Genomic DNA, 288,358 nt, shown 5'->3' with positions numbered 1-288,358 from the left:
ACCTGGAGCGGTCCAGTGCCGGATCCAGCACCGTGTTAAAGTCTCCCCCCATTATCAGGCCCCCCACTTCCAAGTCTGGGATCCGACCCAACATACGCCGCATAAAACCCGCATCATCCCAGTTCGGAGCATACACATTGACCAGTACCACCCTCTCTCCCTGCAACTTACCACTTACCATTATGTACCTACCGCCATTATCTGCCACAATGCTCGACGCCTCGAATAACACCTTCTTTCCCACCAAGATCACCACCCCTCGATTATTGGCATCTAGCCGCGAGTGAAACACCTGACCTACCCACCCTTTCCTCAGTCTTACCTGGTCTGCCACCTTCAGGTGTGTCTCCTGGAGCATAACCACATCCGCCTTGAGCCCCTTCAGGTGCGCGAACACGCGGGCCCGCTTAATCGGCCCATTCAGTCCCCTTACATTCCAGGTTATCAGCCGGATTAGGGGGCTACCCGCCCCCCTCCCCCACCGACTAGCCATGACCCCTCCTCGGCCAGCCACGCGCCCACACCCCACACCCGACCCGTTCCCCACAGCGGCATACCCCCGTCTCGACCCACCCCACTCGCTCCAGCTCCTCCTTGATCTTAGCAGCAGCAACTCGATCCCCCCCCACCCACCCCCCCACCCCCCAACCCCCCCGGCTAGGACCCATCCTAGCTGGTTTACTCCCCCCATTGCACTTCCGCAAGTCAGCTGACTCCTGCTGACCCCGGCCACTCCCGCCTCCCCTTCGACTCCTCCCATTGTGTGGCACACCCTCCTCTCCCGCTTCCCATTCACAGGCTCTCCCCCTCCGTTCTAAGCGCGGGAAACAATCCTTGCTTCCCCGCCCCGGTCCCGCCACCCCCAGTCTTCGGCGCGGGAAAGAAATCCCGCGCTCTCCACCTACCAGGCCCCGCCACCAACCAAAACAGTGCCCAACCCGCCCCATCCACCCTCCCCAACCCGAAAGAGAAAAACACAGGGAAAAAGAAACCCAAAACAATGCAAAGGCCCCCCCCCCGAACCAAAAATAGGCATAACATATCCACCGCAGTCCCCAATCGCCCATCCCGACCCTCAGTCTGTGTCCAGCTTCTCGGCCTGAACAGAGGCCCACGCCTCCTCAGGAGACTCAAAATAATGGTGCCGGTCCTTGTAGGTAACCCACAGTCGCGCCAGCTGCAACATGCCGAACTTCACCCCCTTCCTGTGCAGCACCGCCTTCGCTCGATTGTACCCGGCCCTCCTCTTCGCCACCTCCGCACTCCAGTCCTAATATATCCGAACCTCCGCGTTCTCCCACCTGCTGCTCCTCTCCTTCTTGGCCCACCTGAGCACACACTCCCGATCGAAGAACCGATGGAACCGCACCAGCACCGCCCGCGGAGGCTCGTTAGCCTTGGGCCTCCTCGCCAACACTCTATGGGCCCCTTCCAGCTCCAGGGGCCCCTGGAAGGACCCCGCTCCCATCAGCGAGTTTAACATGGTGACCACATAGGCCCCCACGTCCGGCCCCTCCAGCCCCTCCGGGAGGCCCAGAATCCGCAGATTCTTCCGCCTCGACCGATTCTCCATCTCCTCGAACCGCTCCTGCCATTTCTTGTGGAGCGCCTCGTGCGCCTCCACCTTTACCACCAGGACTAAGATCTCGTCCTCATTGACAGAGATCTTTTGTTGAGCCTCTCGGATCGCCACCCCCTGGGCCGTCTGTGTCTCCAGCAGCTTATCAATAGAAGCCTTCATCGGCTCCAGCAGGTCCTTTTTAATCTCTCTGAGGCAGCGCTGGATACCCTCCTGTTGCTCCTCCGCCCACTGCCTCCACGCTGCCTGGTCTCCGCCCGCCGCCATTTTGTCCTTCTTCCCTCCCTTCTTCTGGTCCACCACCACCGTTTTTGTCACCCCACTCCTAGTTAAAGCCATATACTGATGGGGAACTATTATTAACTCCTTCCCACACTGGGAAACGTCGAAAAAGTGTCCTTGGGGGCCCTGAAAAGAGCCCAAAAGTCTCGAGAGGGAATCCTTTTGGCAGTGCTCGCTTCACCAATCTGCCCCAAAATGTCTGTGGAAACTCCTGAAAAAGGTCTAAGTGTCCATTCCAGACAGGAGCTGCCGAATGCGTGACCTACTCCTCCATAGCCGCCACCGGAAGCCTCGTCCCCGCTTCTTCAGTGGCCTTGGTGAGATCTTTTCACAGTTGTTCCCTCTGCTGTTAGAATTCACTTTTGATAAAGGTCCTCAGGTCAGTTTGCAGCTTTAAGCTTGCCCTTCCCCCGCCTGCATGCTGGAAGGGGCCCTGTTTATCCTGTTTGCAGCCAAATCTTTTACTGTTTCTGCCGGGCCTGGCAGCCAAAAGACATAACATTCCTGGGGGACACTGTCAGGGGAATGCTGCAGTCTTCTTCCCACACGGGGAAATGTCAAACAAATGCCGTGGGGGCCCTGTAAAAGAGCCCAAAAGTCCGTTCCAAGCGGGAGCTACCGAATATGCGACCTAGCTCTGCATAGCCACACCCGGAAGTCCAAGAGAATGGGGTCATGATGAGCAGGGGAAGGATAACAAACACTAGATGATATTCCCAAGTTTGATGCATAAGTAAAAGGCTAAATAATGAATCAACGAATGATAGTGCAAGACACATGCTTCAGAAAGGAAGGGGAGAAAGAGAGAGATAGTACTGAGATGGATGCAGAGAGGCGAGAGGATTTCTTGCAGACAGATTCCTGAAGGGAGCAAAGTAATTAACTCAGACGCAATTCTGAGAGAAGAAGAAAGCATTTGATTTTCCCGATGTGAAAGAAGGACAGAGGTTCGGCTGTGACTTTATTCCAGGATTGGGACTTTTCCTGTCCCAATGCCACTTTTAATGTGAATCCTAATCAGAGACCAGGATGTGCATCCAATTTTAGCAATGGCAAGACAAGGGAGTATGCAAGAGAGCAGTGAGGCAGCAGAGATGGAAAGGCAAAACCAGCTGCTATTGTTATAGCTGGTTTGGAGGGATATAGAAGAATTGGGAGACCAGGGACGGAGCAGGTTGGTTGGTGCCATATAGGCGTGGGCCCCTGGATTTAGCCATGCCGCCTTTGAGATCCTTTTTGAGGTCATGTCATCACAGGCGTGCCCTTTTATTCTGGAATGTGGCAGGAGAAGGCCAGTCAAACAGAGTGAGGAGGCCTGGCTGGAGGCAGGTGAAGTGAGTGGCTGCAGAGTGACGAGGAGGGTCTGCATACACTGCCGCTTCAATAACCTTCTGCAGACAGCAAGGTGGGTGCAGCACTACACTCAGGTGACAGGCCTCCAGTCTCAAGCATATCCACAAGAGAAAGAGCCTGAGATCATATAGTCCTCCTTAACAATGAAAGCATGTGTGTGTGCAGGGGCATTAGGGTTAGGGGCATTACAGAGCTATGGAGGAAACCCCCATCACCAACAAACATGCAGGTGGCAACACTGCAGGTGGTAACATCAGATATTAGTGCAGATGGAAGCAAGGAAGGAGGGCACAATGGCCCTAACTCTCACTTTCTTGATATTAGAGGAGCAAAGAGCACACGGCACGAGCTCGGTCTGGCAGTGCTTTGCCACATCTCGTCTGATACCCATGGAGTGGCTAGGCTGGCTGCGCATGAGGGAGAGGGTGATGGCAAGGTGGGAGTTCCTTGAAGCCAGGATGACAAGGTCTGAGCATCTCCAAGGGATCTCCAGGTGATTGGCTAGGCTGGCTGCGCATGAGGGAGAGGGTGATGGCAAGGTGGGAGTTCCTTGAAGCCAGGATGACAGGTCTGAGCATCTCCAAGGGATCTCCAGGTGATCGGGATGGAACGCCCTCCTCCCCAGTTGCCTCCATGCCAAAATATTGGTTCAAATGGACTGCTTCAGTGCTGCAGAAGCAGCTGCTGACAGAGGTGGTTTCACTTAACCACCCTAAGCCAGCTATATAGGCAGATGTGGAGGGGATGCCAAGGCAGGCAAGGGGGGGGGGGGGGGACAGCGTCCTGGAAGAGGTTGAGGTTGCACAGTCACATCAGTCGAGCGCACCCACCATCAGCACAGATTGTCCCACCATGGTGGGAGTTTTACACAAGGCAGGTATTCCTGAACCAACAGCAGGAGATGTGAGTGTCCACATGTTAGAGTTACCACATAATGCGCAGAATCTTCTGAGCAAAATGGAGGAGTCAATGCATCACTTGAGTTCTGTTTTGAGCATATGAGATGTTGCATTGAAAGAGCAGCAAACCTCCAGCATCACTCGGAGTATATCCAGGAACAGCGTGCTAATATGCATAGCATGCATGTCACATTCTCTCGATTGAGTGATCAATGACACTAATGTCAGAGGAGCTGAAGGGAAAATGGGAAGAGGAGCTGGGGGAAGAGATTGAGGAGGGGCTGTGGGCAGATGCCCTAAGCAGGGTAAATTCCTCGTCCTCATGTGCCAGGCTTAGCCTGATTCAATTTAAGGTTCTACACAGGGCGCATATGATGGGAGCAAGACTGAGCAGGTTTTTTAGGGTGGAGGATAGGTGTGGGAGGTGCTCGGGAAGCTCGGCGAACCACACCCACATGTTCTGGTCGTGTCCGGCACTGCATGAGTTCTGGGAGGGTGTGGCAAGAGTGGTCTCAAAGGTGGTGGGGGTCCGGGTCAAACCAAGCTGGGGGTTAGCTCTATTTGGGGTTGCAGAAGAACCGGGAGTGCAGGAGACGAAAGAGGCCGACGTTCTGGCCTTTACGTCCCTAGTAGCCCGGCGAAGGATTCTACTCATGTGGAAAGAAGCAAAGCCTCCGGGCTTGGAGGTCTGGATAAACGACATGGCAGGGTTCATAAGACTGGAGCGAATAAAATATGCGTTAAGAGGATCGGCTCAGGGGATCACCAGGCCGTGGCAACCGTTCCTTGACTATCTCACGGAACAATAATGGAAAAACAGAAAGGACAGCAGCAGCAACTCAGGGGGCGGGGGTTGTATTATCCTGTGTTTTTGTTTTTTGCTAGTTGTTGATATTTGCTTTTTGTTTATCTCTTTTTTCATTTGTTGTTAGTTTAATATATTATTTAAATAACGTTTAATGCATATTTCTTTATTATGTTGTAAAAATGGAAAATCTCTGTTTGAAAAATGTCAATAAAATATATATTTTTTTAAATGACACTAATGTCACAAAGATGCATGGAGTGGATGCTTGGTGCACTCCAGCTGGTGATGGCCCCAAAATGCTCAAGAGCATCAATGGACAGAGGGTCTCAGAGATGATGTTAAGGAGTTGGGGGGGGGGGGGGTTGGGTCCTGTAATCAGAATCCGTGGAGGTGCTCCCACTGGCTGCTTCCACCTCACCCCCACCCACATGGGGAGCACCCTGTAGGAGTGGTCGCAGGTGACAGCCTCGATATCAGTAATGTCACAATGTGGAGATGCAGGGGTTGGACTGGGGTGGGCACAAACGGCAGGTTAGCCTTTATTGTGAGGTGATTGGAGGACGAGAATAAAGAAGTCTTGATACAGTTGTACAGTGTTTTGGTGAGATCTAATAGAAACTTACAAGATAATGAATGGCTCAGATAGGGTGGACGTAGGGGAGTTGTTTCCATTAGCAGGGTAGACTAGGGCCCGGGGACACAGCCTTACAATAAAAGGGAGTCAGTTTAGAACAGAGATGAGGAGACATTTCTTCAGCCAGAGAGTGGTGGGTCTGTGGAATTCATTGCCACAGGGCGGTGGAGGCCGGGACGTTGAGTGTCTTTAAGACAGAAGTTGATAAATTCTTGATTTCTCGAGGAATTAAGGGCTATGGAGAGAGAGCGGGTAAATGGAGTTGAAATCAGCCATGATTGAATGGTGGAGTGGACTCGATGGGCCGAATGGCCTTACTTCCGCTCCTATGTCTTATGGTCTTATGGTCTTATGGACACATCTGGAATATTGCGAGCAATGTTGATGAAGGGATATCGATTGCATTGGAAGCGGTACAGAGAAGGTTCACTAAATTGGTTCCTGCGATGAGGGGGTTGTCCTATAATGAGAGGGGGAGTAAATTGGGATTATATTCTCTGGAGTTTGGAAGAATGATTGGTGATCACATTGAAACCTACAAAACCCTGGTGGATCTTGATGGGGCAGATGTGGTGAGATAGTTTCAGCTGGCTGAGGAGTCTAAAACACGGGGCAAATTCTCAGAATAAAGGGCCAATCATTTAGGACTGAGATGAGGAGAAATTAGTTCACTCAAGGAGTTGTGAACCTTTGGAGTGCTCTACCCCCAGACAGTTGTGGAGACTCCATCGTTAATTAGATTTAAGGCTGGGAGAGGCAGATTTTTGGTCTTTCAAGGAATTAAGGGATATGGGGAGTTGAGGCCCAAGATTAGCCATGATCATATTGAATGGCCTACTCCTGCTTGTGCCAAAGACCAAACCCAACATTTTTTGCACAACTTACCGCTTCCCATGTCCGCTTTCAAAATTACAGCAGGTCAGAGTTGCGCTGGGAATGTATCGCCCCCACTGAGCCGCGTACTTTTCCAGACCCACTGACCTCCACTTACTCCTACACTGCCCTACAAAATATGTCCCTTATTTTGGCTCGTATCAGGAAAGAAAGCCACTTTTTGGGTGTGGAAAAGTGAAGCTAAATATATAGGATCACATCAAGGGTTGTTCCCAACAAGTGTTTGCCTGTAAGTTATTCCACTTCACAACTGCCAACAAGTTGCAGTCTGCAGGCTTCAAGTCTATGGACTTGTTTATTTCTTTGTGTACACCGAAAGATCTCTTCTCTGTGTGTCATGAAACACATCCAACAATTAATTTTCTCAAAAACTAATTACATTTCCTGGCTCTGGGTACAATCTTTCCAACGTGCTGAAGGCTGCAGCCACAAGGTAGAGAAAATGTTCCTGTTTCAAGTCTCAACTTATTCAAAAATCAACAAAAGAAGTGGTGCAGTTACTGCAAGGTTGTGCTGAAGGGGTTAGTTCGCCTTCAGATTGAACTGCGATGGTTATGTGAATAAAGGACAGTTATCGTGTTTAATTTTAATTTTTTTAAAATCATTGAGATGCTGCTGATTTTGAAAATGGTATGTGCAACATGTTTGAAGTGGGGTGAAATCTCGCTTACGACCATTTTACAAAAATTCACTCGAATGGAGTTTGGCTTAGACGAGTTCAGGCGATCCCCCGACTGAATGCCATGTCAGCATCGGGTAGCTGAATTCATGCTTTAAATGTGATGAGGCACTGGAGAAATGTCAACATACGAGTCAACACCTTTAAGCAACTGGGGGATATTAGGGTGGGGAATATTAGGGTGGGGAGGGGGGGGGGGGAGGTGCAGAGTAGAGGCAGTTGTGGAAAACAAGGAAAAGACTGTCTTGAGGAACAAATGTTCCTTTCAACAAGCAAGATTTAAACGTCTAACAGTAAGGAAATCTATGAAAGGTAAACATTACATCTTTTTTTTAAAAAAGCTCATGGGCAGAATTATGGCATTTTGAGAACTGGCTAAAATCATGCATGGCTAGTCCCACATTATTTGCTCCATTATGTCAGCGATGGCTTTGCAATGCTGTGGTTTAGTTAATGGATTAATACTCCAGAGAATGTAAATTCCAATCCCACATACCATTTGAAAATGTGAATTTAGCTTTGGAAAAAATTACCATGAATGGTGTGGTTTGGGAGAAGGAGATGTGGCACATCTACCCAGTCTAGATTATGTTTGACTCTTGGCTGTCCTCTGAAATGTCCGAACCATTCAATTGTGTCATAATCTTCTCAAGGCAACTCGTGAGATAAAAATTCAAAAATTATTTCATGGCATGTGGGCATCGCTGGCAAGGCTGGCATTTGTTGCCCATCCCTAATTGCCCTTGAATGGAGTGGCAGTATAGAGTCAACCACATCGCAGTGGATCTTGTACGCCAGACCAGTTAAGGGTAGCAGACTTTATTCCCTAAAGGATATTAGTGAACCAGATGGTTTTTTACAACGATCGACAATGGTTTCATGGTCATCATTAGACTTGAAATTCCAGATTAATATTGAATTCAAATTTCACCATCTGCCATGGTGGGAATCGAACCCGGGTCCCCTTGGGTCTCTGGATTACTAATCCAGCAACAATATAACAATACCACTACACCCTTATATTGCTGCTTGTGGTTTATATAAATATTTAAATAGAATATAGGAGGGTTGATCAGTAAGTTTGCAGGTGATTCGAAAATTGTTGGGGTGGTAAATAGTGAGGAGGATAGCATTCGATTACAGGAGGATACAGACGGGCTGGTTGGATGGGCTGTTGAGTGGAAAATGGAATTCAATTGGGATAAGTGTGAGGTGATACACTTGGGCAGGTCAAACAAGGCAAGGGAATACATGATAAACAGCAGGAACTTGGGAAGCACTGAGATCAGAGGGACCTTGGTGTGCATGTACACTTTGCCCTTAAGGTAACAGAGCAGGTGGATACAGTGGTTAAGAAGGCCTATACTGTACTTGCCTTTATTAGCCAAGGCATCAAGTTTAAGGGAAGGGAGGTTATGCTTGAATTGTATAAAACATTGGTTAGGCCACAGCTAGAGTACTGTGTGCAGTTCTGGAATCCACATTACAGGAGGGATGTGAAAGCACTGGAATGGGTGCAGAGGAGATTTACCAGGATGCTCTCTGGGCTGGAGGGTTTCAGTTATGAAGAGAGATTGGATAGACTGGGGTTGCTTTCCTTGGAGCAGAGGAGACTGAGGGGGGACATGATTGAGATGTACAAAATTATGAGGGGCATAGATAGAGCAGACAGGAAGAAATTTCCCCCCTTGGAAGGATCAATAACCAGGGGGCATAGATTTAAAGTAAGGGGCAGGAGGTTTAGAAGAATGTGAGGGGAAACGTTTTTAGCCAAAGGGTGGTGGGAGTTTGGAACTTGCTACCAGAAAGGGCGATGGAGACAGAGACTCTCATAATAAGTATTTAGATGTGCATTTAAACAAGGCTTACAAGGCAATGGGCCAAGTGCTGGAAAATGGGATTAGGACAGTTAGGTGGTTATTTATGATCGGTGCAGACGCGATGGGTCGAAGGGTCTTTTCTGTGCTGTGTGACTCTATGACTCCATGACCACTGCCTTACCTGCAACACCCACATCAAGATTTATTTTCCCCACAAGAAAATGTGTACGCAGCATTCTCTGACGGCATGTTGCTGTGGAAGTAGATAGGGATGGTTCCCTTGCCGAGCCTCCCTCCCTTCTCCCTGTGAGCGAGTCGCCAATCTCGACTCACTACCTTCCCGGAGCAAGATCAGAAACATGCTCAGTTTGGCGCCCAAATGATGAAAGAGTGCCTCCTGCAGGTGCTCTGGTGTGTCTTAGAAACATTAATACATTCAGGAATAGAATGCTCATATAACATTGCAGCTTTTCCGTTCCTGCACACTGTGTTCGCGTGGAAGCCCCAGTATAATTGCTCTGCGACTCTAACCTGTGTAGGTGAGATATTGTGGCATATCAATATCGAAGTAATCATTATTGTAAAACCTACTCGTAAAAAAGAAACCTCTTAACAGCCCCTTTAAAGCACAAAAGCGTATCCGTTCCCCATCTATCGCAGCTCATTCTGATCCATGTAAAACAGGGAATATTTCTTAAGGGCATTTATTGTTAAGCGTGCAGAATTTCAATCAATATAAACAACACTAACTTAGACAACAGATCGATGGTCATATCTTCCCCCTTTGCAATTGCTACCTAATTAATGATCGCTTAGAAAGGTCAGTGTATTATTTATTGGCTGTGTAACCCACACAGGTATGTGCTGGTCTGGTTGTCCCATTGCTATAATCGGACCGCATTGCTTCGCAAGGCTTTATTTAGGCTGTTTATTAATTCCGTTTGTTGAGATTCTATAGTGTCTCGATTGTCATAATGGTGCCCCAAGAGGTCTGGCCCTTGATCAGATTGTGTGCCCCATCACACCCTGGCAAGGGTTGTCCAAGCTCACCCTGAATTCTTATCTCGGCACTGGTAACACAGACCTCGGGTCGGCGAACCAGATTGCCGAACAGATTGCTTTTTGTCAGTGTTAATGGTAAAAATGTTGTCAGACATGCCCGTCTGCTGTTAGCTCCCGCATACAAATGAATTCCTCAACGTTCCGGCTTCATGACACTAATGCAATATTCACTGCCAATCACAGGCACACACTGACAATAAACTCCTATTAACCCATTCAGCTACCTCTTCCAGTCGTGTACTTCACATTCACATCCTCACATTGTCACCGATGTCTGGTTGAGACCAGGATGCCAGGGCGGAATGAGGTCCAATGTGTACAGCACACACATGCTGTATGTTTACACCGATACTAACACAGTCCGAGTTCCCCAAAGCAGCGCCAACTGTCCCATTTCGCAGCATTTGCTGTCAAAAAATCCCCCCCCCCCCTCCCTTCTACCCCTCTCCAGAGCTCCGCAGAAATGTTCAAATCGTTTGCAAAGCAGGCAGCGAAAAGAGGGCAGTTTGGAACAACTCGCATTGAATGAAGTGCTGATGCAGAGAGGCGGCTGCAGTTACACTGCCTCTGGGCTGACACTGACCTGGTGCCAGGCGAGTCTCTGCCCACACTCACTCTGAAATCCCTGGGAACCCCGCAGAGGTTCTTTGGACATTTGGTCAGCATTGGAAGAAGGTGGAGGACACGATACTTTACCCCCCCCCCCACACACACACAGTCACAACTTCAGGAGTCCAAATTCGATATAAGCAATCATTCCTTCTCTTCATTGCAATCCAGCAACAAGACCAGGAAGCGTTAAACCTGCAAGAGCCATCTCCCACTTCGCTACAGCAATGGAATGGGCTAAATAGCTCCCCCCGCCCCTCCCCAGGGTGCACACGCGACCAGGTGTGGATGAGCACTGCAGTGTGTAAGTTTATTTGCAATCTCAATGTTTGATCATCTCTCTGTGAAAACTGTCGCACTAAGAAATGAATTGTTCGAACTTCCGACAGTTCGCCTCTACCTCCCTAAAACATTCAATGCATGGTGTTTCTGACACTCCTGCAGCAACTCTCCTGGAACTAGCAGTCTCAATGAGATGTTTATGGGGGGGGGGGGGGAACACACACACACACCGTCATCAACAACCAAACCAAACCGCCTGGAGAAAGTCTTGGAATTTACTTGCCTCCCTCAGCCCTCAAACCACTGAAACTGGCCTCCTTCACAGACCCAGCAACCTCTTCCAAATCTATACCCCATTAATCCTGGTCCCGGGGCTGTTCGATGGAGACTGGCAGATTGCAATGTTAAATACCGGCCGCAGCTAAAGGAATTATTGACGGTTAGAGTGCCAGAAATTCCACTCACATACAAACCCCTCACTGACCAAAGCCAGTGGTCCCACTATTATTGATGAATTTACGCTTACAGTTAACATTAATCACGGTAGCATTGTGTGCTATTGATAAATATTAGTGTTTCAGTCGACAAAAGTCCCTTAAACATACAGAGTGCCACTTTGATATTCACTCTGATACACATTTGCTCTCTTTGTGTCTCACGCACATTCTCTGTCTCACGCACTTTCTCACACACACTCTCTCAGTCACATATTCACATACTTTCTCACAGTCACACACTTACAGTCACGCACACACACCCTCGTTCACACACACACACTCTCTCACACACACTCACACTCATTCTCTCACAAACACATTCTCTCTCACAAACACATTCTCTCACTCACCCGCACTCTGACACTCTGACACTCTCACTCTATCTCACACACTCTCTCACACTCTCGCTCACACTCGCTCACACTCTCACTTCCTCTCAAACTTTCTCTCACACTCTCTCACACACTCACACTTTCTCTCACACTCTCACACACTCACACAGTCCCACGCTCTCTCTCACCCTCTCTCGCACATTCTCACACTCTCACAATTTCTCTCACTCTCACACTTTCTACCACACTCTCACACTCTCTATCACACTCTCACACTTTCTGTCACACTCTCTCATACTCTCACACTTTCACACTCTCTCACACACTTTCTCTCACTCTCTCGCACACTCTCACACTCTCTATCACACTCTCACACTTTCTGTCACACTCTCTCATACTCTCTCACACTTTCACACTCTCTCACACACTTTCTCTCACTCTCTCACGCTCTCACACTCTCTCACACTTTCACACACTTTCTCTCACACTCTCACACTTTCACACTTTCTCTCACACTCTCTCGCACGCACACAATGATCTTACCTTAAAAAGTCTCAGTATATTAGCCACCATGATGGAGACAGAACTGGCCGAGGCTCCTATAACTCCCACGATTTTGTCGGGCTTACTGATGATGGGCGGCTCTCCACTCGCACACCTCACGTCCGTGGTATCTTTCTCGATCAGAGCTTGCACGAAAGTGAGCGACTGTTCCAGGGCGTAAGTGTCCCTGGAGCAGGTGTCGAGGATGCGGACGCCCAGGGTGATGTTGGCCAGGAGCTCGGGGTCGCGGTTGAGTTGGTCCACGGCGTGCAGCATCGCCTCCATCCGGTGGATGCCCTTCTCCTTCTTGATCTCGCCGCAGGGGGCCCCGGACTGGCCCCGGGAGTGCACCGGGAAGAGCCCCCCGAGGATGATGTCGCCCTCCAGCCGGATGGAATGGGCATGTTCCTGGGCTGCGCTGCTCTGCGGGACGGCGAGGAGCCAGTAGCACTGGGCAGCGACCAGGAGCAGCAGGCAGTGGCGGAGGGAGGCGATCCTCATCTTCCCGGGCCCCTGGGCTCGGCTGGCTCGGTGCTGCGGGCTCGGGCTAGCGGGCTAGCGGCGGCAGCGGGGGCACATCCTGCCCAGGTGGATGGCACGGGGGCTGAAACATTGGCTGGCAGCTCCTGGAGCCAGCGTCTGGCCACGCTGCTCACAGCTCCCTCTCCATGCCGGGTACAGCCTGCCCCATGCGGGGTCCACAGCGATCCAGGGCCCGGGTGGGGGGCACAGCCTTCACCCCCTCTCCCCGCCTCTCTCTGCCTGAGCTCTCTGGGCGATTCTCTCCGGTCCTCGGCAGCAGCTCCCTTTGCCAAGATGAAGTACTCGCTCCACACTCGCCACCTCTCTCTCTGACGGCGCCCTGTTGAGGTGCAACGAGGAGATACAAATAAATAAATGAATGAGGGAGGGAGGCAAAAAAGAGAGCGAGAGAGAAACAGAGAGAGAGAGAGAGAGAGAAACAGAGAGAGAGAAACAGAGAGAGAGAGAGAGAGAAAAAAAAATCATCCCAAGTCCAACTGTCACGCAGTTAACTGTTTGTGTTGCTGCCCACTCTCTGGTCTCATTTGGTATCTCTCCACCTCAGCAGCTTGTTACCCAGGAGGGGAGCCTTGCTCAGCCCTGACCCTCAGGAGGGATGTCTTGCACAGCCCTGACCCTCTGTTACCCAGGAGGGGAGTCTTGCACAGCCCTGACCCTCTGTTACCCAGGAGGGGTGTCTTCAACAGCCCTGACCCTCTGTTACCCAGGAGGGGTGTCTTGCACAGCCCTGGCCCTCAGGAGGGATGTTTTGCTCAGCCCTGACCCTCTGGTACCCAGGAGGGGTGTCTTGAACAGCCCTGACCCTCTGTTACCCAGGAGGGGTGTCTTGCACAGCCCTGACCCTCAGGAGGGATGTTTTGCTCAGCCCTGACCCTCTGTTACCCAGGAGGGGAGCCTTGCTCAGCCCTGACCCTCTGTTACCCAGGAGGGGTGTCTTGCACAGCCCTGACCCTCTGTTACCCAGGAGGGGTGTCTTGCACAGCCCTGACCCTCTGTTACCCAGGAGGGGAGCCATGCTCAGCCCTGACCCTCTATTACCCAGGAGGGGAGCCTTGCACAGCCCTGACCCTCTATTATCCAGGAGGGGAGCCTTGCACAGCCCTGACACTCAGGAGGGGAGCCTTGCACAGCCCTGACCCTCAGGAGGGGAGCCTTGCACAGCCCTGACCCTCAGGAGGTGAGCCTTGCACAGCCCTGACCTTCTGTTACCCAGGGGGTGAGCCTTGCTCAGCCCTGACCCTCTGTTACCCAGGAGGGGAGCCCTGCTCAGTCCTGACCCTCTGTTACCCAGGAGTGGAGCCTTGCACAGCCCTGACACTCAGGAGGGGAGCCTTGCACAGCCCTGACACTCAGGAGGGGAGCCTTGCACAGCCCTGACACTCAGGAGGGGAGCCTTGCACAGCCCTGACCCTCAGGAGGGATGTCTTGCTCAGCCCTGACCCTCTGTTACCCAGGAGGGGGGCCTTGCACAGCCCTGACCCTCTGTTACCCAGGAGGGGTGTCTTGCACAGCCCTGACCCTCTGTTACCCAGGAGGGGAGCCTTGCACAGCCCTGACCCTCTGTTACCCAGGAGGGGTGTCTTGCACAGCCCTGACCCTCTGTTACCCAGGAGGGGTGTCTTGCTCAGCCCTGACCCTCTGTTACCCAGGAGGGGAGCCCTGCTCAGTCCCGACCCTCTGTTACCCAGGAGGGGAGCCTTGCACAGCCCTGACACTCAGGAGGGGAGCCTTGCACAGCTCTGACACTCAGGAGGGGAGCCTTGCACAGCCCTGACCCTCAGGAGGGGAGCCTTGCACAGCCCTGACCCTCAGGAGGTGAGCCTTGCACAGCCCTGACCTTCTGTTACCCAGGGGGTGAGCCTTGCTCAGCCCTGACCCTCTGTTACCCAGGAGGGGAGCCCTGCTCAGTCCTGACCCTCTGTTACCCAGGAGGGGAGCCTTGCACAGCCCTGACACTCAGGAGGGGAGCCTTGCACAGCCCTGACACTCAGGAGGGGAGCCTTGCACAGCCCTGACCCTCAGGAGGGATGTCTTGCTCAGCCCTGACCCTCTGTTACCCAGGAGGGGAGCCTTGCACAGCCCTGACCCTCTGTTACCCAGGAGGGGAGCCTTGAACAGCCCTGACCCTCAGGAGAGGAGCCTTGCACAGCCCTGACCCTCTGTTAGCCAGGAGGGGTGTCTTGCTCAGCCCTGACCCTCTGTTACCCAGGAGGGGAGCCTTGCACAGCCCTGACCCTCTGTTACCCAAGAGAGGTGTCTTGCTCAGCCCTGACCCTCTGTTACCCAGGAGGGGAGCCTTGCACAGCCCTGACCCTCTGTTACCCAGGAGGGGAGCCTTGCACAGCCCTGACCCTCTGTTGCCCAGGAGGGCTGCCTTGCAGAGCCCTGACCCTCTGTTACCCTGGAGGGGAGCTTTGCATAGCCCTGAAACTCTGTTACCCAGGAGGGGTGCCTTACACAGCCCTGACCCTCTGCTATCCTGGAGGGGAGCCTTGCACAGCCCTGACCCTCTGTTACCCAGGAGGGGTGCCTTGCACAGCCCTGACCCTCTGTTACCCAAGAGAGGTGACATGCTCAGCCCTGACCCTCTGTTACCCAGGAGGGGTGTCTTGCACAGCCCTGACCCTCTGTTACCCAGGAGGGGAGCCTTGCACAGCCCTGACCCTCTGTTGGCCAGGAGGGGAGCTTTGCACAGCCCTGACCCTCTGTTACCCAGGAGGGGTGCCTTGCTCAGCCCTGACCCTCTGTTACCCAGGAGGGGAGCCTTGCACAGCCCTGACCCTCTGTAACCCAGGAGGGGAGCCTTGCACAGCCCTGACCCTCAGGAGAGGAGCCTTGCACAGCCCTGACCCTCTGTTACCCAGGAGAGGAGCCTTGCACTGCCCTGACCCTCTGTTACCCAGGAGGTGAGCCTTGCACAGCCCTGACCCTCTGTTACCCAGGAGGGGAGCCATGCTCAGCCCTGACCCTCTATTACCCAGGAGGGGAGCCTTGCACAGCTCTGACACTCAGGAGGGGAGCCTTGCACAGCCCTGACCCTCAGGAGGGGAGCCTTGCACAGCCCTGACCCTCAGGAGGGGAGCCTTGCACAGCCCTGACCTTCTGTTACCCAGGAGGTGAGCCTTGCACAGCCCTGACCTTCTGTTACCCAGGAGGTGAGCCTTGCCCAGCCCTGACCATCTGTTACCCAGGAGGTGAGCCTTGCTCAGTCCTGACCCTCTGTTACCCAGGAGGGGAGCCTTGCACAGCCCTGACACTCAGGAGTGGAGCCTTGCACAGCCCTGACACTCAGGAGGGGAGCCTTGCACAGCCCTGACACTCAGGAGGGGAGCCTTGCACAGCCCTGACCCTCAGGAGGGATGTCTTGCTCAGCCCTGACCCTCTGTTACCCAGGAGGGGAGCTTTGCACAGCCCTGACCCTCTGTTACCCAGGAGGGGTGTCTTGCTCAGCCCTGACCCTCTGTTACCCAGGAGGGGAGCTTTGCACAGCCCTGACCCTCTGTTACCCAGGAGGGGAGCCTTGCTCAGCCCTGACCCTCTGTTACCCAGGAGGGGTGCCTTGCTCAGCCCTGACCCTCTGTTACCCAGGAAGGGAGCTTTGCACAGCCCTGACCCTCTGTTACCCAGGAGGGGAGCTTTGCACAGCCCTGACCCTCTGTTACCCAGGAGGGGAGCCTTGCACAGCCCTGACCCTCAGGAGAGGAGCCTTGCACAGCCCTGACCCTCTGTTACCCAAGAGTGGTGTCTTGCTCAGCCCTGCCCCTCTGTTACCCAGGAGGGCTGCCTTGCAGAGCCCTGACCCTCTGTTACCCTGGAGGGGAGCTTTGCATAGCCCTGAAACTCTGTTACCCAGGAGGGGTGCCTTACACAGCCCTGACCCTCTGTTACCCTGGAGGGGAGCCTTGCACAGCCCTGACCCTCTGTTACCCAAGAGAGGTGACTTGCTCAGCCCTGACCCTCTGTTACCCAGGAGGGGTGTCTTGCACAGCCCTGACCCTCTGTTACCCAGGAGGGGAGCTTTGCAGAGCCGTGAAACTCTGTTACCCAGGAGGGGTGTCTTGCACAGCCCTGACCCTCTGTTACCCAGGAGGTGAGCCTTGCTCAGCCCTGACCCTCTGTTACCCAGGAGGGGAGCCTTGCACAGCTCTGACACTCTGTTACCCAGGAGGGGTGTCTTGCACAGACCTGACCCTCTGTTACCCAGGAGGGGAGCCTTTCTCAGCCCTGACCCTCTGTTACCCAGGAGGTGAGCCTTGCTCATCCCTGACCCTCTGTTACCCAGGAGGGGTGTCTTGCACAGCCCTGACCCTCTGTTACCCAGGAGGGGTGTCTTGCACAGCCCTGACCCTCTGTTACCCAGGAGGGGAGCCATGCTCAGCCCTGACCCTCTATTACCCAGGAGGGGAGCCTTGCACAGCCCTGATACTCAGGAGTGGAGCCTTGCACAGCCCTGACCCTCAGGAGGGGAGCCTTGCACAGCGCTGACCCTCAGGAGGTGAGCCTTGCACAGCCCTGACCCTCTGTTACCCAGGAGGGGAGCCTTGCACTGCCCTGACCCTCTGTTACCCAGGAGGGGTGTCTTGCACAGACCTGACCCTCTGTTACCCAGGAGGGGAGCCTTGCACAGACCTGACCCTCTGTTACCCAGGAGGTGAGCCTTGCTCAGCCCTGACCCTCTGTTACCCAGGAGGGGAGCCTTGCACAGCCCTGACCCTCTGTTACCCAGGAGGGGCGTCTTGCACAGCCCTGACCCTCTGTTACCCAGGAGGGGAGCCTTGCATAGCCCTGACCCTCTGTGACCCAGGAGGGGTGTCTTGTAAAGCCTTGACCCTCAGCAGCTTGTTACCCAAGAAGGGTGCCTTGTCCAGCCCTGACCCTCAGCAGCTTGTTACCCAAGAAGGGTGCCTTGTCCAGCCCTGACCCTCAGCAGCTTGTTACCCAAGAAGGGTGCCTTGTCCAGCCCTGTTCCTCAGCAGTATGTTACCCAGGAGGGGAGCCTTGCTCAGCCCTGACCCTCTGCAACAAAGCAGAGCATTCCCCCCAGATCGCTCCTAGCTGCGATACCCATGGGGATATTTGCACAGAGCTCACGTTCTCTTTGCCCACTTTTCACGCCCATGCACTTTCCAACTTTCCGCTCCAGCACTGACACCTCAATACTGCTGCCACATTCAAAAAGAGAGACAGAGAGTGAGACCGGGAGAGACAGATAGAGAGAGAGACAGGCAGAGAGAGAGAGAGAGACAGGGAGATACAGATAGAGAGAGAGAGAGAAAGGGAGACGGAGAGAGACAGACAGAGAGAGAGACAGGGAGAGACAGACAGAAAGAGAGGGAGAGACAGACAGAAAGAGAGAGACAGGGAGAGACAGACACAGAGAGAGACAGACAGAGAGAGACAGGGAGAGACAGACAGAAAGAGAGGGAGAGACAGACAGAAAGAGAGAGACAGGGAGATACAGACAGAGGGAGAGACAGACACAGAGAGAGAGAGACAAGGAGAGACAGACAGATCGAGAGAGAGACAGGGCGAGACAGACAGAAAGAGAGAGAGACAAGGAGAGACAGACAGAGAGAGTGACAGGGCGAGACAGACAGAAAGAGAGAGAGACAGACAGAAAGAGAGACAGGGAGAGACAGACAGAAAGAGAGAGAGACAGGGAGAGACAGACATACAGAGAGAGAGACAGACAGAGAGAGAGAGACAGAGAGGGGGCAGGGAGAGGCGGATAGAGAGAGAGAGACAGGCAGAGAGAGAGAGACACGGAGAGACAGACAGAGAGAGAGACAGAGAGGGAGACAGGGAGAGACGGATAGAGAGAGAGAGACAGGCACAGAGAGAGAGTGACAGGGAGAGACAGGGAGAGACAGACAGAGAGAGAGACAGACAGAGAGAGAGAGACAGGCAGAGAGAGAGAGTGAGACAGAGAGACAGAGAGAGAGTCAGAGAGTGAGACAGGGAGAGACAGATAGAGAGACAGGCAAAGAGAGAGAGAGACAGGGAGAGACAGACAGAAAGAGAGAGAGACAGGGAGAGACAGACACAGAGAGAGACAGACAGACAGAGAGAGAGACAGAGAGACAGAGGGAGACAGTTAGAGAGACACTGAGAGAGACACCGAGAGAGACACCCAACACAGGGACTGGGGGGGTGGGGGGGTACTCAGTACCTGAAACCTGCCCTACCATTCGTCACAGCATTGAGAGCACAGAAACAAGGCCGTTCAGCCCCACGGCTCCATGCTGGTGTCCGCCCTCCTCCTCCTTAAAGCACCAGAACCTATCCGCAGATTCTCGCGTCCTTTCTCCCTCAATTTGTCTAACTCCCTTTTAAATGCATCGCTACTATTGGCCTCAACCACCTCACCCGGATCCACATTCTGAACATGCCCGAAGTTTCTCCTGAATTTTACCAGATTTATTGATAACTATCTTACGTTTTAGCTTCTCCTGCAAGTGTAAATATCTCAACCTGTCTCCACCCTGTCAATTCCCCTTCATAATCTTTGAACCCTGATCCAATGGCGTAGTTGTATTTTCACTGGACTAGTGATTCAGCAGGTCTGGGTAATGCTCTGAGGTCCAGGGTTCGAATCCCACCATGGCAGATGTTGAAATTTGAATTTTCATTTCAGCACTGGGCTAAATCGCTGGCTTTGAAAGCAGGCCAGCAGCACGGTTCAATTCCCGTAACAGCCTCCCCGAACAGGCGCCGGAATGTGGCGACTAGGGGCTTTTCACAGTAACTTCATTTGAGGCCTACTTGTGAGTCCCGAAAGACGTGCTGTTAGGTAATTTGGACATTCTGAATTCTCCCTCTGTGTACCTGAACAGGTGATGGAATGTGGCGACTAGGGGCTTTTCACAGTAACTTCATTGCAGTGTTAATGTAAGCCTACTTGTGACAATAAAGATCATAATTATGTCTAACCAACATACTGCACAATACAGGTGCTGCTTTTCAAATCTATTTCTTTCGAAGTTAAGTGTTTTGTCTGTTATGGACTTCTTAAGTTGCATTGCTATATTTAACAATCTATAACTATGTACCTCTTCATTCATTTTTCCTGCTTCATCCCTCTGAAGACTCTCATTTTCCAAGGAATATGTTGCCTACTTATCTCTCCCACCAAACTGCAACATGTCACACTTACCAGTATTGGAATTTAGTTGTCATTTGCACACCTATTCTACAAGTTTTCTTCTGTTAATTATACCCCTCAATATTCTATCAACTGTACATTTTGAGATCATCATATCTTGGATTCCAGAGTCCAATTATTTATGTAAATGGCGAACAATAGTTATCCCAGCACCGATCCCTGTGGAACACCATTTCATACTTTTCACCAGTCTGACTAGATCCCTTTGCCACCTATACTCTGTATTTACTTTGTTAGTCAGCTTACTGTGCCAGTGTGCGACCTACCCTTCAATTGCACATGTTCTTGAGTCTTAGACAGGAGCCCACTCTATGGTATCTTATTGAAAGGTGTTTGAAAATCCAAATAACATCTACCACATTAACCTTGTCATTATCTCAGTTCCTTATTAAAAGAATTCAGTGAGGTTGGAGCTTGAGCTTCCATTTCAGAACCTGGTACTAACTATTCTTTATTATATTTTTAGGTTTTAGCTGTTCATCCATTAATAGTAATCTTTGTTAGTGTCACAAGTAGGCTTACATTAACACTGCAATGAAGTAACTGTGAAAATCACCTCGTCGCCACACTCCGGCGCCTGTTCGCGTACACTGAGGGAGAATTCTGAATGTCAATTCACCTAACAAGCACACCTTCTCGGGACTTGTGGGAGGAAACCGGAGCACCCCGGGGGAAACCCACATAGACACGGGGAGAACGTGCAGATAGTGACCCAAGCCGGGAATCGAACCCAGGTCGATGGCACTCTGAAGCAACAGTGCTAATCACTGCTACCGTACAGCCTAAATGTCTTGAGCAAAGATCCCATTATCTTTCTGTCTGCCAACGTTAAGCCGACTGATCTATAATCCCCTGGATCTGCGCTGTCTACCATTCTAAATATAAAATTATTTAAGAATGGTTGATCTGTATGTTAGCTTGAATTTCCCATATTGTTTCCATTTTTCCTTTCAACTAACAAAAATCTATCAATCTCCGTCTTGAACCTTTCAATTAACACCACTTCCAAATTTTCACTACCCTTTTTGCAAAGAAGTGCTTTCTGACAACAGACCAGCTCTGATTTTAAAATGATGGCCCACCCTTGTTCTGGACTCCCCCATCAGAGGAAACAGTTTCTGTTGCTACATTATCAAATTCTTGAACACCTCAACAGGCTCATCCCTTACTTGTGTAATTAGAGCTTTGGTCTATGCAACTTGTCCTCATGATTTAACATCTTTAGCCCTTGAATCGTTCTGCTTTCTCCTAGCTGTATAAGCTTTGAGGGCTATAATTCAGTGCCCAGAGCTGAACACAACACTGCAGATGGGGTCTAACTACAACTTTCTATAACTGTAGCAAAGCTTTCACACCTTGGGCAGCACAGTGGCATAGTGGTTAGCACTGCTGCCTCATATGGCCAGGGAGCCGGGTTCGATTCCAGCCTTGGGTGACTGTCTTGTGGAGTTTGCGTGTTATCCCCATGTCTGCGTGGGTTTCCTCCCACAGTCCAAAGGTGTGCAGATTAGGTGGATTGTCCGTGCTGAATTGCCCTTTAATCTCCAGGGACATGGAAGTGGGGCTATGGGGATAGGGCAGGGTGGCTGGGGGGTGGACCTCGATAGGGTGCTCTTTCGGAGGGTAAGTGCAGACTCAATGGTCAAATGTCCTCCTTGTGCATTGCTGGGATTCTATGATTCCCAGTTCAATAAGGAAAATGACTTGATGGAAAGAGTCTTTTTCCTCCCATGAGCCTTAAAATGCGGTTAAGTTTACTTTTGGGTTAAGTTTGGATTGCCGTTAGTTATTGAATTGTAGAATGATTGCAGAACAGGAGGCCATCCAGCCCATTGTATCCATGCCAGCTCACTGCAAGAGCAACTCACCTAGACCCACTCCCTGTCTTTTCCCATTTCTCTCCAGATCATTACCCAATTCTCTTCCGAATGCTTCAATTGAATCTGCCTTCCTTCACTCAGGCACCACATTTCAGACCCTAATGACTTTCGCTTCCTAAAGTTGCTTTTCTTCATGATGCCATTGCTACTTGGGTCGATCACCTTAAATCTCTGTCATCTGGTTCTGGAATCTTCTGCCAGTGGAACCAGTTATTACTATCCAATCTGTTCCACCCCTCATGATTTTGAATACCTCTGTGTAATCTCCTCTCAATTCTCTCTCTCCAAAGAGAACAGTCTGGACATCTTCAATTTATTCATCAAAGTTCCTCATCTCTGGAGCCAATCTTGTGAATCTTTACTGCACCCTCCTTAATGCCTTCACATCCTTCCTAAATATTGCTTCCCTGAGCAGCCCGCAATATTCTAGTTGAGGCTAAAACAGAGTTATGTACACATTTGTCAATAATGCCTCTTTATTTCTAATGCCCAGGTTCCCATATGCTTTATTGACCCTTTTCTTAAACTGTCCTGACACCTTCAATAATATGTCGCTTATAAATCCAGGCCCTACTGCTCCTGCACTCCCATCCAAAATTAGTCATTTCACACGTCCCTGCTTTAAATTTCATTTGCCACTTGTCCACCTTTTCCATCAGCCTGACTATGACCTCCTGATTCTATCACTATCCTCCTCACATTCACCATACTTCCAAGTTTTGTGTCATCCGCAAATTTTGAACTTGTTTCCTGTACACTCAAGTCTAGGTCACTAATACATGTCAAAAAAATCAGTGGTCCCAGCCCTGACCCCTGGGGAACAATTCCACCAGTCCAAGAAACAACCTTTTCACCACAACTCTGTTTCTTGTCACTCAACCAATTTGACATCCATGCTGCTACTGTCCCTGTTATTCCATGAAGACCCCACATTCTCAACCTAGCCCCTCACCTGAGGGTGGTGATCCTCAGGTTAAACCACCACCAGTCAGCTCCCCCCCTCAAAGGGGAAAACAGCCTATGGTCATCTGGGGCTTTGGCAACTTTATTGTATTTATTATTATATTCTATGGGGTGTAACATGGCTTTGGAAGTCTGTTATGTAGCACTTAATTAATGCCTTTTGGAAGTCCACATACACCACATCAACCGCATAACCCTCATCAAAACCTGTTACTTCATCAAAATCTCAAATAAACTAGATAGTTAAATACAATTTTCCCTTAAGATGTGTGCTGGCTTGTCTTAATCTAAAATTGCCCAAGTGACTGTTAATTTTGTCCTGAATGATCATTTCTAACATTTTCCCACTAACTAGGTTAAACTGGCTAACTTGTAGTTATTGTGTTTATCCGTGCATCCTTTGTTTCAGCAAAGGTCCATTTGCAATTCTCGAGAACAGTCGCAAGTAGCCCCAGAACCCACTAAAGCCAATATGAAAGAGCTTGCAGAAGGACATTATGAATTCAAACCACACTCCAGGCTACCAGCACCTAAACTAGACGGGCACTTCTTCAGAGCAGCACTGAGAGCACATTGAGTGATGGGGAATTCTGTTCTTTGGATGAGTTGCTGAGGGTGTCAACTCATGCTAACCTGAAGTTGTATCAGACCTGACTGTTTGCCAAGGGCCAGTGCGCCACAGCCAAGACTGATCCTGTCTTCATTTGTTGCCTACACTTTCTGCCGGGGGTCACTGGAAAAGGAGAGGGAACCCTGGATGATATCTAACCTGCCGTCACCAATGACTGGCACTGAGGTGTCTATCTTGCCATTCTGGCAAGAAGCAATCAACTTTCCACAGACCAGAAATTGTATTTTATGCTGACTTAACCCCACAGCAAGATATTGCATTTGAAACATTTAAATCTAGCTGTGCATAATGTCAGGCATTTGCATGTGCATGCGTGCACATGTACACGTATTGAGCAATAGCCCAGTCATAATGATCTATTCCACTTTGTAGAACTATTTGCTAATGGAGGCAAATAGGAACTGGAATTAGAAAATCCAAATATCTATGTACTTCTCAAACTAGATCTAATTTTTCTACTTATACATAAAAATAATTATGTGCATTTATCAGTCTGGAGAAAAGCAAATCTGATATTAAAATGATGATAATCATGGAACATTGTATTGCAGCTGAGAAACCACTTGTGGTCGGACTTCAGAAAATTAGAGTGCTAAAATATCTGGATTACTGCACACCTATTCAGGAATAGGGGGAAAATGCCACCCTACTTGGTGTGATCTATTTAAGACTCTAGTCCAGCAATATGTGGTTGAATCAGCAGCCTCAGGACAAATCAGAATGGGCAAAGCACTGCTTTGCCAGCATTCCCCATACCCACATGAACAGGTAAAATTTGGAACATTATCGCTTATAATTCTGCCAATCTTTAGCCATGGTGCTTACACTGGCATCTAAAAATATTGATGTTTAACAGGTCTTTTTAGAATTCATTTTGTGCTCAGAGGAAAAGTCTCTCAGACATGCAAAGCAAATGGAATCATTAAAGTGTGTGCATATCGATGTGAAATAAAACATGTCTAGTGCATGGCTTTGTTACACTGCAGATACCACACTTGGTACAGTTGCAAGACAGCAGTACAAATCTGGAGTCAGGGCCAAATCTATTTCTTGAGCAAATCAGAGACAGAGAGAGAGAGAGATAGAGAGCAACACTTCAAGAGTCTTCTGGTTTGACATTGCAAGGAGTGCAAATCCACTGACGTGTAAATCTCAGCTTGCAAAATGCTCAGGTGATAAATAGGACAATTTATAAACCCACCCCACCTTCATTTAAATGTTCAACTAGCAGAGAATCTTCCCTCTCCGCTCTCCAACAACTCACATTTCTGTTTGGGAGACCATTCAGCATCCAGGCATACACAGAACCCTCTCTTCCAAACAGAACAATAAAATTCCAATCAGGGAGGAGCCAAACAGCACAAATGTATTTGGAGGAACTCAAACTGGAGCTATTGGACTCATAGAATCATAGAATTTACAGCGCAGAAGGAGGCCATTTGGCCCTTAAGAGTCGACACCGGCCCTTGGAAAGAGAGCACTACTGAAGTTCAGGCTTCCACCCTATCCCCATGACCCAGTAATCCGACCTAACCTTTTGGACACTAAGGAGCAATTTAGCGTGGCCAATCCACCACCTAACATGCTCATCTTTGGACTGTGGGAGGAAACTGGAGCACCCGGATGAAACCCACGCAGAGACGGGGAGAACGTGCAGACTCCGCACAGTCACCTGAGGCTGGAATTGAACCTGGGACCCTGGAGCTATGAGGCAGCAGAGCTAACCACTGTGCCACCATGCTGCCCGACTCAAGATATACAGATGCATTGTAATTCCGTGCAGCAAAATGATACAGCCGCCTTCGCTGTAAATTAAACATGACAAACATTCCAAATTTGCAAAGTTCCCCAACCAAACAATAAATATATCTTAGCCATTTCATATCATCTGCACCAGTAAGAATTTAACTTTTTCCTATTAACTTAACCAAAACCCCAAAGATGTGCAGGGTAGGTGGATTGGCCATGCTAAATTGCCCCTTAATTGGAATAAATAATTGGGTACTCTAAATTTAAAAACAAAATACACTAGCATGACACTTCGGACTGATTGTGACTGATTGGGAATTCGCAGGATAAATAAAGAAAGCAGACAGACAGAAAGACAGAAATACACACTTTCCGATAATTAGCAGACACACGGCCAAGCTGTCCTGTCCCAGAATGAGGAGCGAGCAATTGTCAACGGGATCCAGCCAGGTGGACTGGCAAGGAGAGGGAGGGATGAGCCTTTGTCCCCTTCTGATGTCACCAGCTCAGCTAAGTACCTTATTGTCAGCATGCCTGCAGTGTTATGGTAAGTTTTTTCAAAGTTGTTAAGGTTAACAAAGTCTGTTTAAGACATTTAACTGTTATGAGTTTGTGTTGAGGGGGGTGAGCATTGTAGGAGGGGGCAGGTGAAAGTATTGCTGGTGGTGCAGGAGGGAAAGCATTGTCAGGACAGGATTTGGTAGGGGGCGAGGGCATTGGGAGGGCGGTGCAGGGGTATCATGGCAGCATTATGATTGCTGTGGAGGAGCTGGTCAGCACCTTTCCAAGCTGATTGAGGTGATGAAAAATTGTCACGGGGTGGGAGCACTGTCACGGGGTACGGGAGCATTGTCACAGGGTACGGGGAGCATTGTCACGGGATACGGGGAGCATTGTCACAGGGTACGGGGAGCATTGTCATGGGGCGGGTAGGGGGAGCATTGTCACGGGGCGGGGAGCATTGTCACGGGATACGGGGAGCACTGTCACGGGAGGGGGAGCATTGTCATGGGAGGAGCATTGTCATGGGAGGAGCATTGTCATGGGAGGAGCATTGTCATGGGAGGAGCATTGTCATGGAAGGAGCATTGTCATGGGAGGAGCATTGTCATGGGAGGAGCATTGTCATGGGAGGAGCATTGTCATGGGAGGAGGATTGTCATGGGAGCAGCATTGTCATGGGAGGAGCATTGTCATGGGAGGAGCATTGTCATGGGAGGAGCATTGTCATGGGAGGAGCATTGTCATGGGAGGAGCATTGTCATGGAAGGAGCATTGTCATGGGAGGAGCATTGTCATGGGGAGCATTGTCATGGGAGGAGCATTGTCATGGGGAGCATTGTCATGGGAGGAGCATTGGCATGGGAGGAGCATTGTCATGGGAGGAGCATTGTCATGGGGAGCATTGTCATGGGGAGCATTGTCATGGGAAGAGCATTGGCATGGGAGGAGCATTGTCATGGGAGGAGCATTGGCATGGGAGGAGCATTGTCATGGGAGGAGCATTGTCATGGGAGGAGCATTTGCATGGGAGGAGCATTGTCATGGGAGGAGCATTGGCATGGGAGGAGCATTGTCATGGGAGGAGCATTGTCATGGAAGGAGCATTGTCATGGGGAGCATTGTCATGGGGAGCATTGTCATGGGAGGAGCATTGTCATGGGAGGAGCATTGTCATGGGAGGAGCATTGTCATGGGGAGCATTGTCATGGGAGGAGCATTGTCATGGGAGGAGCATTGTCATGGGGAGCATTGTCATGGGAGGAGCATTGTCATGGGAGGAGCATTGGCATGGGAGGAGAATTGTCATGGGAGGAGCATTGTCATGGAAGGAGCAATGTCATGGGAGGAGCATTGTCATGGGAGGAGCATTGTCATGAGAGGAGCATTGTCATGGAAGGAGCATTGTCATGGGAGGAGCAATGTCATGGGAGGAGCATTGTCATGGGGAGCATTGTCATGGGAGGAGCATTGTCATGGGAGGAGCAATGTCATGGGAGGAGCATTGTCATGGGAGGAGCATTGTCTTGGGAGGAGCATTGGCATGGGAGGAGCATTGTCATGGAAGGAGCATTGTCATGGAAGGAGCATTGTCATGGGGAGCATTGTCATGGGGAGCATTGTCATGGGAGGAGCATTGTCATGGGAGGAGCATTGTCATGGGGAGCATTGTCATGGGGAGCATTGTCATGGGAGGAGCATTGTCATGGGAGGAGCATTGTCATGGGAGGAGCATTGTCATGGGGAGCATTGTCATGGGAGGAGCATTGTCATGGGAGGAGCATTGTCATGGGAGGAGCATTGTCATGGAAGGAGCATTGTCATGGGAGGAGCATTGTCATGGGGAGCATTGTCATGGGGAGCATTGTCATGGGAGGAGGATTGTCATGGGAGCAGCATTGTCATGGGAGGAGCATTGTCATGGGAGGAGCATTGTCATGGGAGGAGCATTGTCATGGGAGGAGCATTGTCATGGGAGGAGCATTGTCATGGGGAGCATTGTCATGGAAGGAGCATTGTCATGGGAGGAGCAATGTCACGGGAGGGGGAGCATTGTCATGGGAGGAGCAATGTCATGGGAGGAGCATTGTCATGGGAGGAGCAATGTCACGGGAGGGGGAGCATTGTCATGGGAGGAGCATTGTCATGGGAGGAGCATTGTCATGGGAGGAGCATTGTCATGGAAGGAGCATTGTCATGGGAGGAGCATTGTCATGGAAGGAGCATTGTCATGGGAGGAGCATTGTCATGGGAGGAGCATTGTCATGGGAGGAGCATTGTCATGAGGAGCAATGTCATGGGAGGAGCATTGTCATGGGAGGAGCATTGTCATGGGGAGCATTGTCATGGGAGGAGCATTGTCATGGGAGGAGCAATGTCACGGGAGGGGGAGCATTGTCATGGGAGGAGAGATGTCATGGGAGGAGCATTGTCATGGGGAGCATTGACATGGGAGGAGCATTGTCATGGGGGAGCATTGTCAGGGGACAGGAAGCAGAGAGCATTGTCACGTGTTACAGGGAGCATTGTCATGGGGGAGCATTGTCACAGGGGTAGGAGCATTGTTAGGGGGCAGGGAACATTGTCATGGGGGGAACATTGTCATGGGGGGGCATTATCATGGGGGGAGCATTGCCACAGGAAAGGGGAGCATTGTCCGTGGGGCAGGGGGCAGGGAGCATTGTCATGGGTAGGAGCATTGTCATGGGAGGAGCATTGGCATGGGAGGAGCATTGTCATGGGAGGAGCATTGGCATGGGGAGCATTGTCATGGGAGGAGCATTGTCATGGGGAGCATTGTCATGGGAGGAGCATTGTCATGGGGGAGCATTGTCATGGGAGGAGCATTGTCATGGGGGGAGCATTGCCACAGGAAAGGGGAGCATTGTCCGTGGGGGAGGGGGCAGGGAGCATTGTCATGGGTAGGAGCATTGTCAGGGGACAAGACGCAGGGAGCATTGTCACGTGGTACGGAAAGCATTCTCATGGGGGGAGCATTGCCATGGGGGTGGGGAGCATTGTCAGGGGGCACAGGGACAGGGAGCATTGCCATGCTGGGAGCATTATCATGGGGGGAGCATTTACAGGGGGGTGGGGAACATTGTCAGGGATCAAGGAGCATTGTCGGGGGGAGCATTGTGAAGGATACGGGCAGCATTGTCAGGGGGCAAGGAGCATTGTCACGGGGGCGAGAGCACTGTGTGACCTGGTTGACGGGGTTAAGTATTGTTAGGTGTGCTGGGGGGAGGGGAGTATTGTTGGGGGTGCAGGGCGAGTTTTGTTTTCAGGACTTTTTCTCTCCAGCTCCCAATGATATCATTGCCCAACACCTGAGATTAGCAGCACAAAGTGATTGGGGTAAATATTTACTCACTGTCTGGCCACTCGCCCAAGTCTCCAATAACATCATCAGTGTTGGAGATAATCCCTGAGGGGCCCTGGCAATTTCAATCTACCCACTTGAAGTTTAACGTTCCTGGGTAATTGCTGCATATATGCACAGGTCACATCTTCCCTGGGTCCTTACATGGAACATTAGCAAATATCCCGATATTCACCACTGTTGCCATCTGAAGATCCTGAATCATTGTTATAGTAAGGATTCCGAAGAATCCGGACAATTAATTGGCAGCAACGTCCTGACATCCACCTTTAATTGAGGATGTGGGCTTGCCAGAGGTTGCTGTTCAATTTATTATTTTATAAGAGTGAGGACTGCTGGAATTGTTGCTATTCCTACAATAAATCCAGGTTACTGAGGAACATAGTGCACTCCACTCACTTTGCTAAAATGATGCGTTATTCAGGGGATTATGGTACTCTGAAATGTGATAGTACTTTGAAATGTGAAACTATTTATTACCTTTTGTGGGTCAAGACACTTAAAGCAATGATTGGAAAAGCCACAGAATGTCTTGCACAATTTTTGATTAACGTCAGTATCTGGAAATCCCAGTAAATATATAATTTAGCCAGGACATAGTACTGCAAGACTCTTAGTAAAAGGATGAACAGCATTTGGTCTTTCTTTAAGATATCAATTTGGAACATGCGATCGGTTTTCCAAGTGCTAGGAATTTCCATCCATTCCAAGTTGATTTACATTGTGGGGAGGATAGAATCTTGAGGAATTCCAGCGGGGTGGGAAGAGGAGCTATTGCTGGAGATGGTCAGGTTACAAAGTGTGGAACCAGACAAGGGCTCAGCCACTGAGTTAGATAACAGAAGAAAAATGTTGGAGAGGAATGATGTACTCAGCCTGTTGAAGGCTGCAGAGGAGACAAGGAGGATGACTAGGTTAGTGGAGCACAAGCCCAGAGAGTGTTATTTCTAACTTTGCGAGGGAACGTTAGTGCTTTACTGGGGCATAATCCTGGTTGGTGATTCAAATATGGAGTTGCAGAAAAAATAGGAACAAATTTATGCGGGGTCAACACATTCAAAGACTTTGAAGAAAGGGAAATTGGATTGAGTGTTTACAAGGCTGGAAAGGCTAACGGTGAGGTTTTGAGGAGAGTGTGATGTGGCTTTGAAAGGGAGAGGTTATTACCCGAGGGTGACATTTACCATGTCAAAAACATGCGATCCAAGATGGGTAGTTAGGTGGTCAGCAGTTTTGTAGGAAATACAAGTTAGGGTCGCAGCAGTTAAATCGTGTGGATAAGATGAGCTCAGAGAGCACATGAAGGATGATAGCACGTAGGATTGGCAGATGACAGCAACCGGATAATGCTGGGGATGGCTGGAGATAGGCGGATGGATGGCTGAACCATTGTGCAGCAGATATGCTCAAGTCAGTGCCTTTGAATGTGTTGTAAACTCAGTATTCTACCCCTGTAGACAGGCAGGTCCACATTACTCCAAGGGTTACCAGCCAATCTGATTGATTAACAGAATGTGGAAGTGAAATCCTGTAGCTGACGACTGCAATTCTTCACACCTAGGATGGCCTTGAAGACTAAAGTCCTCATGGATAAAGCAGTACTAGTTAGGAAACTTGCTCTATACCGGTTCACGGCATGGCATCACTTGATGAAATGCTAGGCTCATCAAACCTTCTGTCAACTTGCCTCACTCCAAACTTCAATAAGTAAATTCCAACCCTTATAAGGTGACTGTGTACATTCCATATTAGAAACTAGAATCCTTAAACTTTATGATGTTTCAAACATGTGTCACATAAGAATCTACCGTCAGTTCTACCTATCAGACATGATGGGCTGAATGGTGTCCTGCACTGTAACAATTCTGTGATTATTTATAGATACTTGTTGCTTATATTTTATTTGCTTGTTTAAGAGAGTGTTGGTCTTATTTTTCAGCCTTGGTTCTCCGAAGCAGTGACAAGTCTCACATGAACATTGTCAGTTTTGTTTTGCAACCTTTCCTTCGATTTTAGCACATTGCAGGCCACATGTTTGTCACTTTAAAAATAAGTAATCCCTCAATGGAAGTGACGGGAGGAACATGATGACAGAAACTGGTGTCACTCTTTTTAAATGCTGCGCATTTCTAGCAGGTTGATTTTAGTCGCTTGTGGGTTTTTTGGGAGGTAAAACCATCAGCACACGCAGCAAAATGTAAATTCATAGCACGGTGCAAGTTCACAAAAAAGTATTCAAAGGAAGTCAGGGTAAGATTACTCTGAGTTTACAGAGGGGTAGTCGAATAATGAAAAGATAATCAATTGTTTTAATATGGATGGTTAAGAAGAATAATTGTGGACATGGGGCGGGGCATATTCTCTCTCAACAGCCACAACCATGTGGTTGACACGTTACCAACACTCCCTCGGAAGCTAAGGAAATAATTCTCCCTCCAGTTCTGGGCAGTAAGGTTGCAAAGTGGTTAGCACTGTTGCTTCACAACACCAGGGTCCCAAGTTCGGTTCCCGCTTAGGACACTGTCAGTGTGGAGTCTGCACATTCTCCCCATGTATGCGTGGGTTTCCTCCGGGTGCTCCGGTTTCCTCCCACAAGTCCCCAAAGACGTGCTTGTTCGGTGAATTGGACATTCTGAATTCTCCCTGTGTATCCGAACGGGCGCCGGTGGCGACTATGGGATTTTCACAGTAACTTCATTGCAGTGTTAATGTAAGCCTACTTGTGACACTAATAAGATTATCATACTTCTCCCATTTTGCCTTGAGGGGAGACGCTTGTCTTCTGTTTCGTGCTTTTCAACAGCAGTGCTACTGATTCTTGGGCTCAATGGAGTCAAACAGAGGTGATTAACGGTGCATTCAGAACCCTTACAATAAATCAGTCCAACTTCACACCAAAGTTAAATTTGGAGTGTAAATTGGGAGTGAAGGCCTCAAGTAACTAGAGGTAAAGGGGAAAGAGTTTGACGACAACTGTGGGTGGGGGGTGGGGGTGGGGGGTGGCGAAGCACAGTGGAATAGGGGTTAAGTTTTCACTCTGCTTTGTGCCACTGTTCGGCACGACCTTGACTGAGATTCTATTGTTGGCCATGTTGCTCAAGAAATGTCACTATAACAAAGCCTCGGAGAGTGTCCCAGCATTGATAGACATGAGGGGTGTGAAGCTGCTGTCCTTACCCATCTTTCATGCACTAACTCAGATACAATTCCATGGCACCAGTATATGAGAATTGGTTTTCAATTGACTCGCTTGGCTAAAGGAAGGTTAAGTAACAAGACAGGTAGCTGGGTTTTTACCTGGTGTCTTGCGAAGCACAAGGGAGCAATCACAAATGATGGGGACCAAAACAGCAGTGGAGAGTCAGTGTCAGAGTGCACAGGATTGTTAGACGTTTTAGTTGCTGTGAAATGAAGAGTCTAAAGTTCTTGTTCCTTTTCACCAAACACCATTTATTTCACTTCCACAGCCTCTGCACAAAACTCTTAACAACACACCACTTTGACAGAGGCCACCTGAAGCCCCTTTACATATCAGTGTCAATTAATGGATACTTAACATAAATGTGACAACTAATTGCAATGTCTCTTAACCCATCACTTAACAAGGATAACCCAAACGTTGCTCAGCTGGATGCAGATGCTGAGCCTCAGGGAGCTGTCAATGAATAGGATACTGCTGGAGCAGTAGCAGATGTGGAATGTACTTGCAGACATCCCAGCAACACTCCTCATGTTCGGGGAAAGATTGCAGAGGTCCACCAGAAATATGATACGAACAAGGAACAGGAGTGGGCCATTCAGCCCCTTGAGTTTGCTCTTCCATTTACTCAGCTCATGGCTGATCTGGTAGTAACCTCAAATCTGTATTCCGCCCACCACTCAATAACCTATCACCCCCTTGCTTACCAAAAAACACATGTACATCTGTGGAAAGAGTGTATCAAACAGAGCAGTCATGCTGGTCCTCACCAATGGCTTGAATGCCACCTTCAATAAGATTTCTGAAATGCTTGCCCTGGCTGTTCATCATCCCACAGAACTCCAGTAAAGTGCTCTCCAGCTCCGTTCCAGCAGGGACGTTCCAGCAGGGACCATGACAGGGGCGATGGACAAAGACATATGGAAGTTGAGACTGTGCCCACTTCTCTCCGACTGCCAGCCTATCAGTCAGTGCTCCAATTGCTGCCTCCTGTCTCTATGGCCAAGTCTGCTTCAGCACAGGTACAGTAGTCTTTAGTTGGGCACTCACAAGCTCCAAACCCGGGAGGAAAGTTAGCCAAGGCCAGGGCTCTCATCAGCGTCTGCTAAAGCTCAAGGAGTAGATGAGGAAAGAGAGAAGATTCATGAGTCACATTAAGCTCATTTGATTGCACCACTTGCCTCTCCTCCTCATTTTTGCCTGCTCCCTGGCAAGTCACCTTTTCACTTGTGAGGAGTGGGCAGAAAAGACTGGAAACTGAGCAATGGGGGGCTGTGAAATGGATGCCTTGATTGCAGGGTTGCTTTGTGTTAGAGGAGGTGGGAGCCAGATAGATTCAGCATGTGGCTGTCAGATGGGTTTCACTGGTGCAACCTAACTAAATCATGCCATTGAGAGGCCACATTGTGTTGTCCTCTTCATTCTCCAAAGGGACAATTATTCCTCCTGCAGCTCCAATCAACACTAATGGGTAATGGGCACAGCCTCCATGGTCATTCTGACAAGTACATTAAGAAGGGCTCCTCTGCCTTGGGCCTCGTGCACAAATTCAACATCCTGATTCTTTGCTCAATACCGATTCTCTTGGTTTGATTGGAGGGCTCTTGGGCCTCATTGCGTGGACTCCTAATGGGTGTTACCAGCCACATTTTAAGTGGATGGCCCTCGTCTCACAGGAGCCAACGGTAAGTCTGTTCTGAGGTGTGAAGTGCTCATGCAGGGTGGGTGAAATTCCTTGGGAACACACCAGCACGGCAGTAATTTAGTGTCGACCAGCTTTACATTGATGGAGTTCAATATAGTTTATGAACACTCCTGGATGATTGGCTTGTCACATGTCTACAATCAATGACAGCGTGCAATCGTTGGAAATCAACTCGAGCCACAAACCTGACAATCTGCTCACTCTGACTCCATCATGGTGACAAAGTGCACACCATTTCCTACCCTGGCGAAAATAGCTTTGGTGACCTATGTAAAGCATTGTGAAATGATGCAAATCTCTTGCAAAATCCTGGACAACGGCAAAGAAGGTGAGGGCATATCATAGAATTTACAGTGCAGAAGGAGGCCATTTGACCCATCGAGTCTGCACCGGCCCTTGGAAAGAGCACCCACTTAAGCCCACACCACTACCCTTTTCCCGTAACCCAGCAACCCCACCTAACCTTTTTGGACACTTAAGGGCAATATAGCATGGCTAATCCACCACATCTTTGGACCGTGGGAGGAAACCGGAACATCCGGAGGAAACCCACGCAGACACGGGGAGAAAGGGCAGGCTCCGCACAGACAGTGTTCCAAGCCGGGAATCTAATCTGGGACCCTGGAGCTATGAAGCAACTGTGCTAACCACTGTGCTACCATTCTGCCCATATGGTCACATGGGCAATAGTCACATGGTCACTAGGTCCACTTGACAGTATTTGAAGTCTCCTTCCAACAGACATCAAAATGTCTGCCACAACCTGTGGGACATCCTCAACCTCCCAAGACACTGATGTTCAGATGTGCCTGGGAATTATAAAACCTGTGTTCCAGGTACCACCTCCTGAGAGCTTCAGCCCTTAGCTCACCCGCTCTCCGGTGAAGCAGCAGGTCCACAAGGAGAAGGCTGCTCCTCCAGCCGGTGTTGCGGGTGGCGTGCCTGCTGTTTCTGCTCAGCTCTTGCTGTTCCTGCCCAGTTATTGGAGGAGATCCATATTAAAAAGCAGCATAAGTAGGACAGCACAGTGGTTAGCACTCCTGCCTCCCAGCGCCGAGGTCCCAGGTTCGATCCCGGCTCTGGGTCACTGTCCGTGTGGAGTTTGCACATTTGCCCTGTGTTTGCGTGGGTTTCGCCCCCACAACCCAAAGATATGCAGGTTAGGTGGATTGGCCACGCTAAATTGCCCTTTAATTGGAAAAAATGAATTGGGTACTCTAAATTTATTTTTGAAAAGCAGCATAAGTGGCACTGAATCTCATCCAGAAGAAGCATCAAAAGCACAAACGTCCAAGGCAGTAAAAGTGACCGCCTAAAGAAAATGAAAACCATCCCTCAGGTGGTGAAGATGCTGTCAGACCAAAACAAGTATTGTGTGAAAATGACTTTTATTTAGGCAAGGAAGCAGGCATAAGGTCTCAGTACTCACAGGGATTTCTGCCTGTCATTTCTTCAATCCATTCAAAAGCCTCTCACCTTACGTACGCTAGTACATTCCAGGAAACCAGTTAAAGTTGAAAATCACAGTTAAAATAGCTGTTAATTATCTCGATTACATAAACTGACAGCCCACTGCTTGCACACAGCACTACAGTTAAATGCAGACATCAACATGTTACAGCAGGCTATTAATTTCACCGCTATCCCCCTCCGTGTCGCAGAGAGGATTTTTGAATCTGATTGGTCAAGGAGATACACTGGGTGAAATATACCGCACCCACCCCCACCCCCGCCATGTTTGCAACTGGGGAGGGGGCTTGCCATTGGCGACCAGTGGGATCTTCTAGTCCTGATGTCTACAATGTTTTCCTCGGCTTGCACATCCCACCGCCGGGAAATCTGCCACAGGGCAGCCTTCGGCAGCACTGGAAGATCCCGCCACCAAGAAGGGCTGGAAAATCAAGCCCACTATTGTTTCTTGCCCTCTTCATACATATCCTTGATTCACTATATCCAACAGCGTGCAGAGCTTAAATTGCTTTCCAATCACCTTAAGTCCACAGAATCGTTACGGCACAGATGGAGGACATTCGGCCCATCGAGTCTGCACCAGCTCTCCGAAAGAGCGATTCACCTAATACCACTCCCCTGCTTTCTCCCTATAACCCTGCACGTTCTTCCTTTTCAGATAATAATCCAATTCTCTCTTGAATGCTTCAATTGAACCTGCTTCCACCACTCATGCTTCTAGATGTTAACCCCTCTGTGCATGATAGTGAAATTATGAATCATCCACAGGAGCAGTGTCTAACATAAACCTCCAGAACCTACCACTCACTTTCCCTTCATGGGAACGATGTGACCTTAATGTTTCTTTATTGAGGTTCAATATGTTCAAACCGCCAGCTAAAGCCCAAAATTGCTTCCAATCAGTTCTTCAAGAACCACATTATAGGCCTGCCATAATTTAGAATTAAGCTAAGCTTTTGCAGCCTGACTTGAGTTTACACTAATAATAAAAATAATTTTCTTCACAATGGCCTCTAGGTACAGTTGATCAGCTACCAATTTGTAAAAGGTGAGCATTCCTCAGCGAAACTCATCTGTTCTTCTGGACTGACCAGAATCTCTACTTGCTGCCTCATGGGGAAGATTTGTTCCATTGTTGCTAAAGCTACAATGCATCCTGACTGACTTTTCAAAAAAGAATTCTATATATTACATCCATTGTTATTAACCTTCATAAAATGTAATATTTTCAAAATTAATACATTTTAAGGTCAATAGTTTATAGACTACGTCAAGAAGGCCACAGCCCAAGTGTCACTATCTGTCAGTGTATTTGATCCAATGACAACATTGCTTTATTCTAATTTGGCATACAGGTCCCGGGGCTGACAGTCTGGGGTACGCACTGATCCTTTGAAGGATGTCTGCTAAGTTATGTCTACATGTTTCACACAGCTCCATACATTTGTCTACAGTTGCAGGTTCTCTAGATTGCATAGACCAAGTTAAAATCACACATTTTAAACCTGTTTGTGGCGCTGTATCTGTTATAGGTTATTGTAGTTAAATCACCTCAAAGTTACCTGGGTTCGCTAATGCCACTGTCTCCCTATTTATTACATCCATCACATTTCAAAATCATTCCAGCCATGCACAATTATCAAAGCTGACTCCTGCTAGAGTGAAGATTCATTGAATCCATTTTTAATAGAAGAATTAACAGGAGATATATGATATTAATTATTAGAATCATAACATTGGACTTGGGCCAAAATTAAGTGACCAGGTTAATTTCAAAACATATAAATTAATAATAGTCATGACCTTTTAAGATGGAAATATGAAATATTTAATTGGAAACACACTTGTCCACTAATGAAATACCCATCCTGAGTAGCAGCATTATGTAATTGTGTCCTTTTGTTAAATGAGTGTTTTTTTGCTGTGTTGTCGATCATCACCTTCAGAGTTTGAACCTGAATGTTATGCATAAATTTAACAAATATGCAATCACTGCAGATTGCTCCTGATTGACAGACTGTCTGTTGGAGACATGCAACACCATTAACCTAGTTTCCTTGTCCATTCTTTCAAAACCGTGCCTCGCTTTTGTCGGCATGTTACAAAAAAGTGACCTGTAATTTAGCTGAAACTATGAGTTAACAAAACCATAGTTCATCTGCAACCCTTGCACTAAAAGCTCGCAAATATTATCATTCCGGATGCTGACTGCTTAAATCCGACGAACAAAAGCTTTGAAATGAACCGGGACTTACTCAAGGTCCGAGTGACCTATGATACTGCACTTGAGTATTCATGGCAAAGACCAATTTCAGTGACTGGGAACATAAAAAAGAAATGCACATCTTTCTCGTTAACCATTTTGTGGTTTTTAAAAGTATTTAATGTTACACTGCCACCTAAAGCCTCAATTTAGAGCAAAGCAGACAACGTAAAAGATTACATTTTCTCACATTCATATAATCTTTATTAGTGTTACAAGTAAGCTTCCATTAACACTGCAATGAAGTTACTGTGAAAATCCACTAGTCGCCACATTCCGGCACCTATTCGGGTACACTGAGGGAGCATCCAGAATGTCCAATTCACCTAACAAGCACGTCTTCTCGGGACTTGTGGGAGGAAACCGGAGCACCCAGAGGAAACCCGCGGGGAGAACGTGCAGACTCCGCACAGACAGTGACCCAAGGCCAGAATTGAACCCGGGTGCCTGGCCCTGTGAAGCAACAGTGCTAACCACTGTGCGGACATGCTGCCCTAGATACCCAAAATAAAATTAATCTATAGTAGAAGCTATTCTCTCTCATCATGTTTCTCTTTATTGCTAAAGGTAGCAATCATCTTGGGAGTCTTGCTCAGCACAAATGGAAATGTGGTGAGCAGAGGAGACTAAGGGGAACTTTGATAGAACTGTTCAAAATAGGCAGCATGTTGGCGCACTGGGTTAGCCCTGCTGCTTCACGGCGCCGAGGTCCCAGGTTCGATCCCGGCTCTGCGTCACTGTCCGTGTGGAGTTTGCACATTCTCCCTGTGTTTGCGTGGGTTTCGCCCCCACAACCCAATGATGTGCAGGCTAGGTGGATTGGTCACAACACAAATTTCCCCTTAATTGGAAAAAATTAATTGGGTACTCTGAATTTATATATAAAAAAAAGAACTATTCAAAATTATGAATGGTTTTGCATGGATTAAATGAGGAGAAACAGCTACCAGGGACAGATGAGTAGGTACTTAACCAGAGAATACAAATTTAAGGTATTTGGCAAAAGCGCCAGAGGTGACATGAGGAACCTTTTTTTTTACATAGCAAGTTGTTGTGATCTGAAATATGCTGTCTGAAAGGGTGGTGGAAGCAGGTTCAATTGTAACTTTTTGAAAGAGAATTGGATAAAAAATTTAAAAGCGGAACATTTCAAAGGGCTATGGGGTAAGGCAAGGGAGTGGGACTTCGAGATAACTCCAGCAAAAAGCAGGCAGGGTTAGGGTAAGCTGAATGACACCTTCTGTCCCATTACAGTCTATGATTCTGAAAGCCACAAGTTTAAATGACATCTAATTTCTTTGTGCCGCATTACTGTCAGACAGTAATAGCTGCTTTACAAAACTTTACGCACCTTGAGAGAAGATTCCCACCTTTTACCGCGTAAGCATCAACATCACCTGCATTGGGGGGAAATGATGTGGAGATGCAGGCGTTAGACTGGGGTGAGCACAGTAAGAAGTCTTACAACACCAGGTTAAAGTCCAACAGGTTTGTTTCGATGTCACTAGTTTTCGGAGCGCTGCTCCTTCCTCAGAGAAGCACTCCGAAAGCTAGTGACATCGAAACAAACCTGTTGGACTTTAACCTGGTGTTGTAAGACTTCTTATTGGGGGGAAAAGCAGAGTAAAATCCAGTGTGGTCACTTCAGAACACACCAGGATTACCTCCTACTAATTGAATAGGAGGACAATCAGACAGCTCCTGTAATCCAGGGTGGGGGGTTGTTACGTTCCTTTTTATTCATGTTAAACTGTGAAATAGTAATGTGTATTCAAACGTATGAATAGGAAACAATGCAAATCAATAATCGGCCGCAGTGTACCTTATTAGTGTCAGTCATCAGAAATGCTGATAGTAAACATTTCTATTTGCTCTAGTCTCCAGAGGCCTCTCTTAATTCATTTACTTTCAAAGTACTGGAACTCCTTCTCTAAGGCACGATGCGTGTACCAATGTCACATGAGCACAGGGGTTCACAATCGGGCTATCCCCCCTCCCCCCCCCCCACTTTCTCAGGGGAAATTAGGGATGGACAACTAACGCTGGCCTTGCCAGCGGTTCTCGCGCTCCATGAACGAATAAACTTTTTTAAAAATCAAATACCTTCAGGGTTGCCAAAGTCTGTTCACTGGTCACAACAAATTTCCAAAGATCATCACCATTTACAATTATTAATGCAACCCCCCCCCTCCCCCCCCCCTCTCCCCGCCGTCCCTCCCAGCCCTACAACCCTCTTGAGATCTCTCTGCACTCCTCCAATTATGGCCACTTGCATATTCCCGACCAGTGACAACTGTGCCTTCAACTGCTCTGCAATTCCCTTCCTTAAGATGAGCAAATAAAACATTCTCTCAGAGGGTTGGGTGCCTTTAGAACTCTCTTCGTCAAGTGGCGGTGGAAGCAGAATCTTTGAATGTTTTGAAAGGCAGAGGCAGATAGATTCTTGACAAGCAAGGGAGGGGTGAAAGGTTATCAGGGACAGGCAGGAATATGGAGTTGAGGTTACAATCAGATCAGCCATGATTACTATTGAATGGTGGAGCGGGCTTGGAGGGCTGAGTGGCCTACTCCTGGTTTGCTTGTTAAATCTTTCTGTCCTCTGCCCTCCATTAAAATGTTCCATGAAGCCTGTCTCTTTGTCTGAACTTTTCATTGCTTGCTTAGTATCTCCTCAATATTATTATTATGTGGCGTCATCTTAAGTTGATAATGCTCCTGTGAAGTATGGTGGAACATTTGACTACATTAAACCGGTATAAAAGTACAAGTTGTGTTGTTCCCTAAGAATGACAAACAAGACAGTCTTGCAGACTTGGCCAGTGATGAGAATGATGAGTGATTCATCAAACTATATGACTTACCTCCAAAACACTATTGTCTGGCCACATATCATCTTAGAATATTTTATTCGATCTATCAGATACAAATCATTTCATACAGTTTTATACATAGGGTCCTTACAGGTTGATGAATGCTCGACACAATATGTCAAAATTAGTTTGCCTTGTGCCAAATGATTTTGGGTTTCAGATGATGACTATCATCTTGTTGAGAAAAGGAAGGTTTCAGCTGTTTTTTTTTGAATAATTAAGTTCTAGATGTCAGTTCTGTTGTATAGGTCAGGTTATCTATTTGAGCATATCCCAAGAACCTGTGCCCAAAACAATCAAGTAAAGACTGTACGATTCCCTCACAAAAAATTGAATTTAAATAGCATCTTTAATTATTTTTTTAAAAACTCATGACATTTTAGAGAGGCGTAAGGAAAATAGAAACTGAAGCAAAGATGACTTTAAGAGGGGCGAGTCACCGGGAGGCCCATAAGAAAAGATAAGATAGGCTTTGACGGGTTTATGGACGGAATTCCACCAGTGAAAAATGTGGCCAGGAATAGTGGAAGAAATGGAAGGGGAGGGTGCAAGAGAAGCTCCCATCAGAAGAAAAGTGTTTTGTTTCAGGGTTACAGGGTGGTTAAACGTGACATTGCTGACAGGCAGGCAGATGATCAGAGGACGATGAGTGTGTGTTAGTCCCCATCCTACAGTAGAGCCTGGTCTCCAGTTGTCTCGATTTCCCTGCCACTGGGCCAAGACCTCGCTTCGCTGGGACCGTGTGGTGGTCGGTGGGCAATGACCATCCCATGTTAAAGGAATCCACGCATAGGCAACTTCCACTCCACCCACCCAAATGAATTTCGGGACCTGGAACATCAGGACCCTTATGCACAACCCCAACAACAACAGACCTGAACGTCGCACTGCCATCATAGCCCAAGAACTCCGGCGTCACAAGATTGACATCGCCGCCCTGAGCGAGACACAACTGGCAGGAGAAGACCAACTTAAATAACAAGGTGGCTGATCTACCTCCTTCTGGAAAGGCAAACGAGAAGAACATCATCTCTACGAGGTCGGCTTAGCTGTAAAATAGAAATTGGTCGGACGTCTCAACAAACTTTGTCGGTACCTATGCCCCAATCCTAGATGCAACGGACGAGAAAAAAGAGGCTTTCCAGCCTCAACTAATCGCTGTCCCGCATATCAAAGGAGACAAGCTGATTCTCCTCGGTGACTCAATGCTAGAGTCGGGAAGGATGCAAACCTTTGGAAAGGCGTGTTAGGCAGAGAAGGCATGGGGAAAACAAACGGCAACAGTATCCTCCTCCTGGCAAAATGGTTGGAACATGATCTGGTCACCACAAACACCCTGTTCCACCAGAGAGACAAGCAGAAGACCTCATGGCAATACGCCTACTGGCACCTAATAGATGATATCGTACAAGCAAGGGACTGAAAGATATCCACATCACTCGCACCACTGCCTGAGCCAACGACTGCCAGACTGACCACAGATTAATCCATCCTACCATCTCCATCACCCTGGCCCCAAACTGACACAGGCAGAAAAAAGGCATAGGAGACTCGATATTGTTGGACTGACCCTGAGAAGAAAGAGCTATTCAGTCAATGCCTCACAGCTAACCTGGCAACAACCAACGAACCAGAGCCGCAGAATGTCCACAACGCCTGGTCTGCCTTAAAATCCACCATAGTCAGCACCTGCGAGAAGACACTCGGGCTCTCGACCAGGAAACACTAAGACTGGGTTGACGAGAACGATCAGGAGATCCAGGTTCTCTTTGACCACAAACGCAAGGTGCTCCTGAACTGGCAGCTCCACCAAAACTCAGTGAGAGGAAACAAGCCTACAGGCAAATGACGGTCGAGGTGCAACAAAGAACTTGTGAGCCAAAGGTCAGATGGTGGGTGGAAAGAGAGCAGGAGACTCAGCATGGCAATCAAAACCATCTATGGTCTGACCACACAGGAACCCACCCCACTGAGAGCCGAAAACGGAGAGGCACTCATCAAAGACAGAGAGGCAGTCAATGCCTGCTGGAGACAGCACTTCGAGGAGCTCCTAAACCAAGACACAGCCTTCAATGGAAGTGCCCTCAACACCATCCTGCAACACACTACCTGCCACCATCTCAGCACAACCCCATCTTGCCAAGAGGTCGAAAAAGCCATCTGACAGCTAAAAAATATCAAGGCCTCTGGTACAGATGGAATTCCTGCAGAAGTATTAAAATGTTGTGGAGAGCACTCTTAAGAAGAATCTACAACCTCATCACCTTTGTCTGGATGGAATGGAGCATGGTGGGTGATCTCAGAGATGCCTTAATTGTGGCCATCTTCAAGAAAGGATTCAGGTCTGACTGCAGAAATTGCAGAGAGATTTCCCTACTCTCTACCACAGGAAAAGTAATCACAAGAATCCTCCTTAACCACCTCTTCCCAGTGGCTAAAGAGCTCCTCCATGAGTTCCAGTGTGGCTCCCGCCCATCAAGAGACACATAGGCATGGTCTTCAACACGTGATACATCCAGGAAAAGTGCAGGGTGCAGCATCAACCTCTGTACATGGCCTTCGTTCTGGCAAAGGCCTTCAACTCTGTCAAACATGAGGGATTGTGGAACATCCTCCTCAAATTTAGCTGGCCACAGAAATACGTCACCATCCTCCACCTGATCCACGATGACATGCAAGTCGTGACCCTCACCAACAGAACCACCACAGACCCAATACATGTGCAAGCTGGGCCAAACAGGGCTGCTTCATCACACCAACGCTCTTCTCCATCGTCCTTGCAGCAACCCCACCCCATTACCCCCTAACCTACTGGACAAGCAGGAATCTGTCCAATCTCCGACACCCCCAGGCCAGAACCAAGACCATTCCAACCTCTGTCATCGAGCTTCAGTACGCTGACAACACCCATGTGTGCGCACACTCAGAGGGTGAGCCACGAACCAGTATTGACGCATTCGCTGAGGTATATGAGGGAATGGGCATCAGACGAAACATTTGGAAAACAAAGGTTCTCTACCAACCCGCTCCTGCCACGCAAAACTATCCCCCTAACCATCAAGATCCACGATGAGCCCCTGGACAATGTGGATCATTTCCCACACCTCGGGGGCCTCCTGTCAGTGGGAGCAGACATTGACGATGAAATCCAGCATCGACTTCAATGCACCAGTGCAGTCTTTGGATGCCTAAGGAATGGAGTGTTCAAAGACCAAGACCTCAAGCCAAGCACCAGGCTCATGGTCTATGGAGCAAACATGGTCCCTGCCCTCCTGTATGCATCAGGAAAATGGGCAATGTACAGCAGACACCTCAAATCCCTGGAGAGATATCACCAACATTGCCTCTGCAAAATCCTGCACATTCACTGGCATCATAGGCATACCAATGAGAGCGTCCTCTCGCAGGCCAATATCCCTAGTATTGAGGCACTGGTCACACTCGACCAGCTGCGATGGATGGGCCAAATTGCTTGCATGCCCACCTTCCCAGGGTGGAAGCAAGTCATCCTCGACCCTGAGGGACTGCCCAAGAAGAAGAAGATTACCGAGATATGGAAGGACTTAATTTTTGAGTTGTTGGAAAAGTGGGAGTTATTGGCCTGGATTTTACTCTCAGTAGAGAAGGCAGGGTTTTATTGCCATTCACTTGACTATTTCCCAGCGACTTTGTGTGGGCCTGTCAAAGGGGATTTCTGGTTCTCAGCAGAATACTCTCTACAGTGGATCAGTATCCAAGGCATATACCAGGCTCCTCAACTTATCAGATTTAAGAACTTTCACTGAGATACACAAAGTCTAAACCAGGAATTTTAAAAATAGGGCATATAATAAAACTGATTAATAAATCATGAATTGAAAGATAATCTCAATAATGGTACTATTAAGATATAATAGATTGTCATTTAAAAAAAACTTGTGTTCACTAATATTCTTTTGTCTTCCTCACCTGGTCTCACTGAGACCAACAGCAATGCCTATTAACTCTTAACTGCCCTCTGAAATGATCAAGCAAGCCTCTCCATTGTAGCAAACCACTACAGAAAAGGAATGAAGCTGGACTGACCACATGTCATCAACCTAGGCACCAGAAACAATGACAGCAAACCCAATCCTGCAAAGGCCTCCTTACTAATATCTGGGGGCTTGATTTAAACTAGAGAGAGCTGTCTCACTGACTAGTCAATCAATAGCCTGGCATAGCTACACTCTCAGGTTTGTGACTTACAGCCAATATCCCAGATATCACCATTAACATTCGTGGGTATGCCCTGTGCCACCAGCAGGGCAGACACAGCAGAGGTTGCCAGGCAATAGTATACTGAGAATGTAACCCTGGGAGCCCTCAACAATGTCTTTGAACCCATAACGATTCATAGTGTTGCATCAAATAAGGGCAAGGAAGCCACCTACTCATACACCCTCCCTTAGCTGATAATCCCAACTCCATGTGGAACACCACTTGGAGGAAGCACTGAGAATGGCAAGAGTATGGAATGTTCTCTGGGTGGGAGACTTTCAATGTCTATCACCACAAGTGCCTCATAGCGCCATTACTGACCAAGCGGGCCAAGTTTTTAAGGTCATGACTACTAGACTGGGTCTTTGGAAGATGCTGAGGAAACCAACAAGAGGAAACAACATCCAATTAGCCTCATCTTCACCGATCTACCTAACGCAGATGAATCAAGACGGCAACTCACCACCATCTTGACGAGGGCAAGTAGGGACGGGCAACAATTGCTGGCTTTGCTAATGAAATAATTAAAATGCAGGGTTTTAGGAGGAAACATTCACAAAAATGAGCCCAATATCAGCACTGGAGTGAACATTTTGATGAGATGGACGGACTTTTGGGTACCAATTGTAGCTCACTGGTTGGATTCTTCCCTCCGAATACAGAGGTTCTTGGTTTAAGTTCCCACAGCAGAATGTTGAGCACACCATACAGGCTGCGCCTGCACACTGTGGGAGCAGTGTCAGAGGTACTGGTTGCATGAGGGTTTAAATCAAGACCCAAACTGACCTATTGACTGATATTTAAAAACTAAACCCTGACAGTATTGGACTGAGGGCAGGGAACTTTGTCCATGTGTCCTGATCAATGTGTATCCCTGAACCAGGCTAACTGGTCCTTTATCTTATGGTTGTTTACGGGGCCTTGCCATCTGCTGTGTTCGGAACTATACCTACACTTCCCTGGCGCTATGTAAATGCAGACCTTTCTTTACCTCCATTGCCCTTTAGAAGTTGCACATATAAATTGAGTTCAGCAAAGTGAGTTAGCAAAGCCAACAGGTCAAAACCTGGGGGCCAGCGTGAGAGGGGTAGAAGGAAACAAAACGAACCGGCTGACCCGATGTGACCGAATAGGTGACACGTGGCAGGCTTAGGCTGACCCCTTTATCGTCAAAAGTACACGCTTGAGTCTGCCTTTATCTAGCCGCCGGCAACCTGGAGAGAAGGTGCCACACCCCACAACAGGTAACGGTCAATCTTATGTCTCGAACGAAGAATCTATGAGCAGCCCCCGACTTGGCCATAAACCCACCGCCTCCTGGAGACTAGGGTTTGTGAATTCAGCAGCGCCCCTTGTGCTACCGCACTCCCCCCACCCCCCGAAGGTGACCATGTTTACAGGGGCCAGCGGAACCGTGCGGCATTCGTGGCATTTTCACACCAGCCATTTCTCTCGGAATTTTAATTTTTTTTAAAACAGGAAAGTGCTGGCTGAACTCAGCAAAGCTGACACACATCTCTTTCTGTCTCTGTGGGTGGGCATTGTGTGCAAGAGGCAGCGGGCTGGGGCACAGGGGGCCGGGGTGGGGATGGTACCCGCACTGCCAGGGGGTGGAGGAGGTTAAACATTAGCGCCCACATCAACAGAGCTGCCCTATCAAAATATAATGGTCAGCAGCAGGGGCAGAAATCAGCAATACCAAATCTATGATGCAAGTTTAAATAAATGAATAGATAAATAAATAAATACCATTGGACGGTAATGGGCCAACTTTGCATGTATCATGAAATCTTCAAACTGGAGATTTTTACGTTAAAGAGTAAGAAACACTCGCTTAAACCAGAGCTCATCCCAGTTATCCCCAGCGATTGGAAATTTCACTCCATCACAAGGGGACATGACTGAAAGTTGGTATGAATCGATCGTGTGACACATTTATCCCGCCTCATTGAAAGCAAATACCTTTATCAGGGGGGAAATAGCAATTGGCACAATGTTTTTTCCAGATGGGACAGTAACATTGACAACAGAAAGTGGTGCCAGTGGGGTTAGATATTGTTGCCTGGTCAATATAGATTTATATAGAGAGAGATTAGGACAATTGCACTGACACGGGTCTGCATTCTGCAGAGAGACAGAGGGAAGGGAGGTGAAACCCCCGGCTGAGTACATAGACACTCGGGTGGTCAGACTTGGGGCACTTTTTCCGAGCTTTATTCCCGCTGCATCTAAGAAGCAAAAATACATCAGCTGCTGATAGCATCCCACGGGGGGGGGGGGGTTCAATGTGCCGCTCTCGCGTGTTTATTCCCCGTTAGCTGTCGAAAAGACTCAAAAAGTGTCAGTTTTAGACACGGGCGTTTACCTGTTCTGGAAGGTGGGGGGCGGGGGCGGGCTCGCTGCAGCTACACCATCGCCTGGATCGGGAGCTGGCCGCGGTGCTGAAATCGCCGCTGACAATCCACGCGGCTTTCTGCTCCCGCACACGCAGGGGACTGCACCTTTTGGATTGGATTGCATTGGATTTGTTTATTGTCACGTGTACCGAGGTACAGTGAAAAGTATTTTTATGCGAGCAGCTCAACAGATCATTAAGTACATGGGAAGAAAAGGGAAGAAAAGAAAATACATAATTGGGCAACACAAGGTACACAATAAGCACCAGCATGGTATGAAGCATACATGGTGTTAATGAGGTCAGTCCATAAGAGGGTCATTTAGGAGTCTGTTGACAGCGGGGAAGAAGCTGTTTGTGAGTCTGTTCGTGCGTGTTCTCAGACTTTTGTATCTCCTGCCCGATGGAAGAAGTTGGAAGAGTGAGTAAGCCGGGTGGGAGGGGTCTTTGGAGGGCTCCTGCTGCCCGCTTTCCCCAGGCAGCGGGAGGTGTAGATGGATTCAATGGATGGGAGGCAGGTTTGTGTGATGGACTGGGCGGTGTTCACGACTCTCTGAAGTTTCTTGCGTCCTGGGCCGAGCAGTTGCCATACCAGGCTGTGATGCAGCCGGATGCTTTCTATGGTGCATCTGTAAAAGTTGGTAAAGGTTAATGTGGACATGCCAAATTTCCTTAGTTTCCTGAGGACGTTTAGGCACTGTTGTGCTTTCTTGGTGTTAGCGTCGACGTGGGTGGACGAGGACAGGTTTTTGGAGATGTGCACCCCTAGGAATTTGAAACTGCTAAACATCTCCACCTCGGCCTCGTTGATGCTGGCAGGGGTGTGTACAATACTTTGCTTCCTGAAGTCAAATTATTTTTGCTGGCATTGAGGGAGAGATTGTTGTCGCTGCACCACTCCACTAGGTTCTCTATCTCCCTCCTGTATTCTGACTCGTCGTTATTCAAGATCCGGCCCACTATGGTCGTATCGTCAGCAAACTTGTCGATGGAGTTGGAACCAAATTTTGACACACAGTCGTGTGTGTACAGGGAGTAGAGTAGATGGCTTAGTACGCAGCCTTGCAGGGCCCCGGTATTGAGGACTATTGTGGAGGAGGTGTTGTTGTTCATTCTTACTGATTGTGGCCTGTTGGTCAGAAAATCGAGGATCCATTTGCAGAGTGGGGAGCCAAGTCCTAGGTTTTGGAGCTTTGATATGAGCTTGGCTGGGATTATGGTGTTGAAGGCAGAGCTGTTGTTCTTGTTGTCGAGATGCTCTAGGGATGAGTGTAGGGCCAGGGAAATGGCATCAGCTGTAGACCGGTTGCGACGGTCTGCGAAATGCAGTGGATCAAGACGTTCTGGGAGTATGGAGGTGATGCGCTTCATGATCAACCTCTCGAAGCACTTCATTACGACTGGTCAGGGCCACCGGACGGTAGTCATTGAGGCACGTTGCCTGGTTCTTCTTTGGCACCGGTATGATGGTGGTCTTCTTGAAGCAGGTGGAGACCTCGGAGTGGAGTAGGGACAGGTTAAAGATGTCCGCGAACACCTCTGCCAGCTGGTCTGCGCAGGCTCTGAGTGCACGACCAGGGATACCGTCCAGGCCCGTCGCCTTCCGAGGGTTCACTTTCAGGAAGGCCAATCTGACTTCGGAAGCTGTGATGGTGTGTATGGGTGAGTTATGGGCTGCTGGGGCACTCAACAGCGGATTGTTGGGTTACCTGCTTGAACTGAGCACAGAATGCATTGAGTTCATCGGGGAGCACTGCTGCCGGAGATACTGCTCGGCTTCGCTTTGTAGTCCATTATGTTGTTTAGTCCTTGTCACAATCGCCGAGAGTCTGTCTGTGACTCTCGCCAATAAACTGCACTCACACCGCTGCTCAAAGCCAGGACACACTCAGGAAGAGAGGTGGTGGTGGGGGTGGGGGGGGGGGGTGGAGAGAGAGAGAGAACCATTAACACTTAACCAACAGAGCAGAGATAGAGGTGGAGGGGAAACAAGTTCACAAAACCAGTCTGCTACAGACAGGAGCTTACACAGAGGCTCCTTGTTGTGAACACGGTGGTTTTCCTGTGTGTGTGTGTATATATGTGTGTGTGGTCCATCCGTGAGGGTCAGGTCGAGATGCCAGTGGTCTATGTGTGTGTTGGAGGGGGGGGGGGGGGCGGTGAGTGGTTGTGGTGTAGGATAAAAGGTTATCTTCAGGAGCCCTGGACATTCAAAATTATATATTATGGGGGGTCCAGATAGCAACACTGAACACTGTATGTCGGCACAGTGGTTAGCACTCTTACTTCACAGCGCCAGGGACCGGGGTTCGATTCGCGGCTTGGGTCACTGTCTGTGCGGAGTCTGCACGTTCTCCCCGTGTCTGCGTGGGTTTCCTCTGGGTGCTACGGTTTTCTCCCACAAGTCCCGAAAGACGTGCCTGTTAGGTGAATTGGACATTCTGAATTCTCCCTCTGTACCCGAACAGGCGCTGGAATGTGGCGACGAGGGGATTTTCACAGTAACTTCATTGCAGTGTTAATGTCAGAAATGAAGATTATTATTATTTACAGTTGGTGAAGTGGAATCCAAGAGTGAAGTGATTCTGTCAGGGGTGGTCGATACACCAGATGTGACAAAACATCTGACTGTGTAAACAGGAAGGACCATGATGCCAGTGCTGAGCACAATGACTGATTGCAGGAGTAACATGGTAAAAGATGAAAGGACAATCATCACTTCAAATTATCTTAAAGAGCTTTATAATTAGTAGAAGACTGCATCGCCATCAAGAATCATTAAAAGCATGTTAGCCTTATAAATGCGTGGTGTGAAATTGAGATTTTGATATTAAATTGCCATATCCATCGACGCTAAGATGGCTATTATGAACATTACCAGAACTTTATTTTGACAGCATTAGTTCTGGTTGATAAGATGTCACCAGTTCTTTCACCAGACATTCAGAGTAGTTTTTCTAGGAACTTGACATCAAATTATGTTTATTTTCTTTTTATCGCTCAAGTTTTCAGTATAAATGAAAACAGGTTCTTTTTTCAGAACATTACCGAATGCAACAGGCTATGCAATGATTTGCCTACAAACAGGGTTAATATAGAAGGCAATGGTGTAGTGGTATTGTCACTGGACTAGTAATCCAGAGACCCAGACATGCTCTGGAGACCCGGGTTCAAATCCCAACACGGCAGATGGTGAAATTTGAATTCAAAGAACAAAGAACAAAGAAATGTACAGCACAGGAACAGGCCCTTCGGCCCTCCAAGCCCGTGCCGACCATACTGCCCGACTAAACTACAATCTTCTACACTTCCTGGGTCCGTATCCTTCTATTCCCATCCTATTCATATATTTGTCAAGATGCCCCTTAAATGTCCCTATCGTCCCTGCTTCCACTACCTCCTCCGGTAGCGAGTTCCAGGCACCCACTACCCTCTGCGTAAAAAACTTGCCTTGTACATCTACTCTAAACCTTGCCCCTCTCACCTTAAACCTATGCCCCCTAGTAATTGACCCCTCTACCCTGGGGAAAAGCCTCTGACTATCCACTCTGTCTATGCCCCTCATAATTTTGTATACCTCTATCAGGTCGCCCCTCAACCTCCTTCGTTCCAGTGAGAACAAACCGAGTTTATTCAATCGCTCCTCATAGCTTATGCCCTCCATACCAGGCAACATTCTGGTAAATCTCTTCTGCACCCTCTCTAAAGCCTCCACATCCTTCTGGTAGTGTGGCGACCAGAATTGAACACTATACTCCAAGTGTGGCCTAACTAAGGTTCAATAAAGATCTGGAATTAAAAATCTAAAGGTAACCATCAAACCATTGTCATTAAAAAAAAAATCTGGTTCACTCAATGCCCTTTAGGGAAATCTGCCATCTTTACCTGGGCTGGCCTGCACATGACTCCAGATCCACAGCAATGTGGTTGACTCTTAAATCTCCCCAGGGCTGTGGCAACAAATGTTGACATCCCATGAACACATTTTTAAAAATTGAAATGGAATTTGCGCTGACAGGTAACTCTGCAACTATCATTCAAATTATTCGTAATGGGACCAAAATCTCGAGATCAAAGGCAGCAGAGTCTGTGTTTCATGCAATTTGATGAAATACCGATCAATTCTGGCTCAATGGTGACATTCTCGCCTTGGAGTTGGCAGATTGTAGATTCAAATCCCATTCCAGACATCTGAGTACAACATCCAGGCTGAAAGCTCAGTGGAGGCATTTCTTTCAGATAGCTGTTAAACGGAAACCAGAGGCCCTGTCTGTCCTCTCAGGTGGAAGCAAACAATTCTATTACTACTATTGGGACAGGACAAGCAAATATTTATCCCTCAACTAATACCACTAAAACAGATTATCTGGTCATTATCTCATTACTGTTTGTGGGACCCTAACTGTGCAAACATTGGCTACTCTATTCTGTCATCACAATAGTGGCTCCACTTCAAGTATAATCTTTATTATTGTCACAAGTAGGCTTATATTAACACTGCAATGAAGTTACTGTGAAATCTTCTGTCAGAAGCTCTTCACTGGCTGTAAATCTCTTTGGAACATTGAGGATGTGAAAAGGGCTTGATTCTTCCTCCCAATTATATAACACACAGTCAGAATGAACAATTGCTAAAGCTAGTTCAATTTAATGGCTCCCCGATATAGATACAGATGGGTGAACAGATCTTTTCTCCAAGCTCCCTCTTGTGGACAAACAACTAACACCAAAAGCACCAGCTATATTTCCAGAAAAGGACTTCATTCAGATCAGCACCAAAAGCTACAGATTGCACCCGTGAGTCCTGTTATTGAATCTAATCACTAGAATATACAAAACTTTTGGGCAGAGAAAGATTAGCTGGGCAGGCTATCCAGGGCTAAAACATTTGTGAGGTATAAATTTTTTTAGTAAGTCATATTCTGAGTTTCTAATGGCTCTTTCCCTTTCCAAATGATCGTAAAGAACATCTCATATGGGCCCTTCTAGCAGTTTTTTTTAAACAATAGATGTCAGGATGGCAAATCTGTAGTTCACTGGTTCTGATTTGGTCCCTTTGATTTTGAAAATGAAACGATATGTGTTGGCACCGAGTCTCACCTGGATTCTACTGAACTCCCATGATTTTTAATCACACTAAGACAAATATTATCTGGACCTGGAGCCCTATCCATTTTGAGCGTTTCTGATCCAGCCAAGTAGGCATTACTATCTATTTTAATATTAATTATGCAATTCAATACTGAGCATCCCCCTAATCTGAAACATAAACATTTCTACAGGCATATATTGATGCAAAATGTTCATTTAGAGACACAGTTTGAATTTTAGTGACTATCGTTTAGTTGCCCTACCTGGCCCTTAAATTGTATTCGGATTCTGAATAAATAATCCTGAGAGTTTTTTTCATCTTTAATTGCATGCACTACTTTCCCTATTGGCCAGTGGTGTAGAATACCCTCCCTTTAGGGTGATTTAATCACCCAGTAACACGTTACTTTGTAGGGTTTTGATGGTTCTTTGAGCCTCCAATGGTTTATGGGGACGGATTGCATAGAGGTTGAGCTGCAAAACCACTTTAATGAGACAACGCAAAAAACAGAAAAAACATTTAACAATAAATTCAGGCAGTGATGTGCAGCCTAATGCAAGCAATATACTTCCTGTAATCCAATTAAATGGGAGAAGAGCACAATGACTTCCCTTCTTTCAGCTCTTGATCTTTGCATTCTCCTCAGTTTCTCGCTCTCCTTGTCCCTCTTCCTTGTCTCTTTCTCCTTGTTTTTCTGTCCACATTTCCGGACTGTGCAGAGCCAAAGTCAGGGTCTCTCTTATGCTGCCTCTTATCCACCTCATGCCACCATCACCCCCAATCATCTTCAGCCCCAACTTTAAGCAGATATTCCTCAAGCAACCAGGTATATTTGACACCATTAAATAATGTTTTTATACATCCATCTTTGCTCAACTGTTTCTTATCTCCTAGAGGGCCTTAAATGTTCCCATTCTGTATGCTTACTTGTACAAGTATTTCCCAAGGAAAGCCTCAAGGTCTCGGCTTTTTTCTGGAAGACTTTTTTTCGTAAAAAATTATATAATTCTCCCACATGGCCACTACTTTGACATCTTCTCCTATTTCTAAGTTTAACCATGCTACCAAGACAAATTCCAATGAAGTTACATTCTAATAATTAGTGTTCTATTTATTATGCTGCTAATCTTTTAAAAACCTTGGAAAAAGTATTTGGAATTAATTCCCAGGATGTGGACGTAGCTGGCAAGGCTACTATTTATTGTCCATTCCTAGTTGCCCCAAGAATCTGAATTTCTTGAATTTATGTAAGTAGCAGTTTGATAAAGCTGAATCACTTTTCAGGCCATGTCAGAGGTCAATTCAGAGCTAGCCATGTAACCATATTGTGTGGGACTGGATTCACATATGCACACCTGGGTTGTGCAGCAATTCTCATTCCCTAAAGGTCATTTGTGAAATTGTTGGGTTTTTAGAACAATCTGAAAGTTATCATCATTACTTTTTGGAAAAACTATTTAAAATGACTAAACTTCTATGCTGGGACTTCAGCTCACAGAGAAACGTTATTTCAGGCATTGAGGTTTTGAGGAGGGATATCATCAATTCCTTATTTTGATATCAAGGTAAAAGACAACTGCCTCACTTTTTAAATGACAAACATTATATAATCAATCTTAGGCAGCAAAATGACAGAGAATCTGAGACAATACACAGCACAAAAGAAGAAATGTGCAGGACAGTTCTTGGTAATAATTAATGCAGTAAAGTCTAAATTAGTTAACCTGGGGGACCGCTTGGCTAACACCCAGTGCTGGGTGAACAGAAATCTCTTCCAATTGAATATTGGGTAGATAATGAAGACATTACCTTTGGTCAGCAGTACAAACTCTCCTTGTCACAGAATCCCTATAGTGCAGAAGGAGACCATTCAGCCCATCCACCTCTGAAAGAGCACCCGACACAGGCCCACTCCCTCGCCCTATTCCTGTAACCCTACCTAATTCACACATCATTGGACACTGAGGGTCAATTTTTCGCATGGCCAATCCACCTAACCTGCACATGTTTGGACTATGGGAGAAAACTGAAGCATCTGAAGGAAACACATGCAGACACAGGGAGAACCTGCAAACTCCACACAGTCACCCAAGGCCGGAATCGAACCTGAGTCCTTGGCACTGTGAGGCAGCAGTGCTAACCACTGCGCTGCCCACTCTAGTCACTGATTCCATCCCTCTCCCTGTGGGCTGTCTGAGGCTGGATAAAAAACTTTTCACAACCCAGAAGACCATCTAACTATGAAGACCATCTATTTCCACCACAGCCACATTTTCTTATTTCAATTCATCAACTACTGAACCCTTTGCCATGCCTTTGTCACCTGTGGTTTGACCATTTGTAATCCCTCCCGTATCCTGCCTTATGTAAACCTAACTTCATCCAAAACTCTGCTGCCAATGTCCTCATTCAGTCCAAGTCTCATTCACCCATCACATCAGTGCTCTCTGATGCAATGGCTCAAGGTTATGTATCATCTTCGTTTTAAAAATTGCAACCTTTCCAATTCCTCCATGGCCTTCCACTCTTGATCTCTAATCAGTTCCAACCCTCCAACTCTCCAAGATGTCTGTTCTCTAATTCTAATCTCTTGCGCAGCCTGACTTTCATCTGTGTGGCCCTTAACCACTGGAATTCCATTCCCAGATCATTGCTTTCTTCCTTTAGAGCCACTCTTTAAAAACTTCCTGACCAAGCTTTTGATTGTCTCGCCTTATATCTCCCGTTGTGGCTAGGTGTCACAGGTGTGTAAAAATTGGAAGCAATCACAAAGATTAGGATCTAATCCACAAAATGTTTCCTGGATGCGACAAAAATCGTTGGCCATGAAGTTGATATGTTAAAATGAGCATCAGCTACGTTTAGAAAACTGAGCAACTTTCAGTAGCTGACACTGTCCAAAGAATTTCGAATACACCGCTTTTAATCAAGTCACACAACTGATAATAAATTATTGAGAGCTATTTGGCCACGGTGACCGTTTAAGAGTTTTAAAGAAATTGGACCAGCAACTTGAAAAATTAGAGCAGTAAAATGCGCCATCTAGTGATTGTCATTCTACAATGCTCTAGTACAACTGGTTCCTCGAAGCATGTGTTAACTGTGAATGCAGTTCCATGAATGTCCCCTTGGCAGTTCGCCTACACTGATCTCACTGCATCAACACAAACTCAGGCGTCTAAGTCATTGGCAAGTCAGTGGGATGCCGTTTAGTCTAATGTAAAAGCGGATTTTCAACAGTGCCAGCTAATAAGTCATTATTTAACACATCACAGAATTTCAAACTTGTGAAAGATATTCTGATCCCAGACCAAACTCCAACTGTAGCTAGGATACTGGACCAAAACCCCAATATTTTAGTTTATTTTGTAAGACTGTGCAGAAAGAATGATTTGCTCCAGGAATGATTGCATGAAAAAATAGGGCTTTGGTATTTTATAAACAAAACTTTATTATGAATACCATATTAGACATAGACATAGAACATACCGTGCAGAAGGAAGCCATTCGGCCCATCGAGTCTGCACTGAACCACTTAAACCCTCACTTCCACCCTATCCCCGTAACCCAATAACTCCACCTAACATTTTTGGACACTAAGGGCAATTTAGCATGGCTAATCCACCTAACCTGCATGTCTTTGGACTGTGGGAGGAAACCAGAGCACCCGGAGGAAACCCACGCAGGCACAGGGAGAACGGGGAGAACAGCAGGGAATCGAACCTGGGACCCTGGTGCTGTGAAGCCATAGTGCTCGCCACTTGTGCTACAGTGCTGCCCCAAACTCTTATTAAATTCTTTAACTTCACACCAAAAAATAACAGCTTACAATTACCCCTTAAACATTACGACTCAATTCTCCATTAAACAACAAGAAAAGAAACATACAGCTCTCAATCCATCTTGAAATCAGCAGGGCATAGAGTAATACTTGCTTTGCAGAACAGATTGGGCCCCAGTTAGAACCCCTTCAGACTCTGGCTGAATACCTTCAAATAGCTGCTTCAACTGGGTTGTTTCAGCCTCTTCCTTGTCTTCAGACAAGACTGCTCTGTTTCTGCTTTTAAAATATATTACTCTTTTTTTAAACTATCCTACTTGGAAAGAAAACTGCCTTTACTTGTAGGCTCTGTGGTAGCCAGATCAGACCTCAACTCTTCTCTCCGAAAGCTTTCCAAAATTCTCCCTCTTCCTTTGCTCCACTCAGCACTGACATTATCTCCCCAAGCTGAAAATCAAATTAACTTTTCAGGGACTGAAATCACATGAACTCCCCAGGGACTGTCCCCAGTCAAACCACAGCACATTAGCCCAGAATGAAAAACACATCCCTCAGTCAATTTCACCTTCTGGCTGCTAAAAACTCCCAGGACCTGCAAAAGAGAATCTTTTTTTTAAAAAAAAGAATCACTGCAGTCAATCACACCTAACACCAGGCTTTTAACCATTGAACTAGAATCATAGAATCACTACAGTGCAGAAGGAGGCTATTCGCCCCATCGAGTCTGCACCAATCCTCCGAATGGGCACCCCATCCATGTCTACTCACCCATCCACCCCCCTACCCCCTTCCTGTAAGCCCATAACCTAACCCTCACATCCTTGGACTCTAAGGGGCAATTTAGCATAGCCAATCTGCCTAACCTGCACATCTTTGCTCTATGGGAGGAATCCGGAGCACCCAGAGGAAACCCACACAGACATGAGGAGAAAGTGCAAACTCCACACAGACAGTCACCCAAGGTCAGAATTGTGGGTCCCTGGCACTATGAGGCAGCAGTGCTAACCACTGTGTCATCATGCCACTCAATACATTATAATCCAGTTTTCCTAAAATGTTCCAGTCGTCACAAAGGTGACTGCCCAATTCAGACCCCTGCCACTAACATACAGAAGAATGTCTGTCAGCTCATTGGACTGGGCTACAAGTCCCTTGGGGGTCGAAGGAAGTACAAGAAAATCAGTCAGAGTAGCCAGTGACAATTCTAATGCTACGTATGTACTTGTGTAATGTGTTCCAGAGCAAGTTTGATTCAACCTCAGTAACTGAGCTTGCTAAAATACAGAAGTCCAATAAAAAACATCACCTTTTGTTGAATGAGGTTCTTCTGATACCATTGAACAGAGAGAATCTTCAAAGCCACCCCTGGCTAAGGGCCCAGATTGGCAATTGACCTTGCAATAATTCAACTACAAGTTAGAGACATCAGAGTGCAACTTCAGCAGTGTATCCATAAAATGCAAGATAGAAATACCTAATGAACTTCTAAGATGTAAAAATATCACAAGACCACAATCAAAAAATATTCAGGCTCTGTTTCCCTCCCACAAGCCAGGTTCATGAGTAAATGCGCAACCTTCCAATATAATCACACTGCTAGTGTTTACTTATTTAAATTCCAGGCAAATAATGGCCCCTGAACATCTCAATCAGTTACCTTTCAATACCAGAAAATCTCCTCATCTGATTGTGGAGGTTGCAGTATACTCGGCATGCCAGTCACCATTATTGTCCCTACCACTGCCCCCCCCCCCCCACCCCGCCACCCCCCACCCCACCCACCCATCACCAAATATGCTCAGTTTACCCTTTGAGGTGGCTAATGCTTCCAGTGAATACTGGTCCATTAGCTCCTCCCTCCATGTCTTTTTTTTCAATCCAAGATTAACATTTGCCCTCAAAATAGAGGGACTCCGCAGATGTGTCCGAGTACCAGTGTGCATACTGCCTTTGTCTCAGGGTGACTTACAGCTGGCAGTATAACTTGGGCCTGCTGGTTTGCCTCACTCTTACACACCTTCCTCTGAGATCGATGACAGCTTACTCGCATCCTAAACCAACAACTTGCAGTTTGATGCCACTCGTACTTGAAGTAAGTCTGAGATAACTCCACCTCAAGATCTTCAAAATCTTGAATCTGTAATATATCCCCCTCTTTTGGGAGCAAATTATTCTGCAAAAGGAAGTGATGAGTTGCACAAATAATATGAAGAGAATTACCTGGATTTTAGCCCCTGATAACAGCTGTGGGGAGTTCAATAGGAACAAGGAGAACAATACACTTGCTTTCTATAAAGAGAACAAATCTGCTGTCATAATTCATGTATATCCAGGGTTTTAATTTTACTTGGATTTTAATTAAAACATTCACTATTTAACAATGTTATTTCCAGTTGATAAGTTAGGTTGTAAGCTTCTTTTTAATACCTGCATTGCATGAAAGGATATTATCTGTAACGATCTTAAAAACATCATGGCAAGGACATTTTTACTGCATAATTTGGCTAAATAGTTAAGGGTGTGTACATATTGTAAGATTGCTGCTTATGGTTTTCAGGTTTTAGTCAGTAAAAATATACCATGCATATAAATCCGCAATTAACAATTTTAATTTTTTTGCTGAAAGCTGTTGATAGAGCGATTTGTTTAATTTAAGAGCCATAGCTGCTAACCTCCCCAGTTGGCGATATTTTTTACCAATTAAAGGGCAATTTAGCATGGTCAATCCACCAACATCTTTTTGTGTTGTGGGGGTGAGACCCACGCAGATATGGGGAGAATGTGCAAACTCCACACAGACAGTGACCCGGGGCCGGGATTGAACCTGGTCATTTACGCCATGAGGCATCAGTGCTAACCGCTGCACCACCTTGTTGCCCAATTGCTGATATTTTGTCAATAATATCATTTTCTATGCCCAGCAGAGATCAGCCAAAAGCAGCATATGGATAGAACGCGGTGGTGATCTCACGCTAACAGGTCACAAAATGGCTACTTTGAGAAGTGGGAATGTACATCCTCAAAAAACAAAGTGCATATTTTAAGGTTCGTTTGTAAATACATTCCTGTGATAAGACAAAGCGTTCTCCAGACATGAGTCAATCACCAGGAAAACTTGAAGTAAAAGCTCAAAACTTGGTCAGTAAACCTTGTCACCTGTTCAGTTTGATTGCCTGACTGCCCCAGTCAGATTCCTCGTCGCTCTTAAGGTCAAGATTCCCCCCCCGGCCTATGGATTCAGTATCAAATATAAAACAACAACCCTTGTAATCATGGAGGAAGCTTTCAAACCAGAGCTATTGTCATATCAGGAGCACTGAATAAATTGTGAATGTTCCTGGATTACTTTTCTTATGTACATGTTATATCCCACACGGGTCATATGGGATGAGTAACTATCCTGCTGTCCTTCCTTTCAATAATGTTTTCCAGGATTATGGGATGAGGGCTTCACTGGCTAGGCCAGAATTTGTTGCCCATCCCTAATTGCCCTTGAGGACGTGGTGGTGAGCTGCCTTCTTGATCTGCTGCACTCCGTGGTGTAGGTACACCCACAGTGCTGTTAGAGCCAGAGTTCCAAGGTTTTGACCCAGCGACAGTGAAGGAGCGGTGATATATTTCTGCTGTGATCGGTAGTGGAGGGAGTGAATGTTTGTGGATGGGATGCAAAATCAAGTGGAGTGAATTGTCCTGGATGGTGTCGAGCCTCTTGAGTGTTCCTGGAGCTGCACTCAACCAGGTAAGTGGAGAGTATTCAATTACACTCCTGACTAGTGCCTTGGAGGTGGTGGACAGGCTTTGGGAGTCAGTAGGTGAGTTACTCGCTGCAGGATTCATAGCCTCTGACCTCTTGTAATCACAGTATTCATATAGCTTGTCCAGTTCAATTTCTGGTTAATGGTAAACCCCAGGATGTTGATTGTGGGGGATTCAGTGATGGTAATGCCATTGAAATTCATGGGCCGATGGTTTGATTCTCTCTTACTGAAGATGGTCATTGCCTGGCATTTCTGTGGCCCGAATGTTAATTGCCACCTGTCAGCCCAAGCCTGGATATTGTCCAGGTCTTGCTGCATTTGCATGTTGATGGCTTCAGTATATGAGGAGTCGCGAATGATGCTGAACGAACATCCCATATATGACCTTATGATGGAAGGGTGTTCATTGATGAAGCAGCTGAAGATGGTTCGACCTAGGACACCCCTGCAGTAATGTCCCAGGACTGAGATGACTGATCTCCAACAACCACAATTATCTTCCTTTGTGCTAGGTATGACTCTAACCAGTGGCGAGTTTCCGCCCTGATTCCCATTGACTCCAGTTTTGCTCGGTTCCCTTGATATCACACTTGATCAAAAGCTGCCTTGTTGTCAAGGGCAGTCACTCTTACCTCACATCTGGAGTTCAGCTCTTTTGTCCATGTTTGAGCCAAGGCTGTAATGAGGTCAGGAGCTGAGTGACCCTGGCGGAATCCAAACTGAGCATCAGTGAGCAAGTTATTGCTAAGTAAGTGCCACCTGATAGCACTGTTGATGACCCCCTTCCATCTTCCATAAGAATATAAGAACTAGGAGCAGGAGTAGGCAGTTCAGCCCCTCAAGCTCGCTCCGTCATTCAATACAATCATGGCTGATCTCCTCTCAGCCTCAACTCCACTTTCCTGCCCTTTCGCCATTACCCTTCAACCCATTATCAATTAAAAATCAATCTCCTCCTTAAATTTACTCAATGTCCCAACATCCACCACATTCTAAGGTAGTGAATTCCACACATTCACAACCCTTTGAGAGAAATGATTTCTCCTAATCTCTGTTTTAAATGTGCTATCCCTTATCCTAACACTATGACCTCTCGTTCTAGATTTCCCCACAAGAGGAAGAATCTGCTCTGTATCTGCTTTGTCAATATCTTTTAGCACCTTATATACCTCAATTAGATCTCCTCTCATTTTTCTGAATTCAAGAGATTATCGGCCTAAACTGCTCAATCTCTCTTCATAAGAAAAACTCCTCATCTCTTGAATCAATCTAGTGATGAAATAAGGGGACCAAAACTGTACACAATACTCTAGGTGCAGCCTCACCAATGCCCTGTACAGTTACAGCTACACTTCCCTACTTTCATACCCATTCCTTTAGCTATAAAGGCCAAAATTCCATTTGCCTTCCTTACTACTTACTGTACCTGGATGCTAGTTTTCTGCGATTCATGCACGAGGACACCCAGATTCCTGTGCACCAAAGCACTCTGAAGTTTCTCTCCATTTAGATAATAAGCTACTATTCCATGATTGATAATTAAGAATAGACTGATAGGGTGGTAAATGGCCGGGTTGGATTTGTCCTGCTTTTGGTGTGAAGGACATAAATGGGCAATTTTCCACATTTCCAGGCAGGTGCCGGATATAAAGAAGTTGTTAGTTTGCTAATTGAATACTGTAAATTACATTTTCTCAATATGGATAAACATTATTAAAATAGAATCTTTCTGTATACAGATCTTAAATCTCTTGGAATCATTTGATATCCAAAATAGGTAAACTGTTAACAATGTTCAATTCTTTCCCTTCAATGTTCTCTCCAAAAACTAAGAGCAACTGAAACTTAAAAAGCATCAAATTAAAAGGTGATTAATGGGGTCGGTAAATCACCCCAGACCCTGTGGAGCCCATCGGGCACGAAAGGCCTGGATGTGCCCGTGGACACTGCATGTTACTTCTCCAGGGACACACGGCCGCGAATGAACTTTTATAGGGTCCAATCAACTTAATATACTAACAGAAACAGGGACAAATTAAAAGGGACCGCTCCTGATAGGGGCACTTATCAAACAAAACAAAGAGCAATAGAAACTTGACAAGCATCAAATCAAAACTTGATGAAAAGAGTCTATAACGTAATCCAGTGCCTGCGGATCCCACCAGGCACGGAAGGCCTCAATGGTGTCCGTGGACACCACATATTCCTTCTCCAGGGGCACACGGTCGTAAACACAGTCGTGGAAGAATGGCAGACAGTCCGGCCAGACGACCCCCTCCATCACCTGCTGCCTCGCCCTGTTGATTGAATTATACTTTGAAGCATCAGTTTACACTCTCTTATTAACTTAACTGAATAATGTGTAACAAAATAGAAATGCATTACCAGAATCATTACTATCTATGCGATAACATAGTTCCCATTTGAACTTAATATTTATATCGAAGTTACATTTGAATTCTTTATCTATTAAGATATAAATGAATTACATATTGTATTCAATCTGTACCAGACATGCCAATATGAGAAATGTGATTTCAAGGTAAAATTAAAATTCATGAAAGGATGTATAACAATCTGGGTTTCCAGTAGAGGTTCCAAACACCATCTTTGTTGGGTATGCTCACCGCCCCTGGAAGTACATTGAAGTTGAGTCGTCCACCAATCCTGTGCTCAAAGATGCCTTTGTGAATGATGGGGGAATGACAGTTTATTTTAACATGAAGAAGTGGCTTGCAGAATTTATTTGTGTAGCTCAATATTTTCATAAACTACCCTCAGTATTGTGTTCCTAACCACTGCCAAAACGTAACGTCACCAGTAGGATGAGCACGACAGCAATGGAAACAGGAAAGATTGGAGAGGCGCAGCAGATCGGTCTGTCAGTATCTGTGGAGTGAGAAACACAGTCAACGTTTCATAGAATCCCTACAGAGCAGAAGGAGGTCATTCGGCCCATCAACTCTGCATCGACCCTCAGAAAATCCCTCGCTATATCCCCATATTCTCACCCAAGTGCAATTTAGCATGATCAATCTCACCTCGGGCCAATTTAGCATGGCCAATCGCGCCTACGGCCAATTTAGCATGGCGAATCCACCTAACCTGCACATCTTTGAACTGCGGGAGGACAGTCACCCGAGGTTGGAATCAAACCCGGGTCTCTGGCGATATGAGGCAGCAGTGCTAACTACTCTGCCACTATGCTGCCCTGTTTCGAATCCGTAATGACTCTTCTTCAGAGCTCCTAGTTTTTCCAATACTTTGTTATTCTTTAAATTCCTGATTTCCAGCATACGCAGTTATTTTGTTGTTAGTGGCAGCAGTCGGCCCCAAGCACTGATCCTCCCTCTCAGGAAGTGAATTATGTGTCCAGGGAACTTGCTGGAGCTCCTAACTCATTAACACAGCGTTAGGTTGGAATGAGATAGTGGAAAACATTTGTCAAGATTCCACAAATGCAGTTCGAGGAAAAGGGGCTTGAAATCTCTATCAACGGGGACTGGCGAGTGGAAAGGAGGATATGGGGCTGCTTGCATTGGTGAGGGTGTGGAGGTGTACTCTGAACCACCCTTTTCCACAGAAGGACAATATGGGAAAAATAAACGCAGCCAGACTTTTCCACACCTTGTGCGAATAATGTGTCAGTGGTCACAGGATCATAGATCCAACCAAAACCGAAAATGTCACCTCATTTCCATGTCCAGCTGGAGAAAAGGACGTGAGCGCCTGCTTTCTCGTTATCAAGCTACACGTGAGTAGAGCAAGGAGAGGGATTCATTATCTACCTCTGGCACCTAAGGTTTGGTCACCTTCATTGCCCTATTCTTTTCTGAAGGTCTGTATTTGATATTGTTTAGAAATGTTCTACGATGCAGGACCACAGAGGGTTCCATGAAAGCATCGGCATGACTTTGGACCACAGACGACTCCATGGGAACAAAGGAATGACTTTGGACCACCTGGCTGGTTCCAGTTTTGCATGCAAGTTTTTTCTCCTCCCTCTACCCGTGTACAAGTTTAAGATGTTGGGAATGGTGTTAGTTGTTTGTGAACTGCAGGTAGTAATTGTGAACAATAGGGGTTTGGAACTGTCAGACACCTTTATTTGTAGAATCTACTGCAATGTGTAATTTGGGCTGTCCTATGGTTTTACTTTTTTCTACAAGTTGGCCCTCCTATGCACTGCTCAAATTTGGAAGGTGTATCGAATGGAAAATAATCCAAATGATTTTAAATTATAATTGGAAAGCATAACTAGGATTCCACAGCTCTGAATTGTATTTCTCCTTATAACCACACGTGCCTCCTCGCGTCTGATTTAATCTATTGGTAAAAGCCTATCCTTCCAGTCATTTCTTCATCATGAATTCTGATTATGAATCTTGAATATGTTGGCTGGAAGGGTGGTGGAAGCAGAATTTGTGAAAGGGAATTGGGTGAACACTTGGGAAGGGTAAAGAGGTTTGGAGAAAGAGCAGGAGTGGGCAAGTCAATAGCAAAGTTCTAGAAAGGGACCAGCAGAGAATGATGGACTGAATGGCCTCCTTTTGCATTGTATCATTTGTGTTGGGAGGGTGGATGCTTCTTTAACATGTACACGCATAACAAAGTGTTGCTTGCAAAGCATTTTCAGATCCAGTAATATAGCTTTGTACAGAGCTCTGTCTAACTTCTTAGTTTATAAAACTCATCAGTGGACAATGTAATCTGACTAAAACTATGTTGACGAAGGCATGGTTGCTATACCAAATCTCTTGGGATTTTGTAAGGTTTTATCTCCTGATTCATGAGTGTCAAGCGCGGGAGGTCGCGTAAAGCGCGCGAAATGACCGCCCTCATCCGGGCCGCGGGCTGGGAGGAACTCAATCGCCTGGACCCGCTTGGCCTCGTAGGACCCCTGGTTTGCCGATTCGGCCGCGTAGGACCCCTGCCGTGCCGATTCGGCCGCCTGGAATTGGGAGAAGCGGCTGGTCGCGTTTTCATGGAGGACGCAGGCTTCGATGGCGGTGGCTACGGTGAGGCTTTTAATTTTGAGGAGCTGCTGGCGTAGGGTGCCCGAGGTGACCCCAAAAACAATCTGGTCCCGAATCATGGCTTCGGAGGTGGCCTCGTAACCGCAGGACTGCGTGAGGATACGGAGGTGTGTTAGGAAAGATTGAAAGGGCTCAGCCTTACCCTGCAGGCGCTGCTGGAAGAGGTACCTCTCGAAACTCTCATTTATCTCAACGCTGAAGTGTTGCTCGAGTTTGAGAAGGACCGTCTTGTACTTTGTCTTGTCCTCACCTTCCGTGAACACCGGGGAGTTGTAGATGTGGATGGTGTGTTGCCCTGTCGTGGAGAGGAGGAGGGCGATTGTCCTGGTGACCGAAGCAGTCTCCCTTTCTGTGGCTTCTAGGAAGAACTGGAAGCACTGTTTAAACAGCTTCCAGTTGACGCCGAGGTTTCCAGCGATTTGGAGCGGCCGCGGTGGGCTGATGGAGTCCATGGCGCAGGATGGCAGATTCCTTAAGATGCGTAGGTAGGTCACACAGATATTGGGTTCTAATCGTGGTACTATGTCGTATTGGGTGCTCTGCTACACAGATGAACCAACACGGTTGCGGATGGTACAACTCAGTTTTATTGCTAACAATAACAACATCTGTAAACTGGTTACTGTGGTTCATTCATTACCCTCTAACCTGTGGACCTAGCCCTAACACTATCTTGGAGAAGCACTCAGCACATGGTGAATGTCTGAGTGTCTTGCTGTGAGCTCTGTGCCCTGAGCTGTCTCCTGCTGGAATCAGCGGGAAGTGTCATGTTCCCCGTTTTATAGTGTGTATGCTCTTGGCTGTGATGTTGTGTGTGTATTGATTGGTCTGTTGATCTGCCCATCAGTGTGTATGTGTGTTTGCACCATGATGTTTATCTGAATATCATGACAATGAGATGGTGGGATAATAGTACTGCAGTGCCGACCAGAACTAGTGAGCATTTTTAAAAATCCGATTCTTGCATTTTAATCATTCTTTTTTTAAAATAATCATTATTGTCAAAAGTAGGCTTACATTAACACTGCAATGAAGTTACTGTGAAAAAACCCTAGTCGTCACATTCTGGCGCCTGTTCAGATACACCGAGGGAGAATTCAGAATGTCCAATTCACCTAACAAGCGCGCCTTTCAGGACTTGTGGGAGGAAACCGGAGCACCCGGAGGAAACCCACGCAGGCACGGGGAGAACGTGCAGACTCAGCACAGACAGTGATCCAAGCCGGGAATCGAACCTGGGACCTGGCGCTGTGAAGCAACAGTGCTAACCACTGTGCTACCGTGCTGCCCTACCCACTTTTCTCTCTTTGGTAAAATGGGCTGAGACATTGTTGGTCCTATCCCTGGCCACTGTGCTACGAGTGAGTACTTTTATTTGTTGCGGTATTTTGGATTCCCATTCTCGTCTCATTCTTCATTTCAAAGGTTCACATATAACTCGGCACTGTATTAATCACCAGGCACTGGCAGGAATGTTCCAGCACTCCTGTGAGCAAAGTGGGTTTAATAATAATAATCTGCATTGAGGATGTCCAGGAAATTTCGCCTCAGTTTCTCGGTTTCAATTGAGTTAGGGGGTGGGGTGGGGGTAGCAGGAGCGATAGTCCTTCTGAGGGATAGTCATGTTGGTCCGGGCTTTTCCAGGATTAAAAATCCCATTACTTTTTCTGATTGGGTAAGACATCTTTCCATCGACATCCCTAATGCATCAAATTCACAGCCTTCATTTTCGTCCGTCAAACAGCATTCGTCCCAGCAGAACACTAGTCACATTGACTTTTGCTAAGGATGCAGAAAGCTGCTCGCGGCTCTGGTGTTGTGACACACACGCACAAGTCTAAATTGATGAGATCCAGAAATCCATTTTCTCCTCTCGTATGTTAAAGCTCTTTAAAACTTAACACGTCTGCAAGATTTTGACGGTTAGATTCTGTTGCACGTACTCCAGGGAGTTTACCTGAGAAGAGCCAGCCCGGGAAAGCCAATTGCTGTGTGGAACGTGTAAGTTGTTCTGAGACTGTGGCGATGCTTCTGGTACAGAGGTGCATTCAGAGTAGAATTTAGATAGAATTTCTGTCAGCATTATCAAACAAGCTTACTTAAATTGGCAATTACCTATCTGTTGTGCATCAGTGTATTCAAATGTAGCTTTAACCCTCAATGTACCATCGTATTAATCTTACCATTGCCACGAGGATGTGCTTTTCGAAGATATGATTTATTTTCACTGGCCGGATTTTAAACTGGAACCCCGTACAGGCAATTGTGTTTTTTTGTTTTAAAAGAACAGCCCAGGCAGGCTGAGCTGCTACGAAACACAGTTTCACACTGTACAAAGTTGGATTTCACATTGTACAAAGCCAGACATTCCCCCCCCCCCCCCTCCCCCCACAACCCCGCAAGGAGCATGAAAGACGCCCATCTCCTGACTCTTCATAACAGAGATTTTGCAAATGTTTCCACGAGGATACTTCAAAATGTAGTTACCCTGTTCGGAAACAACAATTGCAACAGGCATGACCTAATGAAACCTCTCTGGAATACAGTAGCAGTATAAGGTATGTCATGCAAACCCATGCCCAACAGAGGAAATAGTGAAATAGACAATACTGCAGTAAAACAGTATTTGTATGTGCATGTGCATTACGTCGTTTTTTGGCTGAAGAAGCCAGGTGCCTTCTTTCTCTGGAAATACTGCATCCGGTTTGTAAAGTAATATGAAAAGAACTTGACTGCTAACCAAGATCTTTTGAAAGTGGAATTTTGCTCCGTATGACTGTACCCAGGGGAACAGCTAAGCTGAATGGCTTCAATGTCAAATCACCGCTTAAAAGACCTAGCAAGGGACAGCTAACCTTCTCATTAATTTCTTTCATGAACTGCAAGATCCTTAAGCCTATCCGTTTACCACCTATACGAGTGTGCATGGGCCCAGGTGCATATGAATGCTGTTACGTTTTAATTAGCTTAGGAAGAGTTCCAATAATTGTCCTTTGTTTAACACAAGAAAACCTGCTCGAGCTATTCTCCACGACGTCAACACAAACAGTGGGGCACTTTCAGAAGCATATCCCCTCTCAATTCTGAAAGCAAATCCTGTTACAATCAAATGAGGATTGGGATCATTTCACCCCCTCCTGGTTGTGACACCATATTGTCTTGTTCCAGTGCCTCCGCTTTCCAGATGGGGACAGTGGAGGTGTCATTAGAGGACGTAGCTTCATTTCACTATTATCCATCACATTGCAGCCAGAAAATGTCTAGCAACAGCTTTTCTCCCCACACATCATTACCTTCAGACCTGGAGGTATCCTTGCACTATGTCATCTTCAGAAATGGGGGTCAGCTTCCAAATTTATTCAGACATCTTAGTTGACCTCTCCTCCCATTCTCTTGGTTAGTCACAGCTTCGGTTTAATCTACCGGTTTAGATCTGACATCCAATTTTAGATCAAGGGCAGCTAAAACACTCTTATTCTGCCAGATGAAAATCTCCCCCAATATTTGAGTCTGATTGAGACTAATTGGGTGTTACAGCGCTGAATAGTGGGAAAGAAACAGCACGATTCAGCAGCTTCGTCGCACCCAGCTTGGTGTCAGAATGAGGCTGTTGAATCTCGCAAAAGGCCTCTCACGTGATTAGTGATGTGCAAAACTATTTGTCAGATTCAACTGAATCTCATATGGCGTCGCAATCTGAATCTCTCCCTCACTGGGTGTGATCCAGGTCAGCATATTTAAATGTATATGTTCACCAGATCCATCTGGCACACAAATGTGGACCAGTCAGAATGGCACCTGGCCATTGCAGACCCCTGCGTAGTCGGGAATGAGGCAGCGGGCACCCTGACTTTCCCGCTTGCACCTGGACAACTTGGCACAGCCATCCTGGCAGTCCCAGCATACCCAGGTTAGCACTGCCAGAGATCAGGCCCGGGGAGGGGGGCCTTACCAGGTAATGGGGGGTTCCCAGGGCCTCCCAAAAAGTAGGGGATGAGGGGGCACTGGGGGTAGTCAAAAGCAGGTGGGGGAAGGGAAGGAGGAAGGGAAGGTGGGAAAGGGCGAGAGATTGGGGCTGCCAGACAAAATGCCGCCCATCTACGAGGAGCCTATCAGCTCCCCAGCAGGAACTTCCTCCAAGTGTGGTCTCAGCAGAGAAAATCTCGAGGCCAAAAAATACAGCAAAATGCCATTGGACAGTGCCAAAAAAGACTCCGCTAAACGTGCCATTCAGCGGACTTTAATTTGAGTCCACTGCATCATGCCAAGATAATCCAATAAATTACAGGTCAATTAGTTTAGATTAACATTGGTGATAGGGATTCTTTACTTATGTATATTACTACATATCTAGGAAAAGAGAAAAGAATGCAAAACACTAAGATGGGATGCAAATAGGAACATTTTGCTTGACAAACGTAAAAGCTGGTGAACGAAAGTGGTGGCATTTTGAAAGCCTTTGACAATAACAGCAGGAGGTGGGGAATTTAACAGTCATGGAATTAGAAAAAGTTGCAAATTGTATTAAATCAGGTTTTTGAAATTCGTTTTTGCGATATGGCAAGGCTGTTAATTGCCCAGCTGTGTTTACCTTAAGCAGATTCTACTAGGCCTTCATCTTGAAGTGCTGCAAAACTCTTTGATACAACCAGATTGTTTGAAGCGGAGCACTTGAGCATCTTGGTATGGCACTGAAGTCATCCAAAGGTCAGACTGGGTAAGGAGATTTTTAAAAATGGAATGCTAATCTCAAGCTGCTATTTTAAAGGTGTGATCTTTGGATTATTTGGCCAGCTAGAGAACCATAACAAATTTTAGATTGGAAGGGAGGGAAGAGTAAAAGCCAGGGGCAGCTTCTGAGTGCTTGGAAGTGGATAGCTCTACCCTACAGGAATCTTTCTTCAACCACTTCTTTCATTGTTATACAGCAACAATTTGAATATAGGGATAGGGGGATTGATGTTCAAAACTGAACAATATGATGCTTGATTATGTAACGGTCAAAGAAATAGAAAAGGTCAAAGAAATAGAGTAGTCTAAAATTGTAATCTTTGAGGACTACTTTCCAGTGATATGGACAGTACTGTCCCCTTCATGGAAATATGAAGAATCAATATAATGGGGGTTTGGAGGATGGGGGTTGTAAATGCCATCTAATACAATTCATTCTTCAGTTTAAAGTCTAAAACTTTCTAAAGAACTAAGGTGAAAATTTACTAAACAAAAATTAATTCTACAATCTACAACAGAGACACCATGCACAGAGCTTCAAGTTTGGATGGCTTTATTGACTGTTGCACGTAATGTGGCTGTCAGTACAATACTCTATGGCTTGTCACTGCCACCCAGAGGAATCTTTAGAACATTTTTTGTTTTACTTCCTGAATCATCTTCAGGACAAACAGTCACAAAATATAATCACAGAGTAAAATGGTGGTGGAAGGAATAAGTCAGGGATGGTCAACTACTCTTGTTGCTGCACCAGCAGCTTCTTCATTCCGGTTTGCTCTGTATATCTTTGTTCCTATATGTTGCTCCAGAACTAGGTTCATCTACATCCAATTTACCTATAGCAGCAAGTAATATTCAGTACAATTAAATGTACATTCCTTCACATGTACACACATACACAACAGAAAGTGAAGTTTTAAAGAAACAACATCCAGAGAAAATTGCACACCAAGATTGAATGTGTCTTCTAAATGAGCAGCTCATAACTGATAACTTTCAATTTTTGTAAAACTGCTTTCTCCCCTCCAATGTACTGACAGTTATGCTGAGTCCCTCGCGTCCAGACCAACTGATTTGTTTCTGCCATATTTCCTGTTCCTATCCAGGTAACAAACTGTGCTGGTACCTGGACCATTTTCTGAAACTTTCGAAAGATAGGTTTTCAAACAACGAGGTTGAGAACTGAGGACTTCTTGCAATCGGAACTGAGGACTCCTTGTAATTGGAACCAAAGGTCAAAGTGACTTGATACATCCTTCCTCCAGTTAGTTGATACCTCTCTTCAGAAATTAAAATGCAAAATTAAAGCTGCTCTATACGAAGAGGCATCAATCACTTTAGAAGCATAGGTGACACTGGTTCTGCAATCCTAAAATCGGGTACTGCAGTAAATGGTATCAGCAGCACTCGAGATTCTAGCTTACACAAAACTGTGTGACCAGATTACTTAAAAAGTGATCTTGCAGCTTATTGTTCCAACAGTGCTTTAAGGTTTTAGGGCTATTTGACAGTCAAGAATCGATTCTTAGTTGTAATAGAAGACATCTGTATTAACTATTTTTTTTTAGGGATTCAAAGGAGGAGAATGGACATTTTGTCTTTCCAATTCAACTTTTTTGTTTTAGTTTTCTATCCTCATCTCCCCAAGGTGCCAACTACCTCAGGTGAAAGCAGTTTCCAGTGCCTCTCCCTAGATGCCATTATTCACAACAGACTTAACACAAATTACCATCAAGCTATCAGGCTGTCGTGGACGTCACGTCCAAGCCTGATCTTATCCTCACCCACCGTCTACATAATCCTGCATAATGATCAACTGTAAGGAACAGTGTCTGACCTTTCCACTGCACTGAGGGGCTCCACTGAGTGCTGAAGCCAGCTGCAGCATTCCTATGACACTCCTCAGGAACAAACAATTTTCCATCTTACCCTGGCACAAGCAGGCCATCTTCTAATTGATAATAGAACATCACTGATTAAACTTAAGCTCATGCTGCCAAGTAACCAAGGTAACTTTGTGACTCTCCAACACTAGACAAAAAAAAGACTTTGCTGAGGAAGCATGGCGCTTCACAATGAAAAAAAAATTCTTGGCTGTGAAAGTAATCGACTACTGTTAACTATTAAATAATGGTAACTTATCTAATTTCCTTGGAATAATAAGCCTTATTTTAACACACGCATGTTAATAATATCATCTATAATGTTAGTTTGGATGTTAGATAAAATATCAAATGAAAAATGAGCAACAGTTACCAATCATTTTGTGCATTGCAAAACAGTGATTAGTAATAGAATGAAATTATTGCTGTTATTCATCTGCCTCATCTATAATTGAGAAACAAATTTGTTAAATCCATCACTTCACCTATTGCGAATTTCCTTTAACACATGAATTTAATGTTTTCTTTGTGGTAGTATGCAGTGTTCAAAAATTGCAACTGTTTCCTCAAAAATGTCATTTTGCTGATACCTCAATTGGAGCACATCATTTAAACTGTTAATTAGCTGCACTGCAATTTATTCTCCCTGAAGAACAGTTGAAATGTAGAATTTTGCTTTTAGATCATTGAAGTTTAATAAGCCACTGCATTTACTTAGTGCAAAGCTTGCGCAAGACTAATTTTGTGCCTCATTTTGGAAAATACCCATTCTGTTGTTACTGCAAAATATTATAATCATATGCTTTTTAAAGGTTTGCTAAACTTATTTTTAAAAGTTGCAAACTCTTAATACAATAAATCTTCACGTGCGCACACAACGGGGCATGTGCAGTGTTATATTGCCCAACAACTGCTCATTGCATTGCCTCTGGAATTCAGAAGTACTTCAACAACCCTATCCTTATTCACGTATAGCCAATCAAAAGAAAACATACTCCGAGTGCCAGTAAACATTGATACAATAGCTAGAGAGTTGCGCATGTTTAGTCAGAGGATCTTACACTAACTTTTGAGAAGGGTGGATGGGGAGTGGGAATGGTCATACGTGGATCGATATTCGTATACCTAAAATACCAGCCGTACCAGCCTCCCCGAACAGGCGCCGGAATGTGGCGACGAGGGGCTTTTCACAGGAACTTCATTTGAAGCCTACTTGTGACAATAAGCGATTTTCATTTTCATTTTCATTTCATATCCATAACAGAATGAGTACTGAAGTTGCTTAATTAAATCAAGAATTTTCCACCCCTTCAAGATCGGTAAGTTGGCTGATGGATCCAATTTAGATTGTTGGTCCCCTGTCACTCTCTGTCCTGGGGACACTTAAGTATATTGTAGCAGCTGGGTCTTTATTAACATTAAACATTGTGCTTTATAAAACAAAACACCTGGGAGTGTTTTATGAAACAAAACACCTGGGAACTTCACAGTAGACATGATTTCACACAACTTGACAATAAGAAAATCAATTTGAAAGACCTCACACCAAGTTACACCAGTTTCAGGAAGGTGATAAATTAATTTCTGGAATCTGTCCATCGGTGAGAGAAGATTCCCACCCAAATTCTCCTGAACCACCACTTATCTGTCAGCTTAGACATTCTGGGAAGCTGCAGACTTGATCTTTGTTGCTCAACAAAGTGTCTGGAACAACACAACGAGCTCTATATGATCTTTCTTGATCTGACAAAGGCCTTTGACTCCATCAACTGCGACTTCCTTTGGAAAGTCCTCCAGGGACTTGGATGGATTACTATCCTGCAACTCCTATGTGCTAGTATGACAGCAGCCAGTCTTTGGATGGATTCGAGAAAGAGATTTTTCATATCTGGATGAGCGTCAAGTAAGGCTGTGTGATTGCATCAGTTCTCTTCACTATCTACCTCCACGTGGTCACAGGACCTATTCATGACCAACTCCACAAGCAGTCATGATTGCGTTAGACTCGATAGGAAGCTTTTCAACATCAACAGGTTGAGAGCCAAGACTAAGTGACCCTCCAGCATATTCACAACTTACAATATGTTGACAACTGAACTGCGCAATTGTGGCGCGCACTCCAAACAACATTCCAAATACCCTCAGCTTCTTCCAACTCTGCACCCAAAAGGATTGGTATTTCACTCAACATCAGCAAGATGCCAGTCCTCCCCAGTATAAGCACCATCAATTTCTGCTGCTGTTATTGGTTGGGAAGACTTTAGAAGTCCTTGAACACTTCCTATATCTCAGCACCTACATTCCTCAAAAGGTCACCAAAGGAGATCCAGCACAGAACGAACTGTGCCAAAGCAGCCTTCCAAATATTCAGGTCTTCAACAACAGAGATCTCCTTATGAGGATGAACGTATTAGTCCACAACACTGTTGTTGACACCACCCTTCTGTATAGTATTGAGACTTAAGGCCACCTACTAAAGGCACCTCCAGGCACTGGAGATATTACATCAGCAGTCTCCACAGAATACTTGATCAAAGGGAAAGACAGGCAATCAAACTCCGGCATCCTCATCAAAGCCAAATTCCTCCAGCACCGTAACCATGATCATTCGGAATTAACCCTGCTGGCCTGGGCACTACGGCAGCATGACAAATAATTGGCTTCTGAAGAAGATCCCCCTTTCACAGCCTAAGAGTGGCATCCAATCTCAGCGAGGGCAGATAAATGTTTTTAACACTTTGATGGCCTCATTCAAAAGTGGGCAAATTGATACCTGTGCATGTAATCCAACAAGCCTGAAACTGACTGCATAAACTCAGCTATGGAGAAGTGACATAAGTGGAATGAGAGTGAGAGAGAGAAAGAGAAAGAGAGCGAGTGCACAGTACCATGGCGAGAACTCGGCTTCCTCACGGTAACTCTTGTCCTCTCTGCCCAAAGACCTGAGGCTTCAGGATTGGTCTGCTGAATTACCGGAGGACACACGAATCATGAAGCCCGACAGATGTCATTCTTGTTTTGGGGGACTGCAAATGATGATAACCAACAAAGATGTCAGACACTTACTATGAATATGGAAATATTCTGATGAAGACTGAAGCAAACTTTTCCACCCCTTCATTGGTGGGCTATATTCCCAGCAAAGGCAAGGTTATCAATCAGTAAGTTAACAGGTGGATCCAATTTAGACTGTTAGCCCGGGGTCACTCTCTGGCCTTGGATCACAGGTGCAGTGGAGCAGTTGGGTCTTTGTTAATATTAAAAATTACTTCACGCTAGACAAGGTCTCGCACAACTCCACAAGAAATCAATCTGAATGACTTCACACCCAAGACACATTACACAGCTGTATCAGTGAGAATGCAAAGCTGCTTCAGTGCAGAATGTGTGCAGTCGACCTTCGAGCAGGCTCCCACAGGCCAATTTCTCCCATTTATTTCAAGGATCTGGCTGAATTCAAGAGTTTGCTGTGCCTCAATTTACTGAAAATTGGTAATGCAAAAATAAGTTACTTTACAATCAATATCCAATACTATACTTTTTCAGAACTTGACAATTAAAAATAGAGAAGCTCTTCAGATATTCACAGTGAGAGATTGCTGCAGGTGTGTTGTTTGATTCCCATACTTGACACTTGTCCTGTCATGTCGAATTGAACGCTGACGATTAAAAACTGCTCCAACCCAAAAACGCAGGGTTGCCCACCAACAAATGGGCTGAATGCAGAAGAAAACAATTGGTCGTCTTGCCAAACATTAATAACCACATATATTTCGAGACTTAACGTCGTTCGGTCATTTTTAAGATTGTCCTGGACCACTAATCATAAAAGGAGGCAGTCTGTAAGGAAAACAATTAATTGACCACTGTAGCACATGAAACTACAATTTTCAGCAAGAAAAGGTTAACAGATTTTCCAGGGTTATGGAGTTGAGGGCAGTATATGGTGTTACAGTGTTTGCATATTCTTGCTATTGCTCACTTTTGCCAGAGAAATCTTTTGATTCCGAGGGCGTCCCAAAATAAACTTACACTTTAGCTGACTATATTGGACTTTTAAGCTGTACCCACACGCACCCTTTCTTAAACTGCTTCCAAAATTTAAAACACATAAACAGTCGTGGTTAAAAAAAAATCTTTTCATTAACTTAAATCTATTGCTTTCTTCTCCTGTGCATGACTATCATAACATCCATACTTTTAGTGAACATGTTAAAGAAAAATCAGTATACTATGTAAGAATTAGACATAAATTACAAACTTTTCTTGCTATCAGAATATAACGGTTATTGTTTCTAACATCCACTGTAAGCGTGGTGCAGTTAATCATATTTTCTCACAACCTTTTTATAGATATGTTAAAGTTTTGGAAGTGACAGTCACGCATGCAAAGGTCCGCATCACATCTTTAAAATATATAAAAAGAAGAAAAATGATTTCCTGCTGTTATTTACGGCCTCAAATTGACCTCAGGAATGCACAGCAATTAGAACTTTTTGAAAATTAGAACTGTTTCATGGGATGTAGGCGTCACTGGCTAGCCCAGCACTTATTGCTCATCCTTAATTGCCCTTGAGAAGGTGTTGGCGAGTTGTCTTCTTAAACAGCTGCAGTCCATGTGCTGTAGGTACACTCGCTGTTCTGTTAGGAAGGAAATTCCAAGATTTTGACCCAGCGATAGTGATGGAACGGCAATATATTTCCAAATCAGGATGGCATGTGGCGTGGAGGGTAACTTGCAGCTGGCAGTGTTCCCATGTATCTGCTGTCCTTATCCTTCTGGGGGTAGAGATCATGAGTTTAGAAGGTGCTGTCATGGGACCTTGATTGAGTTGCTGCGGCGCATCTTGTAGATGGTACACACTGCTGTCACTGCGCATTGGTGGTGGAGGGAATGAATTTTGAAGGTGGTGGATGAGGTGCTGAACAAGTGGGGTGTTAATCAAGTGGGCTGCTTTGCCATGGATGTTGAGTTTCTTGAGTATTGTTGGAACTGCACTCATCCAGGCAAACAGAGTATTTCCATTACATTGCTGACTGTGCCTTGTAGATGGTGGGCAGACTTTGAATGTCAGGTGGTGAGTTGCTCTACACAGAGTTCCCAGCCTCTGACCTGTCATTGTCGCCACGATAATACGGTGGTTAGCACTGTTGCTTCACAGCGCCAGGGTCCCAGGTTCGATTCCCAGCTTTGGTCACTGTCTGTACGGAGTCTGCACGTTCTCCACATATCTGCATGGGTTTCCTGCGGGTGTTCCGGTTTCCTCCCACAAATCCCGAAAGACGTGCTGTTACGTCATTTGGACATTCTAAATTCTCCCTCAGTGTACCCGAACAGGGCCGGAATATGGCGACTAGGGGCTTTTCACAGTAACGGCATTGCAATGATAATGCAAGTCTACTTGTGACAATAATGATTATTATTATTATAATATGACTGGTCCAGTTCAGTCTCTGGTCTTTTTTCTTGTCAATGTGTGATCTTAAAAGGGACGGGACAGGTTACGCAAAACAGGAGTCTTTGCAGCAGAACAATAAAATGCGTATTGCATGTTGTAGTGCTCCTTCCTGATCCAAACAACGTACCCCTGGCTTACGCTAAGCACGGGAGATTTGCCAGCTGTTCATAACAAATACAAAACACACCAGGAGCAGACTTTTAACTGGGTCATAATTTTTGATAATCTTGATCCCATACAAGATTTGTAGATCAGTTGCAAGTTTTGTCCACTCTCGTGAGGGCCAAGCACATTTCCACCAAGGTGTCGGAAAGAAACGTTGTCGTTCAATGACTGTACAGCATAGTACATCGCTACCAGTGGCTGCAATCAGTTTTACAATTTTACATTTGGTACGTAAAAAGGGCCTTGATGATTTGAATGCAATTTTAACCTCTCTTTTTAAATGTCACTTCATAGAATCGTTCCTAATTTCATGTCCACGAAGCTTTGGTTTCCTGGTTTTATTTCTTCACATCTGGTATTTACTCAGAGTGACTGTGTCTTGGCTACCAAATTCAATCTTCACACGACAAGAATCTCAAATGTCCGATTGTTGACATGTTATCTGGAAGTATCTGGGAATGAAGGGGATTTAAAAACAGACATGTTTAATGCACTGATGTTTTGTTACAATGGTGGTTAAGAGGTGAAAATAACAATGTCAGATTGTTTAATCCCATCAGCCTTTACAGTCAGCAATTATGGCTAAATAAGAAAGAGGCAGTCATATATTTTCTTCAAATTCAGCATCTCTAGCGTACATCTTTATTTCCTTGCTACCCTACTTGCCACTGAGTGGACAAGTGCAGCATTCATTTTAAGTCGGGTGGCATGGTAGCACAGTGGCTAGTACTGTTGCTTCACAGCTCCAGCATCCCAGGTTCGAATATCGGCTTGGGTCACTGTCTGTGTGGAGTCTGCAAGCTCTCCCCGTGTGTGCGCGTGTTTCCTCCAGGTGCTCCGGTTTCCTCCCACAAGTCCTGAAAGACATGCTGTTAGGTAATTTGGACATTCTGAATTCTCCCTCTGTGTACCCGAACAGGTGCCGGAATGCGGCGACTAGGGGTTTTACACAGCAACTTCATTGCAGTGATAATGTAAGCCTTCTTGTGACAATAAAGATTATTATTATTAAGTCACCACAGTAATGATTATATGACCTCCACTTTCATACCGAATCTCCTTCAATAGAACTTCTTTTTCTCTGTCTAATCTACTTGTCCAGGAGGATATCGAACTGGGAAAAATTCAGCAATCCTTTTAGCTTGATCGAAGTGTAGCTGACAACACCTTCTTAATCGGTATCCAATAAAAGTTCTCCTGTGAAGAACGGCTTAAGGAGTTTAGATTGGATAACTTGGCCTATTTGTTGTTATAGTTGTCACAAGCATTAAAGCCTCTCCATGCATGGAGTGCACAAATCACCTTCAGAGCCAACCAACTTGGGATGCAAAAACCTAAGAATATTTGTTGCTGATTTCACGCACTATTGAACCTTTCCTGAACTCTACACATCTCATTAAATTCCTCTCTCCTGTGTTTATTATTCGTGTCTAAATATAGGTTAAATTACTGTGTTTATTGTTCTAATTTAATGATCCAGAAAGGATCATCGCCTTGTTGTTAAAGACAAATCAAAAGAACACAAGAGCTGCTTTTGCTGCACTGTGAGTGCTACTTGGCTAAACAAAAGTAATTTTGGAGTTGGGTGAAAATAGGGAGTTGGGTGAAACTGGGTGACGGTGAAGCTAAAAAGATCGAGTGCAGAGCTGAGTCTCAGTCCGGGCAGGAGGTGAGCACATCTGAGTTTTATAAAACACCAAGGTCGGACTTCTGTTCTCATTGGCCCCGCAATCAGCGTTACAGTGAAGCAGTCGTGAGTTTTTAAAAGTGTTTTTCTTAAAGGAAGGGCTTAACTGAGAAACGACGCAAATAATTGAAAGTCAGGGTCATTGTAATACAAGTAAACAAAGTAGGGAAAGGGAAGTAAAGTTAGCGTAAGGAGGTAAGAAAATAGTACACTTATATAAGCATATTCTTTTGTTAAGAAGAGGGAGTAAATGAGGGATTGAAGAGTGGTCATTGCAGGAGAGTTCACACCCATGATATGCTCCTCTTTTGCTCTGTGACAAATCATGGAAGCTTCAGGTCTTCCTGGTGACTATGTGTGCAGGAAATATGTCCAACTGCAGCTACTGTCTAACTGCATTTCAGAGCTGGAGCTGAGGGTGGATTGGCTGTGGAGCATCCGCGATGCTGAGCAAGTCACAGATAGCACATTCAGTGAGGTGGTCACACCGCAAGTGAAGATTGAACAGGCAGAAAGGGGATGGGTGACCGCCAGGCAGAGTAGAAGAAGGAAGATAGTGCTAGAGTTCTCTATGGCCATCCCATTTATAACAGATGTACCGGTTTGGATACTGTTGGGGGAGGTGACTGTGTAGGTGAAAGTAGTGACAGCCAATTTCAAGGAACCATGGGTGGGCCTGCTGCACAAGAAGGGAGGAGGAAGTAGTAGGGGATTCAATTGGGCTGGTTTAGCTCACTGGGCTAAATCGCTGGCTTTTAAAGCAGACCAAGGCAGGCCAGCAGCACGGTTCAATTCCTGTACCAGCTTCCCCGAACAGGCGCCGGAATGTGGCGACTAGGGGCTTTTCACAGTAACTTCATTGAAGCCTACTCGTGACAATAAGTGATTTTCAGTCTTTCATTTCATTCAATTGTAAGTGGTTCAGGCAGGGGTTTCATTGGCCACAAGAGTCTCCAGGATGGTATGTTGCCTCCCTGGTGCCAGGGTCAGAGATGTCACTGACTGGATGCTGGGCACTCTGAAGGGGGAGGGCAAACATATATTGTACACATTGGTACCAACGGTGGAGGCAGAAAAAGGGCTGAGGTTGTGCAGGCAGAATTTAGCTAGGAAGTAGACCAAAAAACAGGACCCTGCAGGTTGTAATCTCTGGATTATGTCCAGTGCCACGTGCTAGTGACTATAGAAATAGTATGTTAGTCCAGATGAATGCGTGGCTGGAGAGATGGTGCAGGAGGGAGGGCTTTAGATTTCTGGGACATTGGGACCGTATTTGGGGGTGGTGGGGCCTGTACCAGGCGGACGAATTGCACCTGAACCAAATGGGACCGGTGTCCTTGCAGGGAGGTTTGCTAGTGCTGCTGGGGAGGGCATAAATTAACTTGCCAAGGGGGTGGGATCCTGAGAGAAGGTTCAGCGGGGATAGAGGCATAGCCAAAATTAGAAGAGACATCAAGTGAGTCAAAAAGGCGTAGAATTCCTAGGCCTGTTAAGTCACAGGGGAGTTTGGCAAGATTGGATGGCATTTATTTTAATGGAAGGAGTCTGACGAACAAGGCAGATTAGTTGAGGGCACAAATTAAAACAGAGGGGTATGCTGAAATTTCTGTCACTGAGACATTGTTGAGAGAGGAGCAGGATTGGCAGCTCAATATTCCAGGATATAGGATCTTCAGGTGAGAGAGGGAAGGAGGTAAAAGAGGAGAGTAAAATGGCATCACAAATATGATCAGGGAATCAATTATAGCAGTAAGCAAGGACACCATCTTTAGAAGATTCTTCAAATGAACTTAAAAACTAAAAAGGAGAAATCACGGGCTGGATTCTCCGACCCCCCGCAGCGTGAATCCCGCCGGCTGCCGAATTCACCGGCGCCGGGATTTTGCTGGGGGCGGGGATTGCGCCGTGCCGGTCGGCGGTTGATGGGACCTCCCCCCCTCCCGGCGTTTCTCTGGCCTGGGATGGGCTGAGTGGCCGCCCGTTTTCGGTGGGTCCCGCCGGCGTCAATCACAACAGGTTCCAGGCGGGACCTGGCTCCACGGGCGGCCTGCAGAGTCCTTGGTGGGGGCCGCGTGGGGATCTGGCCCCAGGGGGTGCTCTCACGGTGGCCTGGCCCGCGATCGGGGCCCACCGATCCGCGGGCGGGCCTTTGCCTTGGGGGCACTCTTTCCCTCCGCACCAGCCGCAGTCAACCTCTGCCATGGACGGTATGGAGAAGAACCCCCCTGCGCAAGCGCTGGGATGACGCCAGCCCACACTAGCACACCCGCGCATGCGCCAACCCGCGCCGGCCGGCGGAGGCCCTTCGGCGCCAGTTGGCGTGGCGCCAAGCCCTTCCGTGCAGGCTGGCGCGCCGCCAAACACTCCGGCGCCAGCCTAGCCCCTGAAGGTGCAGAGGATTCCGCACCTTCGGGGCGGCCCGACGCTGGAGTGGTTCACGCCACTCCTTGGCGGCGGAGTGGGCCGCCCCGCCGGTTCACGGAGAATCCCGCCCCACATTCTGGGAGTCTAACAGTCTAAGAGAAACAGAAGAACAGATATATGCAAATTTCAGAGAAATGTGAAAGTAGGGATCATGGGGGATTTCAACTTACCAAACATTTTTTTTAATGTATTCGTTCTTGGGATGTGGGAGTCGCTGGCTGGGACAGTGTTTGTTGCCCATCCCTAATTGCCCTTGAACTGAAGGGCATACCAGACCATTTCAGTGGAGCAGTTAAAAGTCAACCGTATCGCCATGTGGATCTGGAGTCACGTGCAAGCCAGACCGGGTAAGGACAGCAGATTTCCTTCACAGATGGGTTTTTATGACAATTGGCATGGTCATCATTAGACTATTAATTCCAGGTTTTTAATGAATTCAAATGTCACCATCTGCCGTGATGGGATTCGAACCCAGTACCCCAGAGCATTGCCCTAGGTCTCTGGATTACTAGCCCAGTGATAATACCACTTTGCCACCTCCTCCCGCTGGGGTAGTCATAGTGTAAAAGGTTTAAAGAGAGCGGATTTCTTAAAATGCATCCAGGAGCCAAGACGTAGAAGGTCGTACAAGAGAGGGGTGGGTCCTGGTTTTAATTTTCGGGAACAAAGCCGGGCAAGTGGTTGAAGTATCAGTGGGGGAGCATTTTGCAGACAGTGATCATAATTCTGTTAGATTCAAGATTGTTATGGCGAAGGACAAGTATGGGTCTCAATTCAAAGTTCAAAACTGGGGGAAGGCCAATTTTAATAAAATCAGATATAAATAGGGCAGCACAGTGGGTAGCACAGTTGCTTCACAGCACCAGGGTTCCAGGCTCGATTCCCGGCTTGGGTCACTGTCTGTGTGGAGTCTGCACGTTCTCCCTGTGTCTGCGTGGGTTTCCTCCGGGTGCTCCGGTTTCCTCCCACAAGTCCCCAAAGACGTGCTGTTAGGTCATTTGGGCATTCTGAATTCTCCCTCTGTGTACCCGAACAGACGCCGGAATGTGGCGACTAGGGGCTTTTTCACAGTAACTTCATTGCAGTGTAAGCCTACTTGTGACAATAACGATTAATTATTTTTAAAATTCAAATTTGACCAGAGTGACACCTTTAGGTAAATCTGCGACAGAACAGTGGGATGTATTCAAGGATGAAAATTTTCTATTAAATCTACAATACCAAACAAAACCAAGGGGCTAAATTTAACCAAGATTACTGGGCTGGAAACTAATGACATTAACTCAAAGATGCACATCCCATCCAATATATAATGGAGAGTGAAATCAGATCAAATGCAGCACGGTAGCATTGTAGATAGCACAATTGCTTCACAGCTCCAGGGTCCCAGGTTCGATTCCGGCTTGGGTCACTGTCTGTGCGGAGTCTGCACATCCTCCCCGTGTGTGCGTGGGTTTCCTCCGGGTGCTCCGGTTTCCTCCCACAGTCCAAAGATGTGCAGGTTAGGTGGATTGGCCGTGATAAATTGCCCTTAGTGTCCAAAATTGCCCTTAGTGTTGGGTGGGGTTGCTGGGTTATGGGGATAGGGTGGAGGTGTTGACCTTGGGTAGGGTGCTCTTTCCAGGAGCCGGTGCAGACTTGATGGGCCGAATGGCCTCCTTCTGCACTGTAAATTCTATGATATCTATGAAATGCTAAACGAGAGCATTCCACCCCATTGTTTGGGTTCCGTCTCGGGTGAGTAAAGTTAGTAGTGCCCCATTAGAGTTAAATATCAGGGCAAAAACTACAAAAGGTTTGTTTTTTAGTTTTTTAACCACAAAATGAATGACATCACTGCACTCTTACCAGAGAGAAGGGCTTTGGACCGGGTGCTGCGGCCGACATTTTTATTTCCTTCCAGTGTCACAACTGAGTTTTTATGCGTCTTCTTGTGATGCTCCAGGTATGTCTTTTTGGCAAATGCCTTTCCGCACTTAGTGCACTTGTGCAGCGAGAAGTGTTTGGTGAATTTTACTTCAGTGCTAGGCTCTGCTCCATCAGTTTTCCTGCCAACAACGGCAGAGTATGGGACAGGGAAGGCAGAAGTGCCATCATGTTTCCTGGTGTGCTTTGCTTCATCCCTCTGGGCACCTCGTCTCGGCACTCTGTTCAGGACAAATTCAATCGGTTTTTTCACTGCTCGGCTCTCTAGATTGGCAGTGATTTTGCCCAGGTAGCGGGTTGACTTCTTGTGCACCACCGTTATATGTCTGACCACGTCCCTCTTGCGACGCGTCTCATAGGTGCAAAGGGGGCACTTGTAGAACTTGACATAGATATTGTTACCATCTGTGTGCAGTTCGATGTGCTTTGTCAGGTTCTGCTTGGAAGTGAACTGTCGCTTGCACAGCTTACAGTAAAGCTGTTTGAAGTCGAAGCCCATCGAGAGCTTGGGCTTTCTGGGGTTGGGGTGGCCAGCTGCCGCAGATAGGCTTGAACTCTTGGGGCTGTCATTCTCTTGCTTCACTTTGTTTTTCAGCATTGGAGTGATTTTGGTCTCGCCCACTTGACTTAAGCTTTTGGGCTCACCCTGAGGAGAGGTCCTGTTGGCAGGCAGTGTGACCTCTGTATTGCTTGTGCAGCAGGCACTAGTTTCCGTCACCTCCAAACAGCTTTCCACAGCTGTGCCCTGCTCCGGGGGCTTGGACAGACTCTCTCCCAGATTCATTTTGTGCACAATCAGCATGTGGCGCTTCAACATAACTTGTGAGCTGTACTTTCTCTTGCACAAAAGGCACTTGCACGCCGTCAGGTTGTACTCCGCCTTTGAGGAAGACTTGCGCCTGCGGGGTGGAGAAGCTGCCACAGGCTTGGAGGATGATTCTTCCAAGCTGAGCGGCTGTCCGGGTTTGGTGGCGATGTCAGGAGTAATGCAGTCCCTCCTCAGGCCGCGGTGCACCTCATCAAAATGCCGTCGCACGTTTGCTTTCGTGGCAAAGAACTTGTGGCAGACCGGACAGTTCCTGCCCACTGTGACGACGCCAATGCCCTTGGACTGTCTTCTGGTGTTACAGAGGGTGGACTGGTGCCCCGCACGGTTCTTAGTTTCGATGTACTTCTTCAGCTCTTCCATCCTCTTCTTGTGAACTTTCCTAACGTGCCGGCGCACACTGCGCCGGGAATTGAATGTTTTTGCACAAAGGCAGCAGACCAGGTGGGGAGCAAGAGTGGAACCATTGGAGATCCCCATCTCTGGAAGGGGAGGTTCCTTGCTTTGTTCTAATCTTTGCGCTTCTACTTCTTTCTTTATAAACTCTGTGACTGGACCAACGGGTTCCAACTCTTCCGCTGGTGCAATCTCTGGCATCTTTTCAACGACTGACTCTTGTGCTGGTAATTGGCTGGAGGTTTGTGGACTGTACGTTTCTATGTTGACGTCTGCATCATCGAGTCTACTTACATGCTGGTACACTGCATTCTGATTTGTTTCTATGGGTTCAAGTCTGATGACGTAGTCTTGCTTATCAACCCTAGGATAAATTGCTTCCAAAAGTTCCCGTATGGTGCGACTCTGTTTATCACTGGAATCTGGGAAATCTAAGTGGTTTAAAAAAAAAGAGTTTGCTTTGTTAGTGGAAGGGTGTGGATTGTTCAAGGAATTGAGTTACAGCTTTAACATATATTATAAATATAATTGACAAAGGTCACCGAGTTGCGTTTCTATAGACTAATGAACATTTGCACACATACTAGCCATGCTGTCTCCATTTAAACTCAATACATTTGCAGTCAGTGAATTTTTATTTACTGGACAAAAGACCATAATGGAATCAAAATCAAAGGATTGTATTTATAAGGTTCTGACTAACAGTACTTTCCTACATGACATTTTTTTAAATCTACATTTGTATAGCTCCTTTCCTGACCTCAGAAAGCACTTTTAAAGCCTAGGAAATACATTTGTAGTTACTTTTAATTTAGGAACCATGCCAGCCATGCATACAGTGACGTTCTGCAGAAAGTAATGAAATAATGGCCAAACAATCTGTTTTATGTGATGCCGGTGGAACGGTAAATAATAGCCAAGACCTGGGAGAAATCCTTGCTATTTGTACCATGGGATCTTTTCTATCCACTTGGCCTGCCTGGTGTGTGTGTGGAGGGGCCGGGGGCGGGCATTCTTTTCATGATGACCCTAGTGGGCAGCAGGAATAAATCTGACTTGACATTAGCCAGTGCAGGTACTGGATATACTTAGCATTTTGCTACTGTGTTCTATATTAAATGTCCCACTTTGGCGGTTCTGCTTATTTCATGATGCTTTTAAATACATGCATTCAAATATCTCCTCTCACTCCAATCATCACCAGGAACAGGCCTGTAAATCACAAGACTTATAAACTCAAAGTGCTCTCCAAAGATAGAAACTAAGTTCAAGAGAGAAAACAAATCTATAACAAAACAAAAGGATTTCTAACCTCAACCGCCCTTGCAGGAGGTGAGTTCCAGACCTTCACCATCCTCTAGGTGAAAACATTTCTCCTCAACTCTCCTAGAATTCTTGTGAATTATTTTGAATCTATGCTACTGGTTATTGACCTCTGCGAAGAAAAATGAGTCCTTCATTCTATCCAAGTCCTTCATAAATCTTTACACTTCAGTTAAATCTCCCCTCAACTTCCTCTGTCTCAAAGAACTCTATTCCTGCTAACATTTATTTTTTAAATTTCCAATTAAGGGGCAATTTGTCATGGCCAATCCACCTTCCCTGCACATCTTTTGGGTTGTGGGGGTGAGACCCACAGAAACACGGGGAGAATGCGCAAACTCCACACGGACAGTGACCAGGGGCCGGGATCGAACCTGGGTCCTTGGCGCCGTGAGGCAACTGTGCTAACCACTGTGCCACCATGCCACCCTATCCCTGCTAGTATTATCATAAATTTTCTCTGCAACCTCTCCCATCCTTTCTGTAATCAGGTTGATTAACTCAGTTGGCTGGTTCGTGACGCAGAACGATGCCAACAGAATGGGTTCAATTCCCTTACCAGCTGAGGTTATCCATGAAGGCCCCACCTTCACAACCTTGCCCCTCACCCGAGGTGTAGTGACCCTCAGGTTAGAGCACGACCAGTCAGCTCTCTCTCAAAAGGGGAAAGCAGCCTATGGTCCTCAGGGACTATGGTGACTTTTTGACAGAGCTGCATTAATGAATCCTTGGATGAACATTGTCTGCTCCACGTTCATGGAAAATTGTGCCAACAAAGAGTCATTGTCAATAGGGACTAGAACAAAAAGTGTGTGTAAAATCTAAACCTCACTATGCCCTGTGTCAGGCACCGTAAAGGAATTCTAAAGCATTCCTCTGCTGATTGTAAACCACATGTATTGTGCTCCATCCAATTTGGACATCATTGTTTTCTGTAAACACAATCCTATTCAGATTGTTTCATGTTGTTTTTCCTTTCTTATCCGCCATCAAATACCTCCCTCCACCTCACTGTTTACCGAGTTTAAATTAAGACACAACTTAGGTGTGCGAATCAAAACTGATTTTGCCCCAGAATTATGGTCATGAGAATCCTCACCTCCCTCATTCTCCCTTCTCTCCTATTAATGGATTTGAACTGAGAGTTTGAACGCATAGCCAAGGAGTTACAGAGAATGGAAGGCAATTTGGCAAATGAGAGAACAAAGGGAGATTAATGCGTTATGATGAGGGTTAATGCAAGTAAGTGAAAGAAGAACTTAACGAATGGAAGAGACTGAAGCAGATTGGAAATGACAGTTGTCTCTACATTAACCTTGACAAGTCACAAACAGCAACAATTAGCAAAGCAAAGAAAACATTGAGCTATATTAAATGTACGATAGTCATATTGAAGCTGTATAGTGTTCTGGTCAGCACATCGCTAACACTTCATTTAATAACCAGTGAGGCACAGGAAAACCTCCAAATCCCAGAAATTGTGTAGAAAAAGGACAACATAGTTGGTCTCCACAGTCAGAGGGCTACTATGAGGAACTATTAAACTCTGAATGATGGCAGTCAAGAAAAGAAGTCCTTGGAGAGACAACTTGAGGGATATTTAACATATTTAATTTAATTTAATAGGAAAAGCAAATGAGTATTAATTAAAATTGCATTTGCAATTGCAATTGCAGGACAAGGCAAAATAAATACAAAGTGTACAAACTGCAAGGGGCAGCTAGCTGCAGAACTGATGGCCAAGAAACACTTTTCACACAAAGTGGTAATTACCTGATGTAGTCTCCTTCATGGGGCACTAAAGGGCTATGTTGTAATGAAGTGGTGAAAACTGCACATTTCTACAAATGATGAGTTAACTGAGGTGAATGGGCATTCCTTCACTTATCTTTATGATGACAATCCAAAGCTAACTTGGAAACAAAGTATTCGGAGTCTGTTTGTACAATATCCAAAAGTTACGCATGTTCAGATCCGCAACTCATTGGCAAGAGTCCACTAATAACATTCCGATACTGCAGCTTTAGATTTCTAATATCGTATTCAATAAGTCATCTAAACAGTAAGCTACAAATATTGTAAGAAAGCAGATGAAGGGAGAAGAGCAAAAGGGAATAAGAAATAGGAGCAGGAGTAGGTCATTCAGCCCCTTGGGCCTGCTCCCCCATTCAATAAGATCATGGCTATTTTGATTGTGGCCTTAACTCCACTTTCTCGCCTTCTTATAGCCATCAGCTCCTGTGTGCATCAAAAATCTGCCTAATTCAACCCTGAATATATTCAATGACTCAACCTCAACTGCTCTCTGGGGGAGACAATTCCAAGGACAAATATACCCTTCAAGATAAAATATTTCTCCTTATTTCAGTTTTAAATGGGAGGCGCCTTATTTTGAAACTGCCCCAAAAATCTAGATTTCCCCACAAGGGAAAATATCCTGCCAGCACCTATCCTGTCAGGTTGCCTCAGAACTTTACAGATTTCAATAAGATCAACATCCTGGGGATTACCATTGACCAGAAACTGAACTGGACTCGCCATATAAATATTGTGGCTGCAAGAGCAGGAATCCTGTGGTGAGTAACTCACCTCCTGACTCCCGAAAGCCTGTCCACCATTTACAAGGCACAAATCAAGAGTATGAAGGAATACTCTCCACTTGCCTAGATGAGTGCAGATTGAACATCACTCAAAAGAGCGCGATACCATCCAGGGCAAATCCGCTTGTTTGGCACCCCATCCGTAAACATTCACTCTCTCCACCGACACAGTGGCAGCCGTGTGTACCATCGACAAGATACACTGCACAAACTCACCAAGGCTACTTAGACAGCACCTTCCAAACCCATGACCACTACCACTTACAAGGGTAAGGGCAGCCAACACATGGGATCACCACCACCTGGAAGTTCCCCTCCAAGCCATTATATTGCACTGTCACTATGTCAAAATCATGGAAATCCCTCCCTCCAGTTTAGGTACACTGAGTGTACCAACATCATATGGAGTGCAGTGGTTCAAGTAGGCTGCTCACCAGCTTCTCAGGGGCAATTAGGGATGGGCAATAAATGTTGGCTCAGCAGCAATGCCCTCATCCCAAGGATTTTTTATTTTTTTTTAAATCCCCTCTCATCTGTTCAAACTCCATTGGACCCACCTGCTCAACCTTTCCTTATACGACTTCTTCATCTCAGGAATCAGCCTAATGAACCTTCTCGAGACTGCTTCCAATGCAAGTATATCGTCCCTTAAGTAAGACACCAAAACTATAGAAAGTTTGTAGTATGCCCAATGCCCTGTACACTTGCAGCAAGACTTTCCTACTTTTACACTCCGTCTTTCTTGCAATAAAAGTCAACATTCCATCTACCTTCCTAATTACTTGCTATACCTGCACACTAACATTTTATGATGTGGAGATGCCGGAGTTGGACTGGGGTGAGCACAGTAAGAAGTCTTACAACACCAGGTTAAAGTTGTTGTAAGACTTCTTACTGTAACATTTTATGATTCACGTACATATCCCCCTATTGCAGCATTCAACAGTCTCCTAATTAAATAATGCATTGCTTTTCTATTCTTCTTTCCAAAGTGGATAATCTCACGTTTCCCAAATTATATTTCATCTGCCAAATTTTTGCCCACTGTCTTCACCTATCCATAACCATTTGCAGAATGTTTGTATCCTCATCAAAACTTGCTTTATTACTATTTTTGTGTCATCAGCAAATTTGATTTCAAACACGGTCCCTTCATTCAAGTCATTAATATAGATCAAGACCTTATGTAAATGTGTCATCTAAAAGAGAATACCCACCAGTAATGCAGCAGTCATTGCAGGATGAGATTAGTTCAGAGGTGAGACATGACCTTAGCTCAGGAGATCAAGTTGTGGAATCAGTTTTGGTGGAGATAGGAAATAGCAAAATAAGAAATCACCAGCAGGAGTAGTTTACAGATCCCCTAACAGTAGCTAGACTGTCGGACGGAGTATACAGAAAGAAATAATGGGGAGGCTTGCAAGAAAGGTACAGCAAAAATCATGCGTGATTTTAATCTTTATGCGAATCAGACAAATCAGATTGGCAAAGGTAACCTGGAAAATGAGTTCATAAGAGTATATTTGAGACAATTTCTTTTAGCAGTGCATTCTATTGCCACCCAGGGAGCAGGTTATTTTAGAGCAGGTTTGAAGGCGAGAAGTGTGCACCGAAAACCTAAATAAAGTCAATTACAAGAGTATGAAGACAGAGTTGGCTAAAGTGAACTGGGAAAATATGTTAAAAGGTATGACAGTCGAGGAGTAGTGGTAGACATTTAAGAAGATATTTCATAACTTTCAGCAATTTGTTCAATTAAGAAAGAAAGTCTCCATGAGAAGAATAAACCAGCCATAGCTAAGTTAAGGATAATATCAAATTGAAAGAAAGATACAATACTGTGAGGAATAGTGGTAGGTTAGGCCAGATTTTAGAAACCTGCAAAGAATAACTTAAAAAAATGAAGAAATTAGAGTACTAGCTAGAAATATAAAAACAGATCACAAGAGTTTCTACAAGTATCTTAAAAGGAAACGAGTAACAAAAATGAGTGTTGGCCCTTCAGAGGGTGAGATTGGAGAATTAATAATGGAAATCAGGGAAATGAACAAGTACTGAACAGGTACTTTGTGTCTGTCTTCACTGCAGAAGACAAAAGAAATTCCCAGAACATCTGAAAATCAACAGGTAAAGGGAGCGAGGAACTTCAAACAATCATATATAAAATGTAAAAGTCCTGGGTAAACTATTGGAACTAAAGGCTGACAAATCCCCTGGACCGCAATGCCTGCACTTGGGATTTTAAAACAAGTGGCTACAGAGATAGTAGACGTTGTAATATTTCAAAATTTCCTAGATTCTGGAAAGGTGCCAGTGGATTAGAAAATCACAGTCCATAGAATCATAGAATTGGGGCAGCACGGTAGCATTGTGGATAGCACAATTGCTTCACAGCTCCAGGGTCCAAGGGTCGATTCCGGCTTGGGTCACTGTCTGCGGAGTCTGTACAGCCTCCCCGTGTGTGCGTGGGTTTCCTCCCACAGTTCAAAGATGTGCAGGTTAGGTGGATTGGCCATGATAAATTGTCCAGGGTTGTCCTTGGTGTTGGGTGGGGTTACTGGTGGGTTGTGGGGATGGGGTGGAGGTTTTGACCTTGGGTGGGGTGCTCTTTCCAAGAGCTGGTGCAGACTCGACGATGGGCCGAATGGCCTCCTTCTGCACTGTAAATCCTATGAAATTCTATGAATCCCTACAGTGCAAGAGACCAGTCAGCCCATCAAGTCTGTACTGACCCTCCGGACAGCACTCTACCTAGGCCCACTCCCCCACCCCATTACTACTTCTTCAGCCTCACTTTCCAGTGGTCCGGTGTCCATTCTTGCCTCTCTCTTACCTTCAAAAAAACTCTTGCAATCTTCTTTTATATTACTCGCTAGCTTACACTCATATTTTATCTTCTCCCTCCTCATTGCTTTTTTAGTTGCCCTCTGCTTTGTTTTAAAGGCTTCCTACTAATCCTCACCACCTTGTATGCATTTTCTTTTGCTTTTATGCTGCCCTTGACTTCCCTGGTCAGCCATGGATGCCTCGTCCTCCCCTTAGCATGTTTCCTCCTCCTTGGGATGAATTTCTGTTGTGCATCCCGAATAATCGCCTGCAATTGTTGTTCCACTGTCTTCCCTGTTGGGCTCCCCTTCCAATCAACTCTGGCCAGCTCCTCCTTCAGGTCTTTGTAGTTACCCTTATTCAACTGTAATGCGGTTGCATCTGATTCCTGCTACATCAGTCACAAAAAGTTAGCATGTATGTAGGCTAATGGAATGTTGACATTTACTGCAAGGAAAAGTAAGTATAAAAGTAGGCAAGTGGTATTTCTACACATGTACAGGGCCTTGGTGAGATCACATCTAGAGCACTGGAGACAGTTTTGGCCTCCTTACTGAAGAAAGGATATAATTGCATTATAATTGCTGTTCAGACTGATTCCTGGATGAGGGGATTGTCTTATGAGGAAGATTGAGAAGTTGGGCCTATATCCATTGAACATTAGAAGAATGAGAGGTGATCTTTTTGAAACAAATCCTGAGGGGACCTGACAGAGTGGATGGCGAGAGGATATTTGCCCTTGTGGGGGAGACTAGAACCAAGGGACACAGTTGAAAAATTAGGGGTCTCCCATTTAAGATTTACATGAGGAGAATTTCTATTCTTTCAAAGGGCGTTAAGTCTATGGAATTCTCTTCTGTAAGAGAGCAATGGAGGCTGAGTCACTAAATATAATCAGGTAGTTAGAGAGATAGGTTCGATAGATTTTTGATTGACTTGGCTGTCAAGGGTAATGAGGGACTCACACAGGAAAAGTGGAGTTGAGGCCACAATCAGATCAGTCACGATCTTATCGAATGGCACAGCAGGCTCGTGGAGCCGAATGGCTTACTCCTACTTCTGTTCTTGTCCCTTGATACTGCTAGATTTTCTACTCAAGTCCATGTGTTCTGACTCAGGGTGAGATGCCACTACCTGAGCCAAACAATGCGTCTCATTACACAAAAATAGTCTGGAGCTGTAAAAGTCAAATTGTGAACATTAGAGCCTAATGGACGTTTGCACTCGCATTCAAAATAAGGGGGAAAGATTCCCTTTGGGGGACAGCTCTACAATTTAAATATGCTCCTGTGGGTTTTAAACTAATTTAAGATAATAATGTGTATCATTGGCAATAATTATGTGATTAGGCGATAAGAAAGCAGGTGCAACTTTGGACAATGGTCCTCGAGGTACACCAAGGAGTAAATATTTCTCACATTATCTTACCTGTTCAAGAGCAGTTTTCTTTTTTTGGTAAGTTTATTAAGTTGCAACAAATCTGGAATGTGTAACTTTGCTCAACAGCTTTTTCCTGAGTTATCAGCTCAAATGCAAGATCGACCCACAGCACCACAATCTCCACCACGGTAGAGCAAGGGGGCAGGTTCCAAATCCACTGTAGCTAGAATGGGGGTCAAATCCCATGCTGCTGGCATCAATCTAATCCACACTAGCCATTCGGCCAACTGGCTCCTCCAAGAAGTCAAAGTTGCTGTGGTAACACGCAACTTTCACCTGTATGTGGTCATCTGGAGCTATGAATAGCGATGGCAGAGGTTCTAATTTCTTTGAATCACATGGCTGACCAGGAATCTCTCCCTCGCTTACCACCTATCACTGGCATATGTTGGAAGGATTTACAAGTTAATACCCAACCTGTTTGACAGCGTTATGAAAGCACCTTCCGCGGCCATCAAGTCCTGCAGTGGGACTTGAACCCGGAGCTTCTGGCTGAGGCAGGGTCGCTATCCAGTGCACCACAAGACCTCCAGCTTTACGCATACAAAATTGATTGGGAGGAAGAGAATAATCGGTCCATCAGTCTGCCTCGTACTGATGATAGCTGGGACATCCTGGTTAAACATTTCCTCTGCTCACCACAGTCATGTAATCATGAGGTTTTTAAATAAAAAGAGAAAAAGCCCAGGACCAATAAGGGAATATTCTCAATTTTTCCCCCACTACCCTCAGACAATCAAATCGGGTAGATGAAACCATGGGACAGTAGGGGAGCGATTTAACTCTCAAGGACCCCCACTCACCTACTTACAATCTTAAATGAGGCAGGACAGGAGCAGACAATTAATTTGCTCTTAAGAGGTGGGTCAGTCATTACATTCTTTTCTTTTATTTGCATCCCTTTGGTCCGCTACCCCACCTAGACGTGCACGTTCCGGGTAAGTGACCTCAATATTCTTCCTATAAAACTATTACCTCATATTTATCTGTGCTGAACTTGACATCCCGATTATTTGCCCATTCTGCGAGATTATTACATTTTTTGCAGTGCTGGTCACCCAATGTGGTGTCGTCCACAAAATTAGAAATTGCGTTTTTGCTTTGAAAGTCCAAATCGGTATTGTGAATAGCAGTGGTGACATGAAGTACATTAATGTTAGGCACTTTGGCAGAGGTAATGTTGCCCAGGACAATAGCCTAGGAAAAGTGAGGCTATAGAAATGGACTAAATCACTGTAGCGTGGGTCACCCCAGAACTGCCAATTTGACACTTACCTACACCTCAGCAAGCAACAGTTTGTAAGGAAACTATCTTGACCAAGGATGCAGTACCTGAAATCAGGCCTTCTAGCTAAAATAATGAATGAAAGTCCCCACCACTCTGTAATTCCACGTCACTGGGTGTTATCAGGCATCTGCAGGAGGCATCACTTGGATCAGTCAGCAGAGTTTTTAACTGTGTCACTGAATTACGTGCGAGCCATGGCTCACTTGGTAACACACTCACCTCAAGTCAGAAGGTTGTGGATTTAAGCTGCAGAGAATTGAGCACATGATCTAAGCCGGAACCCCTGTACAGTACTGAGGAGGTGCTGCACTCTTCGGGCTGCTGCCTTTCAATGAGATACCAGACCGAGATGCCTCATCTGCTGTCTCAGCTTTAAATAACAGATCCCATGGCACCATTTCGAAGAAGGGTAATGTGGTGTATTTGGCCACCTTGAATGAAAATTCCTCAAGTTGATTATCTGATTATCACATTGTTAATGAGATTTTGCAGTGTCCAAACTGGCTGTATTTCAATGGTGACTTTGCCTCAAAAAGTACTTAGCTGACTGTAATGTTCTTGTGCCACATGGATGACAGCAACCAAAGCCCATGTACTGTGGCGCAAACCTCCCAGGTTATTGCAGCAGAAACAGACTGAATGTTACCAGTCGGGTGGCAGTTTCGAAGTGCAAGGCACCATCGATTACACCATGTCCCCATTCATATGTGTGCAGGCTAGAGCACCCAAAAACGGTTACTCTTACCCTCAGGTGATACATGGCCAGCAGCCACAATTATGTAAATGAATACCCATTTTCCAGAAAATCCTCGTGACACTCGTGTTATGTAAATGAATACCCATTTTCCAGAAAATCCTCGTGACACTCGTGTTATGTAAATGAATACCCATTTTCCAGAAAACCTTTGCGACACTTGCGGAGAAATTCAATAATTTTGCAACTGTTCCAATCGGAGGCTGTGCTGTCTGAAATACACTCACTCGTCCTACACAAACATTTATCACTTTTGTCATTTTGCAATGTTGCAATTTTGCACCTTGCAATGGATTTTAGCAAAACATTTGTTTTCTGGTGCAGCTTCCAGCTATGTTCCACAAAACAGATGAGACTACGCAGTAAAACACCAATGAATTGTTAAAAATGTGAAAACAACGGGCTGGATTCTCCGCCGGCAGCGCACCCACATCTGCTGGTTTCCCGGCGGCGTGGTGTGGCCACAATGGGAAATCCCATTGGCAGCTCGCTGCCGGCAAAGTCACGCTGCACAGGAAAACGCGGCTGGCAGACTGGAGAATCCCGCCAACAGATTTGAAATGCCAAATTAAAACAGAGTAAACGTGTGAAAAAGACTTTGTTCAATTTTATCACACCTGTACCATGACCTGACTTTGCAAATGGGTGGCAGTTACTTCTGGAAAAACTCCATTATTCTTTTCTGTTTAGCGTGCTATTTCTGGACATGTGCGATAGAGTTCAACATATTTTCAATGCTGTCACGCATATTTTTGGTGTTTTCGTGCCGGGGTAGCTCTATGGCCTTTGCAGGATCAGCTAGGGAAACAGACAGGTGAGCGGCAGGCATGCAGCAGATTCTTCAGGGTCATCAGCTTGCTTGGACTGCTTGATCGGAGAACATTTTTTAATCAATGGTGCCGCCATGCATGGTATGTCATCCAACCTTTGCAGAAATCTCCTTGGTTGTCTCTGCTGCATTTTCTCCTGCAGGCGAGCAAAATGTGCCTCATCATCAAGATTGGTTGGCCTCACCCTGCTTATCCTAATTCTTGATATCTTGCACAGTCGTAACCTGTTTCAGCCCAGTGTGGTGGAAGCAGCTGGCAATTGTGGCTTCCATCACCATCTTCCATGCCTTGTTTATCATGAACATAGTCAGTAGTACAGTTAAATTGCATCCTTGCTTCTTATTGAGGGCCTCGATAACCTGAGAGATCAGCTGTTGTTGATAGTGGGTTTTCAGGTTCCTCACCAGACCATGATACATTGGCTGGAGCTTGGTCATTGTGTTGGGTGGCAAAGCAACAGTTTTCTGCTCTTCAGGCTAGCGATGTCAACATTGCAGGAATTTTGTGTCATCCGTGTTTGACTCGTCGTGATTTCATTGTATTGCCATAAAAACCCTACTTTATTCTGTTGATAGTATATTTTTCAACCCCTCTTTGCAAACCAGCACATTGGCACTGCTGCCTCACAGCGCCAGGGACCCGGTTCAATTCCAGCCTTGGGTGACTGTGTGGAGTTCGCACATTCTCCCCGTGTCTGCGTGGGTTTCCTTCAGGTGCTCCGGTTTCCTCCCAAAGTCCAAAGATGTGCAGGTTTGGTGGATTGGCCATGCCAATTGCCCCTTAGTGTCCAGATTGATTCCGGGGATGAAAGGGTTGATGTATGAGGAGAGATTAAACTGTTTGGGCTTATACTCGCTGGAGTTTATAAGGATGAGAGGGGATCTAAATGGGATTGAGAAAGTAAACGTAGACCAAATGTTCCCCCTTGTGGGGAAATCTGGAACGAGAGGACACTGATATATGTTGAGAGGTGGTAGATTTAGAACTGAGACGAGGAGGAACTACTTCACGCAGAGGGTGGTGAATTTGTGGAACTCGCTGCCACATAGTACAGTGGAATCATCGGAGTCATTAAATCATTTCAAGAAAGAGATAAGACATATATTTGATTAAAAAGTGGGTTAAAGTGATATGGGCAACAGTTGGGGAGGTGGATTTGAGACTAGGAAGAGATCAGCCATGATCTGATTGAATGGCGGAGCAGGCACGAAGGGCTAATTACCTACATCTGCTCCTAATACCTATGTTCTGCTGCATTTATGTCAGCACTGTAGGGATTCTATGATGCCTGATGCAATTCAGTTCTTCTCACAACATGTGCAATTCCTCCACCTGCCTATGGGCCTATGTACTTACAGTCGGTTTTGTAAATTACAAATGTCACTAACCTGTTAACTGTCACTCATTTAGAGTGAAAGTGACATGTTTGGTTATTTTTTTATATCTCATTTGTTTTGATGCCAATCCAGAGGATCATAAATGGCACTTTTAATATTTACGCACTGCTGCAAACTTTATTGAAGCTGTTTGTTTATTGCATAGTACACTGTAGAGATCCAGTAATCCAGAGGCAATGTCAATGTAAAATGTCACTCTATATTAAGGGCACCAAACTCTGATGGATTAGAATATTGTAAAGATACTGTCAGTACACTTGAACATTTGTTTAAACATTTACTGTTTTAAGTGGCGTGGCACTGCATGAATTGGCTGAGAGCGCTGTGATCCTTTGTGCCACTCTGTCACGTGCCACTCTGTCACACTATTTCCACAGATCTAATCCGCCAAATGCCTTCAGGGAGCACGATTATGGAGCAGGATTATGTTTTAGGTCTGAGCTGGCCGTCACACTCATTGGATGAGCCAGCCCTAATCCAAACCCTACGGCATCCTGGTCAATCAGGATACATTTTTTGCTGATCACACTGGCAAGTCCAATGGCGTCTTTGGTTGATTAGGTTGCGCATGAGGTACTATCCAATATTGATTATTAGTCAGACATCATACATTTTAGTCGCATCACTGGATCTGCTGTCTGGTTCCCCTGAGAAGGAGTGCTGACCTGCATTAACTAACTGCCAAAGTGAGTCACGTTCAACTCTGTCTGCAAAGCTGGCTGTGCGGTACTGGAAGGTGGGCACAGAATACAATTGGAAAATTGTCCTTTTTCAGGGCAATTGAATGAAAGGAAGCAAGGAAGCAAGGATGGATTACAATAGAACAATACATGATCTCTCTCGGAGAGCAGATTTAGAAATTGCACACTGAAGATTGTGAAGATGGAACAACGGTCTCATCCAGACATTAAAAGCCTGAAGTTAACCAGTTACATACAAAATGCTCAACCCACCTGCAGGACAGCCCTGAAAAGTTCAATTGGAGCTCCCCAATTATACACTTTTGTTAAATTATAAATTCCCCATCATTCTTCCTCTTCTGTACTATTCCATAGCTCATTCAGAAGAATGCACTTGATTTCATCGAAAACACAAAGTGGCCTTAACACTAGGTTGCGATCTGCCAACAAAAGCTACAATTTAGGTGGGACTGTTCCTGCATCTTCCTGGTCATAGTTACAAAGCTAAATTTAAACTAGAAAGAAAAATCAAAATGGCAGATGGTTCAGGGCACAGGCACCCGAACCTAGAATTGGGAATCCGGTGTTTTAACCAGTTTGAATGTTTTATCTGCACTCAACTAAACCATTAGTCTCCATCGCTTACTAAACGTGCTTGGCCTGCAAGTCTGACCAGCATATGGTCAGCAGACTGCAACACCGATTCTCTGAGATTTGAGTTTGAAATAGATATTATTAACAATCCTCTTGACAAGTAAAGGGGTCGCCAGGGAAGAGAGTTTTAATCGGTTCCTTGTTCGGAACTGGATCTGAATAAATTAAACTTTACGTTTTCATGAATGCCAACAAAGAAGGTCAAACACTAAGATTTCAAAATTTGATTTTCGCAAGCTGGGAATAAAATAAAGCTTTTCAGAAAGACTCCCAGGAAGCGACCTGCGTACGACAATATAAATCTGTCAGGGGTAAAAAAATTAATCTTACAGCAGGTTGATAGAATCTTTGTTGAAAGAATATAATGTGGGTGACACTAAGCCAAGGCTGCGAAAGACAATATATTTGTAGCATTTGACTGAGGTACTGCGGGACACAAGAAAGATTTCCAACTGAGTCCTGTCACTGCTGGAATCACAGAATTTGGCAGGCATGGGATTATAGATGCTATAGTAGCAACTATAACAAAACCCCACAAAACAACAGAAATATAATTCAACTCCAACTGCGTGTATGTTAACACAAATTTCAATTCCTGATCAGCTTCTCTGCAAAAGTTCCAGATGTGTTAAAGTTTACAGTGCATGTGACAACTTACAATAAACCACAAAGTATACCAGATCAAAACATTAGTATTGTGCTCGTAATTACCATGCTGCATCAGAGAAATCACAAGTGGCTTTCCCCTAGTAATTGAACATCATAGATTTTGAGTAGTCCATGCAGAATTAGGGTAATATATCAATGCTGCTTACTTTCGGGGGGTGGGGGGTTCAACCAATCCTGAAATACTTCATACGCATAGAACCGATCCCTATGAAATGAACTCGCATAACATTGTCACCAGTAAAGCATAACGATAGATTTGATATTGGGTAAGATTTTTATGTTCTTAAGGCTGCTACATCTTGTTGCAATCTCTCCCAGCTGCAGTTTTATATCTAACACGTTTCTCCCTCTCTTTAGTTCTGATGAAGAGTCGAATGGACACAAAATGTTAACTCCGTTTTCTCTTCCTACAGATGCTGCCAGACATGCTGAGTTTTTTCCAGCACTCTTCTTTTTTATTCTTCCTGCCAAAATGGACAATTGCACATTTGCCCACATTATACTCCATTTGCCAGATGTTTGCTCACTCACTTACTCTATATCACTTTTTAGCCTCCTTATGTTATCTTCACAATTTACTTTCCTACCTATCTTTGTGTCATGAGCAAATTTAGCAACCATACCGTCAGTTCCTTCATCCAAGTCATTTAAATAAATTGTAAATGTTGTGTCCCCCGCACCGATTCCTGTGGCACACCACTTGCCACATCCCACCAGTCAGAAAAAGACCAATTATGCCAACTATTTCCTGTTAGCTAGCCAATCTTCAATTCATGCCAAAATGTTACCCGCTACATGACTAACTTTTATTTTCTGCAATAATCTTTGATGTGGCACATGATCAAATGACTTCTGGAAATCTAAGTACAGTACACCCACTGTGTTCCCTTTATCCACAGCACATGTGATTCCTGTTATGGGCCAGGGCTTAGAAACATCAAAGTGTATTATGGAGTTCAACTGACCTATAACTTTTATGTTGAATTTGGCTTGGATGAGCACAAAGCCCTCGCCTCAGGTGTGATTTAGCAGACTCCCTAGACACTTTAATCTAAACAAGGTTTATTCTAAGAATATATATAAACCACACAAGAATTTATATCAATTACAAACATAAAGACATCACACAGTTATAGTAATCTATGTATAACACTTAATGAATTCCCCTTTAACTGTTCCAATTCAATAACAAAATCCAATAAACCAAACACCCCTATTCAAGGGCATGGTCCAGCACACTGCATTCTCACTTGAATGGGACTGGTCTTTTTCCTGAAATTCTGAACCAGTCTCAACCAGCAGATTCAAAAGCCTTCCAGAAAGCAAACTACAAAGTTTAAGTTACCAAAGCAGGAATCCACAACCTGTTTACTCCTGGAGCAGTTTTTAAAATGTAAATATAGAAAGACAGGAAACACTTCTTTCCCCTAGAGTCCACAGCAGTCAAACTGAATTTGAAACCAAAACACCTCACACAGCCACAGCCCAGCTCCACCCACACAATGGCATCACTGAAGCCATGTGATAAGATAAAAACCTTTCTTAAAGGGACACTCACATGACACTCCTTCAAAGAACTCCAATAAATTGGTTAAACATGATTTCCCTTTCACAAAACCATGTTGACTCTGCCTGATTGGCTTGACTTTTTCCAAGTTCCCTGCTATATCACCTTTAATAATGGCTTCAAACATTTTCCCCATGACAGATGTTAGGCTAACTGGCCTGTAATGTCTTGCTTTCTGTTTCCCATCTTTTTTGAATAAATGAGTTACATTTTCTATCTTCCAATCTTATAGAACCTTCCCTGAATCTAGGAATTTGGGACAATTACAACCAATGCATCAACTGCCTCATTAACCATTTCAGGACAGCACAATGGCATAGTGGTTAGCACAATTGCTTCACAGCACCAGGGTCCCAGGTTCGATTCCCGGCTGGGTCACTGTCTGTGCGGAATCTGCACGTTCTCCCCGTGTCTGCGTGGGTTTCCTCCGGGTGCTCCGGTTTCCTCCCACAGTCCAAAGGTGTGCAGGCTAGGTGGATTGGCAATGCTAAATTGCCCTTGTCCAAAAAGGTTAAGTGGGGGTTGCTGGGTTACGGGGTAGGGTAGGTACGTGGGCTTGAGTAGGGTGATCTTTGTAAGGGCTGGTGGACTCGATGGGCCGAATGGCCTCCTTCTGCACTGTAAATTCTATGATTTCAAGATCTTAGGATGATGTCCATCAGGACTCCAGGATTTGTCAGCCCACAGGCCCAACAACTTGCTCAATACCACTTTTCTGGTGATTGAAATTGTCCCTAAGTTCCTCCCTCCCTTCCATTTACTGCTACTTCTTGAATTTTACTTGTGTCCTCTAAAGTGTAGACTGATGTAAAATATCTGTTTCATTCATCTGTCATAGTCCTGCTTTCCATTATCAATTCCCCAGATGCACATTTTATAGGACCAATACTCACTTTGTTAACTGTTTTCTTGTTTAAATATCTATAGAAACTCTTACTATCCGGCTTGATATTACTAGCTAGCTTTCCCTCGTACTCTAATTTTTCCCTCATCAATCTTTTTGTCACTCTTTGACATCATAGAATTTACAGTGCAAAAAGAGGCCATTTGGCACATCACGTCTGTACCGCTCCTTGGAACGAGCACCCCACTTAAGCCCATACCTCCACACTATTCCCATAACCCAGTAGCCCCACCTAACCTTTTTTGACTCTAAGGGCAATTTAGCATGGCTAATCCACATAACCTGCATATCTTTGGACTGTGGAATGAAACCGGAGCACCCGGAGGAAACCCACGCAGACACAGGGAGAACATGCAGACTCCGCACAGACAGTGACCCATGCTGAGAATTGAACCTGGGACCCTGGAGCTGTGAAGCAACAGTGCTAACCACTGTGCTACCATACCGCCCTTTATATTCTTTCCAATCTTCTGATCTGCCACCTGTTTTGCACAAATTTGTGCTTTTTCTTTAAGTTTAATGGTTTAATTTTTTAACCACGGATTACCCCCCCCCTCCCCCATGGAATTTTTCTCTCATTGGTATGTGTCTATTGTGTGTATTCTGAAATATCCTGATAAACGTCTGCCACTGAACCTCTACTGATTTATCCCTTTAGCACATTTGCTAGTTCACTCTCGCGATCTCTGCTTTCATGCCCTCATAATTGCCCACGTTTAAAATACTAGTCTTGGACGTATTCTTCTCTCCCTCAAACGGAATGTAAAATTCAATCATATTATGATATTAGGATTATGCCAGAAGCTTGCTCCAAGATTCAATGAGATTAGAGCTGATCTGTAACTCATCTTAATTTTCCAGTCTTTGTTCCATATCCCTTAATACCCTTAGCTCACAAAAATATATCAATCACAACCTCATCAAATTTTTTGTTCTTAAACATTGTACAGCTTGCTCAACTGTCTATACTCCAGGGAATACAGGCCCAGTTTATGCAATCTATCCTCATAATTTAGGTCTTTGACCCACCAGATATTCTGATAAATCTGCAATTTTTCAACTGTTACTGAGCTTAATGTCCCTCAAACACCACGAAGTCTGTAAATCGATCTTCGGATTAATTGGAGAGCATTGGCTTTCCTTCAGGTTAGTAGTCTGTTGTAAATCCCTCTCTCATTGTCAAGTCAAAAGGAGCCGGGCATAAAATGAGTGGCTCAGGTATCACGTGATGTGAGCGATGAAGCAGCTGCGTTTACATGAGCTCTGACTCCACTCATCTTTTAATCCTTTATTTTATCCTAATGCACATTCCATAATTATCTTTATTTTTTGAATATGTGACTTTCACTATGTCCCTGGATGATCCTGGTCCGAATTTGGTGGTGAAGAGCTGACTTGAATCAGAGAGAATCCTTTTTGATTGGGATGGTTGGAGATGGCTGGGGTGGGGCCCAGTTTGCAGAGGTGGCTTTGCTGGTGAGCGGGGCCGACGCCTCGGCAGTGCAGTATGCATCAGGATGGTGACCGCCATTGCGAATGATAATGTCGGCTCTGTGGTGCAGGATTTTGGTGCTCACTTTGATGAACTGAGAAGTATCCTTGAGAGAAGGTTCCATGGAGCGCATTTTTCCAGAGGCTTGGGGTCGGGTGGAGGCCCCGACCACTTGTCTTACGCTGACCTGTCCACGATGCTCATTGTAAGGGGATGGAGGTGGCTGGCCATGTTAAGTCATCCCATTGGCCCAGCACTGGGCTTCTGGCAATGGTATGGAGGAGGTGAGGGCGCTTCGTTCGATGGAATGTTTGAGAGATCCCGAGTGTTGTTTGACAATCCTGTCATGGCCTTGGCCTTTCCAAATGAGGTAGATGGTGCTATTATCCTGCAGTTCATCAATAATGCTGGACTTTATTCTCTTGTGATTATGACGTTGATTTCATGTTGTTGTCTTTTCTCCTGACAAGGGTGCATGGTGTTTGAGCACAATGCGTGGGTCTTTTGCTATCCTATTTTAGCAAAATCCATATTGAATCAGCAAAGTGATACGGGGTTTGTGCAGTCTTACCTTTTTTTATTATGTGCTGTAATCATTGCATCCATGAGAAGGGAGCGCATATTAGACACCCTGGGCACGATCCTTCGGCCACGCTGTGCCGGAAAACCAGCTCGCTCGTCGCGGCGCAGCGCAGCAAGGCCGATGAAAACCGAGAGACCCCGCTCCAGCGGTCTACCCAGCTCGCAACACCTCATGAGATTCAACGCAATCATTCGGGACGTTGCAAGAGGAATCCCATCCGCAAAGGGCAGGATCACTTGTCAGCAAATCTGCATATTCGAGCAAGGCAGTAAGCTTTACTGTAATGTGCAGATTCCTGAGGTACATGAGGCTTTAGGATTCAATCCCTTCACCTTGGGGACCCCGGGCGAGCGCCATTTGGTACTGGTCCTCACAAATGGCGTCCCGATCTCTCGCTACAATGGGGAGTTCCAGCGAGAGGAGCTCCCCATTGTAAAATACGGGGCTATGTGTGGCCATGGCCACGCGTTCCCCGTTCAGGTCCCTTATTCAAAGCGAGTCACTTTGAATAGCCATGTGTTACTCGGCATTGCGAGTGCTGGGAAACACGTGGCTGAATGCGCTCACTCGGGAGCTTTGTTCCCTTTTGGGAAGATCGCGTCCCCCTTAACCCATTTATAGAGAGGATGAGTGCAGCTACAGCAGGGTGATGGGTGGATGGTTAAAGAAGTCCTCACTTGGATTGAGGATAACCCCAGTTAGAGCTAATTGTATCGGGTCTTTATTTTGCTTATGTTGTTGCTTTGAATTTTGAGAATGCATACTTGTTTCCTTCAATTGCCTGTGCAGATTATCCTTGAGAGGATTGGGTTCCTTCTGATTCTGATCTGTGATTGGCGTTTTTAGGACTATTGGGTTAGGGAGTGGAGAAATGAGTGGTGCATGTCACATGTCGATTCATTCCGTTTAGATTTGTTGAAGTGAGAGTCTGTTTGGGGGTAGGCTTGTTGGGGGGTTAGGTGCCTTCCTCTCGGTGGTCTTATATACTGGTTTCCTGATGTCCTCCTCATGTGGTTGGGTCTTCCATGGGGAGGTAGTGTTTTCTCTCTGTTGAGGCAGCACTGCCTTGTCCCCTAATATCCTTCTTGCAATGGCATACAGTGCTAATTTGTGTCTAATGTTCTCCAGTCTTGGGTGTTCCTCCCTTGGGCGGGGAGGGGAGGGGGGGGGGGGGTTCTTCTCTTCGCCTGGGTGAGCAATGTGCTGTTAAAAGCCCTGTTTTGGTTTGTGGGTTGGTACCATGCCCTGGGTGTGGTTAGTGAGGTGCTGGCTGGATGGTGGGTCCTGGACGTACTGACTCCTTTGTATGCTGGTCTAGGCCAACTCCGATGCTGTGATGCCCTCTTATGATTGGGATGTCCCTTCGCAAAGGCACTTATTAGGGACATACATCCTGCAAGGCTGAGTTTTTTGATTGCTTGAATTTCCCTGGTTTATTGACTCTTAAGTGTATGGGGGCATGGGGATGAGCGGGGCCCTGTACTGTGGTTGATATCCTTTGCCTTATAAGAATGAGCAGCTTTTTCTCTTCATCTGGTGGTGGGCGTGCAACAGGAGGTATACGGACTTATAGCGGTATCTTGGTCCTCTTTTATCCTGAGAATTTATGCTCCTGAAAGCTCTCCCTTTTTATCCTGTCTCATTTTAAAAATTGTAACGTGCTGACTACATTGACCATAATCCAAATCTTTAGCTGGTACTCTCTGTATAAACGTGTGGAATGGTGATCATTCTATGCTGTGCTTGAGGTTGGGATTATGATACATTGTGTGGTATATGTAAAACATCCTTTTAGAACATATTTTCTTTGTTTTCTTTCTATTTTTGTTATGGTGGGGTTTAAGAATCCGTGATTGGCTCCTGCCAATCAGATGAGGGGTACAGATGAGCCTGACATCCAAGGAGAGGGGGTTACAGTGTGTCATTTGCGCCTCTGGTGTTGCTGGAGTTGAGGGAGATATGTGCCGGTGCGTGTCCGAACATGGCATGATAAATTCATCCTGAACTCTCGTGGTCGTTGCGAGCAATCGCTGTGTGGGAAGGTGTGCACCATTTTACCATGTATCCATGGCCTATCTTTCTCTCCCTTGTTCTCTGGTGGTGCATATAGAGACACGAGGTTGAGGCTAATGATTGTACTGAAACCAGTTATATTGTTGTTCTCCTGTTCCCCTCTGTGTCCATATATGTTGAACATTTTCTTTGTGTTGTTCTGTACCATTCCTGTGGATTTGTTGGGTTATTTGTTAAAATGAAACAATGTTAGGGAGAGGGGGCAGAGTGAGGGATGGGGGCAGAGTGAGGGAGAGGGTGCAGAGTGAGGGAGAGGGGGAAGAGTGAGGGTGAGGGGGAAGAGTGAGGGTGAGGGAGCAGAGTGAGGGAGAGGGAGTGGAGTGAGGGGAGGGGCTGAGTGAGGGTGAGGGGAGGAGTGAGTGATAGGAGGCAGATTGAGGGAGAGGGGGCAGAGTGAGGGAGAGGGGGCAGAGTGAGGGAGAGCGAGTGGGGTCAGTGGGGGCATGTGGAATGAGGGAGAGGTGGCAGAGTGAAGGAGAAGGGGCGGAGTTAGGGAGAGGGTATGGAGTGAGGGTGAGGGGATGGAGTGATGTAGAGGGGATGGAGTGAGGTAGAGGAGGCAGAGTGAGGGATTGGGGTGGAGTGAGGGGGAGGCGGCAAAGTGAGGGAGAGGCGATGTAGTGAGGGAGAGGGGGTGGAGTGAATGAGGGGGGGCCAGGTGAGGGAGAGGGGGCGGAGTTAGGGGAGGAGACAGAATGAGGGAGAGGGGCCGGAGTAAGGGAGAGCGGGCGGAGTGAGGGAGAGGGAAAGGTGTGAGGGAACGGTTTGAGGAGTGGAGTAAAAAATAAAAAATAAAAAAATAAAAAAGAAACAATGTTAAAAAGAAAAATATTTTATTTTAAAAAGCGACTGGCTTTCTTCTCCGGTTAAAATGTTTTGCTATTGTTACTAGTGAAAGACATTCGCCCAAAAAAAGAGGAGAAGAGAGGGAGAGAGAAAAAAATTGATGGAGATTGTTGAACTATGAAAATTGCACTGTTTGTCTTTCAATCGTGGCTCATGTTTCAAGTTAGATTACACTAGAAAAATGCACAGATCGCCACAGGCCTGTCACTGCAAGTGAATTTGTAGGCTTTAATACAAAGTGATGAATTGGAGCTCAGTCTCATCTTTAATATGAACTGTATATTGTTATTTCTCCTTCATTGAATTTTGATACTTGGCCAGCTAGTAGTCACCATGTTTGCGGTTCCCATTAATTAAACTGACTATGGTCCTGAAACAAACTTAGTTTTGTCGTGTTGGGTGTTCTGGTTCACAAACAAGCCAACAATACTGGAAGTGGTGTAAAGCTATTTTATTAACTGTTCAACTATGCTAACATACAGTAAACGTGGGTATAAGCAATACCAGCTTAACTGTGGACCCTTTCCTATCACTAGCTATGGTGAGGCACTCAGCACATGGTAAATGCCTGTGATGCAGGCTGTGAGCTCTGTGCTCTTGAGCTGGCTGCTGCTAGAATGAGCGGGAACTCTCCTGTCTCCTGTCTTTATAGTGCTTGTGCTCTCACTGGTGATTGGCTGCGGTGTTATATATGCTGGTTGGTCCTACTGCATGTCCATCAGTGTGTGTATGTGATTGTACCATAATGTACTGATGTATAGTATGACAAGTTTGTAACACAAATTAATGTCACTTAAGGTGGTGTTGGGGAGAAGTTGAAAATGATTGATGTCAAAATGAGTCTGAAAATTAATTCTAACTGGCAAACTGGCATAGACGACAGAGAGACATTAATAACCCAGCTTTGAGGGGTAGATAGATAATTGTTTCGGATTGACAGCGGTAAATCAAAAATGTAACGTTTCTCTCTGTGAATTTTTGTCAGGTTAACTTTTGCTTTTGAACCCTATTTAATATTTAGATTGACATATCTGTTCTTTTGAGATGGTACCCGTTTGATCACCTTTCTCCCAATTCAGTCTTCGCAGTCAAATTCTGTTCTGAAACAAGTGGTGGAATTTAGTGTTAATTGACATGGGTTCAATCCACCAGTTGCAGAAGCAGTGGGGAACCTTCTTCGGGAGTGAGGGTTAAGGATCCCGGGGTGAAAATCCCACCTGGTGAGAGCTGCCGACCAGACATTGGCAGCTCCCCATTACGGGTCATGTCACCTTGAGCAGTGGCTGCTGCTGGTAGTGCACTCAGGGGCAAGGATTGCCGATGGACCCAGGACATGGCCAGGGGTCAAGGAGTTGGAGGCCAGGCCTTTCAGTGGCCAGCCCCCTTCCAGATGCTGGGTCCTTCTTGAGCAGTGGTGAGAAAGCTGCGGCCAGAGGGGGGGCTGGAGGTGGGTCATGCAGCCCATCAGGTTTCGGAGTGCAGCCCACGAGACATTCTGTTGCCCACACGCAGAGTCGCCACATTCCGTTGTTTCCGTCCAGATCGTTTTTCCCTATCGGTACGACTAAAGTGATTTGACGTAAAGCAGGACAGGTAAGTGAGGTGCATGCTGGTTGCATACAACTGCGACTGTGTGCACGCCCTCTGCATCCAATCAACGTGTAAATATTTCTGTTGTTTTCACCATTTAACATTGATAGTGCCATTAATATGTAAATGATTCAGCATTTTCTACAATTTGTTAAGAAATATTTGGCGCGAATTAAATGTATTTGATCTTATTCATGGGATCATGGTTAGTGAACAAGCCTGATTTCAATCTTGTGGCCCAATGAGATGAAAGAGGGCCACTCATGCAGCCTACTCACTAGCCTCGGGGGCCTATTACTGCTCTTGAGGAATGGGAAGGCCATGCCACATACATGTAATCCCTGAAACACCACCAAATTAGACTGACCTCAAGGATAATTGGTGCCAAATGGCTTAATAATGAGCCTAATTAACCTTTCACGAGAATGCGCGTTTCACCCATGGGCCCCTTTCTACCTAGAATGGGAAGTTTTCCTACTACCAGGAGACTGACATGTGGCCTGACTGGCTCCTGCATTAAATCCAGCCCTAGGTTTCGTTAGTTCCATTAAAACAGTCCATGTTATGAGCGCTTCATGAATGTCTAGCTTGATGTATGATTTATTTTCCTCAACAGGTTCCAAATCATAAGAATTACTTAAGATCAGGGTTGTTTGGTTATTTTGATTTGATAGTAATATTTACTGAAAAATATTTATTAATAACCTTTACTTGGAGTTTCATTTCATCAATAAATCGACTTAATAGTTTATAAACCAATATTTTTGGTAGTTTGCTATTTGACCATGAATTTGAATTGGTTTTTGGAGCAAGCAATGAGATAAATTAAGGAATTGCCCGAGCTACTCTGCGCACTGACGTCGTAACTTTAAGAATTGAGATTTTTTTTTTTTAAATCTGTTTTAAAAAAAGGTCAGGAGTTATTACTGTTAGTGAATTAGTTTATCAACGGGATGTAGGGTTTACTCTTCACCCCAAATTTGTTACATCATCGGGTATTTTGCAAATACACGCATATTTCAGTTCATTGGGACCGTAGGTGTCTTGTCATTTATACCAAACACATTAAGAAAAAGTAACTTCGAGGAACTCAAAGCATTGGAATATTAAAATGTCTTAGAGTAAATTAAAGCAACCCGGTTTAAGCGTAATTCTGACTGTAGTTTGCTGGTTCAACAGATTTAATCGTGTTGTCATTGGGCATAGTTAAAACTTTAAACATGCTTCCACTAAGATGGCACAGTGGAATACCACACTGGTCTTTGAATAAAGCCAAACTAACGCAATGGAATACCTCTCTTTCCACTTACTGTCACAATCCAATGTCAAATGGCTGTGTAATCTCAACTCAGTGTCCTGTTGGCATAGGCACAAAGCATGTTGGTGTCAAATCTGCAACGTCACTCAGAGAAGCTAAAGGATAGCTAGTGGGAAACATGGAAAATGTCACATGAAGCAGAACAGAGAGTGGATCAGGGGTGTACCACTGGAGCCTTGGTTTAATTAAAGACAACGCCTCTGGCAGCGCAGGGCTCCCTCAGTACTGCTGAATTGTCAACCCTGAATCTTCAACTCAAGCTCTAGAATGTGTCATGCCCGGAGGAAATGAAGGAAAATATATATGTCTACATCATCCTTGCACTTGATAACACGGCGCGGGGGCGGAGAATGGGCATTGAGGCCGGAAAACCGGCACGACACTGCTCCCGGCGATTCTCCGGTCCCCCGCGAATTGCGTGCGCGCGGTCTACGTGGTGCGGGTAGGGGCCCATTGACAGACGCCGCCGCAGCGATTCGTCGCCGACAACTGGCCGAGATCACGACGGCTTGGTTCTAACCACGTTTAACCTGTCGGGAACGACTCAGTCCGCGGCCACACTGGGTGGGGGGGGGGAATCCTTCACCGGGTGGCGGGGGGCCTCAGGAGGGACGGCCAAGCTAGCGATCGGCGGCCACTGATCCGCAGGCGTGCACGATCTCGGGGGGGGGGGGGGGGGGCCCTATATCTTCGGGCCACTCCGCGGTGCGAGTTCGCCATATCGCACAGGACGGCCGCCGCCGTGCGCATGCGCGGCCTCCCGACCGGAAGTGCAGGGTCCCATATCGGTAGGCAGAGCTGAGCGGAGTACTCCAGGGCCCTGCTAGCCCCCTTCAGGTAGGAGAATCACCCGCGTTGTGACGCTGGACTGGGGACATAGCCCCATTATTGGAGAATCCCACCCCCTGTATTTTTCCTACAGAGTGAACTGATTCTCAGAATACAAGAATGAGTTGCTGCATTTTCAGCCTGCAACCGGGTTCCGAGGATCAAGATCATGAACTCTCACAAACAAATCCACGTGAAAGAACCTTCATTGGACAGTGATCTACTGGACACTAGACTCAGGTGAAACAATATTTTTTGTTTTGTCTTTGGTCTTTTCCCTGTACCTCTGCCTTTCCCTTATCCCTCTTTTATTGTATAAATGCAAAAAGCAGGAAAAATTATGTCACAAATATGGGGGAAAGCCATCAATTACATATGGGCATATTTTAAATAAGGCATATGTTTTTTTTTTAAAATGGACATTCAAGCCAAAAAAGGCAGACGATGTAAATTATGAGAATGTAATTCAGTCACTGCCTGAATTGCTCCGGTTGGTGATACAAAAGAGGCAATGGAAGTCACACCATGTTTCTAGACAGGAACCGTTCAAAGGAACGAAAGCCATTTCAAAACTAACCGCCATTCCTCTATGGAGATTACGGAAGCTGATTATCATCTCAGCATCAATGATATGGGCGGCACGGTAGCACAGTGGTTAGCACTGTTGCTTGACAGCACCAGGGTCCCACGTTCGATTCCCGGCTTGGATCAATGTCTGTGCGGAGTCTGCACGTTCTCCCTGTGTCTGCGTGGGTTTCCTCCGGGTGCTCCGGTTTCTTTCCACAAGTCCCGAAAGATGTGCTGTTAGGAAATTTGGACATTCTGAATTCTCCCTCCGTGTACCTGAACAGGCGCCGGAATGTGGCGACTCGGGGATTTTCACAGTAACTTCATTGCAGTGTTAATGTAAGCCTACTTGTGACAATAAAGGTTATCATTATCATCCTGTAAGTAATGTCCCAGACCGGTTCATGGATTCCAGGAATATGCAAGAGATTGGGATAAAAGCCATCTACAAAGCTTTGTCAGTGTGGACGAGTGCTAGGTGTGTCAGTGTGTGTGCCACAGAATGAACAAGAGCACTAAGTCGACTCGGAGGCAGGTAAAATTCAAGGTTCTCTCTCTCTCTCTCTCTGACTGCTAAAGATAGCTAGATCAGCAAAGATACAGCTGAAAAGGAAGCCGGACCACTACTCAGCTCAACTGCAGGACACTGGAATCTCTACACAAATTATTCAATTGAAGTCAGCACGACTGGAATCACAACAGCTGCAACATTTCACCACCTGCTCCTTACAGAAAAGTCAAATATTGATTCGTATATTATATTTTCTTAAACATAAGTTTTGGACTCAATTCTCATTCCTGATCTGTGTGAATGTATAATAAAGCATGTGCTTTATTATTTCTCTCACGTTTAAGAGTCAACAAACTCACTCTTTCTTTAACTCTAAAAAGCCGGGTTCCTTTGGCTCCTTTTCAAACATCAATTTATTTGGACTGGGCAAACGTATCCACAAGGGAAGAGATCTTTTTTTGAGTAATCTTCTTGTCACCCAAGGGGGAGCGGCGGGGGGGGGGGGGGGGGGGGGGAGAGAGATTGAATAAAGAAAGGGAGCCGGGAAGGGAGGAAGGGGGGGTAACACTTCTGGGTGAATCCAGAATTTAACAAATCAGGGCATCACGTCCAGGATAACAAGTTTGGGGGAAACTCGCCTGGACGAACAAAGAACAAAGAGCCTGCGCCGACCATGCTGCCTGTCTGAATTAAAATCTTCTAAACTAAAATCTTCTGCACTTCCGTGGTCCGTATCCCTCTATTCCCATCCTATTCATGTATTTGTCAAGATGCCCCTTAAACGTCACTGTCGTCCCTGCTTCCACCACCTCCTCCGGCAGCGAGTTCCAGGCACCCACTACCCTCTGTGTAAAAAACTTGCCTCGTACATCTCCTCTAAACCTTGCCCCTCGCACCTTAAACCTATGCCCCCTAGTAATTGACCCCTCTACCCCGGGGAAAAGTCTCTGACTATCCACTCTGTCTATGCCCCTCATAATTTTGTAGACCTCTATCAGGTCGCCCCTCAACCTCCTTCATTCCAGTGAGAACAAACAAAGTTTATTTAACCTCTCCTCATAACTAATACCCTCCATACCAGGCAACATCCTGGTAAATTTCTTCTGCACCCTCTCTAAAGCCGCCACATCCTTCTGGTAGTGTGGCGACCAGAATTGATCACTATGTGTGACCTAACTTAGGTTCTATACAGCTGCAGCATGTCCTGCCAATTTTTATACTCAATGCCACGGCCAATGAAGGCAAGCATGCTGTATGCCTTCTTGACTACCTTCTCTATCTGTGTTGCCCCTTTCAGTGACCTGTGGACCTGTACACCTAGATCTATCTGACTGTCAATACTCTTAAAGGTGCTACCATTCACTGTATATTCCCTACCTGTATTATACCTTCCAAAATGCATTACCACATATTTAACCGGATTAAACTCCATCTGCCATCTCTCCGCCCAGGTATCCAAACTATCAAAATCCTGCTGTATCCTCTGACAGTCCTCATCGCTACCCACAATGCCACCAAACATTGTGACATCCGTAAATTTACTAATCAGACCAGTTACATTTTCCTCCAAATCATTTATATATACTACGAACAGCAAAGGTCCCAGCACTGATCCCTGCAGAACACCACTAGTCACAGCCCTCCAATCAGAAAAGCACCCTTCCATTGCTACTCTCTCCCTTCTATGACCTAGCCAGTTCTGTATCCATCTTGCCAGCTCACCTCTGATCCCGTGAGGCTTCACCTTTTGTACCAGTCTGCCATGAGGGACCTGTGGTGATGTGCATCAATTAAATGCATGCTAGACACTAGAGGGAGCACCAGAAACATCACACACACACACGCTCAACCAATAGATCAATTAGATAGGACAGGACCAATAGACATTCACGATACACACGGAGGTGACATGACCACAGGGGGGCATTACACCAACCCATATATAAAAGACACCACACACATGATCTGCCTCTTTCCAGTGGAGACAGTCAGTGAGTACAGACACAGGGTTGATTCAATATTAGACCCACCACGTGGATTGCAGCAGCTGGTTAGTCAGTCTGGGTAGCTATAGTGGGATTAGCAGTAGTGTCGAACCCGAGTAATAGAAGTGTAAATAGTTTAATAAACGCATTGAAGTTATCTCCACGTCTGAACCTTCCTTTGTCAAGTGCACCACAAGGAAGCCGCTGATGTTACACCTACAACATAACAAATCATGGTACCAGCAGTGAACTATTTCAATCCATATAGCCATACCTCGGAGTACAGTGACAACCAGCCATACCCAGGCAAAATGTTCGAGATCCGGGTTCCGCAGCAGCTCCAGTGCCACGGCGATCTCCGAGAAAACTGGTGCGCATTCCTGCAAAAGTTTGAAATCTTCCTGGTGGCAGCCGAACTAGAAGATGTGGCCGATCCTGAAAAAACAGAGCTTCTCCTCACCATCGCTGATGCCAGAGCAGAAGAAATCTTTTAAAAATTCAAGTTCTCCAAAGGGCAAAACAGGAGCGACTTCCAGGCAGTCCTGGACAAATTTGCCAAATACTGAGAGGAAAACACACTCCAACCAGCAAGAAAAGGTAAGAGAAGCGCCAGTACTCACCTCGAGGCCGAGATTCCGGAGCGGAGTACGATTTTGGTCGGCGGCCATCTTTCTAAAGGGACTGCACTTGCGCAGTTGCGCGAGAAGTGCACCGAACAGGAAGGTCTGTCTGCACATGCGCAAGATGCTGTGCATGCGCAATCACGAAAACAGCCATCAGTAAAGGAACCGCGATCTGCAAATGTGCAAACGTTTCCTACAAGCTACGTCACATGCGTCATGATGTCAGAGGCCCCGGACCACGCCAATTTAAAGGGGAAACGTCCCAAATCAAAGAAAAAATCTTTTAAAGCCGTAAAACAACCTTCCTTCACCTGGAATGACAGCACAATGCCTCAAATTGAACCAGGAAATGAAATTAACCTCCGAAGAACCCTGCAACAAGCAGTTACCTACGCCCAAATCGAAGATTCCGACCTTGAATACTTCGATACCGACCTTTACATTTTCTCTGGACCTCGCGAGCCCGATGCCAGCTCCGACACAAACAGTGATGATATTGTCCTAGAAGACTACAACTCGGACAAACCTTTCACCTTGGAGGCTACCCCACCACCAAATCCGAACCTCAACTAGACGTGTTGCACATTGGCGACCCCCGCATTGAATCCGACGCAGACGCGGATTCGTTCTTCGGATTTGAGGATCTTCAGCCCAGCAGATATGACATACCAACCCGTGAGTGCAGGATGATGCTGCAGCCTGAAACCAAGAGACAGAGAGTGGTACAAGCCCAGAGAGTGGCCTGCTGCCCACAGAGCGTGGTCCATACACCGCTCAGGGTTCCCGACTCTACGAAAGATGACACACAAGACTCCACACCACAGTCCTTGCATGAACAAGAAGTGACTCCAGTGTCACACGACTCCACAGCAAGCTCATGGACAGACTCCACGATAGAAGAAACGCAAGTCTCCAGAGCGCAGTCCTTGCACACACAAGACGTGCCTCCAGCGTCACAAGCCTCCACAGCGAGCTCGTGAACAGACTCCATGATAGAAGAAACGCAAGACTCCAGAGCGCAGTCCTTGCACACACAAGACGTGACTCCAGTGTCACAAGCTTCCGCAGCGAGCTCGTGGACAGCCTCCACGATAGAAGCAACGCAAGACTCCGACGCGCAGTCCTTGCAGGAACAAGACCATGAGGGTCTAGCAACCTCCTCTGACCAACTAGCGGCAGACAATGCAAGTCTGCCATGCTCAAGGAAACAGCAAGAAGACTATGAAAGTCTACCACGCTCCAGTGCACAGCAGGACGACCATGATGGTCTATCATGCTACAGTGAAGAACAAAGCGACAATGACAGCCCAAGCCCAAATGAAGGACAACAGCAAGACAATGACAGTCCACCCACATTGTTTGCGCCATCAGATGAAGACTCTGACAATTTACCCAACCCAAGTGAACAACAAGCAGTTACTGAGGATCTACCCACAACATGTGAGACATCCCACTACCCATGCAAGATGTGCAAAGTGGCAGACCTCAGCTTGTGTGTACAGAGGCACTCGACGATCACTGTGAGACCAGTGGTGACTCTGGTGACACCACAATACTTCCACCCTCATTCGCTCAAACCTCTCCACAAATCAATGCATTCCTGCATGTTCCGGCTCCAGACGTGCAGCTTCAAGAAATCTCAGCTTACTCCAGCGAACCTGCTAAGACTCCGGACGGGGAGCATCAACAAACCAACACTGACTCAGTTAAAACAGACCAGACTCCAGATGGGGAGCAACCAAACGCCGACTCTGATTCATGTAAGCCGGACTATACTCCAGACAGGGAGTTCCACAACCTCAGTGATGGCACGCTCAGGGTGACAGCAGATGCCACAATGACAGGAGATGGATCACTTAACAATTACACTGTGTCAGTAATACCAAGAAACGGCTACAGTCCAAGAGGAATACACCAATATTCACCACAGCTATATCCACACATTTTTTCCACACCAGCAGTTCAGCCAATGACAGCTCATGCTGGACAAACCCAGTATTCAGGCATGCAGCAGCCAGCAGTCTATGCAGCATATTCTCAAACAGGCCAGCACTACGGATTGCCCACTAATAGAATCAAGACCGAAGGAGGACTACCGCCAGCGCAATCTGCACTACAGGCTGGATGCATTAGTTACAGCCCAGGATTTGCTGCACCCCAGCCAGGCCAGACGGCATATTCCTATCAGATGCATGGTTCTAGTTTCACACCATCACCAGGTATTTATGCGAGCAGCACTTCTGTTTCCAATTCAACAAGCTTCAACGGTTCTCAGCAGGATCACCCTTCCAGCACAGCACGTGGCCAGAACCAGTATGTACAGTCTTATCCAACTTCAACATATGGCACATCCATGACCTCGAATGATACTGTTGATGGTACTTCTTCAACATCAACACCTTATCAGCCACAAGATGCCATCCGACAGCATTATAACAAACATCGGAAAAAGAAAGGGACTCCAAATCAAACAGCGAAGTGATTTGACCACTTCTTGGTTCCTGTGGCACAGGGACGTTGATGGCGTTCATAACTAAGAGAGACATTTGACCATGATGATTGATGGTATTTGAACTCACACGAATGATTTGGACTTATTGTTTAATCACTGTTCTCATGACTTGTATATACCTTACCTTAGCTACCTGTTCTTTGTTCAATTTTCTTAAAGTGTACAGAAAATATGAACATATAAAAAAGGGGGGGATGTGGTGATGTCCATCAATGTAAATGCATGTAGGCTAGCTAGACACTAGAGGGAGCACCAGAAACATCACACACACACGCTCAACCAATAGATCAATTAGATAGGACAGGACCAATAGACATTCACAATGCACACGGAGGTGACACGACCACAGGAGGGCATTACACCAACCCATATATAAAGGACACCACACACATGATCTGCCTCTTTCCAGTGGAGACAGTCAGTGAGTACAGACACAAGGTTGATTCAATATTAGACCCACCACGTGGATTGCAGCAGCTGGTTAGTCACTCTGGGTAGCTATAGTGGGATTAGCAGTCGTGTCGAACCCGAATAATGGAAGTGTAAATAGTTTAATAAACGTGTTGAAGTTATCTCCACGTCTGAACCTTCCTTTGTCAAGTGCACCACAAGGAAGCTGCTTATGTTACACCTACAACATAACAAATCAGGATCTTGTCAAAGGCCTTACTGAAATCCATATAGACAACATCCACTGCCCTACCAGCATCAATCATCTTTGTGACCTCCTCGAAAAACTCTATCAAGTTAGTGAGACACGACCTCCCCTTCACAAAACCGTGCTGCCTCTCGCGAATACGTCCACTTGCTTCCAAATGGGAGATATCCTATCTTGAAGAATTCTCTCCAGTAATTTCCCTACCACTGACGTAAGGCTCAAAGGCCTGTAGTTCCCTGGATTATCCTTGCTACCCTTCTTAAACAAAGGAACAACATTGGCTATTCTCCAGTCCTCTGGGACATCACCTGAAGACAGTGAGGATCCAAAGATTTCTGTCAAGGCCTCAGCAATTTCCTCTCTTGCCTCCTTCAGTATTCTGGGGTAGATCCCATCAGGCCCCGGGGACTTATCCATCTTAATATTTTTCAAAACACCCAACACCTCGTCTTTTTGTATCTCAATGTGACCCAGACTATCTACACACCCTTCTCCAGACTCAACATCCAATTCCTTCTCTTTGGTGAATACTGATGCAAAGTATTCATTTAGTATCTTGCCCATTTCCTCTGGCTCCACACATAGATTACCTCCCCTTTCTTTCAGTGGGCCAACCCTGTCCCTGGCTACCCTCTTGCTTTTTATGTACGTGTAAAAAGTCTTGGGATTTTCCTTAACCCTATTTGCCAATGACTTTTCGTGACCCCTTTTAGCCCTCCTGACTCCTTGCTTGAGTTCCTTCCTACTTTCCTTATATTCCACACAGGCTTCGTCTGTTCCCAGCCTTCTGGCCCTGACAAATGCCTCCTTTTTCCTTTTATCGAGACCTACAATATCTCTCGTAATGCAAGGTTCCCGAAATTTGCCATATTTATCCTTCTTCCTCACAGGAGCATGCTGGTCCTGAATTTCTTTCAATTGACATTTGAAAGCCTCCCACATGTCAGATGTTGATTTACCCTCAAACATCCACCCCCAATCTAGGTTCTTCAGTTCCCACCTAATAGTGTTATAATTAGCCTTTTCCCAATTTAGCACATTCACCCTCGGACCGCTCTTATCCTTGTCCGCCAGCACTTTAAAACTTACTGAATTGTGGTCACTGTTCCCGAAATGCTCCCCTACTGACACTTCTACCACCTGGCCGGGCTCATTCCCCAATACCAGGTCCAGTACTGCCCCTTCCCTAGTTGGACAATCTACATATACTTTTAACAAGCCCTCCTGGATGCTCCTTACAAACTCCGCCCCGTCTAAGCCCCTAACAATAAATGAGTCCAGGTCAATATTGGGGAAGTTGAAGTCTCCCATCACAACAACCCTGTTGCTTTTACTCCTTTCCAAAGTCAGTCTACCTATCTGCTTCTCTATCTCCCACTGGCTGTTGGGAGGCCTGTAGTAAACCCCCAACATTGTGACTGCACCCTTCTTATTCCTGATCTCTACCTATATAGCCTCGCTGTCCTCTGAGGTGTTCTCCCCCAGTACAGCTGTGATGCTCTCCTAACCAGTAGCGCAACTCCTCCTTTTAACCTTTGCAAACCTCATTCCCGTGTTTTGTGTGTGTAAATTAATCCTCTTTTTTTAAACCTCATCCCGAGTTTGCTGTGGGGCTATTAATAGAGGATTGGATCACTCCAAAACTGAAGGGTTAGAGAACATACCTCACCACTGATAAATGGGGAAATCAAAAATATCTTTCTGTTTACAGACGGGTGGCAAGGGGATCAATCAGTGATGTTCACATTAATCCCCCCTCCTGTTCATAACAAGTGGGACTTCAAGTTATGATTCAGAGGCAAGTGTGCTACCAATTGAAGTTCTTTCTCTCCTCCTTCCCCTCCTACCCCACACCCCCTCCAACTGAGACAGGAGAGAGGCGGTATCAGAGGTATTGCACTTCGACAGAGAGGGTGAGGCAGAAGAGACGGAGGATCCGGGTACAGCACAGGCACAAGAGAGGATGGATGAGGTCGCAGCACTGAGATGGGAGAGAGGGTGTACTAGTGGTGTAGCACTTCGACAGGAAAGGAATTTTTTCCCCCTCATTTAGTTGGTTAGATATTTGATGTTAATTTGGAACATCAGTTCACCAAATCTCAAACACGAAATGTCAATTTGGCTACCCGATACCACCCTTTACTGCAGGGAGCATTATCTGTTCTGTCACCATCAATAGGACACCAGGTACAACAATTTAATTAAAATTGAAACTCTACACATGAGATACCTATTCTACAGGTGGAGATCAACGCTGGCTTTTATAGCACAGCCAGAGACTAAAGGAATAAGTTTACTTATTTCAAGCCTACGCGGCCGGTCCAAACCGTTCTGGAGAATGAGCAAATCTAGAGTAGACCATTGTACAGAAGAGTAAATTCTTTAAGAAAAAAAACTTACGTTCATCCATCTTTAGGCTTGGGAAGCAGTAAAACTCCTTGTGTGTAATAAGATTGGGCAATCCTCTGAATAGACTTCGACACAGTTTGCATTCAAAGATGGTGTCTACCTCTTTCAGTAGAATGTGTTTCAGTTGTGTGGTTCCTGTGTGGAAAAAGTGTCTCACATATTCAACAGGAATGTGCCAAATAAAAATCCTTAAAGTGAAGATTCACATAATTAGATATGCCCATGATTACATCAATACATATGTTTTCTACACCTTTGTCAAAAAGCTGCATGAATTTTCTTAAAAACTACAAAATTGAACAGAGCATATGTGTGAAACAGTTAATACAGTGAAACTGTAAAACTATAATGGCCTTCAATGCCTCGACCTGCATGGTGTCAGCTCGCAATAAAATAATAAGTCCTTAAAATAGCCATTAGCGTTTAAAATGTGTTCATGGAAGTGAAACTAAGCATTCCACTGAGTGACACCGTGAAGTGTTCAATCTATGTTGCAGGTAATGATGGGGCCTTGACACCGAGGTTTGAATTGCATAAGTCCCTACGGTCGATGTATCTGTTCTTGCTTTTCAGAGGATACAGATGGAAGATTGGACTCAAAATACCGTGGCCCAGATGTTCTGGTCAGCACAGCCTGTTGGAAGCTTGGTGCTGCAGAAGTGCCCCTTATAACTAGAAACTCGATTAGAGTTTTTGGTGGTATTCATCAACAGCTTATTGTGCTAAACTGATCAGCTCTATGCAATTATAAAAAATGGAATTGTGGCACAATGATCTCAAAATTTACAATCACTCTTTTAAAAATTACTTCTTTAGGCAAAACTTCACAGTATCCATTTTCTTGTTAACCACAGTTTCATTATGTATTCTGTTATGGGTCCAGGTCAGAATCCCAACATCGGTTCAGATCTGGATTAGAACTCAGCTATGTGCATTTGGTAAAACCATGAGCAAATGTTAATGCACCACAGGAGTGATAATATGACGAACAGAATATTGAAACAAACTTTAATTTAAACACAGAATAACAGATCTTAACAACAAAATAGCTTTACAGTTAACAGGTACAACATCTTAACTTGCTTCATGAAACCTGCCTCTACATTCCAATGAGGAAGCTGGGATCCTGGTGCTGTGAAGCAGCAGTGCTAACCACTGTGCTATCATGCATCTCAATAACACACAGGCTGTAAAAGAAACTGTAAATTATCTGAATAACATGAGTGTAAGGTAGCAGTCAGAAAAGGAATAGCCATTTCAGTTGCAAAGTCATCACTCACTGGTATCATGTGCGAGTACCTTTAAGAAATGGGTGTTTAAGAAATGTATCTTTAAGAAATGGAGCTGCTCATGTTACTGGAGTGATGTCAGAGTGTGGGTGGAGCTGAGCTCTACTTCTGCTTTTTAGTTTCAGTTTGAGAAAAAGCTTGGGTGTGTCTGTGTTTTTCAGTGAGCTGCATCTGAATTTTAACAAAGAGCTGTACTGTTGATCTCTGCCATCCAAAGACTATGGATCATTTGGTGAACTGAGTAAAAGGTCTCAGTATTGAATGTAAACCTAATGTGCTCCTGTTTGAAGGTTTGTAAAGTCTTCTGGGTGTTAAAAGGACAACTTACAGGGTTACTTAGTGTTGTAGTCTTTGGGTTACATTTGAATTAATGGTTGCTTAGATGTTCAGTTTGTTTTAAAAAAGGTTAACTTGCGTTCATAGAATTGTTATAACCTGCCTGCTTACCATTGGCTGGGGACTAATGACAATCCCACAATCCTGTGGGAGTATGAGCTTTCCCAATGAGGGGGGCGGAGAAACCATTAGCAGACTCCCTGTATAAATAAAGCTGGCCAGTTTGGAACCAGCAGGAAGGAGTGAGCAGCAAGCGAAGTTGCTGCTGCTGTTGTATATATATGTTATTGTAAATAAATGTTATTTCTTTGTATCCTTAAAACTCGTGCTGGATTCTTCGTGGCCCTCACAAAAAGAATAAACATTGTTTTGTTTTAAAAAGTACTTTTCCATTTCTGTTGTACCACGCTTGTAGAGTGGGCCGTGTGCTCCCCATACCACAATCTATTATAAGTTGTGGGTCAGGTGAACTCCGTGATACACTTTGGGGTTCTCTAAACCCTGACCCATAACACTGGAATGTGATAAACTCTTACCTGCCGGACTCCATTTATCTTTATTTTAAAGCATCAAAGAAAACAGGCCAAGATTATTTTTTCAATTAAATCTATAGCAGCCCATCACAGCGGTTAATTATTAAAGTACAGATTTCTCTTACTCTATAGTACAATATTGCACAAGAAAACTGTCAGTAAACCATTGCTCTGTACCTGTCCGAAAACACTCAATGATTTGCTGAATTCCTGATTTTGAAGTTGAGAGTTGTTGTTGTAACAAAGGAGGATCTCCTGGCTCCTGTGTGTATGCTGTAAAGTTGATGCATAAAAGCAGAGGAATGTGAGACTGGGCCATTGAAAATTGTTCCCATTTCTTGAACACACAATACTGTATCAAATCTACAAGACAAAACTACACTGTGTGATATAAGCAACAAACTTACGAATGCGCTTCTACAAAATTCCTTTGTCTGTGATTTCAAAATAAAGTTGGCACCTAATTCCTTCCTTTCATCGACCAGGTAGAAAAATTCGCTATTAAAAAAAAACGATGCCACGCATAGCACAATTTGATCCCAATAACTGTTCGATCCCAGCCCTGGGCCACTGTCCGTGTGGAGTTTGCACATTCTCCTTGTGTCTGCGTGGGTCTCACCTCCACAACCCAAAGATGTGCAGAGTAGGTGGATTGGCCACGCTAAATTGCCCATTAATTGGAAAAAAATAATTGGGTACTCTAAATTTTTTTTTTTTTTTAAAGAATATGTTGGATAGAGACGGGAAAGAGAAAGCAATTAAGGTGAAAAACCTCCATTGTAATATTTGGGCACTGCAGTGGATTAAGTGATTAAACTACGATTTGATTTCTTAATGGGAATCACATAAAATGAACATTTGTGGGTTGGCATCTTACACAGCAGTTGCACTACTATTTATCAATGATAAAGACAGGAGTACACTACTTGCCCCAGAACTACCTCCTCAGTAGGTCTCCCAAGGCACAAGTGCACCATGAATTCCATGGTACAGTATCTAACAATACCCTTTCACTTTAACAGTCAGTTAATGGGGCCTATAATCCTCATTTAGTGTTGAGAGATTTGTTTTAACGTCATTTCACACCGGTCTGACAGGGCTGCGTGACAACCAGTGTCACCAACTCAGTCTCTCCTCCTCCCTCACCCTCTGGGCGGCATGGTGGCACAGTGGTTAGCACTGCTGCCTCACAATCCAGGGACCTGGGTTCAATTCCGGCATCAGCTGATTGTCTGTGTGGAGTTTGCACATTCTCCCCATGTCTACGTGGGTGCTCTGGTTTCACCCCACAGTCCAAAAATGTGCAGGTTAGGTGGATTAGCCATGTTAAATTCTCCATAGTGTCCAAAAATTTAGGTGGGTTTACTGGGTTACGGGGATAGGGTGGAGGCGTGGCTTAAGCAGGGTGCTCTTTCTAAGGGCCGGTGCAGACTCGATGGGCTGAATTGCCTCCTTCTGCATGCTAGGGATTGTACGATTCTCTGACTTGCGGCCTCCCCTCCTCCTTCACCTTCCCACTTGCGGCCTTTACCGCTCCCCTACTCACCCTCTCACCAATTCCTGCTCATGCAAAATCTCTTGCTCCCCAATTCTCCTTTTCGTCATTTCCCTCTCCTGAACCAGCGTTCCTGCTCTAGGACTGTAAAAGTGTCAGTCCCGATGATGCAGAAGTGTCGAGCTGGAGTTTTTATAATCCAGGGTTTTTTAAATAATTACTGTCGAAGCTGCTCTTCCTGGTTCTCGCCGTTCATCTTCAGAACCCAATTTTAAAAAACATGCATTGTAACACCCCCAGCTCAGCTTCAGATCAGATTTAGATCTTGAACAGGAACCCAGGTACAGGAGAGGAGAGCAGCAAGTGGGAGAGTTGGAGAGGGAGGTTCGGCAAGAGCAAGGATTGGCAACAGGGTAGGTCAGGGAGTGTGACAAGCTTCAAGTCAGAGGTTCAGGGGAGGAAGGGTCTGCAGCAGCCAGGAGGGAGCTGAATGTGTTGCTAGCCTAAGGTTCGGGAAGCGGGATCAGCAGTGAGCGGATGAAACCACAAGTAGAAAGTTACCATACTTCTTTTACGTTTTGAAAGTTATTTTATTTTCAAAGTGATTTAATTTACCAATATAAGTATTCAGCAATGTAAAATAATTCAACTTACAAGGTATAATGCTGTAATGTCATGTTTTCTGAATTCCTACAGAATCTTTTACATTGGTTTCAATGGAAAATTGTGTTTCTCTTAAAAGTTGTGATTTTCAGGGACAAAACCTCAACTTTAATAAGTGAGGGCTTGCTGGCAGACCTGTTGCCTGTTTCAGCAGCATGTTACAGAAAGGGGAGAGGAAGGCAAAACGGATGGCATTAAACATGAAGGGGAGCCTGATGATTTCTACTGGTTCTTAAATAAATTGATGAAGCTGACTTGCAAATACCTGGTTCACAGCAGCCATGGTGGTGGTGCTCTGTCTGGCAAAACTTGTCCCTCAGCAGTGTTTTCTGAATTCTTGACCTATTTTCTTCCATATCAGTTTCGTTACGACTATTATTCTAGACACAAAAAATGAATAAATATTACAAACTACAAAAAATATTTTCACATAGAGATATTCTAATGCATTATAATACTGCACAGATTTGGTTTGACGTATAAAAGTTCTTACTTTAAGAAAATAAAGTTTAGGTGGACCAAAGGGTCAGATTACCAAGTGTATAAAGACACCCTCAGAGTTGCAATAAGTCGCACACCAGAGGTCCCAGCTTTGAATTTAATCTGGGACAACAATTGGAGAATTACATTACATCAGCAGCAAGTGAGCCATTCCCACGGGGTAATTGCACGTGGTGGAAATGGGTCGCATGCGCATGTGGAAATGGGTAGCGTGCACGTGTTGGAAAGTGCACGTTTGCGTGTGTGGAAAGTGCACGCGTGTGGGAAGTACACATGCGTAGAAAGTGCATGCGCATGCAGTGGAAAGAGCACACCTGCATGGAAAGTTAGCGCATGTGTTGTGTGTGAGGAAAGTAGGCACATTGCTTTGTTCTCTTGATGCCTTGCCTTTTCTCTTTGGATTCCCACATGCCCCTTCACACAACCCAATCATACCCACCACCATCACCCCTCCCCCACAAGTTTGAAGCCCTGTCCACACCCCAGTTATATGACTGGCCAGGTCACAGCCAGGTTCAAGTGGAGCACCTCCCAATGCAATAGGTCTTTCGTCCCAGAGTACTGATGCCAGTGCCCCATAGATCAAAACCCTCCTTCCCATATCATTTTTAAAGTTACACATTTATTTATTTAATCTACAATCTGTGTCAATTGGCACTTGGCTCTGGTAGGAACCCTGAGACGATTACCTTCGATATTCTGCTTTTTTAGTTTGAGCCCACCTGCTCAAATTCTCTTGCGTATAACCGGGAATGATGTTCTGGCAAGTCGATGGATCCCATGTGGACCACAACAACTGTATTCTCCCGTGCCCATTTCAAGTTCCTCTCCACTCACAGGGAAATAAATGTCCTTAACCTTGGCACTGGGCAGGCAACACAACATTTGGAACTGCTGGCCGTGGCTACAGAGAACAGCAGCTATCCCCCTGACTCCTACCAGATTCTTCTTCGCTCTCCCCACTTTGAATAGCAACATTCACCATAGTGCCATGGCTAGTCAGCTCATCCACCTCACATTCTTTCTCATTCACACAGGTAGCAAGCATCTTGTACCTGTTGGACAAAGTCAGGGGCGGAAGCTCCTCCATCACCACATGCTGATTTCCCCATACCTGCCTGACTCACAGTCACATCCTCCTGTCCCTGACCAATGGCTAAGTCTAAGGTTCTGCCCAACCTCAGGGGTGTGACTGCATCCTGAAACAAGAAGGGTCCAGGTAACTTTCCGCTTCCCTGATGTCATGTAATGCCCTGAACTCAGACTCCAGCTCAGCAATGCTGAGCCAAAGTTGCCTCAGCTGCAGGCACCTTTTGGAGGTATGGTCATCAGGGATTGTTGGCACACCACCTGACATGTCTACCCAACCAGATTTTCCAAAGTGAAACATAACATCTTGTGATTTCAACAGATAAGCACTTGGCTCCTGATCAGGTAACTTCAAGCTGGGATTCTCATGGCTGTTAAATCATTAAAGCTGTTTTGTGCGAGTTCCCACTCTGGCGTCCGGATAAGTCAGTTAACTCCCTCCCCCACTCAGTGGCAATTCCAATTGATGGTACAAATCCACAATCTCAGATTAAGCTTCGTTATGGCTGGCAGGCAATGCCAAGTGCTAAAGGGTGGAATAGGAGGACATCATCTTAAGTACTGCACCATGGAATCAGAAGAAGATAATCAGCTATTTTGAAATCTCAGGATTCAGAATAGGTTCTGATAACTAGTGTAAACAAGTCGAGAACATCAATGACCAGTCCTTTTATCCTAACAGAACATCTTACTTTGGATTGGGGAAAAGGACTTCAGGAAAGGTTTATTACAGAGAGCAATCGCGGCTAGTGTACCACGTCCCCAGTGTCACAAAGCCCTGGCTAGTGCGGGGTCAATTTCAGCCCCATTTGATCTGGAGTCACAACACAAGTGAAATTAGATGTTATTTCAAAACACCTGAGGACCTTGACTGAGCCCAATAAACTGCAGTCACCAGGGGCGAAATTCTCCCCCAACGGCGTGATGTCCGCCAACTGGCGCCAAAAACGGCGCCAATCAGACGGCATCGTGCCGGCCCAAAGGTGCGGAATGCTCCGCATCTTTGGGGGCCGAGCCCCAACATTGAGGGGCTAGGCCGGCGGCGGAGGGATTTCCGCCCCGCCAGCTGGCGGAAATGGCGTTTGTTGCCCCGCCAGCTGGCGGAAATGGCGTTTGTTGCCCCGCCAGCTGGCACGGAAATGCGGCGCATGCGCGGGAGCGTCAGCGGCCCGACAGTTTCCCACGCATGCGCAGTGGGGAGAGTCTCTTCCGCCTCCGCCATGGTGGAGGCCGTGGCGGAGGCGGAAGGGAAAGAGAGCCCCCACGGCACAGGCCCGCCCGCGGATCGGTGGGCCCCGATCGCGGGCCAGGCCACCGTGGGGGCACCCCCCCGGGGTCAGATTGCCCCGCGCCCCCCCCAGGACCCCGGAGCCCGCCCAAGCCGCCTGGTCCCGCCGGTAAATATCAGCTTTGAATTACGCCGGCGGGACAGGCAATTTCTGGGCGGGACTTCGGCCCACCCGGGCCGGAGAATTGAGCGGGGGGTCCCGCCAATCGGCGCGGCCCGATTCCCGCCCCGCCCAATCTCCGGTACCGGAGACTTCGGCGGGGGCAGGATTCACGGCAGCCAACGGCCATTCTCCGACCCGGCGGGGGGTCGGAGAATGACGCCCCTGGTTTGTAAATTTAACACAAATTACCTTTTATTATTTAACAATAATATAATTAAACTGACAAAAATGTAATGACCACCTAATATCCCTTACCCAAGCCCCCCTTTCCAACTTGCCCCACTCTATATACACACACAAGCAAACAACATAGAGGTAAAGGCTGGTGGAGAAGGAAAATAAATGATGACAAAGTTAAAAAGGATAAAAGATCTCTGATGCACTATGATGGTTTTCAGTTAAAGCCATTCAGGAGTTCAAGCTTTTGCTTCAATGCTTCTCCCTTCTAAGTTTGAGAGGGTTTTCTCTGGCAAGGCAAACCTGGTTAAAAAAATATCAGAACTCTCAGCCGTACAGATCAATTTTTTTTTAAAGCCGGTCTTCCCAGTCTGCTCAGTGTGGGCAAACAGAAGGTATTTTAAACAACAACCCCAGGGTCCAGCATTTGCCACTGTCTGCACCCACAGCCCCTCCCGGGCCTTAGTTCCTAGTGGACATGGAACCGAAAGTGTAAAGCTACCCCATATTCCACATTAATTAACAATCCAGAAAAATCCAAACAGGGTGTGGAACAATTGTCACGCTGGTGCATCTGGGAGCATTTTCTGACATTTGTGGTTGAGGAGTATCATTCAGCTACAGCGGAGGTATCTTTGCCCTGCATCCATGCTATACCCAACTTCAAAGTGCTCAAAGCTGGCTGAAGTGGGAAACGTTTCAATCCCCCAATAATAACGTTTCTCATCTTGTTGCATATAAAATGTCCCAAAAAGAAAAATGAAAAGTCCAATGAATGGCAAACTTTTCAAATTAAAAATGTTGTTCCTTATATTTTTACTGTATAAAAATGCCCCCCTCGCCGAGGCCACCACAGTGAGAATTCAATTTCTTCCATATCCACAAGATATCTCACTGCGCAGTGATCAAGAGAAATATTTTTAACATTGGATAACACGTTTATCTGGAGGTGTGAAATGTTCCTTTGCCAAAGTAGCTTGGGAATAAACAAGCTTTCAGATCACTCTCTTTTCGAACTGACACTTAATTTATTAAAATTCAGTCCCTGGTCAGCCTGGAACCTGTTTCACAGAATGATTAAGCCTCATTAAGTTTGATAAATATATTACTGCGATTACACTGGCAGCAAATAATAAATTGCACTTCACACTTTTGAAAATCTGAAAAGTTAATCCAAAGAAAAATTCCATCACAATTAATAAGAATGCCTTTAGAGGAACTACCTTACATGTGAATTAATCCTTTTCCCTTCATGCAACCCACCTTGCAGCTGCTGCTGTTAAAATTTACGCAACAAAAGCCAGATAGAATCGCAACTACAAGTGACATGCAAATTCATTAGGGGAAAAATTCCTTTGGATCCTGCATTATAAATATGCTTTTAATGTAGAAAGAACAAAGTTGTCACAGTCCCAAAGGACCATAAGCTGCTTTCCCCTTTTGAGAGAGGGAGCTGGCTGGTGATGATTTAACCTGAAGGTCACCACACCTCAGGCGAGCGGCAAGGTTGAGAAGGCAGGGCTTTCATGAATAACCTCAGCCGGTACGGGGATTGAACCCGTGCTGGTGGCGTCGCACCACATCACAAATCAGCCTGTCCAGCCAACGGAGCTAATCGACCCCAATTATCAAACAAAAAGAGTTTACATCAATGTTTGCAATTGAGAGCCCATAACTTTAATAGTGAAGACTGAACTGCCTCATAGCATTGGACTTCTAAAATCAGAACCCATACCCAGATAAAGGTTTTGTTGTTTCCATGACTTTCCTTCAGTCTTCTGCCTCATTCTCCTCCCATACGTTCCTGTCTTTCTTTGTCATTATTCTTTGACAGAATTGTATGCAACTTTTGCCCCAGCTACTGCTAATGCTGCTTGGCACTGACTGGTTCACCCTGTAATTTTCTGCAATAAAGGAAAAACTCAGCAGGTCTGGCAGCATCTGTGGAGAGAGAAACAGATTTAATGTTTCAGTGGTTAGCACTGCTGCCTCACAGCACCAGGGACCAGCGTTCAATTCTGGCCTTGGGTGACTGTGGAGAGCTTCACGTTCTCCCCGTGTCTGAGTGTGTTTCCTCCGGGTGCTCCGGTTTCCTCCCACAGTCCAAAAAATGTGCAGGTTCGGTGAACTGACCATGCTGTTATTGCCCAAAGGGTAGGTGACGTAATGGGAATAGGGTCTGGGAAGGGTGCTCTATCGGAGCAAGGGCCGGTGCAGACTCAATGGGCCGAGTGGCCTCCTTCTGCACTGTAGGGTTTCTAAGTCCTATTTTCAGAAATGGTGAGAAGTAAGGAATGTGATGGGTCAGATGGGTGAGAGGGATTAAATACCAAAGATGTTGTGGAACAAAAGGCAAAGGGAATGGCAATGGCTGTAGTAAAGAACATAGCACAGATCCAGTGTGGTTGTTAATAGCAGAATTAAGAGCAACTCAATCTGAAAGCAAAAACAAGACACAGACTGGCACTTGACAAAAGATAAACAAAATGGGAGTAGAGTTCTGGGTCTGAAGTTGTGGAGTCCAAAAGGCTGGAAAGTGCCTAGTCGGAAAATGGTGCTGATCCTCCAGTTTGTGTTGGGTTTCACTGGAACAGTGTAGCAGGCCGACGACTGAAATGTGAGCATGAGAACAGGATGGTGACCTTTTACTACACCGGACTCTCCCGCCTTTCATCAACAACACAAAACCCTAGCACATTCCAACCTCTTCAATTCCCAAGAATAATCACGTTGGACTCGAAACATCAATGGCTTTTCTCTCTCTACAGATGCTGCCAGACCAGAGATATTCCTGACCTTTGTTTTTATTTCAGCTCCCCCACATCTGCATTATTTTGCTATGATATTACCGTTATTTTCTTTGCTTCGTCAGCAAGAACCACAATCACACTAAGTGTCACCCAAGGGGCAAAACAACCTGGATGATGAACTTGCTGCCCAGAGAGTCTAAAGCGCAAACCATCATAATCTATGCCTCACATATCGTGGTCTTCTCTTTACTCGTCAAGAATGAATTTACTGTAATGCAGAACAGTTGCGAAAATATCATTTGGATTACATATAATTTACAGCACAGGAGAAAATGCCATTCAACTGCGCGCCTGCCAGTGTTCATGCTTCATGCAAGTCATTCCTAAAAAGTTCATTCCCGGTTCCTGAATACCTGTCTCAGATACTGACATTCGAGGTTTACCAGATCAGTCAACAATCCCAAATACAACAAATTTCAAAGGGAAAAGATTTGATTTACCAGATTTCGCTTGCGCAATGCAGCGTTTGTTCTATCCATTTCAGCACAATGAATTTATTTTAAAGTCCCACGCGTGACCTGTAAAATAAAAAGCCCAGGAGTGTTTTGCCATGTACTAAAACTTAATTAACCGTTTAACTTTTTTTTTTAAAGATTTGCCATTTCTTCTCAAAATTCAAAAATACATATATTCTCACTCTACGGGTGGCACAGTGGTTAGCACTGCTGCCTCACAGCTCCAGGGATCTGGTTCAATTCCCACCACGGGTGACTGTCATGTGTGGAGTTTGCACTTTCTCCCCGTGGCTGCGTGGGTTTCCTCCAGGTGCTCCGATTTCCTCCCACAGTCCAAAGATGTGTAGGTTAGATGGATTGGCCATGCTAAATTGCCCCTTAACATCCAAGAGGTTAGGTTAGGTGTGGTTACTGGGTTAAGGGGATAGGGTGGGGGCTTGACCTTAAGTAGGGTATGCTTTCAAAGGGTCGGTGCAGGCCCGATGGGCCAAATGGCCTACTTTTGCCCGACAGCGACTCTGATTCTACAAAACATAAACTACATCTTGGGAATTGTCATAAACGCTTTAATCATGGAAAATGGTTCATCTTCAAGAACCAAGAATTTCTTCCCCCCCCCACAAAAGACACTGTCCCGTAAAGGGTTAATGCAAGGACTATGGTTGCTGCTATTCCAGGAAAAGATAGCAGTTTTAAAGAAAAGATAATTAAGCAGTTTTAAATAAGCCGAGAACCACCTGACCCCGGTGGCCTGTTTACAAAAGGGTCACGTGGTGGTTTACAGCTCTGAAAAAAAACATGGCTGGAAAACCGTGTTTAAAAGCTGGTACGGCCGGTTTTGCTTCGGGGGAACAAGAAGGATTAGTTGCTCAGAGAAAGAAGGCTCCCGAGGCTCCAGACTCAGTCGAATGGAAAATAGTGAATGGAAGTTGCTCCATGTTCTGAAATTGACTGACTGCAAACTTTCTGCAAAGTCCACCTGAAAAGTAGTGCAAAAGTCATCAATTGTTTTGCAGGCTGGTGCTGACAGGCCAATCATATAACTCGGACACCATTCTGAGGACTTCATCATCCATCCTTTTCCCTGATCCATTGGCTTTTAGCAGAATTCCTCTCATTTTTGTGGCGTGTGTGTATGTCCAAGAGTGTTAGGGTATTTAGAAAGAGTAATTATTATACTTTCATATTTCATACTGTATGTTGATAAAGTTTAGGGTTAGGAATTGATACATAATCTGAATCTTTCTCCAAACAATAAAAACAGGAGAGAATATTCCTATTTCTGCAGTAATTATATTTTACCGGAGATGTTGCTTGAAGAAACAGATTGTACGCATTAAATGGTTTATTAATAGAACATAGAACAATACAGCGCAGTACAGGCCCTTCGGCCCACGATGTTGCACCGAAACAAAAGCCATCTAACCTACACTATGCCATTATCATCCATATGTTTATCCAATAAACTTTTAAATGCCCTCAATGTTGGCGAGTTCACTACTGTAGCAGGTAGGGCATTCCACGGCCTCACTACTCTTTGCGTAAAGAACCTACCTCTGACCTCTGTCCTATATCTATTACCCCTCAGTTTAAAGTTATGTCCCCTCGTGCCAGCCATATCCATCCGCGGGAGAAGGCTTTCACTGTCCACCCTATCCAACCCCCTGATAATAATTTTGTTGTTTATGGAGTGGTCATTCTACGATTCATAAGTAATGTACGTGTTTGGTCATATAGTTAGCTGGAGAAATCATTTAAATATTTGCTGTGACTCGGGATGGTGGAACTAGAGATAGACAGTGCATTCCTCCATCCCAGTCGTAACAACTGCAGGTTGAAAGTTTTTAAAAGGGCAATGAGGACTGTGGTTTGAATTAGTGATCCACTAACAGAACCCGGAGAGCATGGTTTTGGAATGTGAGACTAGGCAGCTCGTCACTGATTGCAAACAAAAACAGACATTTTGCCATCTTTCATTCCAGAAAGTGTTGTCTCTCAGAGACAGCGTTGTCACCACGACAGCACCATCACCACAGAATCTGGAGTCTTTCCTGAAATTCTTCCCCCAGTTTAAAAAAAAAAGGTAATTTTTCCAACTGCTGTTCAGCTATTGTGGCATTGTGTGGATGCTGCGGTTCCCCACTAAATGTCAGTCAATGTGCACTCTAAACAATTATTGTTGTGCGTGGCCCGTTCATTTTAATGTGCGGCACCTTGAAACATTTTTACACAGCGACACCGAGTATCTTAAAGGGGCAGTACCTTCCACGTTGCTCTGCAAGTATTCAGGCATGCAGTTTAGAGGGAACACTGCTGACAGACACTGGGCACCAAAGGAATATCACCACTTAAAGCACTTTTAGGTGCTTCAAAATCAGAACAAAGCCCCATATCCAGGGATTTCTTCCTGGCTCTCCCAATCAAGTACTGGAACTTTTACAAAATAGCTGAATACACCATGTGAAAGGGACTTCCACTGATCTAATGCCAATATTACAAGGGCTGATCAGTGAAACAATCAAGGAAGTTCCTGGTATACATAATCGGAATCTTTCTCTAAACAATAAAAATAGGCGAGAATATTCCTATTTCTGCAGTAATTATACTTCACCGGAGGTGTTGCTTGAAGAAACAGATTGTACGCATTTTGTTGTGAGCTGCCTTCTGAGCATGATCGTCGCAGGCAGACAGCACCCATGACAGGATCTACCACTGCTTTACAGGGTAGAGGAGGCAGAACCCCTCAACAGCCTCACAGTGCAAAGAAGTGGTCAAATGGCCAACTAAAAGGTACACTGCCCCATCTCAGATAAAAACCTGTTGCGGCAAAAAAAATTCTCTATGAAAAAAATTACTTAATTGCTGCCCTCATTGAACACGACAGATGCGGCACTAACACGTTGAGGTTTGCTGATCAGTGATCTGAAATTCGCCTTCTGGCCTTTCCCTCCTGGTCAACAAACTCATCGAGGAGTTTAATGGGCAGTTAATCGGAAGCAAGTGGGTTCCCAGCTCCCCGTAACCCTAAAACCCTCGCTTTGAAAATTTCAGCACATCCCAGAGGCACCTGAACACCAATAAGCCAGGCAGCAGTCTTCCTGTTCTTGCCCCAACGCCGCCTGCCCCAGGCACTTGAACATTCTGGCCTATATTTCAGCTCAATAACTTGTGAAAAACTACATCAAATCAAGGAAATTGGTGAGGGGTAAGTGTGGCTCATAATCTAGAGTTTGGCCCATAATCTAGAGTTCTACCATATTCTTCACATGAAAGCACAATTCGCTAATGAAATAAATGTAATAACTGTTATAAGATATACAGAAACCTGGCACAGGCACATGTCTGATTTATCTCAGAGCCCAATGTAGAGATGACCCCAGTTCCAGATCAACAGCAGGTTTATTTATATTACTTTAAAATATCTGAGAGCTCTCAGGCGTTTTAAATTTTTTTTACATGCGTGGCATCAGCCAGAACTCAGGGGCGAAATTCTCCCCCAAGCGTCAGCGGCCGCTGTCAGTTTCCCGCGCATGCGCAGTGGGGAGAGTCTCTTCCGCCTCCGCCATGGTGGAGGCCGTAGCGGAGGCGGAAGGGAAAGAGTGCCCCCACGGCATAGGCCCGCCCGCGGATCGGTGGGCCCCGATCGCGGGCCAGGCCACCGTGGGGGCACCCCCCGGGGTCAGATCGCCCCGCGCCCCCCCCCAGGACCCCGGAGCCCGCCCACGCCGCCTGGTCCCGCCGGTAAATACCAGGTTTGATTTACGCCGGCGGGACAGGCAATTTCTGGGCGGGACTTCGGCCCATCCGGGCCGGAGAATCCAGCGGGGGGTCCCGCCAACCGGCGCGACCCGATTCCCGCCCCTGCCCAATCTCCGGTACCGGAGACTTCGGCGGGGGCGGGATTCACGGCGGCCTACGGCCATTCTCCGACCCGGCGGGGGGTCGGAGAATGACGCCCCAGGTTTTTTCTCTCGAAGCTTCTCTGCTTCCTCACTTTGCCCACTAGCTTAATCATAGAATCATAGAATTTACAGTGCAGAAGAATGCCCATCGAGTCTGCATCGGCTCTTAGAAAGAGCACCCTACCCAAGCCCACACCTCCACCTTATCCCCACAACCCAGTAACCCCACACAACACTAAGGGCAATTTTGGACACTAAGGGCAATTTAGCATGGCCAATCCACCTAACCTGCACATTTTGGACTGTGGGAGGAAACCGGAGCACCCGGAGGAAACCCACGCACACACGGGGAGAATATGCAGACTCCGTACAGACAGTGACCCATGCCAGGAATCAAACCTGCGACCCTGGAGCTGTGAAGCAATTGTGCTGACCACTATACTACCGTACTGCCCTCAAGTACAACTATCAAGTCCAGTTTCATAGATTTACCAAAGCAGGTGGATTAGTTGCCGTTGAGAATTTACTCTTCACTGCGAATCCAACAGTATTTCTTGTTCACCTGCGGACCTAAGGGGAAGGAAAAACTGTTGTGAATTAAAACTTATTGAACTATTGACACTTTCAGCTGTAAAGTTTCATTGCGTATACTTCCATACAGGGCTCGATATGGCTTATATGGCATACATTTCCATACAGGTTTATATGGGGACAAAACTGGCAGGATCATATTCTACGTTTGTTTCTCCCTTGACCAGGCTTCTTTCGAGCAGAGAAATATCTTCAACGGTGCAACACAGATATTGCAGAAGGAGAGTGGAATTTAACAACTTTAAGGCTGAAATGAGTAGAATTGAGGCAGCAAGAAACCCTATGTGCATGCACGAAGGTGAGAAGCTTATTTGATAGGAACGCAAATACTAATCCTCCTCTTTTATGGGTCATATACTTTTGAGAGAACTTTGGTTGAATTTTTAAGGATAGCCTTCTATGTGGTCTGTCTATTTTTAAGGATAGCCTTCTATGTGGTCTGTCCTATTTGAGAATAAGCCCTACTTCTTGGATGATATTCTGGTGGAGGAGAGAGAGGAAGACAGATTTTGAAAAAGAAACCCTATGTGCATGCACGAAGGTGAGAAGCTTATTTGATAGGAACGCAAATACTAATCCTCCTCTTTTATGGGTCATATACTTTTGAGAGAACTTTGGTTGAATTTTTAAGGATAGCCTTCTATGTGGTCTGTCTATTTTTAAGGATAGCCTTCTATGTGGTCTGTCCTATTTGAGAATAAGCCCTACTTCTTGGATGATATTCTGGTGGAGGAGAGAGAGGAAGACAGATTTTGAAAAAGGATTCAATCTCATTTCAGGTACATTAATGCACATTACTAGACGGAAGTAAGCTCCGATTCAGAGTTCTTGTGTCAACAATGCTTGCAGATTTTAAATTTTACATCTGATAAGCCAGAGGGCAAATGAATTTATTTTTCAGATATAATTACAAGACAAGCAAAAAAAACAATAAAATCAATAAAATAAGTTTGGAATAATCGGGTGACCCAAACTGAAAGGTCATTCTGCACACAGCTCTGAGCTCAGAAGTTAACCTTTGGGAGGTCAGGACAGGTGATAAACAGCCTCAAATATTTTCAGTAGAATAGCAGAATCGCAAACATTTTAGGGAAAACAAAAAAAAGACAACATTATTCAAGAACCTGAAATGCTGACCCTCGGGACTGTCAATGGGAAAGCTTCTCAGCTTTCCACATCGAAGTGACTGGCCCTCCGGAAGACTGGCTGCGAGCTCCAGAGGAAAGCAACTCTAAGGGTTGAGAACTGACTGCAAGATTGAAAATAGCCACTTGAGGGAGCCATTCACCGCAAAGGTTTACTTTTAAAACGACTGAACATTATCGACCAGCCCTTCGCACTATATAGCTTTCTGTCAACAGGTCGGAACCTGGCCAGGGCAAACTACACAAATAAAAACCAAGTGAGAGCAAAGCGTTAAACAATTAAATCTTGTACTAACATCTGGGAGATTTTTTTAATTGGCCTCGTCAGCTGGAATACAAAAAAAAGACACCAGAAATGAGAGCAGGGTGGACAATAATTGCGCGCCCACAGCTGGAACGTAAACTCTAATATATTTCTCCAGAGGCCCATGAACTGTCACCCGGCACAACTATACATTCGGACTCAAACTACCTGTAGGGCTGGTTTAGCTCAGTGGGCTAGATAGCTGGTTTGTGATGCAGACCAAGGCCAGCAGCGCGGGTTCAATTCCCGTACCAGCTTACCCGAACAAGTGCCGGAATGTGGCGAAGAGGGGCTTTTCACAGTAACTTCATACTTGTGACAATAAACTGTTATTATTATTAATAAACTATGCTCCTGCTTCTCTGGCAACTTTAGGGCAATCCAAATGTTGAAGTCAGATCCTGCAGAAATGAAAAATTTGCATTCCTTTCCCATGCTCAACATACTGCTCTCTAGAACGCGGTGACTCTCTCCCACAGATGCTCTTCCTACGTCTCTCATAACCGTACTAAGCTTCTAAAACTTAATTCTAAAACTAACACCATCTCTAACCTTTATTACACTCCGTATGCTTCACCCGATGTCTGTGTCTATGTATTTGCATTGCGTATTTATCGTATATCCTATGTTTTTTCATGTGCGGAACAATCTGTCTGGACTGTACGCAGAACAATACTTTTCACTGTACCTCGGGTGCATGTGACACTAAACCCAAATCCAAATAAACGTCAACATGAGCTCTCATGGCAAAAATTCCTGTTTCGTACCTTCAGAAATCAGCTGGTGAAAGGATCACAGTTTATCTATTTGTCCAAACCTCGTGGTTTATAACCAGGCTGAACATGTCTTGCACAGTGAATGTTTCTAAAAAATAGAATATTAGAAATTGCAACTGGGCAAAATAAAAGACAATTTAAAATGTGCGGTGATGTCCTGTAACGTGATAGAAAGGCTCATGTCAGAAGTTCTAAAGCTTATAAACTCTCACGGATGCAGTCACTTAAGAGGTTCCAGTATTGGACTCAATCCAGAGGACACGAGTTCAGAACCTACCACAAACAAGTAATTTGTGGTCAGGCGTCAAAAGGACCATGAAGGTTGTTGAACTGTTGTAAAAAATGGAACAGATTCGCTGATGTAAGTTCACAGCAGGTAGGCTGCTGGCCTTACCTGCTCCGGACTATATACAACTTCAGTCCCACGCTCTGTGGTTGACTCAATGTCCCCAGAACAGCCACGAAGAAAGGACAATAGAGAGAGTGAAGAAAAATATTTTTGATGCTTCCACCACTGTGTGCAGGCTGGGAGCGGCAGGTCAGCAGGATAGAAGTCAGAATACTATGTGCTGGAGGAGAGCAGCACTGGTAAGAGTTCAGGAGAGACAGCAGAATGGAACTGGCCCAGGAGAGGTGCGAGCACTCCCCAGTGAGCTGTGGAGGCAGACACATGATGACTCGCACACTAGAAGATGTCCTCCTCCTGCCATCAAACAAGTGAAATTTTTATTTTATGTAGATGTCTAGTAATTTTCCCTCTCCTTAGCATATTTAAGGGGCATCTTGACAAATACATGAATAAGATGGGAATAAAGGGATACGGACCCAGGAAGTGTAGAAGATTTTAGTTTAGATGGGCAGCATGGTCGGCACAGGCTTGGAGGGTCGAAGGGCCTGTTCCTCTGCTGTACTTCTCTTTGTTCTCTGTTCTTGTTCTTTATATCCCAAATTAAAATTGGAAATGTTGCCCACTCGAGAATTCTTAGATAGTAAGACTTTGATCACGTCAATTCCTTTCTGGAAGGGAGGTTAAGAGTACAAAAATCCCAAGTGACAAAATCTGAGATGGTGAACATGCAGAAATACATCTTTTGGAACAGGGTTTCAGTCCATTAGCTACAAAACAGGTGTTTAATTTGTGATAAATGTAGAAATTTTAGAGATATTGTATTATATGTAGTTAGTGGTTAAAAGCCTGGGTTCGTATGTGGGTGCTGCAGTCATGTTTTTAAAAATCCTGGTCTGAAAAACAGCTCGACGTTTTGAAGGCAGGGGTGCAATTAAAGTATCATAAAAGTTTGGGCTAATGGGCTTTTGTTTATATTGAGAGGGTTCCCTGGGGAGTAGATAATTAGAGACATTGTGTTCAGCTCAGCAAGACGATGGATCTAATGAGAGGAGCCAGGGTTGAAGCAGCTTCCGGAGGTTCAGTTCAGTTTGGATCTGACTGTGAACAGACAAGCTTCTTCTCTCCCAGCAGTTTAGTTCAAAAAGATCTTTGCCTGTGAACAGAACAGGTTACTGAAAAGGCAAGACTGTGCAAGCTTTTTCTGGTGGATCTCTTTCTCAAAGTGGTTTGTCCAAGACATCTCTTTACAGCAAGTATTCCTGGATTGGCTAACTGCATTTAAAAATGGATTGTGACCCAAGATGGTGATAATAATGTTAATTATTAAATGTGCTATTAGATTTTTTTCTTAAAATCAATAGCAATAATAATCTTTAATGGTGTTAGAAGTAGGCTTACATTAACACTGCAATGAAGTCACTGTGAAAAGCCCCTAGTTGCCACATTCCGGCGCCTGCTCGGGTACACAGAGGGGGAATTCAGAATGTCCAAATTACCTAACAGCAGGAAACCGGAGCACCCCAGAGGAAACCCACGCAGAAACAGGGAGAACTTATGCATACACATAATAAACTCTATCATCAATACTTCACACATTTCATGGTCAGAAAAACTGTATAGTTGTAGAATCACTCAAGTAATGGTGTTTACTTTCAGATCTGAAGAAGTCGTTCTCACCTGTGCGATCTAGGCTATTAGCTAAAAGAGGAATATGACAAAAGGTCTGGTAAGTGTTTTGCAAAACAATAAGATACCTTATTGTAAATAGTACCTGTACATTTTATGCAATTCCAAATCAGTGAGAGTCTCAAGTATAGTGACACAAAGTAAAAGCTTTGTTGTAACTATTTAGGTTGTAACTAAAGAAACTGGTTTATGTGGTACTGCTACACCAAAATTACAGATAAACCTGTTCCTCAAGCCAAAGGCACTTTCATCGTGACCCATTGTTGTTTCTAGTACAGCAGAGACGATAATTTATTCCGAACATGCTGTTCGATTTGTTTCTTCAAATCAATTGTAATAATAATCTTTATTAGTGTCACAAGTAGGCTTACATTAACACTGCAATGAAGTTACTGTGAAAAACTCCTAGTTGCCACACTCCGTTGCCTGTTCAGGTACACAGAGGGAGAGTTCAGAATGTTCAATTCACCTGTCAGGCACTAAACTATTAGAAGATAACAGTTAGGAATTAGTGTTTCATTGTCATTGTTAAGCATTGTTTAACTGGTAATTGTAAGCTATTTTCTTGTGTGATATTAAAGGTATTTTAACCCTGTGTTAGTAAATACCGTACCTTATTTCTTTGTATAATCACTCCTGGAGTTGAGGTATCCTTTCCTCGGTCTTACAAAATTAAAGTACAGTATCCTAGCCACTGCTGGGGTCTGGTCTGGGATCATAATAAATTTGTAAAGTGAAATTCAACACAGAAAAAGTGAACAGATCCCACATGAAATCATACAGCTCCTACACTGTTAAATTGCAAGGGCAGTACATAGTACTCACAGCCTTGGGAGGTACACTACAAATAACTCATTCTGTTTAATACTAAGCAATGTTTCTTTTGTGCCTGGTAGAGGAAGTCAGGATGAGCTTTGCCTGTCAACCTGGCTTGACCATGTATTTTGTCCTGACTATTCTCAGCTGCGTGTCAGTCATGGCTCAGTTGGTACCATTCTCGTCACAGTCACAACATTCCTGGATTCACGATCAGCTCCAGTTCCGGACTTGAGCACAAAAATAAGGGTTGACATTCCAATGCCACATTGAGGGAGTGCTGCACCATTGCACTTGCCACCTCTCGATTGGTTAAGTCAACACCCCCATCTGTCGTCTTAGGTGAATGCAAAAATCGTATGGCACAATTTCTTAGACAAGCGAGGGGGGGGGGGGGTGGGAGGGGTTTCTTGGTGTCTTTGCCGATTTTTATCCCTTAATCAATATCACAAAAAAATAAACAATGATCTGGTCATCACTGCGTTGCTGTTTGTGGGAACTTGCTCTGTGTAAAGTGCTTGACACCAGCGATTGCAATTCAAGAATGCTTCATTGGCTGTACCGCACTCTGAGACATCCGATAGTCATGGAAAGCGTCTTATAAACAAAGATACCTTAAGAAACATACAGAGCTTACCCTGCCAGGCTCCCATCTGAAATGCCACCCCACCCCCACAACCTTCTTCCCCCCCCCCCCCAAAACCTCTCTTCCATCCCCAGGCAAACATCGGGGGATCCTTTGCTGGAAGGAAGAAGCGGAACAGAAAGCACCAGGGTTGCTCTTGCATACCACTTACTGATCAATCCGCAACATTGCAGGACAGAAGCCGGAGATCAGGCTGTCACCAATGCTATGAGAAGGAAGAAAGTACTTTCAAGAAATTTACCCTGAGGAGACGACTCAGGTACTCAGGCAACTAAATATTAAAGCAACTGATGTTGCCCCCAAGAAAGAATTGATATTTATAATCCCATCTTTCACAGCTTCAGGACGACCCACTTCAAATTATAACAGTGAGCGCACTTCCGAATTATATGTTCAGATGAATTAGGAGGAGAGGGCCATTCAGCCCCTCAAGCCTGCTCCACCATTCAATAAGATCATAGTCATAGAATCATACAATTTACAGTGCAGAAGGAGGCCATTTGGCCCATCGAGTCAGCACCGGCTATTGGAAAGAGCACCCTACCCAAGCCCCCCCCCACCCCCCACCCCCCCCCCCTCCCCCTATCCCCATAACCCAGTAACCTCACCCAACACTACGGGCAATTTTGGACACTAAGGGCAATTTAGCATGGCCAATCCACCTAACCTACACATCATTGGACTGTGGGAGGAAACCGAAGCACCCAGAGGAAACCCACACACACATGGGGAGAAATTGCAGACTCCGCACAGACAGTGACCCACCGGGAATCGAACCTGGGACCCTGGAGCTGCGAAGCAATTGTGCTAACCACTATGCTATCGTGCTGCCCTTCTGATTGTAACCACAGCTCAACATTCTACATGATGGTGACAGGGTTATGTAGCTGCAAGCACCCGCAGACAGCAATTTAATAATGACCAGACAACCTGTGTTTCAAAGTCATGCTAATTGCACGATGAACTCCCTTTAATTTCACTGAATACTGTCTTGGGAACTTTTGTGCCCACCACGAGGGTGGATAGAAACCTCTGATACAATGCCTCATCCAGAAGTGCTTCCGCAACCTTCGACTGTACAGCATTCCTTCAGACTACATTGAAGCGGCAACCCGGGTTATCGACTCACATCCGATCTGAAATTGGACCCAAGATCTTCTAACAGAGAGCGGAGAATATTACCGGTGAACTGAGACTGATACCTAATGGCATAGAGTTAACTAGCAATTTCCTTTATATTGCATAATAAAGAAAGATCTGTGGCCAAATTCTCCGGTAACAGCGCAATGTCCGCCGACTGGCGCCAAAAATGGCGCAAATCAGTCGGGCATCGTGCCGCCCCAAAGGTGCGGAATCCTCCGCATCTTGGGGGGCCGAGCTCTAACCTTGAGGGGCTAGGCCCGCACCGGACTGATTTCCGCCCCGCCAGCTGGCGGAAGTGCCCCGCCAGCTGGCGCGGAAATGACATTGCCGGGCGGCTCATGCACGGGAGCGTTTGCGGCCGCTCACGGAATCCCCGCGCATGCGCTGTGGAGGGAGTCTCTTCCGCCTCCGCCATGGTGGAGACCGTGGCAAAGGCGGAAAGAAAAGAGTGCCCCCACGGCACAGGCCCGCCCGCGGATCGGTGGGCCCCGTGGGGGCACCCCCCCCGGGGCCAGATCGCCCCCAGGACCCCCCCAGGACCCCGGAGCCCGCCCGCGCCGCCTTGTCCAGGCGGTAAGGTAGGTGTTTTAATCCACGCCGGCGGGACAGGCATTCTAGCAGCGGGACCTCGGCCCATCCGGGCCGGAGAATCGCGGGGGGGGGCCGCCAACCGGCGTGGCGCGATTCCCGCCCCCGCCGAATCTCCGGTGCCAGAGAATTCTGCAACAGGCGGGGGCGGGATTCACGCCACCCGGCGGGGGGGGTCGGAGAATCTCGCCCCTGGTCATTGACACAAAATTAATTAGCAAGTTATTTCCAATTTTAAAAAGAGGATAATGAATTAAGAATTTAATACAATGAAAATGTGAAAAGCTATCTGTAAGAACACTTTACCTCTTTATTACATAGTAAAAGTAAAATAAAGTCACCATAGTCCCAGATGACCATTGGCTGCATTCCCCTTTGAGGGAAAGATAGCTGCCTGGTGATGATTAACCAGAGGGTCACCACACCTCAGGCGAGGGGCAAGATTGAGAAGGCGAGGCCTTCATGAATAACCTCATCTGGTACGGGAATTGAACTCGCGCTGTTGGCCTCGGTCTGCATCACGAACCAGCTGTCCAGCCAATTGACTGGCCCCTCTTTCCTATATATACGGTAACTAGCTCCCTGAAATGAAGAATAAACAAACCCATCTCTTGTGGAACCCTTCATTTGCTCCTCTTAGGGCAAACTTCACCTTCTCTAAATGCAGGAACTCCATTAGATCCCCCAGCCATGCCGAGGCACATGGTGCACAAGCTGACCTCCACCCCAACAGGACCTGTCTACGAGTGATCAGCGAGGCAAAGGCTGAAACATCTGCCCCCGCTCCCGCCTGCAACCCGCCAGGTCTGACAGGCCGAATATAGCTCCAAATCCACATGCAAGATCGCTGGCATAGTGCTGAAGAGTGACCTCCAAAATTTCACCAACTTCAGGCAGGATCAGAATAATAATAATCTTTTATTGTCACAAGTAGGCTTGCATTAACAGTGCAATGAAGTTACTGTGAAAATCCCCTAGTCGCCACACTCCAGCGCCTGTTCGGGTACACAGAGGGAGAATTCAGAATGTCCAAATTACCTAACAGCAGGAAACCGGAGCACCCTGAGGAAACCCACGCAGACACAGGGAGACTCCGCACAGACAGTAACCCAAGCCGGGGATCGAACCTGGGACCCTGGAGCGGTGAAGCAAAAGTGCTAACCACTGTGCAACCATGCCGCCCACTTTTGTTTTATATGTACATGATTAGCAGGGCCCCTCCCACACCATTCACAAATACCCTCCAACCCCCTTAAACAACGGGGTCATCCTCGACTTTGTCAAGTGCTCTCTGTGCACCTCCTTTAGCTGCATCAACCCCAGCCTCGCACTAGGTTGAGGCATTCACCCTCCGCAGCATCTCACACCACAATCACAGCTCGAGCAACATCCTCAACTCCTCCTCCTACTTGTCCTTGACCCCCCTCTAGGGACACCGTTTCTTCTTTCAAAACCATCCTATAAATGACCCCACCCTCCAATCCCATCAATGACAACATCTCCTCCAGCAATGAGGAGGAAAGTGTTGTCGGAAAAGCCAGAAACCCAAACTTTGCCTCCAACCCCTCCAAACCACCTTTCCAGAAACAAGTCCTTCATCACCATCACCCCTCTTTCCTCCCATTCCTGAAACTTTGCATCCATCTCATCAGCTCAAACCCATGGTTCATTCGGATCAGCGTCAACCTCAATCCCGCCCCAACCTAAAATGCTGCTGAAATTGCCTCCATATTATCAGCGTGGCAACCACCACAGGACTCCCTGAACACTCCCTGGGGTAACTGGGAGCGGTGCCATTGTCAATGTCCGCAACCCCGACCCCCTACAAGAACCTGCCTCCATCCTCACCCACAAAGCCTCCGTCTCCCTACTCCAACCCCGAACCTTCGCTGCATTTGCTGCACAGGAATAGGACAAGAAGTTTGGAAGGCATGACTGCCGCACTCTCTGAGGTACTGTCTTCCTAATCCTAGCCACCGTACCCACTCAGAAAAATGACAAAACCAGCACGGTTTTGAGAAGGGGAGGTCGTGTCTCACTAACTTGATAGAGTTTTTCGAGGAGGTCACAAAGATGATTGATGCAGGTAGGGCAGTGGATGTTGTCTGTATGGACTTCAGTAAGGCCTTTGACAAGGTCCCTCATGGCAGACTGGTACAAAAGGTGAAGTAACAAGGGATCAGAGATGAGCTGGCAAGATGGATACAGAACTGGCTAGGTCATAAAAGGAGAGAGTAGCAATGGAAGGATGCTTTTCTAATTGGAGGGCTGTGACTAGTGGTGTTCCGCAGGGATCAGTGCTGGGGCCTTTGTTTGTAGTATATATAAATGATTTGGAGGAAAATGTAACTGGTCTATTTATTAAGTTTGTGAATGACACAAAGGTTGGTGGAATTGCGGATAGTGATGAGGACTGTCAGAGGATACAGCAGGATTTAGATTGTTTGGAGACTTGGGCCTAGAGATGGCAGATGGAATTTAATCCGGACAAATGTGAGGTAATGCATTTTGGAAGGTCTAATGCAGGTAGGGAATATATAGTGAATGGTAGAACCCTCAAGAGTATTGACAGTCAGAGAGATCTAGGTGTACAAGTCCACAGGTCACTGAAAGGGGCAACACAGGTGGAGAAGGTAGTCAAGAAAGTATACGGCATGCTTGCCTTCATTGGCCGGGGCATTGAGTATAAGAATTGGCAACTCATGTTGCAGCTGTATAGAACCTTAGTTAGGCCACACTTGGAGTATAGTGTTCAATTCTGGTCACCACACTACCAGAAGGATGTGGAGGCTTTAGAGAGGGTGCAGAAGAGATTTACCAGGATGTTGCCTGGTATGGAGGGCATTAGCTATGAGGAGAGGTTGAATAAACTTGGTTTTTGTTCTCACTGGAACGAAGGAGGTTGAGGGGTGACCTGAGTGGATAGTCAGAGACGTTTTCCCAGGGTAGAGGGGTCAATTACTAGGGGGCATAGGTTTAAGGTGCGAGGGGTAAGGTTTAGAGATGTACGAGGTAAGTATATTACACAGAGGGTAGTGTGTGCCTGGAACTCGCTGCCGGAGGAGGTGGTGGAAGCAGGGACGATAGTGACATTTAAGGGGCATCTTGACAAATACATGAATAGGATGGGAATAGAGGAATACAGACCCCAGAAGTGGAGAAGATTTTAGTTTAGACGGGCAGCATGGTCGGCGCAGATTTGGAGGGCCAAAGGGCCTGTTCATGTTCTGTACTTTTCTTTGTTCTACCTACCAGACTTGCAAAGTTCAACTTCTGAAGCCAGGCCCAATCCCGGGTCACCTGCACTCCCAAATACCTGGGGCGAGATTCTCCGACCTCCCGCCGGGTCAGAGAATCGCCAGGGGCTGGCGTGAATCCCGCCCCCGCTGGTTGCCGAAGTCTCCGGCACCAGAGATTCGGCGGGGGCGGGAATCGCACCGCGCCGGTTGGTGGGCCCCCCCCCGCTCGATTCTCCAGCCCGGATGGGCCGAAGTCCCACCACTAAAATGCCTGTCCCGCCGGCGTAAATTAAACCACCTACCTTACCGGCGGGACAAGGCGGCGCGGGCGGGCTCCGGGGTCCTGGGGGGGGCCCGGGGCGATCTGGCCCATCGGGGCCCACCGATCCGCGGGCGGGCCTGTGCTGTGGGGGCACTCTTTCCCTTCCGCCTCCGCCACGGTCTCCACCATGGCGGAGGCGAAAGAGACTCCCTCCACTGCGCATGCGCGGGAATGCTGTCAGCGGCCACTGACGCTCCCATGCATGCGCCGCACGGAGATGTCATTTCCGCGCCAGCTGGCGGGGCACCAAAGGCCTTTTCCGCCAGCTGGCGGGGCGGAAATTCGTCCGGCGCCGACCTAGCCCCTCAATGTTGGGGCTCGGCGCCCAAAGATGCGGAGCATTCCGCACCTTTGGGGCGGCGCGATGCCCGTCTGATTTGCGCCGTTTTGGGCGCCAGTCGGCGGACCTCGCGCCATTTCCGGAGAATTTCGCCCAAGAAGTGGGTCATTGCCACCTGAAATGGCAACCCCCATACTCCGACTCCCGCCCGAAATAGCAACCACCATACTCCGACTCCCGCCCGAAATAGCAACCCCCATACTCCGACTCCCGCCCGAAATAGCAACCCTCATACTCCGACTCCTGGCCCTGGAGAAGACACCAAAAAACACTCACTTTTACCCAAGTTCAGCTTGTAACCTGAAAATGCCCCAAATCTCTGAAATAATCCCATTATATCTCCCACAGAAGAGCTCGGGTCCGAAATATACAACAGGCCATCAGCATACAGGAACACCTCATGTTCCAGCTATTCCAGAGCTACCAGTGCGGAATTTCAGTTTATCACTGGCATCATTCCCATGAATTTGCCATTCTACCGGCGGGAATGGTTGCTGATTTCGATATACGCAGAATCTTGTGTCATCAGGATTTGACGCTTCGCAATTACACTGTAAATTTCTATAATAAGGTGCTTTTTTTTATTATTACATCTCATCTCACATGGAACTAATTCAGAAATTACCTCCTCCCAGCAAACTTTAGTCCTGTAAACACGGATTCAGAATACTCCACACCTCTGCCTATTTCCACATATTTCCTATCATCGCACTACCTTTTCTCTTAGGTGCTCCATACTTGTAAAATGTTATATGGGTTCTTCTGAACATTTTGTCTGAGATTCTCTCTGCACAGTGTCAACTTAACCACTTTCCTTATTTTAACATGTTCTCTCTTTTCTTTAGCCGCCACTTTCCAGAAACTGCCTTCTTTCGTGAGAATGCAGAATAAATAATCCCCATTAAAAACGTTTTTAAAATATCCCTTTATTGATCTACAATCTTGTGAGCCAATTTCTCGGTCCGCCATACCCTAACCATCTCAATCCTCTTCTTTTGGCAATTTGCTCCATTCCAATCTACTTACTTTTGTAACAACCTTTCCCCTATTCCACTTGGGCCGTAAAACTCATCCTGGTCAGCGCACCCAAGGTGCTCACCCACATTTACTGCATCTACCCGATATACCCGGTTATTTATAAATCTAGCAATACCCTCTTCATATGGCATGTGAACCTGCTGCTTGGCACAATTTAAGAATTCCATCCCACTTTAACCCCTCCCGGTCGACAGACAGATAATTAAAATCGCCTAGAACAGTAATTGTTATTCCTACTCATCCCCCTAATCCTGTTTAAAGACATCCTCGTCTATTTCCTTCCCACCATCAGGGGAACTGCAGTACAATCCCACTAATGTAGCAATCACTTAAATCTCACACTATCCAATCCTCTCTACATTAGTCCTCTACTGTCATTCTTCCTTTTACCTTACCTATTCTGTCCTTCCTAAAATTATAATGCGGTGTTTATTTTCCACTCATGCCCAACTTGGAGTCAGGTTTCGTTTAGCGATATTAAACTTTTTAAAGCTTCCTGTGACATAATTACTTCTAATTGTACTAGATTAGCTACCACACTGAGCTTCGCAATAAATCAACTTTATCAGTAGCTCCTCTCCAGTAGAGTTTTTCCCAAGCTGATTTCACGCTGCAATCGCGGTGCCTGTGCAAAGACGTGAAGAGGCAGAAGGGGAAAAAAAAATCAAGAAAGACATTTTCAGAATGTTAAGTTTTAAGAATCTCCAACGACGATTTACTATCTGTAAACCCAGCATCCCTCAAATAAGCCGGGCAAGGTGCACTAATTTATTAAATTACTCCCTTTCTGGGCCGGAATGGTTGATTTATTTATGCTCCTGCAATTTCAAAGAGAAAAGGGCTGGCATTTACTTAGCAATTTTCACGGTCACTGGATATCTTAATGAAGTACATGTGAAGTGTAGTCATTGTTTGTAATGCTACATTTGCAGCTTAACTGCACCCAGAGAATTACTTTAGATGTATATTTCGGATTAATATCCTGACAATTTAACAAGTAGCCCACAGACTCAAGTTATACTGTCAGCTGAACCTGTAGTCAAAGTAAGCCCAGTGACAAAGGAGCCCAGTGCACAACCTTCATTGCTGAGTGGCAACTCCATAACAACAACATCTTGCTTTCATATAATGCCTTGTGTCATTAATATAAAGAAATGTCGCAGCACGGTGGCGCAGTGGGTTAGCCCTGCTGCCTCACAGCGCCGGGGTCCCAGGTTCGAACCCGGCTCTGGGTCACTGTTCACATGGAGTTTGCACATTCTCCCCGTGTTTGCGTGGGTTTTGCCCCACAACCCAAAAGATGTGCAGGGTAGGTGGATTGGCCACGCTAAATTGCCCCTTAATTGGAAAAAATGAATTGGGTACACTAAATCAATTTAAAAACAAATAACGAAATGTCTCGGGGTAATTTGCTTCAATTTTCTCCCATTATTTTCAGCCCCGAACTGGCAGACGTTGTTCAGCTGTATAAAATGCAAGTCAGTCATGAGGAAGGCTCCAGTTGAATGTTGGGGGACTCTTAATTCGAGCGATAATTTGGCCAGCTGCCAAATGGGTCCGTCCAATGGGGCTGTACTGTACTCCGTGGACGTGGCAGGATATCCCCTGAAGATTTCTCTTGCAGGAGCACAAGGGACCCCATGCCTCTGCGCTAAGAAAATGACGGTCATCCAGGTTCGGCAAATCAGACCACTGGACCAGCATAAAGCTCAGGGAGTGAAATAATGACATTAAACGGCTAGACGGGAGGGTAATCACTTAACACTGAAGTACATCTCTACCTTTAGCTGTAGCGTGACGCAGCTGTAGAGACTCAACAAAGTCACATATACAGCTGCAGAACAAACAGAGCTTAATTCAGTCCTTAAGATCGGGATTCCACTGAATAAGCAAACTTATTCTCTGTATCTGCAGCAGGAAACAGGTGGAATGCTGATGGATTTTTTGCGCTTTTCTCCACTATTATAATTTATTGTCTGCGTTTGTTACTTGAACTGCGACGACAATGCAAACTGCCCGCCAAATGTTTCAGTATTATTCAATCATGTTCCAGTTGCCCATTAATATTGACAAGAACACAAGAGATGCAAATAAAGACGGCAGAGAACATTGGTGACACTGGCTTTTGTGAAGTGCCGCACCCAAGAAAAAAACGTAAGCTCTGGTTGCATTTTACGGGGGGGGGGCTGTACAAAACCTGGTTACCTTATTCATAAAACTGCAAACAAAGAGAGGGAGGCAAAGCAGGCCAATTTAAGAGGGGAAAGAAAAGAATACCCGGCATTTAATTTTATTCACCTCATGATTGGACTGTTCAGATTTTTTTTTTCCACGGTTAAACAATCAGCTGATCATTATTGACACCAACTCTGATCCAGGAGGCCTATGTCTCGGACATGAATACAACTTCATTTTCTGCACAATCTTTCTGCAGACTCCCAGGATTTATCAACACATGGTAGCAAATTGCAGTGGAGTTTTTAAATTAAAAACTCGACTCAATACTGCAACATAGTAGCTCAAAATGCTCTACTTGCAGGACGTTAAAACTAGAAGGTGATCATTTAAGTACCAGAAATATAAAAGACTTCTCCTCACCACAGTTAAATATGGCATGAAACATGAAAGTTAGTCAATTTGGCCATTTCATCTGTATTTCTGAGAATGTCTTTGCCGTTACGCTGCCAAGAAGATGAAAAAACTTAGCTCAAAGCACTAGCTTCCAAAGTGGCATTTGCCAAAAAACTAGGGGCGGGATTCTCCACTCTCGCGCCGAAGTGGCCGCGCCGTCGCGAACGCCGTCAAGGTTCACGACGGCGCGAAACGGCCCCGATCACGACCAATTCAGGCCCTGACAATGGGCTAGGATCGGGGCTGCGTCATCCACATGCGCCAGGCCTTGTCGCCGGCATAAAAGCGGCGCCGTATAGATGACGCGGCCGGCGCCGCATAATGGGCGTCATCCGCGCATGCGCGGGTTGGCCAGCGCCAACCCGCACATGCGTGGTTGCCGTCCTCTCTAAGTCCACCCCGCAAGAAGATGTCTGACGGATCTTGCGGGGCCGCGGAAGGAAGGAGGTCCTCCTTCAGAGAGGACGGCCCGACGATCGGTGGGCACCGATCACGGGCCACCCCACATCTGAGGTACCCCCCGGTGCAAGATCCCCCCTCGCCCCCCCGCAGGCCGCCCCCCCAGCGTTCACGCACCGCTCACGACTGCAGCGACCAGGTGTGGATGGCGCCGGGGGGAACCCACCGTTTTGGCCTGGCCGCTCGGCCCATCCGGGCTTCAGAATAGCGGGTGTGCCGGAGAATCGCCATTTTCGGTGTCTCCAGCGATTCTCCGGCCTGCGAAACTCGACCAGGCCGTTCCCGCCGCTTGGGAGAATCGCGGGAGGGCGTCGGACCGGCGTCCCGGGAAATTTTGGCGGCCCAGGCGATTCTCCCAACCGGCGCGGGAGTGGAGAATCGCGCCCCAGATGTCTGCAGATGACAGTTCCCACCGCCTGCACTGTTGCACCATAATTCCCAAGTGTGCTTAAGTAAATGGCATTAGAAACAACAATGTCTTCTTTTGGTGCCAGGATCACAGTGCCAGGAAAGAAAGAAAATTCAATTTTTAAAATTCCGTTGGACCAAAAGCTATGATAAATTGGTCTCCGAAGCGCCAATCTAACCACCATCCTCCATAAACGTGCCAACTTTGGAAAGGCAAATTTTTAAAATGATTACTGTCAATAGGTAGGTGGGGTGCACAAAATTCACTGGCAAAGCTTCGGTAAAATAAATGAGGCACATTTCAATGCACTCCGAAAAAGAATTATATCGCCAAAAAGATCGAGCGTACAGCAAACTGTCCTAGCACAGCATTTATTTTGGTCAGTGAAACTCAGAATAATGCACAATGGAAAGTTTAAGGACTCTGACTTTGTTGCCAAAGTAATGGTGGGTTTAATGGCACTCGCCATTATTTTAAAAATAAATTTGGGAGTACCCAATTGTTTTTTACCAATTAAGGGGAAACTTAGTGTGGCCAATCCACCTACCCTGCACTCTTTAGGTTGTGGGTTGAGACACGGGGAGAATGTGCAAACTCCACATGGTCAGTGACCCGGGGCCGGGATCGATTCCGGATCTTTAGCGCCGTGAAGTAGCAATGCTAACCACTACAATGCACTCGCCATTATTAATGTACAAATCATCCAGCAACTTGCAGCGAGGTAAATATCCCAAGATTAGTTAATTATCACAATTTGTGGGCAATTCTCCATTAACCTCATGAAAAGGGTGCTTGCCGTCACCCTCCCTAGAAGTTCAAAGAAACTGCGGTATTTTCGCATTAAATGCTTATTATGTCTGGTACACACTTGCATGAGTATCCTTTTAATGAGATTCAGCAGCCACAGTTTAGTTCGGAATGCTCCCGCCTCTTGAGTCACAAAGTTATAGGGTACAATTATCACTCTAAGATTTTTTTTTCAATCAAGTCTGGCACTCCAGTGCAGCAGTGAGGGAATGCTGCGCTGTCAGAGGTGCCGTTTTTCAGATCAGAACTCTGCCCTTTTAGGTGTGATCCCAAAGCATTATTTCAAAAGTGAGCAAGGAGGTTACCATGGAGTCCTGGGTCCTGGCAAATATGTTGCCTCAACCAACATAACGGAAAACAGATTATCAAGTCATTATTGCATTGCTGTTTGTGGGAGCTTTCTGTGCATAAATTGACAGCCGATTATACCATGAGCGTGGCTCGTTACGCCTGACTTGGTGATGCAACAAGGCCGTTTCTATCTCGCAAGTAGCCTCTCGTAAGATTTGCGATGCTCGGAACGCCTCGTGAAATCTAACGAGATCTCACGAGACATCGCTGGGCAAGATCCAGATCAACACAGGCTCATTTAAATATATCTCCAGGAACTAACGGCCTCGTGTGACAGACCTCGCCAGGGCGCAGGTTGGCACTGGTGCACACAAACGTGGACCAGGCGTCACAGCACCTGGGGCGGATCATCTAGGCCATCGGAGATCCCGGATGGTCAGGCTCGGGATGGTGTGGGACTCTTACACTCCACTGGGCACTGTGGCAATGCCAGCCTGGCACCTGTCAGGTTGCCCATGCCAGGGATCAGGCCCGAGGGTACCCTGGCTGTAAGAAATGGGATGGTTGGGTGGGTGCGGGAGGGACGCTTGAGGACCCCCTAAGAGGTAAGTTGGGGCAGTGAGGGGTCTAGAGGCCGCGGTGGAGAATCCAATGGGCAGATGTTGAAAGAGCGGGCTGAAATGAGGTAAGTGTGGCCTGTATGGGGCATTCCTGACCGAGGCAAAAATAAATAACATAGTGGGGTCATCCCCGGCACTATACGCGGCCAAAATGGAACAGTTTTTGCGCACCAAATCCTGCTCTTTACTACAGACAATGGCTACACTTAAAAGTACTTTAATGGCTGTAAGTCAATCAGGCATTAAATGATCATGAAAGACACTATATAAATGCTAGTCTTTCTTTTTTATCTTTTAATTTTTATATTTCTGCAATGTCAATCAACCACCCAGGCCCAGAAAGGGAACAATTTAATAAATTTGTATTTATTACTCCAGCCTATACTTTTAATGGATGCTGGAAGCAGAGTCTCGTCCTTACAGATAGCAAACTGTTGTTCGAGATTCTTGAATTTATCTTTCCTTTGTCAGTTTGTTTTCTTCCTTTAACTTTTAACCCAACCTCCCTTTCTTTACGCCTGTGCACGATTTGAATCTCCATTGTCTTGCTTCTTTCTCAATTGTTAAATAAGAGGCAGTAGTAGAAGCGGGTACAATTTTGTCTTTTGAAAAGCATTTAGACAGTTATATGGGAAAGATTGGTATGGATGGATATGGGCCAAATGCGGACAATTGGCACTTGTTTAGTGGTTTAAAAACTGGGCGGCATGGACAAGTTGGGTCGAAGGGCCTGTTTTCATGCTGTAAACCTCTATGGCTCTATGACTTGGTCTCATCATTCAGTGAGGTCCCAGATACCCTGTTGCACTCAATCGAGATGAGGGGTGAGGGAAAGTATCGAACATGGAGAATTCCAGGCGATACCCCATTCTAGAAAATTGTGGCCCGATATACGGTTGGACGGCAAGAAGTCTTTTTCCCCCCAATCTAAAACCCAACTTTTACTACACACTTCAACAAGACAGAACGCTTTGCTACTGCAGCAAATTCTGAAATACATCACCACTTTATTGCATGTTAGACTTGCATCTCCCACCCTTAAAATCAGTATTAGCAAATCACCTCCAAGCAGTACTTCTTCAGTGTGGGTTCATATAAATATTTATGTGCAGAACAGGTCTCAATTTGTATAAACATGGATCCATGCCAAACCAGAACAATTGGTAAAGCCAATTATTAAAATATAGCAATTTAAAAATGAATTAAACAGGCCTGAATGAAGACAAAGCTTTAAAAAATGCTGCTGATTTAGAATTCATTTAAGTTATTAAATTATAAAATGTAATAATTTAGTATATAATCACACAGCTTATAATTTTAGTGAATGTACCTGCAAGTGTGGCCATGCTAAATTGCCCCATAGTGTCCAAAGATCTGTAGGTTAGGTAGGGTTGTGGGGATAGGGCGTGGGAGTGAGCGTAGGTAGGTTACTCTTTCAGAGAGTCATTGCAGACACGATGGGCCGAATGGCCTCCTTCTGCACTGTAGAAATTCTGTGATTCTAACCTATATGCCCCAATAAAATACTAAAGCTTCATATCACACAATAAGAATGCAAGATGGCTACCCATGTATCGACTGCTGTTCAGACAGGGTAAAAGTGCAAACTTCCACAGGACAGCAAGTTGTAGAAGTTCGGTATTTGCAAAATGAAAAGCCTGAAAGATGTAAACCTATGGCCTATGGGAGCTGGTCAAACAGGAGGGCAAGTAATTAAGTTCTGAAAACAGATGTGATAAGAATTTGTAATTAGGTACATGACTGTCAGATCTTTGTGTGAAATCAGATGAGTGCATGCGCTACCAAAGCCCATCAGCTCTTCCAACCAAACATTCTGCCAAGGTCAAAGCAATACCCACCTGTGGTGGTATGTATTAGGGGTAATACGGTACACCACGTGTCGACAGGCTATTGGTGGAGGGATGCCAGGTCCTGATAGGATCTGCCACCTACTGGACTCCACCCAGAAATGCCGGTATAAGAACCCAGTTTTTCCCTCCATTTCCCTCAGCAGTTGCATTCTGTAACCACGCTGCTGGGGATAAAGTTCTGCTTAATAAAGCCTTCAATTGATATTACCTCAACCTGCCTCGCGTCATATTGACGGTGCTACACCACCTTCCCAACCTTTTCCCTTGCCTGAGGTGTGGTGATCCTCAGTTTAAAATCACCACCAGTCAGCTCGCCCCCTCAAAAGGGGAAAGCAGCCTATGGTCAGCAGGGACTGTGGTGACTTTACCTTGTCTTATTTACAGCCACGGAAGCCACAGCACTGCACAAACTTCAAAAGCATTTACATATGAACTTAGCGCTGTGAGTCTGACATGTCCAGCCACCTTGGTGAAATAGAAGATCTGTAATGTTGTTTCACGGAGCTCCCTCGCAAAATTAAAGTAAAAGGCAGATCTGGCAACGTATAATTTTGCCAGCTCAATGCCAAGCCTCTCTCACCTCAGAGTAAGAAGGTCATAATTAGACTTAAACTCCTCTTCAGTAGTTGAGCCTCTAACTTTGGCTGGCAGTGCGGCACCAGGGGAAAGCTGCCTTATCACAGGCAACTCTTTCCCACAAGAATTTAAACTAAGACCCCATTTATGCACTCAAGTTGTCAATCCGAAAGCACTTTTTGAAGCCGCTCTCATGGTGTCTTGGCCAATATTTATTCCTCAACCAGCGTCACCGAAACAAAACAACTGGTCATTTATCTCACTACTGTTTGTGAGGCTTTGCTCTGTGCAAAATGTGCATCCTGCTTCCTGCGTTACAGCAGTGACTATGTCATTAAAGTACTTCAGTGGCTGTGGAACTATAGGATGCCCTGAAAGTGCACTGATATGCCATCAATCAAGACGGAAAACGCAGAGTGAATTAACTGTGGCTTTAATTGACTTACAACAGAACTGGCAGCGTGACCCAGAATGAGGCAGTGTGAAAGGTCGGCAGCCTATATACCCAGGCCCTAGGGGGAGGAGCCACGGGCAGAACCAAAACCTTACAACATGTAATATAGTGGCAACACTGTACAACACGTAATACTGTGGCAGCACAATACAACACAGTGGTTTCACTACGTTCACCCGCTGTTTAAAAAAAAGTCCGGCGGGGGTGAAGTGAACAAGTTGCATCAGAGATTGAGCCTGACGGGGGCTTTGATTGTCCGCCGTGACCGCCTCAGTTCCGGCAGTGGTGTGGGTATCGTAGTCAGCTGAAGCGTTGAGGCTGGCATGTCCGGGAGCAAGACAGCTTCTGTGTTCCCAGACGGGTGGGCAGCAACGGGGGAAGGGGGTAAAGGGTCGGGTCGAGTAGTAGTAGGGAGGGGAGGAATAGGGTCGAGAGCGCCAGTGACAGTCGCTGGGGAACCTACGGGTGCCAAATCTCGAAGGTCGGGTCGAGTAGTAGTAGAGAGGGGAGGAATAGGGTGGAGAGCACTGGTGACAGTCGCTGGGGAACCTGTGGGTGCCAAATCTCGAAGGGAGACTGTGTCCTCCCACCCATCATGGTGAGCCACGTAGGCGTACTGGGGATTCGCATGGAGAAGATGAACCCTCTCGACCAGAGGATCCGACTTATGAGTCCTCACATGCCGTCGGAGGAGGACGGGCCCCGGAACGGTCAGCCAGGTCGGGAGCGAGACCCCCGAGGTGGACCTTCTGGGGAAGGCAAACATCCTCTCGTGGGGGGTCACATTAGTAGCGGTGCAGAGAAGCGACCGGATGGATTGGAGTGCATCGGGAAGGACCTCCTGCCAGCGGGAGACTGGGAGACCTCTAGACCGTAGGGCAAGAAGGACGGCCTTCCAGACCATCGTGTTCTCCCTCTCCACCTGTCCGTTCCCCCGGGGATTGTAGCTGGTAGTCCTGCCTGAGGCGATGCCCTTGCAACGCAGGAAATGATGCAGCTCATCACTCATGAAGGAGGAACCCCGATCGCTATGGATGTAAGTGGGGAAACCAAACAAGGTGAAGATACTGCTCAGGGCCTTGATGACTGTGGCAGGGGTCATGTCAGGGCATGGGATGGCGAAAGGGAAGCGTGAGTACTCGTCAAGGATGTTGAGGAAGTACACTGTGATGAATGGTTACTGTACCCTTAACACCATGAAGGTGATGCCCCTTTAAGACCGGGTTTGGAACCCTGGGGGACTCCGCCTCCGGCTCCGCCCACCAGGGAGCCGTATATAAGGTGACGCCCTGTAGGTGGCAATCAGTAAGCACCCGTCTCAGTCACTGACTAGTTCTCTGCTTATTTACTGCCTTCTGTCTTCATTTACCATTCTACACTCTCGTGTCGTTATTGAGGGTACTACATACACGTTACGGTTAGTGGAGGGGAGGGGCCCTTTGAAATCCATGCTGAGGCGTTCAAAGGGGCGTGAGGCCCTTACCAGGTGTGCTCTGTCTGGCCGATAGAAGTGCGGTTTGCACTCCGCGCAGACCTGGCAGTCCCTGGTCATGGTTCTGACCTCCTCGATGGAGTAAGGCAGGTTGCGGGCCTTGATATAATGGAAAAGCCGGGTGACCCCCGAGTGACAGAGGCCATTGTGGAGGGCCCGCAGTTGGTCTACTTGTGCGCTGGCACAAGTACCGCAGGAAGGGGCATCTGGGGGCTCATTAAGCTTCCCAGGACGATACTGGATATCATAGCTGTAGGTGGAGAGTTTGATCCTCCACCTCAGTATCTTATCGTTTTTGATTTTTCCCCATTGTGCGTTGTCAAACATACAGGTTACCGACCGTTGGTCGGTGATGAGGGTGAACCTATCAGCTAGGTAGTGCCTCCAATGCTGCACAGCTTCCACGATGGCTTGTGCTTCCTTCTCGACAGAAGAGTGTCGAATCTCAGAAGCATTGAGGGTTCCAGAGAAGAAGGCTACTGGCCTGCCTGCCTGTTTGAGGGTAGCAGCCAGGGCGACATCTGACGCATCGCTCTTGACCTGGAAGGGGATGGACTCGTCCACCGCGTGCATGGCGGCCTTAGTGATATCGGCCTTGATGCGGCCGAAGGCTGAGCGGGCCTCAGCCGTCAGGGGGAATATAGTGGTTTTAATAAGTGGGCGGGCTTTGTCCACATAGTTGGGGACCCACTGGGCATAGTAGGAGAAAAGCCCCAGGCATCGTTTGAGGACCTTGAGGCTGTGGGGAAGGGGAAGGTCTGTGAAGGGGCGCATACGGTTGGGGTCGGGCCCTAGGACTCCGTTTTCCACGACATAGCCGAGTATGGCTAGCCGAGATGTGTGGAAAAAACACTTCTCCATGTTGTGGGTCAGGTTAAGGAGCTGGGCAGTGTGGAGGAATTTCTTGAGGTGATTCTGCTGATCATGGCTGCAGATGGTGACTTTATCTAAGTACGGGTATGTAGCCCGCAGCCCGTACTGGTCCACAATTCAGTCCATCGCTCGCTGGAAGACCAAGACCCCATTGTTGACGCCGAAGGGAACCCGGAGAAAGTAGTAGAGGCGGCCAGCTGCCTCGAGGCCGTGTACTGGCGGTCCTCCGGGCGACTGCCTCGAGGCAGTGTACTGGCGGTCCCCCGGGCGGATAGGGAGCTAGTGGTACGCGGACCTCAGGTCCACGGTGGAGAAGACCCGGTATTGCGCAATCTGATTGACCATGTCAGATATGCGGGGAAGGGGGTACGCATCGAGCTGCGTGTACCGATTGATGGTCTGACTGTAGTCAATGACCATCCGGTGCTTCTCCCCAGTCTTGACGACCACCACCTGAGCTCTCCAGGGGCTCTAATCCAAAGACGTGCAGATTAGGTGGATTGGCCATGATAAATTGCCTTAGTGACCAAAAAAGGTTAGAAGGGGTTATTGGGTTACGGGGATAGGGTGAAAGTGAGGGCTTAAGTGGGTCGGTGCAGACCCGAAGGGCTGAATGGCCTCCTTCTGCACTGTATGGTCTATGTTACTGGCCTCTATGACCCCTTCTCTCAGGAGTCGCTGAACCTCCGACTTGATGAAGGTCATGTCCCGAGCACTGTATCGTCTGCTCTTAGTGCCGACAGGCTTACAGTCTGGGGTGAGGTTGGCGAAGAACGAGGGAGGGGTGACCCTAAGGGTCGAGAGGCTACAGACGGTGAGAAGGGGCAGGGGTCCATCGAACATCAGAGTGATACTCTGGAGTTTGCACTGGAAGTCGAGACCCAGAAGAATTGCCGCGCAGAGGTGTGGGAGGACAAATAGCTTAAAGGTTTTGAAAGATACGCCCCATATCATGAGGGTCACGACACAATACCCACGGATTTGAACGGGATGCGACCCAGAGGCCAGGTGGATTCTCTGGGCTGTGGGTAAAACGGGAATGGAGTAGCGCCGTACCGTGTCCGGGTGTATGAAGCTGTCTGTGCTCCCGGAGTCAAAAAGGCAGGCCGTCTCGTGGCCGTTGATCCGGACCGCCGTCATAGATTTAGCGAGGCCACGAGGCCGAGACTGGTCTAGGGTGATGGAGGCGGCCACCGGACGGCAGGCTGGCTTCGGACGGCGGACGGGCTTCGGACAGCAGGCAGGCCGGTCGAGAGTAGCGGAGGCCAGCTGATGGATGGGCGAGCCGGAGTTCCGGGAGGCGGCGGTGGACTTCAAAAATAAAATGAAATGAAAATCGCTTATTGTCACAAGTAGGCTTCAAATGAAGTTACTGTGAAAAGCCCCTAGTCGCCACATTCTGGCGCCTGTTCGGGGAGGCTGTTACAGGAATCAAACCGTGCTGCTGGCCTGCCTTCAAAGCCAGCGATTTAGCCCTGTGCGAAACAGCCCCTAACAATGGCGTTGAAGATGCGGCGGTGGACTTCAAAAATGGCGTCGGAGATGGCGGACCCCACGGATCGCACGTGGCGGTTTGCATCAAAGATGGCAGTGCCCGCGGATCGAACATGGCAGGTGGCGAAGATGGCAGACCCCGCGGGTCGCACGTGGCGGGTGGCATCGAAGATGGCAGCCCCCGCGTCCCCAAGGGTGCCGCGTGGTCAGAGGCATAGGCACCCATGTCACAGAAGGCCACCTCCAGCGATTCAGCAAGCTGCACCGTTTCCCGGAGGTCGAGTGTCTCCCTCCCTAGCAGGTGCTGGCGAACGCAGTGTGAGTCAATGCCGGCAACATAAGCGTCCCGGATCAGGGGTTCGGTGAGTTTAACAGCCGACACCGCCTCGCAGTTGCAGGCCCCGCCGAGCACCCGCAAAACACGCAGAAATTCTGCCAGCGACTCTCCAGGGCGCTGACGCCGTGTGGCAAGGAGGTGCCTGGCGAACAGTCCGTTAACCCGCCTCACCTACCGTCCTTTCAAGAGAGGAATGACTTCATCAAACGAGGTCGCGTCCCGGAAGATGAGAAAAATTTGCGGGCTCACCCGGGAGATGAGGACTCGCAGCTTGTGTTCCTCGGAGACAGCGACGGCAGCAGAATTGCTAAAGGATTCTCGACAGCGAAGCCACTGTGCGAAGAAGACATCGGCGTCGGCTGATTGGGGGTCGACCTGCAGGAGGTCCGGTTTTAGATCCGGATCCATGTTAAACAACTCTTTGATTTAATGTAAGTCAATTAAATTAATATGCCATCAATTAAGACGGAGAACGCAGAGTGAATTAACTGTGGCTTTAATTGACTTACAACAGAACTGGCAGCGTGACCCAGAATGAGGCAGTGTGAAAGGTCGGCAGCCTATATACCCGGGCCCTAGGGGGAGGAGCCACGGGCAGAGCCAAAACCTTACAACATGTAATATAGTGGCAACACTGTACAACACATAATACTGTGGCAGCACAATACAACACAGTGGTTTCACCACATGCACTATATGAATCAAAGTTCTTCTTTCGCTGATCTGGGTTGATATTACTTGTTCAAATTCCAAGCGAGTCGGATGGTGACTCAGCCAGACAGGCCAGTGTAAAACAAAAATGCCCCCTCCTTACATGCAGAGCCAGTGTCAGGTAATTGGTGTCCAAATAGAAGCCACTAACTAATTAATTTGAGAATTTTTTACACCTTCAGAACAGATAGTCCTATTTTGCAAAAATGTTAAGACAGCTTTGCCAACCTGCACCTATTGATGAAATGCTGGAATGTAAAAAAAATAAAAATTGTTATCACTCTGTCATTCAGTCTCCCCTTACCTTCCTCTGATTTTCTTTCTGCATGTCTCTCAATGGTTGCCATTTTATTAAGGCTAAAGCATTTCTTCTTGTTCATTTGGTGGACGAGCTCCTGACCTGACCAGGAGCTAAGTCCTCACACTTCTGAAGATTTAACATAGGAAGTTCTCATTTGTAAAAGAGTTTCACGTGACTGGTCTTTTAAGTATGTATCAACAAGCACAAGAGAACTTTACTTACCCAACTTTTCTGCTAAAAGCCAGTAATCCATTTTTGGAGGAGGTATCTTCAGCGGAATACATATATATATATATCTATAAATAAATCTGAAAGCCCTTTCTCATTAGTTAAAATTTCCAACTCCACTACAAAGCACCCCTATTTACTTTTAAAGTTTGGCAGGAAATCATCGAACAGCTACCTACATTCTTCATTACATTTCGCCAACTCCCCTTAGGGCTAAATTGTAAAGAACCAGCGGAGGAAATTTGTTGGAACGCAAAAAAGGCTGCAGATTAATAACTACTTTTTAGCACTAGTACTGCAAAAAAGGTCAATTCAATTTGGCGTTTTGTTTTCACTGACAAAGCTTTAATCAATTAGCAAACAAAAGCTCTGCAAACAAAACCCATCAGTTGTCTGGGTGGCAAAACAGTACCACCATTGCACGCCTGAGGCTTTAGACTTTGAAGCTTCGCGTAAAAACATATCTGGCTTTTGTAACAGAAGTTCTTCACCTTTACACTAATAAACAGCAATCCTGCGCCCAGTAATGACTCAGAACAAAAAAAAAGATACTTTCGCACTGAAAAAGAAAACAGAGCTTTCTAATTAACTGCCATTATCTGGCAGCGCGTGTCAAAGGTGAACTGTGGGCAATGTGCTTTTGTACTATTTGTCACTCGTTTTGAAGTTCTGAAGGGGGAAACATAAAAGCAGTTGTTCGCTATCGGAGTCAGCATTATCAGCAGGTGCACATCACCAAGTTATGTGGGCAAAGCAGCAAACCACATCACTCTCAGAACCAGCATGCCACCGGCATGAATTCTGCATGAACTTCCTATGGTTAGGCACAGAACTAGGCCGTGAAAATATTTGTTCTGAACATATAGCAAAACCAGACGAATTGGATGGGTTTTTCGTCCATTTGGTGTGTTTTTTTTATTTAGAGTACCCAATTATTTTTTTTCCAATTAAGGGGCAATTTAGCGCGGCCAATCCACCTAACCTTGGGTTGTGGGGGTGAAACCCACGCAGACACGGGGAGAATGCACAAACTCCACACGGACAGTGACCCGGGGCCGGGATTCGAACCCGAGTCCTCAGCGCCGTAGGCAGCAGTGTTAACTACTGTGCCATCGCGCTGCCCTCATTTGGTGTTTCTATCATTTTCCTTACCTGTACAGATACTACAACACACAGGTTTTGCTACTGTCCAGATACCAAAGAGTCATAAAACAAGTGGCGTCCATAGTAGGCCTCCCAAATCACCACCCAACTGATAATACATTATTTTTTTCAATGTATAATACAAAGTCAGAATGTTTTTTTTTATAAACATAATTTTTCATAATTTCTCGATGCTAATCTACAAGATCATTGCTTTGGGCAATTATCTTCACACAGGGGTACTGAGTGCACCTTTATATCGCCAACAGTAACATATCTGTGCACTAACTGCCCTTGGTCCACAAAATGACTCAAACTACCTGTGCTGCATTTAAAACTTGAAAAGAATTCCCGCTTTTATTTGGTTCAACCTTTTCTGTGGAATGTCAGAAAAGTAGCTCAGCCACTTCAAAAGACAGGGATAGCAAATGGTGGTTGTCATGACCGTGGTATTTGCCCTTTTATCACAAGCAATGGGCAAAATAACCTGACAGCTTGATTGTTGTGGGAGACAGGATGAGTAGCACGTCGCAGGATAAGTAGCACGTCGCAACTTAAAAAGATCTTTTGCCAACCTTAGTTCTACTGTGCAATTTTGTTGCTGATTCACCGACTGTGTCGTTCAGATTAGCAAGAGTGGGATGCCTCACTGCTCTCTGGTCTTTCTTTCAAAGAATCGTAGCCATTAACTCAACTCGTGCAAATTTATGAATACTCCTGCTTCTGCTCAGGAGGAATTCTGCAGAACTGTACTGAATATTCTTCATGGGTAGAGAGAGGGTTTCTTTCGACAGGTGCTATCCCTTCATTAACCCTCAGGTGCTGGCTCGTTGGTCTAGGGGTATGATTCTCGGTTAGGTTATTTCAGTCTAGATGGTTGCGAGCGGTCCCAGCTTCAAATCATGGATGTGCCCTTTGAAGTTGTTTAGGGCAGCACGGTGGCACAGTGGTTAGCACTGCTGCATCACAGCGCCAGGGACCCAGATTCGATTCCAACCTCGGGTGACTGTGTGGCGTTTGCACTTTCTCCCCGTGTCTGCGTGGGTTTCCTCCGGGTGCTCAGGTTTCCTCCCACAGTCCAAAGATGTGCAGGTTGGGTGAATTGGCCATGCTAATATTGCCCAAAGGTTAGGTGGGGTTACGGGGATAGGAGCGGGGGGTTGGACCTAGGTAAGGGGCTCTTATTGGAGCAAGGGCCGGTGCAGACTCGATGGCCCGAATGGCCTCCTTCTGCACTGTAGAGATTTTATGATATAGAAATTGCAGTACATAAGAAACCATAGTTCTCTTCATTGTCCAATGCAGTTTGGTAGAAGGTCCATTTTCTTTCAGGTTGCTGCCTCTCGGAGCAGAAAATGATTCCCTGGTTATTCTGTACTATAAGAAGGCTCAGAAACCTACAGGAGCATATAAGAGGATATTTTACAATTGCTCAGACTACTGGACCATTCAGGAGAGGAACAGATCAGTCGTGCTCTCAAGGTCAATGTACTCTGACTGAAACAGTTTTGACCAGGCTGACATTTGTCACGCCAAAGAAGATCCATCGATTAATTTAGATGTTGATGCATTAAAATGAAATGGATTCTATTTCCTGGCTGTTTTGGAAAGGGGAATGGGCACTCTGCACAATACGCTGTAGCTCCAAAGCCTTCTTTCCATTTTTCCAGATTTATGCTATATCATTAGTGTAGGTTTCTCCTATTAAGGGCAACACTGTGGCGCAGTGGTTAGCACTGCTACCTCACAGCACCGAGGACCTGGTTCGATCTCAGCCCCGGGGTCACTGCCCGTGTGGAGTTTGCACATTCTCCCCGCGTCTGCGTGGGTCTCACCCCGACAGCCCAAAGATGTGCAGGGTAGGTGGATTGGCCATGCTAAATTGCCCCTTAATTGGAAAACAAAAATTGGGTACTTTTCAATTTTTTTTTTTTTAAAAAGGTTTCTCCTATTAATATTTGCTGTCATTGCCATGGCAACCCTTTTCAGTTTTGAAATTATTTGTGGAGCTTCTTCCCTTTTCTGAATTGTATAGCAATAACCACAGTCTGGTGTTTGGTAATTCGCCAGAAACCCATCTGTAATTGAAACGTTTCCGGTACCTCAACAGAGGGGGAGTTGAAAGATGGGGTGAACTGAAATAGGAGCTTCCAAAACAGCTCAGAGAGGGCGGCCAGTAAATTAAGAATCTCATATTGGGCAGCAAGCCAAGTTAAAACTAATCATCAGGATTGGTTTTGAAGCAACATCACCCCAGCACTTCATGTTCAAATGGTAAAAAGTGAAAGACAGCGTCTTCAGAGTTGAGTAAGCATCAGAGCCAGACAGGAGACATCTACCGGCTTCACCATCAATCATACCCGAATGCCCTGACATATCCATCTCACAATGACCAAGAGGAACAAACTCTTTTGTCTCCAGGTCAGATGTATCCTGCACTATCGTCTGCCAACTTAAAAGTGGCGCTGCAGTTTGTAATCCAGGGTCACTTTTATCTTGCCACGTTCCTTTTTGCGTCGTCACCTTCCAGACAAGCAGAGAGATCCACAATGTGCTATCCACGCCTTCATTAAGCGCATGGCTGGTGGCTGTTACTATCCTCTCCTCTCTCATTGAAGAACAACAGCAGCACAGCACGGTCACACAAATTCACCTGCACTTCTTGACCATCTCCCCAAGTGGGTCATTGATGGCAGCTATGTGACCATCATTAACTTCTGCCATGCATTGTACACTGGGTTACAATGATTTTGTGTGTCACGTCTGTTGAAGTGAGAGCGTGGCAAGCTTTGCAGACTATAGCTTGGTGAGCGCCCTCAACAGCATGTCACTTTTATGAGCTGGGAATGCTCAGGGAAGACTTTTAAAGAATTACTTACTCTTTTATGTGCTAAACAAAACACGTACATTGCATTATCACAAATACATTACAAGAAAATCCTTTTAGTTTCACATCAATCTAGCAGACTTGGCCCTCAAACGTGGATTTACACAGGGCTGTCCGTAACTGCAATTACTTGTAACCAATGTGAGAGGAAAGACAAGGACCTTAGTTGTCTTTGATTTACGTATGAATAAACAATACAAAATAAACCTGGTGCCGCCACAATGGGGAATTCCTACTTTCAACCACCGTACAGAAATCACTGTTTTTCAAAAAACAATGCATAAACTTTGGTATGGCAAGAGTAGAATCTTAATAGTTCATATACACACCTTTTCAATAGCATTAAACCAAAGTGCAACGAGAGAAAAACCCTGAAATCTTTGTGCAATGGCAAACAATTCCTTTCCCACTGAGATGTCAGCTAATACTGATGTTCAGCATCTGAAGAGAAAACATGATGCTCATACAGTCAAAGTTTTGCTACCTCATTTACAATCTTCACTAAACAGGATACAGATGCTCTTTTGAAAGCGTTCCTTTCCTGTGCCAAAACCAAACCCTGCACAATGGCAGCCATGGCTGTAGTGCATGCCATATGGGACCACTGCAGGTGTAAATACTGTTAAATAATACTCACATAATTAGGTCCTTTTGTACATGCTTTCAAATGTCCCTGAATCAGTGGGCCACACAATGAAAAGCTACTAAATTGGATTGCAAGAAATCTATTAATTCAGCTGTTCGCTAAAGTCGTCACGCTGAGGACTTCAAACTTTAAGATTTAGGTGTTTCTTTCTGAAAGAAACCAACAAGCAAAAGAAAAAAAACCCATCTACATGTACACAATGAAGCAGGATGCATTCCTTCTCCTTTAAAATGGTATTTAGTGTTTTTCAGGCTTCCCTGTCATTCTCAGCCCACTCTAAATTCTGGCCTGCCACAATCTCTTGCCATTTCAGAAATAAATAGATAAAAGAACGAATCACAAATTTCAAAACAAGTCGGGACAGTTCACTTTGCCAAGCTCAAGTACTTTAAAACTGACAGGGAGCGGAAAACGTTCACTCGGCAGCAGCATCCAATTGGGAATCTGCATCACCTTTTTTGTTTGGTCTGGCTACCAGTATTGTTGCTACCTTTTTGTTCTGCTCCGGTGTCAATAGAGACCGCAGCTTACAGTCACCTCCAAGGAACTACTAGAGTGCCCGTAAGACTGGTAATAATCCAAGAAACCAGCCTAACTGACAAGCTCGAGAATCCCACGATTATATCCAACAGTTTGACACAAGATAAAAGGAAACAGCAACAGATGGATAGGGAGAGCAAGTACTCCTAAAATGGGGATGGGGAAGCGGTACACTCAGTAACAGAACAAGAGGGGGAAAAACAAACAAATGTCCCACTCCTTACTCCACTCCTTCTTGTTCAGTATGACCACCTTTGCTTATTTTTTTTTAATTGCACCGTCCATCGTGCACTTCATTCATAAAATGATCCAAATTGGTGTTTTCTGTTAAACGATGTGTACATGAAATAATTTGCTATATCTAATGAATCATCAAATAGCTACGCACCAAACCTTTGAGACGTATCAATCAGTGTGCGCGGTGGCTGGTTTGACAGCTATTTTTCTCAATACGTCTCACTAGATTAGTTACATTATAGGACAAATATCTGGTATGTGGAAAAGACTGTAAATCATTCAACTAAAAACTTTATATCCAAAATTAACAAAACAAAACCAAATAAAAAACCTATAGAAATCTCAGAATACAAGATGGCATTTTACTAGTTTCAAGGCACAAGCCCTACGTAGGCTACTGGGGGGCTTTGGACAATATGCTCTGCCACAAATGAATAGTTACATGCATTTTCAGAAATTCCAAGCCTCTGAAATTTTCACAGAGAACGAGGTTGCCAAGTCTCCTGCTGATCCACAATCCCCACCATCTGAATTCTGCCAAATACTCATTATCTAATGAAAAGCAATTAACATTTATCTCTGCCCATACACACTTTTGTCCAGTAGTGAAGAAGTAAGAGGCTGTTCTTTGCATGTCATCAAGCAGTGAGGTTCTGAATGGTATTCTGGTTGCAAAACTACCCCGACAGGGGCAACTTGACTAACTAAAAAAAAACTGACCAACTAGGGTAACATTTTATTGAATTCTTGAAATATTATCCAAAACAGTCCTCGGTGGTTATAAGACACACATTAGTTTCAATGTGATTTAACCCATTATACTCGGTAGAGATTAAAACCAAAAAGAAAAGTGACCAATACATTTTTTTTAAAAACAGGAAATCTCACTACGATTGTTCCTCTTTATTTGTTCACAATTATATCCCGAATATTATCACGAAGCATTTTTTTTAAAAAGAGTATTTTTATTGAAGTTTCTCCATTTTAACAACTAACGCAGGAATGGTACAGCATAGCAGAAATGTGTCAACATACATAGATACGGAGGAGGACAGAAGAGCAGCAATATAATTGCTAATCTCAACTTGGCGCCTCCCTCTGCATTACAAGAGAACAAGGGAGAGAGAGGATAGGGCCATGAAGACACGGTAAAATGGTGCACACCTTCCCCGCACGGTGATTGCTCGCAACGACCACAAGAATTCAGGATAACATCTTCGTGCCATGTTCGGGCGCAGACCGGAACATATCTCTTTCAATTCCAGCCACACAGAGGCACCAATAACACGCTGTAACGTTCTCTCGGATATCAGACCTATTTGTACCCTTACAGGAGTCAAGCATGGATTCTTTAACCCCACCATAACAGAAGTTAAAAATTACAGAAAAAGATTTGCGAGGACACCAGTTCAAAAAGGATAATTTACATATACCATTACACGCAACAAAACCCCACTCAGGCACAGGGCAGAACGATCAGCATGCCACAGATTTCTACAGAGAGGACCATCAAATATTCACGCAATAGGTTTGGATTATAGTCAGTGCGGCCAGCGCCTCCCAGTGAACTAACCGAGACAGTATAAAAAAGAAAAACTACAGAGCAGTCTCAGGAGGGCCTACCATCAAACCTAAGAAGGGCTCCAACAACAGATCCATACCACACAGACTCTCACTCCCAACAAACCGAGCAAGGATTAACCGACCATGCTCAGGCATGGGCCACCACAAATTTCCCTCGGCTCCAACAACTCCAGAGGGCCAACCACAAAGATTCAAAAGGAACCCAGACCTCTTTGGGACACATGATCTATCAGGGCTTTCCCAGAAGATAAGCACGGATTCTCAAGACTCAAAAAATTATTAAACAAAAACCCGATACAGATAGCTCTAACTGGGGGCTTTCCTCAGTCCAAGTGAGGATTCAGCTAACTCTATCACTCGCCACCACACCAACCATCCACCCAACACCCTGCTCTGGATCTACTCATCCTCTCCATAAACGAGGCAGGGGGTGTCTAAAATGCACTCCTTCTGCATAAATGTAAGGACTCAGCTCACTAAAAAAAAGCAAGACTATACACAAACCATGGGCTGGATTCTCCGATTTTGAGGCTATGTCCTGACGCTGGTATGGGAATGGTGGAGTTTTACGACCGGACATCCGGCGCAAAATGGCCATAGATCCTCCCTTTGGCTGGGGATTAGCAGCAATGCAGCGTAGAGCACTCGGCTCTAGCTGTCGATACGGCCCGGAGAATTGCCAGGTCCGTGGCCGCGCATGCGCACAGCGGCTGCCTGCAGCGGTCGCGCCGTGCAACATGGCACTGGCCACGCGCGGACCAGGCCTGCAAAATAGTGCACCCTCTTTGGCCGGCTCATGACCCCCGGACCACTCCTCAACAGTGCCCCCAGCCCCTGACAAGTCTCCTCTGCCCACGGATCGGCCTTCCCCCGACTGTGACAGCACTGGACTGAGTCCGCAGCCGCCATGCCGAGTTCCCGACAGGTAACACCATGAGAGACCCATGCTGACGGGAACGCGGCCGGTCGGGGGTGGAGCATCGGGGGGGGTGGGCCTCAGGCAACGTCTTGAGGCCGATATGGCATGCAGCGTACTCTGCGAGCATGCGGGTTTCGAAAGGGCGTAGCATCGCAAAAGCGGCTCCGTCCCCAATTTCATCGAAAACGGATATTCTCCAGCTGATCGCCTCACTCAATTTCGGCGTCAGCGACCGGAGAATCCAGCGTCATATGTCATATTATTGACTCAGTATGGTTTTTGCCAAAACAGGATAACAGGCGGCTCTCTCCTTTGTATTCATATATCACACACTCTGTCAGAAGAAAAGACAATAACATGAAAGTAATAGCATAATCACAAGTGAGTACAGTCCAGGATTATTGATCAACAGCAGGATAATAACGCCATCTACAATGCTTGGAAAGGCTAATGAAAAGCAATTAACAATCAAGATCCCTACGATGCTCCATTGAACGATGCGCCTTCACCTCCGCCACACGGTCGCCCAAACACCCAGACAGCAAGGAGCCCAGGCCCCGGCAGGAGGGGAACACTTGCAGCGTCCAGCTGCCTCCAACCTCTTGCAACAAGCATCAAGGACAAGACAACGCAAGACCAGTTGTTGGGGTCGCTGACCGAACGACCCCAGGTCCCAAAGACCGGATACCCTCCCCAACTTTACCCACGTCTCTCTCTCTCTCCTCTTTAATCTCTCCCTCACCTTTAAAGATGCTCCTTAACACCTCCCACTTTGGCCAAGCTTTTGGTCAACTATCCTAATAACAATTTATGCAATCAGTTTGGAATTTTCTGTGATCATGCTCCTGTGTAGCACTTTTGGACATGTTGCTATGATTAAATATATACATAAATGCATAGGGACATAGGAATTAGGAGCAATTGTAGGTAATTCAGCCCTTTGAGTCTGCTCCACCATTCAATCGGATCATGGCTGATCTCTTCCTGGTGTCAAATCCACCTCCCCACCTGTTCCCCATATCCCTTTAACCCGTTTTTTAAAATCAGAAATACATCGATCTCCTTATTGAAACTATTTATTGACTCAGACTCCACCACACGATGGGGCAGCAAGTTCCACAAATTCAGCACACTCCGCGAGTAGTTGTATACAAGTTGTTATATCTGCGTTATTTTAACTGTGAGAGTTTTAAACAATCTTTTGGCTGGATTATGGATCAAAACGCAAGCATCACTAAAACGTTGTGTATGTTAAAGACATATTTCATGATTGTAGAATTCTCTCAGGTTGTTGCTGGCTGGAACAAGTTAAAGAATCTTGACTAGATGCATTCACTTATTTCAAATACTAAGTGTTCCCATCCTATTATCTAATATTTTAAGCTCAAGTTTAATTTTGATGCTTCAATTATGATCTCAAAACTTCAAACTTGTACATATTTTCAAACCACCATATTTGAGATCGCCTCATTTTCCTCCAAACTGGTCGGCTAACAATTTGAAACAAAGACAAGTCTCCCTTCCCGGAGGTACATGTAGAAAAACAATCCAAAATTCAACTGAGCGTAGCGTCATCAGTAGTATTGAAAACAACTGGCCAATAAAGTTACTGCAGTATTTTAAAAACATACATAAATCCCCCAGTCTGACTTGCTTTATCCAATTTCAGGCAGAGCGATAATCTGAATAATCATGGGGTTAAGGATTGAAAATTAGGGTTATAATTCTTGCAGGAAGCTTTTGCCTATCCCGCTGCTGGTAGCACAATCAGAATCAGATGCATAAACAACACGCAGATCATTTTGCGACAGAGGAAAATTGACCGATTCCTCCAATCGCTAGGCGGTAAACCCCAGGCTAGCAAAACACAGGTGGATTTCCAATGAATCAGGTTTGTGAGAACCCTAAAAACAAATAAGCCCCTGACACTCACTGATTACACTCACAATCAAAGGATGACCACTTGGGTGAGGTACCAAAGGGCAGCCAGCAATTATGGAACTGTACCCATTTGAGTCCAACACCTTTAGGAAAGATGGGCAGAAATTTGACAAAGACAAAGAAAACAAAAGGTACGCATGCCGCTGTATGTTTTAGTTCTCCGAATGATTTCTGTAACATTGAGCATGTCGTGCAGTGGGGATTCAGCGCAGGAGGCAGCCAGGAGACACCTAGTGCCATTCTCTTGCCTTCAACTCATAAACCTGCACATTGTTCCTTTTCAAATAAGTCTTTTGAGTGCCTAGATTGAATTTGCCTCACCACATGCTCAGGTAGTGCGTTTTTGTGAATATTTTCTGCACTCTCTTCAATAGCTTCACCTGTTTCCCAAAGTGTGGTGGCCAGAACTGGACCTAGTACTCCAGCTGAACTGAACTAGTGTAGTGTCTTATACAAGTTCAATATAACCTCCTTGTCTTATACTCTGTGTCCTTATTACTAAAGCCTAGGATACTGTGTGTTTTATTCACTCCACTCTCATTCTGCCCTGCCACCTTCAATGCCTTATGCCCATATACACCCAGGTCCTGTACCCCTGTTCCCCCCTCCCCCTTATTTTGTCCCTCCATGTCCTTCCTACCAAAATGAATCAGCTCACATTGCTCTGCACTGAACTTCATCTGCCACCTGTCCACCCATTCCACCAACTTGTCCATGTCTCTTTGCAGTTCTACACTATACTCCTTACATTTTACAATGCCTCCATTTTTGCATCATCTGTAATTTTCAAATTGTGCCTCATACGCCAAAGTTCAGGTCATTCTTATCAGGAAGGTCAAGGGTCCCAACACTGACCCCTGGGGAACTCCACTACAAACCTTCTTCCAGCCTGAAAATCATCCACTAACCGTTACCCTCTGTTCCCTGTTTGCTTGCTCCAGCTGTCCAACTTCTCGAAGATCGTTGCCCCAAAAAAGCTGCTAATATTTCCTATTTGAACAATTTTTTTTGAAGTATGGTTAAGAAGATTTTTTTTTACTTAAAGAGGAAACCAATCTGAAAATCCTTCTCAAAGACTGTGAGGGTTTGGCAAACTAAATGTGGGCAGCAACTCCGAACCTGCGACCTCCACTGCCTTCAAGGAGAAGGGCAGGAGGTGTATAAGAACACTATGGCCTCCAAACCTACCTCCAAACCTTGGAAATATAATGCCATTCCCTTCATGGTTTCAGAGTTAAAATGCTGGAACTCTACTTAATACAGTGAAGGAGCAACTTCACAAGGGAACTGCACTGATCACAACAATCAATCACCTCCTTCCCCAATGCAACTAAAGCCCTGCGCACCTCCTTCTCACCGCTCCCCCCCCCCCCCCCCCCCCCCGCAAAAAGAGCTATTCTTTAAAATCGTGCTGTGGCTGAAATTACACATTTGTCCAGAAATTCCAATGATGACAACATACCGTGCAAAGCTTATGTTATATGATAGTAAATGCAAGTTTGTATGGACAATTCCCCAAACAAGAATTCATAACCCTAGCTGGGATCTGACCATCAAAATGCCAAAAGCTTGTTACTTACCACATGGAAGAAAGAACTGGAGAATGAGTTATGCCATAATCAAGGGAGCTCCCAAGCTGCTTCTACAATCTACTGGTCACGCTGAATCCACTCCACAACTCAAACCTCGACTATTTCAAGCGCCAACAACAGGAGACAAATGAACGCACATTCAATTGTTTACCATTTTATTGGTATTATTGTAATTGCTTATCTGAACTCCAAATTGTCATTCTGCAGAGAGCTCCAAGATTTATCCAGGTTGATGAACTGACTGCAAAGCAAACCCCATACAGCTTGCAGCCCTGCCACTGAGAAGACCGGCCCCGCAATTCGGGAATGCCAACCTGGCCAGATTGTTGGACATGGTCACGACCAGACGGGATGCCCTGTTGCCCCGAGGATCAGCCACAGGGCAGGCAGTGCCGCCTGGGAGGAAGTGGCAGCGACCATCAGCTCGGGGAGTGTTACCGGGAGGACCGGCACGCAGTGCGATAAGAATGACCTCCAACGGGCAGCATGGGTGGCCCCCTGGCACCCCGCCCACATGCATGCACCTGGCACCGCCCCCACCAGCACCGAACTGTGCCCCAACCCATCCATGTCCTGCACTGCTGCCGCCCACACTGGCACACACGCCCCCACCCCCCTAACACCCTTCCCATTCCCCCACAGGCCCCATTTCCCCCCTATTGATGAACGTAGCGTGTGGCTCAAGATGCCACCTCAGGAGAAGTTGGCCCACGACAGACGGGAAGTGTCTCAGAACGGGCAGTGAGATGCTGGACATCAGAATCATCACGCTCTACGAGGAGCGGGCCTTGGAGGTCATGGGGTGGCATGGAACAGAATTTGGCATACGACACAGAGATGAGGAATTAACGGCCCCCACCCACGTGACCTGTCACATGTGAGTCATTAATATCATAGCCACTGACCCATTGACCACATGTCCATTCTCCCGCAGGATCTCCATCCGACGGCGCCAGCCCATCCAGGGTGGATTCCCCCCCCCCCCACCACCACCCCCCACTGCCTCCCATGAGAACACCTCAGAGGGGAGCTCTGCAGAGACCACCGTATTTGCGGCACAGCTGTCATCCCCATCATCCGCCAGCGCAGACACACATCTTTTGATTTGATTTGATTTATTGTCACATGTATTAGTATACAGTGAAAAGTATTGTTTGTTGCACCTATACACACAATGCATACCGTGTATAGGGAAGGAAGGAGAGACTGCAGAATATAATGTTACAGTCATAACTAGGTTGTAGAGAAAAGACCAACTTAATAGGAGGTAGGTCCATTCAAAAGTCTGATGGCAGCAGGAAAGAAGCTGTTCTTGAGTCGGTTGTTACGTGACCTCAAACTTTTGTATCTTATTTCTGATGGAAGAAGGTGGAAGAGAGTATGTCCGGGGGTGCCTGGGGTCCTTAATTATGCTGGCTGCCTTTCCGAGGCAGCGAGAATTATAGATAGAGTCAATGGATGGGAGGCTGGTTTGCGTGATGGACTGGGCTACATTCACAACCTTTTGTAGTTTCCTGCGGTCTTAGGCAGAGCAGGAACCATACCAAGCTGTGATACAACCAGAAAGAATGCTTTCAATGGTGCATCTGTAAAGGTTGGTGAGAGTCATAGCTGGCATGCCAAATTTCCTTAATCTTCTGAGAAAGTAGAGTCGTTGGTGGGCTTTCTTAACTATAGTGTCGGCATGGGGGGACCAGGACAGGTAACCTGGACACCTAAAAACTATATGCTCGCCACCCTTTCTACTTCGTTCCCATTGATATAGATAGGGGCATGTTCTCCTCTATGCTTCCTGAAGTTGATGACAATCTCCTTCGTTTTGTTGACATTGAGGGAGAGATTATCGTCGTCGCATCAGTTCACCAGATTCTCTATCTCATTCCTGTACCCTGTCTCGTCATTGTTTGAAATCCGACCCACTACGGTGGTGTCATCAGCAAATTTGAAAATTGAGTTGGAGAGGAATTTAGCCACACAGTCATAGGTGTATAAGTACAGTAGGGGGCTGAGGACACAGCTTGTGGGGCATCGGTGTTGAGAATGATCGTGGAGGAGGTGTTGTTGCCTATCGTTACTGATTGTCGTCTGTGGGTTCGGAAGTTCAGGATCCAGCCGCAGAGGGAGGAGCCGAGGCTCAGGCCACGGAGTTTGGAGATGAGTTTCATAGGAATAATAGTGTTGAAGGTTGAGCTGTAGTCAATAAATAGGAGTCTGACATAGGTGTCTTTGTTATCTAGGCGTCCCAGTGTTGCGTGCAGGGCCACGGAGATGGCGTCTGCTGTGGACCTGTCGCAGCAGTAGGCGAACTGTAGTGGGTCAACGCAATCCGGGAGGCTGTGCCTTTCGAAACACTTCATAATGATGGATGTCAGAGCCACTGGACGATAGTCATTAAGGCACGCTGCTTGGCTTTTCTTTGGTACAGGGATGATGGTCGTCTTCTTGAAGCAGATACGGACCCCCCCCCCCCCCTCCGTGGCTCCCCCACCTTTGCAGTAGTTCAAAACTCACCACACTCGAGGGCAATTGGGGATGCTTGTTTTGGCATTGGCACCCATATCCCATGAAAGAATAAATTATAACATTCCGCCACATGAGAAAACCATGACAATTATAGCTACTATTCCATGATCTTGTTTGGACAAAACTAATTATCCAAGTCACCATTAATTGCTAACTCTTTAACAGAGGACATGATTCTCATAAAGATGAGAATTAAATCAGCCTTTCTACTAGCTGGAGAGGTCTCTTGGTTTGCAACCAATGAAGAAACAGCTTAATTGCAATTGCAATAATATCGAAGCTGCAGACAAGAGTGCGTACTCATAAAAAAAAACAATGATAGGTTCTGCGTTACATAACTGAAGGAAGAAAAGCAACTGACCCCAAGAAAACCCAGTGCCTGAAATTGGCTTAGTGGCAAAACTCAGCTGAATCAGTTCTGCATTAGGGCTTTTTAATTGCTATTTCATTCATGGATTTTCCTTTTTAGCTCAACCACTAAACGTATTATACTCAGGATTCAAAAAGAAAGATACTTGAAGAGGGGAGTTAACCGTGTTCAGAAACTCTGGCTGCAGAAGTCTGGACCATGAATGCCAATCTGTAGTTGAAAAAAGTTGAAAGCGGTGCTGCGTCCTCGCCCACCTGAATTTTGATCAGCCGCTTGTGCTGTTAAGTTGACAGACTCGTTAATGTTTCGAGGACCCGTTCATGTCAAGTTGTCGAGTACGAGGTCAAGGCTGCTTCGTGGGTTTTTTTAAACCAATCTTTCAGCAAAAGCCCAGACACATCACCTGCTTCACAGATTAGAAAGTGGGCTGATAACAACCCTGATTCAGGCTCAAGTGAAACTAAAGCTGGGTGCCTGTAAACAAAGCTGGGCGCTGTATGACTTTGAATTAAAGTACGGTACAGAGTTCTGAGACTACCTCAGCTGTGTGCTGCTTGTGAAGCTAAGTCAGCTGCTCACTCACAAGACTTGTGTCAAACTGAACGCAAAAGCAAAGATCTTCCGCTGTAGCATGGATTGTGACAATATATTTCTGCCTCTTTCAAAACAAGGATAACCTTATTTGTAAAGCTGTAAAATCAATCCTATTTTCTAAACATCGTTCTTTGGATCTCTCCATTAGTGGGTCTATCCTCTGGGATAGCATTAGTATTCAGGGGGAAGTACGGAGGAGGGTGGGGGGGAGGAGCATAGTGGTAATGTCACTGGACTAGTAATCCAGAGACCCAGGCTAATGTTCTGGGGACAAGGGTTCAAATCCCACCGCGGCAGCTGGTGGAATTCACATTGTTAATAATCTGTAATTGAAAAGCTTGTGTCAGTAACAGTGACCATGAAACAACCGTTGTCAATCGTTGTAAAAAAAACACAGTTCACTAAAAAAAAAAATTGGGGAAGGAAACCATACCTGGTCTGGCCTACATGTGACTCCAAACACACAGCAATGCGGTTGAACATTAACCACTCTGAAATGGCCCAGCAAGCCACTCACTTCAAGGGCAAAGAGGAATGGGCAACGAATGCTGGCATTGCCAGTGATACCCACATCCCACAAATGAATACATTTTTTTTTAAATTCCCCTTGCAGCATAATCTTCTGGGAGCTTGACTATTGTGGTTTACCTCCTGGAGCATCGGCAATGGGTTACTTACATCAATAATGTATTCTTCATTCTCCAAATGAAGTATTAACTTCATGCTTCCTCCACAGCTACCCCACACACTCTAATATAAACTTTAATTTTGAATTAAGGAGCATTATTTAGCCATAGGACAAATGAAGCAAACAGTAAGGTACGTTGAGTAGAAAAACATTAACGTTAAAGTCACATGTAAAATAATAGATGGAGTTGAAACTTTTTCCCAGGATGGAAGAGTCAATTACTGGGGGCATAATAATTTTCATTGTCACAAGTAGGCTTACATTAACACTGCAATGAAGTTACTAATCGCCACATTCCTGCACCTGTTCAGATACATGGAGGGAGAATTCAGAATGTCCAAATAACCTAATAGCACGTCTTCGGGACTTGTGGGAGGAGACCGGAGCACCCGGAGGAAACCCACGCAGACACAGGGAGAACGTACAAACTCCACATAGACAGTAATCCAAGTGGGAATCGAACTGGGACCTTGCCGCTGTGAAGCAACAGTGCTAACCACTATGTTACTATGCCGCTGAGGTTTAAGGTAAGGTGTGAAGGCAAAGTTTAGAGGAGATATGAGAGGGCCGTTTTTGTACAAGAGGGTAGTGGGTGCCTGGAACACACTGCCGGTGGATGTGGCGGAAGCAGGTACGATAGTGACGTGAAGCGATGTGAAGAGACAAAGATTGTATACAAATGTAGGTCCCTTACAGTCAGAAACGGGGGAAGTTCTAATGGGGAACAACAAAGAAATGGCTGACCAACTAAATACATACTTTGGTTCTCTCTTCACAAAGGAGGACACAAATAATGTGCAAAAATGTTGGGGAACACAGGGTTTAGTGAGAGGGAGGAACTAAAGGAAATCATATTGGCAGAGAAATGGTATTGGGAAATTGATGGGATTGAAAATTGATAAATCACCAGGGCCCATTCATTTACAACCCAGAGTACTTAAGGAAATAGCCCTAGAAATTGTGGTGAGCAACTTCTAAGGTTCAAGAGACTCTGGAACAGTTCCTAAAGATAAGGGGGTTACCTACTGTAACCCCACTATTTGAAAAGAGAGGTAGAGAGAAATCATGGAATTATAGACCAGTCAGCATGATGTCAGTAGTTGGGAAAATTCTAGAGTCCATTATAAACATTTTATAGCAGTACACTTCGAAAACAGTGGCAGGATCGGGCAGAGACAGCATGGCTTTACGAAAGAGAAATCATGCTTGACAAATCTACTGGAAGGATGGCGTTCTACTTCAAGGATGTTCACGAGGGGGAACCAGTGGATGCGGTTTATTTGAACTTTCAACAAAGTCCCACATAAGAGATTAACCAGTAAAATTAAAGCACACAAGATTGGGCGTAGTGTGTTGAGATGGATAACTGATTGTCAGACAGGAAACAAAGAATAGGAATATCTGGTCTTTTTCCAAATGGCAGGCAGTGACTAGTAGGGTACCGGAGAGATCAGTGCTAGGTACCCAGCTATTTACAATATATATTCATGATTTAGATGAGGGAACAAAATGCAATGTCTCAGAATTTGCAGGTGACACAGAGCCGGGTAGGAGGATGAGCTGTGAGGAGGATGCAGGCGAGTGGACTCCTTATCTGAGTAAGGGTGTTCTTGCTATAGTGGGAGTGCAGCAAAGGTTTACTGGAATGAATCCTGGGATGGTGGGACTGACAAGGAGAGATTAGGATTGTATTTGCTGGGGTTTAGAAGAACAAGGGGGGATCTCATAGAAATCTATAAAATTCTAACATGACTAGTCAGGGTAGATGCAGAAAAGAATGTTACAGGGGAGTCCAGAACTAGGGGTCACAGTCTAAGGATGGGGTAAACTATGTAGGACTGAGATGGGGAGAAACTTCTTCACCCAGAGAGTGGTGAGCCTGTGGAGTTCTCTACCACAGAAAGCAGTTGAGGCCAAAACAGTGTATGTTTTCAATAAGGAATTAGATATAGTCTTAGGGCTAAAGGGATGAAAAGATATGGGGGGAAAGCGGGAAGAGGTTACGGAGTTGGATGATCAGCCATGAACATAATGAATGGTGGTGTAGGCTCGAAGGGCCGAATGGCCTACTCCTGCTCCTATTATCCATGTTTCTAAATAATTGTTACCCAACAAGGATAAAAGAATAACTTATCAGGACAGCAAGGTGGCACAGTGGTTAGCACTGCTGCTGATGACCCGGGTTTGATCTCAGCCCTGGGTCACTGTCCATGCGGAATTTGCATATTCTCCCCATGTCTGCATGGGTATCGCCCCACAACCCAAAGATGTGCAGGTTAGGTGGACTGGCCACGCTAAATTATCCCTTAATTGGAAAAATAAATTTAAAATAGCTTATCAGAATACAGCATGATTTTAATTGTTCATTTTTAGGCTTCCTCAGTCGCTCAATAAGCTTATTCAATGAGTAGCTAAGCTTTACAAACTAGGGGTCTCGAAACTTGCAGTCGGCATCGAAGAACGGCACTCACCATTCACCCCTACTGGCAGCCAGGGCTTTAGAACAGAAACTGAGGAATCTTCACCCAGAGAGAGATATACACACACACACACACACACACACACACACACACACACACATTCTAAACCAGGAAATATAAAGGACAAAATATCAAGTAGATTTAAATCATTTGGAGATAACAAAATAAAAACTAGGAAAAACAGATAAGATTAAGAAACAAGAGATTAAAAAGATAAATTTAAAAAGTTAAAAAATATACTTTTTAAAATCTCCAACACTAATCAACGTCTTAAGAAATAAAATTCCACACGTATAATTTTGCAGGGTCAGATAGGTGGTTTGCCAGCAAATCTCTTGCCATGAAAAATTCACATACTCCTGAATGTACGGGTGTAACATTTTCTTGGTGTCTCTCGTAAGAACATGGGGCGGGATTCTCCGATATCGACGCGATGTCCGCCGACCGGCGCCAAAAACGGCGCGAATCAGTCCGGCATCGTGCCGCCCCAAAGGTGCGGAAGTCTCGGCATCTTGAGCTGCCGAGCCCTCACCTTGAGGGGCTTGCCCGCGCCGGACTGATTTCCGCCCCGCCAGCTGGCGTGAAACTGACTTTGCCGGGCGGCGCATGCACAGGAGCGTCAGCGGCCGCTCACGGCATCCCCGCGCATGCGCAGTGGAGGGGGTCTCTTCCGCCTCCACCATTGTAGAGATCATGGCGAAGGTGGAAGGAAAAGAGTGCCCCACGGCACAGGCCCGCCAGCAGATCGGTGGGCCCTGGTCGCGGGCCAGGCCACCAGGCCAGGCCAGATCGCCCCGCGCCCCCCCCCAGGACCCCGGAGCCCGCCCGCATCGCCGTGTCCCGCCGTCCCAAAGGTGGTTCAATCCACGCTGGCTGCCGTGGGTTGACAGCGGCGGGACTTCGGCCCATCGCGGGCCGGAGAATCACCGGGGGGGGGCCCGCCAACAGGCGCGATTCCCGCCCCCGCCGAATATCCGGTGCCGGAGAATTCGGCAACCGGCGAGGGCGGGATTCACACCAGCCCCCAGCGATTCTCCGACCCGGCGGGAGGTCGGAAAATCCCGCCCCCTGTTGTGCGAGTAACCCAACTTTATGCCTAAATTGATTTCAATGTCAGGTTTATCAGCGAGCTCCTGTTGTGTGCAATCTATGGAGAAGAAGGGAATCTCTGACGGTAGCTTCCAGATTTCCACATTTAACTGCGCATGCAAGGATGCCAGAAGTTGCTCTTATCAACAGTGAGCAGGGTGGGGTCTCACCATTATTGTCCATGGAAAAAATCAGGTCCCAAGATCTTATCGGTCTTGTATCTGCTTTGCGCCCAACCTCATGGGCATCTGGATTCAAAAGTGCACTAAATTCTGGGCCACTATCTCAACGAAAGTATTTGCAATTATTCCCACAGAATAAGTGTAGAACCAATTAATTGAATGTAAAAACCCTTGTTTGGTATAATTTGATTCAATACAGTATTTGAAGACCATGGTGTTAAATTTGGCCTTCCACTGCAACTGGTCAATGAAGGGTATTGATCTTTACAGTGACCCACTAGCAATCCCATCAAGGTATATCTTGAGGTAACCTTATCCGCTCCGCAAAAATGATGATATTCCGCGTTCTTGGATAACTGAACAGCAAGTGTCAAATTTTATTGTGACATTATGGCACAGGATCAGGGGTAATCTAAAATCCCTCTTTGTTTGTATAATCAACTGTACTGATGCTGTCCACCCAATTTGATACAAACTAATGGACAGAAGAAGTCAGGCAAAGCAAGCAGTTACAAATTTAAGCCTAACATATAAATACCTTCTCAGGGTCAATGGTCTCAATAGCTCCCTTAAGCTGAGTATTATACCTTTATGGGAACTGACATACAAAAGCAAAACCCAGGGATGCAGCAACAGCATCCCCTAGTGATCTGGGCTGGATACTTGTGCCTTTTGTACATGTATCTCTCCAATCTATCCAAAGGCAATGCAGGTGATCACTCAGGAGACATGATTTGTTTAAAGCTGCTTTTATCTTGATTAGAGGAATGTAGAGAACAGAGTGAAACAGATTGATTTATTTCCATCAATATAACGTGCCTTTGTACAATAATATCAAAGTAATAAAATATGCTCTGCTGCCCCATTTTATTGTGCTTGACCTATTTTTCTACTTCCCTTTCTCCTGTACTCCACTGTCCTTGCAGCCTCTCATTGGCTCTAGCTTTTGCAAGTTGTTGTTTAATAGCCTGACTTCCACTGTTGGCTTTTAGTCAAACTGAGTACCCACACACAATCCATCACCCCCATCCCCTCATCCCTGGGCAGAATCTGCTAGCCTAACTTAGCAATGACCCCTGCTGAATTCAAGTAAGTAAGATTTGATGCAGCTGCATTTAATGTGGATGGTCAACTCCCACAGCCTGCATGCAACACTGTAGCTCGGAAGCCCCATCTGAAACTCATTCTACACCTGCCTGCCCTGCTAATCTAGCTCCGAGTTATATTTAAGCTCACAGTCGCATGTCTAACATCAATAACATCAAGGTCCCCACATGAAAGCACAGTATGAAATCCCAAAATGTGAAACGGTGCTGCAAAGTAGCTTTGCCCACTTTATAGATGTGACAATGTTAAATGTGGCTGCTTTACATTCATCTAATTTTGATCTTCGCAGCAAGTGAAATCAATGATACCCCGCTCACAAGATGTAGCAACAAGGCTTGGCTTTTCATTCACACTTAAAATTTGACTGCTATAAATGTGGTGGGCTTTGTACTTTCAATCACTTCTGGACATCCAGCAAGTGTAGTTAGATCCGATTCAGATGAAATTTATTGAATTCTCTATCATGTGGCATACCAGCCGACTACTCTGGTACCATATAACCTGGGGAGCAAACTTTCAAAACTATAAATCTTGATCTTTTGTGTTTTTCCATATTAATCAATCAAGCTCAATGGGCTTAATTTACACTGCATCAAAAAAGTTAAATTGAAAGTTCTGCCTGTTCATACCTGATAATAATCCAAAAATTGAATACTTACAGTGTAACACATTTCCTCTACACTGGAAATCTGGCCAACACTCAGAAAAATAATTTAATGGGTTGCATTTTAACTGAAACAGTTATAATCTATTTGCCTCCCAATCATTTACCTTTACTCTTCTCCTTGTCTGTACCCGAGACTGCCTCACCTACATTGTCAGTGGTAAGTGAAAAGGTCCAATAGATCCCCTTTCCTGATCTCCACAAGAGACAGAAAGCAACAGAACACACAAGGAGATAAAGCTATCCCAGCCTTCACCACAGGCTCTGTTAACTGCAATGAAATTATAGAATTAGCTTATGTCACCTTGACTTCTCTCCTCACTGAAGATCAAGGAGATGCAACACTAAATATTTATTACCGGCATCCAACATTTTTGCCTGTCCCAGCGGAGCAGGGGCTTGGATGAGGATGAAAGTAGAATTTCCATTTACAAGAAAACGACTGCTATTTACTGAGACAATTCGGTTAATATCAGCTACAACACTGAAGAATGCTGTGAGTGTCATCCAAGAAATCATGCCAAATAGGATAAGAAAGTACAAGTGTGCAATATCATAAACAACAGTAACTTCATTGCAGTGTTAATGTAAGCCTACTTGCGGCACTAATAAAGATTATTATTATTAAAAGGGCTTGCATTTGAAAAAAAGTGTAACATAAAGTAGATTTGCACCTTTTGATTTAACCGTGATTATTGATGCCTGAAACATCACTTGTTTTCATTCACACACGAATAATATTGCAGAATGATCATGGTTCTTTTCTATAAAAAAGTCTGCCTCATCTGATATAGTTAGGCTCCGATTATTAGTAACCGCACAAATTCACCTGTATTTTTAAACAGCACGAATACATTTAAAAATGGAATGTTCCCATTCTCTTCAAACTGATACTTGTAAAAATAAATGTTTACAGTGCAACAGTCTCATGTGACATTAGAATGTTGGGGTGGAGGGAGGCTGGGTCGGTGGGGGGGGGGGGGGGGTAACAATTGCCCTGGGCAACATACACAACAAAATTGTAAACAGGTTTGGCTGCATTTACAACTGTATTAGATGCTAACCACAGCAATTTGTCTTGTACCGCACATGCAGCCTCCCCCCACCCCACCACCCCACATGGATAACCACGTTCTCTGTTTGCCTTATCTCAAGACCACGTGACCTTGATGTCCCAAAAGCATGGAAGATTGACTAATGTATAAAACAAACAGGTGAGGCTGAAAATTACTTAAAATCTAAATGAAGACAATTCCATCAGGAGGATTAATCAAGGGTTAAATATTCACGACCACTATTTTTGCAATACATCTTAAGAAAAGATATTCATTGGACTTTAGAAGATTGAGAGGTGAGCTTATGGAAACTTAGAAGATTCAAAGGGAGCTTAACAGGGTAGATGCTGAGGGAATGTTTCCCCTCTGGAGGAATCAAGAACTGGGGGGCGCATAACCTCCATACACAGAGTCTTCCATTTAATGGAAATGAGGGGAATTGTTTTCAAGAGGGACGTTCGTGTTAGGAATTCTCATCTCCAGAAAGCAGTGAAGATTGGGTCATTGAACATAATCAAGGCTTGGTTAGACAGATTTCTGACGGCAGGCAGGGAGGTGGAGTTCAGGTCACAATCAGATCAGTCATGATCTTAGTGAATGGTGGCGCAGGCTTAAGCAGTCAAATGGCCTACTCCAGTTCCTATTTCTATGTTAAAGTAAAACAGTAGAATGTTGTCATTGACCACACTCGTCAAGGAGGGCAATTCCTGTTTCACCCCACAACCCAAAGATGTGCAGGCTAGGTGGATTGGCCATGCTAAATTGCCCCTTAATTGGAAAAAATTAATTGGGTACGCTTAATTTTTTAAAAAGGTGGTCAATTCCTGAAGTTCCATTTCGACCTAGTAAACAGTTTCAAATCATTGAGATAACTAAACCCTTTTGGACAGGGATATCAGAAGCATCTATTTTCAACAAGTGTTCATTACACAACGAGAAGGCTTGAAAGCTGGCAGTCTGCAGGATTAATAAGGAGACATTTGCAATTGGTGGTTGTTCAAATTTTGTTTACTCAAGAATTTTGCATTATTTTTGTTTCTAACAAACTCTTTTACCATAATTAACTTTGATTTCAACATAAAGTTTGCAGGGAAGAGGAGCAGTCTGTAGCAAAATATATTTGCAGCTTTGAGAAATAAAGGAAAAGTACAATGGCTGGCTGATATAGCATTTACATAAAGCAAATAGATGAGGAGCCTACGTCACGTATCAATCTAGATATAATAATTTATATCAAGAGTGCATTTTCTGTCAACTTCGTCCATCATAATTCCTAATTCCACATTTGTCTGGCAACTCATCACACTGTAATTACACCTTCCCATCACTGGAGGCACTGTTGACCCACCACAGACAGGAGGGTATAATCATTGTACAACATGTTTACATAGGCAATTTGCAGTGTAAATGTAGACATTAGGATTTACAAATATACTAAAGATGATTTCAAAATGGTATGCCTTTGTGCATTGATCCAATTATCCCCACTCTCTAAACTCGCTGCACCATAAGACCACCTGCTCTTGATTTCCCAAATACAGCACCGTGGAAGATTGACTCGTCTATAAAGAAAACAGATGAGTGGGCATCTGGCATATGCATAAAACAGAAAGGTTACGACGGAAACAAAGGGAAGGATCTAGTAAAGTGTTTAGAATTGATGACGTGAAGGTGGAAATAATGTAAAAGTTTTTAGAGTGATAAGTTTTACAGACGTTAAACAGATGAGAGGCACAAAACTCAATTAGTGGGCAAGACAAAAGAAGGAAAGAAAACAAAAATGTCATCTCTACACCAAATCCTAGCAGTATTACAAATGAAACTGGAAGTACAATCTAGCAAGAGAAATATAATAGGGTATCAATTTCAAAGACCTAACTGCAGTCTAGCTAGGTGAGGGAGCTAAATATAACACGGCATTGGATTTTCAAAACTACAAGAATGGAAATGGTTAGTATGGTGGCAGTGTTAACAAAATACAGCATCAATGCAGCAGAAAGCTGCAATGAAAAAGACTAAGTCAGCACACTGAGTAAAGCTAAAGTAACAAAAAAGATGCAAAACCCACGTGGGAGCATTTTATTGACCTCCTCACATTGATGACTTAGCCAAGGAATGTGCACAGATGGAAATTAGGGAGCTTTGTATAAAAGGAGTAGGTAATGCTCCATTTAATCATGAGTAGCATACCGGAACCGAGGTGGTGGCAAAGGTACATGTTGGGAATAGTAGATAGTTATTGGAATCCTCGAATCCCTACACTGCAGAAGGAGGCCCTTCGCCCCATCAAGTCTGCACCAACCCTCTGAAGGTGCACCCTACCTAGTCCCACTTCCCCACCCTAATGTGAATTTGCATTAGGCTGGAAGGAGGAGGAAGATCAGATATTAACCAGAGCTAACTTCAAAGGGATGAGGAAGACACTGTTCTAGAATAGATTGGAATAAATTCTTATCTAACAAGCCCATGGACTATCAGTGAAACTTAAGAGGACTAATAGGCAAAAGAGGTACTCATGGGGTGATGTGATCATTGCCTGTGGAAGTAGTTGGGAAAGATGATAAACCAGGTGAGAGGTCCTGTACACAATCATAGCCCCTGCTATCCAGGGCTATTTGGGGAATATGCCAGGATAACAAATAGAAAACCATTTACCTTGGCTACTGGGTCAATCTCCTGCCTCCACAGGACCTTGCAAACAGCTTCAAAAAGCAGCAGTGTCAAATATTACACTATGTCGTCTTGCAAAAAGAACGGTGCACGGCTGCTTTATTAAACAACTTATAATTAACCTCTAGGCATTAGTCCGTTCTTATCAATTTTCCTCTGGACACTAACAGACGCATATTTCTTTGAACATTCCAAATCGCTCAACAATTTAAACTGTCAATGCCCAAAATACTCTGCAGTTAGAAACTTAAGTGACTACGGGGTAAAGTCAGAAATAAATGCCAGACATACACGAAACAAAACAAATCACACAATATGGCCCTAATTTTCTCTGAACGCAAAGGAACAGCTTTTGGCATTCACCTCATTGACCATTGTCCAGACTGTCCAGACTTGTCAGTAGAGATTTTCTCTAACCCAGTGCTTCCCAAATTACACTCTAATCTGGCTCCAGTTTAACACTAAACCATAAATGTGAACCCAGAGATCTGCAAAACCAAAACAGCAATGAAGCAGCATGGTCAAGTATAGAATTAAAATTTGTATACCGGATATTATCGACCAACATATAATACACCATATAAATATGGAAATCTGTAACAATTGTACTTTTTATACTATCATGTAGGTTTCAGACAAGCTTTCCATATTCCCTGGTGACAGAAGACTCAGTGAAGCCCCTCTCCCCTCTACTCACACTTACATTGCAGTCGCCCCTCTCCCCTCACACTTACAACATTGGAGTTACCCTTCTCTCCCCACCACACACACCATTCCAAACCCTCCCCTCCAGTCACTTATTCAGCAGCCCTTCTTCCCAACCCCCTTCACTCATTCACTCAGCAACCAGTTTCAAAACCCCTCTCCTCTCCTCCCCCCCCCCCCCCACCCCTCCCCTCCCCTCAGCAGTGCCTCTCCCAAACACCTGACCCACCCAACCCCCCACAGCTCACACACAAACCATCCCCCTCTCCACTATATACAAGCAAACTCATGAGCCCCTCCCTGTCTGGTACAATGGTGCCTGTTAAACAGTGGCTAGATCAGGATAAAGAACCTGTACAACAGGCAGACAGGAACAGGACACAGCAAAGTTGGAAGCCGCCATTCAGCCTCCCAGCTCAGCCAAATGACCTCCTGGATTTTCCCACACTCGGGACACAATCAGTCTCTGTCGGCCTCTGCCTGCTAAAATACTTCATTTTTTAATGTCACATCGTTGTGTATGTGGACATTAAAATGGCATTTCGTAAGGTTTCATGCAAGGAATTGCTACTATTGAGGTGTACGGAACTGGAAACAATCTGCGCCGTGAATAGGAAAGTTGGTAGAAAACAGGTGGAAACAGGAGCCATTCTCGGTTTTGATAGGCAGTGGGGAACGGGGATTGAGATTTTCACCAGCTATGAATGATGTGAACTCTGGATGGGAGGGGAACAAATTCCATGATGCACATGATGGAAACCATTTAAACTGTGAAAACATCGCAAGTTGAAAAAGTATACGATCAGATTCTATGAGTGGATACAACTATGACTGATAAACATGCACAGTCAAATACTTTGATCAAAATGCAATCGTTGGCCCATCCAGACTATCTCTCCCAAACTTATCAGTTGCATATCAATGTTTTGTTAACCAACAGCCCTGCTTTCCTTCCTTTTTCAAAATGTATCTGTAACTAAACGCGGGGTGGGATATTTCAGGTGCAAAAAACAGGGCAGGTGAGAGAGAGCAAATCTAAATGGCAAAGCACTGGGGAGATAGATGAACTGAGGGAATTATGTCATTAAAATCTAGTTCACAGGTGCAATGATTAAAAAGGCTGATGGGATGTTTGACTTTATCTGTTTGACTGGGCCAAGCCAGGAGGGTAGAATTTCATTCACCAACTGAGACATTTGTTTTAAATGTCCAAGACAAGTGGGCACGGCTAACTAACATCTTGTGCTGAATGGTACATGGACCATGGACATGAAACAATAATCATGTACCCCGGCTGATCCCATTTATACAGCATCCACCCCTAATTGACAATAGATGGATTGTTGTCCACATCAAATAACACCATGCCAGCCTGATGCTAATCCTCAGTGAGATAATCCTGCATTAAATAAAAGCACTAAAAGCTTTCATACGTAAATGGAAAATCCTTCTGCTAAAATGAATTACATTCTATTTAAAGCCAACAAGATTTCAGTTACATTCACCTCTTCCTTTGCTAATTTTTAATGTTGCATGCACCATTTTGAAACAAATTCCAGATTTGATTCCTAATCCAGATTTAGCTGAGTGATGCCACCCTTAGCTGTAGTGCAGGTACTACAATTGGCAGTTTACCATTATAGGCAGAACAGTAGCACGGTGGTTAGCACTGTTGCTTCACAGCTCCAGGGTCCCAGGTTCGATTCCCGGCTTGGGTCACTGTCTGTGCGGAGTCTGCACATTGTTCCCGTGTCTGCGTGGGTCTCCTCCGGGTGCTCCGGTTTCCTCCCACAGTCCAAAGATGTGCAGGTTAGGTGGGTTGACCCTGCTAAATTGCCCTTAGTGTCCAACAAAAGGTTACGTGGGGTTACTGGGTTACGGGTATAGGCGTGGGCATAAGTAGGATGGTCTTTCCGAGGGCCGGTGCAGACGCGATGGGCCGAATGGAGGGCTTCCGCACTCTAAATTCTATGGCTCTATGAATATTAGGGAGGTGAGATAAACAAACAAAAATAAGCTAACCAATTAACTACTGCTATGAAATGACATGATTGAACCAAAATCAAACAACACTTCCTCCTCAAGCTTGTGCAAGAAGAATTGTCACCTAAGTAAGTTTACTGTATGACTATTAAGTTTCTATGTAACAGTCAGCGCAATCATGAGGAGAGATAAGGACAAAAATAAAGCATCACGTCAAAATACAGTAATCAATCTCAAAAGTTGAACTCCAGAGCATATTACAGGAAGAATATTTATTCAAGAAGCGCATGATAATTGATGCCGAGTGAGTTCCGTACCTCCAGCCCGCACATTTCATAATCAGGGACCCGGGTTCTATTCCGGCCTTGGGCGAGTGTGTGGATTTTTTTCACTTCCTCCCAGTGTTGCCCCGTTAGTGTCCAAAAGCATACAGGTTAGATGGGTTACGGGGTTACCTGAATAAGGCTGGGGAGTGGGCCTAGGTAGGGTGCTCTTTCAGAGGGTTGGTGTCGACTCAATGGGCCAAATGGACTCCTTCTGCACTGTAAGAATCCTATGTTCAAGGAACACTAGGGTTAAGAATCAGAGCACTTTATGCATAGAGCCATTATAATGCAAATAGCCCAAGGAACTTGTTTCTCGCTATTATTTGTTTCTAATGAGTTTAATACAGTTTCACAAGTAATGGTTTCCAAAATTCAAAAATAGATAAGAGAATTTTGATCAGTGTGCATTTAGTTTGTTCTTTATCCCCCACCTAAGCATTCTTTTCAGATGAATTAATACTATGTTGTACCTTGATGGGAAATGGTTTAAGCCTTAAACTCTGTATTATCAAAACATAAAATTATATTCATCCCTACAACTGAAAAGTTTGCTTTCTTCTCCTAATTTCTGTAACTCTAAGAAATTTTAGGACCAGCAAGCTTGAAGGGCATGTTAAAATCCAGATATAATGCACCAAATGCAACTTAAATTCACCTGTAAAATAATAAAAAGTGATATGTATGTGCAGTTATGTTGTATTAATAATTTAACTCATCACTTCCGTTTGCTGTGATGGAGTTTTCTCAGTTGTCAATCAATGTGAATACAAATGGCCTAAATTTTAGACTTTCCTAGGGGTGGAATTGCAGGTTGAGATTCCTCCCGGTTCTTGTCTGTCCTGGACTACACAGCTACTTTATACTGGGGTGGGCAAGGCCTCAGATTGGAAGGCCACCCTTGCTCCACTGGAGGCCGCTGAGTGGCCAATTAAGGACCATTTTCCAACCAAGCCTCAATTTTTAGGCTTGTGGGAATGTTGAACCACAGCGGGTAAAGGCCGGAAAGAATCAAACTTCAATACTGGGGGGGGCGGCGGTGCACCCGACAGATTTCTACGGTCGGACTATTCCGTGTAAGGGAAAAGTTGCACCAGCAACCAATCAATGCTCATTGGAGCATTAATCGGATGCAGGGCAGGCGGAAGGGAGGTGTTCCTCGCCAACTCTTCGGATGGTGGGAGGCAAGCCATGGTCATTGCCTTAAATTTATAACATCATCGGAAGAACAAATAAATCTGCATTTAATTTTCTGAATCCAAAGTATTAAGGATGCAAAAGAGACATACTGCACAATGTGTCATTCCATTGCCTCCTTCTACCCTCCCCCATGGCATGATATCAGGTGACTATAAATGGAACACTAATTGTAGACAAGAATGAGGATATCATAACATGCAATTACACAATTGTAAACAATTAATCTCTTTACGGTTTCAGGTCCCTATTTCTCAATCTAAATATTATGCAAAGAAATTTCCTTTGAATTTCTGTAGTCACTTCACCCTGATCTGCTGTTGATATTTTCAGCGCAGTACAATTTCCACAACTCCAAAATAACACAAAAGGTTGTCGTCGACATCTTTGTAGTAATGATATGAATCCGAGCGTGGCTTTAAATTTTGCAACAGGTGTACTGTTGCTAACTTTGGTTGGCTCTTAATTTGTTGCCCGTTGTGTCTTTACTTAATTTGCTCTGTTTCCATAACCGTTGCTCTAGAGTCACCAGGTATCTTTATGATACCACCACGAGGTTCAAGTTCAAGTGCTGATCAATAACTCAACACACCAATTAGTAAGATTCAAATCAAAACACATTTATTATACACAGTCAATCACTACTCATGCATAAAGCTCTACTTACTAGACTATCTCTATCACTAAAAGGCTTATACTTAGCTTGGAACTGGCCCGCCAGGTCAGGGGAACAAATGGCCTTTCGTTCGGGTTCTGAGTCTGCAGGATTCAAAAGCTGGTATGGACTGGTAGCTAGGAGCGCCTATCTCGTAGCATGCGTTGACTGGAGACTAACTTGGTTGATGCGGCAGCTAGGAAGTTCACTGTCAAGGGTTGGTTCGCGCTGCTGAGTGACCCTGCCAAGAAGATCGATTTGAACTTGAGGGCTTTACTTTATAGTCCCCAGGGGCTTCCCGCCGTTCGGGGCGGACCACGTATCTGGTTCCAAGTGATGGGACTACATTCCGATCATTTGGATCGATTTCTCCAATACTGGAGTTGTTCCCTGATCGCTGTCCGTTGGCCTTCCTTTGTCTTGGCTCCTGCTGGCGCCGAGGAGTCTGGCTTGGCCTTATTCACCTTAAATGTTTCAATTGTTCCCGGGGATCGCTCATTAGTATGCAGATGTCTGTGAGTTTCAGTGCTGCTGGGCTTCTGCAAGTTCTAATACACAGGAGACTTTGCACCTGCTAGTTTTTGGCTGTGTTGGCTGAATTTCCCTGTAGTCTTTGCAGATCTCCATTTTAAGTCGGGAAGTGGCCAACCCAGGCGGCTACAGTACTACCAATAAAACTTTTCAGCATTTAGAAGCAAACATGGTTCTATTTCTCTTCCTCCCCACCCCCACTCCCCCAAGATTCACCTTGTACTATACTTTCTCTACAAAGATGAAGAACTGCTCCCCCTGGTCCCAAGAATACTTCTATTCTCAAGTGATAGAAATGTGTTGGGGAGTGGTGACACTCACTGATATGAACTTCTTCTCCCTTGTGCGGATGAAGTTAGTAACTGGAACCCACTCTAATGCAGCGGCTAACTGTACCACCAGCACCCCACTTTTTAAGAGCAGTCATTTTTAATGCAAACCTGTTATTTGTCCTGTTTATATCGAACTTGTTTTCTTCACTTAATACCATCACTACCTGATGGAATGCATCCCAGAGTGCTAAAAGAGATGGCTAGGGAAATTGCAAATGCACGAGTGATAATTTACCAAAATTCACTAGACTCTGGGGTGGTCCCGGCAGATTGGAAATTAGCAAACGTGACACCACTGTTTAAAAAAGGAGGTAGGCAGAAAGCGGGTAATTATAGGCCAGTGAGCTTAACTTCAGTAGTAGGGAAGATGCTGGAATCTATATCATCAAGGAAGAAATAACGAGGCATCTGGATGGAAATTGTCCCATTGGACAGACGCAGGATGGGTTCATAAAGGGCAGGTCGTGCCTAACTAATTTAGTGGAATTTTTTGAGGACATTAACAGTGCGGTAGATAACGGGGAGCCAATGGATGTGGTATATCTGGATTTCCAGAAAGCCTTTGACAAGGTGCCACACAAAAGGTTGTTGCATAAGATAAAGATGCATGGCATTAAGGGGAAAGTAGTGGCATGGATAGAGGATTGGTTAATTAATAGAAAGCAAAGAGTGGGGATTAATGGGTGTTTCTCTGGTTGGCAATCAGTAGCTAGTGGTGTCCCTCAGGGATCAGTGTTGGGCCCTCAACTGTTCACAATTTACATAGATGATTTGGAGTTGGGGACCAAGGGCAATGTGTCCAGGTTTGCAGACGGCACTAAGATAAGTGGTAAAGCAAAAAGTGCAGAGGATACTGGAAGTCTGCAGAGGGATTTGGATAGGCTAAGTGAATGGGCTAGGGTCTGGCAGATGGAATACAGTGTTGACAAATGTGAGGTTATCCATTTTGGTCGGAATAACAGCAAAAGGGATTATTATTTAAATTATAAAATATTAAAACATGCTGTTGTGCAGAGAGACCTGGGTGTGCTAGTGCATGAGTCGCAAAAAGTTGGTTTACAGGTGCAACAGGTGATTAAGAAGGCAAATGGAATTTTGTCCTTCATTGCTAGAGGGATGGAGTTTAAGACTAGGGAGGTTCCGCTGCAATTGTATAAGGTGTTAGTGAGGCCACACCTGGAGTATTGTGTTCAGTTTTGGTCTCCTTACTTGAGAAAGGACGTACTAGCACTGGAGGGAGTGCAGAGGAGATTCACTAGGTTAATCCCAGAGCTGAAGGAGTTAGATTACGAGGAGAGGTTGAGTAGACTGGGACTGTACTCGTTGGAATTTAGAAGGATGAGGGGGGATCTTATAGAAACATATAAGATTATGAAGGGAATAGATAGGATAGATGCGGGCAGGTTGTTTCCACTGGTGGGTGAAAGCAGAACTAGGGGGCATAGCATCAAAATAAGGGTAAGTAGATTTAGGACTGAGTTTAGGAGGAACTTCTTCACCCAAAGTGTTGTGAATCTATGGAATTCCTTGCCCAGTGAAGCAGTAGAGGCTCCTTCATTAAATGTTTTTAAGATAACGATAGATAGTTTTTTGAAGAATAAAGGGATTAAGGGTTATGTTGTTCGGGCCGGAAAGTGGCGCTGAGTCCACAAAAGATCAGCCATGATCTCATTGAATGGCGGAGCAGGCTCGAGGGGCCAGATGGCCTACTCCTGCTCCTAGTTCTTATGTTCTTATATTTGGTATTCTCTTCACAACATTTCTGTGCTCTATTTAGTCCAGAGTACAAAATTACTTTGTGGAAAAATAGAATTCAATCGATTCAAATTAGCTCACTTGGGTAAAGCCTGTGCTGCATAAGTTTACAGCTGTGGGCTGAAGTCCAGCTCCCGAGTCTTGAGCTCATAACATCTGCTTACATTCCAGTACAGTATTGGGCCAGAACGTTTTGGGTGAAGTTAAACTGAGTCCCTAAAAGGCACAGTTAGAAATCTCGTGCTGTTATTTGAAAGTGTTGTCTCACCGTAATCATTTTTCTCATTACTTAGGGACTCAAAGGTCATGCTTGGCTGAAACATTTACCTAAATAATAATCGTCACCACAGCACTTCGCATGGAGCAAAGGCAGTTGCCTGAATTTTGCTGTAAAAAATAATGGTGAAGCTAACAATGCTGCTTATTTGGAAACTGGATTGTGGTCAGTTGGTCAGAAAATCGAGGATCCAGTTGCAGAGTGGGGAGCCAAGTCCTAGGTTTTGGAGCTTTGATATGAGCTTGGCTGGGATTATGGTGTTGAAGGCGGAGCTGAAGTCAATAAATAGTAGTCTGATGTAGGAGTCCTTGTTGTCGAGATGCTCTAGGGATGAGTGTAGGGCCAGGGAGATGGCGTCTGCTGTGGACCGGTTGCGGCGGTATGCGAATTGCAGTGGATCAAGGCGTTCTAGGAGTATGGAGGTGATGCGCTTCATGACCAACCTCTCGAAGCACTTCATTACGACTGAAGTCAGGGCCACCAGACGGTAGTCATTGAGGCATGTTGCCTGGTTCTTCTTTGGCACCGACCCGTATGATGGTGGCCTTCTTGAAGCAGGTGAGGACCTCGGAGCAGAGTAGGGACAGGTTAAAGATGTCCACGAACACATCTGCCAGCTGGTCCGCGCAGGCTCGGAGTGCACAAACAGGGATTCCGTCCGGACCTGTCGCCTTCCGAGGGTTCACTTTCAGGTAGGCCAATTTGACTTTGGAAGCTGGGATGGTGGGTATGGGTGTGTTTTGGGCTGCTGGGGCACTCATCAGCAGTTCGTTGGTTTCCTGATCGAACCAAGCATTGAATGCATTGAGTTAATCGGGCAGGGGTGCGCTGCTGCTGGAGATACTGCTCAACTTTGCTTTGTCGCCTGTTATGTTGTTTAGGCCTTGCCATAACCGCCGAGAGTCTGTAATGTTAGTCTGTGACTCCAGCTTGGTCTGATATTCTCTCTTGGAATCTTGGATGGCTTTGCGGAAGTCGTACCTGGATTGACTTGAACGCCTCAGACCTGTCCTTCAGTAGGGAGTCAATCTCGCGATTGAGCCATGGTCCGGTTGGGGAACGTACGTACTGCTTTCTTTGGCACACATGTTAGACGTTTTAGTTGCTGGGAAATGAAGAGTCTAAAGTTCTTGTTCCTTTTCACCAAACACCATTTATTTCACTTCCACAGCCTCTACACAAAACTCTTAACAACACTCCACCTGACAGAGGCCACCTGAAGCACCTTTACATATCAGTGTCAATTAATGGATACTTAACATAAATGAGACAACTAATTGCAATGTCTCTTAACCCATTACTTAACACACAGTGGTCCACACATTTGCTGATGAAGTCTGTGATAGTGGTGGCATACTCATTTAAGTTGGTCGCTGAGCTCTTAAATATGGACCAGTCCACTGTCTCTAAGCAGTCTCTAATGACTGCAAATATGTAGTTTAAAGGGGTGGCACAGCGGCGCAGTGGTTAGCACTGCTGCCTCACGGCACCGAGGACCCGGGTTCGATCACAGCTTTGGGTCACTGTCCGTGTGGAGTTTGAACATTCTCCCCCACAACCCAAAAGGGTGGGTGGATTGGCCACGCTAAATTGGCCCTTAATTGGAAAAATAAAAAAACAATGTGTAGTTAAATGCGGAAGTCCCAAAGTTGCTAATTCCGATTAACTGCTCATCCCGAAGCTTCCTGAAAATTGACATCTCACCACGTGACTCATTTAAACATATTGGTTGATGGACTTATCTCAGACTATTCTTACCAAAAAAGTTAAAGCTTATCCATTCCAATGACCCTTTAGATCCTGGGGAGAACGTGCAGACTCTGCACAGACAGTGACCCAAGCCGGGTCACTGTGGTAAGACCTAATTGTTGACAAACAACTTATTTTTACAACAGTACAGCTTTGTGAGCATGTTAGTCAATCTCCCACAGTAGGTACACATGATCTTCCCTGCCTTTAACCATTTATTTCTCAGCCTATATTAGGTTTTATGGTTTGTCTTTCCTTTCTCATTGGGCAAGTGAAGAAAAGGCTGATGGCTGCAATTTGAGTCGGGACTATGGAGGAAATGTGGTTTTTTTTAATCCTATCCCCTCCCTCAATCACTAACCTCTTCCCTCCTTGACCAACTCCCCTTCTCACCCCAAAGGTGAGTGACAAGAGAGTAGAGGTCCATTCATTTCCCCTCTGCTGCCACACTTCCAGTGTTTTCAAACTTCTGTCTGCCATGATCTGATTGAATGGCAGAACTGGCTCAAAGGGCAATATTTTCGACTTCTGCTCCCGGTTTCTATGTCTTTCCCTCTTCTGATGTCACACGTTTGAAAGCAAAACTTCTTTTGCATGTTTAAGCAACTGATATTGACTATTTCTAACCACTACCAAACAGAAGTGGGGATTATTAGGTTTTCTTATAAAAAAGTAAAATTAAACAAAAACGCTAAGACGATCTCTGTCATTCCCTTTCTCTATACAGCATCTTTCTCTTCCCAACCCCAAAACACATATACAACCTTGTAAGTAATTATTAGCATTGTTGTTTCTGAGCCAATATAAGGCAGCTAATTATCGGGCTTCAAAATTCAGGGTTTGATTCAGTAAAATTAATTTCAGCATGGAGATTAACTCTTACCTCCCTCAGCATATTACATACACTGATGCTTACAAGGCACAATACAAAAGCTGCAAGTTTCTAATCAGAGCACCGTATTTTTCCTTCCTCAGTCACATAAATAAAACCACATACAAAAATACAACTTCAACTATTTTTAATCACCTAAGAATTTTATTTGAAGAAAACTTTCTGAGCAAACACTCGAGATAATGGAGAAATATTCCATTAGCACAACTGATTGAATGGCACTTGTAGTAATTAATGAGAAGGTTCACATGACTAATACCTGGGATGGAGAGCATTATCTTACAAGGAAAGGTTGGAAAGGCTGGGTTTACATCCACTGGAGTTTAGAAGATTGAGAGGGAATCCTGAAATGTAAAGGATCCTGAGGGGACTGGACAGGACGGATGCTGAGAAGGTGATTCTCCTTGTGGGAGAGACTCTCGGGACTAATGGGCAGCATGGTAGCACAGTGGTTAGCACAGTTGCTTCACAGCTCCAGGGTCCCAGGTTCAATTCCCGGCTTGGGTCACTGTCTGTGCGGAGTCTGCACATTCTCCCCGTGTCTGCGTGGGTTTCCTCCGGGTGCTCCGGTTCCCTCCCACAGTCCAAAGATGCGCAGGTTAGGTAGATTGGCCACGCTAAATTGCCCTTAGTGTCCAAAAAAATAAAAGGTGGGGTTACTGGGTTACGGGGATAGGGTGGAGGAGTGGGCTTGCGTAGGGTGCTCTTTCCAAGGGCCGGTGCAGACTCAATGGGCCGAATGGCCTCCTTCTGCACTGTAAATTTTATGACTCTATGACTAGAACTATCCTTTAATACCAAGGGCTCTCCCATTAAGACGCAGAAGAATTCTTTTCTTTCACAGGGGTCGCAAATCTTTGGAACTCTCTTCCCCAGAGCGCGGCAGGGGCAGGGTCAATGAATATTTTTAACGCAGAGGTCGATAGATTTTTGACTAACAAGGGAGTCAAAGATTATCGGGGGTGGACGGAATGTGGAGTCAAGGCCACAATCAGATCAGCCACGTTCTTGCGGAAAGGTGGAGCTGGCTTGAAGGGCTGAATGACCTACTCTTGCTCCCAATGCATATGTTATGTGCGCACTGATGAATCTTAGGAAGCCAGGTATGGTACCTGTGCGCAAGTTGCACAGACCAATGTCATGGGGTAAAAAATGAACAAATTCAAGCCTGGTATATTTTGGAAAGGCAGAGAGCTTCCAAGTAAAAATTATAATGAAGACAGTAAAACACATAAAAAGCAAATCAAATACAATGTTGATCAATTATTGTGAAATAAATAATTAGATTTTGTTTTGCTACAAATTTGAAAATTTCAGTTGAATGAAATAATTTCCCAGCAAACACAGAGTAATTTTGGGTACTCAATGACTAACTAAAAGCATGGACTAAGCATTGGCTGGAATTTAATGGCTGTTCACGAAGGCGGGATCTTCCTGTCCCATCGATGGCGCACTCCCGCCTCGGGTTTTCCATGGATGAGGGGTGCATTCAATGGGAAATCTCATTGAGAACAGCGGGACCTGAAGATCCCGTGGGTTGCGCAGAAAATTCCACCCATAATCTCATAAAATAGCAGCTATTACGAATCACAGTATGACACCTTTAAATGTTGGAGAGAGCATCGTAGCACCATCTACATAAGTAACAAGTACTTTAGTGAAATATATCTGCTACCTATCAAATTTAATATGTAATATACTTGCATAAATAATATCGTGGATTTGGGTATTTTACTTTTCTATTACAAAATATTAAATCTTAAGATAGAATTCTTCCTACGCGCTCCATAAGCATGTCAGTGGCATGTAGCAGACAATATCTCCTCAGGCCGAAAGCAATTCCAGTCTACAAGTCAGTTATCAGATAGCATGTGAACAGCCCTCAAACTTTCTTTTATGCAGGGAAACAGAGTTAGTGCCGTTCCAATGAGAATACTGTTGCAGTCGTGGGGCGGGATTCTCCACTCCCGCGCCAAAATGGCCACACTGTCGTGAACGCCATCGAGGTTCACGACGGCGCGAAACGGCCCCGATCCCGAACGATTCAGGCCCCGACAATGGGTTAGGATCGGGGCTGCGTCATCTACACGCGACAGGCCTTGTCGCCGCGTAAAGGCAGCGCCGCATAGATGACGCAGCCGGTGCCGCATAACTGCCGTAATCCGCGCATGCGTGGTTGGCGTCCTCTCTAAGTCCGCCCCGCAAGAAGATGGCGGACGGATCTTGCGGGGCCGCGGAAGGAAGGAGGTCCTCCTTCAGAGACGACGGCCCGGCGATCGGTGGGCACCGATCACGGGCCACCCCACATTTGAGGTACCCCCCGGTGCAGGATCCCCCCTCGCCCCCCCCCCCCCCGCAGGCCGCCCCCCCAGCGTTCGCGTGCTGTTCCCGACGGCAGCGACCAGGTGTGGACGGCGCCGGGGGAACCCGCCATTTTGGCCTGGCCGCTCGGCCCATCCAGGCCTGAGAATAGCGGGGGTGCCGGAGAATCGCCATTTTGGGTGTCTCCGGCGATTCTCCGGCCTGCGTCCCGCAGAAATCGACCAGGCCGTTCCCGTCGCTTGGGAGAATCGCGAGAGGGCTTTCACTTCGCACTCTGGGATAATACAATTTTTCCTTGGGATTTATTGGTTTGGAGTCCTTCCAGCTTTTTTAGTTCTTTATATCAAAACATTTATTTTACTTAACAATTACTGTTACTTAGGGAGCACACGGTTGATTTTATGGTCAGAAAGACTGAAGGCGGTAATCATTCAGAACATAAACTTTTGCATATTTATACTTTATCAGCTCGGTTTGCACCTTCATGTCATTCTTATAGCTTTTACTACTGTCTTTCTATTGAACATGATGTGGAGATGCCGGCGTTGGACTGGGGTGAGCACAGTACGAAGTCTTAAAACACCAGGTTAAAGTCCAACAGGTTTGTTTCGATGTCACTAGCTTTCGGAGCGCTGCTCCTTCCTCAGGTGCCCACAGGACCTCCTTCCTTTCTATTGAACAACTGAAAGGATAACTTGCTGTGATATGGTGTGCGTGAGTGTGCAGATACCTTTTGACTCTTTGTTCAGCTGCTACATTCCTGGACAGCGAACATCCTCAATTTGCTCCCTGCACCATTTGAGGAAATATGAAAATGCTTCTAAATCCTCGACAAGTATGTATCCTGAATGCTTTGTAATGTTCACTTGTCTGATACTGAAGTCTTGGTGAATGGCTGCGCCCACGACTCACCTTCTCGCCCGAAATAAATTTGCCGACACTATTCTTTCACTTCTTCCTCTTTGAAGGAAGCTCTTGAAAACTCATGGTTTTTGATATGTCTGAACCCCAGCATAAGTTCAACTTGATCCTTGTTTGGTCGCCATTGTCCCACGGGTAGAATGCTACCTGGTCAGTTACTTCATCAAATCAAGATGTACTCTGCCTTTTCTTTTAGTACAAATCAATTTTAAAAATAATTTTTCTTTTGAATAAAACACTTAATAATCTCATGTAGGATTCAAACAATGCCCCTGGGATTGAGTCCAACTGCCATCCAACTGTGTGTGCTAACTTGACTGCGAGAGATTCACAGTGTAGCCATCTAGGATGGCTACTTTCAGTCTATAAAATGGACACTCGCAGAGTATACAGGGAAAAATGGACAATGCAAAGCAACAAGCAGGCACAGAGCCTGAATGTATATTTGGAAGACAGACTGTAGACGGAACCAAAACCCTGAGCCGATTTACATATTGATGGCCCATCTCCGAGGAACAAAGAACTCGTGCTCAGGTAGCCGATACTGTCCCAGACATTCCGGCGCCACCACCCCAGCAAGAAGACACAAACAAAGCAAGGCCAACGGCCACTTAGGACACGCCCAGCCATCAAGGCACCCGCCCCTTTATTGGCTCAAATCGATGGCAGTGATCAAGAAGCTGCCCAATTAATTGAGACCAAGTTTAAGGCCCACCTAAAAGTGCGCGAAGCCCCTCAGAGTAGAAGAAGGAACCCCCGCCAAAGGTTCAGTCTCTTGGATTTGGCTCTGAAGCAGAGAGACCCTTCCACCTGCACCACCAGAAGCCAGAAAGTTCAAGTTCAACGCTCACTACCAGTCGGACGACCTTAGCTGTACTCCTGTTACCTCTTCGAACCCAACATCCTCAGATCCGAACAACGGCCATTGTTCCTCTGACCTAAGTGGGCACCTGAAGTTAAGTATAGGTGTTAGCGATAGATATAGTTTAGCCTGTAGTGTTATTGCGCATGAGTAAATCGTACTGTGTGTAAATAAAGTAGTATTGACTTTGAACTAACTAACTGGTGTATTGGTTCTTTGATCGGTATTCGGTTGAACCTTGTGGCGGTATTGAGAGATACCCGGCGACTCTGAAAGCATACTCATAATTAGGATTAAGAAAGGCGACCTTATTAACCGCCATATTTATAGCAAGTAAATATAGCAACACCTGCACAAAACCTTAATAGGCTGGGGGGAAATAAAACAGCATTTAAATAAACTGACTTTGTTTATTTTCATGGTCTGAGTTCTGTTGGATTGTGACAAGTTAATTGGTGTTCTGTGTGGGGAGTTCGGTCCTTCTGCAGATTCACCCATTTCTCTATCCTGATATCGCTGCAGGGGTTTAATAATAAATCAACTGCCAATCACATCCGCCCTCACTCATTGGATGGTGATGCAAATAAACTGGCTCACAAAGCTTTCATACAGTAATTCTGATGCCGAAAATTCCGTCCTGTCGCTGGCCGCGCGGTGACAGTTACACAGTGGGCCGGCAGCCACAGTGAGGCTCGAGTGTGCTTACAAAACTGCTCCAACTGCATTTCCTGTTGGCGGGAGGGAGCTAGTGAAACATTTTTCAATTCATATTGTGTCGACGTTCTCAATCCGTCTGGCAATGATAACAGTTTCTCTTCAACTACACCGTCGAGACCGTTCAGAATTCTGAACACCTCTACCAACCTTCTCTTCTCCAAGGACAACCCCAGCTTCGTCAATCAATCCATAACCAAAATCTCAGCCCTGAAACTATTTGCACGTATCATTTTTGCACCTTTTCTAAAGCTGTCACAATCTTCCTGAAGTGTGCTGCCCACAATTGGACACATTACTCCATCGAACCAGTGTTTTTTAAAGGGTCATGGTAACTTCCTTGTCTTTGTATTCCACGTCCATATTTGTAAAGCTCAGCCTCCCTGATGCCTTTATTAGCACTTACACATGCCCTGCCACCTTCCCACAGATGACCCCAGGTCCCGCAGCTCCTGCACACCCTTTAGAATTGTATCCATCATTTTGTATTTTCGTCATTCTTTCTACAAAAATGAATCGCTTTACTGCATTAACTTTCATCTGCCATTTGTCCTCCCATTCCACCAGCCTCTTGAAGTCTATCACAAACTTCCTCACAGTACACAAAAAACTTGTCGGGGCATCTTGAAGTCTATCACAAACCTCCTCACAGTACACAAAAAACGTCACAGCTTTGGGTTATCTGCAAATTTTGAAGTTCTGCCTTAGGAGCCCAATTCTAGGTTATTGGTATATGCCATGAAGAGTAGCGGTACTGCTACCAGCCCGTGGAAAATCCCATTAACCTACCCTCCACCAGTCCAAAAAAACAATGGTTTACCGCTACTACTTCCTGTCACTCAGCCAGCTTGGTATCACTGCTGCCACTGTCCATTTTATTCCATGGGCTTCAACTTCACTGGCAAGTCTATTGTGTATATTATATAGAGAGTGTCAGGATCTTTTAATGTCCACCAAATGGGGAAAGTGGGGCCTCAGTTTCATGTCTCATCTGAATGGTGGCAACTCCATCAGTGCCTTAAGTTTGTATTATATGCTCAAGACTCCAGAGTGAGACTTGACCCATAACCTTCTGGTTCAGAGGCAAGGGAGATACTACTCAGCCAAGGTTCAAGGCATCCTCTGTGATTGACAGCAAGTAATTCCAGAAATAACCTAAGAGAAAAGACACTCTTAGAAAAAGTACCAAAGTAACAAAATGGTTTATGTTATTGGACAATTGTTTAAAATACCTCACGAGCTTTGACACTTTCACCTGAGATTAGTGTTTCTTAATTATATCTAAAATGTACTGCGCATACACAATATGGTAAATTATTACACATGCAGAACTCAATCAAAAATTACTCCCAGAAATCTTAAGAAAAATAACTAATTTTTAGCAACTTTCCAACAGGCATCATATTTTAAAGTTTTCACAAAATAGCCTTTTAAAGGCTCACATGGGTCAATTTTGAAAATGCTACCACAACCGTAGTAACAAAAAGCGGAGTCCTGTTTGTGTGGTGTCAGCAGCTGAAACTATGTTTTAATAAAGCACAACTTTCGCTTTCCTTGCCTGGAAATGGTGACTCAAGCTGGTCTACAGCGCCTGGGAGGCCATTTTCCAGTTTCAACTCACCGGAGAATAAATCAACTATTCTGTCATGGTGAAGAAAAGGTTTCTTCCACGTCAGCGAAGTTTGATCTTTTCTTACTCACTGTCCAATCAAAGCCACTTTCCACTGGGAGTCACTCAATAAAATCAAGGGTGCAATTTCTGAATTAAATGATTTCCCTTGGCTAGTGGGAGGCACTTTATTCATTTGCAGTAACTCCCTTGGTGCCATGAACTAGGGTTGTCTAACTCAACAGGTAGAACACCTGGGATCTGGTACAATACGGAATCAGAGCATTTACCCTAGAGACATCAGGGGAGCTCCCTAAAGTGACAAGTGCAGGTAACATTTTAAGAAGATACTTGTCTTGTCAAGGAACATTTGAAATCTGAAGGAACCTCTCCACCAGAAGCCACACTGCATTGGAAATTTGTACATTGTTTCCCTCCTCCTATGGCAGATGTTTTCATCAAGATGGAGAGTGACGTAGTTTATTCTGAGACTAGGGTCCTGAATCTAAATTTTAAAACGACGAAGGTATGAGGCACGAGTTGGCTATGAAGGATTGGGAAATGTTACTTAAAGGGATGGCAGTGGATAGGCAATGACAAACATTCAAGGAGAGCATGGGTGAACTGCAACAATTGTTTATTCCTGTCTGGCGCAAAAGTAAAACAAGAAAAGTGCTCAACCCATGGCTTACAAGGGAAATTAGAGATAATATTAGATCCAAAGAAGAAGCACACAAATTGGCCAGAAAAAAACAACAGACCAGAGGATTGGGAGCAGTTTAGAATTCAGCAAAGGAGGAACAAGGGATTGATTGATTAACAGGGAAAATAAAGTACGAGAGTCATGTAAATGTCCCTATCGTCCCTGCTTCCACTACCTCCATTGCGGAGAACATAAAAACTCACAGGTAAAAGTTTCTATCGGTATGTGAAGAGAATAAGATTGGTGAAGACAAATGTAGTGCCCTGACAGTCTAAAAGAGGGGAATTTATAATGGGTAACGAAGAAGTGGCTGACCAACTAAATACATACTTTGTTTCTCTCTTCACAGAGGACGACACAAATAACATACCAGAAATGTTGGGAACATAGGGTTTAGTGAGAGGGAGGAACTGAAGTTGATCAGTATGAGTCGAGAATATGGCATTGGGGAAACTGATGGGACTGAGGGGCGATAAATCCCCAGAGCCTGATAATCTAGATTCCGGAGCATTTAAGGAAGTGACCTTAGAAATAGTCAATGCATTGATGGTCATCTTCCAAGAATCTATAGACTCTGAAACAGTTCCTACAGATTGGAGGGTAGCGAGTTTAACCCCACTATTTAAAAAAGGGAAGTAGAGAGAAAACAGGGAATTATAGACCAGTACAAAGAACAAAGAAATGTACAGCACAGGAACAGGCCCTTCGGCCCTCCAAGCCCGTGCCGACCATGCTGCCCGACTAAACTACAATCTTCTACACTTCCTGGGTCCGTATCCTTCCATTCCCATCCTATTCATATATTTGTCAAGATGCCCCTTAAATGTCCCTATCGTCCCTGCTTCCACTACCTCCTCCGGTAGCGAGTTCCAGGCACCCACTACCCTCTGCGTAAAAAACTTGCCTCGTACATCTACTCTAAACCTTGCCCCTCTCACCTTAAACCTATGCCCCCTAGTAATTGACCCCTCTACCCTGGGGAAAAGCCTCTGACTATCCACTCTGTCTATGCCCCTCATAATTTTATATACCTCTATCAGGTCTCCCCTCAACCTTCTTCATTCCAGTGAGAACAAACCGAGTTTATTCAATCGCTCCTCATAGCTAATGCCCTCCATACCAGGCAACATTCTGGTAAATCTCTTCTGCACCCTCTCTAAAGCCTCCACATCCTTCTGGTAGTGTGGCGACCAGAATTGAACACTATACTCCAAGTGTGGCCTAACTAAGGTTCTATACAGCTGCAACATGACTTGCCAATTCTTATACTCAATGCCCCGGCCAATGACGGCAAGCATGCCGTATGCCTTCTTGACTACCTTCTCCACCTGTGTTGCCCCTTTCAATGACCTGTGGACCTGTACTCCTAGATCTCTTTGACTTTCAATACTCTTGAGGGTTCTACCATTCACTGTATATTCCCTACCTGCATTAGACCTTCCAAAATGCATTACCTCACATTTGTCCGGATTAAACTCCATGATATCAGTAGTGGGAAAAATTCTAGAGTCTATTATAAGATATTTAATAGCAGAGCACGTGGAAAACAGTGGCAAGATTAGACAGAGTCAACATGGATTCATGAGAGGGAAATTATGGTTAAAAAATCTACTAGAATTCTTTTGAGGGTGTAACTAGTAGAGTTGAAGGGTGCGATGAATGGCGGATATTAGGAATATTGGGGGCTAGGTATTGGAGCAACTTAAGGGATAAAAGACTGGGGTTACAGTGTGTTTGACTGCAGTGGCCATGTTTTTAAATAGGATTTTGTTTTGCAGGGCCTGGGAGCTTACAGGAGTCGAAAAGTGAAATTGACCAAAGGAATGCGTTTTCCAGTCTGGGCTAATGCACTGTGGTTTGACTGGAGAAATTCCCTGGGGAGTGAATGTGCTTTCAGCCTTTTCAGTTGATGATTTTTGGCTTGGGGAGATGTTGTCATTGCTGGATGGAGCTGAGGGATGCAGAGACATTTTGGAAAAGATTTGGAGAGGAACTGACGTCTGTTTTGTCTGACACTGAATCCACAATTCTCTTGCAGTAGGAAAGTTAGAACAAGAGTAATAATATTTAAGGCAGAACAGTCTTTTCTGAGGACAAGGAAGAAACTGAAACACTCTTTTTGAAGATATTCAGCCAGCGTTTGAAGGGGCTCTAACAAGAGCCCCACCCGTTGTGCAAAGCAACTATGTCATGCTGAATTTTAAGATGGATTGAGAGCTGTATGCTTCTTTTCTTGTTCTTTTATCGGGAATTGAGTAGTAATGTTTAAGGGGTATTTGTAAGCTGTTATTTTCAGGTGTGAAGTTAAGAGTTTAATATTGTATTCCTGATAAAGCTTTGTTTTAAAAATACCAAATCCCTATTTCTGCATGCAATCACTTGCTGGAGCTTATAGTTCTTTCCGCACAGTCTTACAAATAAACTGAAGTATTGGGTATTGGCTCCAGTATCCTAGCCACTGTTGGGGTCTGGTCTGGGACGTAATAAGAGGAGCCAGTGGGTGTGATTTATTTGGACATTGAAGAAAGCTTTCGGGAAAGTACCACATAAGGGATTAGCATGTAAAATTTAAGTGCATAGGATTAGGGGCAGTATATTGAGATGGATAGAAAACCGGTTAGCAGGCAGGAAAGAAAGAGTAGGAATGAATGGGTCATTTTCCAAATGACAGGCAGTGACAAGTGGGGTACCGCACGGATCGGTGCTGGAACCCGACCTATTCACAATATACATTAAATGATTTAGATGAGAGAACAAAATGTAATATCTCCAATTTTGCAGATGACACAAAGCTAGTGGGAGGGTGAGCTGTGGGGAGGATACAGAGTTTTTGCAGTGTGATTTGGACAAGTTGAGTAAGTGGACTGGTGGAGTGTAATTTGGCTAAATGTGAGGTTACCCACTTTGGCAGATTAGGAAGGGCGATTACTATGTAAATGGTCATAAATTAGGGGAGGGGCTTCCGGTGGCGCTGCCGGGCAGAGCGACCGCGTTAAGAAGAGGCTCCCGCCAGTACCCGCTATTTCGAGGATTTTCGGGGATACCCGCTGTTTTTTCTCTCCCGGCTTTCTTCGGCCTTTGAGGCCTAAGGGACGGGCGCCGGGTCGGGCTGGTTTGGAGCCGGTGAGGAGCCCCGCGGGAGTGTCTGGCGGCTGGAGCGGAGGCATCGAACTCGAAGTGAGTGGCAGGGGCGGAGCTTAGCACAAGGCGAGGCATTCGAGGTGGCAGGCCCGAATCCAGGAGGCGGCATGTAGAGGGAGAGTAGCACATCGGGTGGCTCCCGCTGGAAATGGATTATTGAGAAGCTTGAAGTCTGGTCCCGGGGAAGAATTTTTTTAAAAAATTTCTTCACGTATTTTAGGATTGAAGAAAGAAAGAAAAAATAATAAGTTGTTAAAGGATGCCAAACGCAGTGGTGAAGAAGGGAGGAAACGCAGATTCGACGTCAAGCGAGAGGGCCTGAAAAAGCACCGACAAGATGGCATGGCGGGGCAGCACTACTTATGGTGGAAAAGATGACCGAGGTGATGGTTGTGGAGCTGGAGAAGAGTCTGCGAGGCACATGGAGGCGTTGAGGAAGGAGACGGCGGTTGCATTGAAATCATTGGTGGAGCAGTCAATAGGGTAGCTGTGGCAAAGGCATCGGCCGAGGTGAGAGAACAAGGTGAAAAGATGAAGGAAGCGGAGGAGGCCATGTCGCAGCACAGCGACCAGCTCACCTCGATGGGGGACGAGCTGCGGAGGGTGGTGGAGGTCAACGGAGGGCTCCGAGCAAAGCTTGAAGAATCTGAGAATTGTGGGCTTGCCCAAAGTGGCAGAGGGCTCAAGGCTAAAAGAGTACTTTGCGAAGATGCTGGCGGAGTTGATGGAGGAAGGCGAGAACCCCTCCCGGTATGAACTGGACCGAGCTCATCTGCCATTAAGGCCAAAACCCAAAGTAAATGAGCCGCCGAGAGCAGTAATTATCTGCTTCCATAAATACCACGGGAAGGAGAAGGTGTTAAGCTGGACAAAGCAGAAGCGGGAAGTGCAGTGGGAGGGTGCCAAAGTTCGGATTTGCCAGGACTTGATGGTGGAGTTGGCAAAGAGACAAGGGGCGTTCAGCCGAGTGAAGGCGGCACTGTACAACAAGGGACTGCGATTTGGTATGTTATACCCGGCAAAGCTGAGGGTGACGCACAACGGCAAAGATTTTTTTTTTGAAATGGTGGAGGCGGCTGAGGAGTTCATGAAGGCAGAAGGTTTGGGACAGAAGTGAGGAGTGGAGCTGGAAGATAGATCATGGACTGTGATTAGGGAGCTGGAAAATGTATAAATGTTATAAATTTCTTTTGACTGACCTGTATTGTAACTTACTTGACTTCACATTGTTACAGAGTTTAAGTTTTTGCTTGGTTTGATTGGCATTTTTTGTTATGACAGTTTATTGTTATTTTATTGAATTCTATAGGTTAAGATGGTTTTTGTTTTTCTCCTGGGACTGAGTGGGAGGGGACGGTATGCCTTGTGTGGGTGGGTGGGGCCCCCGCGCCAGCTAACTAAAGTCGGCGAGTGAACGGAGGTGAAGTGAGAGGAGGGCTTCAAGCAAGGGAAAAGAGGGGTTCGATTCTGGGAGAGATTGTTTCGAGGGGAAGGGGTTTGATGTTAATAATGGAAAGGGGCAGGTCAGGCTCATGGGGTAGGGCCTGGTGGTAAGATGATGGTGATAAGAGGGGGAGGGAGAGGGAGAGGGGGAGGGAGAGGGGGAGGGGGGAGAGGGTGAACCCCAGTTAAGATCGTCACATGGAATGTGTGGGGGTTGGGAGGTCCAGCCAAGAGGTGAAGGGTGCTTGCGCATCTTAAAAGTTTGAATGATGTGGAGATGCCGGCGTTGGACTGGGGTGAGCACAGTACGAAGTCTTACAACACCAGGTTAAAGTCCAACAGGTTTGTTTCGATGTCACTAGCTTTCGGAGCGCTGCTCCTTCCTCAGATTCACCTGAGGAAGGAGCAGCGCTCCGAAAGCTAGTGACATCGAAACAAACCTGTTGGACTTTTACCTGGTGTTGTAAGACTCCGTAAAAGTTTGAAGGCCAATGTAGCAATGCTGCAGGAGACTCACCACATTCCAATTAGATGTCTCATTGATCTAATAATCGGCACTAATATGAAAAGACGCTACAGCTGGCCTTGGGAGCATATGATGTGATGATAAAGTTTGGTGCTGAATGTGTTCAAAGGAAAAATAAAGGTGTTTGGGAAAAGGAGCAGAACTCTTGACGCTTTACTCAACAGCAGCCAGAGGCTAACATGGATTTACGGAAGGGCTCGAGGGGTAGCGGCCATGGTCAGCAAAAGGGTACAGTTCCAGAAGGAGAAGGTGGTGGCAGATCAAGAGGGTAGATATGTGATTGCAACAGGGGCTCTGGAGGGAAGGCTAGTCGCACTGGTAAGTGTATATGGTCCAAATTGGAATGATGTGGGATTCACGAAGGTGTGTGGGACCATCCCCAACTTGAACACACACAAACTGATAGTGAAGGGAGATTGGAGCTTGGTGCAGGAGCCAAGGTTGGACAGGTCACGGCCGCGCTCGCTGGTCCTGTCAGGGGGAGGGCGAAGGCATTGGCTGGGCTATGGTGGAAATGGGAGGGGTGGACCCTTGGAGGTTTCTGCCCCCGAGGGAGCGTGAGTACTCGTTTTTCTCAATGGTCCATAAGATATACTCGTGGATCGACTTTTTCGCGTTGGGGAAGGCGCTGCTGGCTGGGGTTAAGGGGTCGGAGTACTCGACAATTGCAATATCAGATCACGCTCCGCATTGGGTGGATATGGTACCGGAGAAGGGGGTGGTACAGAGATTGGGGTGGAAATTAGATGTGGGACTGTTGGGGGACCGAGGGTTCTGTGACAAAATTGAAAAAGTAATCGACGGATATGTAGGTTTCAACTGCACGGGTGAGGTGTCGAAGGCGGTTTTTTGGGAGGCTCTAAAGGCTGTGGGGAGGGTTGAGGTGATCTCATTTAAGGCTAGGGTGGGTAAAGAGGAGAGGTTGGAGCGTCAGAAGGTAATAGATGAGATGCTGGAGGTAGATGGGAGTTATGCAGAAAATGGGGACCCAGCGAAGTTGGAAAAGAGGAAGGAACTACAGGCGAGCTTCGACCGACTATCTACCAGGAAGGGCGGTGCGCCAATTGAGGCGAGCAAAGGGGGCAGTTTACGAGCATGGAGAGAAGGTGGGTATGAAGGTGGCAGCAAGGGAAATTGTCCATGTACGGGACAGGGCAGGGAAGTTGGTGGTCGCTCCAGATCAGATTAACAAGCTCTTTAACGAATTCTATGAGAGGTTGTACAGGTTAGAGCCACCTGTGGGAGGCCGGGAGGTGCAGGAATTTCTAGATGGGCTGGAGTACCTGAGGTTAGGGGAGGGGAACAGGGCTACATTAGAAGGGGCGTTAGTGGAGCAAGAGATAAAAGATGCGATTGGGAGGTTGCAGTTGGGGAAGGTGGCAGGGCCCGATGGGTTTCCAGTGGAATATTATAAAAATTCAAGGATAAACTGGTACCGCTGACGGTGGGGATGTTTGAGGTGGCGTTACCACAAACTTTGGTGCAGGCATCGATTTCCCTTTCACTTAAGATAAGGATCCAACTGAGTGTGGGTCGTATAGGCCCATATCACTTTTCAACGTGGATGCAAAGGTATTGGCGAAGGTACTGGCGGGTGGGCTGGAGGAGTGCCTCCCGTAGGTGATAGGTGAAGATCAAACAGGGTTTGTGATAGGGAGGCAGCTCATTTCGAACACTAGGAGGGTATTGAACGTGGTTATGGCACCGGAGGAGGTGAAGGAAACAGAGGTGGTTGTGGCATTGGACGCCGAGAAAGCGTTTGACTGGGTTGAATGGGAGTACTTGATGGCAGTCCTGGAGCGGTTTGGAATTGGACCAAGATTGTGGACTGGGTAAAGCTGCTATATAAGGAGCCGAGGGCGAGTGTCCGCACAAATAACATCAGCTCGAGATACTTTTCTCTCCACAGTGGGACTAGGCAGGGATGTCGTATGTCCCCCTGCTGTTTGCACTCGCGATTGAGCCGTTGGCCATCGCGTTAAGAAGTTCGGGGGTATGGAAAGGGACCAGGGGGGGGTGAGAGCATAGGGTGTCCTTGTATGCCGATGACTTGTTGTTTACGTGTCGGAACCGAGTGTGTCAACAGGGGGGATACCGGATCTGTTTCGGGTGTTTGGGTATAAATTAAATCTAGACAAGAGTGAATATTTTGTGGTGTCTCGGCCGGGGGTGGGGGGGGGCTGCCATTCTGCAGGGCAGGGATTGACTTCAGATACCTGGGGGTGCAGGTTGCTCGGGATTGGGGGGGATGGGGGGGCCCCGAAGGGACAACATTTCTAGTTTGGTGGGGAGGGTGAAAGCTCTGATCTGGCAAGGTGGGCTGGTCTCCCTCCGTCACTGGCGGGTTGTTTACAGGCGGTTAAAATGAACGTGTTGCCACGATTTATGTTTATTTTCTGATGCCTGCCGATTTTCCTGCCAAAGGCATGTTTTAGAGAGATTGAAGGAATGATTACCTCGTAGGGAAGGTGGCCAGAATTAGACAGGTGCTACTAAAGAGAGGAAGGCAGGCAGGGGGATTGGGTCTTCCGAACTTGATGCACCATTGCTGGGTGGCGAATGTGGAGAAGGTACGGAAGTCAGAGGGGTCACAGGTGGAGGAGACCGAGGGGGGGGAGAGCGAGGGTGGGGGAGAGCGAGGGTGGGGGAGAGCGAGGGTGGGGGAGAGCGAGGGTGGGGGAGAGCGAGGGTGGGGGAGAGCGAGGGTGGGGGAGAGCGAGGGTGGGGGAGAGCGAGGGTGGGGGAGAGCGAGGGTGGGGGAGAGCGAGGGTGGGGGAGAGCGAGGGTGGGGGAGAGCGAGGGTGGGGGAGAGCGAGGGTGGGGGAGAGCGAGGGTGGGGGAGAGCGAGGGTGGGGGAGAGCGAGGGTGGGGGAGAGCGAGGGTGGGGGAGAGCGAGGGTGGGGGAGAGCGAGGGTGGGGGAGAGCGAGGGTGGGGGAGAGCGAGGGTGGGGGAGAGCGAGGGTGGGGGAGAGCGAGGGTGGGGGAGAGCGAGGGTGGGGGAGAGCGAGGGTGGGGGAGAGCGAGGGAGGGGGGAGCGAGGGAGGGGGGGAGCGAGGGAGGGGGGGAGCGAGGGAGGGGGGGAGCGAGGGAGGGGGGGAGTGAGTGAGGGAGGGGAAGAGTGAGGGAGGGGAAGAGTGAGGGAGGGGAAGAGTGAGGGAGGGGAAGAGTGAGGGAGGGGGGAGTGAGGGAGGGGGGAGTGAGGGAGGGGGGAGTGAGGGAGGGGGGAGTGAGGGAGGGGGGAGTGAGGGAGGGGGGAGTGAGGGAGGGGGGAGTGAGGGAGGGGGGAGTGAGGGAGGGGGGAGTGAGGGAGGGGGGAGTGAGGGAGGGGGGAGTGAGGGAGGGGGGAGTGAGGGAGGGGGGAGTGAGGGAGGGGGGAGTGAGGGAGGGGGGAGTGAGGGAGGGGGGAGTGAGGGAGGGGGGAGTGAGGGAGGGGGGAGTGAGGGAGGGGGGAGTGAGGGAGGGGGAGTGAGGGAGGGGGAGTGAGGGAGGGGGGGAGTGAGGGAGGGGGGGAGTGAGGGAGGGGGGGGAGTGAGGGAGGGGGGGAGTGAAGGAGGGGGGAGTGAGGGAGGGGGGAGTGAGGGAGGGGGGAGTGAGGGAGGGGGGAGTGAGGGAGGGGGGAGTGAGGGAGGGGGGAGTGAGGGAGGGGGGAGTGAGGGAGGGGGGAGTGAGGGAGGGGGGAGTGAGGGAGGGGGGAGTGAGGGAGGGGGGAGTGAGGGAGGGGGGAGTAAGGTGGGGGGAGTGAGGGAGAGGGGGAGTGAGGGAGGGGGGAGTGAGGGAGGGGGGGAGTGAGGGGGGGAGTGAGGGAGGGGGGAGTGAGGGAGGGGGGAGTGAGGGAGGGGGGAGTGAGGGAGGGGGGAGTGAGGGAGGGCGGAGAGAGGGAGGGCGGAGTGAGGGAGGGCGGAGTGAGGGAGGGCGGAGTGAGGGAGGGCGGAGTGAGGGAGGGCGGAGTGAGGGAGGGGGGAGTGAGGGAGGGGGGAGTGAGGGAGGGGGGAGTGAGGGAGGGGGGAATGAGGGAGGGGGGAATGAGGGAGGGGGGAATGAGGGAGGGGGGAGTGAGGGAGGGGGGAGTGAGGGAGGGGGGAGTGAGGGAGGGGGGAGTGAGGGAGGGGGGAGTGAGGGAGGGGGGAGTGAGGGAGGGGGGAGTGAGGGAGGGGGGAGTGAGGGAGGGGGGAGTGAGGGAGGGGGGAGTGAGGGAGGGGGGAGTGAGGAGTGAGGGAGGGAGTGAGGAGTGAGGGAGGGAGTGGGGAGTGAGGGAGGGGGAGTGAGGGAGGGGGGAGTGAGGGAGGGGGGAGTGGGGGAGGGGGGAGTGGGGGAGGGGGAAAGGGAGGGGGAGTGAGGGAGAGAGGGAGGGAGGGGGTGTGAGGGAGGGGGAGAGTGAGGGAGAGAGGGGGAGTGAGGGAGGGAGGGGGAGTGAGGGAGGGAGGGGGAGTGAGGGAGGGGGAGTGAGGGAGGGGAGTGAGGGAGGGGGAGGGAGTGAGGGGGAGGGAGTGAGGGGGAGGGAGTGAGGAGGGGGAGGGGGGAGTGGGAGGAGTGCGGAGGAGGGGGGAGTGGGGAGGAGGGGGGAGTGGGAGGAGGGGGGGGAGTTGGGGAGGAGGGGGGCGTGGGGAGTTAGGGAGGAGGGGCATAGTTGGGGAGGAGGGGGGGCGGAGTTGGGGAGCGGAGTTGGGGAGGAGGGGGGGGTTGGGGAGGGAGAGTTGGGGAGTAGGGGGAGAGCTGGGGAGGAGGGGGGTAGTTGGGGAGGAGGAGGGGGGGTAGTTGGGGAGGAGAAGGGGGAGGAGGAGGGAGGGGGGATGCGGGGGGGGAAGTGGGGGAGGAGGGGGAGTGGGGAGGAGGGGGAGTGGGGAGGAGGAGGGTGGGGGGGAGGGGGGAGTGGGGAGGAGGAGGGAGTGGGGGGGAGGGGGGGAGGGGGGAGTGGGGGAGAGGGAGGAGTGGGGAGAAGGGGGGGGAGTAAGCGAGGGGGGAGTGGGGAGAAGGGGGGGAGTAAGGGAGGGGGGATTGAGGGAGGGGGGAACGAGGGAGGGGGGAACGAGAGAGGGGGGAACGAGGGAGGGGGGAACGAGGGAGGGGGGAACGAGGGAGGGGGGAACGAGGGAGGGGGGAACGAGGGAGGGGGGAACGAGGGAGGGGGGAACGAGGGAGGGGGGAACGAGGGAGGGGGGAACGAGGGAGGGGGGAACGAGGGAGGGGAAACGAGGGAGGGGAAAACGAGGGAGGGGAAAACGAGGGAGGGGAAAACGAGGGAGGGGAAAACGAGGGAGGGGAAAACGAGGGAGGGGAAAACGAGGGAGGGGAAAACGAGGGAGGGGGGAACGAAGGAGGGGGAACGAGGGAGGGGGGAACGAGGGAGGGGGAACGAGGGAGGGGGGAACGAGGGAGGGGGGAACGAGGGAGGGGGTAACGCGGGAGGGGGTAACGCGGGAGGGGGTAACGCGGGAGGGGGTAACGCGGGAGGGGGTAACGCGGGAGGGGGTAACGCGGGAGGGGGTAACGCGGGAGGGGGTGACGCAGGAGGGGGTGACGCGGAAGGGGGTGACGCGGGAGGGGGTGACGCGGGAGGGGGTGACGCGGGAGGGGGTGACGCGGGAGGGGGTAACGCGGGAGGGGGTAACGCGGGAGGGGGTAACGCGGGAGGGGGTAACGCGGGAGGGGGTAACGCGGGAGGGGGTAACGCGGGAGGGGGTAACGCGGGAGGGGGTAACGCGGGAGGGGGTAACGCGGGAGGGGGTAACACGGGAGGGGAACGAGGGCGGGGAATGAGGGAGGGAGGGGGGAACGAGGGAGGGAGGAGGAACGAGGGAGGGAGGGGGAACGAGGGAGGGAGGGGGAACGAGGGAGGGAGGGGGGAACGAGGGAGGGAGGGGGAACGAGGGAGGGAGGGGGAACGAGGGAGGGAGGGGGGAACGAGGGAGGGAGGGGGGAACGAGTGAGCGAGGGGGGAACGAGGGAGGGGGGAACGAGGGAGGGGGGAACGCGGGAGGGGGGAACGCGGGAGGGGGGAACGCGGGAGGGGGGAACGCGGGAGGGGGGAACGCGGGAGGGGGGAACGCGGGAGGGGGGAACGCGGGAGGGGGTAACGCGGGAGGGGGTAACGCGGGAGGGGGTAACGCGGGAGGGGGTAACGCGGGAGGGGGTAACGCGGGAGGGGGTAACGCGGGAGGGGGTAACGCGGGAGGGGGTAACGCGGGAGGGGGTAACGCGGGAGGGGGTAACGCGGGAGGGGGTAACGCGGGAGGGGGTAACGCGGGAGGGGGTAACGCGGGAGGGGGTAACGCGGGAGGGGGTAACGCGGGAGGGGGTAACGCGGGAGGGGGTAACGCGGGAGGGGGTAACGCGGGAGGGGGTTACGCGGGAGGGGGTAACGCGGGAGGGGGTAACGCGGGAGGGGGTAACGCGGGAGGGGGTAACGCGGGAGGGGAACGAGGGCGGGGAAGGAGGGAGGGGGGAACGAGGGAGGGAGGGGGAACGAGGGAGGGAGGGGGGAACGAGGGAGGGAGGGGGGAACGAGGGAGGGGGGAACGAGGGAGGGAGGGGGAACGAGGGAGGGAGGGTGAACGAGGGAGGGAGGGGGAACGAGGGAGGGGGAACGAAGGAGGGGGGACGAGAATGAGGGAGGGAGGGGGAACGAGGGCGGGAGGGGGAACGAGGGAGGGAGGGGGAACGAGGGAGGGAGGGGGAACGAGGGAGGGAGGGGGGAACGAGGGAGGGAGGGGTGAACGACGGAGGGAGGGGGGAACGAGGGAGGGAGGGGGGAACGAGGGAGGGAGGGGGGAACGAGGGAGGGAGGGGGGAACGAGGGAGGGAGGGGGGAACGAGGGAGGGAGGGGGGAATGAGGGAGGGGGGAACGAGGGAGGGGGGAAACGAGGGAGGGACAGGGCGCGGGAGCGTGAGGGGGAGGGAGAGGGGGAGGGAGAGGGCGCGGGAGCGGGAGGGGGAGGGAGCGGGAGGGGGAGGAAGGTTGAGGGAGCGGCAGGTGGAGAGCGGGGGAGGGGGAGAGCGCGGGAGGGGGAGAGCGCGGGAGGGGGAGTGACGGGGGGGGGGATTAACGGAAGGAGAGTAGGGGAGTAGATCTGACGGAGCGGGGAGTGACGGGGGGGGGATTAACGGAAGGAGGGTAGGGGAGTAGATCTGACGGAGCGGGAAGGGAGAGTGATGGAGGGGGTAGTGGGTGAGGGGGGGTGAGGGGGGGTGAGGGAGGGGGGGTGAGGGAGGGGGGGTGAGGGAGGGGGGGTGAGGGAGGGGGGGTGAGGGAGGGGGGGGTGAGGGAGGGGGGAGTGAGGGAGGGGGGAGTGAGGGGGGGGAGTGAGGGGGGGTGAGGGAGGGGGGTGATGGAGGGGAGGGAGTGAGGGAGGGGGGAGTGAGGGAGGGAGGGAGTGAGGGAGGGGGGAGTGAGTGAGGGAGGGGGGAGTGAGGGAGGGGGGAGTGAGTGAGGGAGGGGGGAGTGAGGGAGGGAGGGGGAGTGAGGGAGGGAGGGGGAGTGAGGGAGGGGGGAGTGAGGGAGGGGGGTGTGAGGGAGTGGGGGAGGGAGGGAGTGAAGGGGGAGTGAGGGAGGGGGGTGTGAGGGAGGGGGAGTGAGGGAGGGGGGAGTGAGGGAGGGGGAGTGAGGGAGGGGGAGTGAGGGAGGGGGAGTGAGGGAGCGTGGAGTGAGGGAGGGGGAGTGAGGGAGGGTGAGTGAGGGAGGGGGAGTGAGAGAGGGGGAGTGAGGGAGGGGGAGTGAGGGAGCGTGGAGTGAGGGAGGGGGAGTGAGGGAGGGGGAGTGAGGGAGGGGGAGTGAGGGAGGGGGAGTGAGGGAGGGGGAGTGAGGGAGGGGGTGTGAGGGAGGGGGTGTGAGGGAGGGGGTGTGAGGGAGGGGGTGTGAGGGAGGGGGTGTGAGGGAGGGGGTGTGAGGGAGGGGGTGTGAGGGAGGGGGTGTGAGGGAGGGGGTGTGAGGGAGGGGGTGTGAGGGAGGGGGTGAGGGAGGGGGTGAGGGAGGGGGTGAGGGAGGGGGTGAGGGAGGGGGTGTGAGGGAGGGGGAGTGAGGGAGGGGGAGTGAGGGAGGGGGAGTGAGGGAGGGGGAGTGAGGGAGGGGGAGTAAGGGGGAGAGTGAGGGGGAGAGTGAGGGAGTGGGTGAAGGAGGGAGGGGGAGTGAGGGAGGGAGGGGGAGTGAGGGATGGAGGGGGAGTGAGGGATGGAGGGGGAGTGAGGTAGGGAGGGGGAGTAAGGGAGGGAGGGGGAGGGAGGGGGAGTGAGGGAGGGAGGGGGAGGGAGGGGGAGGGAGGGAGGGGGAGGGAGGGAGGGGGAGTGAGGGAGCGTGGAGTGAGGGAGCGTGGAGTGAGGGAGGGGGAGTGAGGGAGGGGGAGTGAGGGAGGGGGAGTGAGGGAGGGGGAGTGAGGGAGGGGGTGTGAGGGAGGGGGTGTGAGGGAGGGGTGTGAGGGAGGGGGTGAGGGAGGGGGTGAGGGAGGGGGTGAGGGAGGGGGTGAGGGAGGGGGTGAGGGAGGGGGTGAGGGAGGGGGTGTGAGGGAGGGGGTGTGAGGGAGGGGGTGTGAGGGAGGGGGTGTGAGGGAGGGGGAGTGAGGGAGGGGGAGTGAGGGAGGGGGAGTGAGGGAGGGGGAGTGAGGGAGGGGGAGTGAGGGAGGGGGAGTGAGGGAGGGGGAGTGAGGGAGGGGGAGTAAGGGGGAGAGTGAGAGGGAGAGTGAGGGAGTGGGTGAGGGAGGGAGGGGGAGTGAGGGAGGGAGGGGGAGTGAGGGATGGAGGGGGAATGAGGGATGGAGGGGGAGTGAGGTAGGGAGGGGGAGTGAGGGAGGGAGGGGGAGGGAGGGGGAGTGAGGGAGGGAGGGGGAGGGAGGGGGAGTGAGGGAGGGAGGGGGAGGGAGGGGGAGTGAGGGAGGGGGAGGGAGGGAGGGGGAGTGAGGGAGGGGGAGTGAGGGAGGGGGAGTGAGGGAGGGGGAGTGAGGGAGGGGGAGGGAGTGAGGGGGAGGGAGTGAGGGGGAGAGTGGGAGGAGTGTGGAGGAGGGGGGAGTGGGGAGGAGGGGGAGTGGGGAGGAGGGGGGAGTGGGGAGGAGGGGGGAGTGGGGAGGAGGGGGGAGTGGGGAGGAGGGGGGAGTGGGAGGAGGGGGGAGTTGGGGAGGAGGGGGGAGTTGGGAGGAGGGGGGAGTGGGGAGGAGGGGGGGAGTTGGGGAGGAGGGGCGTAGTTGGGGAGGAGGGGGCGGGGAGTTGGAGATGGGGAGGGGGGGAGTTGGGGAGCGGAGTTGGGGAGGCGGAGATGGGGAGGCGGAGATGGGGAGGGGGGAGTTGGGGAGGAAGGGGGGAGTTGGGGAGGAGGGGGGAGTGGGGGGGGAGTGGGGGAGGAGGGGGGGGAGTTGGGGAGGAGGGGGGGAGAGTTGGGGAGGAGGGGGGGAGAGTTGGGGAGGAGGGGGGTAGTTGGGGAGGAGGAGGGAGGGGGATGCGGGGGGGAGTGGGGGAGGAGGGGGAGTGAGGGGGAGTGGGGGAGGAGGGTGAGTGAGGGTGAGTGGGGGAGGAGGGGGGAGTGGGGAAGGAGGGTGGAGTGGGGGAGGAGGGGGAGGAGGGTGGAGTGGGGGGAGGGGGGAGTGGGGGGAGGGGGGAGTGGGCAGTGGGGAGGAGGGGGGAGTGGGGGAGGAGGGGGGAGTGGGGAGGATGGGGGGAGTAAGGGAGGGGGGTGTGAGGGAGGGGGGAACGAGGGAGGGGGAACGAGGGAGGGGGGAACGAGAGAGGGGGGAACGAGGGAGGGGGGAACGAGGGAGGGGGGAACGCGGGAGGGGGGAACGCGGGAGGGGGGAACGCGGGAGGGGGGAACGCAGGAGGGGGGAACGCGGGAGGGGGGAACGCGGGAGGGGGGAACGCGGGAGGGGGGAACAAGGGAGGGGGGAACAAGGGAGGGAGGGGGGAACAAGGGAAGGAGGGGGGAACGAGGGAGGGAGGGGGGAACGAGGGGGGGAGGGGGGGAACGAGGGAGGGAGGGGGGAACGAGGGAGGGAGGGGGGAACGAGAGGGCGCGGGAGCGGGAAGGGGAGGGAGAGGGCGCAGGAGGGGGAGGGAGAGGGTGCGGGAGCGGGAGGGCGCGGGAGCGGGAGGGGGAGGGCACGGGAGGATGAGGGCGCGGCAGGGGGAGGGCGCGGCAGGGGGAGAGCGGGGCAGGGGGAGAGCGCGGGAGGGGGAGTGATGGGGGGGGAGGGGATTAACGGAAGGAGGGTAGGGGAGTAGATCTGACGGAGTTGGGGAGGGGGGGCGAGTTGGGGAGGAAGGGGGGAGTTGGAGAGGGGGGGGGAGTTGGGGAGGAGGGGGGGGAGTTGGGGAGGAGGGGGGGTAGTTGGGAAGGAGAAGGGGGAGGAGGAGGGAGGGGGGGGAGGGGGGTGTGGGGAGGAAGGGGGAGTGGGGAGGAGTGGGGAGGAGGGGGGAGTAAGGGAGGGGGAGGGGGGAGTGAGGGAGGCGGGAGTGAGGGAGGGGGGAACGAGGGAGGGGGGAACGAGGGAGGGGGGAACGAGGGAGGGGGGAACGAGGGAGGGGGGAACGAGGGAGGGGGGAACGAGGGAGGGGGGAACGAGGGAGGGGGAACGAGGGAGGGGGAACGAGGGAGGGGGAACGAGGGAGGGGGGAACGAGGGAGGGGGGAACGAGGGAAGGGGGAACGAGGGAAGGGGGAACGAGGGAGGGGGGGAACGAGGGAGGGGGGAACGAGGGAGGGGGGAACGAGGGAGGGGGAACGAGGGAGGGGGAACGAGGGAGGGGGGAACGAGGGAGGGGGGAACGAGGGAGGGGGGAACGAGGGAGGGGGAACGAGGGAGGGGGAACGAGGGAGGGGGAACGAGGGAGGGGGAACGAGGGAGGGGGAACGAGGGAGGGGGAACGAGGGAGGGGGAACGAGGGAGGGGGGTGCGGGAGGGGGGTGCGGGAGGGGGGAGTGCGGGAGGGGGGAACGCGGGACGGGGACGAGGGCGGGGAACGAGGGAGGGAGGGGGGAACGAGGGAGGGAGGGGGAACGAGGGAGGGAGGGGGAACGAGGGAGGGAGGGGGGAACGAGGGAGGGAGGGGGGAACGAGGGAGGGAGGGTGGAACGAGGGAGGGAGGGGGGAACGAGGGAGGGGGAACGAGGGAGGGGGGAACGAGGGAGGGGGGAACAAGGGAGGGAGGGGGGAACAAGGGAAGGAGGGGGGAACGAGGGAGGGAGGGGGGAACGAGGGGGGGAGGGGGGAACGAGGGAGGGAGGGGGGAACGAGGGAGGGAGGGGGGAACGAGAGGGCGCGGGAGCGGGAAGGGGAGGGAGAGGCAGGAGGGGGAGGGAGAGGGCGCGGGAGCGGGAGGGCGCGGGAGCGGGAGGGGGAGGGCACGGGAGGATGAGGGCGCGGCAGGGGGAGGGCGCGGCAGGGGGGAGAGCGGGGCAGGGGGAGAGCGCGGGAGGGGGAGTGATGGGGGGGAGGGGATTAACGGAAGGAGGGTAGGGGAGTAGATCTGACGGAGTTGGGGAGGGGGGGCGAGTTGGGGAGGAAGGGGGGAGTTGGAGAGGGGGGGAGTTGGGGAGGAGGGGGGGGAGTTGGGGAGGAGGGGGGGGTAGTTGGGAAGGAGAAGGGGGAGGAGGAGGGAGAGGGGATGCGGGGGGAGGAGGGGGAGTGAGGGGAGTAGGGGGTAGGAGGGGAGAGTGGGGGGAGGGGGGTGTGGGGAGGAGGGGGGTGGGGGAGGAAGGGGGAGTGGGGAGGAGTGGGGAGGAGGGGGGGGAGTAAGGGAGGGGGAGGGGGGAGTGAGGGAGGCGGGAGTGAGGGGGGGGAACGAGGGAGGGGGGGAACGAGGGAGGGGGGAACGAGGGAGGGAGGAACGAGGGAGGGGGGAACGAGGGAGGGGGGAACGAGGGAGGGGGGAACGAGGGAGGGGGGAACGAGGGAAGGGGGAACGAGGGAAGGGGGAACGAGGGAAGGGGGAACGAGGGAGGGGGGAACGAGGGAGGGGGGGAACGAGGGAGGGGGGAACGAGGGAGGGGGGAACGAGGGAGGGGGAACGAGGGAGGGGGGAACGAGGGAGGGGGGAACGAGGGAGGGGGAACGAGGGAGGGGGAACGAGGGAGGGGGAACGAGGGAGGGGGAACGAGGGAGGGGGAACGAGGGAGGGGGGTGCGGGAGGGGGGTGCGGGAGGGGGGAGTGCGGGAGGGGGGAACGCGGGACGGGGACGAGGGCGGGGAACGAGGGCGGGGAACGAGGGCGGGGAACGAGGGCGGGGAACGAGGGCGGGGAACGAGGGCGGGGAACGAGGGAGAGGGGGGGGGAACGAGGGAGGGAGGGGGAACAAGGGAGGGAGGGGGGAACGAGGGAGGGAGGGGGCAACGAGGGAGGGAGGGGGGCAACGAGGGAGGGAGGGGGAACGAGGGAGGGAGGGGGAACGAGGGAGGGAGGGGGAACGAGGGAGGGGGGGAACGAGGGAGGGAGGGGGGAACGAGGGAGGGAGGGGGGAACGAGGGAGGGAGGGGGGAACAAGGGAGGGAGGGGGGAACAAGGGAGGGAGGGGGGAACGAGGGAGGGAGGGGGGAACGAGGGAGGGAGGGGGGAGTGAGAGGGCGCGGGAGCGGGAGGGAGAGGGCGCGGGAGGGGGAGGGAGAGGGCGCGGGAGCGGGAGGATGAGGGCGCGGGAGGGGGAAGAGCGCGGGACGGGGAGAGCGCGGGAGGGGGAGAGCGCGGGAGGGGGAGTGACGGGGGGGGGAGTGACGGGGGGGGGAGTGACGGGGGGGGGAGGGGATTAGGGGGAGTACGGGGGGGGGAGGGGATTAACGGAAGGAGGGTAGGGGAGTAGATCTGACGAAGGGGGAGTGAGGGGGGAGTGAGGGATGGGGGAGTTGGGGGGAGGGAGGGAGGGGGGAGTTGGGGGGGAGGGAGGGAGGGGGGAGTGGGGGAGGGAGGGAGGGGGAGTGGGGGGGAGGGAGGGGGAGTGAGGGAGGGGGGAGTGAGAGTGAGGGAGGGAGAGTGAGGGAGGGGGAGTGAGGGTGACGGAGTGAGGGAGGGGTTGTGAGGGTGGGGGAGTGAGGGAGGGGGAGGGAGGTGGAGGGCGAGGGGGAGGAGTGCGAGGGGGAGAGCGCGGGAGGGGGAGAGCGCGGGAGGGGGAGAGCGCGGGAGTGGGAGAGCGCGGGAGTGGGAGAGCGCGGGAGTGGGAGAGCGCGGGAGGGGGAGAGCGCGGGAGGGGGAGAGCGCGGGAGGGGGAGAGCGCGGGAGGGGGAGAGCGCGGGAGGGGGAGAGCGCGGGAGGGGGAGAGCGCGGGAGGGGGAGTGACGGGGGGGGAGGGGATTAACGGAAGGAGGGTAGGGGAGTAGATCTGACGGAGGGGAGGGGGAGTGATGGAGGGGGTAGTGAGGGAGGGGGGAGTGAGGGTGGGGGGATTGAGGGAGGGGAGAGTGAGGGAGGGGAGAGTGTGGGAGGGGGGAGTGAGGGAGGGGGGGAGTGAGGGAGGGGGGAGTGAGGGAGGGGGGGTAGTGAGGGAGGGGGCGGGTGATGGAGGGGGAGCGAGGGGGAGGGGGGAGTGAGTGAGGGAGGGAAGGGGGAGTGAGGAGGGGGAGTGAGGGAGGGGGGAGTGAGGGTGGGGGGATTGAGGGAGGGGGGATTGAGGGAGGGGAGAGTGAGGGAGGGGAGAGTGTGGGAGGGGGTAGTGAGGGAGGGGGGAGTGAGGGTGGGGGGATTGAGGGAGGGGGGATTGAGGGAGGGGAGAGTGAGGGAGGGGAGAGTGTGGGAGGGGGCAGTGAGTGAGGGAGGGAAGGGTGAGTGAGGAGGGGGAGTGAGGTAGGGGGAGGGAGCGAGGGGGAGTGAGGGAGGGGGGGTGTGAGGGAGGGGGGAGTGAGGGAGGGAGGGGGGAGTGAGGAGTGAGTGAGGAGGGGGGAGTGAGGGAGGGGGAGGGAGGGGGAGGAAGGGAGGGGGGAGGGGGAGGGAGGGGGAGGGGGGAGGGAGGGGGGAGTGAGGGAGGGGGGAGTGGGGAGTAGGGCATGGGGAGTGAGGGAGGGGGGAGTGAGGGAGGGGGGAGTTGGGGGAGGGGTGAGTTGGGGGGGAGGGAGGGGGGGAGTGGGGGAGGGAGGGGTAAGTGGGGGAGGGAGATAGGGGGGAAATGGGGGAGGGAGAGTGGGGGAGGGAGGGAGGGGGAGTGAGAGTGAGGGAGGGGGAGTGAGAGAGGGAGAGTGAGGGAGGGAGAGTGAGGGGGGAGTGAGGGAGGGGGAGTGAGGGAGGGGGAGTGAGGGAGGGGGAGTGAGAGAGGGGAAGTGAGGGAGGGGGCGTGAGGGAGGGGGAGTGAGGGAGTGGGAGTGAGGGAGTGGGAGTGAGGGAGTGGGAGTGAGGGGGGAGTGTGGAGGAGTGCGGAGGAGGGGGGGAGTGGGGGGTGCGGAGGAGGGGGTTGTGGGGAGGAGTGTGGAGGAGGGGGGGGAGTGGGATGAGTGGGGAGGAGGGGCAGAGTTGGGGAGGAGGGGGGGAGAGTTGGGGAGGAGGGGGGGGGAGTTGGGGAGAATTGGGGAGGAGGGGGGAGTTGGGGAGGAGTGGGGGAGAAGGAGGGAGGGGGATGCGGGGGGAGTGGGGGAAGGGAGAGTGGGAGGAGGGGGGAGTTGGGGGAAGGGGGGTGGGGAGGAGGGGGGAGTGGGGGAGGTGGGGAGTGGGGAATTGGGAGGAGGGCGGAGGAGGGGGGGAGTGCGGAGGAGGGGGGAGTGGGGAGGAGGGGGGAATGGGGGTGGAGGGGAGAATGGGGAGGAGGGGGGAATGGGGAGGAGGGGAAATGGGGAGGAGGGGGAATGGGGGAGGAGGGGGGGAATGAGGGAGTGTGGGTGGGTGGGGGAGGGGGAGAGGGAGGGTGGGTAGGTGGGGGAGAGGGAGAGGGGGGAGTGGGGAGGGGGAATGAGAGAGGGGGGAGTGAGGGAGGAGGGAGTGAGTGAGGGGGAGTGAGTGTGGGAGGGAGTGTGAGGGAGGGGGAGGAGTGGGAGGGGGAGTATGGGAGGGGTAGGATGGGAGGGGAAGGGGAGGGGTAGGATGTGGAGGGTGGGGGAGGGGTAGGATGTGGAGGGTGGGGAGGGAGGGTGTGAGGGGGAGGGAGGGTGTGTGGAGGGGGAGGGAGGGTGTGTGGGGGGAGGGAGGGTGTGGGGGGAGGAGGGAGGGTGTGGGGGGAGGAGGGAGAGTGTGGGTGGCGAGAGGGTAGGGGGGAGTGGGGGGGAGGGAGAGGGTGGGGGTGGGAGAGGATGGGGGGAGGGGAGAGGGTGGGGGAGGGGAGAGGGTGGGGGAGGGGAGAGGGTGGGGGAGGGGAGAGGGTGGGGGGAGGTGGAGGGGGAGGTGGAGGGGGAGGTGGAGGGGGAGGTGGAGGGGAGGGGGAGGTGGAGGGGAGGGGGGGAAGGGAGGGTGTGGGGGAGGGAGGGTGTGGGGGGGAGGGAGGGTGTGGGGGGGGAGGGAGGGTGTGGGGGGGGAGGGTGTGGGGGGCGGGAGGGTGGGAGGGGATTGGGGGAGGGAGAGGGGGAGAGAGAGGGTGGGGGGTGGGAGAGGATGGGGAGGGGAGAGGGTGGGGGGAGGGGAGAGGGTGGGGAGGTGGATGTGGTGGGGGAGGTGGGGGAGGGGGAGGGGGAGGTGGAGGGGAGGGGGGAGGGGAGGGGGAGGTGGAGGGGAGGGGGGGGGAGGGGAAGGGGATGGGGAGGGTAGCGGAGGGTGGGGGAGGGGGAGGGTGGGGGTGGGGTGGGAGGAGGGGGATGGAGGGCAAAGGGGATGGAGGGCAAAGGGGGATGGAGGGCGAGGGCGGCGAGGAGGGGTCGCGGGCGAGGAGGGGTCGTGGGCGAGGAGGGGAACGAGGGTGAGGGGGGGGACGATGGTGAGGGAGGGCGAGGACGGGGCAAGGAAGGGACGAGAGGTCGCGGGTGAGGAGGGTCGTGGGTGAGGATGGTCGCAGGTGAGGAGGGGTCGCAGGCGAGGGGGAGGTGGGGCGAGGTGGGGGTGAGGGTGCGGATGGCGAGGGTGCGGATGGCGAAGGTGCGGAGGGGGATGGAGGGCAAAGGGGGATGGAGGGCGAAGGGAGATGGAGGGTGAAGGGGGATGGAGGGCGAGGAGGGGACGAAGGCGGCGAGGAGGGGTCGCGGGCGAGGGGGGGGCGAGGGCGAGAGGGGGGACTAAGGGCAAGCCAAGGGCTGGAGCGGGCGAGGGAAGGGCAAGTGGGCGCCGAGGGCGAGGTGGGGCCGAGGGTGACGAGGATGTCAGGGCGAGGAGTGGCCGCGGACGAGGAAGGGGTGAGCAAGAGGCAAGGGCGTGGAGAGGGCGAGGGCGATGAGGGGGCGAGGAGGGGCGAGGGCGATGAGGGGGCGAGGAGGGGGCGAGGGCGATGTGGGGGCGAGGAGGGGGCGAGGGCGATGAGGGGGCGAGGAGGGGCCGAGGGCGAAGTGGGGGCGAGGGCGAGAAGTGGGGGCGAGAGTAAGGAGGGGGCGAGGGCGAGGTGGAGGCGAGGGCGCGGGTGGCGAGGGCGCGGGTGGCGAGGGCGCGGGTGGAGGCGAGGGCGGGGTGGCGAGGGTGCGGGTGGTGAGGGCGCGGGTGGCGAGGGCGCGGGTGGCGAGGGCGCGGGTGGCGAGGGCGCGGGTGGCGAGGGCGCGGGTGGCGAGGGTGCGGGTGGCGAGGGCGCGGGTGGCGAGGGCGCGGGTGGCGAGGGCGCGGAGGGGGATGGAGGGCAAAGGGGGATGGAGGGCAAAGGGGGATGGAGGGTGAAGGGGGATGGAGGGCGAGGAGGGGTCGCGGGCGAGGGGGGGACGTGGGCGAGACGAGGGTGGGGCGGCGAAGGTGAGGGGGGACGAGGGAGATGGGGGGACGAGGGAGATGGGGGGCGAGGGCGAGAGGGGGGACTAAGGGCAAGCCAAGGGCTGGAGCGGGCGAGGGAAGGGCAAGGGGGCGCCGAGGGCGAGGTGGGGCCGAGGGTGACGAGGATGTCAGGGCGAGGAGTGGCCGCGGACGAGGAAGGGGTGAGCAAGAGGCAAGGGCGAGGGTGTGGAGAGGGCGAGGGCGTGGAGGAGGAGGCAAGAGCGAGGAGGGGGCGAGGGCGATGAGGGGGCGAGGATGGGGCGAGGGCGAAGTGGGGGCGAGGTCGAGAAGTGGTGGCGAGAGTAAGGTGGGGGCGAGGGCGAGGTGGAGGCGAGAGTGAGGTAGGGGGCGAGGGTGCGGGTGGCGAGGGTGCGGGTGGCGAGGGTGCGGGTGGCGAGGGTGCGGGTGGCGAGGGTGCGGGTGGCGAGGGTGCGGGTGGCGAGGGTGCGGGTGGCGAGGGTGCGGGTGGCGAGGGCGCGGGTGGCGAGGGCGCGGGTGGCGAGGGCGCGGGTGGCGAGGGCGCGGGTGGCGAGGGCGCGGGTGGCGAGGGCGCGGGTGGCGAGGGCGCGGGTGGCGAGGGCGCGGGTGGCGAGGGCGCGGGTGGCGAGGGCGCGGGTGGCGAGGGCGCGGGTGGCGAGGGCGCGGGTGGCGAGGGCGCGGGTGGCGAGGGCGCGGGCGCGGGTGGCGAGGGCGCGGGTGGCGAGGGCGCGGGTGGCGAGGGCGCGGGTGGCGAGGGCGCGGGTGGCGAGGGCGCGGGTCGCGAGGGCGCGGGTGGCGAGGGCGCGGGTGGCGAGGGCGCGGGTGGCGAGGGCGCGGGTGGCGAGGGTGAGGAGTTGGCGAGGGTGAGGAGTTGGCGAGGCTCAGGAGTTGGCGAGGAGGGGTTGGGTTGAGGATGGCGAGGGCGCGGGTGGCGAGGGCGGGGGTGGCGAGGGCGCGGGTGGCGAGGGCGCGGATGGCGAGGGCGCGGGTGGCGAGGGCGCGGGTGGCGAGGGCGCGGAGGGGATGGAGGGCAAAGGGGGATGGAGGGTGAAGGGGGATGAAGGGGGATGGAGGGCGAGGAGGGGACGAGGGCGGCGAGGAGTGGTCGCGGGCGAGGGGGGGACGAGGGCGAGACGAGGGTGGGGCGGCGAAGGCGAGGGGGGATGAGGGAGATGGGGGGGGCGAGGGCGAGAGGGGGGACTAAGGGCAAGCCAAGGGCTGGAGCGGGCGAGGGAAGGGCAAGGGGGCGCCGAGGACGAGGTGGGGCCGAGGGTGACGAGGATGCCAGGGCGAGGAGTGGCCGCGGACGAGGAAGGGGTGAGCAAGAGGCAAGGGCGAGGGTGTGGAGGAGGAGGCAAGAGCGAGGAGAGGGCGAGGGCGAGGATGGGGCGAGGGCGAAGTGGGGGCGAGGGCGAGAAGTGGGGGCGAGAGTAAGGAGGGGGCGAGGGCGAGGTGGAGGCGAGAGTGAGGTAGGGGGCGAGGGTGCGGGTGGCGAGGGAGCGGGTGGCGAGGGAGCGGGTGGCGAGGGAGCGGGTGGCGAGGGAGCGGGTGGCGAGGGCGAGGGCGCGGGCGGTGAGGGCGCGGGTGGCGAGGGCGCGGGTGGCGAGGGCGCGGGTGGCGAGGGCGCGGGTGGCGAGGGCGCGGGTGGCGAGGGCGCGGGTGGCGAGGGCGCGGGTGGCGAGGGCGCGGGTGGCGAGGGCGCGGATGGCGAGGGTGAGGAGTTGGCGAGGCTCAGGAGTTGGTGAGGAGGGGTTGGGTTGAGGATGGCGAGGGTGCGGGTGGCGAGGGTGCGGGTGGCGAGGGCGCGGATGGCAAGGGCGCGGGTGGCGAGGGTGCGGGTGGCGAGGGTGAGGAGTTGGCGAGGGTGAGGAGTTGGCGAGGCTCAGGCGTTGGCGAGGAGGGGTTGGGTTGAGGATGGCGAGGGTGCGGGTGGCGAGGGCGCGGGTGGCGAGGGAGCGGATGGCGAGGGTGAGGAGTTGGCGAGGGTGAGGAGTTGGCGAGGCTCAGGAGTTGGCGAGGAGGGGTTGGGTTGAGGATAGCGAGGGTGCGGGTGGCGAGGGCGCGGGTGGCGAGGGCGCGGGTGGCGAGGGCACGGGTGGCGAGGGCGCGGGTGGCGAGGGCGCGGATGGCGAGGGTGTGGATGGCGAGGGTGCGGATGGCAAGGGTGAGGAGTTGGCGAGGGTCAGGAGTTGGCGAGGAGGGGCTAGGGTTGAGGATGCTACAGCGAGGTGGGGCGAAGGGGAATGGAGGGCGAAGGGGGATGGAGGGCGAGGTCGAGGATGGGACGAGGATGGGACGAGGGCGAGGAGGGGACGACGGCGAGGAGGGTCGCGGGTGAGGAGAGACGCGGGCGAGGAGGGTCGCGGGAGAGGAGGGGTCGCAGGCGAGGTGGGGGGCGAGGGTGAGGCGAGGGTGCGGAGTGGCGAGGGTGCGGAGTGGCGAGGGTGCGGAGTGGCGAGGGTGCGGAGTGGCGAGGGTGCGGATGGCGAGGGTGCGGATGGCGAGGGTGCGGATGGCGAGGGTGCGGAGAGCCGAGGGTGCGGAGAGCCGAGGGTGCGGAGAGCCGAGGGTGAGGGGTTGGCGAGGAGGGGCTAGGGTTGAGGATGCTACGGCGAGGTGGGGCGAAAGGGAATGGAGGGCGAAGGGGGATGGAGGGCGAAGGGGGATGGAGGGCGAGGTCGAGGACAGGGCGAGGAGGGGTCGCGGGCGAGGGGGGGACAAGGGTGAGGGGGGCGAGGGCGAAGGGGGGCAAGGGCGAGGCTAAGGGCAAGCGAAGGGCTGGAGCAGGCGAGGGACGGGCAAGGGAGCGCCGAGGGCGAGGTGGGGCCGAGGGCGAGGAGGGGCCGCGGACGAGGAAGGGGTGAGCAAGAGGCAAGGGCGAGCGTGTGGAGAGGGCATTGGCGTGGAGGAGGCGAGAGCGAGGAGGGGGCGAGGGCGATGATGGGTGAGGGCGAAGGGGGATGGAGGGCGAAGGGGGATGGAGGGCGAAGGGGGATGGAGAGCGAAGGGGGATGGAGAGCGAAGGGGGATGGAGGGCGAAGGGGGATGGAGGGCGAAGGGGGATGGAGGGCGAGGTCGAGGACGGGACGAGGGCGAGGAGGGGACGAGGGCGGCGAGGAGGGGGTGCGGGCGAGGAGGGTCGCAGGTGAGGAGGGGTCGCAGGTGAAGGGGTGTGTGCGAGGAGGGGAGGGGGCACGGTGAGGAGGGGGCGCTGGCGGGGAGGGGTCATGGGCGAGGAGGGGGATTAGGTGCGCGCGAGGAGAGTCGAGGGCGAGTGGTGGCGAGGGGTGACAAGGAGGGGGATAGGTAGTGGGTGAGGAAGGCTGGGAGGGAGTTAGAGAAAGTGGGTGAGTGTGAGGGTGATGGGGAAGTAGGTATGAGGCGGGGGGATGGGGTGATAAGGAGTGCAGAGAGGGGCGCTGGTGCGGAGAGGGGTGAGGGTGCGTGTGGGGCAAGGGCGCAGAGTGGGGCAAGGGCGTGGAGTGGGGCGAGGGCGTGGAGAGACAAGGAAGGGGGTGAGACTGGGTGTGAGAGAGGGTGGTGAGGGGAGAGGGTGAGGTGAGATGGGGAGGGTGAGCGGAGCGGAGTGGGGTGTGGGGACGGGGTGAGGGGAGGGGAGAGGGGTTGGGCGAGCGTGAGGGGAGGGTGCGTGGACAGCGCGTGGAGGGTGCGATGGCATGAGGGGAGGGCGTGGAGCAGGCGATGGCGTGGGGGGGACGAGGGTGTGCAGGGGGCCATGCCGAAGAGGGGCCGAGGGAACAGGGTGAGGAAGTGCGAGGGCGAACGGGGACGAGGAGAGGCGAGGAAGTGGGTGAGAGGATGGGTGTGAGAATGTGAGAGGTGAGGGGAGGGCGAGGTGAGATGGGGTGAGGGGCCGGTGGGGAGGGTGAAGGGAGCGGAGTGGGGAGGGTGAGAGGAGCAGAGTGGGGAGGGTGAAGGGGCCAGAGAGGGGAGGGTGAGCGGGGGCGAGGGGAAGGGGTGATGGCGTGGAGGAGGTGAGGGTGAAGAGGGGGCAAAGGTGAGGAGGGGGCAAAGGCGAGGAGGGGGTGAGGGGGCAAGGGCTAGGAGGGGGCAAAGGCGAGGAGGGGCCACGGGCAAAGGGAGAGAGGGAAGGAGTGAGGTGGGAGGGAGGGGGTGAGGAACGGAGGGAGATGGTGGGAGGGGGAGAGGTTAAAGGGGAGAATGAGGTTGGAGGGGGAAGGAGGCTGGGGGAGGGCGAGAATGGGCGAAGAAACGGGAGTGAGGCAGGGGGAGGGGGTTGGGGAATAGGGAAGGACTGTATGGTGGAGGGGGCATGGGGAGGGGTGGGGGTGGTGGGAGGGAGAATGGGGGGGAAGGGAGGAATGGGGGTGGAAAAGGCGGGAATAGGGGCAGTGCAAAAGGGGGAAGGGTTGAGAGGGTGGGGGGGGATGAGGAGGGGGTGGGGATGAGGAGGGGGGAGTGGGTGAGGGCATGGATGGGGGGTGCAGGGAGGGGGTGGGGCATGGAGGGGGCGAGGGTAAGGAGGGGCGATGGCGAGGAGGGGGTGAAGGCGAGGAGGGGGTGAAGCCGAGGAGGGGGCATGGGCATACCAAGGCCGAGGCGGGCCGAGCGGGCAAGGGGAGATGGGGAAGGATTGAGGAGGGGTGAGGAACGGAGGGAGATGGTGGAAAGGGGAGAGGGTGAAGGGGAGTTTGGGGTTGGAGGCTGGGGGAGGGCGTGAAGGGCCGAAGAAGTGGGAATGAGGCAAGGGGAGGGGGGAATGGGGGCATGTGAGGGGGTGGGGATGAGGGGGTTAGGGGAAGGAGGGGCTGAGGAGGCGGGGTGAGGAGAGGAGGGGGCGAGGGGAGGAAGGGCAGGGGGCGAGGGGAGGAAGGACAGGGGGCATGGGGAGGAGGGCCAGGGGGAGGAGGGGCAGGGGCGGGCTGAGGAGGTGGTGAGGGGAGTTTGCTGAGTGTTGGGCGGCCGCTGACTTGAGGGCAGTGGGGCTGCTGCGGGGCGCAATCTGCATCCGGCGTGAGCTGGACGTTCCCTCGGTTCTGAGGGCACCTCCGCTGGGGCATCCCCCCACCCACTCTCGGGCAGCACCCAGCTCCACCCTCCCCTTACCAACTGCGCCCCAGTCGTTCCGTTTGTAAAAAAAAAAACAAATATAAAAGCAGAAATGGAGTTGCATTTCTGGCCAGTTTCACACACATCCGCAGCCGCGGCTCTCGGTGCGCTTCTGGAGGGCAGGCGGGGAGCGAAAGCTGGCCGCTGCCCCCGTTATCTGCAATGTGTGGCCGCTTGGAAGTTCCGTCTGGCCGTTTTGCACTGCCTCCCGTCCCCAGCCTGTCTCACTCGGTGTCTGTCGCCGGCTCTTTTGGCGACTCCCTCCGACGCGCGTTGAGAGTGAGACGGTGGGCTCGGCTTGCCCGTGTCTCAAGCCTCTGCTCTGCCGCGCCGGCCCCGCTTGTACAAGCGGGGAGAGGAGGAGGAGGAGCTGCTTGCGGGCGAGCCGAGGCCAGGGCGAGAGGGGAGAGAGAGATTCAAAGAAAGTTGCCAGCAGCGGGCTACATTGTAACGAGCGGCAGAGAGAGAGAGAGAGAGAGATGGGGCCGCCACTGGCTCGGAGCGCTGACATGGGGCTGGCTTCAGCCAACACCCACACTCCGGAGCCCCGCCAGCGGCTACAAGATGTCAGCTCCGAGTGTGCGCAAGGCTACATTCTGGTTGCGCAGTTCCAGGCTCAGGGCTTGAGTGCAAGTGGGAGGGAGGAGACGGGAGAGGGAGTGAGGGACCCTCTCTTTACCTGACAAGACAAAACTTGAAGTAACCTTGGCTTCATTTCCCCCCCTTCCCAGCCCAGTCTTCTTGCCACCGCCCGGGCGCGCGCGCGCACAGCTGTATGTGTCTCTCTCTCTCTTTTTCCCTCGCTCACTATGGCACGATTTGCATCGCCCCTATTATCCAAAAGGACAGAGGAGGAGATGGGGGGGGGGGGGGGGGTTGAAACCCTTCTTTATCAGCTACTTTGCCAACGTTTCTTTTTCTTTTTATAATTTGAACCATTAAAAAAGGCAGATTAACTTGATCAAAGGCACGTAAACGTTTCCAGCCTGCACGGAATAGTGCCCCACGCTCACCAGAACAGAAACTGCGGCGCAGAGAGAGAGACGGGCGGACAGAAAGGGGGGAAACAGAAGACCGGGTGGAGAGAAAGCAAAGAAAGAAAGCAGCAGGGGGAAAAAAGAGCTGGCCCCCCCAAAAAAATCAGCCAGCATTTTTTTTCTTCTGGAGACCCAGACATCCAGCTTTCCTTTTTTGTTTTTTTTTTGGGGGGGGGGGGGGTTGGCATTTTTTTTTGTATTAAATTTGTTGCCGATGATTAGAGGGGAGAGCGGAGTGGATGGGTACCTGTGCCAAGCGGTGCCCGCTGTCCGTGCGCCTTTGGCGGCTCTTACCCGGTGGCCCCGCACACAGCAGCAGCTTGGCGCACGGCACCGGGGGTCACCCCTTCCGCCTTTACGCGCCTGTCAAAGCCCCGGGGCCGGGGCCAAGCGGACGCAGAGAGCAATTCTCCAGTCCGGTCGATCCTTTGTGCTTATAAAGAAAAACGCCGATGGTGGGGCGAGGGCGGGAGGTAGAGGGAGGAAATCCACGCTCGGCTTTTATTATTATGTCTTTTTTTTTGCAAAATTGCAATAGGAGGTTTAGAGAAAAATAATGTTTGTTTTGGAAGAGCAAATACGGGCCTTTCCCCGCACGCACGCCTCTCCAAGTCTTTTTTGCAAAATCAACTTTCTCCAGCGCGTAAATATTAATCGACACAGGCTGGCGTTTGTGTTAATTTGCAGAAATCCCGCTGCGCACACACACATAGATCCCCATCCCTGGCTGTCTTGTTCCTCTCCTGCTAGCCCTGTCAGGAGGCACAGGAGCCAGGGGCGCCATTTTCTGTCAAGCCAGCCGAGACGGAAATCCACCGCTCCACAACTCCCAAGTTTGCGACCGCAGCGCGCCAGCGGTAGGCCCCCCCATCCTCCCCTCAAACCCCGGCTTCTCTTCGGTCTCACCTGGGAGGAGGAGGAAGGAAATGACGACTCCTTCTCTCACTCTCTCTCGCTGCGACTGTCCCGCTCGATTGTAGCTGCTTCTCGTGATCTAAGTGTGTTCTGAGGGAGGGGACGAAAAAAAAGCTTCCCTTTGCCGTGTGGAGAGGTTGCTGAGGGTGTTCCAGTTGCGATGGAGCCCTTTCCCTCTCCCTTCTCCGCTCCTCTCGTCCCTCACTCAGTGCGATGCCCGGGGCGAATGAGCCAGCGCCGACTGGAGAGAGAGAGAGAGAGACGGAGAGAACGCGCGCACACTTTTTTTTTTGCACGCCTGACTCCAGGGTCCACCGAGCTGGACTGGAGAGCTGAGGGCAGCACACACTTGTGTGTGTGGCTGTGGAGAGCTGCTGGAGTCCCGTCTGTCAGGGACGAGGCAACTGGATGGAGATTGAGTGACTGCTGCTGGGGCTGCCTCCAACCTTTTGTCACACACACCACTCTAACCTTGCCTTGCGCAAAAAAGGTACATGGGTTCAGACATCAGCTCGCATTAGTGCAACCCAACACACAGGATTATGATGCATGGGAAGATTGATGGGGGAGTTGAACACCTTCTTTGCCTCTTTACATCTTCAGGGTGAGAGGGACAATTTCGTTCTCACCTCCCCTTTGAAACAATCTCTTGATCCCTTTTCGGTGAAAACTAGTTTCATTTTTAGGCGTCCCATCAGATATCACCAGTGCAAGTTTAGTTCTCCTTTTTAAACAAATTGAATGTTTTTTTAAAATAAAGCACATTTTGAAATATTTCCCAATGTTATTAATTTAGTTCGTTTTGTTCTGATTTAACCGATTTTTGGAGGATCTGCAAAAACTGCCATCAAGGTACATACGAGCTGTCCATATACATTTTAGGTGCGATGGGTTACTTCAAAAGTGGAATTCCGTCGAAACTACAGCTTTCGGCCAAAAAACTAATTTACTATGAAACATCGGAGTTACCTGTTTTGAGATTTTACTGGGGGAAATCATTGCTATTAAGATAGATTTTTTTTAACAGTTGGATTTAACAACTAGGCGCCTGCCTAAACACTGGGCGGTATAACAAATACGCCTTAGGAGTCGGTATATTTAGAGATACTTGCACTTCATATCGACAACGTACAGATTTGAAAAATCTTCGAAAATTTAAAAACCACCTCCTCAATACAATTTTTTTCAAAAGCCACTCCAATTCTCCCACTTGACAATCTAACTTCCAAATTAACTCAGAATATTGTGGCATCTTTGTGTTTCTTTGAATAATTATGTGCTGTGTGGCATTATGGATGTATGATCAGAAGTTCTAATTGATTATGTAAAGTTGCACATTAAACCAGCAGGAATGTTCTTTATAAATTAAATATCCTTCATGAGGATTCTAATTTTTTGGCCATCTCACTTCTCCCAACAGGGCGAAAGCTGATAGCTTGGTTCAGCAGAAACCTGACTAAATTCATGGCTAAGAAATATAGAAACATAGCAAATAGAAGCAGGGGGAGGCCATTTGGCCCTTTGAGACTGCTCCACCATTCTTATCATCAGGGCTGATCATCAGGTTCAATACCCTGATCCTGCCTTCCTCCCCATATCTCTTGAACACTTTAGCCCCAATTCCTTTTTGAAATTACACAACATTTTGGCCTCAACTACTTACTGTGGTAGCGAATTCCACAGATTCACCACTAAGTGAAGAAATTTCTCCTCACCTCATCCTAAAAGGTTTACCATTACCTCAAACTATGACCCCTAGTTCTGGACTCCCCCATCGGGAAAATTCTTTCTGAATCTACCCTGTCTAACCCCGTTCGAATTTTGTAATTTTATGTGAGATCCCCTCCCAGTCTTCTAAACTCCAATGAATATAATCCTAACCGAATTAGTCTCTCCTCATATGACAGTCCCACCATGCCAGGAATCAGCCTGGAAAACCTTCACTGCACACCCTCTATAGCAAGAACATCCTTCCTCAGATAGGGACACCAAAACTGCACACACTACTCCAGGTGTGGCCTCACCAATGCCCTAAACAATTGCAGTAAAGAATTTCACCATTCCATGAAAATGATACAGAAAAATAAGGATTTACTACATAATATTACACAGGTATTGACCCATTAGCTTTTCTCTGTAAAGAAATTAAGTTGACGTCAATTTAAAGTCCCGCCAGTGCTTCTTGGGCCTGGGATGATCCTGCATCAATGCCCAGCTTCAGAAAGATGTACCAGTGCTACTGTTTCAGAATTTCAGCCATTTAATTAACATTGTCAGTTGTCCCTCGATTCAAGAATGATGTCTGCTCAGATTCATGAGTTTCTGTAATGGGTCTTCATGTGACTAAACAGGCCGATTCTCAACCCGAACATCTTTGGCAAATGGGGCAGGATATCCCATGAATTACAGTGATCCAAAGTGCAGGCTTTGCTTCCTTTTCGTTCCTTCTCTGCCACTGCTCTGCCTCACCATTAAGACGTTGGGACACAAAGTGTGATGCAGCTTGCTGGATAAGTTGTCGCCATTCTGAGCAATAGACAGCAAGCTCGAGGCAGTCATTGAGGTCAATGCCAATATGCTTCAAGGAGAGCTTCAGTGTATCTATGGAGCATTTAATCATTTATTAAAAGTACGGCAAAATAATTAGTTCCGCAAATGAAAATATTTGGTTGCACATCATTCTTTTTAGTTGGTACAAATTATACAGAAACAAAGCCAAGCCTATAACTAAATGTTTCACCTGGTAGTAAAGCAATTTTGTGGAAGAAGAGTGAAACTGTTAATAAGATAACGGAGTAGGAAACCCGTATTAGTTAGCCTAATGGGGGGAAAAGAGCTTGTTAAATAAGGAAAACTAGTTACTGGTATGGAATAAGTCAATTCTCCTTCAAGAGAGTTTGACCTTTTTTATATATAATTGTGTCATGCAGAATTTGGTGGATTGTCATGTGGGGGCTCTGAGAGAAATTTACAAAAACTGGCAGTCTGTATTTAGGATTTGGATTCATAACGACCTAAGATGTTGAGCCCACCAGAGCCTTAACATGTCTGAATTCCCAGCCAAACATCTCAGGCGCAGTTGTACGTATGACTCTCATCTGTATTTAATAAACACAATCCTCCTGATTTCAACAGTTAAGAGCCTTACTGAAAACTTTATAAAAACAATAGAATGTTTTATACCTACTGAATGGTCTTGACAAAGCATCTCACTTTTTAAATTGAGACTGTATTTCTGCGCCAACAGTTTGTTATTCGTCTACATATAATATTAAGTAAAAATGAATGGCCTATGTACCTAATTTGCCAATACAATCACTATATTTCTTCCATGTACGTTGTCTGTACAACCTTGCCTGTACAAACACGGATTGTGTGCTTGATATGGATAAAACATATGGTATGTCATATATGTTTAGTGGTACAGGAAAACTATAAATTCAACTCATTTGCTATTACTACACATACTCTCAAATATTTAATGGGCAAGTGTGGTCCTTTACTGGTCTGATCAAAGTTCATTATCTCGGTAGATATAGAAGCTTCCAGTCCATCATAAGTTGCTAGAACAATTATTCTCATTTACCTAGAATGCAATTCACATCATCTATTTTAAATGTTGCCCATTTCAGAGCATCATCATTTAACCAATAAATACTTCTCATTATTTTTAAATTGGTCTTCCATCTAGCTCGTTCCTTTTGGTCATAACTCACATTGCTAATATTTATACAATTTGGCAGTATGGAAATTGACTCCCATGGCCATTACATGTAAGTAGTAAAGCCATCTTTTTCACACTACCGCTACCACTAATGGTGCAGTTTTATTTCCAGATCTAAATTCAGTTCCTAAATAGAAAGCTTTCACAACTGCAGTGGGTGGTTTTACTCGCACAGCATTGAAGAAATCAACCCTTGGAGTACCTTGACGAAGAAAACAATCCCATTTATCACAGCCAGTATTAGATTTGGCATTTCCAGAATAAATTTGGAGGCTGCAGGAGATAAATCATTGCAGGTACTTTTGGTCTACACATAATGTCACAGTCATAGGCAATCTGCAAAGTAGTTCACTCATTGGCATTCAAGTTGGGCAAACTGGAAATGACAAGTTTTACGGCTGTCATAGCAAGACACCATGAAGACCGCCCTACCAGAAATCTGCAAAACAATCTAGAGATCAGCTCAGTATAATATCTGGCCATGGTCATTGCAGGAGACTCCCAGAAGGACAATGGGAATGCTTTAGGGATGTCCTCAAAGCACCACTGAAGAGGTCAAACATCATATCAAACACCAACTCATGGGAGTCCCTGGCTGGTGACCAACAAGATGGGGACGGTAATTTTGGAAAGGCATCAAAGAAACTCCATCAAAGACTTTATCAGAAGAAATCAAAATTCTGGAAGGAGCGCACAAATCTCCCAACAATCCATAGAATCCCTATCCTGCAGAAATTTATCTATCCATCATTCCAAGCACCAGCTGTCCCAAGTATGGCAAAGTCAGCAGATTGTGCCCGAGACTTGTCAGTCATCTCAGAGCCCATCAAACAAAAATGGGAAGCAAGTCATCCTCGATTTTGAGGGACTGACGAAGAAGATGAAAAATGTAGCAAACCAGTAATCGGGAATTTGGATTGATCTATCTGACGGTCAGGAAGATGCCACCGATATTCTGGTGTGGCCAAAATGTGGAATGCTATCTGATTTGCCTTGATCCGGATGGACAGCAATCAGAAAATTGTGCACATCATTTTGCAAATGGACATAGGCAAAACCATTGTTGAGCCTCCTTACTGACAATGTATTTGGCCTGTTATGATCAAGTGAGAAGGGATGAACTGGCTCACCTTATTCAACCTCCTCAGTTGGTCACAACAAAGGGTTAAGTTTTTCTTTCCAAATCAGAATGTATTTAACTATTGAAGTCTTGAGCAATAAGGAGCCAATCAAGCAAGGTTTTCTTGAGTCAAAAAAGGACAACTTTATTCACCACTAAACCTGAGAAAAATAATAAATATGCAATTTTAAACATTCGGCCCTTATGCGGTCATTCAGACACACACACATACACATTCACATGGTTATCATAAATAAGGGGAGTTAGCGGATGGAGGCGGCGTCATGCAAAGGCACCAGTTTGGGAGCATTGGTAACGGCACCTCTGCCATTCTCGCCGGCCCGGTACTCCACTAGCCCGGTGGTGGTGGCAGCATTGAGGATCTGGGGCAATGTAGGAGGTGTAAGAAGGTGGAGGGTGCGTCAGTCTCGACCCCGATTGGCAACAACCACAGGTTCGTGCCGGATAGGATAGATGGCGGGTCCCGAAGTTGGCAGAGAGCAGGAATTAGACACGATCTATTCATAGACGGGAGTTTTCTCAGTCTGAAGGCACTGGAGGACATGTTCAAGCTGCCGCCGGGGAATGGTTTCAGATATTTACAAGTCCGGGACTTTCTGAGGAAACAGATGTTGGCTTTCCCATTGATCCCGCCACGGGGATACAGGACAGAGTAGTGTCCGGTACCTGGGTGGAGGAGGGGAATGTGTCGGATATCTATCAGGAGTTGTTGGAGGTGGAGGAGACACCGGTGGAGGAACTGAAGGGCAAGTGGGAGGAGGAACTAGGTGGGGAGTTGGAGGCGGGTCTGTGGGCAGACGCCCTAAGTAGGGTTAATTCCTCCTCATCATGTGCTAGGCTCAGTCTAATACAGTTTAAGGTGGTACACCGGGCACACATGACGGCGGCGAGGATGAGCAAATTTTTGGGGGTAGAAGATAGATGTGCGAGGTGTGCGGGAAGCCCAGCAAACCATGTCCATGTGTTTTGGACATGCCCGAAGCTTGGAGGATTCTGGCAGGGGTTTGCCAAGGCAATATGCAAGGTGCTAGGAACACGGGTGGTGCCGAGTCCAGAGATGGCGATCTTTGGGGTGTCAGAAGACCCGGGAGTTCAGGGAGTGAAAGAGGCCAACGTTTTGGCCTTTGCCTCCATGGTAGCCCGGAGATGGATCCTTTTAATGTTGAGGGACTCGAAACCCCCAAGTGTGGAGACTTGGGTCAGTGACATGGCTGGGTTTCTCAAGCTGGAGAAAATAAAGTTTGCCTTGAGGGGGTCAATGCTGGGGTTCTCTCGGAGGTGGCAGCCGTTCGTCGGCTTTCTCGGGGAAAATTAATACGTCAGCAGAAGCAGCATTCTGAAGGGGGGGAGGGGGGCGGGTAGGTGCAATATGGTTTGTGACACAATCAATTACTCACGAGTCGAGAAGTGATGAAGTCAATCGAGACTTTATTAAGCAAGACTTGTTCCCCAGCTGCTCAGTTACAGAATGCGGCTGCTGGGAGAACCCGGGCTCTTATACTCCACCTTACTGGGTGGAGCCAGCAGGCGGCAGATCCAATCAGGACCCAGTGTCTGACTACCAATAGCCTCTCGGCATCACAGGTACCGCCGTACTACCCCTAATACATACCACCACATTCACCCCTTGTTAAAAAGGAACCCGGCGGGGTGGTGGGTCGCATGGTGGTAGGGGTTTACAAAGCTGGTCCTGGAATTATCTTCATACAGTGGCTATGTACAGATTTTGGCTGACTTATTTACAGATTTTTGCTTTGTCACCCGGATTCCACGAGTCGAGTGGGTGCCCTGGTCGTCCTTGTCGATCGTCTCAGCCCCGGTGGTGGTGCAGGTTCTGGCTCGGGCACTGTCGTCTCTGGGAGCATTGCGCTGTTTGTTCCTGTTTCACTACTCCTGGGCGGGCACGGGAGGAGGACCGATCCACCCGGGAAGGGAGCGGCCGTGGGGTGCGCCGGCGGGAGGGAGGGGGTGATTGGTGTTGGGGGGGGTGTGGTTCCGGCGGGCGCCAGGTCCCTCAGGGAGACCGTGTCCTGTCGGCCATCGGGGTAAGCCACGTAGGCGTACTCAGGGTTTGCATGGAGGAGACAAGGAGGCGCTCATGAGGCGTTTGATTAGTTGTGGTACACAGCAGCGACCGGATGGACTGGAGGGCATCCGGGAGGACTTCCTGCCAACGGGAAACTGGGAGACTTCTGGACCGCAGGGCCGGTAGAACGGTCTTCCAGACCATACCGTTCTCCCTCGCTACCTGACCGTTCCCCCGGGGGTTGTAACTGGTCGTCCTGCTTGAAGCAGTGCCCTTGCTGAGCAGGAATTGATGCAGTTCGTCGCTCATGAAGGAGGTCCCCCTGTCGCTATGGATGCATGCGGGGAAACCGAACAGTGTAAAGATGGTGCAGAGGGCTTTAATGACCGTGGCTGCGGTCATGTCGGGGCAGGGGATGGCGAAGGGGAAACGGGAGTGTTCGTCCACCACGTTTAGGAAGTATGCTTTGCGGTCGGTGGAGGGGAGGAGGCCTTTGAAATCCAGACTGAGGCGCTCAAAGGGACGGGAAGCCTTTATGAGGTGCGCTCTATCTGGCCTGAAAAAGTGCAGCTTGCACTCTGCGCAGATTTGGCTGTTCGGACCTCCACAACAGAGATGGGGAGGTTGCGGGTCTTCACAAAGTGGTAGAATCGAGTGACCCCCGGGTGGCAGAGGTCCTCATGGAGGGCTTGGAGACGGTCTACTTGTGCGTTGGCACATGTGCCGCGGGATAGGGCATCGGACGGCTCGTTCAGCTTTCCAGGACGATACAAGATCTCATAAGTTATAGGTGGAGAGCTCGATCCTCCACCTCAAGGTCTTATCGTTCTTCATTTTGCCCCGCTGTGCATTATCGAACATAAAGGCTACCGACCATTGGTCAGGGAGGAGAGTGAATCTCCTAACGGCCAGGTAATGCCTCCAATGTCGCACAGCTTCCATTATGGCTTGGGCTTCCTTTTCCACTGAGGAGTGGCGGATTTCTGAGGCCAACTTAGGAACCCCCCATCCATCCTGCCCGGCACAAATCTATGATTATCCCATATCGGGGACCAAATTGAGGCCCCCACCTCACCCCTATGTCGCCTCCACTGCCCCCAGATCTTCAATGTCGCCGCCACCACCGGGCTCACGGTGTACCGCATCGGCGGTAGCGGCAACGGTACCGTCACCAGCGCCCCCAAGCTAGTACCCACACAAGACGCCGCCTCTAGCCTCTTCCACGCCGCCCCCTCTCCCTCCATTATCCATTTACGGATCATCGCCACATTAGCTGCCCAATAATAACCACACAGATTCAGCAGTGCCAGCCCGCCCCTGTCCCGACTGCGCTCCAGAAACACCCTCTTCACCATCGGGGTCTTGCCCGCCCATACAAACCCCATAATACTCCTGCTTACCTGCTTGTAAAAAGCCTTGGGGATTAGGATGGGCAGGCACTGGAACACGAACAAGATCCTCGGGAGGACTGTCATCTTGACCGACTGCACCCTACCCGCCAGGGAAAGTGGCAACACATCCCATCTCCTAAAGTCTTCCTCCATCTGGTCCACCAACCGTGTCAAATTAAGCTTATGCAGGGCCCCCCCAGCTCCTAGCTACCTGTGTACCCAGGTATTGAAAGCTCCTCTCCACCCTCTTCAATGGCTGCTGCTCTAGCCCCCTTTCCTGGCCCCCCGCATGTACTACAAAGAGTTCACTCTTCCTCACGTTGAGCTTGTAGCCTGAGAAGTCCCCAAACTCCCTAAGGATCCGCATGACCTCCGCCATCCCCTCCACTGGATCTGCAATATATAACAGGCCATCAGCATACAACGACACCCGGTGTTCCTCCCCTCCATGGACCAACCCCATCCAGTTCCTAGACTCCTTTAATGCCATTGCCAGCGGCTCAATTGCCAGCGCGAACAGCAAAGGGGACAGGGGACACCCCTGTCTCGTCCCCCGGTACAATCTGAAATATTCCGATCTCCGCCGGTTCGCAGACACGCTCGCCACCGGTGCTCTGTATAACAACCTGACCCACCCTATGAACCCTTCCCCGAACCCAAACCTGCTAAGCACTTCCCATAGGTACTCCCACTCCACCCGATCAAAGGCCTTCTCCGCGTACATAGCCGCCGCCACCTCCGCTTCCCCCTCCCACCGAGGGCATCATAATCACGTTCAGGAGCCTCAGCACATTCGCATTTAACTGCCTGCCCTTCACAAGCCCCGTCTGGTCCTCATGTATGACTCCCGGAACACAATCCTCAATCCTCGTAGCGAAGACCTTAGCCAGCAACTTGGCATATGCGATAAGGAGCGAGATCGGCCTATACGAACCGCACTGCAGTGGGTCCTTATCCCCATTGAGAATCAGCAAGATCAGCACCCGAGACATTGTCGGGGGCAGAGTCCCTTCCTCCCTCGCCTCATTGAAGGTTCTCACCAGCAACAGGCAAAACAGATCCACATACTTCCTGTAAAATTAAACTGGGAACCCATCCGGTCCCAGGGCCTTGCCCGCCTGCATGCTCCCCAATCCCTTAACCAGCTCCTCCAGCCCCATCGGGGCCCCCAGGCCAGCCACTTGCTCTTCCTCCACCCTCGGGAACCGCTGCATCCCCTCTCCCCCCTCCGGGGGCTCTGAATTGTGTAGGTCCCCATAAAAATCCCGAAATACTCATTTATTTTAACCACACTCCGCGCCGTATTCCCCCTATCCCTGATTCCTCCAATCTCCCTCGCCGCCTCCCGCTTACGTAGCTGATGGCCAGCATCCGACTCGCCTTCTCCCTATACTCTTACACTGCCCCCTGCATTTTCCTCCACTGAGCGTCTGCCTTCCCCATGGTCAATAAGTCAAATTCCATTTGGAGGTTCCATCGCTCCCTCAGCAGCCCCTCTTCAGGGGCCACTGCATAGCTCCTGTCCACCCTTACTATCTCCCCCACCAACCTCTCCCTCTCCATTCTCTCTCTCTTCTCCCTGTGAGCCCTAATTGAAATTAGCTCTCCCCTAACCACTGCCTTCAGAGCCTCCCAAACCACACCCACCTGAACCTCACCATTATCATGGGCCTCTATGTATCTCTGAATGCACCCCTCGCCCACAAACCTCCTCATCCGCCAACAGTCCCACATCCTGGCGCCACAGCGGGCGCTGGTCCCTCTCCTCCCCCAACCCCAACTCCACCCAGTGCAGGGCGTGGTCCGAAATCGCTTTAGCCGAATATTCCGTTCCCTCCACTCTTGGGATCAGTGCCCTACTCATCACAAACAAGTCTATCCGTGAATAGGCATTATGTACATGGGAGAAAAAAGGGAACCCCCCGGCCTGGCAAACCTCCACGGATCCACTCCCCCCATCTGGTCCATAAAACCCCTTAGCACCTTAGCCGCAGCTGGCCTCTTACCCGTCCTTGACCTGGATCGGTCCAATGCTGGGTCCAGTACCGTATTAAAGTGCCCCCCCCCCACCATTATCAAGCTCCCCGCTTCCAGATCCGGGATCCGACTCAACATGCGCTTCATAAACCCTGCATCGTCCCAATTCAAGGCATACACATTCACCAGCACCACCCAGGTCCCCTGCAACCTACCACTCACCATCACGCATCGACCCCCATTATCCGCCACAATGTTCAGCGCCTCGAACGATACCCGCTTCCCCACCGGTATTGCAACCCCTCTGTTCTTCGCATCCAGCCCTAAATGAAAGACCTGCCCTACCCATCCCTTTCTCAGCCTGATCTGATCTGCCACCTTCAAGTACGTCTCCTGAAGCATAACCACGTCTGCCTTCAGTCCCTTTAAGTGCGTGAACACCCGGGCCCTCTTGACCGGCCCATTTAGGCCCCTCACATTCCATGTTATCAGCCGGATCAGGGGGCTACTCGCCGCCCACCCCCCACCCCCTGCCAACTAGCCATCACCTTTCTTAGGCCAGCCACGTGCCCACGCCTCCCGCACACTCCAGGCCCCCAGACGGCGAAGCCCCGCCCCGACTCTCCCTTTTACCTCCAGCTCCCCTTCAATCAGTACAGCAGCAACCCAGTTCCCCCCGCCCTCCCTCCCCCCCCCCCCCAGCTAGACCCCCGTCTAGCCCCCTTGCTACCCCCATTGCACTCCCATAAGTCAGCTAACTCCTGCTGACCCTGGCCGCTCCCGCCTTTGCCAACGGCCCCCCCATTTGGAATCCCCATCCGATCCTCCCTTCAGGCCGATGTGAGCACCCTTCCAGCACCGCCCCTCCCCTCAGGCCCCCCCCCCCCCCCTTCCTCAGCGCTGGAAAAAGCCCGCGTTTTCCACCTGGGCTGGCCCCGCCCCCACGGCGCAGCTCCTTTCTCCTACACCCTCACCCCAGTTCCCCACGACCCAGGGCCTCCTACCCCCCCTCCCCCTTCGAACACGGGGACTAGTCCCTGCAAAACAGTACCGATGCCCACAGACCCACAAAACCCACATATCACATCCATTCACCCCTTCCCACTCCCCAGCTTTCCCACACAGTAACGAAAAAACAAACCCAACCCCACATCAAACCCTTAGTTCAAGTCCAACTTCTCGTTTTGTATAAAGGTCCACGCCTCATCCGGCGTATCAAAATAATGGTGGCGATCTTGAAAAATGACCCACAGCCGCGCTGGCTGCAACAGCCTGAACTTCACCCCCTTTTGGTGGAGAACCGCCTTGGCCCGGTTGAATCCAGCCCTCTTCTTCGCCAGCTCTGCATTCCAGTCTTGATAAATACGGATCTCCATATTCTCCCACCTGCTGCTCCGTTCCTTCTTCGCCCATCTCAGGACGCACTCCCTGTCCATGAAGCGGTGAAACCTCACCACTACAGCCCTTGGCGGCTCATTGGCTTTAGGCCTCCTTGCCAGGACTCTGTGAGCCCCATCCAGCTCCAAGGGCCGCGGGAAGGCTCCCACTCCCATTAACGTGTTCAGCATTGTGGCTACATCTGCCCCCACTCCGGACCCCTCCACCCCTTCAGGGAGACCCAGAATCCGGAGATTCTTCCTCCTCGACCTATTTTCCAGGCCCTCGAACTTTTCCTGCCACTTCTTGTGCAGCGCCTCGTGCGCCTCCACTTTCACCGACAGGCCCAGAATCTCGTCCTCGTTTTCAGAGGCTTTCTGCTGCACCTCTCGAATCGCCGCCCCTTGGGCCTTCTGGCTCTCCACCAGCTTTTCTATCAACGCCTTCATTGGGGCCAGCATTTCTGCTTTCAGCTCCGCAAAGCAGCTTTTCAGGAACTCCTGCTGCTCCCGTGACCATTGCGCCCACGCTGCCTGGTCTCCACCTGCCGCCATCTTACTTTTCCGCACCCGCTCTCCTCTCTGTTCCAAAAGCACTTTTTTAATCACTCCACTCCTGGTCCACTCCATACAATGCTGGGGGAACCTTACTGCTGCCTTCCCACACTGGGAACCATCGTCCAAGTGCCGCTAGGGCTCCTCAAAAGGGCCCAAAAGTCCGTTCTTGGCGGGAGCTGCCGAACGTGCGACCTACCTAGGCATATCCGCAACCGGAAGTCCACTCACCAAGATTCCTTAGACAACACCTTCCAAATCCACGACCACTCCCATCTGGAAGGACAAGAGCAGGAAGTATATGAGGGGGGTCTTCTCTTTGAGAGGGGAGGTTGCATAGATCAGTTCATTTCTCTTGTTAGTTTACGGTACTGTTGGTTGTACTTTGTATAAAATGATAAAAGGTTAATCAAAATATTTTCCAAAAATAATGCTGTTACCCAAACATCAACAGTGAAATAAAAGCAAAATACTGCAGATTCTGGAAATCTGAAATAAAAAAGAATCTGTGGAGCAAGAAACAGAGTTTTTTTTTATAAATGTTTTTTATTCGGATTTTCGAACGTAGTATATTTAAAGGTGTACACAAAGAAGAGGGAGGGGGAAAAAAAGAGAAGGTAATACAAACACGGTAAAAACAACAATGCTGCATAATTAGCCAGATCACGTAACTAAACAGTAAAAAACCAGGGTGTGGGAGGTAAAAACTGGGGAAGTGTGTATACATCGAGGTACTGGAAAAACCAATTATATTGTACATGTATATTGTCTTGGGGGGGGAGCCTGTTTTAAACTGGGAGAGTACATACAACACCAGCAACACAAAATAGATCTGGGGGGAGGGGGGGGGGCGCACCTGGGTGGCGCCCCCGATGTTGCTTACTTCTCCCGGTCGGTTTTCACTGTTGTTGTTGTGCGTTTGCCTCCGCTTCGGCCGCTCGTCATTTCTTCCTCCTGTACTTTCTTGCTCTCTGTCGCTCTGTTCGTCATGGTCGTTGTCATTTCCTGTGCTCTCCTCCCAGTTTGTGTTCCCTCATCCTTCCCCCCCTCTAGTTCCCCTCCATTGTTCTTTGCCCCCTGTCTTTCCTTCTTCCCCCCCTTCCCTGTCCCTCTCCCTCACCCCCCTCCTTGCAGTTCACCTTTCTTTTCTATTGAGTTTGGCTACTTCCTCTATCACTGTTTCCCCCTTACTCGTTCGGCTGTCGCCGTCCAGTGGTAGTATTGTAGGTTTGGGAGGGCTAGCCTCCCCTGGACTTCCTTTTCTGCAGGACCCTCTTTGGGATCCTAGCATTCTTCCCTCCCCATATGAATGCTATGATTAGTTTGTTAAGTGAGTTGAAAAAGGCCTTGGGGATGTAGATCGGGACAGATCTAAGTAGGAAGAGATATCTGGGCAGTACGTTCATTTTGATGGTCTGGACTCTCCCCGTGAGGGAGAGAGGGAGTGTGTTCCATCTTTGCAGGTCTTTTTTGACTTCCTCTGTCAGACTGGTTGGGTTTCATTTGTGGATCACCTTCCAGTCATGAGCGATTTGGATCCCCACGTAGCGGAATTTGTGTTGGGCTTGTGTGAACGGCAGTCCCACTAGTGCTGCCCCTCCCCCTTGATGGGTTCACTGGGAAGATCTCGCTTTTGCTCATGTTGCGTTTGTAGCCCAAGAAGGCACCAAACTCTTTCAGGAACGTGATGATTCTTTCCATGCTGCTTTGTGGGTCCGAAATGTAGAGGAGCAGGTCATCCGCATAGAGCAAGACTCTGTGCTCTCTGCCGCCCCTTTGGATCCCCTTCAGTTTTTTGCTGTTCTGAGAGCGATCACTAGCAGCTTGATCGCTAGGGCGAACAGCAGTGGGGACAGTGGACATCCTTGTCTGGTGCCCCTGTGCAGATGGAAGTATCGGGAGTTGGTGTTGTTGGTCCGCACGCTCGCCATGGGAGCGTTGTAGAGGAGCTTCACCCAGGAGGTGAATCCTGATCCGAGCCCGAACCATTCCAGTACCTCTATAAGGTACTGTCACTCGACTGTCAAAGGCCTTTTCTGCATCCAGGGAGACGATCACCTCTGGTGTTCTCTCCCCGGGTGGGGTCATTATCACGTTCAGCTATCGCCTGATGTTCGATGTTAGCTGTCTACCTTTGACAAATCCCGTCTGGTCCTCTGCGACCACCTCTGGAACACAGTCCTCCAGCCTCTTGGCTAGGAATTTGGACAATATTTTGGCATCTGTGTCTGTATGACCCACATTCCGTTGGGTCTTTGCTTTCTTAGGTATCAGTGAGATTGAGGCCTGTGCTAGCGTGGATGGCAGTGTGCCCCTAGCTAGCGAGTCTGTGAACATCTCCCATAGGTGCGAGGCCAGTGCTGTCACAAATGTTTTGTAGAAGTCTATCCATGATCTCTCCCAGTTCTAGTGGTGCTTCTAAGCCCCGCTTTCTGTCCTCCTCCACAACTGGCATGTCCAATCCATCAAGGAACCGTTTAATCCCCGAGTCCCGTGCTGGGGGTTCTGAGGAGTACAGCCCTCGGTAAAAGGCCTCAAAGATTTTGTTGACCTTTTCTGGGTCTGTTTCTAATATGCCTCTGTTGTCTCTGATTTGTGCGATCTCTCTGCTTTCTCAGCTGGTGTGCCAGCTGGCGGCTGGCTTTGTCTCCGTGTTTGTATAGGGTCCCCCGTGCCTGGTGGAGTTGGTGCACTGCCTTCCACATGGAGAGCAGGTCAAATTCCATTATTATTATTATTATTTGTAGCCTTTTTCATCTCCACCAGTAGCTCTATGGTCGGGGCCTCGGAGTATTTACGCTCTACCTCCAGTATCAATTCCACCAGCTGCTGCCTAGCCGACCTTTCCTCCCTGTCTCTTCGTGCTTTGAAGATGATAATTTCCCCTCTAATCACGGCCTTTAGCACCTCCCAGAATGTGGAGGGTGAGGCCGCCCTGTTTTGGTTGTTCTCCGTATGTGGTGAATGTATAATTACTGATAATTCACCAGTGCACTGTGTTATGTTATTAACCCTGTGGGCTCTACCTATGGGCCATTGTGTGGCTTCACCCACAGGGGATATGTTGGGGCATGTACGGGCTCCGCCCATGGCTCCACCCCCTTTACAGGAAGTATAAGAGTTGCTGACCTGCGGGGCTGCCTTCAGTATTGTACACCGGTCACAGGCAGGCTCAGTTCTAAGCTGATTAAAACCACGGTTTACTTCTCCACGTGTCTTCGAGTGAATTGATGGTTGCATCACCGTATACTCCGTTATGGCCTGTGATACTCTTTCGCTGAAAGCCTTGTCGGCTAGTAGGGCAACATCCAACCTCCATGTGGGGCATTGGGCCCTACCCATCTCCAACCTCACATCCATATAATGTGGAGCTTGGTCTGAGATTACAATTGCGAAGTATTCCGTTTTGACCAGCCCTGGGAACACTGCTTTCCCCACCACAAATAAGTCACTTTTGGTATATACGTTGCGTACCGGAGAGAAGGGTCCTTCCTCTCCCCTGGGTGGGGAAACATCCAAGGATCCACCGCCCCATCTGCTCCATAAAATGACCGAGTTCTTTGGCCATGTTTGAGGTCTTCTATGTTTTGGGGTTCGACCTGTCTGTCCTTGTGTCCTGCACAGTTAAAGTTCCCCCCCCCCCCCATGATCAGTTGGTGCGTCACTATGGCGGGGATTTCCGCCATGGTCTTTTTAACGAATTTCATGTTGTCCCAGTTGGGAGCGTACATGTTAATGAGTACTACCGGTGCCCCGTCCAGGGCCCCGCTGACCATGAGGTATTGCCCCCCTGGGTCCATAACCGTCTTTGTCGCCTTAAACATCGTCCTCTTGTTGATCAATATTGCCAGCTCCCTGGCCCTCATTCCGTAACAGGAATGGTAGGTCTGTCCCACCCAGCCCTTTCTTACCCACAGTCGGTCCTGTTCTCTCAGAGTGTCTCTTGGAGGAAGACTGTGTCGACCCTCATTTTTCTTAGGTGGGTGAAAACTCTGGATCTTTTCACTGGGCCGTTGAGTCCCCTTACGTTCCAGGTGACTATCCTGGTGGGGGGGCTTCAGTCTCCCCGTTCCTGCAGGATTAACCATACTTAACTGGTGGACGTGCCCCTGCACTCCGGGGTTTCCCATTGTTAGGGGGCCGTCCAAGAAAGTCGCTGTCACTGCTCTCCCCATGCGGTCGGGTCCCTGCGCTCCGGGGTTTCCCTTTGTCCATGAGGCACCCAACATGGCCACCAACAGTGTGTCCGCAATGTGGATCTGCCCCTGCACTCCGGGGTCTCCCTTCACCCAGAGGCCGTACTGGGTGGTTGCTTGCAGTGCTTCTTTGCTCCGGGCCCCTAGTTGTGTCCCTTTGTAGCCTTATTGCTGCTCTCGCTCTGGACCTATTTCCCCCACCCCTCCCGATGCCCCCCCGATCCCCGAACACTGATTCCTCCCCTAATCTCCCTCCTCCCGCATTCCCCTCTTTTGTCCCCCTTCCGTTTGCTCCCTTTGTTGTGTGTTCCCCCCCCCCCCCCCCCCCCGCATGACGCCGCCCCCCTGTTGGGGGTGCGCCGCGGCCCTGCTCTGCTGCATAACCCAGGCGCTAGCTCTCCTGCTAGTGCGGTGACCCCCCTCCCCCTCCCGGGAGTTGCTGTCTGGCTTCTCCCTCGCCCACTCTCTGTAGTTACTGCCCGTTCTCTCCCTGTCTTACCCTCACTTGCCACTTTGCTCTCACTTCTCCGCTGTGTTCGTTCTTTTGTACAGGGTCACGATTTCCCACGTGAAGTGGCCCCTCGGGTAGTGGTTTGCCTTTTGTCGTTCAGGGTGTGTTTTGTGGGTGGGAAGGGGGGGACGAGGTGCTTCCCTCACTGTTGCTCCTTGCCAGCGCCCCCTTATTGCTTCCCCTGCTGTCACTGTTCCAGCCCGCATTCCTCAACAAACTTATTTGCCTCAGCGGGGGCTGTGAAGAAATGCTCTTTGCCTGGGTGTGTGACCCACAGCTTCGCTGCGTACAGCATACCAAAGCGTACGCCGTCCTTGTACAAGGCTGCTTTTCCCCTATTGAATTCAGCCCGTTTCTTGGCCAGATCTGCCCCAATGTCCTGATATATCCTAATATTGTGTCCTTCCCAGCGGCAGTTCTTGGCCTGTTTGGCCCAGCGCAGGATCCTCGCTCGGTCCTGCTACCTATGCAGTTTGGCTATTACTGCCCTCGGTTGCTCCCCTGCCTTGGGTTTCGGGCGCAGCGACCAGTGTGCCCTGTCCATTTCTGGTGGGTTGGAGAAAGTTTCCCTCCCCACTAGCACGCCCAGCATCTCGGCCACGTATACCATGAGGTCCCTGCCTTCGATCCCCTCTGGCAGGCTCACGATCTGCAAGTTTTGCTTTCTCAAGCAATTCACTTGATCTTCTACTTTGCCTTCAGACTGCCCTGCATCGTGACCCACCTCGCCACCTCCTTCTCCAGTGCCGTGAACCGATTGCTCTGGTCGGTTGCGGCCTTTTCCAACTGTTTGATGGTCACCTCTTGGGCTTCCAGTCTCTTCTCTGCTCTGCTCAGGGTGAGCTGCATCTGAGCCAGGGTCTCGGCCAAAGCTGCCTTCACCGCAGCCTCAATGTCCGCTTTTACCTCCGCTTTTATGTCTTGCTGGTGCTCCCTGAGCACCTCGGTGAAGGATGCCTTCCAGTTCCCCCCTGATGCAGGAGGGATTTGTTCCTGTCCATCCTGCTCTTTTTGTTTCAGCGAAACTTGCTGCCTCGTGCGCCGGTTGGCTCGTCTGAGTGTGGTCGCCCCTGGCCCCTTCTACTCCTGGTGCCTGATCTGTCTCTAGCCTGGTTTCCTTCAGGCATTTTTGCTTCTAATCCCTCACTTTCTTCCTTCCTCTATCCTATAAAGGTTGGGGAATGGATTGCTGCGTCATTTTGGGGAATTATGTTAAAGTGGCTGTTTCTCGGGTCAACGGGACAGTCACCTAACGTGCGACTGCTCAGCACATCGTCACCGGAAGCTCGCACGAAACAGAGGTAACGCTTCAAGATCATATGACTCTTCCACAGCTGCTTCTACAGAAGAGACATAAGGACTCGAAATGTTGGGTGCAATCTTCCCAAAATTGCAAAAGTGTCATATCAGCTGAGAAAATCTGTGTGAATCTCGCCGGCTCCCCAGACATCTTTTCCCGCCTGGTTAAACAGCACTCTGTACAATTTCAGAATGCTGACGAGGATCACACAGTCAGCTGGAGGAGTGGGGCCTAAACACGTTGGCAACGCCAGAAATCTGAGATCGGGTGCCATTTCTAAAGGGCGCCCCAATCGCAAAGTTAAATTTAATGCCCCCTCCCCCATGAAACTCAAACCCGTACCACAGACTTTTGGACGCTCCCTGGTGGACATAGGGAACACCCCTCAAAGCCCAGAAGCAGAAGGGAATACCCGAGAAGAAGGGGAACATCCCAATGTAGGTGGGTAACCACCCCTGCATGAACCCCCTACCAGGGCACGCTGAATGTGCCCCCTTGGATATGCCCCCTTGGCAGTGCATCCGGTAATACCCTTGGCATTGCAGTGTGCCTGCACAAATGCCCAGGCAACCCCTGGTCCCTCAACCCCCGGGACCTGCAGGCACCTCCGCTGCCTGCAGTGATCATCACAACTGTTTTTCGTTTCTGAAAACCAGTAGTGATTTGCACTGGAATGACATCACGCCACCGGGGGGGGAGGACGGGTCGTAGTCAGACATTGTGGCGTCAAGCTCATTCGTCAGATTATAACATATTTACATTTATGGAAATCAGGTTCATGTCCTTCCTGGGCGTGTATCTAACTACATCACCTGTGGTGGTGGTGGAAGGGGGGGAGGGGAGGGGGGGGGAGAGTTGATCTCAAACTGAGATCTCACTGGCGCAAATCCCGTTTCTGGAAGCCTCCAAGATTTAGCGGCCATTATAGGATTTGCGCCCTAGACAAACAAGGCAGCTAGACGATGGCTGTTCTCTATTTCTCGCCCCACATATGCTGCCAATCCACTGATTTTATCCAGCATTTTGTTTTTATATCCACAGTAAATTCTTGGACTGATTCTTTTCACCCCTGTGTCACCACATCAAGATCTGAACCACTGAACCAATCGAGAACAAAAGACACAAATCGTTTGACCTACAAAGGCAAAATATATGAATTTTCACACCATAGATACAACACTAATTTCATCCAGTAAGATATAAATTAACACATAGTAATATTCGGGTTTGGTTTCAGGTGATCAGAAGTCATGCAATTATGAGAAAAATTCATTATTCGGGTTATATTGGTACTATCATTATTGTTCCTACTTCCTTCACCATAGTTGTATTTCTCATCCTAGTTCTTGAATAAGAATAACAGTAACCTGCATTTATATGCTGCCTTTAACATAGTAAAGCAATGAAAGGCACTTCAAAGGAATGTTATTGGACAAAATGTAATGCTGAACTATTTGAAGGAATATTCACACAGGTATGTTTTCAGGAATGGTTGAAAGGAAGAGAGGGTGAGTTTTTGGCTATTTAGGCAGTAGAAGTATCTGAATGCTTTCTTTATGTTGGTATCAATGTGTATGAATTATGCTGTCCCTAAGTGGCCTGGGTCCAAAACGCCCATGCAGACCATAATCAGGCTACTGATGTACAGATTGTTGATCCACAGGAAGGTAGTTTGTGGGAGGCAGTCAGGAAAGTGGAGTTAAGGCTGCAATAAGGTCAGCCATGATCTTATTGTTTTAAAAAAAAATTAATTTAGAGTGCCCAATTATTTTTTTCCAATTAAGGGGCAATTTAGCGTGGCCAATCCACCTACCCTGCACAGCTTTGGGTTTTGGAGGTGAAACCCACGCAGACACGGGGAGAATGTGCAAACTCCACACAGACAGTGACCCAGGGCCGGGATCGAATCCGGGGCCTCAGTGCAGTAAGGCAGCAGTGCTAACCACTGCACCAGCATTCCGCCCCATGACCTGACTGAAAGGTGGAGCAGACTCAAGAGGCCAAATGACCTACTCCTGTTCCTATTTTATATGTTATGTTCTACTGTAGAAAATTAGTCTCCATGGTTAGGATGTGCATCCCCTTCTCTATGGGATGAAGGTAGGAATTTCTGATGGATTCATAGGATCATAAGATTTAGGAGCAAAGTTAGGCCATTCGGCCCATTGGGTCTGCTCCGCCATTCAATCGTGGCTGATGCGTTTCTCATCCCCATTCTCCTGCCTGCTCACCGTAATCCCTGGTCCCCTTATTAATCACATAGGGCATAGGAGCAGGTGTAGGCCATTCAGCCCTTCAAGCATTCTCCGCCATTCAATAAGATTGTGGCTGACCTGACTGTGTTGTATTATAGGTATTTGGTGCAGTAAGGGTTAAATACCTAGTTACTGTGTGTGTGAGACTGCTGCAATCATGTTTTAAAATAAATCCTAGTTTGAAAGACAGCAAAGCTAGGCGTGCAATTAAAGCATCATAAAAAGTTTGGGCGAATGGAAAGTTGTTTTGATTGTGGGGATTCCCTGTGGAATTAATTAGATTTCAGCTTGGTAAGATGATCTTAATTTGTGGCTCCCAGGGGAGCTAAGTTATCAGGCATTTTGCAGGGAAAGCAGGTCAGTGGAGTTCTAGCTGACACTGTTACCACAAGTCAAGCAGTTTCCCCTCTGCAGCTCAGTTAAAAGATATGTCTGCAGACAGAAGAGCAGTGCAGTTGGAAAAGTGAGCAAACCAACTGAAATAGTTTCTGAAGAAATACAGCCAGAGTTTCTGCATGGGTCTGACAGGAGTCAGATTTTTTCTTTAAAGCAGTATCAAGATACCTCTCTATCTCAAAGAACATCTCTGTAAAACAAGTTTTCCTGAGTGCCAGTGGTGTTTAATAGTGGATTGAGAATTGAGATGTTTTTTCTCCATTTTGCTTAAGTGGGAATAAAGATAGTAATTAAGGGTATTGAGTAGTATTGGTTCAGGGGTAATTGTAAGTTATTTACTGTTGTGCTAGTAAAGATTTTCTAATAGACCATATCCCTATTTCTTAATTTAATCACTCCTGGAGGTAAGTGTAATTTCTTCACAGTCTTACAAAATTAAAATTAAATATTGGGTTTCTGTCGAGTATCCTAGCCACTGTTGGGGTCTGGTCTGGGATTGTAATATCTGACAGATATTCTGTGACTTTGTGTTAAAAGACAATAGGCGGAATTCTCTCAAGCCCGCACCTGCGGAATCAATGGCCAGCAGGGGAGGCATATTCGGCAGGAGGCCTAAAAATTGGTTTCAAGCCTGCCAGGATTTACAGCAGGATCTTCAGATGGTCTCCACCATGGCAGATCGGGAATCCCACTGGAGGCCGGCGTGAAACAAAAGGCCCGACTGGTATTAACCAACCCCACACCCCCACACCCCCACCCCCCACACCCCACCATGCCCGATTCTATGTCACCCAAGCGGGAAATCACACCTGTCCAGAACCTGTCTGGGCCAACGTGGATACAAAAGTCAAGACTTACCTGAAAAGGCTGAGGGCTACCTTTGGGGTTCAGCATAGAGACTGCCAGCAACCCTGAAACCTGGGACACCACAGCAGTAAGTGGGGGGTAGGGGGAGGGGGGCTGGATGGGGGGGGGGGGCAGCATTTAGCTGGTGGATCTTCCAACTTCGGTGTCCTTGATGAGGTCCATCTCCTTTCTTCAATGGTGGGTAAAGCGATGTCCAGCATTTTAAAATATGGCACCCAGATATGAAGCCGGGACACGCACCATCATGCCCGTCCTGCCACGGAAGTTGGTGCCGATACGGGTCCCTGGACACCCCCGATGCATAATTAATTACGCCGGGAATGGAAGATATGGTGTAGTTCCCGCCTGCCTCTGCAGCGGAAAATAGTCTCCGTTTCCACCCCCACACGGGCCACAGTCCAGGGATGGTAGATTCCACCCAATGTTGCGAAGCATTCTATAGATATTTGATAGATATATTTTATCCCAAGGTATTATCAGTGAAGCAGCTAAGTTGCTTACCGGATTTCTCAGTCATGCTTTCTTTTGATCATATAAATTGGTTACAATGCTCTGCTGAGACTAAACTAACAGAGTTAGATGATATATTCTGAGCTAGTAAATTCTGTTCCACCTCCAATGTAGTTACTGGGCAGCTACTGTTCCCTGTTCCAAATATTGCTTCCACAAAAAAGGTGAAAGTTGTGCTTCTTTAAGAATTTTACATTAGTGACAGTTACCAGCATCATTATCAATGGGCAAGCTGCCAGCGACACAGCGGCACAGTGGTTAGCACTGCTGCCTCACAGCGCTGAGGACCCGGGTTCGATCCCGGCACTGGGTCACTGTCTGTGTGGAGTTTGCACATTCTCCCCGTGTTTGCGTGGGTCTCACCCCCACAACCCAAAGATGTGCAGGATAGGTGAATTGGCCACGCTAAATTGCCCATTAATTTGAAAAACAAAACAATTGGGTACTCAAAAATTATAAAAACAACTATCCTCCCCTCAAAAAACTTGAAATATACCAATAACCCACACATTTGATGGGAATGCTGAAAAGCGAATGAGCTAGATGGGATGCTTCACCAGAGTCTTTCTCATCCAGGTATGGACAGATTTACAGCATTTTATCATTTTCGATTTTCACAATAGATTTCCAGCATTTGTTGTTTGTCATGTTATTGCTACTATGAGCGTATACTTGTCTCTTAATGGTCTTCGGTTTCCTTCATGCAACAGTATTATCTTCATAATTTTAACAACTCAGCCTAAAATTAAGCACCGGTTGCCACAAATTAAGGTCATTAATTAAAAGTTATATTTAGTCGAAAGTCGCATTCTTTAGATAAGTGATTAATATTTAGAGTCTGTATTAATTATTAATCGGTGCTAAATTATTGCTCTTTGCCAATACCGGGAAACTTTCATTTTAAGAAAAAGAGGTGAAAGAAAACCTAGGATAGGTGAAGACCAGCAATTCGTAACAAAAATTATTTTCACAGCCTCGACTGGTTAGACAATTTATCACAACCTCGAACGCTCTCGGTTGTCCATGGGACAATCTATTTATCAAAATTGTATGTGTTGAACTGTGGAAAATGTAGCAGCTGCATAATTTCTCAACAAGATCTTTCAAGGAAGAGTTACCACAGAATAAGATCAGTTTCTTTTTATCCGATACCACTGTAAAAGTCTCCAACTAGAGCTACTGAGAAATGTGCAGAGGTAGACTCTCTGTTGACACAGAAGAGAAGACACACTACACTGCACTTCTCTAATTCCAGACTGTTTAGTTGCAGATTGACAAGAGCCAAGGTTTAGGGATTCTAAATGTGGGGATGTGGCTGGAGTTTAACCACCTAAAATGAAGCAGCCTATCAGCATCGTGACCACTAAGCTACTTACTGCTTCTCCAACCAACTCTCCCACATTGGTTTTTGTGGTTGTAAGGAATTAAGTGGGAAGAATCCTTCGCACCACCCAACCCCCAACCCCCCCACCCCCAGCCCTTAGGGACAGGTCTACCTTCCCTGCTCCCATTAATAAGCCAGACTGATAGGTCAATCATCAACAGTGCCTGCAATACCATAGGCCAGTGTTGAGGTATGAGATTACCTGTGTCTAAAGGAAAGGGCTCCTCAGATGCTGTCTGACCTTCTGAGCAATTGCAGCATTTCTGTTTTTATTTAAGATTGCCAGCATTTGCAGTATTTTGCTTCAGGGTTGACTGATTTGGCATTTGATTTTGGAGTCATTTAATATTAGCAGAATTTTACTGGTGTTCTTGAGAGGCTTCTAAAAATAGTATTGGCATTAGATCTTTGAGATACTTCAAAACCTCAGGTTGATCAATGTCTGAACTATTTCAAGACATTTCTATTATAAACAACGCAGGAAGCGGGTAAAATAAAATTTTTGAAAGGATATATTGCTTTTCTGCTTCTGTTAGCCAACAACAAAGAACATCTCGACAGTGAGGGGGAAGCTTTTGCTATCAAATGTTTCACATTTTTATTAACGCGTGCTTTCACTTTGCAGATAGTTTAGTTGGAAAATCGGAGGTGATTGGAAAGAGGTTTGCATGTGCTTGCCAGAAGCACCAACTCTTTCCAGCACAAAGCAGTCATGCTCAGAGATGTTACACCAGCACCATATAGGCACTGGGACACCCTGGGCGGGATTGTCCAAGCCTCCCCGCCGAAATCGTGATCGGCGCGGGGGCGGAGAATGGGTGTCGACGCCGAAATCCACCGCGATGCTGCTCCCGCGATTCTCCGGCCCCCCGGAGGATCGCCACAAAGTGCGCACGCGGGTAGGGGGCCATTCAAAGAGGCCCCCTCGGCGATTCTCCAAGTGTAACTGGCCGAGTCCCCACGGCATGGTTCTCTCATGGTCCCACCCGTCGGGAACTCGGCGTGGCAGCTGCGGACTCAGTCCGAGGCCGCCCTGATGGGGGGGGGATCCTTCACCGCGGGGGGGGGGGGTTATCACAGAAGGGCAGGCTATCAATCGGGGGCCACCGATCCGTGGGCGTGCGCAATCTCGGGGGGGGGGGGGGCTATGTTTTTGGTGCCGGTCTGCGGTGTGGATCCGCCATGTCGCACAGGGTGACCGATGCAGGCCACCGCCGTGCGCATGCATCGACCCCCGACTGGAAGTCCAGGGACCCGTATCGGCAGCCGGAGCTGCGAGTCTACTCCGGGGCCCTGCTAGCCACCTCCATGTTGGAGAATCACGCTGGAGTTTCTTCAAGAAAGTCCAGAGTAATTCGCCCGCTTTTAACGCTGGAGTGGGGACATAGCCCCATTATTGGAGAATCCCACCCCCTTTTTGTAGAGTCTGCAATGGGTAAACACATGGGGCTGGATTCACCGTTATTGGGATTATGTCCCCGCTCCGGCGTGAAAACAGAAAAACTGGTGTGAAAGGTCCACAACTTCCTACCTGCAGGGGGCTAGCAGGGACCCGGCGTAGATCTAGCAACTTTTTCTGCAGATACGGGCCCCTGTACTTCCGGGTCGGAGGCCGTGCATGCGCACGACGGCGGCCTCCAGCGGATGCGCCATGCTCCATGGCAGACTCGGACCGCGGAGCTGGACTCTAAAAATAAACTTGTGCGCCTCACACTGTTCACCTGCACAAACATTTCCAGACCGCTTATAAGGCCCCGCCCCGCCCTCCGATCGGCCTGTCCCGACCAGGGCGGCCGCGGACTGAGTCCGCAGTCGCCACGCGAGTATCCCGACCGGCTGGACCACGTTAGATCCACGCCATCGGGACTTTGGCCTGTCGCGGGTGGAGAATGGCAGAGCGGACCTCTGGCAATGGCCTCAGGTAGATCCTAGTTGGCGGAGAGTACGGCGATTTGCGGGGCCCCCAGAATTGGGGAACCGGCACTGGTCCCGAATCTGTGAGGGAAAATAAACTTTCCGACCCTGCGCCTGCCGCGATTTTGGCATCGGGGTGTGGAGAATCCAGCCCATGAATTTAAAGCCTTTAAAATTTCATAAAGGCTTTAAATCAGGGGGATGAAAATAGGTGAGTACTGTAATAGGTGATCATTGCATTCCATCAGATTACTGACTATGTGGGGGAGTCAAGATATGCTCCAATAATCTGCACCCACTTCAGAACGTTCCTGAATCATCAAACTAACTGACTTCATCTGTTTCCTTAGTTCCTTCATTTCAAATGTATTAAAATGTTGTCAAAATAACACCCTGTATTTATATAGCACCAATAAAATAGTCGGTTGGCATGGGAGTGTACCTTTAAGAAGTGTTTTTGTTTTCTCACATGGCTTCAGTGATGTCATTGTGTGGGTGGAGCTGGACTGTGGCCCTGGGAGTTTGTTTTACTTTCGCTTTGAGTTTGAACTGGTTTTGTTCTGCACAGGTTGAAAGAAGTTTCTTTCTCTATCTGCATTTTAAAAGCTGTTTCCAGACTGCTAGATAACTTGAAAAGAAATAACTGTTTTCTGGAAGAAATTCAAACCTGCTGTTCTGGAAAGGAAACAGGAGCATCTATACCAGGTCTTGAGTGCTGTGTGCTGGGCCACCCCTTTGAAAGGGGTTTTCTGGTTTATGGGATCTTGTTATTAAATTGGAACAGCTAAAGGGGGATTTAGTAAGGGTTATACATGGCGTACTGTAGCTGTGTGGGGTATTTATGTTGGTAGTTGATTAAAATGCTTACTGTGTGTGTTTATAAAATGTTCATTAAATTTGTAGAATAAACTTTGTTTTTGATTAAAAGTGCTTCAGGCCTCTGTTGAATAACACCTGAAAGGTAGGCCCTTGTGCTCATCGTAACCAAAATCCATAAACAGTTGTAGGTCAGGTGAACTCCATGATATTCTTTGGGGTTTTCTAAACCCTAGCCCATAACATGGTATACATGTAACACCTCTAGGGGTTGGTTAGGTCAGTTGGCTGGTGGGCGGAGCGACGCCAACAGCACAGATTTAATTTCTGTACTGCGGCTGAGGTTATCCACGAAGTCCCTGCCTTCTTAACCTCACACCTCGCCCGATCCTCAGCTTACCACCAGTCAGCTCTCTCTCAAAAGGGGTGACCAGCCGATGGTCCTCAGGGACTTTGGTGACTTTTCATAAAATATTAAGAGGTATCTCAAAATGGACATTGAGGTAAAGAAGAAAAATTGGAGGTATGTGGTACCCTCAATAACGACGCTTAGAGTGCAAACAGTAAAGAAGGCTTTAATAAACTAAGAACTAGACTAGTGCCGAGACATGTGCTAACTGCTGCACTGCCCACAAGGCGGCCCCTTATATATGGCTCCCAGATGGGCGGAGGCGGAGTTCCCCAGGGTTCCAAGCCCGGTCTTAAAGGGGACATCACCTTACATGATGACAAGGGTACTGTGTTACAGTAACCGTTCATCACAAGGTAACCAGAGGTTATTCAGAGATGGATTATACGGAGGTCTTAAAGGAGGAGCAAATGGAAAAGCACGGCTATTTCAAAAGGGAATTCCGGAGCGTGGAGTTTCTGCAGCTGAAAGCATGGAGATTCAAGGAATGATGGAAATACATGTCTTTGGAATCAGACGAAAGGATGATTTAATGGTGCAATGCTCTACGAGTTTACGAAGATGGGGAGCGATGAGGATACAAAAATGCATAAGCAAGGGTTAAACATTTTAAATTTGAGGTGCCAGTGCATTGGAGGTCAACATTAGTCAACCGTGTGGGATAAAATGTTTACACCCAATTTTTGAATTAGCTGAAGTCTGCAGAAGACGGAGAATGGGAAGCTGGCCAAGAAATTCCTAGAATAGAATCTTAGAATGCAGAAGGAGGCCATTCAGCCAATCAAGTTTGGAGCTGACAAAAGGACTGAACAAGGATTTCAGAGTCCAAATGGCCCAATATGGTGCTGGACGTGGAGAACCAGTACCTATGTGATGAACCAGATAGGAGGTCAGAAATTCAGCTCAGGGCCAAATTAGATGCTAAGGGTGCATATATTGTGGTTTAATCGAAGATAGTGGGTGGGGACTGTGTGGTGTTACACTCAGATAACCAGGCAGTGAAGAATAGAACTGGGGCCCAGTCTTTGCATACTTAAAAGCTTTTATTTAGAGAAACACATTACATTTTGTGTACCTCCAACAATCACCGTTTCAGCCAGCTCCTATACAGTACACATGAGGGAAGAGGCAGACCATCAGTTAATGTACACCACTGGAATATAATTAGACTGCCAACTGATATCCAATTAATGGGTGGCGAGCGTACAAAATTCATAATGGATGCACAGTGGTTAGCACTGTGGCCTCACAGCACCAGGGACTCGGGTTCGATTCCGACCTTCGATGACTGTGTAGAGTTTCCACATTCTCCCTGTGCCTGCGTGGGTTTCGTCCTGGTGCTCCGGTTTCCTCCCATAGTCTAAATATGTGCAGGTTAAGTTACGGGGTTCTGCTTAACTTGGAGTTTAATTGTCATCTTGCAGGCTACTGGGTAGATCTCCACAGTGATGGGATTGCTGGAGTGCTCTTTCCTAGGGTCGGTGCAGACCTGATGCGTCGAATAGCCTCCTTCTGGCAGGGATTCTATGATTCTTCTATGATTCTAAAATATCATGGGTGGGATTCTCTGTCCCGTCGCACCAGATTTCTGCTGAGGCTTAAAGGGACAAATAGCCTCCTCCTGCTCTCTTCTCTATCTAAATGCAACATTTTTAAAATTTATTCGGGATGTGGACGTTGATGGCTGGGTGGCATTTATTGCCCATCCCTAATTGCCCTTGAGGGAACAGTTAAGAGTAAACAACATTGCTGTGGATCTGGAATCACACGTAGGCCAGACCAGACAAGGCTGGCAGATTTCCTTCCCTAAAGGACATTAGTAAACCAGATGAGTTTCTATGACAATCGACAATGGTTTTGTGGTCATCATTAGACTTTTAATTCCAGATTATTATTGCATTTAAATTTTACCCTCTACCGTTTCAGGATTTGAACCCAGGTCCCCAGAAAATTACCCCGATTCTCTGGTTTACAAGTTCAGTGGCAATACCATTACGCCAGCGCATCCCAGTTGGAAGGGCTAAAGATAGGAAGAAGCCAGCAAAAAAAAAGCACAAAGAACGAGATGAAGCCAGAGGTTATGATGCAATGCAAGCTCAAGGAACAGCGCTTCATCTTGGAATGCTACAGCCTTCTGGACTCCAGATGAAGTTCAACAACAGCAGATCATAATCTCTGCCTCTATGCTATTCTGTGTGTTGTTTTAGCTGGCTTCTTTCTTTCTTTATTCCTTTATGGTGCATTCAGATGGCTGCCCTCCAGATAGTTGCATTCAGATAGCCATTCACACTTCATCTGGACACAGCCTTTTTCTATCTTTATCATACTCATTGCCATGTATTCAGAAATCTTGGCAAACAAAGATTCAAAATGATCTATTAGTTTGTGAGGTTGAATAATTTATTTGGATTGGACAATATCTATGAAGAGGGAACCATTTACAAATGTAATTCAGGACGGAGATTAGGAAGGGAAATGGAGTGGCCATCAGTTTAATGTGCATGGGGTCAAGGTCAAGTGAGCATACCAGAGGTGGTGTTGCCCATGGATGCGGAGAAGGCATTTGATCGGGTGGAGTGGCGGTACTTGTTCAAGGTTTTGGGAAGGTTTGGGTTTGGGCCGAGATTTGTGGTTGCTGTAAGTGGCACCAAAGGCGAGTGTGAGGATGAATAATTTGAGTTCGCGGTGCTTTGACTTACACAGGGGTACGAGGCAGGGTGCCCGCTGTCACTGTTATTGTTTGTGCTGGCCATAGAGCCATTGGCGATGGCTCTCAGGGGGTCGGCGGAGTGGCAGGGGAGTATGAGGATATATAGAGGGAGCATCAGGTGTCGCTCTATGCTGTTGTTTTATGTTTCGGATCCACTGGAGAGCATAGGAAGGATTATGGGCCTGCTGGGGAGGTTTCGAGGTATAAACTGAATATAGGGAAAAACAAGGTTTTCCCAGTGATTGAGCTGGGACGGTGTGCAAATTTAGGAGGGGATGCCATTTACAGTAGCGAGGGATAGCTTTGGGTATTTGGGGATTCAAGTAGCGAGGGAATGGATGGGTCTCCATAAGTGGAACTTAACAAAGCTGGCGGAGGAAGCCAGGGAGGATCTTAAGAGGTGGGATATGCTGCAGTTGACATTGGAGGGGAGGGTGCAAGTGTTGGAAATTAATCTTTTGCCGAGGTTCTTTTTATTTTTTCAGGCTCTCCCGATCTTTATACCAAAGCCCTTTATTTTGGAAATTGGACACGATCATTACGGACTTTGTATGGACGGGGTAGGTGCCGAGGGTGGAGAGGACCCTGCAACAGATGCAGCGGCGGGGGGGGGGGGGGGGAGGGGGGGAGTTGGCGTTGCCGAACCTGCTTCATCATTATTGGGCGGCAAATGTGTATAAGGTGCACCGATGGTGGGAAGGAGAAGGGGTAGAGTGGGTTAGGATAGAGGAGGAATCTTGTAAGGGGTCTAGTTTGAGGGCGGTGGTGACGGCAGCATTGCCAATGGCTCTGAGTAGGTATTCAGGGAGTCTGGTGGTGCAGTCCACAGTGAAGATATGGAATCAGTTGAGGAGACAGTGTAGCCACCTGGGTTGGCCAACTCCCGATGTAAAATGGAGAACAGCAAAGGCTACAGGGAAATTCAGCCAACACAGGCAGAAACCAGCAGGTGCAAGTTTACTGTGTATTCAACTCTGCAAAAGCCCAGACAGCATCGATACAAGCATTCATCTGCATAATAATGCAGCAGCCATCTACATACTGATAAGCGATCCCCGGGAACAATCGCAACATTTGGGACAAACAAAGCTAAGCCAGACTCCCCGGCGCCAGCAGGAGCCAACACAAAAGAGGTTAACAGACACCTCAAGACGCCCATCGATCAGGGAACCGCTCCAATATTGGAGAAATCGAACCAAGCGATTGGAACGAAGTCCAATCACCTGGAACCGAAAGGCGGGAAGCCCCTGGGGACTATAAAGTTAAGCCCCCAAGTTCGAATCGTTCTTCTTGACCGGGTCACTCAGCAACGCGAACCAACCTTGACCGTGACCGGTTCAACTGCCACCGATATCCAGTAAGTCTTAAGTCAACGCTCGCTACGAGATAGGCGCTCCTAGCTACCAGTCCGGAGCTACTTCGAATCCCGCAGACTCAGAACCCGAACGAAAGGCCATTTGTTCCCCTGACCTGGTGGGCCAGTCCGAAGCTAAGTATAGGCCTGTTAGTCGTAGAAGTAGCTTAGACGTAGAATTTGTGCATGAATAGCGATTACTGTGTATAATAAATGTGCTTTGATTTGAATCTGACTAATCGGTGTATTGAGTTGTTGATCATTACTTGAACTTGAACCTCGTGGCAGTATCATGAAGATACCTGGCGACTCGAGAGCAAAGGTTATAAAACAGAGCCAATTGAACCAACCAAAAGTTAGCAACATATTACTGGCGACATCTGACGGGACCCGAACTAGAAGTGGCTTAACCACTCCGGGAGAACCCAAAAATTGGAATTAGAGATCCAATTGGGAACAGAAAACCACAAGTGTTCAAGCAGTTCTGATCAATCCTCATAATTCGGAAGTGTGTGTATGCATGCGTATCTAACAGGGCTATAAGGTAAACTGATAGATTTTTTGTTGCGACAAAACTGTCGGGAGGTTGTATTTCAGAAATTAGCGAAAACCGTACCCGTATTTACAGCACAGCCTTAATACCCCCCTGTTCCAAATTTAAAAGAAGCATTCGGATAAGAAAGATGGCAATGCAGGCAATGCAGCGCCTCATGAACCCAGAAGAATTTGCGGTCGCAGCGACCAGCAGCAGTAGAGTAGGACAGTGTCCCGTATGGGAGGAAGAAATCAGGAAGTACCTCAAAGGGAAAGGATGGCCCCTTTGGAGCGAATTCTGTAGCAATGAGGAAACAGGTCCCGGGAGTATAGGACATACTTGGTGGGAGAACCTGAGCGAGATTCACAAGAAGAGCTTAGGGAAAGCTCGCAAGCCGATGGCAATCGTGTCCTGCTTGGCACAATTGCGAGGCACAGAGGAGGTCGTTAGGATTCTCCGGAAAGAGATAGAAGGCATACATCGAATGAGTAAGGTCGATGTTAGTGAGGTAGAAAGAGAGAACTTAGAGTTAAGGAGGAAGTTGGCAGCAAAAGACGGAGAGGTGGATGATGGCAAGTGGGCACACAAGTCTTGTCTGGCGCATTTAAGCAGCTTCCAGTCCCAGTATGAAAAGGCCTATCAGGACACGCAACGTGCAGTCCTGGTACGAGAAGAAACAGAGAAGCAGGTAGAAGCATTGCAGAGGCAGTGTAGTGACCTGAAGGCAGCGTTAAGAGCACACAATGCTGCCACCACGTAGCAAAGACAAAGCTCACTAAACCATGCAAAGTTCCGGAAGCAAATTGCAGAGCTGCAATCGCTGCTTTCAGTCCAAAAAGGATTCCAGGAAACCTTTGGAGCAAAATTAGATGAGGAAGACGGCCCTGATTGGGAAGAGTTAAATGAGACAATGCAGAGATATGTTCAGGGAACATGTGCGCAGGGAAAGCCCCAAAAGAGAAAAGCGCCCCAACTCCCCACAGAGCAGATAGTTCACGCTCCAATGAACCCTGTAACCACCTACCGCACAGCCACATCGGACGATACGGAATTTCTGTACACCGCCCCCTTAACAGTGACCCAATTACGGGACACGTGTGAGAAAATCACACCGTTCCTCCCCACCTCAGACCCCCACCATTTCTTTGCCAGAGTAAAGCAGCAGGCAACCATGTACGGCCTGGATGAGCGAGAGCATGTAAAGCTCACAGTTTTGAGTCTAGACCCTTCGGTCGTAGCAGCCCTTCCCGACCCACAGAATGTAGGAGGAGGCACCCTTGCAGAAATGCATACCGCGGTCCTAGACGTGATCGGGTATAACCGGGTTGACCACGTAGATGGCCTCAATAAATGCAGGCAAAAGAAAACCGAGCACCCCACAGCATTTCCTGGACGCCTGTGGATCCACTTTGCAGGACTTAGACCGTGCCCATTTGTCCACAGACAACATGGCCAAATGGACCCGCACCCTTATCTCCCATGCCACAGAAACAGGACAAAAAGCTTGCGCGAATTATCATCTCTCAGAGGAGGCTCATAACGAGAAATGGGTCATAAAAAGATTGTCCCCCACCTGGGAGCAGTCTGTACAAAACAAACCCGCAGTTAAAAATCCCGAAGAAAAGCAGGCCGACGCAGACATACGAGCAGTTAAAACATACCAGAACCCCGCATGGGTAAATGAAAGCAAGAACAGCCCCCCACAAAAGTCACAGGAGTGTTACAACTGTGGACAGTTGGGACACATTGCAAGGGAATGCAATGCCCCACGAAAGCCACAGAGAGCCCAGCAGACGGGCACTCTAAGTAAGAATAAGACAAAGCACATACATATGTGAGCACCTGTTCAGATCAGACGGACCTGAACGGAACGGACTGACGGTGTTCTGGCTCCCCCAGTTGGGTCTGCGACACCCTTTTGGATAGGTTCGGATGACCGGTAGTCGCAGCGAAAATACAGGGACAGCCCATCGAGTTTCTCTGGGACACAGGAGGGTCCCGCACCACAATAAATTCCTCCACCATGTTCCAAAAGGACACGTGGCCCACTACAGCCACCATCACCCTCAGCGGCTTTACAGGCCACTCACAGCAGGGACACATCACAGCCCCTGTACCCATTCAAATTGGCAACATCACCACCAAGCACCCCGTAGTTTTAGTTGACCTGCCCCACACAGCAGAACACATTCTTTGAATAGACTTCATGAACTCCCACCAACTTTCATTTGATCCAGTCAACCAATGTGTCTGGAAAATGGCAAAGTCTGCAAGAGCCCCCGCAAAGCTCACAATAGGTGAATACGCCAACAAAATTAGCGCAGTAGGCGAATTTTGGTTTAACCCGACGACAATCAGCACGGACAAGCAGGTTAGGGCAGTTTTACAAAGGAACAGGGCAGCATCCGCGACCCACAAGCACGACTGTGGCCGGTTGACTGGTTCAGTACAAATCACAGGCCCTGACACTAGACCCCAAAAACAGTATGGATTTCCCCAAGAGGCAGAGGGAGAAATTGCAAAAGTAATCAAAAGCTTATTAGAGCAGCGTACTTAGATCAGAGCCTCCACTAATAATGCCCCGATTTGGCCAGTGAGAAAGCCCGATGGATCATGGCAACTGACCAACGATTACTGGGAACTCAACAAAATCACCCCCGCAGCAGCCCCCACAGTAGCAACAAGTCCCGAGACCATGCTCAAGCAGGGACTCAATTCCCGATACTTTACGGTTTTGGACATCAGTAATTGATTCTGGTCCATTCCATTGGCAATGGTGTGCCAGTACAAATTTGCCTTCACCTTTAAATATCAACAGTACACGTGGACATGCCTGCCACAAGGATTCCACAACTCCCCCTCCATTTTCCACCGACAGCTGGCAAATGGTTTAGCCAACTTTTCTCTCCCCGAATGTCTGGTCCAGTACGTAGACGACCTACTACTGCAGACAGACACCAAGGAAGAGCACATCGAGCTTCTGTCCGAACTCCTGGAACTCCTACAAGCAATTGGATGTAAAGTTAACCCCAAAAAGGCCCAGATTCTGGAAAATAAGGTGATATATTTGGGTACAATTATCACACATGGTAAACGCGAGATCGAGCACAAAAGGATTGACTCGATTGCTAAATTGCCCCTTCCCCAGAACGTTTCAGCCCTCCGGTTGTTTTTAGGACTGGTTGGCTACTGCCAAAACCACATTGACGGTTTCGCCAGCAAGGCAGCACCCCTCTCAGACCTCCTAAAGAAAGGAGCCCCCTGGGAATGGCTTCCGCAGCATACGGATGCTGTGGACTCTTTAAAACAGGCACTCATAGCAGCCCCCGCACTACAAGTTCCAGACCCGCTTTCCCCCTATGCGATAGAGGTAGCAAGCACAGACCGCACCCTTTCGGCCGTGCTCCTTCAGGAACGGCACGAACAGTTAAGGCCCGTGGCTTACGCCTCCAGAGTTTTAGATGCTGTGGAGCAGGGATTTTCAGCCTGTGAGAGGCACCTGCTCGCAGTATTTTGGGCAGTGCAGTATTTTCGTACATTACCGGAATAAACCCCATCACAATTCTTACCGAACACACCCCCACCCAACATTTACTGGACGGACGACTCAAGGACGGTACAGTCAGTCAGATTAGAGCAGCCAGATGGACCCTTCTTTTGCAGGGACGGGACATCACTGTTAAAAGGACAAAGACTCACACTTTTTTAGCCGACAACCTACAGTACCCCGGAACCCCCCCATGAATGTGACGTTATCTCTCCACACCACAACACAGGCCCCTTTATTGTGAAAACCCCCCCCCCCAGAAAGATAGGTAGTTCAACCCAGAGCCCCAAGCACACAGACACGTACAAACCAATTAGGATATATGTGGATGGATCTTCCACAATATTAGAAGGGAAGCGCATAACAGGATGCGGTATTTATATCGAGGATACGCAGGGACGCGCCCTAGAAAAAATAGCAATAAAACTTCCAGGACACTTAGGCGCACAGGCGGCAGAACTTGCGGCCATCACGTATATAGTGGAACACCCAGATTCCTTCCCCAGCCCAGCAGACATATACTCGGACAGCCTCTATGTCTGCAACAGCCTTACGGAATTCTTAACCCTGTGGAAAGCAAGAGGATTTGTATCCGCAGACGGAAAACCCCTCCCTTCAGCCCCATTGCTCCGTCACATTTTAGAGAGAGCACAGAACAGGACTTTTGGGATAGTCAAAGTTCATAGTCACCATCGTTCCGTTCCTCCCCCCTGGAAATGTAAAGGCCGACGCACTGGCTAAAGCCGGTTCCAGGCACGGATATTTTTGGACACCCCCCGAACGGGCACCAGTGAATGCAGTTCAGGTCTCGCAGACTAATATCGAGGATTTAGTGCAGGCCCAGAAGCAGGACAGCAATCTCAGGGAGATTTTGAAAGGAAACTATCCACCCCCCTATGAGAGGTTTAAAAATGCACTGACCACACATGACGGTGTGGTGTTAAAAGACACCCTTTATGTGGTTCCTGAACAGGACAGGAATCAACTGATTTGTTTATTCCATGACGGTCATGGACATCAGGGAATCGATCCCACTACAGCCCACCTCAGGCAGCTCTGTTGGCGGCCAAGTTTAAAGGACGATGTAAATCACTACATTGAGAATTGCCTTATCTGTGCCCAGAACAACCCGGACAGATACGCCAAAAAGGCTCAGCTCAGTCACACCCGACCCGTTAATGGCCCCTGGTCTAACCTCCAGATTGATTATATAGGACCATTGCCCCCTTGCAGGAATGGTTATAAATATGTACTTGTGGTGATAGACATGTTTACAAAATGGGTGGAAACATTCCCATCCAGAACAAACACGACAAAGACCACAGCCAAGATCCTCACCCACCACATCTTTACGAGATGGGGACTCCCCCGCAGCATTGAATCCGACCAAGGTTCCCATTTTATGGGACGTGTCATGAAGAACGTCCTCACGATATTTGGCATTACCCAAAAATTCCACATTGCATACCACCCCCAGTCAAGTGGTATCGTGGAGCGCATGAATCGGACCCTAAAATCAACCCTCAGAAAAATGGTCCAGCAAGACAACACCACTTGGGACTCAGTCCTCCCTTTTGCGCTGATGTTTTTGCGAAACACGGTTTCCACATCCACAGGTTACACCCCACATACCCTCATGACCGGACGCCCCATGAAAGGCCCAGAATTTTTATTAGGCTTAGATTTGACCAGCCCCGAAGTGACGGCCCTCACTCACGAGAATGCAGTCAAATAATTAGTGGCAAGTGTTAAAACGGCTCAGCTAGCAGCCGCAGTGAAATTGGGCACAAGAAAGAAACAGAGCAAGGCCTGTTTTGATAAGACAGTGCAGTGTAGGACAGCAAGTCATGCTCTCCGTATACAACCCCAGCACATTCCTGTCACCTAAGTACTCGGGTCCGTACTCCATTGCGGACAAAGTAAGCCCTTCCGTCTACAAAATAAAGTACCCCAATGGAAAGACTGCGTGGTTCCATATCAACCAGCTGAAGGCATATGGAACACAGTCTAACCACACACACCACGTCATGCTCCACACAGCAGACCACACCCCGCCCACAGCCAACGTAACCCTACCCTCCCCCAACACGCCCAGCCCAGCCACGGACTCAACCTCAACTCCACCCCCGAAATATACACTCCGCCCCGGAACACCCACAGATTGCAGCAGCAGAGACAGCGACTGGGACTCGGACAATAGCCACAGCACACCTCCCTACTATCACCATGCAACAGGACCAACACCCAGCGAATCTGACCACGATTCGAGTGATCCCTTCACGATCACTTTCCTAAACAAACCCCACCACCGACCACCGACCTACAATGACGACCCCGATTCCGTCCCCACATTACTGGACACCACCTATTGGCACAGAGATAATTCGTACAGACTCGTCCGGAACGACGAGAGCGATCCCAGATCACACCATGCAGCCCTATCAGCCCGGATACACTCGAGAGTTTGGCATCCGGGAGAAGATGATGACTTTGAGTCTGACTCCCAAAACGAGAACCCCTTTGCGACCCTGTTTGCAACCGATAACTGAGGTGTCCAGATGATGTTTTAAAAGGAACTGCTTGGGAGAAACGGTGTCCTTTCTGATGGAACCTGCAGCATGTTTGATGTTGTCTGTACTTGTATTGTTAAATGTTGTATGTTAGACCGGAAAAAAACATTTCCACGGCCCCACGCCTTTTCGGCCGAAACTTCTGAGAATTTGTCCACAAAGACTTGTTAATGTCCCAGACGCCAGTTCAGAGGAACTCATCTATCGACGGAAACACAGACCCCTGTTCATAACTGCCCTTCTGGTTCGAGGGAAGAACCACTACGGCAGCCCCCCACGATGACTACATTTCTTGCCCGTTCTTGTCGGTTGCTCAGGCAGTGGAGAAACAGCATTGGGACCCGCCCTGCCTGGGAACCCCCCCCTCTGGTCAGCTACGCTCGGGTAGGGCACACACGGCATTGGTCGCTGTCCTACCAAGGGACTCCATCCAAAGCGTACCCGTCGCGGCCCATACGCACCTCATTTCGGCAAAGTTTTGTTCAAAAAGTTTTCTTTTGTTTTCAGGTGACCCTTAGGTTGCCAACCTTATGCTATTTGCATCCTCAAACATTTGGATAGTAAATCGCAAAGTCTGCGAGACGGTCGCACTGGTTCATTATTTGTAAGTGTGTCTTGTCCTGAAATTCGGTTTTTGAAAAAGAAAATGAGGGAGTCACACACAGTGACCAATTATAAAGGGAGTAATTAGCACTAAAGGACAGACAGACTATCATACGAGATATTAAACCAAGGTAGTAACAGACACTATGCTTGATTGCACAGAACTCCAGAAGCACCAGGACTAGAGAAGAGAAGAGAAGAGAAGAGAAGTGAAAGAAGAAGAACCATGAGGACATTCTCCGCATTGCTCATCACCCTCATGGACATTTGGTTGCGCGCGAACGCGAACCCCCTGACCTCAACTCCCCCAGCCGTTATTGATTCACTTCCCCACAGTACCCAGAGCCCAGTCACAAGCGACACCACACCATCTTGGTGTGACAGGTTTATAACCTGGTACTCCCTGTCCTACGTGATAGAATCCCTATTGGTATTGGCGATACTCTGCTGCATCGTGCAGACTATCCGTCTGAGAAAATGGAGAAGGAGAGCCTACCGCGCTCGCACCCCGGTATATAGGATCAGATCCCCTATTTTCGGATATGACCAGACCCCCGACCCCCATGATCTAGAATAAAGAGCATTCGTTGCGATTTGTTGTAAATAAAGAAATGTTCATGAGCAATTGTACAATCCTGTCTTGACTGCCAAGCCAGAAAATGTGTATAAAACTGATATGATTTTGTTTGTATGGTTTAGGAAGTTAGTGTGATGAAATGTTTGAGTGAGTGTAGTATATTAAGGATAGTTAGAGGTTTCCATTTTCTTGTTTTGTAATGCATGTCCCTGTTTGACATAGCGCCCCTCAGAATTGTCAGTTAAAAATTTTTTGCATAGTTATGGTCAGTGTAGAGGCCATAGAAGAGTGCTCGCCAGGTCAGGGAATGAAAACCAACACAGTTATGTGATCCTTCACGCTTCGCGTTAGGATCACAAGGAGGGAGTGTATCCACCTGGGTTGGCCAACCCCCGATGTAAAATGGAGAACAGCAAAGGCTGCAGGGAAATTCAGCCAACACAGGCAGAAACCAGCAGGTGCAGGTTTACTGTGTATTAAACTCTGCAAAAGCCCAGACAGCATCGATACAAGCAGCCATCTGCATAATAATGTAGCAGCCATCTGCATACTAATAAGCGATCCCCGGGAACAATCGCAACATTTGGGACAAACAAAGCTAAGCCAGACTCCCCGGCACCAGCAGGAGCCAACACAAAAGAGGTTAACGGACACCTCAAGACCGCCCATCGATCAGGGAACCGCTCCAGTATTGGAGAAATCGATCCAAGCGATTGGAACGAAGTCCAATCACTTGGAACCAGGTACAGGGTCCGCCCCGAAAGGCGGGAAGCCCCTGGGGACTATAAAGTTAAGCCCCCAAGTTCGAATCGTTCTTCTTGACCGGGTCACTCAGCAACGCGAACCAACCTTGTCCGTGACCGGTTCAACTGCCGCCGATATCCAGTAAGTCTTAAGTCAATGCTCGCTACGAGGTAGGCGCTCCTAGCTACCAATCCGTACCAACTTCGAATCCCGCAGACTCAGAACCCGAACGAAAGGCCATTTGTTCCCCTGACCTGGTGGGCCAGTCCGAAGCTAAGTATAGGCCTGTTAGTCGTAGAAGTAGCTTAGACGTAGAATTTATGCATGAGTAGCGATTACTGTGTATAATAAATGTGCTTTGATTTGAATCTTACTAATCGGTGTATTGAGTTATTGATCATTACTTGAACTTGAACCTCGTGGCGGTATCAGAACGATACCTGACGACTCGAGAGCAAAGGTTATAAAACAGAGCCAATTGAACCAACCAAAAGTTAGCACCACATTTTAGGGTGGAAGGGATGTCAATGTTAACGCCGTTGTGTGATAATCATAGGTTTGGTTAGTGTCTATAGGATGTGGAGGGAAGTGGGGCTGGCCAAGGTGAGGGATCTGTATTCGGAGGAAGGGTTCGCCAGTCTGCCGGGTAGAGGGTAGAGCTGCCGAGGGGGAGTGAGTTCAGATATCTGCAGGTTAGGGACTTTGCGCGAAAGGCCTGGAGGGGATACCCCATGTTGCTGGGATACACCCTGCTGGAGTGACTGCTGCTTCCGGATGTGGAAGGGGAGGGAAGAATTGGGGATATATACAAGTGGCTGGGGGGCAGGGAAGCGAGCAGGTGGTGAAGATCAAGGAGAAATGGGAAACGGAGTTGGGAATGGAGATCAATTAGGGAGTATGGAGTGAGGTACTGCTAAGGGTAAACGGGACCTCCTCTTGTGCAAGGCTGAGCCTGATACAGTTCAAGGTGGTGCACAGAGTGCATATGACTCGGGCGAGAATGAGTGGATTCTTTCAGAGGTAGCAAATGAGTGTGAGAATTGTGAGCGGGGGCCAGCCAATCATGCTTGCATATTTTGGGATTGTGAAAAATTGGGAAAAGTCAAGGCGGTCTTAATAATAATAATAATCGCTTATCGTCACAAGTAGGCTTCAATGAAGTTACCGTGAAAAGTCCCTAGTCTTAGCCAAGATAGTGGAGGAAGAGGTGGACCCGGACCCTTTGGTGGCGATATTTGGGGTTTCAGAGAAGCCGGAAGTCATGGAGAGGAGGAAGGCCGAATTTTACTGGAGTGGTGGTCGGCATTGCTGCCGGGGATAGTGGCTTGGTTGGGTGACCTGTACGACATCCTATGGTTGGAGAAGATAAAATATGAGTTAAGGGGCTCTGCAGACGGGTTTGTGAAAAGGTGGGGGATGTTTGTGACCGTGTTGAGGAGTTGTTCGTCGCAGTGGGGAGGGGGGAGGGGGGGGGGTGTGAAAAAGGTGAAACATTTGTGCAGACTGTCTAGTTGATTGCTGGGAAGTATGTTTCCAGGGGTGTTTATTCGCTGTAACCTGTTTTGATATATGTTTGTAATAAAATACATTTTAAAAAACGGTCAAGGGAGTACTTTAGTCTCATGGTAGTTGGAAACGGAAATGGAAGAAAAACTAGAGATCTAGGGTGGGTGGGACTTGGGGGTCAGTTTGGCCTCATGGCCAAGGAAAGGGGGGAAAGTAGCAAATACACCTGAACATTGATTCTTTTCTTCGGGTCACACTAGTATTTATGCTGACGGTAAAAGATGTTGGGAAGACAGGTTGAAGGAGGCAATCATTAGCATTGAAAAAGATCCTGAGATTGTAATTGCCCATCAGACTCGGTGTTTTGGCAGTGGGCAACAGGGCCCATGACAGCCAGATTTGACAAACATGGTAATTAGGGTCATTTTAATATAATTTCCAAACTAAAAGTGGCCTAAAGCCTACACTAGGCAGGCACCTTTGACACCCAGTGGTCAGCCCCTTCCAAAATGGAGTCAGTTACATGACAGCGTGAACCCATTTTGAGGCAATTCGCTGTTCAAGCCAGGAAAGGCAATCAAAAATCAACCCATTATGTCTAACCATTGTACATATCATTTGTAAACGTAATCACAATTCTTTCTGTAATGTCTATTTGAAAGACAAAATAAATGACAGGGGTATAATTTAAAGTTAAAGGACCAACTGACTCTGACTTCAGATAACCTTGATTCAAAAGTTCGCCCCCACCTCAATGCAAGATTGAGTGAAGTAATAATATAACAAATTTCAAAGTTTACGCAGAATATATTATTAAAAGAGATTATCTAGCTTGTCTATGTTAATGCAGAATTCTAACGATAAATCCATTTCCAATGTAACCATTCCCCCACAATGTTGTGGTACCATTTCAATGCTGGACTCAATTGGAAGTATTATCTGCAAATTCTAATTGCGTTGTGTCTGTATTTTCAGCAATGTCAATACCATTTTTGTTCCAAAATAGTTTCACAGACAGAAAATTCTGGTGTGTGCTATACTGGTCACCATATTAAGAAGCACATTAATGAAGGAACTTGGAGAATTATGGTCCCGTACCAGACCCCAACAGTGGCTAGGATACTGGACAGAATATTTTATTGTAATTTCGTAAGACTGTGAGGAAAGGATACCTCGCTCCAGGAGTGATTTCACCCCCAAAAAATAGGGATATGGTATATTAACACAAACTTTATTACTGACACAGTATTAAAATATCTTTAACACCACACCAAAAATTGCTTACAATTACCCCTTAAACAATGCTAATCAATGCAGCGAATGCAGTAACCCTTAACTGCTATCATTATCCCCACTCAAACAACAAAAAAAAACTCAGCTCTCAATCCACTGTTAGGGCGGCATAGTAGCGCAGTGGTTAGCACTATGCTTCACAGCGCCATTGTCCCATGTTCTATTCCCCGCTTGGGTCACTGTCTGTGCGGAGTCTGCACGTTCTCCCTGTATCTGCGTGGGTTTCTTCTGGGTGCTCCGGTTTCCTCCCACAAGTCCCGTTCTGTTCGGTAATTTGGACATTCTGAATTCTCCCTCTGTGTACCCGAACATGTGACGGAATGTGGCTACTAGGGGCTTTTCACTTCATTGCAGTGTTAATCTAAGCCTACTTGTGACAATAAAGATTATTATAGATCATTATTTCATTATAAATACAGTTAGCAGTCAGGAATATCTGCTTTACAGAGATGTTCTTTGTGAAAGAGTGATCTTTTGACACTGGTTAAAGAAAAGAGCTGAATCCTGTTCGAACCATGCAGAAACTCTGGCTGTATTTCTTCAGAACCTCTCAACTTGGTTCAGCTCACCTTCTGATCAGACAAGCCTGAACTGCTTGGAAAGACTGATCATCTGCTGACAGACATATCTTTAACTGAACTGCAATGTAAACAAAATGCTTGACTTCTGTTCACAGCTTCATCCAGAACACAGCTGACCTACTTTTCTGGAAAATACTTGCTACCTTAGCTCCACCCAGTAACTACATCACTTTACCAAGCTGAAACCTAATTAACTCCACAGGGAACCCCTTTACTCCAAACAAAACCGCATTCGCCCAAACTTTTTACGATGCCTTAATTCCACCACTGGCTCCCAAAACGTTTTAAACCAGGATTCTTTTCAAATATGACTGTAGCAGTTACATACTAACTCAGGCTTTAACCTTTTCTGCACTTTCTATAATACAATATATCTGAAATTCCTATATTTATTACAGGAACGTGCACCAGAAGTAGGCAGAATGTGACATCAATCAGTGTGCAATGTTGACTTGGTGCTAGTGTTGCCATTTTAGAGCCCAAAGCTCCAGCTAGCATGCTCTCCAAACCTTGCAGAGCTGAACATTCATTTAGCAGGAGGAAGGACTCTCACTCCCACCAGCACTATTGAAAGGGATCATCAATTACCTTCAAGCTTTTTATTGATTGATTTCTTCTGGCTGCTACTAAGTTTGTAGAAGTATTTAGTGATTTGTAATGTTATTTAAAGTGGCTGAGGTCTACAGGGAATCACAGAGACATAGAGTTTTACAGCACAGAAAGAGGATATTCAGCCCACTGTGTCTGCATCTGCCATCAAGCACCTATCTATTCTAATCCCATTTTCCAGCACTTGGTCCGTAGCCTTGAGTGCTATGGCGTTTTAAGTGCTAATCTAAATGTTTCTTAAATGGTGTGAGTGTTCCCGCCTCTACAATGCCTTCAGGCAGTGAGTCCCAGATTCCCACCACTTTCTGGTTGAAAAAGGTTTTCCTCAAATCCTCTCTAAATCTCCTGCCTTAACTCTGTGCCTGTCATGTGAGAGTACCTTTAAGAAATGGGTGTTTATAAATGGGTGTGTATATAAATATCTGTAGTGAGAGTAACTTTAAAAATGGGTGTTTATTACTGCAGTGATGTCAGAGAGTGGGTGGAGATGGGCTGTCTGTCAGCTTTTTACTTTTGTTTTGGGCTGTTTGCTGCAGGGTGTGTTTTAGTTTTCAGAGCTGGATAGCTGCAGTCACAACCAGAAGATGTATGAATCTCTCTCTGTAATCTAAAGACTGTAAATCGATCCTGGTGATTTAAAATTAATAACAGTAGTGACTTTAACCTGATGTGCTTCTGGTAAAAGGTGTTTTGAGTCTTATGGATGTTAAAAGGAAAGCTTAAAGGATTACTTAGTGTTGTATTCTTTGGGGGTTGTATTTCAATTAATGTTTGCTAAGATGTGCACTGTATGTTTTAAAAAGGCTAACTTGAGTTCATAGAATAAACATTGTTTTGCTTTAAAAACTACTTTTCCATTTCTGCTCTACCACACCTGTAGAGTGGGCCGTGTGCTCCCCATACCACAATCTATTAAAAGTTCTGGGTCAGGTGAATTCCATGATACACTTTGGGGTTCTCTAAACCCTGGCCCATAACAAATTGGGGGCTCGTCCGGGATAAAAGTCTATCTATTGGATTGGCTTTGTGAACTTAAAGACAGTGAGGGGTGAGCATATTGTGGTTGCTTTTCAGGTGTGGTATTTCAGTTTAAGTAGGGAAGGTGTTGTGGACAATGGCTCTTTCAGAGGCTCGGAGGTTTTTTGGGGTGGAGACGGTCACACGCAGTACCTTACGGACAGAGACTAAAAGCAGACTGTTAGATTTGGCAAAAACATTGCAGTTAACATTACCTGACAAAATGCGAAAAGATTAGGTCATTATGGCAGTGGCTAAGCATTTAAAGTTGCCTGAGATACAGTTTGACTCATTGGAAATAGCAAAAATTCAGTTACGAATTAAACAAATGAACACGAGAAAGAATTAAAGCAGCTTGAATACGAAAGCGAGAGAGAGGAAAAAGAGAGAGAGGAAAAAGAAAGAGAAGAAAGGAAAACAAAAAGAATAGCCCTAGCAGAACAAAAAGAAAGAGAAAGAGACATATAGATCAGCGAAAAAGATAAAGAGAAAGAGTTTGAACTTCAGAAAATGACCATGAAACATGACAGTCAGTTAAAATTGGCAGACATAAAGGGAAACGTACAGTTGGATGATAGTGATGAAGATAGTGAGAAAGAGCGTCATAGTCGAAGGCTTGGTTGGAATCTATTTAAATATGCCCAATCATTGCCAAGGTTTGACGAGAAGGAGGTAGAAGCCTTTTTCATTTCATTTGAGAAGGTAGCTAAACGAATGAAATGGCCACAGGACATGTGGATATTACTGATTCAAACAAAGCTGGTAGGTAGGGCTAGTGAAGTGTTTGCATCACTACCAGAGGAAGTATCAGAGACGTATGAGGAGGTGAAAACATCCATCTTAGGTGCATATGAACTAGTGCCTGAAGCCTACAGACAAAGGTTGAGAAATTTAAGGAAAGAATTTGGTCAAACATACATGGAGTTTGAAAGGATCAAACAGAGTAATTTTGATAGGTGGATAAGGGCTTTGAAAATAGATCAAACGTATGAAGCTCTCAGAGAAATTATACTTTTGGAGGAGTTTAAAAATTCAATTCCTGATGTAGTGAGAACTCATGTGGAAGAGCACAGGGTTAAAACTGCGAGGTTAGCAGCAGAAATGGCAGATGATTATCAATTAGTTCATAAATCAAAGCTTGGTTTCCGACATCAGTTTCAGCCTGTGAGAGATAGAAACTGGGGACATGAGAAATACTCAAGTGGTAAAGGTAAAGATGATCTGATGGGAGATAATAAGGAGAGTGTACCTCAGATTAAAAAAGAAATCCAGGAGGGTGGAAAAGAAATGAAAAATGTCAAATGTTTTCACTGGAATAAACTAGGCCATGTAAAGTCACAGTGTTGGTGGTTGAAGAAAAGCACTGGGAAGGCTGATGTGGTAAAACAGGATAAGACAGTAGGGTTTGTTAAAGTGGAAAAGGAAAGCCCAAGTGAAGCGAAGGAGGTGCAAAGGATTGTACAGCCTGATGAAGAGGTGATTGATAAGAAGGTGCCAGATCTCTTTAAAGAATTTACTTGTGTGGGTAAAGTTTGCTCATGTGTATCAGGAGGAACAGGTGAAGAAGTCACAATTTTAAGAGATACAGGAGCTAGTCAATCTTTAATGGAAAGAACATTTAGAACTTCTGATGGAGTTATTCGATCGACTTCAGGAGGCGGGTTTGGTGATAAACCTAGCCAAAAGTGAAATTGGAAAGGCCCGTCACTTTTCTTGAGGAGCTTCCGATAGTCTCAAGACAAAGGGAAATAATGTGATTTCTTGGCATGTGTGGATTTGATCAAACATTTGTGCAAAGGTTTTGTAGCGTGATTGCTCCATTGATGGACTTGCTGAAGAAACGTCAAAAATATCAATGGACAGCGGAGTTTCAATAGGCATTTGACTGCCTGAAAGCTGTGCTAACCAATGCTCCTGTGTTGGAGAATTGCAAGGGACTCTGTGATCAGACTGATTATCTGACTTTAAAGAGGAATGGACGGATCGTGCAGACACCTTCTTGTTCAAAGAGACTGTCAATCAGGAAGGATTTCAGTTGGAGGAAGAAGAACAAAAATGGACTATATTATTGTACCTGTTTGCATGTGTTGTTTTTTTTTAAACAAAAAAGTATATTTACTGTGTGCATTTCTTAAAGGATAGTGAAAAGGTGAAAATTGAAACCATCTTGAAGTTGATGGGTTTTTCTTTTCTTGGGGAGAGATGTCATGTGAGAGTACCTTTAATAAATGGGTGTTTATTACTGTAGTGATGTCAGAGAGTGGGTGGAGCTGGGCTGTCTGTCAGCTTTTTACTTTTGTTTTAGGCTGTTTGCTGCAGGGTGTGTTTTAGTTTTCAGAGCTGGATAGCTGCAGTCACAGCCAGAAGGTGTATGAATCTCTCTCTGTAATCTAAAGACTGTAAATCGATCCTGGTGATTTAAAACTAATAACAGTAGCGACTTTAACCTGATGTGCTTCTGGTAAAAGGTGTTTTAAGTCTTATGGACGTTAAAAGGAAAGCTTAAAGGATTACCTAGTGTTGTATTCTTTGGGGGTTGTATTTGAATTAATGGTTGCTAAGATGTTCACTGTATGTTTTAAAAAGGTCAACTCGAGGTCATAGAATAAACATTGTTTTGCTTTAAAAAATACTTTTCCATTTCTGCTCTACCACACTTGTACAGTGGGCCGTGTGTTCCTCATACCACAATCTATTAAAAGTTGTGGGTCAGGTGAATACACTTTGGAGTTCTCTATATGCTGGCCCATAACAGTGCCCCCTAGTTATTGTCCACTCTATTAAGGGGAACATTTTCTTCCGCCTATCCTTTGTCCTTCTATATTTTATACACCTCAGTCAGGTCCCCCCTCAGCCTTCTCTACTCTAAGAAACCAACATCAGCCTAACCAGTCTCTTCAGAGCTGAAACGCTTCAGCCTAGGAAACTTCCCAGTGCAATCACATCCTTCATATAGTGCGGCGACCAGAACTGCACACAATGTTCTAGCAGTGGCCTAATGAGCTCCTTGCTCCTTGCTCTGATATTGCAGTGAAGCTATGAATACTTGTTCTGAGATGTGATTAATAGAGATTATGGTGCATTAACCAGTGTGCGAGAGTCATGGTTCAGTTGGTGGTATATAACCTTTGAAGATAAATTCAAATAAATTTGAACACTTGTGTGAGGTCATTGAACTTCTTGTGACACTGCATCGGTTTACACTGCTGACATTAACAATGACAACTTCTCAATGTCTGTCTAGAAGGCCTCCTGGCACCCCTCTGAATAGAGGACATCTCTCTTTCTCTCCACCACCAGTATCAAAACATCCAGCGAAGGGTCTGAAAATCTTGGAGCATGCTCTCTCCTGCTGCACCATATTCCCTCTAGCAGCTCAGGCTTTGAACCCAGTCACTTCCAGTACCTGCTCCAGCCAAAAAGCAGCTCCCCTTCAAGAGGTATAAGCTGGCTTTTAGTAATGTAGGCTGTCTTGAAGTGGTGCTATTGTCGCATGAAATTGGGTCCTTTGTTAAGTTATTGTGATTAATGTAGGACATTTTAATGTAGATTGTATTATATATGTATCTGTTGCCGTAATGTTATTAAAAGCCTGGGTTAAGGTGTATATTTTTCTGTTGCAGTAATATTTTAAAAAGCCCTGGTTTAACCTACAGGCAGACTCTTTGTCTGCCAAAGGCGCAATTAAGATGTTGTATAAGTGAGATAATCATTCGTTTCAACCATGTAATTGTTTATTGATATGAGGCCTCATGGAATTTTGTTACGATTGCTGGAGATCCCCTGAAGAATAGATAATTTGAGAGACTGTGTTTAGACTTGGGTAAGCAGGCCAGGGGATCAGAGTGGGATAAAGGGGATGTAATAAATGGGAGGAGCCAGGTCTGTAGCAGGCAGTTTAGCTTTTAGTTTTGCTGGGGGCTTTAAGCTGAGCATCAGCTTTTGCCAAAGGCTGTAGGGTTGAGCAGTATTCTGACACAGACAAAGTGATCTGCATGCTGTTTCGTGAAAGGATCTCTCTCTCTTTCTTTAAGCAGTATTTCCAAGTACCCTGTGTTTGCTAACTGTATTTATAAGTGTCTTTTGACCTGTGATGGGCTTTGTTTAATTGGAGATAGAGAAGGTAGTAAGTACTAAAAAGGGTTTCCTTTTATTTGACAAATTGTTTAACTGTTAATTGAAAAATTATTTTCTGTGAGATTGATGTGTTTAATCCTATGTTGATAATAAAGTTTGTTTTCAAATAAAAGATACCTATTGGTCAGTGAAATCACTCCTGGGTGAAGTATCCTTTCCTCGCAGTTTTACAAATTTAAAAGAAGTGTTTGAGGTTCTTATCCGGTATCCTAATGCCATGTGAGAGAACCTATAAGAAATGGGTGTTTATCAAATAGCTGTAGTGGGTGTACCTTTAAGAAATGGGTGTTTATCAAATAGCTGCAGTGATGTCAGAATGTGGGTGGAGCTTGAGTTTTGGTCTGTGGATTTTTACTTTCACTTTGAGCAAAAAGCTGGTGTGTGTCTGGGTTTTTGTTTTGTTTTCAGAGTTGGAGCTGCAACCAGCCAAACTAGGTGTAATTTTGATCTCTCTCTGCATGTAAAGAATGTCTTCAGATCACATGTATTTTAAAACTGATAACAGCTCTCGGTAGAGAATTTAAACCTGCTGTCTTTGTTAAAGAGGATATTTGTCTTATGGATGTTGCTAGGAAAGATTAAGGGTTACTTATAGAGTACTATATTCTTTGGGGGAGTATTTGAGTTGATAATAGCTAAGATGTTTACTGTGTGTTTATAAAATATTAACTGGATTCATAGAATAAACATTGTTTTGTTTTAAAAGTACTTTAGATCTCTGTTGAATCACATCTGTAGATTGGGCTCTTGGGCTCCCCATAACCAAAATCTATTAAAAGTTATGGGTCAGGTGAACTCTATGACACACTTTGGTGTTCCCTAAACCCTGGCCCATAACACTAACACACATTGGTGTTTGGTCTAGGATCTTAACAGTATTCTTTTGTAATTTATTTAGGGATGTGGGCATCGCTGGCTAGGCCAGCATTATTGTCCTTCCCTAATTGCCCTTGATAAGTCGGCGGTAAACTGCATTCTCAAACTGCTGTAGTCCATCTGGTGTAGGTACACCCACAGCGCTGTTAGGGAGTGAGTTCCAGGAATTTGACCCTGCAACAATGAAGGAACAGCAAAATGGTTCTGAGCCAGGATGTTGAGTGGTTTGGAGGGGAATTTGCAGTAGGTGATGTTTTCATGCATCTGCTGCCCTTGTCCTTCTAGATTGTAGAGGTCGCAAGTTTGGAAGGCAGCATTGAAGGAATCTTGGTGAGTTCCTGCAGTGTATCTTGTAGATGGTACACACGGCTGCCACCGTGCATTGCTGGTGGAGGGAATGAATGTTTATGGATGTTTATGCCAATCAAGTGGGCTGTTTTGTCCTGGATGGTGTTGAGCTTCTTGAGAGCTGTTGGAGCTGCACTTATCCAGGCAAGTGGAGAGTGTTCCACAACACTCCTGATTTGTGCCTTGTAGATGGTATAAATGTGAGCCAGCTACAGTGCAGACTTTGTTTGCACTGAGTACTAAATTTGGGTGCATTTGAGTGCGACAGTGAGAGTTTGGTGACTGAGGGATAATAAGGGTTCATTTTTATCTAAAGTCTGGTCTTTCTTTTATTTAGTTAATTAACTTAAAAGGTGCAGTTTGGTTTAGAAGAAGGTGAATTTTCAATCAGCTTTAAACAGAGGTTCTACTTGTAGCTAGTTGCAGCTGGAGCTTGTTAATTGGTTAATTGGATTAGGCCAGTTTTCAGAAGCGAGATTCACAGTATAAATATGTGAGCCAGCTACAGTGCAGACTTTGTTTGCACTGAGTGCTGAATTTGGATGCATTTGAGTGCTATAGTGAGAGTTTGGTGACTGAGGGAGTTAGGTGAGGAGGGAGTAAGGTGCTCCTTTCATTTCATTTCCTCAAAGAGCGTGAACGGAGCCGGGAGTTTGCAGAGAGTGCAGCTGACTGGAGCAGAGTCGGAGGGCGGAGTTCAAGTTGGTCCACAGGGCAGCTATATTCTGTAAGGTAAGAGGGGATGGAGGCTAGGGCAGTTGCATGCTCCTCCTGTAGGATGTGGGTGGTGAGGGATACCACCGGTGTCCCTGCTGCTATACCTGTGGGAGGTGCACCCAACTCCAGCTCCTCAGAGACCGTGTTAGGGAACTGGAGCTGGATGAACTTCGGATCATCCAAGAGGCAGAGGGGGTAATAAACAAGAGTTACAGGGAGGTAACCACACCTAAGGTACAGGACAAGAGTAGCTGGGTTACAGTCAGGGGAAAGAAAACAAACAGGCAGACAGTGCAGGGATCCCTCATGGCCGTTCCCCTTCAAAACAAGTATACCATTTTCAGATGCTGTTGGGGGGGGGATGATCTACCGGGGGAAGGCCTTAGCGGCCAGGTCTCTTGCACTGAGCTGGCTCTGGGGCTCAGAAGGGAAGGGGGGAGAATAGAAAAGCAATAGTGATAGGAGACTCAATGGTTAGGGGAATAGATAGGAGATTCTGTGGTCGCGAGCGAGACTCCCGGAAGGTATGTTGCCTCCCGGGTGCCAGGGCCAGGGATGTCTCGGATCGTGTCTTCAGGATCCTTAACGGGGAGGGTGAGCAGCCAGAAGTCGTGGTGCACATTGGTACCAACGACGTAGGTAGGAAAAGGGGTGTGGATGTAATAAACGAGTTTAGGGAGTTAGGCTGGAAGTTAAAAGCCAGGAATGAGAGTTGTCATCTCTGGTTTGTTGCCGGTGCCACGTGAAAGCGAGGCTAGGAATAGGGAGAGAGTGCAGTTGAACACGTGGCTGCAGGAATGGTGTAGGAGGGAGGGCTTCAGGTATTTGGATAATTGGAGCGCATTCTGGGGAAGGTGGGACCTGTACAAGCAGGACGGGTTGCATCCGAACCAGAGGTGGACCAATATCCTGGGAGGGAGGTTTTCTAGTACTCTTCGGGAGGGTTTAAACTAATTTGGCTGGGGAATGGGAACCGGATTTGTAGTCCGGCAACTAAGGTAGCCGATGTTCAGGACGTCAAAGCATGTATTGGGGAAGGTAACACTGGCAAAGGAGAGTACTTGCAGGCACGGAGATGGGTTGAAGTATGTACACTTCAATGCAAGAAGCATCAGGAATAAGGTGGGTGAACTTAAGGCATGGATCGGTACTTGGGACTACGATGTGGTGGCCATCACAGAAACTTGGATAGAAGAGGGGCAGAAATGGTTGTTGGAGGTTCCTGGTTATAGATGTTTCAATAAGATTAGGGAGGGTGGTAAAAGAGGCGGGGGGTTTGCATTGTTAATCTAGAGATAGTATAACAGCTGCAGAAAGGCAGTTCGAGGAGGATCTGCCTACTGAGGCTGTATGGGTTGAAGTCAGAAATAGGAAAGGAGCAGTCACCTTGTTGGGAGTTTTCTATAGGCCCACCAATAGCAGCAGAGATGTGGAGGAGCAGATTGGGAAACTGATTTTGGAATGGTGCAGAAGTCATAGGGTAGTAGTCATGGGTGACTTTAACTTCCCAAATATTGAGTGGCAACTCTTTCGATCAATTAGTTTGGATAGGGTGGTGTTTGTGCAGTGTGTCCAGGAAGCTTTTCTTTTTTTTTAAATATTTTATTGAAAATTTTTGGTCAACCAACACGGTACATTGTGCATCCTTTACACAATATTATAACAACACAAATAACAATGACCTATTTTATAAACAGAAAATGAATAAATAATAAATAACAAAAATGAAAACTAACCCTAATTGGCAACTGCCTTATCACAAGTAACACTCTCCAAAAATATAATTTAACAGTCCAATATATAATTATCTGTAGTAACGACCTATACATATTATACAGTATATATTAACAACCCTGAGAGTCCTTCTGGTTCCCCCCCCCCCCCCGATCCTGGGCTGCTGCTGCTGCCTTCTTTTTCCATTCCATCTATCTTTCTGCGAGGTATTCGACGAACGGTTGCCACCGCCTTGTGAACCCTTGAGCCGAGCCCCTTAGAACGAATTTAATCCGCTCTAGCTTTATAAACCCTGCCATGTCATTTATCCAGGTCTCCACCCCCGGGGGCTTGGCTTCTTTCCACATTAGCAATATCCTGCGCCGGGCTACTAGGGACGCAAAGGCCAAAACATCGGCCTCTCTCGCCTCCTGCACTCCCGGCTCTTGTGCAACCCCAAATATAGCCAACCCCCAGCTTGGTTCGACCCGGACCCCCACTACTTTTGAAAGTACCTTTGTCACCCCCCTCCAAAACCCCTGTAGTGCCGGGCATGGCCAAAACATATGGGTATGATTCGCTGGGCTTCTCGAGCACCTCGCACACCTATCCTCCACCCCAAAAAATTTACTGAGCCGTGCTCCAGTCATATGCGCCCTGTGTAAAACCTTAAACTGAATCAGGCTTAGCCTGGCACATGAGGACGATGAGTTTACCCTGCTTAGGGCATCTGCCCACAGCCCCTCCTCGATCTCCTCCCCCAGCTCTTCTTCCCATTTCCCTTTTAGTTCATCTACCACAGTCTCCCCTTCGTCCCTCATTTCCCTATATATATCTGACACCTTACCATCTCCCACCCATGTCTTTGCGATCACTCTGTCCTGCACCTCTTGTGTCGGGAGCTGCGGGAATTCCCTCACCTGTTGCCTCGCAAAAGCCCTCAGTTGCATATACCTGAATGCATTCCCTTGGGGCAACCCATATTTCTCGGCAGGAAGCTTTTCTAACACAATGTGTAGATTGTCCGACCAGAGGGGAGACCATATTGGATTTGGTACTTGGTAATGAACCAGGGCAAGTGATAGATTTGCTAGTTGGGGAGCATTTTGGAGATAGTGACCACAATTCTGTGACTTTCACTTTAGTAATGGAGAGGGATAGGTGCGCGCAACAGGGCAAGGTTTACAATTGGGGGAAGGGTAAATACAATGCTGTCAGACAAGAATTGAAGTGCATAACTTGGGAACATAGGCTGTCAGGGAAGGACACAATTGAAATGTGGAACTTGTTCAAGGAACAGATTCTACGTGTCCTTGATCTGTATATCCCTGTCAGGCAGGGAAGAGATGGTCGAGTGAGGGAACCATGGTTAACAAGAGAGGTTGAATGTCTTGTTAAGAGGAAGAAGGATACTTATGTAAGGATGAGGAAACAAGGTTCAGACGGTCGCTGGAGGGATACAAGATAGCCAGGAGAACTGAAGAAAGGGATTAGGAGAGCTAAGAGAGGGCATGAAAAATCTTTGGCGGGTAGGATCAAGGAAAACCCCAAGGCCTTTTACACGTATGTGAGAAATATGAGAATGACTAGAGCAAGGGTAGGTCCGATCAAGGACAGTAGCGGGAGATTGTATATTGAGTCTGAAGAGAGAGGAGAGGTCTTGAACGAGTACTTTTCTTCAGTATTTACGAATGAGAGGGGCCATATTGTTGGAGAGGACAGTGTGAAACAGACTGGTTAGCTCGAGGAGATACTTGTTAGGAAGGAAGATGTCTTGGGCATTCTGAAAAACTTGAGGATAGACAAGTCCTCCGGGCCTGACGGGATATATCCAAGGATTCTATGGGAAGCAAGATATGAAATTGCAGAGCCGTTGGCAATGATCTTTTCGTCCCTACTGTCAACAGGGGTGGTACCAGGGGATTGGAGAGTTGTGAATGTCGTGTCCCTGTTTAAAATATGGAATAGGGATAACCCTGGGAATTACAGGCCAGTTAATCTTACTTCGGTGGTAGGCAAAGTAATGGAAAGGGTACCGAGGGATAGGATTTCTGAGCATCTGGAAAGACATTGCTTGATTAGGGATAGTCAGCACGGATTTGTGAGGGGTAGGTCTTGCCTCACAAGTCTTATTGAATTCTTTGAGGAGGTGACCAAGCACGTGGATGAAGGTAAAGCAGTGGATGTAATGTACATGGATTTTAGTAAGGCATTTAATAAGGTTCCCCATGGTAGGCTTCTGCAGAAAGTAAGGAGGCATGGGATAGTGGGAAATTTGGCCAGTTGGATTACGAACTGGCTAACCGATAGGAGTCAGAGAGTGGTGGTGGATGGCAAATATTCAGCCTGGATCCCAGTTACCAGTGGCGTACCGCAGGGATCAGTTCTGGGTCCTCTGCTGTTTGTGATATTCATTAATGACTTGGATGAGGGAGTTGAAGGGTGGGTCAGTAAATTTGCCAACGATACGAAGATTGGTGGAGTTGTGGATAGTGAGAAGGGCTGTTGTCGGCTGCAAAGAGACATAGATAGGATGCAGAGCTGGGCTGAGAAGGAGCAGATGGAGTTTAACCCTGAAAAGTGTGAGGTTGTTCATTTTGGAAGGACAAATATGAATGCGGAATACAGGGTTAACGGTAGGGTTCTTGGCAATGTGGAGGAGCAGAGAGATCTTGGGGTCTATGTTCATAGATCTTTGAAAGTTGCCACTCAAGTGAATAGAGCTGTGAAGAAGGCCTATGGTGTGCTAGCGTTCATTAACAGAGGGATTGAACTTAAGAGCCATGAGGTGATGATGCAGCTGTACAAAACCTTGGTAAGGCCACATTTGGAGTACTGTGTGCAGTTCTGGTCACCTCATTTTAGGAAGGATGTGGAAGCTTTGGAAAAGGTGCAAAGGAGATTTACCAGGATGTTGCCTGGAATGGAGAGTAGGTCTTACGAGGAAAGGTTGAGGGTGCTAGACCTTTTCTCATTAGAACGGAGAAGGATGAGGGGCGATTTGATAGAGGTTTATAAGATGATCAGGGGAATAGATAGAGTAGACAGTCAGAGACTTTTTCCCCGGGTGGAACAAACCATTACAAGGGGACATAAATTTCAGGTGAATGGTGGAAGATATTGGGGGATGTCAGAGGTAGGTTCTTTACCCAGAGAGTAATGGGGGCATGGAATGCATTGCCTGTGGAAGTAATTGAGTCGGAAACATTAGGGACTTTCAAGCGGTTATTGGATAGGTACATGGATTGCGGTAGAATGATAGGGTGTAGATTAATTTGTTCTTAATCTAGGACAAAAGTTCGGCACAACATCTTGGGCCGAAGGGCCTGTTCTTTGCTGTATTTTTCTATGTTCTATGGTCGATGGTGAACGGACTTTGGGGAGTCAGGAGTTGAGTTACTCGCCGGAGGATTCCTAGCCTTTGACCTGCTCTTATAATCACAGTATTTTTGTTTTAAATTCCCAATTAAGGGGCAATTTTAGTGTAGCCAATCCAACTACCCTGCACATCTTTGGGTTGTGGGGGTGAGACCCACGCAGACACGAGGAGAATGTGCAAACTCCACTCAGACAGTGACCCGGGGCCGGGATCGAACCCGGGCCCTCGGCGCTGTGAAGCAGTAGTGCTATCCACTACAACACTATACCGCCCATAGCCACAGTATTTACATGGCTAGTATTGTTAGTGAGTGGTTAGCTAGATGTTGTTATTGGGAGTTCAGTGATGGTAACGCCATTGGTTTTTGTTGGGCAGGGTTAGATTCTCTCTTGCTGAAGAAAGTCATTGCCAGTGTAGTAACTTGACACCAAAAAGGTTGTCTAACATGTTGTCAAAGTTTAATCTTCCTGACTGATAAAGATATTAAAGTAACAGGGCAGCATGATTCAGATACTAGCAGCACTTTTACACAACTATACACAAATTTGTTGTGGCAAATACCTGAAAACCCACTATCGACACACAAAGCAAATAGGGAGTCCTTAATAGCATTCTATAGGACTTCAGCTTCAGAAGCGGGACGCAGCTAGGGAGATCGGGGGAGTTCAGGACAGGGGAGGGAGCGTGGTGCGGAGTGGGGTTGGCATCAAGGGGTCTTCAAGGACTTCTACGAGGAATTGTACCGATCCGAGCCCCCACAGGAGGAGGGAGGGATGGGCTGTTTCCTGGACCAATTGAGGTTCCCAAAGGTGGAAGAGGGACTGGTGGCGGGACTGGGGGCCCCGATTGGGCTGGAGGAGCTGATCAAAGGGATAGGAAGCATGCAGGCGGGGAAGGCACCGG

The 288,358-nt window shown here is 48.0% G+C and overlaps 2 protein-coding genes across 5 annotated transcripts in view; both read right to left on the bottom strand.

Moving 5' to 3' along the window:
* Positions 1-47,248, bottom strand: part of LOC140396179 (metabotropic glutamate receptor 8) — a 707,540-nt gene extending 660,292 nt beyond the window's left edge. Inside the window, exons 1-2 of one of the 2 annotated variants that reach the window (XM_072484442.1) lie at positions 47,196-47,248; positions 12,274-13,135 (exon numbers count right to left, since the gene is read on the bottom strand). In XM_072484442.1, coding sequence (XP_072340543.1) covers positions 12,274-12,774 — 501 coding nt within the window. In that variant the 5' untranslated portion in view covers positions 12,775-13,135; positions 47,196-47,248. Of the gene's footprint in view, positions 1-9,129; positions 9,204-12,273; positions 13,136-47,195 lie in introns of those variants that run through there. The other variant, XM_072484443.1, reaches the window with a different exon arrangement.
* A 22,911-nt stretch (positions 47,249-70,159) lies between these two features.
* LOC140396178 (zinc finger protein 800-like) lies at positions 70,160-232,270 on the bottom strand. Of its 3 annotated transcripts, XR_011936475.1 has the most exons (9): positions 231,883-232,270; positions 134,510-134,587; positions 130,101-130,178; positions 123,898-124,012; positions 121,652-121,747; positions 119,308-119,451; positions 83,090-84,820; positions 74,395-77,582; positions 70,160-70,459 (listed from the first exon to the last, which is right to left on the bottom strand). XR_011936475.1 is itself a non-coding variant. In XM_072484441.1 (8 exons), the coding sequence occupies exons 3-8, from the start codon at positions 130,137-130,139 to the stop codon at positions 77,569-77,571; spliced, it is 2,139 nt and encodes a 712-aa protein (XP_072340542.1). In that variant the 5' UTR covers positions 130,140-130,178; positions 134,510-134,587; positions 231,883-232,270; the 3' UTR covers positions 70,160-77,568. The 3 variants fall into 3 exon arrangements, 2 of the variants coding, with proteins under 2 accessions (XP_072340542.1, XP_072340541.1); XM_072484441.1 differs by having other exon boundaries at positions 70,160-77,582; XM_072484440.1 differs by lacking the exon at positions 74,395-77,582.
* Between the last annotated feature and the right edge of the window lie 56,088 nt (positions 232,271-288,358).

Source organism: Scyliorhinus torazame, chromosome 19 (assembly GCF_047496885.1).
Source record: "Scyliorhinus torazame isolate Kashiwa2021f chromosome 19, sScyTor2.1, whole genome shotgun sequence".
Lineage (NCBI taxonomy): Eukaryota > Metazoa > Chordata > Chondrichthyes > Carcharhiniformes > Scyliorhinidae > Scyliorhinus > Scyliorhinus torazame.
The sequence above is the reverse complement of the archived record's forward strand: the minus strand, read 5'-3'. Positions and strand labels throughout refer to the sequence as shown.

Bases quoted from the DNA above. Each gene is read 5' to 3' on its own strand.
- LOC140396178 (XM_072484440.1), bottom strand. From the start codon at position 130,139: ATGGATAGAACAAACGCTGCATTGCGCAAGCGAAATCTG. The intron at 119,452-121,651 runs GTACAGAGCAAT...TTTTCCACACAG, and splicing joins CATTGAGTGTTTTCGGACAG to GAACCACACAACTGAAACAC. The intron at 70,460-83,089 runs GTAAGAGTGCAG...TTGCTGCTATAG, and splicing joins GTCCAAAGCCCTTCTCTCTG to GTAAATTGGATGTAGATGAA.